Raw genomic sequence first — 288358 nt, 5'->3', positions numbered from 1 at the left:
TTCAGCACCCCAGCTGTCAGTGTGACAATGGTTAAAACTCACATTAAACAAGGAACTTAATTTAAAAATATGATGCTCTCTCACTGAACTATTCTGCCCTACCTCTATGCTTCACAGCAGGACTTCTCTCTGGAATTTTCCTCTGTTCTCTTCTGTAGCTACTCCTACGTAAAAAGTAACTATGTCTTCACTTGCTCCTTCAAAGGTGAGTTGCAGAAATAGAAATGACCTTCCAAAGCAATGGGAGGTCTTCATTAGTATTATCCCAAACAAAAGCAGTATAAAACAGAGCGAAAGTTAAACCTATTCAAAACTATGTGTTTTAAGTCCGCTAGGCACTGATGCTGACTTGTGAAGGAGTATTCGTGCAGGATCACCGTAAGTAAAGGAGGCTTACAGCTTTCTACTCTACCTGGGTAGATAGTGGGATTTCTGTGCATTTAGATGTGAGGCAGTAACTGAGAATCCCTGGCTACATTTCTTATTTTTTTGCTGAGTGGATTAGATTTCCATGTGGTGGTGTTGCTGTAGTCTGCGTTTGCAGTAATAAAGGCAAAAAAAGAAAATCGTGTATTCTGGCAGGGAAACAGGAAGATGACAGAAACAATACTGAATTTGCACTGAGCACAGCAAAATGTAGTAGCAATATTCACAAACATTCACACCCAAGTGACTAGCATTTCTTTCACCTTTGGCTTTCCTCAATTGTTGCAAGGGATCTCTCCTGGAATTTCCATTATCCACTTATCCTCTACACTAGGATTGCCTGTCAGCTGCTGCCACCTCCATAGTACATTTAAGAGAGAAATTTGACATTTGAACTAGTAGCTATGGTTGCAGGCAATCTGCTTTGTTCTTAGTCTAAAGGAGCCACAAATAAAGATAGCTTTGCAGCATCTGGATGAGCACTGCCTTTCCTGTATATGGAACACCCCTCTTTACTGTGACCATGTTTACTGAACCTCTTTACTGTGACCAAATTTGCTGAACACATTGCAAATTTACATAGATTAGGTGAGTCGACAGAAGACAGTTTATACTTTCTGTTTTGGGAAAATCTTTTACTTTCATCATCTTCTTGAGGATTACAGTCATGCTTTCCACCCATCTCTTTTCCCTACCACATAGACCCTTTATTTTTACACAAATTTGTATCTTGAAATAATTCAGCTGATGCATGTTTCCTGATAATACATGCTGGGTCTGAGTGTTTCTAAGGTTCAAGATCTGTTTAAATCCAGGTAGGGGGTATGCATCAATGAGAAGAACAAACTAGAATAACAGTAAAATGTCATGTAATACTCCCATGATGGATTTAAAATTGGTACCAATGAAAAAGAAAACAGGTATATAATTTTAATCTTTCACTGAAGGAGGCATGGACAGTCTACTAACTGTGTGTTACACTGTATAGTTTAGTGAGCAAATAGCATTGTTCCTTAAATCATTACAGGATATGAAAGATTTTACGGGGCTAAAAAAAGCCAAAAAAACAACCCACAACAAAAAAACAACAAAAAAAACCACCACCCCCCAAAAAAAAAATAAACAAAAAAAGAAAAAAAGAGTATGTGCAGTCTTTGGTGTATGTTGCACCCAGTACCAGAAGAAAGCATTGGTTTAAGTGACAGGGAACATAAAGGGGGAGGGGAGGCAAACATCTTCTAAGCATGCTCTGGTACCAGGGTGATGTGAACCCTGAATTTTGGTAGGTGTTTCTTCTCTCCTGACATTAATCCTTGAATCTACAGCACCCAAGCTAGAAGGAAATGACTAGAAAATGGGTACTTTAAAAATTTTCTTGTTCCTCCTCTCCCGTACTTGCTGATACATGTCCACTATTAATTTCTGTAAATATCCTATTCTTATTTTAAAGGTAGTGATACCCATTACATAAACAAGAATTATAACCAGTTGAAGCCTCGGAAACTATGCTGTTAGGGGTCACAGGAAACAGTATTTTTGTGGATTCAGACTTAGAAGTCTGTACAACACTTATGGGAGAATTTGACTCCCAACAGATACACATTAATGAATTAACTACCTGATTTGACAAGTGCGTGTTAGGTCATTCCTGTCTTGGATACCAAGTCTGGATTTCTGTAACCTGGTTTTCTAAAGGTCCTCTTCCTGTGAGCAATGCATATGATACCCTTTGGAGCATTTTGACAAACAAAGTAAGGTGCGTCAAGCAATTTTGGATAAAATAGCACACTGTCCAATATTAATGTGTTTACTCTGTACTAGTTTTACAGAACTCCTAGGACTACTCTGAAATTTACTTGAATGAATAGTTGATAAAAGAAGCAATGTCTTATGTGAACAAACTGAAGAATACCAAGTGGGGAAACAGAAGCTTTATTTTGCTAGGGTTTATACAGATTGGTCTACACTTTATACTCAAGATCATTAAGAATTATTCATAGAATCATCATTGTATTTCATGCTGGTAACAAGCTTAATCTGGAAAGACTTGGAAAAATGCACTCATCATTTCCATATCTACCTTGTTATCCATAATTTGAATTGCAGTCATTAGTTAAGTCTTAGACAGTATAAAAAATGAAATGACATCAACTGATCATATGGAATAATATGCATCAAAATGTGCCATGAAAATAATTCATTAGATTTTACAGGATAGCAAAGTTCACCAAGGGGTGTGTGTGTGTGTGTTTATGTGTGCAATCTGCCAAAGCTGAAAAAAACAACTCCTTGATGAGTGTTTCTTCCTTTGTACCAGCCTACCCACTGAGCTGGTAATTATTCTTGCTTTTTATCTAATCATTATAAGACAGAAAACAATCTTTTTCCCCGCTTTCCTCCTTCACAAATCAACCATAGGAAACTCTTTGTATTCTGAATCAATTTTTAATTTTCCCCTGTCCTTCACAATTAATTTAAAATGTTTTAAATTATATATACAGTAATTAATGCTCTTCAAAAAAGTAGCAGTGTCTTATGAGGCAGTTATACTGATCTCCTATCCCTTTCTCACAGACAGAAGTCTGAGGAAAAATCTCTGGAAGGTAAAGAAAAATGCATGTTCAATGAAAGTGTGTTAGAATATTCAGGAAGGCATTAAAGAAGAAATAGCTAATCCCTGACTTCCCTCAGAAGAAACAAGTTGATTATACAAACAGCTCTGAAAAGCAATAATGACAACTCATTTTAGATTCATAACTGAGACATTTAATAAAATACTATTTTATAATCACAAAGCTTGAATTTCAGGAAAGCCTAAATCCCATTGAATTTCACTTTAAAAATTATATTTCTGTAGTCATTTGGTATAAATATTATTTATTTATAAATCATCTTCAGTATATAAACTTCATGTAACTTTTCAGTGGAATATGTGTCGCTGAATGAAATGAATATATTACAAATTCTTCAAAACAAAGGCAGTTTCTTTGCTCTATATCTATACAGAGCTCACTGTTACCAGGACCCCCAAACACATTACACAAACATAGTAACAACACTAGCAGAACCATTAATATTGTATTCTATGAGGTAAATTGTGTTTCTTTACAATTTTACATCTTACATTTTATGAAGTATCATATACTGCATATATCAAATATATTAGATAAAGACTTTAGTAGTAGTAGTTGTAGTTATATATGTTCCTATATTAGAATTACAATGCAGCATAAAATCATTCCATTTAAATGAAAAAATGCATGTATACCAGAAAATGACACAGGTATATTCCGGCAATTTAAAAAACAACTCAGAAGAAAAATAATGCTGAACATAGTTCATAATAGTACAAATTTGAGTGATCCTGTTCTGAAAGTGTTCACAGGGGAGATGCCCCACTGGGCCTGGTGTTTATAAACAGGGAAGGACTGGTGGGTGATGTGGTGGTTGGAGGACATCTTGGGCACAGCAGTCACGAGACAATAGAGGTTTTGATTCTCAGAGAAGTGAGGAGGGCGTTCAGCAGAACCAGTACCTTGGACTTCTGGAGGGCTGACTTTGGCCTGTTTAAGAGCCTGGTTGACAGAGCCCCTTGGCAGACAGCCCTGAAGGGCCAAGGGTCCAGGAAGGCTGGACACTGCTCAAGAAGGCAGTCTTAAAGGTGCAGGAGCAGGCTGTCCCCATGTGCCAAAAGATGAGCCAGTGGGGCAGAAGACTGAACAGAGAGCTTTGGCTGGAACTCAGGGGGAAAAGGAGAGTTTCCCACCTTTGGAAGAAGGGGCAGGCAGCTCTGAGGGACTGTATTATACAGGGTGAAGATCAGAGAGGGAAAAGCCTGGCTATAACTCAGCCTGGCCACTGCTGTAAAGGGTAACAAAAAATGTTTTTACAAATACATTAGAAACAAAAGGAGGGCCAAGAATAATCTCCATCCTTTATTGGATGTGGTGGGGAACATTGCCTCAAAGGATGAGGAGAAAGCTGAGATACATAATGCCTTCTGTGCCTCAGCCTTGAACAGTCAGACCAGTTATCTTCAGGGTACTCAGCCCCCTGATCTGGAAGACAGGGATGAAGAAGGGCAGAATGAAGTCCCCACAATCCAGGAGGAAAGTTAGTGACCTGCTCCTCCACTTAGATGTACAAAAGTCTATGGTGCTGGATGGGATCCCCCTGACGGTCCTGAGGGATCTGGTGGAGGAGCTCACCAAGCCACCCTCCATCATTTATCAAAAGTCCTGGCTAACTGGGGAGGTCCCAGCAGACTGGAGGTTAGCCAGTGTGATGCCCATCTACAGGACGGGTGGGAAGGAGGATCTGGGGAACTACAGGCCTGTCAGCCTGACCTTGGTGCCGGGGAAGGTTGTGGAGCAGATCACTTTGAGTGTCATCACACAGCACGTACAGGACACTGGAGATCAGGCCCAGCCAGCATGGGGTTATGAAAGGCAGGTCCTGCCTGACGAACCAGATCTCCTTCTATGAGAAGGTGACCTGCCTATTGGATGAGGGAAAAGCTGTGGGTGTTGTCTACCTGGACCTTAGTAAAGCCTTTGACACCATCTCCCACTGCATTGTGCTGCAGAACCCGGCTGTTCATGGCTTGGACGGGTGTACTCTATGTGGGTGCAAAGCTGGCTGGATGGCTGAACCCAAAGGGTGGTGGTGAATGGAGTTACGTCCAGCTGGCATCCAGTCACAAGTGGTGTTCCCCAGGGTTCGGTACATGGGCCAGGCCTATTTAGTATCTTTATCAAGGATCTGGATGAGTGGATCAAGTGCATCCTCAGTAAGTTTTCAGGTGACACCAAGGTGGGTGGGAGTGCTGACCTGCCTGAGGGCAGGAGGCTCTGCAGAGGGACCTGGGCAGGCTGGAGCGATGGGCCCAGGCCAGTTGTATGAGGTTCAGCAGGGCTCAGTGCCGGGTCCTGCCCTTGGGTCACACCAGCCCCACGCAGCGCTACAGGCTGGGGCAGAGCGGCTGGAAAGGGCCTGGTGGGAAAGGGCCTGGGGGTGCTGGGTGACGGCCGGCTGGGCAGGAGCCAGCAGTGTGCCCAGGGGGCCCAGGCGGCCAGCAGCACCCTGGCCTGTGTCCCCAGCAGTGTGGCCAGCAGGACCAGGGCAGTGACCGTCCCCCTGCCCTGGGCACTGGTGAGGCCGCCCCTCGAACCCTGTGTTCAGGTCTGGGCCCCTCACTGCAAGGGGGACATCGAGGGGCTGGAGCGTGTCCAGAGAAGGGCAACGACTCTGACGAAGGGTCGAAGAGAACAAGTCTTATGAGGGGTGGCTGAGGGAGCTGGGGTTGTTTAGTCTGGAGAAGATTCAGGGTAGACCTTATTACTCTCTCCAACTCCCTGAAAGAAGGTTGTAGGCTGGTGGGAATTTGTCCCTTCTCCCAAGTAATAAGTGACAGGACAAGAGGAAACAAACTCAAGTTGTGCCAGGGAAGGTTTAGATTGGGTGTTAGGAAAAATTCTTCACTGAAAGTTTTGTCAAGCATTGGAACAGGCTGCCCAGGGAGGTGGTGGAATCACCATCTCTGGAGGTGTTAAAAAAATGCGTAGATGTGGTACTCTAGGGACATGGTTTAATGGTGGGCTCGGCAGTTCTGCGTTTTTGATCGGACTCGATCTCAAAAGTCTTTTCTAACCTAAATGATTCTATGAGTCTATGGTGCTATGATTCTGTGATTCAAGGTGTTGTCTTAGATGTCCATGCTTGTACAATGCATTCATTTTTGGTTTCTCCTTGCAGTGAAAACAGAGTGGGTAAAGACATGTGGGTAACAGTCAATACAGAGAAGTGAAATGACAGAAGAAGAAACATTCAGGACAAAAAGAAAAGGGGAACAGGAAGAAAAGGAGGAGTGAGAAATAGCAAAAGAGAAAGTTGGAATGGCAGTTGTACAGTAAAGGAAAAAAGCAAAGCCAGCCCACCAGTATTTATGATAAAAATTTCTGTCTGAAGTTTCAGACTATTTTGGCCAGTAAATGTGTTAGCCTTCTCTGACTGCTTCTTGGGCAGCTATTGAAATCTTGTAGATTGTTGTGGCCAGGATTTGAAGTCATTTCTCATGTTGTCCCAAACGTTTGTATCTTACTAGTAATTAATCATTATTCCTCTCACAGAAGATTAATATTTTTCTTTAGCTTCCATAGAAATCTTGCAGTCATCAAACTTGATTTATGCCATTTAAATTGTTTGTGTATGGAAGATACTGAAAAAGCATTTTCAGAGTCTGTACAAACAGACTTTGGCACTAACAGAACCACTGGCACAATATTGTCCTCTCCTCATGAAATCATGCTTGAATTCATATTACTAATATTCAAAATTTCCTTGGTACATCTAGATTAAAAGTAAATAAATTTATATCATAATGGCAGTCGTCAATTTTAGAGTAGAATTATTTTGTGATTATAATGCATCTAAAATATATATCAAACCTGAACAACAGAATCAAAAGCCAGAATGAAATGACTCATGTAGAAATGCTGAGAAACAACAAAGCAACCAACATCCAGAAAGGAATCCAGGGAAACCACATGGCTTGAAACAAAAGGAAAACAAGCTGGGTGATAGAAGGCATGCTGTGCAGAAGAACATACAAACAGCATACAATAATGTACAGAAATGACTGAAATAGGATATAAAATACAAGAAAAGGATTAATGAGGCAGACAGAAAAAATGGTCTCCTGAAGTGCCTAATAATAATAATGACAAGCAGTAAGGAAATTTAAGAACAGTATGGCTAAATCAAATGTGTTGCACAAACCCAATTGTTCCACTGCTTTTTCTTTGACGCTTCTTTAAAACAAGTGGGGTTTTGTCTAGGCATCTGATCCAGGGCATAAGGCTAAAGGAGAATCTTTGCATCTTGATACCCTTCTGTGAAAGGAATGAAAATGGTACATTGAACACTCATTATGAAAGAACTGGCTTTGCAGAACTGTGATATTTTTATATAGGCATATTTTAAACTGCTTTCTATTGAGAATGCAGTGTCATGGCATCTGTTTGGCAAGACAGAAGGGTAAGAAGCAGGATGTAGACTAGTAAAAGGAGATAGATTACAGAGCTGTTGGAAGAAGCGGAGTGTCACTAGCCTTTTTCACCAGCAGTTTCATTTCCAAACTGACTCCTAGTACAATGGTATCAAACATATTTCTCACCAGCCCAGACGGCAGAAAAATCTCCAGACTCCAGAAAAATCAACAGGCTCCAGCCGAATGATGGCTGTACAAGGTGTAAGGAAGTGACCAAATAGACCCTGAAAGCTGTTGATATGAAAATGATGAACTGATTGATTACAGGCACATTAATGCCTTTAAGTGATCAAGAATATGTGGGGCAAGAATTTTGCTGAAAAAGTAAGAATTTCAATCCATGATAAAAGTGTTAGCGAATCCAGTAAAAAATTTACACCCAAGTCCCCATTTCTGTGTCTCAAATAGAAGACTTTGTCCAGATCCTTTTTCATCTTTTTTTTTTTTTGCTATTCCATGAATAAATGCTTTGAAAATGATTTAAAAATATTTTTTAAAAATTAGATCTGCTCAGCCTATGTTTATTAACATAGTGATGTAGAATGATGAAAATGCCAGCACCTTGTGATTTTATCCCTTCTTAAAGAGGTACGTCACATGAACTGTTAGTCAGAAAATGAAGATGTGAGTACTGGTTAAACAGATGTTAAAATCCTGAAGACAACAAAGAAACAAACTTTCTTTTATTGCAGTGTTGCTACTCTGAAAGTTACTCTGAAGGAAAAGCAAAACAGATGTGTTAGATCAGTTGTACATTTGAGAAGGCTAAAAGGCTGAAAAAAAAGAAGGGTCAAGGTAAAGGCATCTGGTGCAAAGATAAAAACAGCTGTTCAGGCATAGTCTGACAGGACAAAAGCCTGTGTCTAAGGAAGAGCAGCAGCATTTTGACACCTGGAAAATACAGAGGTCCCAACAGAGACCACCCATGAATGGAAGAAGTGGAACCACCTTGCACAAGTCATCAGCTTTCATCCAAAACCACAAGACTTTTCTTCCCCATGACAGTGTCTTAGCATTACCTTTTACCCAACCTCTCCTAAGTATCTGAGACATGATTTATGATCCAGACTGGTCCCTGTCATGCAGAAGAGTTAAACTTTGTTTTCTTTTAAAAAGTGTAACCACACAGAGACCACAGTGGGAATGATTTGTTTCCAGTATAGGACTAATCTGCAGGTATCATCTTGTAACTGAACATGTAAATAGATCATTGCATCAACCCGTTATCCCAGACAAGAACTAGATATACCCCTATCATGGCTGTACCAAACTTAACTTTCATAAGAATGAAACCCCCCAAAACCTGTAGGAGTCTGTGTTGCCACTGGAATGGAAAAGCCATTCATTATTGGACACATTAGAGGAACTAATTTAATGTTTAAACTTGCGTCACTTCATTTTAATTCTAGTTGCTTGCTACTAATGGTGATTAAATTTATCTGTAACAAACTTTGAGGATCCTTTCATTCAACTTAACTAAATCTATCACTTATGTTGCTTGTCATTTTTTTGTGGAAATGCAACATTTTTCACTAACATCAAACACTGTGAACGCTTTGTTACTTCAAGTAGGCACTACATATCACTCAGCTGTTCAGTTTATAATGCAGGCTCATTACCATGCTCATTATTGTGAATTATGGAAGTTGCCTGGCTGGCCTTCATTAACCATCTGGCACTTAAACACTGACTTGTGTTTATATATAATGTTAATTTTACAAAAGCACCTGAACATCCACTGGAAGCATGGATTTAATCTGTTTCTCAGCATTTTTGAGACCCCAGTGACTGTTCCAAAACCATATTTTGATTTACCTTATTATTTTATTTACCTACATGGATGACATCACATAATTGCATGCATGTACACAATAACCAGGAGAAATTTTTCCTCCTTCTCCTGCCTGTTCAATAAAGTGATTGTTTTCTCTGTCTTAGCCAGTGGCTGATTTAATGAAGCCTTGACCAGTATCAACTTTTCAGATCAGGCTTTTCACAAAACAGTGTTTTTCGGCCCAGCGCTTTAGAACTGGGCTTTACTGCCTTAGATAAGTTTCCAGATTTCTTTTATAAGCTGCTTCTGGAACAGCCAGGAAAATATATTTTGAAAAGTACAATATTTCAGTAATTCCACGAGGCACTAGAGTCTGGTCTTAAAGGGTCTGAAGGAGAAGTAATACAGGTTGGATATAGCTAATTTTTCCTTTTAAATTCTGTGAAATTGCTTTTCATTCTAGGTCTTGATCATTCATAACCTTCAGTGGAAACAAAACAATTTGTAATTACTGCACTGTCATTATAAAATATATTAAATCATCAAGGTTTCCAAACACCCATTTTAAAACATTTCAAAGATATTTTATAAATATTGTATTATGTTAACAGCTTGAAAACTTCTGTAATGTCAGAATCACTCTCAGACTCTTGGGAAATGTATTAACCTCAAATTACAATGCCTGCATCTTCAGCAAACTCTCCATCTTTCTCAGTTGTATGTTTCTTCAAATTATTTGCCTGAGCCTAGAGACTAGTATTTTTTCATAAGCTTTTCCAGCTGAACAGTTGCTTTATCTAATTCACAACCTTGTGCTCCTGTGCCATTAAGAATATTCACCCTAGCATTGACAATGTATATAGTTTCCCCAGGCCAACAAAGCCCCATATGATAGAACTTGGAGATGAATCACTGTTTCTTGGATGTTTCCACAAAAAAACCACTGTGAGTGGGTTCTGTGTGATGAGGAAGTCACCTGTCCATTTAACTCCTTTGCAGTGCTGACTGGTGAACTGAGGTGCCAGAGCCCTGTTACAGAAGATTTATACACCTAAAGTGGGACAGTGTGTGTGTGTATCTTGATGTACAGCTAGGATTTTGAGGGTGATCCTAACTTGCTACCTGACCCTGGATGAACTGAAAGGTGACATACCTGGTGCGACCCAGGACAAATCCTGAAAGCCTGCTTCAGAGCTCTCATGTTTTGAAATGAGCTGTGGTGTTTCCTTCTGGTTTCATATGCAGTTCTGTTCTTCCCCTCAGAAGATACAAACACACATTTTATGCCTTTCTTTCTGTGTTTAAGCTACTGTAGTTAGAAGAATAGGTGGGTGGGAAACCTGCTGAAATTGTGTCATTATGCAGCAGAACACAAGAGAGGACGTGTGCCATCTTGTGCAACAGGTAGTCGGAGGACCTAGATGGCAGCATGGCTTCAGGTGTTTTCTTCCAACATGGTTTTTATCATTTTCTGTGTATTGTCTTGGGATAATGCATAGGGTAAACTCAATGACACATACACTCCTCTTCCTGAGGCTGTGCTTAGAAAAGAAGAGAGCCCTACTAAGACCTTTTAAAGGACTTTGGCCTCCTTGGGAACTGATCCTAGCAGAAGGTGATGCCTCCAAAGGACAGGATTGCATTGGCTTTGGTGACCTTAACAAACCCTGTAGACCAGCTCTGGGTGGTACCCCAGTCAGTGTGTTCTCTGCTTGTCCCGTGTCATCCCATGTGCCATTTAAGATGTTAATGCATAACGTTAACTGGATTCTGTCCTCCATTCCTGGGACAAACAGCTAACCCAGCTTTTACCTGGCTGCATTACTAGCAGTAAGGGGGTCTCTTCTTCCCTGCTGCAAACCTTTTCTCCTGACACTTATGAGAGACATGTGTTTTTAGAGCAGAATACTGTCCAACAAGAATGAAGAGAGAGCGTGAAGCTGCCAGCCTCATAGACTGGTTATAATCCTATGCCAAAGAACAGTAGTACAATAGCAAGTTACAGACTTAGTATAGATGAAAATTAGATAACTTATGTATTGTCCAGATTTAAATCAGATACACTCCACTCCCCTGCATTTCCCCATGACTATGCTATCAAGTAGATATATTGACCAGTCTTGTGCTGGAAATACGCCATTTACCTAGAAAGGTCCTGATTCTTTTGCCCTGAGCCTACAAGTTAAATGAAATAGATATTCAAATGTAAGGCTGACATAGCCAGACTATTAATACTATCAGTGAGGTTGACAGTAAACTAATCTTAACATAATTAAACTGTATACTGCAGACACCCTACAAAAGCTTCCTTTCATACTGAATTGCCTTTGAGAAGCTGCATTAGTGATCTCAGCAGGTGTGCCCTATTACCTAGGATTGGGGTCATTATGTGAGTATCATTATGCAAGGATAAATGGGAAAACCTGCGAGAATCTGTGAACAAACCCTCAGTCTTCTGACACTTGATAAAGTTGTCTAGGACTCTGAGCAGCTCAGCCAGGTATAATCAACATCCTCACCAAAACTGACCAGAAATTTGTTCCTAGTAAGTACAAAAAGGATAAAGCATTCTACAGAATGTGTGTGAGCCTGTTCACAGTATGAGAATAAAGTTCCATGTGTTTTCCAGACATCTGACTCACAAAATCCAAGCCCTAGTCTTTAATGTTCTCTTTCTAGTAAAATAAAGCAAATACACTAGAAATCGTGTCTGTGTGCAGATACCTCCTGCCTCTGCGGCATTTTTTGCAGTGCTCTCTGTATGTATGAAGTCCCCACGTGGCTGTTGGACTGAGGAGCGCTGCTGCCGATCCGGGGCAGAGGTGGGCAGCTCCTGAGGGGCTGCTGGCGAAATACCCCTGCTTGGTGCTGCCCTCTTGTCCTGCTCTAGTTGCCTGCTTCTGGCCCCTCAGAGGTCCAGGCCGGGAGGCAGCTTCATCCCTTAGGGCTTGTTTTTTATGTCCTCATGGGAGAATTAGCCTCATTCCTTATTTAAATAACATAATTTCAACTAATGCTTCCACTACCTCCTTTCTCATTTTGAGTTCCCACTTGTTAAATTCTGACAGTAGGAATAGCACAAAGAGGATTCACTGTTTGTATGACATGTACCTTGTTTGAAATAAGCTTTATATGACCAGTTCATTGCAATTGACGGAATAGATTTCAATTCATAATAACACCTAATCATTTTTGAGCAGTTTTCATTATTTGTCAGCCTTTGTTCTGCCTTCAGATTTTCAGAAGTCAACGATTTCTGCTCTTTGTTGTACTAATACATACAATTAAGCTTGGAGGCTAATAGGTCTTCAGATTATGATGGCATCAATTAGCTGTGCTGTTCCTTGGGGTAAATTGCCAGACTGATAGAAGCATGATGATAGAAAACAGAAAATGGTTTGCTTAAATGAAACTGCGCTTCTCCATCTTGTGTTATTGTCATCCGTGTTAGCACTAGTTGTGGAGCAGTGAGAGTAAACATTGTAGAAGTAGTTGTATATAATAAGAACAGAAAAATCAGCTTGTACCTAATCATTGTGTACTGAAGTGCTTTCAGAAAAGCTAACCTATAATGAGGATTTCCACAATGCTGTTACTTTCTGTTTCTCTTAAACCCACACTCATTACTTCCTAAATCTTCTGAAATATAGCATGAATTTTTATATAATCAGAATCGAACAATTATTAGTTTAAGTACTTTTGAAATATGAATTGCCATTTAGAGTAACTGTACTGTTTTCCAAAGAATTAAGCCCCTCATGTAGGCATATACTGAACTTTCAATTACATTTTACAGTGCCTATTGCAAACCATTTTGTTCTACCAGAAAATCATGTTCATTTCTGAATTGTACTGTCACTTTTATTGATCTTTATTGCTTCAGTCACTGCTGCCATCGCCTTTCTACCTTGTTCAACAGAATATATCAGTGTAGCCCTTCCCTTTGGTAGAAGACATTGTATTTCATCAGAGGTTAAGGCTGCCTTTGTATAAACAAAGTTGTTACTGCTGCTGTAAAACTTGCGTGTTTGGAAACTGACCAGTTATTCACATATTTGTTCTGAAGCAATATGCATATATTTTCCAGGAAACATTGGATAAATGTCCATGGATAAACATCAAATTAATTTCACTATTATTATGTGCAGCTGCACATTGTGGTTAGGTGGCAGAAGCCAGTAATCACTGGCTCAACACTGCTCCATATTTCGGAATATCTCTTTTTGGGAGTATTTGTGAGAGCCATTACAACAGATATTTTTGGGGAGATACTTTTGAGAGGTGCCTTAGTCATTGCCTCGTTTGTGGGTTTCTACAATGCATTGCGTGCTGTCTTCAACCTGCAAGTTCCTGGAGAACAGCTATTTGTTTTGAATCTGTTATGTATACAATGGTGAAGCAACAATCTCAGGAGGACAGCAGTATTACCACTGCTGAGTGAGATTTGCCTTTGCATAATTACCTGTGTGTTTTTCTTTTTGGATGCCACTTGTTCTGCTTAATCTTGCATTGCTTGCCAACCTGAGTTGAAAGCACAGTTAAGACTAAGTGTGTTGCATAGTCTCTGCGCTGGCTCTGCAGACTTCCCAGTGAGTCAGAAAAGCTGTCTGTCGGCATTTTAAAATCTTGTCTTGGCATTATCATGGCATCACTAGCTTTTTCTCATGTTCCAAATGAACATCAAACTGTTCAAAGTCAAGGGAATCAGCTTCTGCCTCCATCTGTGATCATAACTGAAAATAAATCAACTAAGAATCGCATTGGACTGCAGGATGCGGGCTGTACAAGGAACAGTCTGGACCAGGTTGTCTGTAGGAAAGAACTACAGATTCATTTGACTTATGGGTAAATAGTCATCGCAGCAAGAATATATATCAAAACTTGCACAGCTTTTCTTTGCTTTTATCTATTCAATTAGGTACATATATGTATGTGGTAGTGTGTTTTTAATCTAGCATTCCTTTCATGTTCCTGAGTGCAATATGATTGTAGTGGGCATTATTGTCTTCATACAAAATATTCCACTTTTTTGGAATTTTTGCAAATTACATACATATATTTAATGTACTCCATCATTATATTATATGAGGTTTTCACCAAATACAGAATCAGCCAAAACTAAACTGCATCAGAAAACTTTCTGTAATTACACAGTGTATTTAGATATGTCATACATTATAAAAATATTGCTCTTCTAGGAGCTCAGTAGATTGGGCTGGCCTTTAGGTTTTATTTACAATGATCCAGAACACTGGTAATTAACTTGCGAAGCCAGTCCATGAATATACAGTTGGAAGTATCTGCTATTTTGAGGAGGCAGATTTAAAGGGAAGAGAGCACAGAAAAGGGCACATTCATTTTTCTGTCATGTTTTGATAGCCCAGAATATCTGAGGATATTGCTTTTGTATATGGACAAACACACTTACACTTAAGAAAGGCTGCCATATGGATATTGAATAGTTGAGAAAGGACATCTGGTAATATACCATCTTAAAAGATTAATAATTATTTTTTCCTACCACTGCTATCTTGTAGTGGTAATATGAGAAACAAATTTCCAAAGTTTCCTATAAACTTTTAAAGTTTAGTATTCACTTTCAAAAGTGTATTTCTTGAATGTTTCTTCTTTGCATCTGGAATAAAATATTATGGGTGCCAACATCCTATATTTTAATACCCCCACCACCCTCACCCCATTCCCTCTTGCACCCAGCAGATCTATCTAAAAGCTAGATTCTGCAACGTACAGAATATGGTGGCCAGCCACCAGCAAAATACTTAAACATGTACTCAGCTGTCACTGAAGCCAGTAGGATTTAAATGTGTTTAAGTCCTTTGCCAAGAAAGGGGCTTTGCAGAAATAGGACTCTTATGCAGCGTTGTTAAGGACTTCATTCCAATTTCTTTTACTTATTCAGTAAGTTTTATTTACCCACTGTATTGTCTACCCTCCTACCAAAAAAACCCAACATTAAAACTTGTTTTAAATTATATGAGCTGTGGGCACAATAAAAAGCAATAGCTACACACATCACCCACTCTGAAGAGCATAAATGCTAATTAGAAAACTTTGCAACTTTGACTGAAAATGGTGTAAATCAAATTAAAAAGAGAAACTGCCACTGGATTTGGGCATTTTCTCTGTGGACAGCTGTCAGTGGCAGTGAATCCAAAATACAGAAACAAACAGTGATGATTCTGGTGATAATATACATGACTGAGGGGAGCCCAAATAAGCAAGCCGATCTACGTTTACTCTGAGACACTTAACAAAGTCTTCAGTCCTCATATGGACTTCTTTGCTGAATAAGGAGTAGATCAGATTTCAGTGATGGTCCTGAGAGGAAAACAGTGGGGTAGTTTGTTGAAAAATTTCCATCTGAACTGAAACCATGGGTGTACAGAGAAGAAAGGGGTAGGTGTGGGAAGAGTTCTTGTTATTTGTTACGCAGGGAAAACAGCTCGCTAGGTAGGACTGTGGAAGATAATCTGCTTCATGAGGGAAAGTTAAACAGTAATTTATTTCCCACAAGTTGGGAAGAAAACTGTACTGGAATACACTCTTGTCCTGGGCCACTGAACTATAACAGTGCACTGAACCCAGTGAGTCAATATAGCCTAGAAAATAAAATGTTCTGATTTTATTGGACTGAAAATTACCAGCTCAGTAGAGTTTTTACTCTGGTTTTAGGATGCATTAGAATTTCTCCCAAAACCCATCACCAGCTAATTACTCGCCCTTACCAGGGCTCTCCTTCCAAAGACCTCTCTCGCCACCCCTTGTCTTTCAAACACTAAGGGCTATCACACCTTTTCCCCTGTTAATAATAAACTTATTTGCTCTCTTATATAAGCAAGCTCCTTCCCACCACCCCCTACCCCACCTCCTCCTTTTTTTTTTTTTTTTTCCTTCTGGTTTTATGACTGCTTGAAGGATTTCATTTGAAGTCATAGCAAATGTTCCAATCCTGAAGAGAAACCTTCAGACCTTTCTCCTTCAGACTTGAAGAATGAATTGCATGTCTGATAGCCTGCTTTTTTCCAAAAGTATCAGTATAATATGAGATGTAACCTCTCCCAAAAATCCTTTTCTCATTCTGGTCCGCAGGGACTTTAAAACTCATTCAAGCACACTTGCTGAATTATGAGTACTGTGCCTGTAAGACACAGATGAACACTTGCACTGTTTGTTTGTAGAATTATTGCTGCATCTAATGGCAGTCAATTACTGGGCAGACACTATCTACGCAGACATATGAAAAAGCTTAAAAAATTATAAGGACATTAATATTGTCATGGGCAGCAAAAACCTGTCAACTTACTGTATTTGGAGACATGTTTCTAAATATTGGCCAACATGAGAATCATAAAGCCATCTGGCCATGTTGTTGTCCCATCGGTGGGTTCGTTACCTGGTGCACAGTGCCAATTCACACACCAAGTCAAGGTGTTCCTTATTGCTTTCTTCGGGTTTGCACAAAGTAGGGAGCTAGGTGGTAACCCACAGATGCCCAGCTCCCTGACTGTCAAAACTGTACACTATTTATACAGTTTAGCATACAAAGACAGCAGCATTCATTGGTTACAAGTTACCCAACTCCTTCATTGCTCAGTACTCCATTTCCCATTTGTCAAATAGTTCTCTTGTTTCTCATGTGAAGTAGTCCCCATGCTCAGTCTCCACTTCTTTTGGGTCTGGGGGCTTTATTGAGCTGGTGGTCAATGATTTGGTGGTTGCGATCTGCCCCTGCTGGAATTACTTTTCCCCTAGTTTGCTGAGCACATTGCCCGTGGTGAAGTCCCTATCAGCCCATCCACCCCGTGGAGGTGCTTCCTTTGTGAAGTTCATTTCTGAACCAAAGGACTTGCTGTATTTAACGAAGTGCCTGGTGGGACATGCAAAGTGCTTGTAACCTGAATTAACCCTTAACAACTCATTGGCTCCAACTGTCTCAAAGTCAGATGGCCAACAAGACATTCAATTCCATCAACCACCTGTTAAACCACAGCAGATTTTTATGTTTATCAGTCACACATCTGTTACAAACCACAGAGGTCTCATATGGTTAGTCAGTACAGTATTATTTGCACATAGCTTATGTTTTAAAGTCCTGTATAATGCAAAAGCTAGTAACCTAATTATTTCAGAAAATACTGTATTACAAAGCCTATACTTCATGTAAACATATTTTAAAACAAAAACAAAACCTAAAACCAACCACAGTAATAAATATCTTGTGGTAGTTTTACTGTTAGACAAGAAATAAAGGCTCAAAAAGGAAACACAGATGTAAAAATGGTCTCCCTGTTTCAGCTAGATACATTCTATAACTCGTCAGGTCTCTTGCATTTAATAGCCAACAAGCTAGGTATGTACACTGTTTTCTGTAAGAGAAGCACCTTACATGAGTGATTGCTCCAGTTGCAAACTATAGAAAGTCATAGCCACAGTTTTTTTCTGTCTGCTTCTCTGTAGAAAATCCCATTCTATTGGACTATTCCTGGAAGAACTTATTCCACAATATTTTAATTCTATAGTAATTTAAAGGAAAGCAGAGGTGTTGTGTCATGCCCCTCACTTCTTGTTTTTCTTGTTTGACAGTAACAGTTTCTGCTAAAAGCTAAGTTTCTTATTATTTTCTTCATTATTATCAATTATTAATCATAATCTGAATAGCAGTATGCCTAGTGGCACACCGAAAGCCTGGTGGCTAATAGTTCCTGTTCTGTACTTTAATGTATTTTAATGTCAGTTTGTATGACTACGTGTCCATGAATGTGCACAGAACTCAAATATTTGCACATGAAGATCTAGTAAATCTAGCAGCTGCCTGAGCAAACATGAGCACATTATTGAAACTTCCCATGAGCTTTTTTTAGAAAATCTGCCATAAGAATCTGATTCAAGGTCTAACTTTATCTGACAAAATACTCAAAGTCCATGAAAACCAAAACTGCTTTTACATTTATTCAAAGGCTGTGTTGGTAGGCAGTGGCAGGCATTTGCCATTCTACTATTTATTATGCATTTATAATGCATTATTTATTTATTATGCATTTGTATTATTTTGAGTGAATGACACATTACTGTCTCACTGCTGCCGGGCCCCATTCCAGGAGCCCTGCATGTAGAATTGTTTTTTTCCCACTCCCACCTCTGATCTCTCTATCCCTCTTCTCCAGCTGCCCTGAGCCTTCCTGTCCTAGACTCCCATTCTCTTTCCCCAGGCTGCATCTCATCTGTGGAAAGCTTTTGATTCTCCTGTTTACAGAAGGGAAGAGAGGAAATAGCACAGAAGTTGGGATCTGCACTTGTCATTTTAATGAAAATATTTACTCCTTTCTGCTTCCCCTTCCCTTCTCTGCTTCTCCCCCCACACCCCACCCCACGCATAGGGTGGAAACTACACTAACGAGGGTTTCAGGTTTTTTTCTGGGTACTTCTGCTTTCTGTCAGTGAAGAACCTGGGTACTTTTAACAGCTTTAGGCATAGGGAAGAAGAGAAGACAGTAACATTGTGTGACTGGTTGATCAATATGCATCATGGTTTAGGCTCGTAGCCAGAGCTTTTGTTAGTGCTTTTGCACAAATGCTGGAGCTTCTGAAGCATCCTGTGGAAAAGTGCAGTCTTCTCAAGCTGTGGGACCTGCAAGACTTGTGAGCCATTGTGCCATCTGAAAAGATAAACAGTACAGATTCTGGGTGACAAAAGTGACACAACATATTTTGTACTGCAGATGGACAACATTGCTACAATGAGGAACGACACACTTTTATCATCCTGCAAGTCCTCAAGGCTCCTACAAGTCCTCAAGGCTAACCTTCTACCAGTGGTAGTCTCTCTGTGTGACATAACCAATTACCTTTCTGGTAGATAAACTTGCAGTTATGAGTAATGAATTCCTTTTGGAATTGGATTATAACTACTCCCTATACTGATTTGTTAGCATCTGTGTCCATGGAATGAGTTCCTTGCTGGTGTGAGCAGATGTGGGGAACACAGAGGGGAGGAGGAAGATGATACACTGCATGTGCATGTGTGAGTGTGTATGAGCATGCACACATACATGACTGTGTCTACAAGGATTACTTAGATCATTAGAAAATCCTCACATGTGCAAATTCTATAAAACACAGCTTTTTTCTTATATCTGTGAATGTATGGTAGCCAACAATACATGAATACTGGATATAATCAGCCATTGAAGTATCTGATTTTCTTATTTTTTGAAGAGGTTATTTAATCATTTAGGAGTTTTCTGTTTGTATATAAAAAAAGTATTTTCTCAAGCATAATAAAAAATGCAACAGTGTGCTTTTCATCCTTTTCTGCTATTCCATTTATAGACTATAATATTAGAAATACGTCCAAGTAAGGATGAAGACTACTTTGTCTTAGACAGTTCTCCATCAGTCATTGTCGTTTATGTATGCTATGCTTTGAATAGGCCTACTAATATTTTCAGCATGAGTCTCAGTTATAGATTCAAAATGGTATTTTGAACACTACGGTTAAGTCTCTGAAGAAAATTAATTGCTTTTATTGCAAAGGTAATTAAGCTTGCTTGTAACAATTTTCAAATCTGATTGGAAAGAAGACAAGGCTAATAAGTAGATCTGAAGTTAAAAAAATTGTTACAATATGGCTTCATTTTTCCTCCTTAGCTTCTGATATGCTGATGGAAAAGTAACTTGATTTACGGAAATACGACATACTATTTTAACAGAGATATGAAACATGCAGCTGTGCATGTATATTTTTACGTTTGTATTCTAAAAAGCATATTTCTTGAGAGTTCATAAAAATTGAGGGAAATAGGACTGCCTGAATCTTGGATGATAATCAGCCAGGGCTTTTGGTCTTCTTCTTTTTTTTTTTATTTTATTTTTTTTTTAAACAGGTCAGGTAATGAAATAAATAGTTTAAACTAAAGTTTTTACAAAAGTGCTGTCAGAGATTTCCAGTACTAATATATATGCACATAAAGGCATAGCTATGCATGTTTACATATATATATGAATGTGTATGTATATATGTGCATGCAGAGAGTACATGAGATGCACAGATGCATACCTGGGTCTGTACTGCCCATTGACACTCAAGTGTTTTGGCTGCTCTGTCAACTGTAATGTGGCATAAGACTTCTGAGTCATGATTCAGCTATTTGCCTGATCAAATTGTTTACTTCTAGTTTACAGAAAAGACACTGAAAAATAGCTTCAGAAGTAATCTTACAAGCTTTTTAGAATCTGAATAATTTTATAATAATGTTTTAGAACATGACCCTTAAGAACTTTTATATCTTGAATTCCAGTGAAGGATTGAATGATAAATATACTGTACCTTGGAGACAGAAGAGCTGTGAACTTTTCAAATGCTTTGGCAGCAAAGTGATTTGTCAGAAGCAGTAAAGGACTTTAATATGTCATCCAACATGAAGCAATTGCTCTCTGGGTAAACTCCTCTAAAAATCACTCTACATCAGTGCTAAATTAATCCATGGGATTTCAAGGACACAATGATGGAGGTGATTGTGACCTTGTGTATCTAAAGCTATGATTTACCATAAACTTACAAACTAGAGACTCTTACTGGCAGTTTTGAAACTCAGCATCTTTCAGCACTGTGTCTGATGGTTACCTGAGGATATGCATCTTATGTAAAAGAAAATCTGTAGGAAACAAAAAGCTTTTCTTGATAGGTGGAAAGATGTCATGCCTTAGTTTTTGTTATTTTATAACAATTATTAAAAGTAAAATTCAATTTTTTTTAATGACATTAAATTTGGAAAAAATTGCCTTTATTTCCTACATGTCAAGTGCTTGATTCTGCATGAGAAGAACACCTCATGCCCTGGAAGGTCCTGCCTTCCTAACCTGCAAAGCACTGGATGCAAAGACCTCTTCTTGGGAGTTACCACTGCACAATTGCCCTGCTCTTGTTTTATCCCTAGACATTTCAGTCTAGGATGTAGGCCTGAGGTAGGAGACAGGGTTAAATGGACAGGATACTTGGTCATTCATTATAACTGCTCTCATTTTATGTTCTCGTAGTCTGTTTGAATTCTGAATTCACCTCAGCCCAGACAGCAGATAGCTCTTCAGGGAGACAGCTGCAGTTAATTAGTCTGTTTCATCTCAATCTGGGGAAAATTAGACTTGCTGAAGACTTTTGTAACATAAATCGTTGCAAGAAGAGCAATAATAGGCCTCCATCCCTTGTTGCACTGTCACACTTCCATAGTCTTCCTCAAAATTGCAGGTGTGGTCACATCTCATGGTGGCCATGTCCTTTTGACAAGCTTACTGAGACCTATATTAGTGAAAGCTTTCTCCGGGTGACTTCTTATCGTTAGTCTCATTCAGAAGACTGGATCTGAAATGCCAAAGGGTCCAGTTGCATGTATGCCACTAACTGCTGAAACTCTTCCAAAATGTACCTCTATTTCCTTACTCCATACTTGTAGATACACAATTATCCTTTAAAAAATATTTTCCCGTTGTTGACTACTATGACTGATCACTTTTATTTGTTTACAATTACTTTCAGAAACCCCCATCATGAATTTATGACTGTAGGCGTAGTACAAGCTTGTGACATTTTTGTTTTGCTGCACTGAACTACATTGGATGGGAAGCCTCATTAAAGTCACTAGAGCTGCTTGTGCATTAAGGTACACTGCTCACTGTGAAGTGAACCACTGATCTGAGCATACTGTGCATAAAAACAGGTATGCAAGTAAATTAATTCTTTAAAGATTATAAAAAAGTTATTAAAACTATATAAAGATTTTACACTCTGATCTGCTTTCATAAATTGTCTGAAATTGTACTAATGTTGCAGAAATTATAAACACAAAACAATCCTTTTGCTTTTTATATGATAAGAAGATGCCTGGGGAGGGATTGTTGTTCATATGCTTGAGCAGACAACAGAAATAAACCATTCTTAACTGTCAGGTAGAACTATGATTAAAAGTGTTGGTCAGTCTCGAAGTCTGTCAACAAAGGATATATGTACAAAAGCACACAAACAATAGTAGTTGCAAAATAAGTGACTGAAGATGTCACACACTTGGTAGGCATTTGAGCACAAATGCCTGCTTGGTAGGTATTGATTTGTCTGTTCAGGGCTATAATTCTTGTCCAGTTTTGACATATGTATCCACATGTCTACCTGCTGAAAATTGATTCTTTAGGATTATTTCAGAAACAAAAGCCTTTTCCCGCAGAAACACACATTTAGAGGTTGCTGAACTCTCCACTTTCTACTCATCTTTTTTGTGGTAATTCTCATGATTACAGGATACAGTACAGTGGCTCTTTAAAATTAGCCTTGTAGTTCTGCCAAAAACTGCCAGTGCTGCTGGAGGCAGGAGGACTGGCTTTAGGATCAAGGTTATGTCTGCCTAGTATGTTCCTACTGATACGCCTAAAGACCCTTCAGCCCCATGGAGATGGTGTGAAGGCTGTCATCTCCATGTGATGGACATAGTGGATGACAGCACTTGCAAGAATATGGTCAAATCCTTTTTATTTTTACACACCTTTCATGTTTCCTACTGGAACTCAAATAATGTGAAAGGAAAGAGCTAAGAGACAGGCTTTGTGAGACAGATCTTTACAAACTCTTAGATCAGGAGAAATGTTTCCATGTTTTTTTCTTTCACTTCTTAATCAGGCTAGGACTCATTCTTACAAGCATGGCCCCTTGCAGATTTCACATCTGGGCTACTGTAACACTACACTGGTGTGCAAAAATCTGATTAAACTATCTGTTAGAAAATAACTATCAGCTCAGTGGCTATAACCACTTTCTTTCTTTAGATCAAGGAAAATACTGAATATATTCAGGAAATGTAAACAACATGGACTACATGAAGCACTTCATTAACACAGACACTCCATCAGGCACAAAGGGAGTAAGAAATACTTGACAGTCAATTCCATAGCAGAGAGGAAGACTGGAGAAAATAATGGAACTGTTCCTGTGCAAGCCTGAAGACTTCCACATCTCAACAGTTCTGCATTCCTACACTTAAACAGTAGCTAGTTTACCAACTGAGTCTTTTATTAACCAGTGAAGAGTAACTAGGCATGTATAAATTACTTAATGTTTGGACCCTGCAACTTGAAAGTGTTAATGTGCCTCACCAGGTATCTCTGTCTTCTTTCACTGTAATAGAAAGCTCATTGTCTCCCACAAAGGCTAAAGGTAGGTTTGTGAAGAACATATTTTCTACACAAAGAGGGACACCTCCATTACATCTCTATGTGGAAATCATTGCCGAGCAGTATACAACCTCCTGGTGTACTTTTCTAGTGGACTTTTACAAGACACATGCTAAGAATAGGCTTAAGTCTTATCATTATTCATCTGTGAAACAGCTGAAGCATACAAAAAGCTGTTAGCTCCCATGTGTGGGGTATTTGTGATCATAAAAGAGAAAATTTCCTGCAACATGTTTACTTAGAAGAAATGACAGTAAACTCAAACTGCTCAGGACAAAAGCCTCACTGAAATTCAAGTGAAAGCGCAGCAGTTAGATCGTATTTACATTTGAAATCAAAAAGGAGTCCGGTAAGGACTATAAATGCCTCATACCATGTAGGTGGAAATATTTTATGCATGCAGATGGTCTATGCTATTTGGCTTGCTATTACAGTGAAAACAGGTAGTTACATAATGATATCATACATAAACATGTTTCTTTTTGATCATTTACAGCTGTTTTGCTTATTTTCTTTCACTGTTATGCATCAGTTGAAAAGTACATTTAAGCAACCGGTCATTTCAGTCAAAGAGTAAATTCTGCCTTACTAAATGAAGCATTTAGTACTCAGGAAACCTTTTCTGAAGCTGTTTAAAAATGGAAAAGCTATTATATTGTATCTCAAAGGCAGCTTATTACTAACAGGTATGTTTTATATAAAGCCTGGACTCTGAAACCACAGTATGAATCATTCTAAAAAAATAGTAAATTGTAAGCTCTAGTTAGGCATACATACAAATGTCTTCCTGTAGCAGCTACCTGGAATCCACTGTTTGATATGTGAAGTGTACTGCACAGATAGCTCCATAACACACTAACTGATCATGATAAATATCTTATGATGAGATGTTAGCCATTAACATGTTGGCATAGTAAAAATCTGGGGATAATGATGGCAGGTGCTTCCCTGCAATTCTAAGCAGTCTTGGGAATATTTTTTGATTTGAAGCTACATGTATATTTCCTCCTTATTTAATAAAGATAGACTCCACACTGAAAGAATATTACATCTATGGTCTTGTCATTACTTCTTTGATGCAAAGGGCAAAATTTCGTTAAAAAAAAAAAAAGAAAAAAGAAAAAGTGTGTGCTGTAACTTTGCAAATGACAAAATACGAACTCCACTTTTTGTAAGACCATCCTGTGACTTTTGCGGTTCTGGTAGGGAGGAAGTCTTTGTGCTTCAGGAGTTCCTGTCCTTTGCTACAGCACTTAGTAAAGGGCTAGAAACTTTAACCCAGATAGGGTTTCTGTCAGGGGTGGTGGTGAGAGAGATCAAAAGGAAGAAATAAAATAATATGGTCTAGCCATTAATAGGAAATGTTTTGAGAACAATGTAACACAATCATATTCTGATTCTTACCAAAAAACATTGAATCATTCTTTTTGAGCTGCTTGTTCTAGTATGGAAGAACCACATCCCTCTGGTGAAGGAGGCAGGGTGCTGAGGAGATAAGATAGTGGAGTATTCATTTATAAAGTCCCTTTCCAAAGAAAGAGACAATATTTGCTTTTTATAGATCGTTTCAAATGAACACAAATGTTCCTTTTTCTTCCAGCTCCATAGAAAGTTCATGGAGCTGCAACATACGATACAGAGGGACCCTCAAAGCAGTCAAGAGAAGAATCTACTACATGTTAAGGAAATCTTCATGTAAATTTTGCTGTAGAAGGCAGGGTGATTTTACTGAGCAGGCTTGAAGCTTTTCAATTGACGTATCCCGTGAGGCACATGCTCTGCAACACTTCATGTGAGAGAGCAACTGTGAGAGAGCACAAGACTTCAACTCGCAATCATTCTGCTTCTGGAGAGGTGTTTTGCCATTTTGCTTGTTCTCCCACCTCCAGAGAGCAGGGTGTGAACCACAATGTCTTCTTGAGGTTCTATTTTTGTTCATTGATTCACAGTATTTTAAAAATTGAGTATAGCAGAAATTCCCATTTTGAAACAGATATTTCTGACATTATAGTAATTTTCAAGGGTTATTATTATTTTTTTGTAAGTATGCTATTTCTGCATCCTTATCTGACTTTCTGTTTGTGGCAGTCTTGGTCTCTTTATACCACATGTCTGAAGAGTGTGGGTCTGATCTGAAGATCTTTCCTGTTATCCCACTAAACATCTGCTTTTCTTTATACATTCAAATTTGCCTATGATTGTCTGTCTTTTGGTTTATTGTATATACATTGTTTTGCCTTTCCATTCTTTTAATATAGGTGCAAGAGAGCCATATGCACACCCATTTGTTTAATGCTCTTGTGTAACATTTTGTAGTATTATGGAGCTAAGTGATTGCTGGACCAGTTGACAGAAAATAAGATTTGTATGACTCCCAGTCATAGTTTCCTTGCCTACTCATTAATTCACTATAATAATAATTCTCACTAATTTGGATTATCTCTAATTTATTTTATATTATCCCAATTGGGTTACTTTATACACATATGTAATTCCTTTAGCCAGATTTTTTTAGTTCCTCCATTTCAGGCAATGCTTAAAATATGTCATTAAAAAACCCTGAAAATCCTAATCCTGTGAAGGCTTTGAAATTCAGATATGTTTTTTTTCATAAGACACATCCACTGAGGCATGAATGACAAAATGTAACAATTAAATTTATTTTTGTGTAATGACATTCATACAAAATTTCATAAAATGCTTCTGCCAGACAAGCGTAATAGCAAGATAAAACCTTGCAGAACTGACAACAGTGTCTTTGGTGCATGCAGAAAGCGACAACAAAAAGTTGTGATAGATTAGAAAGAAATGAAAGTTAAAATATAAAAGAGAGAGGTAAGTATTTTGTAACTGAGTTGACAGAGTAATATTAGTGTCAGGAGGAAGTAACAAAACTGGACGTGAGCATAGTCCTTATTACTTGAATATGAATGGAGAGGTGAGGGAAAGATTAAATAAGGCAAAGTGGCAAAGGGAAAAACCGTATGAGAGAAATCACAAAGGAAAGAGTAGTTCTGCATAGTCATGGGAGAACCAAGAGGAGACCAAGGTGAGGGAAATAGAAGTAGATGGCTCTCAACTGACAGGGCCAGGATGGGGGAAATCAAAGGCAATATTTTGTAAATGAGAAGGGGAAACTTGCCTTTGTTGTGGTAGAGACTGGAAGTCCTCTGTGGCACACTACTCAAAATAAGAACGATCTGCCTTCAATACTATGAACTCTTTAAATTTAGGAATTAATATCTTGGGTGGATTAAGACAGAAACTACTGAAATACCAGTGTAACTCTGCGATAACAAAGAATGGTCATTCTCACAGCAACTGTGTTCAAGCATTTAGGACAGAGGAAGGAGAAAAGGGGAGCAGAAGAGGGACACAATCACAGCTGGAGTTTGCGTAAGAAAGTCTGAGAAATTCTTGTAGATTAGGAAAACAGAGATAGTACTGCTATTTTTCATCTAGCCTCTCAGTATATCTAATTTTCCTATATTCTCTCTTTGCTGACTTGTGCAGTCTGCGCTGTCCTGGCTGATAACACCAGAGGAGCTCTGGCTGAAGGCTGTCAGGCAGCAAAAGCTGCCATTCCTCTTACTCCTCCTTAGCTCCACAGAGACACCGGGTCTGCTGGCTTGTCCTTCCAGTAATTTCTGTGGTCATCTTCTTCTCTAAGAAAAAACAGTAAGAAGTGAACGCAAAGCTCTCTCTCCAGATTCATGCACAGTTGTTAGTCACCACTCCAGTGACTCTGCTGAGCAGAGTCAGAGTTTCCTGGGACTGAGCTGGTTGCTGTAGCCCATCACACTTAACACGCAGAACAATTCTTGCCAATGCTGTTCGGGGGTGCATGCGCTGTGCCACTGCTGTAATAACACAGGAGAAAACAAAAAGAGCAGAAATGGCAGGCAGCATAGCAGGAAGAGGTTTTAAGGCTTGTGAGGATAAGTGGTGAAAAAAGAATCCTTAAAACTCAGAAGAAATGAGTGTTAGAAGAGAAGGAGAAACTGTCAGTGGTCAGAGTGAGAGCTATAGCTGTTAAAGAACAGGACTTTCAGAGCGGGTGGAGCTCACCTGCTCTCTGCTCTGGAGACAGGGTGATGAAGGAGCTACAGTGAGGTCTGACACCATGATGATGGAGTTTCAGGAGGAACAGGAGGTAGAGGTGGAGATGAAGGATTTATGCATCATTTTGTGTAACACCCATTTCAAAGAAAGATGATTATCTTTTGTTTGTCTGATTTAGTTTTTGTAGCTAGAATATTGGTACTGGTGCTTCAGAGATCTTCTAAGTCTTCGCTTTTGGGTATGTGGGTTTTCATTCCAAAACGGTGTGGGTTTTCCTACATTGTGGTGAAATAGGGTTTTTGAAGGTATATGCATATTTATGTGTTCACTTTCCTGAAACTATTGTGGCTTGCTTAGGAAGATACTTGAAATCCATACCGAGATCCAGCCTACCCATTTCAAAAGACTGAATGTGTCAAATTGAAATTACATGAATTCAGAAAATAGACAAAACCAAGTATTCTGTATCAAAATAATTTCAAAGTATAATGGAATGGATGATTACAGTTTAGATCTCATTACTTCCTTAGTACTTGTAACATATCCTTAAAATTTGTGTGCAATATTTTGCACATATAACAGCATTCCAGAACTAGACTGTAATCTCTTTAATTACATGAATACTTTCATTGATTTATATGAGATACTTCACATAAATAACCATTAAACAATGTATGTCTATTCCCTATGCTCACATTCTGGCTTGTAGTTTTAAGGTTATGGTAGTGCAAAGTGCTTGATATTAAATCCTTACTGACAAATGAGGAGAAGGTTTATTTTATTGACCAAATTGCAATGCGTATAGATTAATAAAAATGTGACTTACTGGGTTCTGTGTCATGTGTGTAGAGGAGCGGGGAGAATTTATGCAATTCTGTAGGGGGAATGCTGTGTTCTGAACAAGTTTATGAGTCCTCATCAAGTGGAAAAGCACATGAGTTACGAGCCTCTCTTTAAAGCACTGTTATTTGCAGTAGTAAAAACAGCCAGCTTCCCCAGCTGTATGAGTTTCATACTCTACAAGCAGGAGAGTTGAGGAGACAGATAGGACTGCAAAGCTGTCTTTGAATGGAGACCTGTACAGACTGGAGGAAATGGCCAACAGGAATGTCATTAAATTCAGCAATTCCATGCAAAGTCCTGCACCTGGGAAGGAAGAACCCCATGCAGCAATACAGGACATCAGCATATTGGACTGTATTGACAAGAGCAAAATCAGTAGATGGAGGGAAACCAACATCCCCTTCTACTCAGCACTCTTGAGACTAGCAGGTACTGTATGCAGTTATGGGGCTGGAAATGCAAGAAAGACAATGGTCAAGTGCAGTGAAGCTGGCCTTGTTCAGCCTCAAGAAGAGAAAGGGGTTTTTTGGGACCAAATAACAACCAATACTTACAAAGAGTTTGTTGAGGAGACGGAGCCAGGATCTTCACAACAGTGTATGGCAGAAGGACAAGAGACAACGGACACAAATGGCAGCAACAGAGATTCAGACTGGATAAAAGTAAAAAACTTTTTCCTCATGAGGACAGTCAAACAGTGGCACATATTGTCCAGAGAGGTTAAGCACTCTCTACGCTTGTTTTCAAGACCTGAGCTTTCCAAGACCCAAATGGATGAAGCCCTGAGCAACCTGCTCTGACCTCACAGGTGACCCTGCTTTGAGCAGGGGGTTGGACTGGAGGATTCCTGAACTCCCACCCTGAATTATTTTGTTATTCTGTGACTCTTCATGGCTTCTAAGTGACCATTGCTCCACTATGGAAGGTGGTTGGACAGGGTCTGTACCTGCATCCCAGGGAATCCCTGTGAGAAACTTTAGCAGCTCTTCCTTGCTCACTTTTTGCTATAAAGAATAATGTGGAATATCCAGCAACCTCACTCTATTGTTTATTGTGTGTGATAGCCCTGGAGTGAGAGACATCAATGTATTAACAGCCACAGCCTTGCTATGCTTGTGCTATGGCTTACAACACAAAATTAGTTAAACCTGTAGCAGTCAGGGTGGAAAACCATGTCCTTACACTGTAAAATGAGAGGAGTGAATTCTGGTTTACGAAAACTGCTTACCGATGTAAGAATCAAAGAGAATGAGTGTTGTTCCTCAGCCTGAAAAAAGTATAAAAAAAGGAATATATGTCTGGGGAAAAGATCATAAGCCTGGGACTCACATGCATTCTGGACCCAAGCTTGTAAAACTTCAGCCAGCAATATGAACGGGCTTTGTGTCCCCTCCTCCTTTTATCCTGGTTATACTGAACAACAGATAAGATGTTTGAGTCTTTTATGGTTCCTTTTTACTTTGGTTCATCTACCTTGCACAGTGCACAGGGAAGAAGGTGAGGACAAGCACGATGACAGTAAACTGTCACCGCTAATAGTCCTGCCAGTGTTGCAAAGAGTGTTACTCAATGTCCTGGTTGCGGCTGGGGTGGAGTTAACTTTCTGCTTTCTGTTTCTCAGGCCTTGCCAGCCAGAGGCCTGAAGGGGCACAAAAAGGGCTGTCAAGGTTTAACCCCAGCTGGCAATCAGGCACCATGCCTGCTTGCTCAGTCCCGTCCACCTGGAGGGATGGGGAGGAGAATCGTAAAGGAATGTAAAACTCAAAGGTAAGAACAATTTAATAATTTAAACAGAATAAAAAGAAAAGAACAATAATAACAACAGTTATAATGGGAAGCTCGGGAAAAGGATAAAATCCAAAGTGAAAGGGAGAAAGGAAAACTAGTGATGCGCAGTACAACTGCTCACCACCTGCTGACCGATGCCCAGCCAGTCCCTGAGCAGCAATGCCCAGGCCCCAGCTAAGCCTCCAAGTTTATACACTGAGCACAACGCCCCATGGTGTGGAATATCCCTTTGGGTAGTTCGGGCCAGCTGTCCCGGCTGTGTCCCCTCCCAGCTCCCCGTGCCCCCCCAGCCCTCTCGCTGGCCGGGCCTGAGACACTGAGAAGTCCCTGACTGAGGATAGACACCACCCGGGCGCAGCCAAACCCACCCGTGTGCTGTCAGCATTGCTCGCACAGCACAGCCACAGCACAGCTGCACCCGCTGCCGAGAAGGAAGTTAACTGCACCCCAGCTGGAACCAGGACAGTGAAGCTATCAAGTATTTCTTAGCTCTAGCAGTTAAATATTTGGTAAACTTTTTTGAGTAGATACATGTCTTTGAGTCTGGAACTAACATACATAAGTTCACCATCCTCAAGCAGAGGTATCCATTGTCACTGGATAGAAATGATACAGAGGCAGGTGATCCTCTGCAGAGCTCTACAAGATCCTTCTGTTACTCAGGTGTTGGCAGTTCTGGAGAGGTAGCAAGCCTTATGGTCTTTAAATGTTCACTGAGCAGGCACACAGTTCTCAAAATTGTGCTGGTTTTCAGGCACAAGTAACCTTCCCTTTTTAAGTTGCACAAAGGGAGGCCCGAGGACACCCAGATCTTAGTATGTTCTTCAGGGAATATAGCTGCCCAAACAGTACAGGCATGACTTCCTGGAGCACCTGAGCACCAGGACTATGAAATATACATGGACAGGCTGTTCACAGCCACCAGAGTTTTGTCATATGAGCAAGGGTCATGATAAAACATCTTAAAACAGTTGCAATATTCATGCAGCCAGGAGCTAACAAGGTCAAAGAGGTGGCTGTGGCAAGCCTCAGCTGCACTGTTAGAGGGCTCTTAATCAGTTCAGTGCCAGCAGCTACTGTCATGGGGCTGCTTGAGAGTACGTAGTCCCTGCTTGCTGTATGCTGTGCTAGCAAAGCTCCCACTCTGAGAAATGGATTACACTGAGGGTAGCCTTGTTATTAACAAAAACTCTTGCTCTATGCAGTTTTCAAAACTGGGTAAAACATAATTTGGTACAAATAAAAATGTTTTCTAGCATATTCAGGATACTGAAGAACAGTCTGGCAGCATGCTAGCAGCCACAGCAAGAAACCTATTAATAAATTCTGATCAATTTTGACCTCTCGAGTTAAATGCGATTCTTGCTCCAGTGGAGCCTTTCCTGGAAAGAAAGAAGTTAATACAACACACTACACCAGAAAAAAAGTTATAGTGAAATGAATGGAAAACGATTTAACAGTAATCCTGTTCCTTAATGTTTTTTATTTAAAAATTGGAATAATCAGTTTAAAGAAAATCTCTCCCCATTTTCTTTTATTACAGTCAATGGCTAAGTTAGATTTGTTATTTGTTCATTCTAAATAATATGTCTAAAGACCTCTACATGAATACAATTATACAAAAAGAATGGATTAATTTTGCACCTCTTCCTGTTTTTATAATCTTTGTCAAGTGAATGGAATAATTTGTGCTATTTATGTTTCTTATTACAGTATTTGTCATTAGAATGAGGTGTCAGGAAGCATTTAGACTGTCTCACATTTTACGAATTAAAATAGTGTGCCATACTGTTGTGACCTTTTCAGTATTCTACATTTTCCTCTACTCCTTGGCGTTACTCTCTTTCTTTGCATATCTTTTCCATTCTATGATGGGAAATGTGAACTTACAGACAAAGTATGAAGCGGCAAAGTGAACAAAACAGTATGTCTCATGAAAATAATTTAAAGCTGAATATTCATGCAATGTGATACTGCAAGCTGTAGACTTTGCTTCAAAATAGGGTTGCAGGTACATCAACAGCACTGATACTCCAATACTGTGCTGCACAGTGCTGTGTGAATGTGCTGTAATTAGAGGGTAGGACCCTTCCATAAGGTGTGAAGGCTGCACAGAAGTTTTCGACTTTTCCGTATGTACAGCACATAACTACAGCACAGTTATGAAAATATTGCTAAGAAACATTTCAAAGGTTAAAAGTATCTTTCTTTGAGGTTTAAACTAGCATCTGACTATGAAACATTAGGATGAAGCCTTCAAAGAGGTAATTTATCTCACACAGGCTCACTAGAAGGCTCTTTTGCATTGGCATACCTAGTGCTTGCCAGTCTCAGAGACAGTATTGGGTGTTCGAACTGCAGTTTTTAACTCACTGATATGGCTAACAGGAAAACAGATAGGCTGTCATGGTGGTTGAGTCAAACTACATGCGATTGTGGTTCCTCCGTGACACTGTTAAGAGGAAAAAGGACTGAACAAGCAGCGTAATGAATTATATAATTGCTAACAAGATTTCTTTAATTTATATGTTATTTAAAATGCAGCCTGCAGCAGAAAATATGACTACTGCTTGTCTCACTCATACTTTCCTTCACAGTTGGGTGATGATGGAAAAATGGTTGCAGAGATTACAAGTATAGTTAATATGATTTAAAGCTTCCTGATTAAAGAAAAACACTAGCTGACTGACAGCAAAATGCTCTAGCAAATCCTAAACACTTTCATGCAGTCTGTAGTCTCAGAATGCGCTTTTCCTACAGTATGGATATATGACAAGAGGTACAGATTTAGTATTTCAAAGGAAATACAAGTAACTCTTACACTGTCGGTAAGAGCACCAAGGTATTTGTCAGAGCAAAGCAATAACAAAACACCTGTTCTGGTGGTCAAGTCCAGATGGTTATGTTTTGTGTCGGTCTCACAGCAAGAAGGCACTAAACTGGATACCATTTGCTTCTGATTCAGCCTGGGAAATCTTGCAACTGATGCCATAAACTCATTTCATCATAATCCTATTGATGGTCTCTGTGGCTGGTTTCTTAAATAAATGATTAGAATTGGCTTGTAAGTCGTAAGTCTTATGAGTCTGGATCGCAAGTTTCACACAGCAGGAGAAGGACACACTCAAAGATCAGAGTGACCAGGTGAGTGATGACTGGTCCTGAAAGGCATGTGAGACTGGGTACAAGATAAAAAGTCTAACAGAAACAGGGAAACTACAAAATATATGCTATCCCTGTGCTGAGGAAGGCTTAGTGTTCCCCTGTCATGACAGCCAAGTATGGAAAATGGCAGCACCATGGCTGATGGTGCATACACGGACAAGACTGGTGGACAAGAGAAGGGAGGAGAGCATCAGACACTCCTTTTCATAGGAGGAAATGAAGGCAGGAGCTGGGCAGGGCAGCCTGCTGAGTACCTTATAACCATGCCTCCCCTCCTTGCAGAGAAGTGGTTTGAATTTCTCTTCAAATCAAAGTTTTTGCGTATCTGTATTGATCCTCCTTGCCCCTCTGATTAATCCCCTCTAATTTTCCAATATCCTGTTTGATATTAAATGCACTGAAAGTAGACTAAATAACTACCATTATGTTCATTTAAATTAAATAAATACATTTCTTAAAGAAACAATTTAAAATTAATGCAAAAACATGACAATATTGTTAAGGCCTGAAACTACTATAACCTTGACAATTTAGGTAATAAATCAAGTTATGTGCTACATCTATGGCGTTCCTCAGATATAAAGATTAAAGGCTGCATAACTACATACAGAATCAGAAAGCTAGGGAACATTAGACTTTTTAAGTCAGCTCAAGCTTTATGAATATATCCTGGTGTGATCTATTAGTGTACCTATATTGTTTTCAGTATTTCCACTGCAGCAGATGAGGATATGTTTCACACAAAAATAAAATCTTTTTGAATCCTTATGTGTGGAAAATATTTTTATTTTGCCTGTTCTTTTGGTGCAGTGAACTACTTCAGAGTAAATACTTTCCTCCCCCCCCCCCCCCCCCCCTTAAAAGTAGTTCTTCAAAAGTCTGGAAATTGAAGGAGTCAGAATTCTGGTTTTCTGTTTCCAGATGATGAAAGAAAAACAGGGACTACAAGATGGGTGGCTGTGCTCTTGCCACAAAGACATGCTGCTGACTCGTGTTCAGTTTGCCCACCAGGACCTCCAGCTCGTTTTCTGCAGTTCTGCTCCCTAGCCCATCATGGGTTGCACTGGGCTATTACATCCTGAATGTATACCAGCATGCCGCTTTGCTGATCTCCATGAGCTCCCTTTTGGCCCTCCCAGCCTGTGGTTTGGCTAGTAAAATACTATGGGAGACTGTACAGAAAGTCAAGATAAATGACAGCTGTACATAGCACTGGCCATTTCATCATAGGAACAAACCAGGCTGGTAAAGTGTAAATTCCCCTGCATAAATCCACAGTGGCTGTGCCCAATAACCTTTCTGTCCTTCTCATGCTTTGAAATGGTTTCCAGGAACTGCTATGTAAAGACATCCATATACTATGGTGAGTCTGACTGTCCTGTCCCATTCCAATTTCTTCTGTTTGCCTTTTTGAAGATGTGTTTAACATTTGCTTTATTCCAGTTATTGCTCCTTATTTAATGTTCTCTTTTCAAAACTGCATCAGCTTCCACTGGCTCTTAGACTAATCTGAAATACTTCTTGTTACAGTCCAGTTGAATTCCTATTTCAATCCAAACATAGTTTGACTCAAACTTAGAATAAAACATCTGACTGTAATTTTTAAGAAAAAGAAATTATGAAGAAAATGAAAATGTAATAAACATAAATGAACTATTGAACACTTTCTAGAATAATGAAAAGAAAAAAATAATGTGAACAAATACCTATGAAACTATAGAACTGTTTATTTAAATAATAATAGATATAAGTTGTAATTTTCAGGAAAGAAAGCAGCTAAGTGTAAAGGTTCTGTGTTTTAATGCTTATATAAGCCAATGAAAATGAACAACTATTCAGGAAAATTACTGAAAGTACAAATGCAGAACTTGATTAAATAATTTTCATGTTTCCTTTTATCTATCTGCTTATAAAAAACTATTTAATTTTTTTTTATTTACCAGAAGTAGTGCAAGTAAGCATCTGCCCCAATCTTTTCAACAGAAGATAATTTCTCTATAGTTTTCCTTATCACCACTTACCATATTTGTTTGTATCTTTTGTCTATCTGCAGCTTCTCATTATAGTGCTGTCCAGAGTAATGCTCATGTCCCTGTCAGTTAGTATACTTAATTTAGACTTAATATGTACAAGTAGCTCATTTTTGCCCTTCAGCTTCCATTACCGCTGCATTTATCATCACTGAATTCCCACTGTCATTTCCAGTCCACTCCATGAGTCCCTGTGAAATTCCTTGTGGGGTTTTTTTTTGGGTTTTTTTTGACATAACTAAACAGCAATATTACCTTGCTTTCTGTACACTAAACAAAACCAAAACTTAACACAGATCTGCTTTTATCTTGCTGTCATTGTGAAGTGTACCCTTTTATATTTTTTGCTTTTCTTTTTCCTTCCTAGCTTTTGCCCAAGTCAGTATTTTGTCTTTTATCTCCTGACTTTAATATCTGATTGTGAGAGACTTTCTTAATTTACTTGAAAAAAAATTCAGTTAATTACATTACCTGGTTTCTTTTTTATTAATTTTTAACACATTTCTTGGCTGCAATATAAAAAATCTGTGCCACTATTGCGTTCATTAGATCTCTTTTCATAATTTCCCAGCCGTTCTGATACTCTTTTTTTGAAAGTATTTTAAAGCTATTAACTTGGTGTCTATATATGATGTATGTATGCACAATCATGATGGTTTATATTTTGAGCAAAAGATTGACTTTGTTACTAATATAGCTTCATTGTTAATGCATATATCTGAGGTAATAATGCCTCATCACTATTCCTTTATCAGAAACTTTTCTTTGGGATCATATAGTCAGTCTGTGCATTTCAGTGGCAGTGGTGTGTGTAGCTCATGCCCTGGAGAGGGCTGGGATGTCCTGTTCTCATGTTCCTGGTGGTACTGGGTCTGGCCAACCCACTGCACTGGCAGTGGTAGTGACACAGAGGCATTACTGGCATAGATAGCGATTTCTTTACAACATTCTTCCAGGTTTTCTGAAATTTTAGATTTACTGTATTTTAACTGAATTGTAAAATGTAGAGCATTATGACTACAAATATTTGTAAAAGATAATATTGGAATAATTTATGTAATCAGAATTTGACATGGCCCTGTTACTTGACTGGACTATTACTTCTGTTGATCTTAACTTTAGGCCAGCTTTATACTGTCAAATTTATATATGTTTGTATGCATATATATGTATATACCTACGAAACCAGTTTTTCTGTAAAAGATCACCAAATTTTAAGTAACACTTAAAGCCAAAGTGTTTATCTATTATTGTTGCATCCTTTCATTTAGTTAAAACTAGCTACATGTCAAAAATGACAAAACTTGGATGGGGCTAGATAGTCATCACTAGGATAGGCTTTTCCACCTTTCAAAGTAAAATAACATGGTCTTATTTCTGCCATACCTCAGAAATAGGTTGTTATTCCTATGGTCTGATGAGTGCTAACATGGTATCTATTTTTAGAATACTGTCTTTTAAATAGTCATTTGTGAATAGGCAACACTCTAGGGAAATTGAGAACTAAATACTAAGTGCTGATAGGCAGATATTCAAAATGGGCTTATGTGTAATATGTATGTCAAACTGATAACCAGGAGGGCAACAAATCAGCAGCACGGGTAGCCACTGAATATCAGACATCCTCTTAAGTCAGTGCAATATTTTTAATTGTTTATTTCTTTTAAAGAGGCATGTGTCTGGGAAGAATATCAACCCTGAGATCTACCGTGATTAGAAACTCATTAACTAGTACTTGAAACATCTACGCTATTGACTTTAAAAGATTTGTTTAGCATGTGTTTGTCTGTTAGCATGTTTAGTTTGTTTGATTCTCTTTAAATGTCGCCCTAGAAGGGAAACTGATTATGCAAATCAGATTTTTTTTGGTGTTATTTTTTGTTTATATCAAATGTACCTAAAATCTCCTTTCCCTGAACATAGTACAGGCAAACAGCCACACACAAAAAGGTCCATCTCTGCAATCTGTCTTTCATGCTTTCTTTTGTTGCCAATCTGATGCTCATGCACATTTGGGCAATCAGTACTCCTAGAAAGGGGGTTTAAAGTTGCTTAGGTGGGATCCTATCTTTATATTGGTAATTTAATGTTATTTACAATAACATTGTGGCATCATGTGAGGCCAAGTTTTACACAGCTTCAACTTGCAACAGCTGCGGCTCCACCTGGAACACTACTGCCTGAATTCCTTTGCCTGTAATTCTCCCCAGTCATTCCCAATCACATGCTGTACATCTTATCGTGTTTCTCATGTGGCCTAGTGGTTGTCATTACATAAAAAGGCATTTTTGTTCTTTCTGCTTAAATTAAATCTATCCGTAAGCTATATTCAGCTCTGTGAATGATGGTGGCAATTAACATTTTCCCATGTGAAAGTAGCTTGCCACACATTACATGATTTTATGCTGAGACAGCTGATCCCTTGAAAGAAAAATCCATGAACCTGTCCAGATGAGTTCCTGAAAATATCATCAAAGGAATGTATCTCTTGATGCTCACATATTCCTCCAGATACACTGAATACTTAGCACGCAGGTACAAACGCAAGTCAGCCTAAAGCAGGATTCTTTCTTTGCTCATTTGAATGTGCTCACTCAGTTAAAAAACACACAACAGTGAGATGGGCCAAGTCAGGGTCCGTGCTGGCTGGGTTTACCCATGCCTTTGTGAAACGGTAGCTGAGGGTGGGAAGTACATCATACTCAGAACTAGCACAATTAAACAAATGAGAGTAGAAACTCTACAAGGGGACTTGAAAGTCCCTGATCCTCATTAGTGAGCTTTTAAAATAGTCCAGCATTCCCTGTGCCATGTGTCTGCTGAGAATGATTTCCCCATTTCTCATTATGTATGAATGCCAGTGCACTGTGCAGCTCCAGTGCACAGCTGATTAATAAGGTCAGAATTAGAAACTGATAGCTTTCCTCTTCTTAGCATCTACTGCAGTTTTCCCTCAACAGGATTTTCTTTGCAGATTTTCTGTGATCTGAAAAATAGAACTTACTGGAACAGAACATAGGTATTTTATCATGTCTGGCCCTGAACACTGTGGTATCCTAGAGTTTTTTACAAATATTACACATCAGTACACAATAGTTTACATTAAAGTCTCTTAAATGGTATAAAATACTTTAGGGAAATATATTACTTGCCTAGAGAGTCTTTTTTTTTCAATAGGTAATCACTGTATATTCAGACACCATTTTGTTTTCAGAAGGATGTCTTGGCTTTATCTGAATTATGAATAAAGCAACTCAATATCTTTCAAGTGTCACAATGCCATCAATCCAGTGTAACTGGATTTCTCTTCCATACAGTGGTTAAAGCCATGAATTTCAAATCAATTCCAAACTATTTTAGCTGGTTACAAATTATATAACCTTCTTCCCACCACTGCAGCCAGGGTTTTGCATGTGCAGCTAGCTAACCCTTTATCCAACTGCATTTTTATGAGTACATTTCACAAGCATATTATCGGGTATTCATTGGCTCTTTGAAATAAAAGCTTGTGCCAAGGATCACAATGTTTTGCCTGGGATTATGCAATTTTTAGTTCTGTGATATTAGCTATAGTAACTGATCTGGTACTTTCAGTTGTTTCTTCATCAGCCTAAGATTTTTGGTTTGAAAAATTTCATGGAAAGCAAACTGAAAACCATAATAGTCCCCACCAGCCTATCACATAAAAAGAAGGAAAGATAAATGAGGAGGATTTTATTCATCTGCATCATCAAATGAACGTAGTGCAGAAAGCAGAGTTTGGGGGAATCACAGACTCACAGAAATGCTGTTTGGAAGGAACTGCTCCTCCTCAAAGCAGTACTATTGCAGCAGAAGAGCTGGGCCAGCTGTGACTGTCCAGATGAGTTTTTCTCCGATGATGGGCTTCCCACAGTCTCTCTGCATACCGATACCCCCTGTCAGCTGCACTGCTCTCCTACTGAAGAAGTTAATCTTCATGTCCAATCTGAACATTCAAGTTGAAACCAGCGGCTGCTGCCCCTTGTTTTTCTTTCTGCTTCCACAGAGAAGAATTTGGTTCTGTCACCTTTGAAACACCTGTTCAGGTAGTTGTAGAAAGGTATTACATTGCCTCTCAACCTCCTCTTTGCCAGACTAAACCAACCTTGTTCTCCCTACCTGCTCCTCCTATGGCACGTGCTGTACGCCATTAGCCATCTTGGTAGCCCCAGGGGTTTCCTTCCAGTTTCTCAACAACCAGCTTGAACAAGGGGCCCAAAACTGGACATTTTGGTGCATATATGAGGTGCAACCTCACCTTAGCCATGTGGAAAGAAATAATCTGCTGGATCAGACTCTTCCAGGGTGTAGCTACATTGTTTGGCTTTTGTGATTGAGGTGTACTGCTGGAACATACTCTGCTGTAACCCTAGGTCCTTTCTACCAGGGCTAATGCTCAGCCAGTTGGTTCCCAGTCTTGGCTGATGAAAGGAATTATTCTGTCCCAGGTACAGATTTTTGCCCTTCTTGTGGTAGAACCAATCCTTTGTTGGTCCAATCCTTAAGTTTCTCAGGGTTGCTCTGGACTGAAGCACTACTGTTGGATGTGCCAGCAACTCCCTCTTTGTCTTATCCACAGATTTGCTGCTGATGTGTTGTCTTGTCACCCTGGTCACTGATGAAGCTACTAAACAATTAAGACCTCAGTACAGATGCCTGGCTAAGTGGGTATTCCAGCCTGATATCAAGCTATTTTGTGATTACTTGCATGTGATTCTGGTTGTCCAGCCAGTTTTCAGTCCATCCAACAGTCTGTTTGTCTTGTCTATCTCAACTCAGCTTCCAAATAAAAATGCTGTAGAAAGCAGGGTCAAAAGCCTTCCTAAATTCAAGATATTTTACATCTACCACTCTCCCCTCATCCACATAGTCAGTCATTTCGTTGTAGAGAGCAGTCAGGCTGATCAAGCTTGATTTTCCCTTGGTAAATCCATATTGACTTTTTCTGATTACTTTCTTGTCATTGTCAAACTAAATGCATAGAATATATCTTTTTACTTTTTGGAGAAACAGAGACTCAAGAAGACATTTGCAAATGACCAGGTCAGCTTTCAATTTCTGGCAGATGAGAGCAGAACCCACCTTGCAATGAAAAACTACTGTATTATATCGGCTGTGCCCACACACAAGAGTTACTACAAGAGTTTGGAAGCTGGCCATAGAGATTGGCTACTGAACTTTGCAACTGATCTTTGTACTGTATGGTGACACATTACATTAATAATGGAGCAAAGTAAGTGCAAAGTAAGAAGCAGTCAAATCACTGTGCGTTTTAAATAATAAACTGGTTGGAATCAGCTGCAGAGACACTTTACCAAAGCTGTATCTTGCACAAATACTGTAGTACAGCTTGGGATCTGGGCCACTGGTCAACTCCCTGAGTAATTTTTTTGCTACTTCATTTATTACGGCTTTAAAATACATAATTCATTTTAATGCACCTTTCTATATGCTACATCAAGCTATATATTCCCTGGTTGTCTCTAAAATTAAATAGTTAAACCAGGTAATCTACAGTTATTATTAAAGTAAAACATATGGGAACAGGAAATCATTACAACATCACCATCTTGCAGGTTTTCAGGTAGATACATAACATTAAAGCAAAAAGGGCATGATGGAGAACATATTCTGCTTTACGATACAACATTCCTGATGGCATACCAGCCATCATTTTCTGTAACATCAGTCAGAATGTCTCTAAATGTTCAGAATAGTGGGAGAACAGAACTCTATGCTGTTGAACAATCCAGGTTTCCAGTACACTTAAATCTGTTTGCAGGATTTGACATAGATTGGTTTAACAGAAAAAGAGTAAGACAGAAAGCCATTTCTGAAATTAGACAGAAAGTCAGACAAGACACCAAGTAAAATCTTTTCCACTGTACCTAAACTGACAGAAATGTAATATGTACACAGGCCCAGAGTTTTCTGCTTATCAACAGGTTTTTTTTGATGATGCTGAGAAAATACTTTTCTCATTTTAATTTATTCGTATAGCTCAGCCAAAAGACTAGTTCCACAATTATGAAAGCTACAGTGAATTTAAAAAGTAGATAGGGTTTCCCCGCCCCCCCCTCCCCTTTACCTACATGATGAAAATGTGAAAAGATAGGACATGCTGGTTTTAAAAAACTTCATGGGAATATTAATTTCTTCAGTCCACTAACTGTATGTAATAATTCGTTTTCCTAACATCAGTTCAAAATAGAAACTATTAGGACATTAGCTATCTATGTTATCTTAGTTAGATTACTTAAAGATGTCGTTCCAATCATTACTAAAATAATTTAAAATATTACTTTATGTTGTTTTCTTTTATGAATTCCATCTAATTTTCTACATTTTTATAATTTCTACAGGTACAGACATAAACAAAGAAAAGTTAAATACTATTCATCAGGGAAGTAGAGGAGAATAATTTTCTAATAATAGAACAAGAACATTCAAATGTAGATAAATTTAATGTTAAATTGTATAGTTGCTTAGACAAATATTGCAGATCCTTCCAGAGAGCAAAAAGTGTCATACTTACTGTAAATTTTGCATTAGCCATAAACAAGCCGTACAATGGTGGGTTTTTCCAGCAGATTAATGAAAATCAACCTTCCTTTGTGAAAGTAACTAAAAATTACTAATGATAAACAAGATAATAAGGTTCATTAAAGCAAGATTTCCTGCTTACTGATTTAAATTATGATTAAAATGATTTAAGTTCCTCCACCCTGCATCTTTCCTTGACAGGTTCTGCTCTTGCCATTACAAGTGTGGGGGGCAATAAGTGCTCAAAGAAATTGATTTGTCTCCTGGGCTAGACACACATCAAAGATGTTTTCTGCTTTCAGAAGTGAACTCTTAAACAGAGTAAGGAAAAGGTTAGAAGTACAGGGTAACTCAAATGTGTTACCATCTCCTGCTCATTTTCTGTCCATGCCTCTTTGTCAAACAGTTGAAAAGACTTTGATGAATGATGAAATCTCACTGTTTCTTGGTCTTCTTTTCCTTTTTGCCTTTGTTGTTCCTTTCAGTCAAACTTTTTGTTGTTTATTAAGATGACTTACATATTGGCTGACAGCTCAATCCAGCTTTTCAAAGGAAGGCTATTTTCTTAGTTGGTATTACAGATATTTCATCCTACTATATGGAAAATTCAAAGGTTATTTTTCTACACTGTTGTAAGCAGTCTACTGAACCTTCCCACTTGCAAGGTGATTGGATCCCATCAAAGCAGCTTACGATAGCATTTGTTATAATTAAACTCAGCTTGGATGTGCTTTCAACACAGGTAGTAAGCCAGGTCTTAGCTTTCCCACAGGGTAAACATGTTGTCCTGACTTCTATTCAGCAAGAAGGTACTAGTTGCAATTTTTCAGTTTGCGGTGGCTGACGACTTACAGAAGAATGTGAACAGCAAAAAACAAGGTGCTGATTTTTTAATAGGGGTTGTTTGTACAGACACTCAGCATGGTGCCCAACAGTTTTCTAGGAATTAGCAATGCCAGGCACATATTGCTAAGAGTTAAGAGCTGGATACATTTCTGGTACCAGTAATTACTCAGATGAGGGACTGAAGAGAAGCATGCATTTTTCAATGAATGGCTGAGAAGGGTTGCAAATACCACAGGCTCTGGTTAAGTGGAGACTTTTGGAGGCATAGCAATTGCCAGAACAGCTCTGGGAAACACAGAGGCTGGGCTCTTCATGTCCCCAGTCTGCCACACAGCCTCTGCTGCCTGGTCACTGTAGCTGTACCTGCATATTGGGGTGGGGATAGGTGCGCACTTTTGAAGTGAATCTTCTACTCATCCCCACAAGCTCTAGTTCACAGTTCCCGGAAGGCATGTGCTTCTTTCAGGTGATGCTAAACCAGAAAGGCAGGCCACAGCAGCAGCTTTGGCAGCGCAATGACTATTGGGCACTCAGACCAGTGTTAATCTGGAGTAAAACTCCTCTGAATTGCCTATAGCACAGGTGCCAGGCAGCGTGGCATAAGACCCTTTCCAACTTCCCCTTCCATTTCGGGGTAAGGTGAAAATACCAGCAGGTATTTGATCTCAGGTGACTTTTCAGAGATGGTTTACTTTTCCCCCACACTGACTAAGTAACTACATCCTGCATTATACATTTAATTTCTCCAAGTAAATGTACTGTACACTATTACTAACCATGTGCTATTTGGGCACTTTGCCTTTGGCGAGCCATTTCTTTACTGTGCTAGAGACCCATTAAAATCTTTCTGTAACTAAAGTATGATGTTAACCCATAATATTTCCTTCATGCACACTGGTTTAAAAATGTTTAAATAATATTTATTTATAGATACCCTCACAAAGCTCCTCTTCAGAGCAAAGAAAAGTATGTTAAAATTTTCTTAAACTTGCTGAAGATCATGATGCAAATTCTGTGTCACTGGCACTTTTGGATATTTTCACAGTTACTTCTTTTCTCTTGAGCGGAAGGTTACAAACTACAAAGGAAGACAAGTACTGATTTCAATTTTAAACTCTGGTTCCATTAGAAATACACCACCCAACCAAATTGTCACCTAACCCTACATACAGCCATGTAGATTTCATTAGTTTGGCTACAAAATACATCAAAGAAGCACTTGTTTCTATTTGCCCTCTTCTTTTAGTGCCCAGGGGATTTTTTGGTATTTTCATTATGTGCTTAAATCTCCACTGTGTCATGTCCTTTGGGTATCTAATTAGTCAGGATATTTTAGCTATACAGTGCTCTTAACTGTGGATATTCATTATCAATATGTTATTTGATTTTGTTGCCATTGTATGTGCAGTAGACCCTTAGTACAACACAAAAAGCTGTTATAAAGCACATTATTCTAGATAAGTCCAACTGAGACAGCAGTACAGGCAGTCCTTAAATCATACTGACACAAGCCTAGTTATCCATAACATTACCTTAAATGTATTTAATGTTTAAACACAGAATGGCTATTTAGGTGGACAAGCTGATGAACAAGGGCTTTAATTTCATTAAATCTGTACGTTCAGTCAAGAAATATGTCAATGGGGATTTCAGTTTCAACTACAAAATAATGGGTTTTATGATTTTACTCTTTACAAAGCATTGCTGAAATAATAATTTGCTGTATCCGTTATGAAGTAAGACATAAAACCTAAGAAAGGCACATTGATTTCACAGGATTACTACATTATTTCTGTTCTAAATTTCAATATTGCAATACATTAAAAATCAAAACTGAAAAGTAGATGATTGCTTTACATTGCAATGTAACACCTTTTATGTATTCAGAAACAAATACAAAAAATACATTCTCCTTGTAAAGACAGTGGGTAAGACAACATACCCACATACATTATGTTTTTTATCTTAGTCTTCTGTTTGATTTTATTTGCTTTCTCTTTTTTTTAGTTTTCTGGAGCATTTTTCTGCATTTAAGATAATAGATTTTGCATAGAGGTAATATGGTTTGGCAGTTTCAAATTTTGTATGAAAATTTATTTTTATGTAACATGTTATCTTATAGTTCCTCAGATTTTTATAGTAAACAGTTCGACTCTCAAATGCTTTGTTTTTAATTGATAAAATTACAGTGATTTGAATACTTCTGCATAACATCTGTGTAAAGAATACTTAAAAAGAAGCAAAAGCAATTCAATATGTGAAAATCATTCATGGACAGTCATTCAAAAGTAAATCAAGACTGTTTACTAAGAAATCAATTTTTCATGTCTCTAGTTAAAAATCAGCTGTAAAGCATGCATCTGCTGCCATATAATTAAAAAAAAATTCATGAAGGAATCACAGAAATACCCATGTGTGTTTCCCAAGCAGAAAGAAAGTATGGGGCCCTAAGCTGAGATACTGATATAAATAATATTGTTCAGTTCCTTGACCAATTTATGATTCTTGGAATGGGTTTGAAGTATATATATGAACACACCTGTGTATGTGGATTGTAACTAAGGCTATGGCATCTTATTAGTAACATCAGTAGTACTTGATGATCTTATTAGTCAATTTTTAAGAAATAAAAAGATGAGATTTTACTTTATGTATCTATCTATATCCATATCTATATCTATGTCCGTATCTATGTCTGCATCTGTACCTAACAATGCAAGCTGTATATTTGATGGATATTGTTAATCAGAAATTTTTATTAGTAAATGTTGTTCACACCTGAAAATATAGCAGATACAGGGGAAGAAGACTAAGTTCTTATTCAAGTTTCTATTTAATATAGCTGAATTTCGGTGTAAAAAAATCATACTGAAATTCAATTGAGTTACAGAAACTATTTCATGCTTATTTTGTATCAATCATTAAGTATTTTTAATTTAGGCTTATTTTCAGCTTTTTAATTTTATATGATCAGTCATGGCTTTAGTTAGTATGTGCAGGCAAACTGAAGTACAGTTTATAAACATTAACAAAAATTCAATGACTAGATTTTAATGCATGCTATAGGTGGGCAATATATATTTATGTATGTAAAACAAACAAGCTAACCAGATTTTTTTATAGACAGTAATTTATTAACATTTTATAAAACATGTATCACATGATATGTTGGGCACATTCTTAGTCTGTATGTCATACATCAAAAGGTATTATAGTGATTAACTAGTATATCGAGTGTGCTAATTCTTCAGCTCTAAAAATTAGAAGCGGTCCTTTCTGAACCGGGCTGACTTGGCCAACCTGCTGTGAGATGAAGCTTGGTTAGCCAACCACGGCAGCCATGGAGGTGCATGTCTCTGCAGGGCAGTGCTAATACAGCTGAAACTGTGTCCCCATCAGGTCCTTAAAGGATTTTTTTAAAATATGGTTAGTTCTCAAATGGTGTAATATGAATTTGCATGCATGTATTTAGTAATGAAGTAGTAATATGAAACTACTAAACCAAAACCAGTGCACAAGAGGGGGCGTCACCAGATGTGCCTTTTAAAATAACAGTCTCAATTGTTAACAACAGTCAATTGCAACACCACAAGGACAGCAGCACAGCACGTACTTGACAGTCTGGCTAGAAAAGTTATTCCTTCTCCATGCTACACACCCTCTCCTTTATCAGGCCGTTTTCTTCACAAAGCAGTATTTCTAACAACAAGCAGTACTCTGAAAACACCTCCTGACAGCCCCTGTTAAGCTGTGCCTAGGTATCAGCCCTGCAGCCACCAACATGGCATCAATCCATCTCACAGGTCTTGATAAACCTGCCCAGAGTGGAAATAAGGGCATGACAATAAGCTTGATAGGTGATTGAACCCTGAATGACAGCACAAAGAATGAGAGGGCAAGGAAACACAATGGTAATGGGAGACTGCAATTACCCCCACATAGTTTGAACAGATATCCTATCAGGTCGTGAAGCTGAGACCAAATCCTTAGATAGCATAAACGACTGCATTGTGCAGCAGTTGGAGGACAAGCAGCACCTCAGCTGGCCTTGCGTGCAAGACCTTGTTCATAATTTTACTGCACAAAGTCACAGTGATCACAGGGCACTGGCACTTGATATTCTTTGCAGGAACTACAAAAGCAAAAAATCTCATGCTTATTTCAAAGTTGCATACAAATGAGGTCTGTTAAGCAAGGAAGAAAAAAACACCTTTGTGACACAGACAATTAAAAGCCATCCTAACAGAGGCACAGAGCAAACATTTACCACTTCTTACAAAACCAAAACCCAAACCCTTTAGGAATCCTGTAAGAAAGCCTGCATGCCTGAAAAGCAGATGTAATGATGTATTGAAGTGCACGAAACAGACAGAATCACGAGTTCTTTTAAGTCCAGGATAGGAACATAACACAGGTCAAAAAACAACTTGAGAAACATGCAAAACTAGTGATAGGGAGAGGGCTGGTACATGAGATTACAGAACACGTTGGTAAACTGGACTAAACCAAACAATAACAGATTGCTAGGACCATATAGTATTGACCTATCAGGTTCCATAGGGACACTAGGAATTACCAGCCATGCAGTGTAGTATCTTACTTGAAATTGGCTGTGTACCAGAGAATGGGAAAGTAGTTACTGTGATGCTAACTTTTTAAAAGATTCCAGCAGAGAGTTGGGAAGCCATAGATCTGAACTGCATAACTCATATGGGATGCATCAACAGAAATGTTGTCAAAGAATAAAAATAATTGGCACATGGGTGTACCTGACACATTGAGGAAGAGGCCCCAACTTTGTAAAGAGAAGTCACAACTCACAAACCACTGGGATTCTCTGAAGGAACCAAGGGTCCTAGAGATGCTGAAGCTCTGGCATCACAAGCACTTAAAGGAAGCAAGCTGTCATAAAACAAGAAGTGGGATTGCACACAGCTGAAAGGTAAAAAACTAAAGGACAGAATATATACTCAGTTTTCACACACACAGAATGAATGTCTAGAAGTCCCCCTTCATTCAACTTGAACTCAGTTCAGCAGACTATTTTGCAGAACAAAAATCTCCATGAGTTCAAAAGCAATTAGAAAAATCTGTAATACTTAGATGTGCTTGTGGTTTGAAATAAATCTTTCTTGGTTTTCAAAATGGAAATAAAAAAACCTGTATCAAAAATCCCTGTCTTCATGTAGATAGGACTTCTGAGTTTCTAAGCCCATGAAGTGGGGTGATGTAGTTCAAGGAAGTGCGGTAAATGAAGATCACTTACCTACTGTTTATACAGCACTTAGAGGATTTTAAGTGCTCAATTAGAAAAAGAAGAACGAAAAAAGAAGCTTATAATAATCTTTCTTAATAAGTTTATGAATTCTTTATAAGCTCTTCAATCAGTGCTTGTCTTTACCGATCAGTTAAACTTAAGATATAATTAGGGAAAAGTCTTACCTTCCTTGAGCTGTCAAAACTGCTGATTAGATTTTTGCATGTCTGTAAAGTCAGGAGCAGTATCTGACTTTTCAAAAGATGATATATTTTTTTTTGAGAATTCATACACAACTACTTTTTAAGATCACCAATATTCCATGTTCTTCAAAGGAAGCAGGAAAGGAAAAGTAAGAACTTATGAGAAAACAAATTAAAGGTTCAGATGATTGGCGAGCTGCAGCCTAGCAGAATCAATCCTGGTCAGACTGAATGCATTCCTGCTTTCTCGCTTCATGCACTGAAGCATATAGGGGTCAGGGCTCAGGCTTGCTGAAGAAAGGAGGAGGCATTCGCTATTGTAAATTATGGGATGGATTCCACCTACAAAAGGCTCCATCTAGCTCATGGTCTTCTGAGGGAAGATGATTTAGACAGCACAGTCTGCTCTGGTGGTTTAATGTCTCTTCCTGCATACGCACACAATGATATGGTAAAATTCCAAGCATTCCCACAGCTGTCTCTACATGTTAACACACATTTCTTTGTTAACGTATCTTCTATTTGTTAAAATACTTCTATGAATATGTGCAGCCAGAATCTATAGACTACGGCTATGAGAGGCAGAATCCACAAGCCTGATCCTTGCATCTCTTAGGACTCTATCAGCCTGCAAAGACTGCTATTTCCGTCCTCACAGAGCTTGCACAGGACAGTGACATCCAGCCAAAGGAGAAATGTGTGGGCTTTCTTGGGAACAGCAAACTGCCTGAAATTCAAGGGATCAGGAAACAGATTGTATTTGGATTAAAATGTTCTCTTCCTTCTTATTGTGACCCATTAAGATGAAAGATTAACAGTATTCAACTGTACAATTAAAAGCATTATAAAAATGGCTTTCTCACTATTTTTATGGTGAGAGAAAATTGATTATGCAAAAGCAACAGAAGCCTGCCATGCAATATACTGAGAACAATGAGTTTCACGCTTTCTCACTTGTTTGAGGTCCCTGAATGAGCTGCATCAATATTTGAAATGAAAGCAATATTCTGAGCCCTAAATGTGTTATTGCCTAAATTTAAGGTCTCACAAATAAGAATATGAGGGAAAAATTTTAATCATGTTTAAAGTGATGAATATTGAAAAATGTCTAAAGCCCCTGAATTGTTTCCACAGAGCCAATATCACTAAGGCAAAAGAGCACATCAAGGATTTATAGGACTGTAATAGGAAATTAAATCTAAATTGATTCAACAAATTACTGCACCTAAGAACAAGCTGAATAATTTTAAAAATTGATATGTATAATTTGAGTAACTGGAGAGTACAGGAGAGAATGTTGCATAGGTTAATGTTTATTACACATCTATTTAGTGACTATCTTGAAGCAACAGTTGTTGAATTAGAATATGAATATCAGATATTTTTTAAGTGTATGGAAGGAGGAAGGGTAGGCAGACAGATTCCAGCTGTCTAAGCCATGTGCTATACAGCGGTAATATCTGAGTACACTTTTGCTGAGGAATATCTGCAAAGTTTAAGTCCCTTACTATTTTTTCATGATGTTCCTGTGCCATAAGAGAAACATGGTAAATTCAAAGCTAAAAATGTCCTGGGATGGAAGGTCATTATGATGAATGCATTCATTTATTTATTTGTTTTGAAACATGGCTATTACATGTGTACTTTAGGATTCAACTGCAGAATGGAAAAAGGAATAGAATGAAACTAATTTTAAAATATATATGAAACATAAAAATAATAATTTTAAAAAAGTATTTATTTCCTGAAAAGATAGCTATAATGCTTAGGAAATCTAATTTAAGTTTATCTGGGATTTTAGGAAAAATGTAAAAAACATGGTTCACCATCTAAAGTAGTACACGGTTTCAAACTTCTCATTAGCAAGTGATTGCAACCACATGGAATTTCTGTCCACTGTGATCTTAATTTTTGGGAAACAGAAAACCAGGAAGTTATATAGCACTGTAATGTGCTAACAGACATTCATTATGATATCCTAAAGGGGAAAAAGATGTCTCACTGTTGTGCTTGAAATCTTTAATTTTCTTGCTGAGTTAGTGAAAAAAAGGCTATCCATATTTCATTAAACTGTTTGGTTCCATGCTTAAGAACAGCATCATATTCAAGAATAGTCAGGATGCAACACAGGAAGGTAGAACAAACTGAATTAAAGAGGATGCACAGTGAAAGAAAGGTCCACAGTATTTGTGGACAGCAACTTTGAGGCTGTCCAGCAGACTGGAGTTGCAGTTCAGGCAGGCAGCAGAGCTCTGGTAGTTGTCCTGTGCGTGTCTGAAAGGCACTTCAGAGGGCGGCTGGACTCTGACCACACTGGGAATGGGCACAGGCTGCCCGACACGTAAGGGGGCACAGAGCCTGCCCAGGGCTGCATGGTGGCTGTACAGCACTGCACGTGGGAGGGAAATGGGGAGCGCTGGCGGGTGCACCTGCTGCCTGCCAGCAACGTGAAATAAACAGTTCAGGACAGGGAGACACCATTAAGTGTGAATCACTTGCTCTGATTTGTTCCTTCCGACAGGAACACCCAGTGCTTATGTGTCTCACCGACTGATCTCAAGGCACTTTGTGGTGAGGGCAGTTACCCCTGCGGTGGCTTGGGGAGAAACTGTCACTGAGGAGAAGTGAAGGAAGCTGCTGGAGGCCACCGAGCAGGATGGCAGCAGAAGTCTGCAGAAAACCCCTTTTGCCCAGCCTGGACACCCCTGCTGCTGCTAAGGTATGGGACTGAGGGTCCCCGTGCTCGCAGACAGATGGAAAAGGAAGGGAATGCTAGCAAGCAAGTAATAATTTGGAAAAAGATGTGGTAGACAAGAAGCAATGTGTTTAGTTCATTTTCACTATCAATAACAGGTAAAATAATTCCAAGAGTTAAAAGCTGGACAGTTAAATTCGGGGGCTGTGTCTGTGTGTGTGTGTGTGTTGACATCAGTTCTAAAAGAAATTCTGCCAAAAGCTACTTTTAAAAGCAGATATTTAGGTGTAAAATTTATTCTCAGTGAATAATTTTTCAACACAAAACCTATTTTTTTAAGTGCTTACACCACATAAGACATCTACAGCTCAAACAGGCCAGTCACTTCAGGAGTGAGATGTTATCTGTTTCTCTGGGCATCTGTTCCCTGCGTAGAAAACTTCTTTTTCCATAGAAACCTAGCTCAATTTGGGAACCATTATTCAAGATGCTCCCTGTACATGGTGGCACACCATGGAGTAGGTGGAGATATCCATCTTTAATAACATGTATCTCCCTGATTGTCCTTTGGTTTTGACCTTTTCTCCCTGAAACTTGGCTAATTTCCACTCCTTTCCCCTTTCAGGTCTACCATACAAGAAAGAGAAAGAACTGTATTGAGGAGGTGGATACAGTAAGTTTTTTTAAAAAATTGAAGCTTTTGATGTCATTATACACAAGTTATATAATTGGGTTCTCCCTGTGGTGTGCTGTTACGAAAAGGTGGCTTTCCAAAGGCGTTCTTGCTTCAAAATCAGCCAGGAAATGACATTAATTTATTATTGCTTTACTAAGGCTAGGTTAAAGGTCATGAAAAAAAGCAATAAGAGGAAGGAAAATCACAAACAAGACTGAAATGTACCATACGCCTCTTTAAATTAACCACCAAAGTGCCACCAGATCAGCTTTATAAAGCACTGCATTGTACCCCTGTTTTGTAGGACATACAAGGTACATTTCAGCTGTAAGTGAATTTCATTGCTTTTATTCTATCTTATTAGTATTCTTTTATTGCAGGTTTCTTTGTGGACATAAATGACCTTGAAGGGAGTATGTGATTTCAAAAGTGCCTAAATTTGCTGATAACGCTAAATTGGGCGGGACCACTAAATAGAGGAGAGAGCCAACCGGTTGAAAATTATCAGGTTGGATAAGGCTTGGAGGCTGATAAAGTAGCTCATGCCCATTAGTATGGAGAAGTGTAAGATAATGAAACAAAGCACTAGAAACAATCATAGTTTCTTTGGGCTAAAATAATACAAGTTTCAGAATCTGGAATAAACAGACAATTTTACACGCTTACTTTCAAGTCTCTTCAGTTCTTCTGAAAACAAATGAGGAACATAGGTCAAAATCCTCTTTCACAAATGAGACTGACAACAATGTATGAAAAGAAAACATCAGATCTAAGCGCTTAGTTATCCATTGGGTTTTGTTTTTTTTTTTACCAATTGAAGCAATTTGCAGATTCATTTGAAACTGTGCAATCTCTTCCAACGGTGCCAAGAGATTGGTTTGCTCTCAAAACAGCATAAAGGGCTTGATCCTTCAAAGATGATTAAATAGCTGGATCTAGCAAAAGGAAAGAAAATTCTAGTTTGCTCATCGTAATTTCTGAGCCAGTCCTGACTCTGCAAGCTGTGTGTTTGGCAGTGATGTAAAAGAAATCCACTGTGCCCACCACAATTATTATTTATATTGTAACTTTTCAGAGTCCTAATCATGAAGCATGTCTCACTTTGCCATTCACAAGTACCTGTGTCAGCTACAAATGACCTATTAAAGAATATTTGATTCATATGTGTAACTTTCAATGACAAAGAAGGTCTGAGGATAACTCATTTGTTTAGCAAACATGAAGAAATGCTGCTGCCTTGCAGCCAGTGTTCTGTGTCCCAGGGTGGAGTTACACAACAGTTGAAACAATCTAAGAAGAGGAGATCCTGCTTCCTCTGCCTCGTCCTGCCCTTGCATCCCATGTCCATCTTCCCAGCCACAGGTTCTCCCTCTCTGCCTTGCTTGGGCTCTGGTCCCTCTTGCAGACTCAACTCACCAGCCAGGTGGGAAGGTATTCAATTCACTGTTAGGTTTGTTTTCTGTCAGTTTAGGTAACAGAATTGGCATCACACAGGGCTGATGAGTGCTAGAGCTGGCAGCAGGCCAGTCCAGAGGAGGGAGACTGCAGCCAGGAGCAGGGTGTGGGAGATGCTGCTGCCTGTAGAAACTCATTCCACTGCCCCAGGCCATAGAGGAGAACTGCACTCCCAGCCCCTTCTCCAGCTTCCCTGTGCAAGAGTCTGTGTGCACAAATGAAATGAGTGTTGTACAGTGTCAGAGAATGCGTGGCAACGTTGCACTCCCTGATAAAAAAACCAGACCTTCTTTAGCACAAGGGAGCCAAGTATTAGTGTTCGTGCTGGGCCGCTGACAAGTCATATTTAAATTGTTAAGTAAAACAGAACAGCTGAGCCATTTCTTTCCATCTGTGAAAGAAATGTTCAGTCTGTCCTTCGTATCTCCTCACCACTCATCCAAGAAAACATTTTAATATTGTCTAACTTGGATATTTTTAAATATGAGAAATGTTCTATGTCAATCAGTACTTCTTAATTTAATTGGAAGAGTGGCAGGGATTTAAACAAATAGAAATACAAGCTTAGTTTCATTAAAACAATGCCTTCAAGTCTTTCTGCTTTCTGCTTTCTGGTTTTTTAACCAGGCCAAAATTTAAAAATATTGGAAGTGATTAATTCTTTTAAATAATCTGAATTCAACCCTGCCGTATTTCAATTAAATCAAGAATATAAAGTAAGTCTTTTTAATTTGTTTCTGGTGTTAATGGAAGACACTAAAATATTTTGGTTTATTTAAAGGCAGTGAAATGTTTTAAAAATAGTCAAAGAAGAAAACAAGTTATTCTTTGGAGAAATATAGGAGAAAACCCAAATTAATCTTTTCTAAAAGAAAAAAAAAATCCAAGATGTTTTCCTTTGTTATCTTTGTGTTTACTCTGTGTTTGTGTGGTCAGGCTTCTCCAATGTACTTCATGCCATTCCACGGCAGTTGCCGTTTGTTTGGCCAAGATAGAAAGAGTTTACTTCCAGCTATTGCTCCCTCTGTGCTGTAAAACATGAATAGTATTGACAACATAAGCCTAAAAAAGGTTTAAAGACACATTATATGAAGTCCAAGCAAGTCCCATTTCCTAACTGAAGTATACTATAGCTAATGCACACTCAGATTCTCACAGAGGTTTAATTTGTGTATTTGGCTGCTCCAAAATTTAGTGATAAAGATAGATAAAAATGTACCTGCCACATTTTATTTGTTGTTTCTGATGCTGGACAGCAAACTGGAGGCAAGCAGCTTTTGGTGAAAGTGTATAGCACTAGTGCATTCTGTGACCCGATCCTGAAATAACTGACCCAGCACACCTGCTCTAACTAAGGGAATTGGCTATAACTCTGTAGGACAGGAGCACACAAAGCTTTTAACTCTGCTGCTTCATGCAGAAAATTCATGAAAATTGCTTTTTATCCTCAGAGCAGAGAGTAACATTTATAACCCAACCAGTTCTGCTGAAACTGTGGGAATTTCTGCACCCATGGAGGTGCCTGGTGCTCTGGGCTGAGGCTGCTGCTGGCTGCCCTGGTGGCCTGCCTTGCTCCCTGCTGGCCCCGAGGGGAGCATCCCCCGGCCCTGAGGAGCAGCCTGGCACTATCTGTGTGGCTGGTGGAGATGGAGGAATTTGCAGTAGTGACAGACGTAAAGGGAAAGAAGAAGTAAGGGAGAGGCAACGGGGTGAATTTTTGCAGGCTCTTTCATCTGCCATGTTCAGGAAACATTTTGGTTTGGTTAGCTTTGCCATGCACGTTGATGATTATTCGATAAACATAGGAGATGAGAACACAGATTTGTTGTGGCAGGTGTTCCGAGTCATATAAATCCAGGTGAAGTCTTCTTTCATAACTTAAGATTTTGCTTCAATGCACAACTTGGCTAAACAATCCAGGCTGGTTACATGGTGGCCCATCACAGGTTTTGGATATGTGGGAACAGGCCTGATGAATTGCCTACGAAAATAAGACAAACAGGTGAACGTGTATAGAATGGATCTGCACGTGGGTTCAGTGCAGAAAGCATTGAGATGTAACTATTGGACCTTAATGAATTGGCAGCTTTATATTTTCAAGGAAAAGGGGAGAACAATGTTGAGAAAGCACCTTTACAGATTTATTAGAACACTAAAAAAAGGTGGCAGATCAGAGATCAATTTTGAAATTCAAATCACTTTTAAAATAAGAAAATTACATACTTTTCCAAGGATAATGTAAGGTTTAGTATAAAGTTGGAAGAATTGACATTGAGAGTTTGGTGCCACTTTCCCACAGAATAAGGGCAAAATAACAGTAAGCAAAAACAATTAACAAACATCCATCTCTAATCTGAAAAACAACAACTTAATTGGCTGGTGAAATAAAAAGTTCAATTTCAGCGGATGGTCATATTGAGGTTACTCATTTTCATTTTTATACTTCCTTAAAAATTATGTTACCGTAAAATTTAAATAAATATTTGACCTTTTTATTTTATTTTCTTTCATAGACAAATGTTAAAAAATATGCTAATTTAAAGCAGAAAATAAATGAAAATGGCATAAAAATAATCTAAATATTGAATTACAAATGATAAAACTTCAATAGCAAAGAATGACCAGCTTTGGATGGACACTCAGGCTGGTCTTCTTACACTCACCGTGCTTGATAGCAGAAGCCCAGTTGTATCGCATCCCTCAGAAGCACGCAGCAGCACTGACTCTAGTAAGGTCAGTGTAAGGATGGGATGGTCCAAAAAAATCTCAGTATTTCCCAGCAGAGGAACTATTCTGGGCCATGCTTTCTGATCGACATGTGCCTCTTGCGTACAGGCTGCTGCCAAGACTGTAGGAAGAGAGGCAGAGAGGCGTGGGCAAGGGGGCTAGGAAGAGAATGAGTGGAGCCATGAGAGGCTCCCAGTGCTCATTGCTGAGCCTGTTTTGTATTGTAGTGACTCAGTCATCTGGCTGGTGCTGCTAAAGGACGGCTGCAAAGCAGAATATGTTTTTTAGAAAAACCTGAGTATGCTAGCTTATTAGCTGCCCTTTGCATCATCCAGCCTGCCTGAAGCTATCACACAGCACATGGCCGTTGCTCAGCATCATGCAGATTCACAGTGGGTAGGCAGCAACCTGCCATGCTGCTGCCCATGTAGATCCAGGAGTAAGAGATATGGTGGGGTACATTAACCCAGCTGTGGCTGGGTTGCTCCAGTCACTGTATGCTGTTCCTGTTGTTGCCCTACCTGTGAGACTGCAAAAATATACCAACACACCTCACCTGAGTTGTGGGGTGCCATGTTAGCTGCCATGAACATGTTCTACTAGAAGACTAGGATCCAAGGAAAGCCTTAAATGTAGATACTGGAAGAAGTCCTTCCTGGGATGTGTGTGTCTACTTCTCATGCATCCAGGCCCTGTCATGGCTAAGGAGCTACATGGTGACCACATTGTTCTACAGTACTGGGTCAGGCATGGACGCTCCCTTACTGGCATGCTGGGCCATCAGGCATGGATAGGGTTGTCTGGAAGATGGGGAAGATGTTGGGGATGTGATAAGCAGCTTTGGGCTGAGGAGAAGGCTGCTGGTTTTGTATATAGTACCCTTGAGCCTGGGCTAAGAAAAATGGCTTGAGCAGTGAAAGGGGGCCACAGTGAAGAGAAAACTACTGCACTGAATACATGTCCATGTGCCATATAAATCAGATCAATCCTTTTATTTTTTAACCTATCAGCTCTGTGTTGTTTTCAGAAATACATGTGAGTGAAGGATCTTGTGCTATCCAGTATCACTTTCCAAGACTGCTACCATGTTGTCTACTGGGAGGGTGCAGAGCAGAGGAGGACTGAAGATTTAGTATGTGCGCACATGCATCGCCATATAAAAATGCTTGCCAGAGTCATTCTTGTTTGGCAGACAAGTATGTGTGGTTCCGTTTTCTTTGACTGCACTAGGTGAGATGCGGTGGCAGGACCCTGCAGTGTGGTCTAGCCGGCAGCTAAGAAGGTAACTCTCAGCAGCTGGTGCTTCTGCCTCCTGCAGTTGCTGTGGGAGGCAAGGAGCAGAGGAGCTCTCAGACTCTCATTTCTGAAGACCCAGTTCTCATTGATCAGAGGAGCCCCTGCACTGGAATTCACCTCTGGGTCTGGGGGTACTAGCAATGATGGGCAGCAACAGTTCCTCCATCCATTGCTGATGTGATCTCAGTGGAAGATAGTACCTTGGAGTAGAAGAGACTCCTAAGGTGCAGTCCTTTGATTTCCAGATCTTTCTCATCATTTGGGAGACTCCGCAGTACCTTTGTCTAAGGATTTAGTTTGGCACGGCTCAATGCAGATATTGACACTGAGCTGAAATGGGTGTGCAGTCCTGACCCTGGACGTTGACGTAGGCCCTCTTGATTTTCTTTAGTATGTCTATGCATGCCCTGAAACTCTACCAGTCCCACTCATCTGGAAACTGCCCAGTAAATGGGGAATTAGACAGACCTGAATAGCCTTGACCCTGGCCCAGCTTCTCAGGAACACAAAGGACTTATCTTCCCATGTGCTTCCATAGTCCACAGCTGTTGACATATCTGTCTTTGAGAAAATGACTGCTTTGCAGTGGACTGTAAATACCAAGCTGCTGAAGCACAGCCTGCCTGGTGTGAAATGACGGAATGTGGGGGACAGAAGACAGTGTAGATCAAAAATGCAAAAATAGTATGGTCTCATCAGGAATATTGAAAGGAAATGTTCCCTGGAAGTTGCTGAACTATGCCAGTGAATTATTTAGAAAGATTACTAGAAATATGCCAAATCAATGCCAGAAAAAAAAAAAAAAGTTTATTACCGTAGACTGCGGCATTCACCTTCTTGGAAATATTCCTAAAAGTACTGGACATGTCCAGGGGAAAAGGCAAGATAAACCAAATCTGATATGGGATGATATCAAGAGATATAAACCAGCTCTATGAATAAACTGAAGGCTAGTAATACAAAAGCCTCAGACTTAATACATTATGTCAGCATACTTTAGATTGCTATTGCATTTGTGAAAATACAGAGTGGATTAACTAAGGCTATTTTAAAATAATCTGAAACTCACAGTTTTAGAACGAGATCTGCATATAAATGGGGGGAAAGTAAGCACAAAGCATAAATAAAATGAAGGTTAAATCTGAGCACAGGTTCTGGATGGAGAGGCACCAAGCCTCCAGGGAAGAGGGAGAAATAGGCATTCTGCCTCTCCAAGGCACCTTCCTTCCTGCACACTGTTTTTTCCTCCACTGAATAGGAAGCCTCATATATGAGAGATTCATCGTAAGCCTAATCAATTTTTAATAACTTCTAGGATATATTGATGTTTTGGTAAGGTTAGGGTTTAATAAAGGTTTAAGTGTATTTTGTTGTCTTCTCTACACTTCATAGCCTTAAAACATTTATGACAACTATAGGTATAACAACTATTGCTTTTGCTATACCCCACAGAAACTAGATTAATCCCCTGATAGTGAAAAGAAAGTGTCAAGCATCACCATTCATGCACACCTAATCGGATCTATCCTAATTGTATGTATCTCTTACTGTTCAATAAGCGCTGTTCCATCATTCTTCCACTAGCTTTAAACAGTACTTGTTTTTCCTATTAGGAAAGAATAGGCCTAACAGAACTGAAACTCTTATTAGATACATGATAGATGTCTGTCTTGGCCTATATAACTCGTAGCTTCTTTAGTGCTAAAATAGGGCACAGATAAAGAGAGAAGAGAATTAGGCAACAAATGGAATACAGGTCTGAAAAAATTTCCTCTGAAAAATTCCCATGCTCTTGTTTGGATTTTGAACCAGACCCTGGAAAAAACATGTCGTGATGAAGATAATTTGACAGAACTGACTTCTAAGAGGGGAAAAAAAAATCAAAACATTTTCTTTTATCTTTTGTTATGCTAATTTCTGTAGGGGATCTGCATGAGCAAGTTGCTGATCATGTCCTCTTAGGACTGCTGTGGAAAAGAACCCTTGGAATGGTCTGAGTGACTCAAGATGACCAAATTACCACAGCCAGCATTGCCAGTAATGGTATACACAAGAGGCTTACTGTAGTAAAATTAAAGAAATTTATACTTTTAGTATCCAGTCTGATGTTCTAGATTATTTCTAAATCATGAGTGTTTAGATTTAATATGTGATGTCATTTTTTTCAAAAAATGAGTGCTTTATTCCATAAATGCATGAGGTATTAGACAAAATGATAGTACCATTCATAAAAACAAGAAAAAAATCATAGCACTGTTTACATTCATATAATAAGTACTAATTTATGTTACCCATAATAAATTCAGTGTGAAGAAAATACATTCAGCATAAGCCATACTAAAAGTATTGTTAGCAAGAATGTATTTTAAAGAAAACCATAGCTAAATCCTTTCTTGTTTTCATTTCATTATTCAGTGGACATGATCAAAACAGGAGGCGAGTAGCAGTTTTCTATGTTGAGCCTAACAGCTACTCAAACACATGTATTATTTAGTTCAGACCTGTGAAATCTGATGAAAGGTTACACCTCTCTTTCACATCTCTGTGGAAGTCCAGCTTGTTTAGAGAGTACTGAATGGGCCTTACTTTATTACCTGCGCTCATGGTAAATGGCACTTGATAACTGAACAAAAAAAGAAAACAGATGGGCAAGATAAAGGCAATTCATTAAGCACGAGCTACGAAAAATACAAAAGTAACACAGGTCAATGCAGTACGCTAAGATAATATTTATCATGTTGTAAAGTGAATGCGTTGGATAACATCCAAAAGCTTGAATTGCAAGACATTGCCATTTCTGCTGACTTTTTGAAGCACAGCTTTGTTTTCAGAATTCAGAGGCACCGAAGTCTAGTATCAATAGCGAATTATTCTGCTGCAGTGGAGGTACAGGCATACTGGATTCTGCTTAGTCTTTGAACACAAATGTGATACGGTCCTGTGTTTCTACAGCCTCTCCAAACCTTAAATACGAGTACATACTTTCTTACTATATCAATTTCCTCAAATGACACTTTTGCTGATTCAAAACAGCAACTTTTTAGAAAGATAGTTATGTTAATGCATTCCTCCTTGGAAACTTCTTTAGGCATTGAGTAATTAGATAAATAGGTTTGCTTTTAACAGAAGTATTTTTATTAAGATAAACTCACAACCTGTTTAGGTTCATCAGATAGCATGATTTAGCTGTCATACTACCAGAATGAAAGTTGCAAAGCACATGAAAATATGGAGGAAATGTATCAATATTCTAATAGTCTCATCTTTTCCCTTCTGTCAACAGATTTTTAATGCTGGTGAAAAATGGCAAGAATATTGAAGAATTACGTTCTTTTTCCCAGAGAGGTTCGTTTTCCAGGGCTGCTTGGATCATGCACTTCAGCCTAAGAAATGCTTGTCTACTGTCTAGGAGGTTTTACCAGCAGACAGAATGAAGCCAGAACAGTTCTTCTAATAGAATGTAATCAAAGCTGGCTGCCTTTCCCAGATTCATGTAGCCCTGGTAGAAAAAGACTATAGCAAAATATATATAGCTTTGGGCTAGGGCCTCCTTGTGTCTCATAGAAGAGCATGTGATGCAGTATCCTGTGCGTTGTTCTTTCTCTATATTTTAGGCTTGGTATAATGTATAGCATAGCTCCACAAAATATGCCAGAGTACTTGGGCAAAATTCCAAGAAATCTGTCTGTTTCCATTCTTTTTAGTGCCATTTATCTTTCTTAACATGTCTTGCTGCTCGTAACATGAATGCTGTATTGATCAGTGAAATTATCTCGTATATATTGAGAGGGTGAGAGGTACTTTTCTGTTTGCAGAATGACAGCATCAGGAAAGACAACCATCATTTTCAGAGTAACATTTAACTATCACCTGACCCAGCATAGGTTGTGGCCTGTATCTTTGGAAGATGAAGGAAGGCTAAAAATGCCTTATGCTTAGGATAGTCCTGCCGTTGCAGCATGGTTGCATTTTATAACACTTGTGAGGCCCAGAGGACATTCTAGCTCCAAGGCTGATGGTAAGGTGTTCAGTTTCCTTGTGGGTGTCAAACAATCTGAGGTATGCCAATATTTTGCTACATGGACAAGGTAAGATTTAAAATGATGGTTTCACAGAACATGAAATTATGCAATATGAAAAGGAATAACTGCTTTGGAAAATTTGACAGCTACATGTCTCAGAACAAAGAAAATACTTTCATTTTTTACTTGAACTAGAATTATCTAGAAAATATTACTTAAAAAGTGGGAGTATTAATATGCAAGATTATCAGCGTATGCAGTAGATGTTAAAAGATCATAAGCAAGCATGGACTGTCACAGCAATTGCTCTGACCAGGACAAATACAAGGACTAGAAGTAAGGACTGTAATCACAAAAGACCAAGGCCAAGAAGTAAAAGCCAAAGCCAAGGCAAGGTAGGAGCATGCCCAGCACCCAGTTCAACTACCAGTAACCGTACTAGTGTAGTACTGCAAGGCAGGTCCTGGGACAGACTGTGGGGAACACACGAGAAAAGCTGAAAGCGGATCTGTGCAGCAGTCACAGCTGGGCAACTGGGACTCCAAAGAGAGCCCCAGCAAACGAGCTGCTGCATTTATGTCCTGGCGCAAAATGGCACACTGATTAACACGTGGTGGAACTAGCATGGATACCTGTCAGTCATTTAGGTTTAATGGCCAGCCTTTAATTCTTACACAGTTTAGTCAGGTTATCAGGATGTAGGAGACTGGCTTCTGCCAGCATGCTGTCTGCTGTTTAATAGTCCGCACAGAGCATAATTGCGAATGACAGTAAGTTTATTCATAGCAGTTCTTATTATCTTCTGCCAGAGCAAGACTATAGGTATACTTCTAGGAAGAATGAAAACCCGCTGAAGGGTTTTACATTACCTGGACAGAAGTAATTTTTTTCTCTATTGTCAAGTGGCTGCTGTGCTGTAAGCCTGCTGATAGTTTGATCAATAGAGCACTCTTGACACTTAAGTCTTTTGCGCTGCAAGATGCAAGATCTCTTTAAGTACTAAAGATCAGTCCTTCCTACTCAGTTTTACAGTGTAACCTTAACTACTTAGCAAACATGTCTGCAAAACATGTCTCATTTTTGACTGCTATCAAGTACCATGTTATAATGAAAATAAATGTCCAAGTTCAAACAAGAAAGTACATACAGCTATCATTTTGAGTAGAAGGTGGAGAAAGGATTTTGGAGAAAATAAGCTGTCTATATTCATGAAGCAGCCACTTCTGCATCACATCTATTCCAATTCCTTTTTTACTGTATCCAGAGATGTTTCCAAGCGTTTAACTCTTGCTCTCAACATCATTTGCATTTACAGCTTTAACATTCTCTCCCATGGGCTCCATTTTAAGGACATCGCTCAGTTCAGATCAGACCATTGTCCATTATTACTAATAGAAAGGTACCAGCGCTCCAATTTAACATGTCAGTGATGAATACCTAAAAAAAGCATATCTCAATAGGAATATTCAGGCTTATCTTGGTAAATCTGGTGCATTCAATTTCTCTTTAGTTGGCGTAGACTCTGTCCTGCTGTACCTCTGGGCTTCCCCACCTCCCATACGAAGAAAAAACCCACAGTATTGCCAATAGGATATGTGCATAACAATGTTTTAAGGAAACAGAATATTTTTGCTGAAGAATATAACAGCATAAAAGTGAGGTGGAGCAGGCATTGTTCCCACAAAGCTGTGCTGGGAATTGACAGCCAGGCTTTCAACTACACTTTGCCCTGTGAAGCAGGATTAAAACATTGGACCAGCGAAGCTTCTTCTGCAGGAATAGCTGTATTGTTGCCTCGCTAAGGGAGAAATGTTTAAACTGAGATATCGTTCTTTGTCTGCTTAGGCATTGCATAAACGTAAATATATTAACAAAGCTCTTATCTTATGTTTGAGGACCAGTTTTATATTAACTGGTAAATGCATGAGAATTATTTAAAGAACTGTATGCATACAGACAGATTGTGCTAAAAGAATTAAAGTGTCATTGATAAATCACTGCAGTAATGACCAGTGCAATGGTAAGAGTGGGAAATATCATTTGGATTCCATAACCTTTAATTCTGCTGAGACCTTGAGCAAGTGTGCCAGCTGTCATGGGTAAATAGTTTGCTTTTGTTTGTTTTATTTTAATCATAAGCAAGCTGTAAGATATATGTTCCCCAGCTCCTAAAATTAGTACCAGAAGGCCAGACACCTCAAGCGTGGGCATGGCTATGCTGGATCTTCTTGCATCCCTCCTGGGAAACCCGCGTGCTGGATTACCTCTCTGCACTGCCTGTACCCCAGCGCACACAGCCTGGGGAATAAACTGGAAGAACCAGAGATCTGTGTGTGGTCGCAGGGCCATGATCTCGTTGCAATTACAGGGACACGCTGGGACAGCTCGCACGACTGGAACTCTGCCATGGCTGGCTATGTACCTTTTAGGAAAGACAGGCCAGCGGGGTGAGGTGGTGGAATTGCTCCTCATGTGAGGGAGCAGCTGGAATGTATCGAGCTCTGCCTGGGGGTGGATGCAGAGCGAGTCGAGAGCTTATGGGTAAAGCATTAAGGGGCAGGCCAGCACGGGGGACACCGTTGTGGGTGTTTGCTGCAGGCCACCTGATCAGGGAGAGGAGCTTGATGAGCCCTTCTACAGACAGTTGCAGGTAGCCTCACAGTCGCAGGCCCTGGTTCTCATGGGGGACTTCAGCCACCCGATACCTGCTGGAAAGACAGCAGAGCTGGGAACACACAGCCCAGGAGGTTCCAGCAGGGCATTGATGATAACTTTGTGGTGCAGATGGTGGAGAAACCAAGAAGGCAAGGTGTGCTCCTGGACCTTGTACTCACAAACACAGAAGGACTGATTGGGGATGTGAAGGCTGGGGGCAGCCTTGGCTGCAGTGACCATGAGAGGGTGGAGTTCAGGATCCTGCGTGAAGGAAGCAGGGCAATAAGTAGGACTGCAGCTGTGGACTTCAGGAGAGCCAACTTTGGTCTCTTCCAGGACCTGCTTGGATCAGGGGTCTAGAAAGTACGGTGGTCCAAGAAAACTGGCTAATATTCAAGCATCTCTTCCTCCAGGCTCAAGATTTGTGCATCCCTATGAGTATGAAATCAAGCAAGGTGGGCAGGAGGCCTGCATGGATGAGCAATTTGCTTCTGGCAAAAAAAAAAAAAAAAAAAACAAAAAACAGAAGAAAGGAGTTTATGAATTGTGGAAATAGGGACAGGCCACTTAGGAGGAATACAAGGATGTTGTCAGAACATGTAGGGAGGCAACGAGGAAGGCTAAGGTCTATTCAGAATTAAATCTAGTGAGGGATGTCAAGGACAAGAAGGGCTTCTTCAAGTACATCAGTAGGAAAAGGATGACTGGGGAAAATGTGGGCCTGCTGCTGAATGGGGTGGGTGCCCTGGTGAGGAAGGACACAGAGAAGGTGGAGTTACTGAGTGCCTTCTTTGCTTCAGCCTTCATTGCCCAGGCCAGCCCTCTGGTTTCCCAGGCCCTGGAGGCAAGAAAGGAAGTCTGGAGAAAGGAAGATTTTCCCTTGGTTGAGGATCATATTAGAGGTCACTTAAGCAAACCTGATACCCACAAATCGAGGGGCCTTGGTGGGATGCACCCCCAAGTGCCGAGGGAGCTGGCAGGTGTTATTGCTGAGCCGCTCTCCCTCATCTTTGAAAGGTCCCGCAGGACAGGAGAGGTGCCCAAGGATGAGAGGAAAGCCAATGTCACTCCATTCTTCACAAAGGGCAAGAGGGAGCACCCAGGAAACCACAGGCCAGTGGAGGAAAAGAAGGTTATTAGGAGCAGTCAACATGGATTCACCAAAAGAAAATCCTGCCTGACCAACCTAACAGCCTTGAGTGATGGAATGACTGGCTGTCCCCTAGATGAGGGGAGAGAAGTATATATTGTTTACCGTGACCTCAGCAAGGCTTTTGACACTGTCTCCCGTGACTCCCTCACAGGTGAGCTCAGGCAGTGTGGGTCAGGTGAGTGGATGGGGGGTGGACTGAGAACTGGCTGGTGGCAGAGCTCAGAGGGTTGTGATCAGCGCTGCAGAGCCTGGCTGGAGGCCTGTGGCTCACGGTGTTCCCCAGGGGTCAGTGCTGGGCCCAGTCCTGTTCAGCTTGTTCACCAGTGACCTGGGTGAAGGGGCAGGGTGTCCCCTCAGCACGTTGCTGATGGTGCAGAACCGGGAGGAGCGGCTGATGCACCAGAGGCTGCGCTGCCATTCAGGGAGACCTGGTCAGGAGAGCTGGGGCAGAGGGACCTCATGGAGCTCAACAAAGGCAAGTGCAGGGTCCTGCCCCTGGGGAGGGACAGCCCCAGGCACCAGCACAGGCTGGGGTGACCTGCTGGAAGGCAGCTCTGCGGAGAAGGACCTGGGAGTGCTGGTGGGCAGCAAGGTGCCCGTGGGCCAGCAGTGTGCCCTGGTGGCCACGAAGGCCGGTGGGATCCTGGGGGGCATCAGGAGAAGCGTGGCCAGCAGGCCGAGGGAGGTGATCCTCCCCCTCTGCTCTGCCCTGGTGGGGCACATCTGGAGTGCTGTGCCCAGTGCTGGGCTCCCCAGTTCAGGAGAGACAGGGAACTACTGGAGAGGGCCCAGCGGAGGGCTACGAAGGTGATGAGGGGACTGGAGCATCTCCCTGATGAGGAGAGGCTGAGGGAGCTGGGCTGTTTGGCCTGGAGCAGAGCAGACTGAGAGGGGATCTTACCAATGCACACAAACACCTTAAGGGTGGGCGTCAGGGGGACGGGGCCAGGCTCTTTTCAGTGGTGCCCAGCGACAGGACAAGGGGCAACGGGCACAAACTGCAACACAAGAAGTTCCTTCTGAATGTGAGGAAAAACTTTATCTTGAGGGTGCCAGAGCCCTGGAACAGGCTGCCCAGAGAGGTTGTGGAATCTCCATCTCTGGAGACATTGTAAATCTGCCTGGACATGGTCCTTTGCATCCTGCTCTGGGTGAACCTCTTTTAGCAGGGGCTTGGGCTAGATGGTCTCCAGAGGTCCCTTCCAGCCCCAACCGTTCTGTGATTACATGATGACATTTAAAATAATTCACTGAGAAATGTAACATACCTGTGACATTTAGTCTTACTGAGCAAAGACAGGTCCAGGCTGACTGTAATGCAGAAAAAGCCCACAAAACAATAAAAAAATAATTATTCTTTAAAAGCTACTGATAATGTTCTTATCTATTTAAGAATTTATTTTTCAACTTGTTGATATTCCCTAAAGTATCTTACTTCTGCCACACTTGCCATTATCAACATTAAAAAAAAGTAGTTGTAATGATAAACTGTATTTGAATGCACAGCTTTCCAATTGCCACATAGCTATTGCAGTATACATTCTTTCACTGACTGTATCTTACCTTTGCTAACATTTACAAATATATATTTATACATTTCTAGATACATGTGAAATTCTTTCTGTAACTGAATAGTAATGTTATTTCACAAGGCTAAAAACAAATCTATTCCTGAACTGATGTTAAATGTAAAGTAGTGTTTTAGTTAGAAAATAGTCCAAGAGTGACAGGACCTCTGCTTAACTTGTCTAGGTTTTGAATCACATCAAAGCCTTCCATTATAAAAAAGAAATCAAGAAGAGAAGATTATGGAATCTATGAACTTCTATTCATTTACAAGGATTGAACAGGCATTTTGCAGAACTTGGCAGTTGTCATGGTTTAACCCCGGCCGGCAACCAAGCCCCAGGCAGCTGCTCAGTCCCTCCCCCTCACCCAGAGGGCTGGGGAGGAGAATCGGAAAGAAGTGTAAAACTCAAGGGCTGAGATAAGAACAATTTAGTAAGTAAAGCAAAAGCCACACACACAAGAAAAGCAGAATGGGGAATTAATTCACCGCTTCCCATGGGCAGGCAGGTGCTCAGCCATCCCCAGGACAGCCGGGCTTCATCACGCGTAACGGTTACTTGGGAAGACAAACGCCATAGTGCCACATGTCCCCCCCCCCTTCGTCCTTCTTCCTCCAGTATATATGCTCAGCACCGCACCCCATGGTGTGGAATATCCCTTCGGGCAGCCCGGGCCAGCTGTCCCGGCTGTGTCCCCTCCCAGCTCCCCGTGCCCCCCCAGCCCTCTCGCTGGCCGGGCCTGAGACACTGAGAAGTCCCTGACTGAGGATAGACACCACCCGGGCACAGCCAAACCCACCCGTGTGCTGTCAGCATTGCTCGCACAGCACAGCCACAGCACAGCTGCACCCGCTGCGGAGAAGGAAGTTAACTGCACCCCAGCTGAAACCAGGAGTAATCAAACAATTGAAAATTGCTCCGGTCACAGCTCTATGCCATCTGTAGCCAAATCTGGCTCAAAGGTTTTCTTTTTTTTTTTTTCTCCTTTGGAGGAAGACTAATATTTTTATGGGTGTTTATTGAATTGCATACTAAAAGGAGCCTAAGTAAGGCAGCATAAGGCTCTGCATAGACTTGTAGATGCTACTTAAGGCTCTGACTTGACTTGTTATTATTGTTCAGCTATTTTTTTAATAGAAAGAGTTTAATAACTTATTTCATTCAGCAAATTAAAGGTAACTTCTCCGTGCCCCCAATTCTGTTAAAGATTTATCTAGTCCCTGAGAACAGGTAGCAGTAATAAAACTTCAGAAATTTACTTTTACTGACAGATCACTCTAAAAGCAGTTTTCTGCTCTAAAACTCTATAAAAAGTTTTCTTAAGATTTGTCAGATTTTCCTCTTTTTATTGCAAGTTGGATACTTTCAGAAAAATATTGTACATATCTTTTCAGACACTTGGTCTAGGGTCAAGGTTAGGAACTGCCCTCTCAACTGCTAGGTGAGAAAAGAAATAATCTGTTTCTATTTTTCTACCAGAATTCTGTAGCTTTTCAAGTATGTTTCGATGAATTAATTCCATTCCAGAACTCAAGCTGTTTTTAGATAGATTATCTAGTTTCACTAAGCTTCACTAAGTTCTATACTTTTTGAATAGTTAGGCAGATGATTTCTAAACTCCATAAGTGCAGAAATCCTGTGTGATCAGAACAATTCAATGATATTCAACTTTCTGTAACTTATTCTGGATGCTTTACAATATATTGTATTTCTTTCAAAGAAATAATCCAACTCCAGAAATATATAATGCTCTGTTAATCCATTATGACAGTTTGAATTCAAAATTCACATTGTTTTCTTCTTTGACTCTGCAAAAGTTGTCCCAAAAGGCTTAAGCTGCCTAGAATGTATCTTAGCTCTGCAGAGGCAGGATACATCAGAATAGAATTATTGATAGCTTTTCATTAGTCAGGAGTAACCACACAAATCCAGAACCCAGTAATGAATTTCAGTCTTGCATGTTTGACTGCTACATGCTATCCAGATAGACTCAAATTCAGATCACTGCATCCCTGGGTTAGAACTGTAAGTAAATTTATCTTTATTTGCCAGTTAAACTGCTTTACAATTAAAGGTGGCATTTAATATTCAGCTTAAGCCAATATAAACTTATGTTCTCTTGCTTATGCCAGCAGAAGTATTTCTGCAAAGAGACAGTTGGATTCAGGAACCCAGCTGGCTCAAAACAAGTTATTTTTTGTTTCCTTAAGTATCAGCTTCATTGGTTGCCTGATTGCACTGACCATGCACCATGGTGACATTTAATGCTGTGGCACAAGACAGGTGGTGTAAATTCAGGAATGAGGTAAACAGCAAGACTGACTCTGTTAGAATTAGTGACAACTTAGGTAAGTTAAAGGCCTGACTTCCCACCCTGTCTGAGCTGTGATTCAGTAGACTTTAATTACCACTCTTTTGAAATTAGGTGAAGGTGGAAAGGCTAACCCTTAAATATCAATTAATGTATTGGTTAGCATTAGCACTGGTAGAAATAAAAGACATAAAAATAAAGCAGGATGTCTTAAAAAACAGGGAAAGAGAATAGTTCTGCAAATATATTATCTAGCCAGAGATTTGCTGCCTCAGCTTAACTATGAAATTGGTTCTGGAATAAAGCTTTATTTTCTCATCTAAGAAACTTTTTTTAGGCATATCCCTAAAAACTCTTTCATGATGAAATTAACAAGAAAGGTTCTTCCTGCTAGGTGATAAGAACTTCAAAACCACTAATTCATTATCATTCTAGATCCACCAGTCACTTTATCCTAAATTTGAAGAAGATTCAGTAAATGCCACAACTCACCCTGTGGAAGACTAGTGCTATACGATTAAGTAAATGATAGTGGCAGATTGTTTATGGTTTCTAAAACCAGAAACTAATATCACTTGATTTTCTAACTATAAAGCAGTTTTCAAATATTTACCTTCTAGTTTAGTGTTTATGTAGCTGAAGTAACAGTTTAAACGTACTTTAAATCCTAATAAAGAACTTGATTTTAAACCAAAGTTAAATTCCAAGATTGCCTCTAATTCTATGTAATACATAATTTTCACATTAATAACTGAATGGTCTTGCTGTGTTATTTGTACCTAATAAAACATGCCAAGAAGAAAAAAAAATGCTGATTATTTGTATTGTCACTATGATTCAGAAAATTAAATTATCATGTGCTTTCATCAAGTTACGTGTGCACTTCCTGGGCATCAAAGAATTTAAACAATGGCAAATAGATGGGAGTTTTTAGCTTGCAAGACATCGATAAGTTGCACATCAAATACAAAGCCATTGCCACAGTTCATAATATACATCATTTTAGTGTAACTGCAAGCACAAAAGTACTCCATGGAACTTCATAATTCAGCCTGTGTTTTTGCTGTGCAGTTTAAATGCATAAATGTAAATATTCTCATAATGGTTATCTGCAATTCTATCCCAAACCAGGAATCCTTTCTAAAGTGTTCTCATTCAAGATTGTAAATGTTGTAAGTGTTGTTGAATATGCATTCTCTCACTATTACCATATAGTTAAATTATTTCTTATCTGGTTGACACACATCAAAACAAAGCTTCATCTGAGGGGCACCATGGGTTTTTTAGGTTTCCTGAAAGCACAGCAGGCATAAACTAGTAGAACCACCGCACCAGATAGAATTTTCTTGCACCTGTCTAATCTGCAGTCTCCTTTGTCAGTATACACTGAGCAGGGTCTTCAAGACCATTACCATACAAGACATACTCTTGTATGAGCATACTGTCATTAAAGGACTAAGCAAGCTCCTCATAAAAATGTCTTAATTTTATTTTTCTTCATGGAAAAGTTCTAAGCCAGTGCTTGTTCATCTTAAATTTATATCCTTAAGTGGTCCCACCTATTGTTGAGGTCTCTGTTTTTGTATAGATCTTGTACCTGATCTATATATGCATGCTCATATGCTCCTTTTTAGTTGTTACACTATTATAAAGGACAAGCTTTTGCATCTCCATTTTCTCTGTCCCTTAAGCAAGGTGCGTGGTTTCTGCTGTTGTCTTCTAGCAAGAAAATGAACAAAGTCGTGAAACACAAACTCTATAAAACTGATTTCCCTTCTGAAAAGCAGACCTTGGTCCTAATAATTACAAAGGAAAAGATCCATACCTGCAGCATGTGACTTTGATGAAGTGACATTTGTGGACTTGAACAGATTCCTTCTATGATGATGAGCATGAGCAACCAAATTAAATCCGTCTCTACAAATATAAGAGTAAAATGATAGTGTGTGAATTTCTGTACACAGATCAGACACCTGTATTACTTGTCATCACCACAGCGAGTGCCAATTGAGTCTTGCCTCTTGCTGACATTGGCAATGTGGTCATGAAGCACACATGGTCAGGCTGACAAGCATGTGAATCTTGTGATGCAGTTAGCATGCTGTGAAGAAAAAGCTATAGAAGTCAATCCTCTCCCTGTTGCCTCCAGCAGAGAGGAGATTGGGAGATAATTTCCTCCCCATCATTCACACATTTTTCCTCACAGTAGAAAGAAAGAGATGAAAGAGCTAAGTTGTTAATTAACCATTGGCGGAAGAAATGCAACATTATCAACAGAAAAGCCAAGATACAATGTCAGGATGTTATCGTAACTACTTAGCGATTCCTGTTTAATGCCATTTGATAACTGAGGACCACTGGAGTTGAGGATAGTTGCAGTACTTGAGTACTTGGTAGCATATATTTCTATTAGGATTTGTTTCCAATCTTCTATACTGTGGTGGCGGAAGGCACTACACTTATTATTAAATCTTTACATGACAGAGAACAATATTTTCTCAAAAATCTCTCCACTATTTCTTATTCAATGAGGAAAAATAAGATTTTATAGTAAGAAGGCTCATATGTCCTCTCTCTTCTGTAACTTTTAAAAGCACTAGCAAGCATGAATCAGATGTTGCAGAAAAACAATGATAAAAAAGATATTATGGTCTTACAGAATTAATAAAAATGGACAGTGAGGTCAAAGACAGACGTCCGATTAATGACATTCTGATGGCGAAGGTTCACAGTTACTTTAATCGCTATTTAAATACATAAGACTTCCTAAGGGAAAGACAGGGTAATAAATGCCCCCACTGTGGAAAATGGTGCTTGCCCTTTATTAAATTACAGCAAATGAAAGAAGGAGGAAAATGGTAAGAAACTAAGGCTTATTTGTTCTGCTGCCAACAGAAACAGCCTCTCTCTTTCCTCCTACCTTTCCCTCTTCACTTTCAAACTAAAACTCTCAAATGCTGTAACTGTAGGACACCATGCTACAAAATTCTTCCTTCATGCATCTCCCACAGGAACTGTGGGGCCATCCTCACCAGAACTGTATAAATAGTGCTAAAATCTTTCTTTGTTTTTCTTTCTAAATTGTGACATGAAGTAGTGGAATAATGCAACCAAGTGCTGCACCTCCTGACAATGTAGGTCATGTACTGCAAGGGTCATATAAGCTTGTTACAATATGTTACAGCATATAAAAAAGACCTTTTTTTCTGGTGGTTTATTTGTTTGTTTTGTTTGGTGCTGGTGGTGGGTTGTTTTTTTACAGTTAATACTTCAACATCCTACAGAGCTCTTGCACAGGGGTACTGCTGCCCAGTAGCCCTTAGTATGTCTACCTCCTTACTGATGGAGTTTGATATGTGGCAAATTGAACACAAAAATAGACTTGTGGGAGGAAGTTGCAAGGTACTTGACAAGCTAATGGCCATTCTTTCTGTTTTCCAACATATAGCAATATGCCATCTTGTTAAAGGTTCATTTTTTTTCTACATTATTGTTCCTTAAGTGTCCATTGCTTTGTAGTGTACACACAAATGCACACACATTTACTGCAAAAGCTTCTGTTTATATCTCAACCAGCTAAGCAATGGTATGGCTGACATGACCTCCTTCAACCCCAAACAGCCTATAGCAGCAGCCAGGGACTGTGGAAAGTACTCCCCTTCTGTAGGGGGTGCTGGGGCAGCTGGAGACATGCTGTCCATCCCTTTGGTTAGTGTCATATTATTAGCTTGGTTCAGTTACAATTAATCTTTAGCACATTTGTGGGATATGTGTGTTAGCAGCATCAAAGGTAGCTATTTTAGGAGGCTTTAGGGAAACTTAGGAAGGCAAAAAGGATTAGTTTAATGTGAAGGAATGTAACTAGCGAAATCTGTACTCCTGTAACATTTGTTACTTTTTGTACATTTTTGTTTGTCTTCTTTTAATAACATATTGGCTTTTTAGAGTCAGGGTGCCTACACGGGTTTTTTTGGTTGCTTTCTACAGAACCTCACACATTAAGGACAATTTTTCACAACCTTCTTGCCCATAGTCAACTGTATCAACCAAGAGAAAAAGATACTTCTCAAAAGGTGAAGTTCATTAGTATTGTTCTTTTCATGATGTACTTTTCAGATGAACTGAAAAGGGATCAAAGGAAAAAATAAGAGCCAGAATCTCATCTGAAAAAACACATAGTTTCTTCCTGCAGTTTTGAAGCTTTATTTTCAATAGGCAGTAAGCAACAATAGACATATGCAAATTTTGTTCCATATTGTGAATATTATTCCAAGAAAAGTAAAGCTGTAAATATATGCTGTGATTTTATTAGTTTGTATACCAAATGTTAGAAACATTTGACATATTCCTAGGGCTGTCTGCATTTGAAGTTACAGTGAATTATCTCTTCAAATAAAGATCTAGAACTTCTGTAGAAATGAGCAGTTATTTTCTATCAAGGTGGGCCATGAACTAACACATTCCCATATGCTCACATACATTCCAAGGCATCACTCCAAAGCATAGCAAAATATTCACTACCAAATATACTTCTGGACCATCCTCACTACTTAGGCTGTTACTGTATAATGTGGGAGAGAGCTGTGGATGTGCTCAGCTGCTTTCTTACAGCACATGGTTTAATACCTGTGGATTCAAAACATACATGAAAGCATTAGTGAGGTTCCATAACAATTAGCTTTTTTGCCCCAGGTAAAAGTTCAAAAAGAATGAAACGTGTCTTCAATACATTTAATCTTTACATGAATATAGATGACTGATATTTTACTAATTTTTTGTACTTTAGAGGCTAAGTCAGATGGTCAAGATTGTCTTTTAAATGAATACATCAGCAAAACATAAGCTAAGCTTGATTTACATTTATTTCTGTTACTAAACTTAAAATGATAAAACAGACTTTCTGAAGTAGATGGTACTAATTTTACATTTGTAATGGGCCTTTTTACCAAGTAAAACCTTTGCTGCTCTGATGAACATTTTTGTTGCTCTTTGCTTTTTTATATTCATTAAATGTTAGTTAATTAAAAATCTAAATTGATATTTCCATGTGACATCTTAAAACATATCTGAGACACTGCTCTTTACTTTGATGTTGCTAATGCAGAACTTTATCTCCACCCTTTAGTTGTTGCTTTATTCCCTTTAAACTATGTTTGCACTTAAGCATATGCATTTCCCAGAATGTTTTCCCAGTTGTGGATAATGCTGAGAATGAGGATACTACTATATTCCTTATGTTTCATTAAATACTGCATTCCTGTTATGCTTTCTAGAGAGAGTATTTAGTACATTTATGATACTTGGAGATGCAGAAAACTGACTATACCTCTTTTGGAGATGTAATTCTAGTATTACATAATAGCTCTGGTTGATCACTGTTTTTCTTGAGAACTGAATGACACTGGAAAAGGTCCCCCAAACTTCTCTTCTACAACATTCAGATTTTATTTCCGTAGTTCAGTCTATGCTTTATTCTTATATCCGGTGCTGTGTTGTTTACAATAAAGACTTCTCTCTGTGCTCCATCTTTGCTTTGTATTGAACACTGAAAGAAACAGCTTTTGAGAATAAAATACATGTATAGCAGATACATTGTTCATTTTTTCTTGTCTTTATTCTGTTTTTTTAAAGAATGTCCATATAATTAAAGACATGACTAAGTACACAAATAAAAACCAGATATCCAGTAACATTCAGCAAATAAAGAAGGCATTCTTTTATTTTGCAAAAATACATTGATACATTGTGTAATGACTAGGTTCATCACGAAAAGGTTTGTCCAATATATTTTTAATTTGTTTTTAATTTTTTATTTGAGTATTCCTTGTTACAAAATGGATATTATTATTCTGTAATAACTTCAGTAATCTTTCCTGTGGGTTTATACATATTTAGCCATACTTAACAACATGTGGCTTGTCAGAGCTTGCTTTTATCTCTCTGAAGGTAACTTTTAGATTTTTGTCATGCCATGATAATTAAATTAACACTTGTTGCGAAGCTGTCTGCTAGAACCCAGCTGGTTTGACTCAGCCTATCTAGAATTAAGGCAAGACTGTTCAGTTTGAGGGTCTCCAGTAGAAAAGGGCTCTGTTAAAGTCAGTGGGAAAACTGGCCATCCATTAGGAAAAACTCAGTGCTTAAGACAAATATCCTTTATACAGGTTGAGACATACGGTTCATGAAAAAGCCTGGAAAAGGCTGTCAGACAGCACTTGGTGAGAGGGATCATCTACTTCTAATTTGACCTGTAAGAATGGGCAGCACTGCTCTTTGTAAACAAATAAAAAGTCTTCCACAGATTTGAAAGAGAGTTATGAACCTTAATTGACATGCATTTAGCATTTGTTTTGTTCTATGCTTTTGCAGTTAAATGCAATCTATAACAGATTAATATGATTGAGTTACTTAGACTATCAGGGTAATGGAAGGAATTGATTGGCAGCCTCTACATTAACTTTCTGCATAGATACAGTTTCAGCGTTCTGATTTTAACAAGGAAGTACCACACCATTTTTCCCTCTCTAAATAAGATGTTATTAAATAAAGACAGAAACTGTAAACATGTATTTAAAAACATGCCCTCTAAAAGCAGCTGGAGGCAAATTCTGTATGTAAGGGAGCAAAAAACCCAGAGATACACAAGTACCTTATAAAAATCAAATTTCTGCAGCAATTAACTTCAGAAAATACAAGAGGCTTTGTGAACTGCCTGATGCTCCATTCTGTTATACAGTGTTTCAATATCTATACTAGGTCTAATTCTAAAGCCATCAGCGTTTAAATGTATCTCTCTATATAGATACACACTAATGATTTATTTAAAAATTACATGATCCTGGTCCTTGATTCAATCAAACTATTGAGCACAATATTTAAAAGTTATATACCCCAAACTAGCAAAGAAATTCAATGGAGATGAAAGCAATGTCTTATTTTCCTTCAATAGTTACTAATATTTTAGAGAAGAATGACCTGACTGCTTGGAGAGTTGATTGATTTTTGCAGTCTGGAGCCTTACACCTTCAATAAATGCAAAGACTGGCAAGTACTGCTACATGATACTAATAGTAGGCAATGAGGCACTGCTAAACTGTTTCCTGGTTGATTTTTCACTTGCATTTAAATAGAAGTGATTTAACTGACATTGAGGAAATATCAAATAAAAATAGCCTGGCAGGAATGTGAAGCCTTGTTGGTTTAAAAAGGGGAAGGAGAGGGGGAGGGGAAAGAGGAAGGAGAGTGAACAGGAAAGAGAGGGGAAAAATAACAGAAAAGGGAGAAGGAAGCTCACAATAATTCTAACTCGACTGAGCTCCTCCATGAACAGCTAATGGATTATTTTTTTTTTTAGTTTTCTGTAGATAGTTTTTCTATAGCTGTATCTAAAATATTAAACATCTCTGATCACAATAGTCCTCTCCTCCTTCATATTCCCTCTGTTTTTCCTGCTTTTCCTGCTTTTCTTCTTTACAGTATTTCCAATTTACTCCCTTTCTTCCCTCACACAATACTTTAGCTAACTTTCACTCCCATAGTACCTTCATTTTTGCCCTTGCCTTCCAGTGACCTTATGGGCAGTATAAGCATGTTCTGAGCAATGTGTTCTTGGTCAGTATCTGTGTAGCTTTGTCACCTACTGTTTCCCAGCCACCACTTCTCATGTGTCTGGGAAAGAAGTGGTTTTAGGATTCCATCTTTGTCAAATGCAGTTTACTGTATCCACAGCCTGAAGAGGTACTGAAGTGGGAAAGGAAAAAGGAATGTATGTTCAGACAAGGTAAGCTGCTTAAGAAAATGAAACTGAGAATTGTCCTTATGTCTGTACCAAATCTAAATCCTAAAACATTAGTGGAAAAAAGCAAAGGAAGGCAGGAAGGGTCTCATGTCTTGAGGACAAATTTTGATAAAAGTGAATTCTTCTCAGTTATGCACTTGTATCTGTACATCAAAATGTACTGTCCATAATTATTATACCTTGCAGGTTTTCCTCATTATAGTATCATGCATATATGCATATGCTATTACCTCAGTTGTTTTTGTATTATTGAAAGGCACTCACAAAAAGCTTAGTATACAAGGGAACTTCAGAAGAAATAAAAATTTTAGGACAACCACAACTGGTTTTGAATGTGTAACAACACTGACTTCCATTTCCAATAAGAATTATCATAGGCTAACTAAAAATTATTTAGCCCTTCTGTACCATACTCAGAAATACAAATGCCCATAAAACACAGTATGCTATGGATTTAAGAAGCTGTCTCCTCTTCTTACATTTCAACTGTTGCTACAAATGATGGACATTAATGTATAAGCATTTGATTCAATAAGCAAATAAGAAAAATCAGTTTATTGAAGATCAAAATGCAAAGTTTGCCAAATTCTTTTGTTCCTACAAAATTTCTGAGGCTAGTTACAGTTTTCAAATAACTTCAAACAAGTTTCAAATAACAGTTTCAAAAAAAACTATTGGTCAATTATCCAATCCAACAATGGTTTTATATCATGATGATACGCTTACAGTACCCTAAAAAAAATAATTTGTCTCTAAGAACTAGATGTGTATATATATATATTAGTTACAGAAGTTATGTATAATTCAAAATAGACATAACATCTCTTAACCTCTGATTTAATATCCATTGACTTGGTGTGGAAACAAACTTTTGACCGTAAAAGCTTTTGCAGATTTTTTTTTACAGTACTATTAACAACAAGAATTACATCTTTATCCATTCTTATGAGTTAGCATGCAGTTAAGAATGTTGTAAAGGTTTTACCTGTGTAATATTCCTAAATTTTCTGCCTTTTTTTGCATGGTAGATCCCTTCACATATGGAGTTTACTTGACTGCACAGTTTCTCTAGCAGCCAGAGATAAGGTTTCCATACTCTGCAGTGGAAAACGTAATTTAGATACCATCAGCCTGGTCAGTAAGAAAATAACTATTGAAAAACTAGTTTCCTCTGCTTTCTAGTAGAGGTTAGATCCAGAAAAAGAATTTGAGACCTAAGAAAGGGATTAGACAAACTCTAGGTGCCCAAATCCAAAACCGAGAACTACAAAAAGTCCGTTCAGCAGCTGCCCATGACTTAAGACTTATCTGTATTTAAGATGAAACTTCTTCATATGACTACAGTTCTGGTCCCATACTTCTGCAGATGTTTTTTCCAACCTCAGTGCTCAGGTTCCCATTTAATCCTGAATGGGTACACATAACTGGAAAAGAAAAAACCAAATTATGTTGGAAATATTGCTATATCCACCTTCTATATTGTAGCCTAGCACACGGGTTACTGGCATGAGAAAAAGGAGACCAAGGTTCAAACATTGTATTCTTGCCAGTACTGAAATGTACATAATATTGACATAACATGTGAACTACACACATATATAAAAATATGTATAATATGTATTTATTTATGGCTTCTTACAGACAGAAGTAAGTATGTACAGCTTTATGTAAACATGGTTAGTTTATAAAAGTGGTGTCACCATTTTCTACTTTCCACGCTACAAAAGTGGGAATAGTCTATCTTTGAAAAATAAACTATGAACATCCATATTCAAAAGAAAAATTCAAAATTACATAACCCAAGTAGATGAAAATATACATTTCCAGTCACTTATCAACATGCCTAAATCCTGGGAAAGGGCAGGGTTTCACACAAATGACTGTCCTTAGTGTTTTCTGTTGACTGCCCAGGAGAGTTCTTTGAACAGCTCCAGGTTTTGAGCCTTACTTCTGAGGCTAACACTTCTTACCTGCTCTGTGTATTTCAGGCATCTAACAAAGAAACCTGAATTCTAATTGAGATGATTTTTTGGGGACAAGCACTACATCTCTAGGAGAATCAGAACTCTGCACAGGTTTTAATACTGCATCATACTGATATCCATTTCACATTATGTATGAAAAAAAAAAACCCAACCAAACCCCAAACCAGAAAACCACCATAAACCCAAACAAACCAGAACTGGAAATGTTGTAGTTCTTGTCTTTGATACCGCCCATACCAGAGTTATTGATGCTGGATTAAAAGTTTGTCTTAGACCACATTACCTGAGTCCCTTATCCTATCTATCAGCTATTAAACATTAGAATACTACAGTGTATCTACTACAACAGAACAGAGCATGTATCTAAACAAGTAACGGTATCTAAACTTAAGTGTCACCTGAAAAAAAATCTCTGACCACAAGAATAGGAAAAGAACATGTCACAATGTTGCCTAGAAAAGCTGAATTGGTCCACACACACATTATGACAGTTTTAAAGTAACCTGCATTTGCCCCCTCAAATGTACATTATGACACAGTTTTAAAGTAAAAGACCAGATATAGTCTCCACTTGACCCCTGGTTTATTCAGACTGCTCTCCCTGAAACTATTATGATTCAAAATACAGTTTTACTGTAATCATAACTTGTGACCTCTCATATTGCTCCACATACACCACTGAAACAACGAACCAACAGCAGAACAGTTCATTTCTTTACAGTTCAGTGATATTCTAAGAAATCATAGATTACATACATTACGGTTTTATGTGTAAAAGATCCTTTTAGGAAGGGTCTAATGTCATTGCTTTCATTGACCTCAGCTGCAAATGCAGCTTTGGCATATTTCTGTGATTTAGATTACGCATGTCTTGAGACAGAATCCAGGAAGCAAAGGACCCTTACCACCTTTCTGTTGGTATTTCAGTTCATGTGACATAGTATCACCCAGAAACCCTCTAACAGAGAGGAGAACAGGGTGTGATTGTGGCAACATTTGTTCTCTTAGCCACCTGACCGCTACTGTCTCTCTGTGCTACTAGTCTCATTCATCAGTTTCTGACTTTTTTAACAAGCGTAACAGAAGGTCTGCAGCAGGCTGGTTTGTTCAGAATGCTGTTTTTTCCCTCTAGGCACCCCATTACCCTGTTCAATGAAACAGGTAAATATTTCATGAAAAACAGAGGGAAAATAATATCTATTTGATCATGCACAAGATGAACAAAAGCTTCAGAGTCAACTATAATCATACTATTCCAAATCCTGAGGATATTTTTTGTAATCTTAGTGTTCGCTTGCTAGATTTAAATATAATTTCCCTCTTAAGAAAAGGAAATTTGAAAATGACATCTTATGTAAATCACAGCAAAGGTGGATTTTTTGGATTCACAGAGGTATCTGGACTCCACTAACAAAACAACAAATGCACCAAGAAGCATTGTATTTTCTGTGGGGATCTGCCCCTAGAGGGGGAATAGAGCAAATGTGAAATGGTAAGATCTTTGTGTTCACAGCCTTTTGCTGAACGGCAGTCATGTCAGGTTTCAAAGATCCTGGGTTTTACTCTAGATTCTGTAGGAGACCCATTGGGATCTTTCCTCTATATTGCCTGACACTGAGTGTTGTGTTGCACCCTTCCACTGTCACTCTACCCCCTAACCAGCTTCATCTCTTATTCCTAGCTTTCCCTGGTTGTCAGTCCCTTCCCATTTACATGCTAGCCCCTACCTTTATGTCCTTCCCTGGGTTATTCCCTGTACTGCCCCCACTGCTCAGCTGCTTTTCTCTTCGACCTCTTTCTCACTCCCCTGCATTAAAATATCTTAAATGCACAGTAGTGCACCATGTACAAGAGGTGGTTTCTCTGCTGTGAGCAACTCCCACCACAGTAGCTCATGACATCCATACCCCGTAGCTGAAGGAGTCCTGTACTGCCTTTCAAACACGGAATCAAACACTCCCAACTTTTTGTCCAGTGGTAAAAAGGGAGGGAGAAGTTAGGAAGAATCAAACCCTACAAGTAGATACTGTAATAAGATACTGGAATAAGCTCCAAACATGGACAAACTTAGCGACAGTTTAAGCTTCTTGGCTCCTGCAAAAGTATAGTGAACTTTACTGGCCAAATTTTTGTGTGTTATTACAGTTTTAACAGCTTGGGGGGGGGGGATTTCCACAGAAAGGGAAGCGGTGATGCTAACGCACACATCCTGACTTCTAGTGGCAGGGGTATGTCTCAGTGACAGTCCTTAAAAAAGGACACGCACAGATGTTTTCAGCGTTTGCCGAGTTGTCAATGGCAGTCAATGCATCTATCTGTCAGTACTTCCCCAAAATACCGGTCAGAATCAGACAACAGCCATGCAAATTTTCAAACCTGTTCGGATTAAATCTGCGAAAATCAGGTGCTAAAGGCCGCAGCGGAGGAGAGAGGCAGCCCCCCTGCCAGCCCCCCGGGCTGTGGCCTGTCCCCCCGAGCGCATCCGCTGCCTTTCACGAAGCTCGGTGCTTATTCAGAAGTAGGAAACGCCTGACCCGGGCTGGGGCGTGACAGCGGCCCCGGAACGCGTCCCGATGCCGTGAGCGGAGCGGCGGGGCTCCCACGGCCACGAGCGGCAGGTCCGCACCGCACAGCGCCGGAGCCCGAGGCTCGCCGGGCGCCGAGGCCGCCCCACGCTCCCCGCTCCGCGGCGCCCCGCTCCGCGGCGGGGCACGGCAACGCCCGGGAAGGACGGCGGAGGCCCGAGGCAGCCCGCTCGCCTCGCCCCCCCCCCCCGTCGCCTCGCTTCCCACGGCGGCGGCCGCCACACACCGCCTGCCGGCCAAGGCGGCGGCGGCGGGACCCGTGAGCAGCGCCTCCGAGCCGCCGCCGCCCGCTGGGAGGCAGCCGCAGGCCGGCCCCGCCGCGCCGAGCGGGCGGCAGCGCGGGCCCTGCCCCCTCCCCCCTCCCCCCTGCCCCCTCCCCCGGCGGCGGGGGGGGGCGGGGGCGGCGCGCGGCTCCCTCTGCCGCCGGGCGCCCGGAGGCGGCGGCGACCCCCACGGCCGCCGCGCGCGCTCCCTCAGCGGCGCTGGGGCGGCGCGCGGGCCGGTGGGGGCGGCGCCGCGCCCGTGACTCGCGCGCGGCACCGCCCGGGCGCGCGGGGGTGGAGCGCGGCTCTCCGGCGGCGGCCGGCGCGGGCGGGCGGGGGCTCCTTCGGCGCGGAGCGTGTGCGCGGCGGCCCGCGGCGCTCCGGTGGCGGCGGCAGCGGCGGCGGCAGCGCTCTGGCCGCCGGGCGGGGGAGGAGGTGCCAGACTCCGGCGCCGTTGGCAGGCAACGCGGAGGAGCGGAGCGGCTCGTGAGGCGGCCGGAGGGGGAGGAAGGGGCGGGGGGGGGAGAGCAGCGGCGCTCGGTCGGCCCCGCAGCGCTGCCGCCGCCACTTCCCCGCGGGGCGCCAGCCTGCCCGGGAACCCGATCCGCTCCCGGAAACTCTCGGCCCGGCTCTCGGCGCGGCGGCGGGGTCTCGGCAGGGCTCCTCGCCCCGGCGCGGCGGGCGGCGGGGGGCAACTTCTCGCACTTCTCCGGAGAAGACTTGGGGCTGCCCCGCGCCGGGGGCGCCGCCGCCGGGGGTCCTCGCCGCCCGCCGCGGCGGGAGAACTTTCACCTGCGGGCGCGGGGCGGCGAGCGGGGCCCGGGAGCGCCGGCCGCGGCGGGAGGAGCGCGGCGGCGGCGGGGCCGGCCGGGCGGCCGCGGAGATGAAGCTGAGCCGGCAGTTCACGGTGTTCGGTAGCGCGGTCTTCTGCGTGGTGATCTTCTCCCTCTACCTGATGCTGGACCGCGGCCACTTCGACCACCCGAAGAGCCCGCGACGGGAGGGCACCTTCCCCAAGGTGAGCGGGGCGCGGCGGGTGGGCGAGCGCCCAGGCCGCCGGGGCGGTGGCGGAGGTGGCGGGGACGGCGGCAGTGCCGCCGGAGGCCCCCGCGCCCCCTGCCCGGGGGGGTGCCGGAGCGCGGCGGTGCGGCTGCCCCCCCCGGGGCGCCGGTGAGGTGCCGCGGCTGCCGGGCCGTTGGGGCGGGGGACAGCGGTGCCGCCTCTGGGCGGCGCTGCTGCCGGCTCGGCGCGGCGCGGGACCGGGGAGCCGGGCGCAGCTCGCCCGCCCGGCCGGGGGCGGCACGGAGCGGCGGCGGGCGGGACGGGCTGGGGGCTCCGCTGAGCGGCCGCCCTCCGCGGGACCGCGGCGGGCAGTGGCTGGGGGAGTGCGGGGCTCACTTTGCACCGTGAGACCGGGACTGGGGAGGGAGAAGAGGTGGCAGCTCGAGGGTAGACCTCGGCTATGGCATCAACAGGTAGGTTTAGAGAAATACTGACTTCATGTTACAGCTTTCCTTTCCGCTAAACCTCGCTTTGCAGCCGTAACGGCCTGATAACTAACTGCACCGCATGGTTGAAGTAAGCAGCTATGTAGTTCCTCCCTTTCCTTTGTTGTACGTATGGGAGAGAAATTCAAAAGCTGTGTGTCGTGGTCGTGTTCTAATAAGAATTGTTTAACCATGAGAAGAAAAAAGTATTTCAGAGACCACATGGCATGCAGTGCAGAATGGCAGAATACTGCTGTGTATAAATAGCTTTCTTAAAATAGTGGACCCAAAAGTGTTTAGAGGCTTCAAGGAAACAGAAGAGCTCAAAAGGCATATTTAGAAAGGAACAGTTACCTTTGACAGAATAACTAATTTTTCGTGTAATGTAAAAGTAATAGCTGATAGTGTTTTGTAAACGGTAAAGATAAAAACCTCGACTATATAAGGCAGAGAAAGAGTGCAGATCTGTTCAGCCTTTGTTCCTTCAAGTTACAGTTCAGAGGTCAGCCACTAGTTTTTGTAGGAACTAAGAGAGTGGGAAAGCTTAAGAGGAGAAAACATCACAAAGCTGGCTAAAGCAGCTGTATCTGTTCAATATGTAACTCCAGCAGGAGAATAATGCCATGTGTGACACTTGTAAAAAGTGCTGCTTTGGTGATATGGTGATATCTTATATGAGATCACTTCATGTGTCTTTATAGCGCCAGTTGAGTTTAATCCAGGTAAAGTCTAGAACAGGAAAGCTCATACATGAGGGGTTGTTTTTCTTTTTTTTTTTTTTTAAATGTTAACGTTTTGGTTCAAAATACTAGACCGAACAGGGAAGATCTATTAGGCATGTTTTGTCTTGTGTTGTCAGTATCATGCGGTTGAAATTCTTGTCTGTCCTACAGTGTAACACTGGTGTGCGATGTAACATGGTCTTCTCCCTTGTAACCAAGGGTTTAGTACCTTAATCAGTTGTTACACCTCTTCCTTCTATGTGATATAGTCAGCTAGAGGCAAACACTTCTCCTTCCGTCCTCCTCCCTCCCCTTGGTCTTCTAGAACAGTCTGTCAGTATTCACTCATCTTGTCCATATGTCAGTTTCTTTGAGGCTGCTGACTGTCACTGGAGAATCCTCTGCCTGTCAACGTTTTGGCCCTTCCTTTGGGTGAACAGTTACCTTCTTTCTTACTACTTTATTCTTTGAGGAAGTTACAGATTAAATTGGTTTGATCTTGTCATTTCCTCTTGCTGCCCATAGGGTAGAAATTTTTCACTTTGTTAGAACTGGGAAACCTCTGACAACCTAGCAGATGCTTTCAGAGCCTATAACACTAGTTTAAAGTAAATGTGAAAGATTAAGAGTGGAGTAGAAGCCACCAGAAATACTTGAAAGGAACAGCTTTAATCCTCCTCAGCTGACAATGAATTGTGTCTGGGCCCTGTTGCCAGAACTCAGTGTACTGTAAGTGAAACTAGCCACAGATGTAGAAACTTCAAGGTGTTCTTGAGAAAAACTATGGCAGCACCATCTGCCTGTAGATTTAAGAAGCCATTCTCTTTCCTGATGACAAAAGTCAGAACTTTTTTTGCTTAGAAAACGGAATTTAAACTTTTTCACAAATTATTGGAATGATTCACTTTGTGCCTCTTTCTGACAGTGTGCTAATTTCGCAGCTTTGTGGTTCTGTTAACATGCACCCCCTTTTGTGTCCCAGAAGCTGCATGTTGATCACCTGCTTTTTCCTGACCTATGTGGCTTACACTAAGCTCAGAGGAGAGAAGTAGGTACCTCTGGAAGCAGTCTCCTGTTTAGCTTGTGAGCATTTATCTGGGCTTTTGTTTAATTTCTGCCAGTGTTAGAACTGGAGTTTTTCAGCTGTCAGTGCCTTTCGGTCTGCATTCACCTAAAGTGTCATGGTACCTAATACCAGTAATAAAATACATTTTTAGGATTGCTGTTCCACTTTCATTTCCACTTTCTCTTCCAGACAAGGCCCCTTCTCTTTGCGTGGTCTTGAGGTACTTTGCATCAGACTCGGTCTTGTGCACCTGCTTTCTTTCAAGCTTATTTCAGGTGTAGTCAGGAGTTGTCCTTCTGGAGTTTGCTTTCTGGTTTGATAGTTCAGGCAGATAGTTGTTCAAGAATGCCAACAGAAGTGTCTTGCAGAAATAATTTTTGGACAAGATCTCCGAAGGTGGGTGAATATCCATAGGCACATGCCTATGTGGTCAGGCTTGGGAGGCAGTTAGTGGCATTGTGTCTTTTTAGGTGTTGGGTTTGCAAAAGCTGGCATCAGTAGTCAGTTTTACGGTGAATGTTATCCACACCTATCCATGGTAAGGTGGCATCATGGCAGCTAGTAGAACCTGAGCTGAAGTGATTTATAGCCTTGTCATCATTGGTGGTGCATTTAAATCATAATATCAGAAGATGTGTATGTTGCCGTAGAACTGAACTCCCTATTAATTTTGGGAAGGTTAGGTACCTATAATACATGGAGATCAGTACTTACTAACCTCTCCTCTGTAATTCCTGCATATATCTTTATGGATCCTGCCTGTTTGTGAGGTGTATATTATTCTTACAATGGCCTTAACACAAGCTCTACCTTTCTCTCTGAGCCAGTTCCTAGCCATAGGATGCTCCTGTCTCAGAACATGTCTTGGGACATGGTGTGCCCTAGCATCATGTCTTAGGCTAGGAACAATATTACAACATTGTGCAGAGATGAGCTCAAGGTGGAGGAATAGACTTAGGTGCATTTTGATATTATTATTATACCACTTGTAAGTAAAAATCATTGTATAAGAGTCTTCTAGTAGAGTATGGTGGAAAAATGGTTGAGTGTATTGTTTTTGTCTGTAATAACACAGAATTCTCTGAGACATCTTGTGTTATTGTACAGTGGAGAGAGGTGCAGAGTGGTGGTTAGTCCTCTGCCACTCCCATGCAGCGAGTGTCAGGTACAAGCGATTTGCGAACTAAATGATAACTACTAAATGAAAACTACATTGAAATGCAGTCTGAAGTAGAATAAGTCCATAAGCAGCTTATCTTGAAGAACCTGTGCTACTGTATACAGGTGAATACCAAATACTGATGAGCCTATATGAATCTATTCTGTGTTTTGGACCCAAAGAGAAGAAAATAAACAGCCTAACATGGCTTGTTTTCTCAACTAACTTTACCTTGAGTTAGGATATACTCATAAAATTTGTTCATTTACAGAAGCTTGTGGAATATTTCTTCTGCATCTGAATCTTGGTAGATTCACGCCTAAGCATGCATGGCACACATTAAAAATCCGGTTTAAAAAAAATTAAGTGGAGGATTTGTTTGTAAGAGTATCTTGCTTCAGAAATATATGGCCTTTTGTAGGCTTCATATATAAGTTTATTTTGAGTTAATTTTATGCCTGAGCAAGGGAAAACATCAACACAATGTGGCATCCTCTGTCAGTACCTGATAGGCAGTGCTTTGGATGAGCTTTTTCCTCTTAACTACTTCCACATAGCTTGGTTCCCCCCCCCCCCCCGCCCCTCCAGCCCTTGCCCACCATTATTTGAAGCTTACTCTGATCTTCTCATGTGTGTTAACTGCTTTTATGGGCTCACAGGTTGCATTGCATTGAACAGAGGTAGGTGATCAAGTACAGTTTCTCTAGAAGCAGCTAGCTTGTTCTTTTGTTTCCAGTGTTCTTCCTGCAAAGCATTTCTTGGCCTGGCTGTTGGTGGTACTGCTAAAACTCCTTTACTGGATTCGTGTTTTCAAGGCATCTACACAATACATCAAATACTTCTGCACAAATGGCACAAGCAGTGATTATTGCAGTATGGAGTGTTACTTGATCTGAGCTTGCCAATAATTTAATAATAGTACTACCTGGCCAAAATATGAATCATGGTGGGGTGGAGTGGTAACAGCAGGAAATTGGGACCAAATACATGGCAGAAACACCAGCAGTTCTTTGAATCTGTATGTTGAACAAAGGTGCCTTGTGAACTTTACTCTGGTACTGCTGAAGCAGTACTTCCCCTGCTGTAAGGAAGCACTACTGTCAGTGACCTCGGAGTCTCCATTGACTGGCTGTAACTGCAGCATATCAGCCCATGCTTGGTAGTTACTGTGCCCCAGTTCTGTGCCGTGCAAACCTCAGCTCCCTCCAGCGTCGACATGTACGCTTCCTGTTTTGAAAAAGCTCCTGATACGCTATACACACCTTTTCCAGCCAGAGTTTTGCTAGGTGTCTTGCCATGGTAAAATAGTTGAAATCAATGGCTTACATGGATTATAAATACACACGTTTTGCTGCTGCATGTTCGGTGTATTTTTATGAGCTCATTAAGGAGTTTTAGACCTATGTTGTATAACAAGGAACGGGACTTCTGTGTGCGGAAGTATTGGAAGCAGCACAATCAGGTATTTATTTGCTTTACTCCAAATGTAAATAGTGGCAGTTAAGGTTGTACGTAACTTTGAAGTTGTAATTTTCTGACATCTGAGCACTGAAACATTGTGGGCACAGTGACTTTTAATGAGTATCACATTGTTGCCAAAAAGTGTAGCCAGGAAAACTCTTGAAATCAAATGGCAGTTTAGAAAGCTGACACGGGTGTATCGCAGCGCTGGGTGCACCGGGGATCTTTCCTCCCAGCGTGCACAGCAAGCTGCTCGAGGGCACGCATTATATACCATAGAGCACCGGCATATCCATAGTACATGGCGTGTGCGTTGTCATGCTCAGGGCTGGTACTAGTTTCCCACTTCCCATGCAGATCAGCGCGCACCTCAGACAGCGCTGCTGAAGCCTTTTACCGACTGCACATGCTCCCCATGCTCCCCAAGCGGGGCTTTGCCCTCCTTCAGCCAGGGGTGGGTTGGGGGTGTGTGGGGAGGGGAGGATAGGGGAAGCTGTTTGAGTTGGAGGTTTCGATCTGTCATTACCACAATTACCTTTGTCCTACTTTCAACTAGTTTTCTGAGGAATGCAATATTGGCTTGTCTCCTCTAATGGCCAGAACTTTCTAACTTGGAGACTTCTTTCTGCATAATTTACTTAGTGGTGTTCTTATCATTATCTGTTCTTTGTTTCCCAAGATTGACTCCCTTGATTAGCAGTCCTTTCATTCATCAGTTTTGAGGACTTGAGATGGTGGGTACTTGGGAGTGTGGGTCAGCTTGACCTAAATTTAGTGGACATTCTTGTTTGACTAAATCAAAATTTGGTAATTCGAGAGTGTAGGCAATGACATCAGAGAAGAATGACTGTTGAGTGAAGAAATCCACAGAAGGAAACATCATTTTCCTGGATTTGAAACATTGACTTATTTAAACAAACAAACCCCTATTAACAACACTTACTAAGTTCACTCTAAAAGCCCTTGAGTGTTGTGGAAATAATTATGAGCTTAAGATAATGAAAACTTAGGAATTCTTCTGCTAAGCTTCTAGTACCTTGTAAAGAAGGAGGGGCTGTTTGTGAACATAATTACAGGTCAGTAACAATTCTTTGTACTTGCTGATTTTCAGAGTGTTATTTGTCTTTACACAAGATGTGCAAGCAATAAAGTTTTGGCTAAGCAGCAGTCAAGTAGAAGCTGATAGCCTCCTTCAATTACAGTCTTTAAATATGGTGAAAAATGTTGAGTGAAATGTGTTTTTCAGAAACGTAGTAACGCCACCTATAAACGAGTAATTCCTTCTGCTACCTAGAGTCAATGCCTAGCTTAAACTCTATGAACTAAACAAAGTAAGTTTCCTAGTTTTCTCTTAGGTGACCTTTTTTTTGTCTGAGACAGAGTTTTGTTATTTTGACTTTTGATTTGTTCAAATAAAAATAAGTATTATTGAAATGCTCATACTCTTAATACCATGTAAGCAGTGCCTCAGTTTTGCACTGCTAGCCATTTAAGTAAAGATTCAGTATAGGGCAGGGAGGGGAATCAAAAATGAAATGAACCTGAAACATATCAACCAAACTAGTAGTGACCATTTTTCAGGTTGATTGACTTTAAACAGGGAATACTTCTAGATTTGTCTCAATCTCCCTTTCCTTTCTCCTTGCCTTCAGATCGCTGATGATGGTGTCAGATTGGTTCCTAACAGCATGTCTTATATTTTTCTTCTTAAATTACGTGAAACTTAAGTCTAGGATAATAGTACATTAAACACTCCTGTTACTGCTGCCTCTAGTAAAACAGAATGTGGAAATCCATCAGATTTTTAGAATCTATTTGTCAGGCTGCTGCATCTTTGGAATAGAACTTTCTTATCTTTTAGAGAACAGACTTTTGTTTGGTAGCTCAGTTAATTCAGAAGAATTCCAGTGTGTCAGTAAAATGAGCCTGTTTTGAATGGTACTTCAAAATTAGGAAATCAACAAGGTTACTTATATACTTTTCATCATCACAAATGCCCGTAAGCCTTCTGCCCAGATTAATAAAGACTTGAAACCTTAACTTGTCCTTTTGACCAATACGTTGTATGCTTGGTGGTTTGTTCTGTGTCCTGCCTTGAAATGTGAGTACATGCTGAAACAGTGTGTTTGGATATTAGATGCTACATGAAGTTGCATTTCTAACTTTTACCTGCTTGCTTTTTCAGTACAGGAGGTGACCATTTAATTCTACATTTAATATGCTCTGTTCACCTTTACAATAATCTTAACAGTGTACAGAGAATGCTTTCTGGTCTTACCATCTTAGTATGCTGGCATCCAATCAGAGGTTTATATGAAGATTTTAGTGAAGTTGGTAAGTGATTTGTGAAGTTGTACCTGGAAATAGTTGCAACAAGACTGGTGCAGAAAATTAAGATGCCTGCTATTCAGTGCAGCCTGAAAACAAGATTTGAGTCCAGTTTCCTCAAAGCTTTAGCTTACTGTAGTAAATCTGTATAGGCAGCAATCTTGGCTTGAATTCCACATCCTGTGGAGAGGTGGGGATCCCTCTGTTCGTTGTGGTACTCTGCTTTCTTCACCGCAGCTCATCGGTGTACCAGAGACTCTTATGCAGGACACTGCCAGCTGCTTTGTGGTCTTCTGTTTTTTCATGTGGGTGAGAAGGAGAATGGGCTTTGGCTGGTTTTGAACCAAGCACTTGGTGGCTGCTGGCTGAGTCTGGATACAAATAATCAAGTTCCAGCTGACCTAGCCTCAGAAGTCTCTTATGTGGATTTCTCTGCATGCCTGCTTCCATGAGGCTTCCTCGTCTGTGGGCCTGTCATGCTTCCACTTCAATTATTTGAGCTAGCTGTCCTTTTCCTGAAGAAATGATCTTTAGTGGCCTGTTGAAAGCAACTGCGTTTAGAAAAGCATGAGCGTTCGCTGAGGAAATGAAGGTCGCAACTGTTATTTTTTCTGCAATGTACACTGCTTAGATGGGAGAAGCTGCCCATTCTCCACTTCCACTGAATAAAGCAGCTTGATCTTTCATTGTGTTACTGGACTTCCCTCCATGTGCCGAGTGGCAGTATGCTCCTTTCTGGAGAGAGTCCTTGCTACAGATCACATCAGCGTCAGAAGCAGAGAAGGACAAGCAGAGGGCAGTGGGAAAGCAAACTGTTTTGGAGTATCTGGGGCATGAAAACTGCTCAAGGGTCCAGGCTGACTGAAGCATAAGGAACTTTTTATGTAGCTGGTTCATGTGCTGGTAGTAGGCAGGTTGCTCAGTGCAGCTAGCAGGTATGGACAATTTTTGTTCCATATGGGAAGATGGTGTGCTGATCTGTGCTGGCCTCAGGTTTTGTTGGTGAAGTTCAACCCTATATAACTATGGGGATGGTGACCACATGCACTGCTCATGACATTCTTCTACTGGTGCAGCTGTAGCTACTTTTGATACTGTTGGATTTGTTGATACTTTGCACTTCTTGTAGAAATAGTTGATTTGCTGTACAGTAACAGCAGGGTAGCAGGGTTACCTTTCTTGCTTGTTATTAAAATCTTGATTTGCACACACTTATCAATACATAAAAGCAGAGAGAAATGAAAGATGTTTATACCAAAGTTGTTATAAACTTATTCACTGGTTGTATAGACCAGGTGAGTCATGTAACTTTACATTGCATTTTCCTGCATTAAAACAAGTAGGTAGATTGACAAAGCATCCTTTAATGATATTCACTTGGACTAAGACATACTTATCCAGATGGCGTACCTACAGTTTGCTGTGCAGTTAGGCAGGGCTCAAAAGTCTTTGGTCAGGATTGCTGATGAGACTTGATGGTCTAAAGCCAGGGGGAGGTCTGCTGACATTTATGAATTGTGCAGCTAGCCAAATTGCACTATCCAGTATCTACAAAGCTATTTAGATTACAAAATTTCAGACATCATTGGTTAAGGTAAAATTGGTGTATCTCTGCTCAGACTGAAGAAAAAAAAAACCAAAAGCCCTCCTCACTCCCAAATCTGTGGACAATTTTCAAACCTATTTTAACACAAAATACTGTTTTGAGTAGTTTCTAGTAATGAGGAGGACCTGTGTGTTTTAATTAGACCTATTTAATGCTGCCTGTAACAAGCTACAAATCTGTTTTACTAGTCAACATCTGTTACTAGCAATCAATAAGATGAAACAGTATTAGCATAACTTTGCTGTTTTGTACTGTTTGGCATTTTTGTTTGAAGTTGGGCTGTGTTAAGTTGGTAGTCTTCTAAAAATGTTGAAACTCAGTTTATTTTTGTATGTTAACTGTCTTGAAGAGTTGCAATATTCTCCTTATTTAGCTCATATTTTAAAATATTTTTATTATTGAATACTGTGTTCCCAGCATTGTCTACTTAAAATGAGTAAGGAGAAAAGGTGAATATGCAATGAAAATAGATCTAGCTTTTGCATAATTGGGATCCATGTGAAATGTTCTACTTATAATGGGTTCCTAACACCTACTTTCATACTGACTGAAAACTGAAGTACATTTCTAGTTGTGACACTTGTTTCTTAAAGTTAAGTCTCATGGCTGATGAATCTCACAACAGAAACTGAAAATATCTTTAAAATCTCAGAATATTTGGTTGCCTGTCAGTGTTAGAGTACTGCATGGGGTCATAGTTGCATGTTCCTAACTGTAGCTTTTTATTTCATGTTTTGCATTCAAGTTGAGTTAGTACATGGCATGTTTAAATGCTTTAAAGACAGGCATGATGCATCTCATAGTCTTCAGAAAAGAAAGCAGGTTTGTCTTTATTAATTCCTGTTAAATTCCACAATGGGAGGTCTCTCTAAAGATTTATTTCTCCAAATTACAGAATATCTACCTTCAAAGTTAAAGTAACATACTTTAACAGACTGTAAAAATCGCTGCTCCTCAGAGTCCTAGGCTCAAACCCTCCAGCTTAAAAATAAATAGTTGCTGGAAGTGTATTGCAACATGCGAAATCATCATTTGAAGATGATCAGGGAACAAAATATTTCTTATGACACAGGAAGTAGGTAAATTGGTTTACAAAGAAAAGTGTTTTGTCACATAATAAACAGTAAAATGGCAGAACTTGTTATTGTAGATATTTGAAGGTTTAAAGTATAATTTAAATGAAAGGTGCATCTTAGAAATATGAAATATAACATGACTTCCAAATTGGAAGTTTATATCTAACTGCTAGAGACTGGCAGTATATACCAATTGAAGAACCAGCCTAAACACATACTTGGTGGTTTTTTTAATGTTGTTGCTTGGTGTTTTTTTCTTTTTTTCTTTTTTTTTTTTTCCCTATGTCTGTTACTAGCCAGTACTGGAGAGACTGTAATTGGTTAGATGACATAAGGCAGATGGGTGGTGTAATCTATGACCAGGCTATTGCTAAGCAATATAGAACACTTTTCTTGGAGGAAGAGGTAAAATATTTCTAGAACATAGGTGAATAAGAATATAAATTTTGAACAGTTGTCTGATGTTACGGTTGTAGAGGGAGTGTATATAGAGGTGGGATAGATATCAACAGTATTTTAACTGCTTATGTACTTGGTAACGTTTATGAACTATTGCCACATGCAGTGAAACTGGTAAAAATGTGTATAGATGGCAGCTATACTCGAGCTTCTTAGGAATCTAAAGATCAGAGCCTATGTTGTGCAGTCTGTAAAGCCCCAGTAATTTCAGGGACTTTACATTATTTTTAGAGTGAGTGGCCTAATAGGCTGTTAATTTTCTGAGTAGGTGAAGCATTCTTTCTTTTAAAACGTTACAGATGTTGAAAGGGAGAATACTAATTTTAAACAGAAATGTATACACAGCTACCTTTAATGTAGTATTTGAAAGATTTCAGTCTAGTTGTTTCTTTTGTGCCACCAGGGGGCATGGGACTACAGTTTGTTTTTTTTTCTTTCCAGTATCCCAATTTCCTGTTGTTTAAAGTTCATCTGTTTTTTAAGTTTCTAGATTTTTTTTTTTTTAATTGTTGAGGTTCTAGGATGTTGGACCTACATGTATGTTAGCTTAACCTGGATCTGTTAAAATACATTTTTGCCTTTTGGGAAGCAATAACTGTTTGCTTGTGTGGCATTTTAAAACCTGTTATTGTTTTCAGGATGTATCAATTTAAGAAAAAAAAGCAGGGGTCACTACTTTACACAGCTCAGAAAATGAGGGGATGAATTTACCAACAGGTTGAAAAATACTAAAATGTATCTTCCGCAGAATTACAGAAAACTTCTGTAACGATAAAATTACAGGAATGAGGATTTAGTAGAACCCAAAAGGCTGATCAGTATCTCTTGGTAAGGGGTGTCATTTTTTTTATCCTGCAGGCTTCTCAAAGTGAACAGAATTTAAAGGAAAGTGCACACCACAATTTAGAAAGGAGGCTTAATTCTTTGCAAACTTCTGCCTAACTAGAGAAATTGGTATTAACTTGGCATTTGAGGAAAGCAGTTTGTCCTTTAAAAGGGAAATGTGAAGACTTCAGGTGAACTGTTGTCAATGGGGAAAAAGGTGTCATGTACAGATGTTGTTGCTAATACTATTCTGTATTATTTAAAAAATAAGGCATTGGTGCTAGGAAGAAGTTTTAATTCATCACTTAAATCATAGGTCACAGAGTAGCTGTTTACTGAGTCAATGTTATTTGTGTTGAATGTCATAGGTAAAATGTAAATGGCTGAATCTGCAGTGGGTTTTGTTGTAATGACAGCTTCTCTGAAAAAAAACTTATTTGTATATTGCATGTTTTGGAGTCTGGCCACAACTTTAATAATAGGAAGTGACTGTTTTTTTGTTCTCTACCTTTTCTTATTATTATTTGGTTGAAGTCAGTCTGAGGAAAGAAAGAAATTACTGTTAAGATTAAATATCCCTAGACCCCTGTTAAATAATTTGGCCTTCTGTGATTCTGTAACGGCTAACACACTCATGTCTGGAAAAAAAGCATACCTCTCATTTAAAAGGAATGGCTAGTACATGAGATGGCAGTAGCGTTTCCAGGTACTTTGCTTCCTCCTGTATTCCAACAATGCAGTGATTAAATGCTACTAAATGGCTTTGTGGTATCTCTGTCTGCTTCCTGATTGCTTTGTGAGATGCCTTGACTTCTTTCAGTTCACATTGATGTTATTCTATATCCTTCCTCTCGCAGTGCACACTAGAATCATCCACAAAATCCTGTTGTTTGGCAACTGAATATGACCTTCTGACTGAAAGTGCTGTCAGATTTGTGCTGTTTTTTACAGGATTATCCTGGTATTTGTAGTGGGCCAATTATACAGATTATTATGATGATCAGGCTGTTAAGGGATCTGTTACCCCCATTAAGTGCTTTTGTTCATTTCTGTCTAAACTCCACTGATAATAAGAAACTTCATATTTATTGAAACACTTTTTTACCTGTACAGGAAAAACCTAAAATATATACATCCTGGTAATCTCATCGTGATGTGACTGCCTTGTAAAAAATGGCTTTCTCTTTGTTATGATGTAATGGTAAATGAAGAGATAACGTTTTTGCAAATGTATGAAAGACATGAAGAGTTGAAGTCAGCATAACAAAACAGCGTGACCTTTTAAGAATGTCTTTGTATCACTGATTAAATTTTGTGCTGCAAATTCAAGTTTGTGGTGGAAAGTGTAACTTTAGCTCTTTTCTCTTATTCTGAAAGGAGAAGACTTCATATGTTGGTTCAATTTCTTGCTGGTGTGTCTTTACATAAAATATAGAATAAAGATTTATTTGATTTATTTTTTTTTGTGTGTGTGTGGTCATATACTATTGTGAAATTGATAATTTTAAAACTCTGTGAAGAATTCATCTGAGAAATAATTAAACTTTACCTTTTTTTTCTTTTGCAGGGCCAACTTTCAATATTGCAAGAAAAAATAGATCATTTAGAACGCCTGTTGGCAGAAAATAATGAGATTATTTCAAACATACGAGATTCTGTGATCAATCTGAGTGAATCAGTAAAGGATGGTCAAAAAAATCCAGATGCTATAAACTTCAGTCAAGGATCTGTCTCGGAGCTCTTTCCTTCTGCTTCTGTTTTGCTTGCAGTTGATTCTGAGGATTGTTTGTTTGCTTCAAAAAGTGGAAGTCATGGTTCAGGAGTACAGGTAAGCAGTATGTCTTTTCTGTCTTTCTGCTGGAGTCCTAGCTGTCATTACCTTTTAATTCTGAAAACATCTAATCACTGGTGAAAGATTGGTGCTGAGCTCCTAGTCTAAGACATAATGGAATTGTTCAAGTGACTGTTGTGTTTAACAGATGTTATGAAACTGTTCCTTTTTACCTTTTTTGAAAAATGTCTAGAAATCTGATAGTGGTTATGAAGAGCCAATATTTCAGAAATCTTAAAAACTTCTCAAAACAGCCCCAAACAAGAACTACTGATTATACTTAGGTTATTGTGCCATATATCACCAGTTCTTTGGAAAGAATTTCCTCTTCCAGTTTCCCCAGATTGTTCTAAAATTGGTGACAAATAAACTGGAAATGGTGGATAGTCTTGTTTTAAATAGGTTTTACATTTTAGGGATATATGTGTAAATGGGTTTTGATGGCAAGACAGAGAATGTTCAAGAACTAATATTTTCAAAATATCTCGGGTACTGTGTTCCGTTTTGAAAGCCATTTCTGTATCTCAGCATTCTTGTGTGTCTCCAGTTTGTATAGGTACTTTGATCAAAAAGGAGGAATGTACGTGATGTTGACTGATTGGCATGAACTGGGGAGGCTGAAGTTTTTAAAGTCAGACACTTCAGGTTGAATTATTTTGCTTTCTGGTGATGCTTGTGAGTTCATGGACTCTTATATATTCAGTTTTAATGGAGTGTTTCAGGAGCGCTGAGAATACTGTGTGAAGTTTGTGATCTGTGCTGTTTTTGGGAGTCTTGTGGGAGTACTATAAATATTCATAGTACTCTAAAGCAAAGATTAGATTTTGAAGTCCATCTTTCTCATTCTGGAAGTGAAAGTATTTCTATTGCAGGAGAAAGACAGTGGACTTAAGGTGAATAAGTCACATATTAGAACAATTGTAACCTATGATGTATCATTCATAACACCTTTAAGCTCATCAGGGACAGGCACACCTTAATATGTCTTCTGCAGAGAAAATAGTTGCTTTTTTCTTTTTTTAAAGGCAGTATCGACTTTTCATGTTTCTAATATACCTTAAGGCTTCTGTGCAGGAAAGTAAAGCATGTGGACCTGTGATTGTATGTTTTGAAGTTACTGAATTGTTAACAGGTTATTTGTCATACAGTCTGTTACTGTATTAAATGAAGTGCTTCTTTTTTAGGTGCATTAGAAATAAATTATAGTAAATGTGAATTGTGAATTTAGAGGTGAAATATGTTGGCTTAATGTCTTGGACATGTTAACCTGTGGAAAGTAAAACACGTTTGCTTAAACTGTTCTCATGTTTTGCTTCACGTTTGCAGAATGTCAGAACATGTACCTACAATCAGCTAGTGTTACCTACGTACCTAATGGTAGGCTGTAGTAGCTAAACTGCTTTTTGATAATTTTCCTTACATTTAAGGTTATATGCATGTGCTTAAGAAACAAATACAGCAGGGAATATGCTTAATACTGTTCTCTGACTCTTTTCTTTCCTTGCTTTGCACAGGGAGGGAGGGCTCTAATACTCTTTGCCTCCTTGCATTAGTACCTTGTACTCAGCAGGTTATCCACCATTGTCATTAACTCATTTTAATACTGCTTCGGTGTTAACTCTTTCTCATCCTGTGAGTCTAACCTGCATTTCAGTTATGGAATCTAAGACCTTGACTTCAGCAGAATTCCTGTAACAACATGTTAAAGAGCTGATCTAAATTACTGTATTTGAATACAGTTTTAACTAAGTAATACTTTGCCAAGTCTGATGTATTCTGCAAGCTCACTTAACTTAGTTTCTTGTAGATTTTTTTATAAAGACTGAGAAATTCAGAGTAGATTATTAAGATCATTGCTTTTTAAAGAAATTATACTTTAAATTCTAAAACAGCTTGTAAGTGTTAATTACCTGTGGTTCATACAGATTTGGACCTTACTTTTTCCATGTTGGTCTTTTAAGTGGATGTATGAGAATGAAATGAGAGACTAGAAAGAAGTAAGGACTAATATAGGTGAGACATAATGTCTGAATAAATATCACTTTAGAGAGTGGAGGCAGAAGAGGCTTCCCTGAAAAAATTATGGGAGACCATTATAGTCTCCCATAATGGAGGAACTATTGTGAGAATGCATTCAGATATGGATTAAAAATCTTTGTGACATTTCAGTGAGAAATATTACCGGGACTTGGTACTTGAAGAGATGATGTTCTTTGCATAAATTGGAAAAAACAAGTTAATAATAACATGAGGGCCTAAAGATTCTTGGACAGATAGCTAAAGGATCTTTTTCATGGAGGAATTGTAAATCAAGAAATTATATACTTTGTTACTTGTTGTGTTTGTAAGTAGGTAGGAAATTGTAACAGAGCCGGCTGCTGAAAATAACACTAAATTGAGAATTGATATAACTCAAATTAAATAGAAGACTAATGTGTACTTTATTTAAAAGATAAAAATGGGACTAGGTAATAAAGCCAACAAAATGAAGAACTCCAGATTAAGTACAGTTATGACCTGACACCTTTTTTTAGGTTAGTAGTTCAAGAAGTATATGGAATTTGCGCTCAATGAAGACAGAATTCTCAAGAGTCGTCATGCTGAGCTGGAAGGTTATTTAACTAATACAAAGAGATGTCTGGGCTCTTGTCCCTTTCAACTACTGAAGCATCTAACATTGAGCTTGGTAGTGTTGCTCCTTCTAAAAATGAGGCATGAATCAGTTTTTAGAAAGGTGGCCTGAAAAGGCACAGACTATGCTTTTATTTTTTATTTTTTTTTTGCACTAGTTTAGTGTTCATGGAGGTAAATGGGATGTTTGCCCAATACTTGCATTAGTTCAGCAGTTAAGAGTCCCTCAGTACAGAGAAGGAATAAGCCCATAAAGAAAAAAAGACAACTGGTAAGTTTTTGAATGTTTTAATTAAAAAAACTTGTAACAATGTGACTGTCTTCTGAAGCAGCCATAATAAAGACAGGCAGCATCCTTTTCGAATTTTTGTCTACTTTTTGTTATGAAGTCCTTGCTTACTCTATCAGTGTTTTATACTTAGAAATAAAATCAAAGTACATCCAGGAAATACTTCTACCTTTTGTGCTTCATACCGACTAGGTACTTGGAACTTAGTCTTCACTTGAGTGTAACCTGGTCAAGTGATAATGTAACTTGTAATTAATCATTTGCACAACTCTTACTAAGGATGTTGTTCTATGAAAGATAAATATTACTTAACATCTGTCTTCTGGATGTCTTGGCCTAAGTGCAGTGATTTCAGCCTGATTTATTCCAGTGGAAGTTTTTAAGTCCTAATTTTTTTCATGGCTTTTTTAAACTGTTTCTGATTAACATTCAAATCAATGAATGATGGAATGGTTGAGGTTGGGAGCAACCTCTGGAGGTCATCTGGTCCAATCCACTGCTCAAGGAGGGTTACCTACAGCCAGCTGCCCAGGACCATGTCCAGATGGCTTTTGAATATCTCCAAGGATGGAGGTTGTACAAATTCTGTGGACAACCTGTGTCTGTGCTTAGTCATCCTCATAGGGAAAAAGTGTTTCCTATGTTCAAGAGGAATGTCCTGTGTTTTAGTTTGTGCCTGTTGCTTCTTGCCTTGTCACTGGAAATGAGCCTGGTTCCTCCTACTCTGCAGTCTTTGTTCAGGTATTTGTACACATTGGTAAGGTCTCCCCAAGCAAGTTCTCTAGGCTAAACAATTCAATCTGTCTCAGCCTTTCCTCATACGAGAGCTGCTTCAGTCCCCTCACCTTAGTGTCCCTTCGCTGGACTCCCCAGTGCATTGGGGAGCTTGGAACTGTACAAAATACTCCAGGTGTGACCTCACCAGTGCTGAGCAGAGGGAAGGTTTGCCGTGACCTGCTGGCTGCACTCCTCTTTCACGCAGCCCAGAATGTTATTGGCCTTCTTTGCTGCAAGGGCACATTGCTGTCTTGCATTCAATTTGGCATCCACAGGATTCATATGTCACATTCTGCAAAGCTGCTCTTCAGCCGGGCTATCCGCAGCATGTGTGTGTGCTTGGGGTTGTTCCTCCCCAGGTGCAGGACTTTGCAATTCACTAGTCAAACAGGTTGATGTTCCTGTCAGCCCATTTCTTCAGCCTGTCAAGATCCCTCTGGAGGGCAGCACAAACCCTCTGGTGTATCAGCCCCTCCTCCCAGTTGTCATTACAAATTTGCTGAGGGTGCACTCTGCCCTGCCATCCAGATCATTAATGAACATGTTAAACAGGATCAAACCCAGTAGTGACCCCTGAGTAAACCACAGGTTACTGACCTCCAACTAGATTTCATGCCACTGATCACCACCCTCTGGGTCTGGCTGTTCAGCTGCTTTTTGTTCTGTCTCACTGTCTGCTCATCCAGCCCACACATTAGCAGCTTCTCTATGAGGATGTTACAGGAGACAGTGCTGAAAGCCTCACAGAAGCTGAGGTAGACAATAGCCACTGCGTTCCCCTCATCTGCCAGACCAGTCATTTCATTGTAGAAGTTTCTCAAGTTGCTGAAGCATGACTTCTCCTTGGTGAATCCATGCTACTACTGCTGTTGACTTTCGTGTCTTTTGTGTGCCTGGAAATGGTTTCCAGGATTAGCTGCTCCATCACCTTCCCAGGGATCAAGGTGAGGCTGACCAGCCAATAGCTCCCTGGGTCCTCCTTCTTGCAGTTTTGATGATAGGAGTAACATTGCTTTCCTCCAGTTCTTGGGTGTTCTCCCAATCACCATGATTGTTCAAAGGTTCTTGAGAGTGGCCTTGCAGTAACAGCAGGCATCTTCCTCACTACTTTGTGGATGCATCGCACCAGGGCTTATGGACTTGTGTATGTCCAGTTAGTTTAAATATTCCCTGCCCTGGCCCTTTTCCATGAAGGGCACATCTTTGTCACTCCAGACTTTACTGCTGGTCTCTGGGACCTGGGATTCATGAAGGCCAGCCTTACTAGTAAAGATTGAGGTGAAGAAGATATTAGGCACCTGTCTGAGCAATGAGTAGCCAGTTTCTCCGGGAGAATGCTGTGGGACGTGCAGTGTCAGAAGGCTTTGCTAAGGTCTAGGTAGACAACATCCATAGCCTTTCCCTCATCCCGTAAATGAGTCACCTTGTCATAAGGGAAGATCAGGTTAGTCAAGCAGGACCTGCCTTTCATAAACCCATACTGGCTGGTCCTGATCACATGGTTGTCCTTTACATGCCACATGGTAGCACTTGAGATGATCTGCTGCATAACTTTCTCCAGCAGTGAAGTCAGGCTGGCAGGCCTGTAGTTTCCCAGTTCCTCCTTCCTGTCCTTCTTGTAGATGGGCATCAATTTGTTAATCTCTGGGCAACTGGGACCTCTCTGGTTAGCCAGGACTGCTCATAAATGGTTGGAAGTGGCTTGACAAGTGCATCCACTAGCTCCCTCAGTACTATTGAGTTGATCCCATCCAGTCTCCTAGTCTTGTGTGTGTGTAAGTGGTATAGCAGGTCGCTGACCATTTTCCCCTTGGATTATATAGGCTTCATTCTCTTCCTTGTCCCTGTTTTCCAGCTTAGGGGCTTGGTCCCCAGGGAACAACTGGTCTTGCTAAAGACTGAGGCAAAGAAAGCATTAAGTACCTCAGCCTTTTGCTCACCCTTTGTCACTGTCTCCCCCAGTATCCAATAAAGAATAGAGATTTTCCTTAGCCTTCCTTTTGTTGCTAATGTTTTTATAGAAACCATTTTTGTTGTCTTTTATGGCAGTAGCCAGATGAAGTTCTAGTTGGGCTTTGGCCCTTCTAATTTTCTTCGTGCATAACCGCATGACATCTTTGTAGTCCTCCTGAGTTGCCTGCCTGTTCTTCCAAAGGTCATAAACTCTCCCTTTTTACTTTGAGTTCCAGCCAAAGATATCTGTTTAGCCAGGCCAGTCTTCTTCCTTGCTGACTTGTCTTTCTGCACATGGGGACGGCCTGCTCCTGTGCCTTTAAAATTTCCTTCTTGAGCAATGTCCAGCCTTCCTGGGCCCCTTGACCCTTCAGTACTGTCTGCCAAGGGACTCTGTCAACCAGGCTCCTAAAGAAGCCAAAGTCTGCCCCTCTGGAAGTCCAAGGTAGCAGTTCTGCTGAGACCCCTCCTTACTTCTGTGAGAATCAAAAATTCATTTTGTGTTTGCTATGCTCAATTTGTCCTTCAGCCATCACGTCACCCACAAGTCCTTCTCTGTTTGCAAACAACAGGTCCAGTGGGTCACCTTCCCTAGTTGACTCACTAGCTACATCAGGACCTTCCACACAGTCCAGGAGCGCTCTAGACTTTCCTCTCTGCTGTGTTGTATTTCCAGCAGACATCCAGTAAGTTGAAGTCCCCCACAAGAACAAGGGCTAGTGATTGTGAGACTTCTCCTAACTGCTTATAGAATATTTCGTCTGCCTCTTCATCCTGGTTGAGTGGTCTTATAACAGACTCCTACCATGATATGTGCCTTGTTGGCCTTCCCCTGAATTCTTACCCATAAACCCTATTGCCTCCATCATTCGGCTCTAGGCAGTCAAAACACTCCCTGACATACAGAGCTACCCCACTGCCTCTCCTTCCTTGTCTATCCCTTCTGAAGACTTTATAGCCATCCCTTGCAGCACTCCAGTCATGCAGGTCATCCCACCATGTTTCTGTGATGGTAACTATGTCACAGATCTTCTGCTGTGCAGTGGCTTCTAGTTTCTCCTGTTTGTTGCCAATGCTGCATGCATTGGTGTGGATACACTTCAGTTAGGCTGTTGATCACACCACCTTTTTTGGGGAGAAGCCTAATTCCTACATGACCATTCTCAAGTGCTTCTGTAATTTCTAACACATCAATAACCCTTGTATCTGCTGCCTCATGGATCTACATCCCCTGCCTCTGCTGAGAGGGCAGACTGAGGAGGACTGTGCTGGCACACCATCCCTCAAACACTGGTGTGCTACCCCTGGGGTTATCTCTACCGCGCTTTGTTTTATCCCTTTCCTGCTTCAAATCTGCAGGCTGAGCTCCATGCACACCAGCTGCTCTCTCAAGTAAAGGCCAGATTTTCCTCCTTGTCTTCCTGGCCCGTCTTTCCTCAAGATTTTGTATCACTCCATTGCAGCTTTACAGTTGTTAGCATCATTCCACTATGTCTGCATGATCCCGACAAGATCAAAGGCTTGCAGCTGCACATAGATCTTCTAACACATCATGTTTATTTCCCATAGTGTGTGCATTAGTGTACTTTAGAGAGGCTTCCAGGCATGTTGATTTCCCAGGAAGGGTAATTGTGCCTTGTAGGCACTTCCTTGCTTACATGCAGATGCTGGGTGACCCTGCTTAAGTCCTGTTTTGTTGATTTAAAAAAAAATAAAATACTATTTTATGCTTTCATGTCGCATCACTCCTGCCCATCACTCCTTCAAAGGGCTGCTGGTAACACACTCTCCCTCCCACTTTATTCCTACCTAAAAGCTCTCCATAACAGGTCAGCCATCCTCCTGGCAAAGATGCCTTTGCCCAACTTCGTGAGTTAGATCTTGTCTCTCCTAAGCAGGCACTGGTCAGCAAACAGGGTCCCATGGTCATAGAACCTCAAAACCTGTTGCCAGCGCCAGCTCTGAGACCTGTGTTCTCCTCTCACACCCCTACCCCTCACTGGTGGGACTGAAGGGGATACCACCTGGGCCTCCATGACCTTGATTACTACCCTCCAGAGCTCTGTAGTCGCTTTTGATGCAGTTTAGGCTGCCCCTAGCAGTATCATTGGTACCCACATGGAAGAACAATAAGGGGTGGTAGGCAGCAAGTTGGAAAACCTTTGTTGGTTCTTCTAAATCATCCCAGATCTGGGTCCCTGGCAGGCAGCAAACCTCTCTCGATGGTGAGTCAGGTCTTGAGCCAGTTGTTTCAGACAAACTGTTGATTAAGGTTCCAAGATCTAGTTCCTGAATTGCATAATCATGGGAGCATGGTTTGAGATAACTGTAAGGTAATAGACGTTAACGAAGAAATTATGTATGTTATGGACTGTAAAAATTGCAGACTGCTGGAAGTTGCTTGTGAAATTCAGGCTCCATCTATGAGAAAAACTCACAGGAATGTGGACAATTTCATGAATTGTCGCTTTTAAACAAATACGTTTTCATGGTGGAAATATCAAGAGTTTAGCAGTCCTAAAATCACTTGCTAACGGGCAAAATTACAGAGTATGCATTTAATTTTCTTCAGAAGGTTGCATTTCACAGAAAAATTATGGTTCCTCAAAATCATATGTTCAAAAAGCAAGAAAATACGGTATTAGGCTAATTTAAATGTAAAACATATTTTGTCCCTTCAAGCTGGCATTACAGAATGCATATACCTGTAAATATTCCACCTGTATTTTCCATTAAGCAAAATTGTTCAAATCTAGAAGCAATCATAGTGGAGCAGTGACGTGACAAGATACTCGTACAGGCCATAGGCATCTACAGCATGGACACTGTAGGTTCTGCTGGTTCTAGGATTGCAGTGGCTTGTATTCCCATCTAACATTACTTACTTCTCTTTGTATCTTAAGCTAAAGGTCTGTGGTGGGTTGGACCTTGGCTGGTTGCCAGATGCTAGCCCAGCCAAGTTCAGCCAACTGCAGTCCTTTTTGGCATCCGGCCTGGGAAATGAGAGATAAGGACAGTAATTGGCAGTGGTAATGGCCAAAACTTGGATTGGACATTGCCAGAGCAAAATAACTGTGGGGATTCTTCTCTTGTAATGAGGTGAAGGAAGAAGGGGTGGAGATTTATTGTGTCTGAAATTTCCACTTTTTCAGTGTTACGTCATTTTGATTTTGATGTGGGTTTTTTTTTTTTTGTAGATGTAAGTGAAGTTTGTGAAGAGTGTGTGATGAATATGTATTTTGTTGACTGTTCTTACATATAAATTTCACAGAGGTGAGGGTGGAATGTACTGGGTGCAGGTAGCCCAGGTGCTGGCAGCAGGGGGCTCCAGGGGTGGTGTCTGTGAGAAGAGGCCAGTGGTGCCCTGTGCCAGACACAGCTGTTCCAGCCAGCTCCAAAACAGACCCACCACAGGATACAGCTGGGCCCTCCTTCAGCAATGGTCGTGACACCTTGGGGAGAATATGTTTGTAAAAAGGGGGGAAACACTACAGGGCAGTGAGGTATAAAGGGGAAAAAAAGGGAGAAATAACCCTGTGAACACCAAGGTCGTTGAAGAAAGAAGGGGAGAAAGTGCTTTAGCTACTGGAGCAAGTTGGGGAGACCGTGGCGGAGCAAGTATTTCCTGGAAGCCTGTGGAGGACCTCCTGCCAGAGCAGGTAGATATTTTTGAAGTAACTGTGGCTTCACACTGGAGGAGTCCCTGAAGGACTGCAGCCTGTGGAAAGGGTCTTATGCTGGAACAGCTCTTGAAGGTCTGTTGCTTGTGGAAGGGACTCAGTGCTGGAGCAGGCAAGAAGTGTGAGGAGGAACCATTACAGACTGACTGCAACCCCTATCTATACACCTGCACCACTTGGGGCAGGAGAACATAAAAGGAGCAGGGAATGAAGGAGTGAAGTTGAACTAGGCTAGAAGAGGGGTGGGGAGGAGGTGTTTTAGTTTTGTCTTTCTTTCTCACTGTCCAACTCTGTTTTAATTGGCAATAAATTAATATTATGTTCCCTAAGCTGTGTCTGTTTTGTCTGTGATGGTAACTGGTAAATGATCTCCCTGTCTTTTGTCTTGACCCATGAGCTTCTGATCTTATTTCTTCCCTGTCCTATTGAGGATGAAGAGTGAGAGAGCAGCTGGGTGGAGGTTTGGTAGCCAGCCAAGGTCAACCCATCACAAAACAAGGCCTTAACTTCTTTAGTCAGGTGTTTGTTTCAGATGTCTGTTTTTCTGAAGTTTCCTAGCAGGGCAGAAAACAGCTTACCACTGGAAATTTTAACTCTTGTGGTGTTCATGTAGGAAATTACTCCAGCAGGCTTTTTTTGTGGAAGTGAAATTTTTGTTGAAGAAAGCTTATTAGGTGTATAATTGCATTCTAACATGGGGTTAGAACTAAACTGAAGTTTAGTTTGTTTTCTAAGCTGTGGTGCCAGCAAAAGGCTTGTCCAGTGATAGTTTATGTTCATAAAGTTTGCTGCCTTTCCTGAAAGCAGACCAGAGCACTAAAAAAAAAAAAAAAAATCAAAAATCTGGGTATGGTAATTTTTGTCTAAACTCATGTTAAAAGATTCTTTTTGAAGCTGTCTGGTGGTATCTGAACTTCATGAGAACCTGTTAAAGTAACTAGAGTTGCTTTTTTTACCTGTAACCTTATTTGTATTGACAAGTGAAATATTTCCTTCTTTGTATAATTAGTGTACTGGGCAATGGAAAATACATAAGGAGCTTTGTTACAGCACTCTGCTACAGTTCTGAATGTTTTTTGTTGATAGTTCCTTTCAGTTCCCTTTTATGAGTTTGACTTTTTCTTCAGTCTCTCTGATGTTGTCATCACTTCTTACTGCATGCTTAGTTTGTCCTTTTCATCATCTGCATTCCCCTATGTAGTGTGTTGCGCTATTCTGCATAATCCTCTCTGTACACTTCTGCCCCAGTGCCATTGCGAACTGTCATAATTTAAGTCATAAGATTTAAGGCTCTTATTCCTACAGTTTATCTAACCAATTTCAGTTTCCCCAGAACAGAGCTTGCCAAGTACTCGTATTCCTGCCAGCAGTGTCTTGGGTGTCCTAGAGTGACTTGAAACTTGGTCCTATTGTCAGTTTTCTATTTGTTTGACACTGCATCTCTCCCTGTGTAATAAGCAAGCTGATCCATTTTTGATGAAAACAGCTTTGGTTTTTAATAGCAGAACTGTTTCTGTGAATTCATGTTTTATATTCCTTTTACTCTTTTTCAGATGTTGGATGTCTATGATATTCTTCCTTTCGATAATCCAGATGGTGGCGTGTGGAAACAAGGATTTGATATCACATACAATGAAAATGAATGGGACAGTGAACCGCTTCAAGTTTTTGTTGTGCCTCACTCGCATAACGACCCAGGTAGTATTTTAACTGAATTAATTTGCGCATCTATAAGCTTTTGAATTAAGAAATATATTGCCATTTCTGTTGAGATTTGGGGGTTTCGAAGCATATCACTTGATATGTTAGATTTAAGTCTAGGAAGGCAGTTAAGCAAATGTATAATTCAAGTGCCATTGACTTCAAGTGACAACTGTTATGATAAAAGTTTTGCATGTACTTACTTATAAACTGCAGTAGAACTCCAGTGTTAGTATTGGAGTGTAATATGGATTTTCTGTATTGATTCTGCTGATAACCCAGTCAGTTCATTCATTGCTGCATTAAGTATGGCCTGTTCTTATTTTGACTTTTTGGACTGTCATAGATATTTAACCCTCAGCCTGTATTAAAGAGATGTGTTTTTTGGAAGGCACGACAGTGGCAAATCTGAGGTTTTTGACTGTAGCAGTTTAAGGTTTTGTGCACACTGCCCCCATCCTGGAGTGGGATAATGCAAAGTCTAGATTTAAACTGAAACCTAGATATGCTTGCATAATTTAATGTCTTTCTCCCAAGTGGATGGTTACTGTGTAACAAAATGGAGAAGCATCATTTTTATTTTGAAATGACAGTAAAATAGACCAAAAAGCAGTGAATTATACTGCTATAATATACTCCTGGTACATGTACACTGACCATGAGAAGCTGGTGAAGCTGCTTGTTATTGTGGAAAGCCACAATTTCAGTGATTTTAAACTTTACTACTGTGTATTTTGCTCTAATAATTTAATTTGTTGGTTGAAGGTACTGTGGATGTGAGCAAAGTAAGATACAGTAGTTTGAACATAGGTGAATTTTATTTGCATGTATCTGGCATTTTCAAAGAAAACTAACTCTGGGATTTGGAGGCACTCTATTGTCCAGTTATGACAGCTAAAATTACGAAGTCTGGATATAGTAAAAATACTTAGAGAAAATAATCACATTAAATTTTAATCTGCCCTTTTGATAGAACTGTCTTTAAAGCTGTGTACATTTATTTCCTTTCTAGTTTTCTCCTGAAAGCTTCCCTAGAAGGAAGCCACACTGTACAGTCATTTAATGAATCTGAAACCATCCTAAAGGATAGTACAGAACTTTAGATCTCTTGGTTCTTACCAGAAAGGGGTATGAGTCTACCTCTCTCCCTTCTTTCTCCTGAAGCTATTAGGATCATATCTTAACTGGGGGAGGATGGTTGGCAACCTACTAGAGGCCAATTGCCTAGTGTCACACCTGTCCTCAGATGATTTTAGCTGGATTGAACAAAGACCTTTGGCACTGTGCAGCCTGAGGTAGCTTGACAGGGGCATGAAGCTTAGGAACTGCAGGAGAATGTCTGGAGGAAAGTTGGGAAGAGCTTTGTAGAAAACTTCACCAGTGTCCATTCAAGGCATGAGGTTTGTTTGGGGCTTAGTGTTCTGGTGCTGATTTCCATCACCTCTGCCAGGTTCTAGTAATTTTGGTTTTATTTTTATTTTTTAATTTATTTTCATTCCTTCTGTTATTGTCTTCCAAAACAGAATATATTGGACTGTTTTCCTCCATGGTGCCTGGCCTGTCTCACCAGTGTGCCATGCAGAATTGACCAGTTTCTGTTGCCATTCTGGAAGGACTCTGTGGAGCTAACCTTTAGCTTTCTGACTTGCAGTCTTCTGCTTTCTTCTTCACATCTAGATTCCTGCCTTGCCTCCTGTCATCAGCTGTGGTAGATATTCACAGTCCACACCTTTTGTGTCTGACAAGCTTTGGTATTGGGTGCCTTAATCTAAAATTAAAATAAATAAAATTGGTTTATCCAGTGGCAGCAGTTCTGCTTACCAAAAAGGGCCCACTGAGCACTCATACTGTAAGAATTTTGAGTGTTGAAGTTACTGGACCTCTTTTAGCATCAGGGTTATTTTGGTAGATACTAACATCTGCCACTACTAATTACATTCTCCCTCGCTGTATACCAAGCAAGGCATACAGTCTTGAGGGTGCTGTTGGCTCAGCTAGCCAATAGCAAAGGCTATTAATATCAGGTTATGCTAGAGAAGGCTTCAGCAGAGCCTTCACATTTTTATATATGTCTTCTGGGGCTAGCAAACTGAATAGCACTGTATTGCTCCTATGAGAAGGGTCCCAAAAATAGTGGAACTGTTGGGAAGATGGACACATCTCTTACTAGCCTCCCAATTAAGATGGCAAGTTACTAACCTCACTCAGTGAGGAATGCCTTCAGCTTCACTATATGTTTGCCATGACACTTGAAATATTATACCTTCTTTTGGAAGGTCAGAGGATAGCAAGGGTGTTCTCCACGTTCAGAGATCCTATTTATGTATGGCATTCCTTTGTCATGTTTGGGTTCTTGGTCTGTATTTAAAAAAGCCAACCAAACAGTGAAACAAACCACAAAAAACCCCACCCTAAAAAACCCCAAATAATCAAATAAACATGCCCCAAATGCCCCCCTAACCACAAATAAAACAAAAACCAGAAGCCCCAGATGAAAAACAACCACACCACCAAAGAAAAACCCAACCCAAACAACCAAACCCCAAACAAAACCCCAAACAACCTGAAAAAACCCTACCCTCCTTCCCTCTCCAAAAAAAAGTTTCTGAGTTACCAGAATTCTTAAACTTCTAGGACAGTTAAAGCATAGATAGTGCTCTACCACCAGTGGTAGCCTCACCAACACGTTTTTCTGTTTGTTTGTGTTCTCAGTCATGGATTTTCCTGTACTTGCCCAGTGGGAGTTTTCTACTTACTGAGGAAATATGCTTACGATGTCTTGTTCTTTAATTTTACATCTGATCGATGTCTCTTGGTGCACTTGAGAGCTCCATTTAATGAAGTTTGATCTGATTCTATTTTGATCACTCCAGCACTACTCTGGCCTTCTTCCAAATATAGAGGTGTGGGCCATAATGAACTTGGCTTCAGAGGTAAATTTTTAGGAGCACTTAGATATCTATCTTGGAGGGAGTCACTCATTAAATATATAGTAAGGTACTTGTTCTTCCAGATCTCTGAAAGAAGTTCTTTGTGGCTGCCAATTCAATAATAAGGTTTGAAGAATTCAGTGCAGTTGTGAGAGCTCTCATCTTTCTCTTGCAACTTTTTTCCTGCATAGGTTATTCCCAAGGACTTGCCTGAAGTCATGGCTGTTGTCATTCACTTTTGATAGCTGACTTTCTTACTGGTGATTAGTTTTGGTTCCTAAAGTCTTCCTTCTTAATACCTAAGTTCTTCATGCCTTTACCATAAAATTGTATTGGTCCTTACATTATCAGCAACTAAAATCAGGAAATCTGCCTCTCCTCATGCATACAATCGATTATCTCCCAGCTTGTTCAGAATCCTCAGTTGATGTCAAAGAGAATTAAACTGAGATATAATCCTTGTAATTGTAAAAAAAAAAAAAAAGTAAATGTAAATGGTTCCATCACCAAAAGTGATTGAGAGACTGGTTATTGTTTGCTTTAACAAAGAGTGTTATCGTAGAAATTTCCTTACTTGGTAGTGCTTTTGGTAAGGACATTTCTGTGGAATTGTCTGCAGTATGAGACTGTATTATTAAGCACTTGAAAGAAGGAAAATTAACAGAGATCTGAAAACTCTTGTATAGCTAGTGGTTACATTATTGCTTTCCCACAGAGGATTAAAAGGCATGATCCAAAGGAAATGCCTTCTGGCAAAAAAGCTTAAGGCATAATGAAGCTATAGTGTAACAATATACATGAACAATATTTACAAGTAATAGGGTCAGTAAAGATGTAACTATATTAGGTGCAGAAGCTTTTAATTCTCATTATGTGTTAAGTTTTCTCATCTGAGGCTATTTTAATTTTTCATATAGGCTGTTACACTAGTGAGAATCTATCTCAAAGACAAGGAACTGCCTTGAAAGAGAATCCGTAGGGAGTGGGGCGGTCTTAAGTTCCAAGTTCTGTTTTGTGCTGATGATCTGAAACACTTTCTGTTGCTAAATTCTGCTAAATCCGAGTTAACTGCTTCCATGTGAATTCAGTCAGGACCTACAAACTTGGGGTCTCTATGCTTCTCCTTTCAGTAGCTATTATATTTCCCCATTATTGGGAAATTAGGTATGAGAATGAGTCCTTTTCACACTTTTGATCAGTGGCAGGCATGATTGTCTTGTAGTTTCTGGTAGTTGGTGAAGATTTGAGCACCTTGGCAGCATGTCTGATCGGGGTGTGTGTGTGTGGGGGGGGGGTGTGGGGGTGGGGTGGGTGCGGGATGCTCACCCAGTGCGGATTAATCTCAAGCCATGGAGAGATGTTCAATTTACAAATAGCTGAGTTCTGTGAGGTTATAGCTATTGCAGATGGGTGGCATTTCTTTCTGGAGCAGATTAACGAGCGATCGTATAACCTGCTGTGCTGGCAAAGCCCAGCGGGTGCTTCAACAGTAGTTTCATGTGACTGCCTGAAGTGGATTAGGAGCTGAACTCCAGAGGGGAGAACCCTGCTCAGGGACAGTGATATTGTCAACAGCACAACTGGACTTGAAAGATGATGTTCAGATAACCAGAGGGGTCGAAAGACACCTCTAGCATTTATTGTTCTGTTAGCAGGGATGATTTTGGTAATGTCTTTTCATTAAATTATTTAAGAATTGAGATGTGTGTGAGCTTTGTAATATATGTGTGTATCAGATCACAGTATTTTATTGCTGAATGTGGTTGTTAACAGATCTAGTACAAACAGCATTTTAGTGGAATTGGAGGAGATGAAACAGATTCTTCCTCCCCCCCTCTACCCACCCATCTCCAATTTCTATCTAAGCAAAAATGTATATAGAAGTGTATGTGCATATATGTCAGGTCTAAATACTGCTTTTTATCACTAAGTTGATTATCTATGACATTGGTAACTTTACCATACTAGTACTCACATTAACCCCTTCTTATTATTTAAGGAAGTCTCCATTTCTCAGGAGGAAATCTCTATAGCTCTATGCAGTTAACTGTAGTATTAAGATAAAAGAAAACTTAAGCATAAAAGTTTGATGTTTTTAATAGTACACTGTGGAATTTCAGGTTTGTTTTCTGTTGATGGGGTCTAGATATGGTTTTTAGGTGACTTCTTAGTTTTCCTGGCACGTTTGGAACACAGATTATTTAGATTGTTGTCTGACCCACAAAAACATAAGGACATGTTAGTATAAAGCTGAAGCAGGAAAGAAAAAATGCTAGTTGAATGACATCTGAAAACTGAAAGTTTTAGACTGTAAATTGAAAGTTCACTGATTGATAATGTTCATGCTATGTTTTAATAGGAAGATAGAAAAAAAAAATCAGTCACCACTGCTTGTCTAGAACTTGTTTTCCTTTTGTAAGCAGCAACAGTATATAGTATTTTCTAAAACAAACAAACAAACAAAAAAAAACCCCAAAAACAAACCACCAACCTGTGAAGGCTGTAAAGAGTATAACATATACATTCAATGGTGGACACCTGATTTTTCTGTTGTAGAGGAAAATGAGATCTAGGAATAGAATGGGAAACTGGGCAGCTCACAAGATCTTCTTGACATGCTGAATTACAGGAATCTTAAGTGGTATTCCTGGCTCACTTCTCAGTATTTCTGTGGTTGCATATGAGGTGGTAGGGGACTTGGAGTGAGAGGTGTTTGAGTTTTTTCCCTTTGGGGAAAAAAAACCCAAACAAACAAGCAAAAGAAAATTCAGGGCAGTTCCATGGAAAACTGATAGTTTTTGGCTATGGTTATGAAATCAAAGATGATAAATACAGAATGATTGTTATGGTCCATTAAGCAGAGATCTTTTAGAAGTTAAAGTATGCCATTGGAAAAGTAAATACGGTGTTGTACCTTTTTAATACTGGTGTCTCTGCTTCTACCTAAATGACTTTATTTCAGGGAGTATTTTGGGGGAACAATTTCTTTTTATCTTCTGAATCACAATGCTTTAACACAGGGATGTGCCAGGTGGCTTTCTTTACCCTGGCTTGTACTGTGCCAAATAGAAAAATGGAAACCAATCTTAGACTGCTTTTAGTTTTCATTTTGAGGTAGCCTAACCTAAGAGATACCATGTTTCTCAAGTGTTCTTTCAATCTTGGCCAATGACCCCATTCATCTTCATTGAAAAGATACAACACTGAAGTTTTGTGTCAGAAACATCCGTAAAAAAAATCTTAACTTGCATATTTGCTCTCTTTTGTTCTGACATCATAGAATAATGATGCAAGATTTCTAAATTAAAAGATGGGTATGTATAGCCTGTATCTTAAGGGTTTGTTTTTTATTGCTGAATCTACAAAAGACCTAATGCTAAACTCCATGTGTAATCATACTTACTAAAATGTAAGCTGAAACTTAGCTTTTGGATTTACTTCTAGTATTTGAATTATTGTCATTATTGTGTGCCTACGTATGATCAGTTAAACACATATACCATGCTTAAGTTCTTCAAAGCACTGACAAGAACTCACAGCTACATGTCCATTAATTGTTTTTAATTATTTTTGAGAAAATTTTTTAGTATTGCAGTAGCTTCACATGTTATGTCGGGTATGCATGTAAGTAAGACATCCTCTTTAAGTTTATGACACTTAATAGTGTCTTCTTCCAGGAACTAGTTAGTTGAGAATTAAGCATAACTGTAAAAAAACCCCAAACCCTAAGTTTTTTACTAATGTGCATTTTAAAAATCCAAGAACTGAAGTTCCACTAATATTGTTGCAAAGAGTTTGCTTTTATTTTCTGGAAAGCTGCATAATGCTAGCTGAAATTTATGGTTTTATTTAATTCTGCCATAAAATTAATAAATTTCTCAAGTTTCTTAGGTTGCAAGAAGCAGCAGTGGTGTGTGATTTTCAGACTCAGTGAAATTAATTATGATCTACTGTAAAGTAAATGAGAGATGCAAACTGCCCTCAAAAATGCGTTAATCTAAAAATGGGTCGTATTCCAAACATACACTAGATCTGCTTCTTCAGTAAGACAGATTTAATGAGAAACTAGAAAATTTTTTTAAGGATATGTTTCCTCTTGAATGTTGGAGGGTAACTCATGGTAGTAAGCAATTGAAATATCTTTTTTGTGTAATTTCTACAGTTAGTTTTAAACCAAAAGACAAAAGAAATACAAATGTTAAAAAAAACACCCAGCAGCCTTGCTGATACATGTAAGCAGTGCTCAAACACTGTTGGTTATAATGATTTTGTTTTCAAACTTGATTTGTGATTGTTGTCATAATCAAAGCTTTCTTTTTGAATAATGCTAACTTGTCAGCTTCTGTTCTGATTTTGTCCTGAAACTTTGCCTGTATCTCTTAACTGTGCTAAGACACAAGAACAACTTTCTGTAGTGCAAAGAGCTGGTAGAACTTCAAGAAGGAAGTTGGAGTGGAAGGTGTAGACAGGAATAGTATAGCATAGCAATGGATTGCATTGACATTTGGACATATTTTGGATTCTGCTGTTGATGTGAGAAAATTTACATTAAAAAAGCGAAAAAACGGACAACTGATTGGTGATGATAAATCTCTGTGGATGGGGGGGATCAAGTTTCCACACTTCTGAGGACAAGCAAAATGCGATCAAAAGGCAAGCAGCCTAACAGTGTGTACCCTCTATTGCTTTCTCCTGTGCTGGCAGAAAATGAAAGTAGTAAGGTAAAGTCCTGAATACTTACAAAGTCAGGACTAGCATACTAACATTAGACAGTATTATTTTTTCTCTTACATTTTTATATTGACAAAGGTCCTTATGTAATTTTAAACCAACAAGTTTTATTTTGCTTATATTGGCATATTTAGTTTTATTAATTGCAGTTTTTAAGCTATTGCACTTTTTGTATGTCTAAACTGTACTTGTATTGAAAGTTTCCTGATCCAAATACACTGGTAAACCTTTTCTTTCAACATGGGAATGAATTCTAAGTTTCTGGATATGCACAAGAATGAACTTGAGTTGTACTAGATTCTTAAGTGATATTGGGAACTGAGGTGTGAAATAATTCATGTGGTGGTCTTTAGTAACAGACATAACTAGCAACTTCAAATTAACGTATTCATTGTTCTGTTCAACTTTTGATATGTTTTTTTTAATCTTTATGGATCCATGCAATATTGGACAGTTTTTGTAAGTTGTGGGATTAAGAGCTATCAGTGGTATGAAATTTACTGACAGGAAATGCCAGATTCTTCACCTGGGATGGAGCAACACCGGCACAAGTGTAAACCGGGAGAGGGGTGCCTGGAGAGCATCCCTGCAGGGAGGGCGCTGGCGGTGCTGGTGGGCGGCAGGCTCAGCGTGGGTCAGCAGTGAGCCCTGGCAGCCAGGAGGGCAGCCCGCACCCTGGGGTGCCCCCAGCACAGCACGGCCAGCCGGGCAGGAGAGGGGATTGTCCCGCTGTGTCCGGCGCTGCTGCGGCCTCACCTGGAGCACTGTGTGCAGGGCTGGGCCCCACCATGTAAGAAGGGCGTGAGGGTCCTTGAATGTGCCCAGAGGGGAGCGACATCGCTGGGGGGAGGGCTGGAAGGCATGTCCTGTGAGGAGCGGCTGAGGGCTTTGGGGTGGTCTGGTTTGGAGACCAGGAGGCTGAGGGGCCACCCCGTTGCTCTCTGCAGCTGCCTGGGGAGGGGAAGGGGAGAGGGAGGTGCCGAGCTCTTCCCCCGGGGACCCAGTGACAGGTCACCTGGGAAGGGCTCAAAGCTGCGCCAGGGGAGGTTCAGACTGGACATGAGGAAAAGAGGGTGGTCAAGCACTGGAAGAGGCTTCCTGGAGAGGTGGTGGATGCCCCCCATGCCTGTCAGTGTTTGAGAGGCGTTTGGACAATGCCCCGAATAACATGATTTAACTTTTGTCAGCTTTGGTCAGGCATTTGGACTAGGTGATTGTTTTAGGACCCTTCCAACTGAAAATACTCTATTCGGAAATAAATGAATTTAAGTGCAAGATGGCCAACACACGGTAATTAAATTTCATAGGACTTTCTTTTGGCTTGCAACTAATTCTGTGAATACTTGTAATTTTTTTCCTAGAACTTTCAGAAGTGTGTTAAGTTCAGTTTATTAACTATGTTATACCCTTCCTCTGTAGCTTAATAAAATTAATATATTAAAACAATCTATAATCTAACTCTGCTCTTCCTACATCACAATCTATTGTCATGACAGCTCCTTTGTCATTTAGCTCTGTGCTTCTTTATTTAGGTTGGTTTATTAAGGACACTAATTCAGTGTAAGTTTGCTTTTATTGCAATATAAAAATACAGTAAAATGGTTTATATTTCTGTATAGGAGAAACAGAGGATGGTTTTAGTTAAACCTGTTAGTTGCATGCTAGCATGCTATTGTCTCTTGCAGAAGAAATTCCTGGTAAAAAGCTATAAATTTGTAGTCTGCTACATGTGGATCTTTTCATGTAAATGTCAGTAAGATATTTCTTTGATTTGTTGCAAAGTAAGTGGGAATTGAAAAAGAAAAATTGGTTATATGATCTCAATTCTTCAAATAAAAGCTTCCATTAGAGAAAAAAAAAATGCAATCAGACAGTTAAGGAAATAGGCAGAGATCACAACAAATTTTGATTAAAAACAGTACAAAAGGAAAATAAATTCAGCTTATTTGTTGCCTTTCTGGTTTCAGTCTTCATGAAACTATCGTGTCATAGTAATTTACTCACAACTCTTTTGTATTGAGCTATTTCCATGTCTCTAAAGAAAGTATGTTTTCACTTTAGATTTTAAGTCCTCATGTTGTCTTGACAAAATGTATTTTTCCCCTTTAAGACAGATCAGATTACACCCTAGTGTTCTATCTGCGCAGAAACTTAGATCAGATGTGATGATTCTTTTAGATGCTCAACTACTGTTAATATTGAGCTAGCACTTTTCCTCTGGAGTGTTATAGTTTTATTTACCCATTTGCAAAGTAAAAAAAGGACAGTTTTGGAAATTTGTGGTGTTTTTGTTTCTGAATACTTTATTAAAATTTGACCTTTACAAAGTGAGAGCGCAATCTGAAAGTAGTGCAAATAAGTGTGCAAGTGTCTAGTGATTATTCCTAATTACAAGATTCTTTATTTGACTTATAATTATCAGTTTGATGTGAACTGGAAAAGAATGTGCATATTGTCAAATTACATTAGCTCTGCATTTCTAGCTAAGATGAATGCAATTTATTTTTTATCCTTGGAGTATAATATATCCTTTCTGAATGAATACTGAGACTTTATTCAATAATAAAATGGTTTTCTTTTATTAGACTAAAAAATGATTTGTTTTTAATAATGCATTTATATATAATTCTGTATTTCTTTAATTACCTTGAAACAGTATTATCTCATTCCAGAACAGCCTAATCCTGTATCTTCTTATAAACAGAGTGGCATTGTGCTGGAGTAGCAGTACCTCTCAGAAGGGAATCCCAAGTATCGTATTTGTTTGGAGTACAGTCCTCACATTTTTTGGAAGCTTTCACAAAATCTCAAAATGTGGATGCATGCTGTAGGACCAATTTATAACATCACTTGTGTTCTTCAGTAGTTACTCTGTTGTATATGATACTTCCTTACACCCAGCTGCTGAGTCCCTTTTGGAAGCACTTGAGTGACAATGCTCATACATGACAAGAGCTGGTATGAAGAGTAAAAATATCCCACTTGTGTATTAAGTAGGCAGCCCTGTCTGCTTCTTTCTTACAGTTACAGGAAGAACATATCCCTTACAGGTTCTGGGAAGGAAGATGCATGAACTTCCTCCTGTAAGGTTTTAGGAAGAGGTTAAAGAATTTCATGGAAAGCTCTGTGCTGTGAGAGCTGAATATGTGGCTGAAGTTGGCTTTTCCTTTACTCTGTGTCTCACTGGTATCTTTTCTAACGAGGGATGCAGCTACAAAAAATTTATCTCATTCATTGCTAACAAACCCCTTGTTCATATCTGATGCTGAACATCAGCTGCAGGGCTAACTGCTGCTTCATTTGCCCCAATTTTATTTCTCTACCCTCAGGGTCAGTGAGATACCATTAGTGGCTGTTAATTGTCTGCTCAGGGTACAGGTGTAACATGCCGCTAGTAAGGATTTTTCATTCAGTTTTTTTACGTTAAGGAGGGTGGTGGGCTGCTTTGTGACTTAAAAGAGGAGGTAAGACATTGAGGGCAGGATTAGGGATGTTGGGTGTATGCGTGTTGGGAATAGGGCTTGGGCTGGGAAGATGATCTGTTACAAGATTCTGCAGTCCTCCTAATGTGAGAGGTGAGGAAACCTAATGGAAGTTATCAAGGAAGATCAATTTGCGGATATGCATATCTTCCTTTTCAACTACTTTGTGCCTAAATTAAAAAAGATTACAAAAATCTTCAGTGTTTTAAATCTGTGTGTTTGGTTGATCAAAGTAGAAAGCCTAGTAGTCCATATATGAACACATTGAAGAAATAAAACATCTAAACTTTATAAAAAGAAATTCACGGAGAGCTTAGCACTTCAAACTGTCCACAGCATGCAAAGTTCATCTTTTTAAGAAAATGCTTCACTTAACTTTTTGTGTGGAGTGGGAAGGCAGCAGGTCTGTAAGACTGTTGAAAGCAACTTAAATTTCATACTTTCTTTTTCTTAGGTTGGCTGAAGACTTTTGATGATTACTTCAGAGATCAGACACAGCATATCTTAAATAATATGGTTATAAAACTGCAAGAAGACAACCGAAGGAAATTTATGTGGTCTGAGATTTCTTACTTTTCGAAATGGTGGGATGGAATAGATAGCCAAAAAAAGGATGCTGTTAAAAGGTTTGAACGCTGAATTACTTCTAATTTTCCATGTGACATAAGCTGAAACTTTGTGTATTTGATTGTACTGTAAACTTGAGATTGTACTTGTGATGCAGATTTGCAAGAATAATCAGATACTCAAGTTACCATTTCTTTGGCTTGGTTCGTTTTTTTTCCCCAGTTACAAAGTAATGATCCATGTAGAGAAGTGAAGCCAAATTACTGACTTGCTGAAAAATTTGACTAAAAGTTTCCATGTACAACCAGGAAGATGTCATTCAAATTGTAATGGAGTTGTTATTTTAAACTTTTATTTGAAGTCACAAAGAAGTATTGGCAATGGAATACAAATAATCTTTCATATCAGCTATTCATATATGGTAATTTCTTTAGTTTTGACACAATTATGAAATGAGATTTTTTTGTTGTTGTTGTTATATATGGTAATTTTTTGTAAACATGCAGCTACTTAAATAGTGAAGCAGTACATAGTCTACTCCCTTGCTGCTCTTGGTTCTTTTTGAAATCACAAGTTAATGTAATACAGAAGTAAAAGGTTTGCCTTGAGACAAGAAAGCATACTGCTTGGATAAACTTGAAGGAAGGATCTAGTCTGGAGTGTTCAAAAAGACTTTTTATTTTGTTTTGGTTTCTTTATTTGCTTTAAGGCAGGATCCAAGAGTCCTTAGCTCATCTCTGTGATGCCCTCCTCATGCCCACCTTCAAGATGCATGGGTTGCAGTATGCATTAAGGCTATGAGAGCCTCACAGCTGCAAAGGTTAGGTAATGCATCTTGGTAATGATATAGAAAATGATCTAAAAATTTGTGTGCAGTGCATGAGTATTACAGCACAGCTGTTTTATTATATCAGAAAGATTCCTTGGAACACAATAAATGCTAGTCACTAGGAAACCCTGTATTTTCTTCAGAGGAATCGGCTATTGGTTAAACTGCTATAAGACTTCTAGAAGCTGCACTGGAGATTTTTTGCTGTATGTTTTTCATTACTCTTACAGGTATTATCTAAAATGGGACTTAAGTTTTGGGAAGTTTACTGTGTTTCTTAAATTCATTAAACATTTATATGTTAATGTACTGTATAAGTCCTGAAATCACATTACTCAGCTGTAGGGACCACTTGATGCTGGAAGCATGATTATTATGTTCACTCACAACTTTGAAAGACTGGATCACCCAGTGATCTGTTTTAAGTAGGCATTTTAATGGTCTGAAGCTTTTATAGATAGAATAAACTTTGAAACTCTATCTGCTCCCTATAATAACAATAAAAAGAAGAACAGTAGATCAAAGATGGGGAGACGGTAGTAGTGCTTGAAATGTGCAATGTGTAGGCATCTCGCTCAATTGACCTTTAGTACTGCAGCACATACACTTTTATTTTTGTAATCTATGCAGGAAACAACCTTCTTCCTGATTTAAAAAAAAATCAGATGTTGTAGCACATGCAGTAGAGCTGTAGTTTTCATTGCACAAGAGGCATTAAAAATTTCAGTGTTCATCTATTCACTCTTTCTCTGTTTGATTAAAGAAAAGTAGTCTGGTGATGGAAGTAACACAAGGAATTTAGATTTTGGCATCGTGTCCCTGGTGAATACCTATTGGATATTCCAGAATAGATTTTTAAGGCTGTATTTTCATATGCAGGACTCTGAACACAATTGACATATTTTTCAGGCTAATAAAAGATGGACAGTTTGAAATAGTAACAGGAGGATGGGTCATGCCTGATGAAGCCTCTCCTCATTATTTTGCTTTAATTGACCAACTGATAGAAGGACATCAATGGCTAGAAAAGAACCTGGGTATGTAGTTTGATCTAAAATCTAAATGTGTTAATGTAGAAAGTCAATTAGAAAATGTTTTTTTTATGTTTCTGAGGTGCTTAGACGGTTCTCTTACTCTGCTTTCCTGAAATGTTAAGTCAGACCATGTACTATAGGATGGAGTCTAGTATTTGCAATTAATGTTTGCAGATAGAAGTTCCTGGACAAAGTGTATTTAAACAATTTTACATATATTTTTGTCTTGATTACAAATGTGCATAATATTAATGTAATAACATGTAACATTAGATCGGGCTAAATTGTACATCACATGTGGTATTACAGTTTCAGGTTGCCATTTCTGTCTTCTGAAAACCATTACAAAAGCCTTAAAATAACTTCAAAATTTATATTCCTTCCATGTGTTTGCATCTGTTCTGCAGGCTATTTATTCATTAGGTTCTCTTATGCAAGGCTTTCAAAAAATTAAATATGAGATTTAGTAGTAGTTGTATCAGTAGTAGTAGTAGTAGTAGATACAAAACTTGAACACGTTGTAATGTTAGAATTGTTCATATTAAAAAAGAAAAAGAAAAAAGGCAGACTAATTTGTTTTTGAAACTGACTTGTACAGAGATTTAATAGTAAGTTAACATAATAACTTCATCCAATTAAGTGAAATTATTTTGAAAAGCTATTTCACTCTGTTTTTCTTAGATGGCAATATCCATAAACACAGCTTAACATAATTAAGACATGGGGGTAGGGAAGGCCTAATAAAAGGGTAATGCATTCCTTACTGTTTTTTTGGTAAGACAGTAAGTGTGTGCCTAAGGAAGTATATTGAAGAATCGGTTAAACAAGTTAGGTACACCACCTTTATTTGTTAATAAGTTCAGTGAGAAGACAGTATTAATCAACATGAATCTAATGACTGCTGACCAAATAAATCAAAAGAAAAGTTAGTTCCAGAGCTAACAGAAGTTCACATTATTTAAATGACAATGAAAATTCAACAAGCTACTTCAATCCATCTCTATCTTCACTTTCTTTTAGCTTTCCTTTCCAATTGTAACATCTGTAAACTACATAAAGTGAAAAAGATGTATTTCATTATGATTGCATATAAAGATGTTTGAGGCACAATTGAAATAGTGGAACAATATATAATACTAATCTCAGGTTTTTCATGTCGTTAGAATGGCTTGCCTCTAAGACATTTGATTTTTATTTTGTTGTTGGGTTTTTTAATTGTTTAATTCTAGTTTGTTAATTTCACAGTGTGTTTTGCAGGATGCTTAATATTCAGCTGTATATTTTAATTTATCTTATTGGAAATTTTATCTTTAAAGCTCTGATTTAAATACATTGGTCTTGTTTTCTTTGAGTGAAACTTAAGACTTTCTTCCCTTTTCACTTCTTGTCAACAGGAGTAAAACCAAAGTCTGGTTGGGCAATTGATCCTTTTGGGCATTCACCAACAATGGCATACCTTCTGAAACGCGCAGGATTTTTTAATATGCTGGTACAGAGAGTTCATTACTCAGTTAAAAAACATTTTGCAACACAGAAGACTCTAGAATTTTTTTGGAGACAGAACTGGGGTATGTGTTTTTCCTTTATGTCCATTTATTTGTTAATTTACATAGGTAAGAGATGGAGAGAACTTATTTAAGTACTATGGAAATCTTTACATAACAAGTTGTTTAGAGAAGTTAGCCTAGATTGAGAACTTTAGAATTGCAGTTCTGTTTAAAGAAAACCCAAACATTTTTCATCTATGTTAAATTTTGGGGATGATTTTTTAAATTTATTTTCTTTTTAGTAACAGAAAGGGGTCATGAGTACCTGTGTGTTAGCAAAGCGGTTAAGTGTAAAATCTGTATTACTGCCGTTGTTCATCTGATCTTTCTACACTTTCAGATGTGCTTTTACTTTCTCTTACTTTCCTCTCCCATGTTCCTTAAAATTACATATAAAAAAAGTAAATGGGGTGGAATATTCTTTTTCCTTTTTTCACTTCTTTGTTTTCTTCCTCCTGCTTCTCCTATGCGTCAATAATATGGAGAAAAGGAACGTTTCTCTTGGAGATTAAAAAAAAAAGGCCAAAAGTGAATATTTGAAAATGGAGAGATCTCTCATGTCCTTCTAAGGAAAAAAACTTTCAAGCACTTGGTTTTCCTCAGTGGGTGTGACAAGTTAGTGTCATTAGTTGCAGTAGCGAGATGAAAAATTTTCACCATTTAAATTTTGTATGAAATTCTCATCTAAAACCATGTTCTTACAATAAATATAACTGCTTTTTTATATTCTTTATAGACTGTAGTGTCTGAAAGTTTTCTCGGGTAATGTCGTGACTATACTGATGTGTTTATAAATGAATGTACTTCTCTATATGAATACTGTGTTTTGATTTGTATTGTGGCAGCATTCCAGGAAACTGTATGATGAATGTATGTAGCTGAGGTTTTGGCCTTTCTGTTTTTTAAAGTAAGCTAATGTGTCACTGCTTTATCAATACAGGGTCAAACAAACCTGTTTAATACTTAATATTGAAAGGTGGTGGTGATTTTGAAGCTTTTCAGTTCCTCTGTGTTTTTAATTGGAAATTGTAGGAAGGAGGGTATTCAGAGAAACCAATCTACTGTGCAAGTGAACTGGACTTGAGCAAGACATGCCACTGTGAAAGAACCTGTCCAGTACTGACACTTCAGAGATTTTTCCTTGAACATTGGTGTATGCCACTCAGTGTACAAAACACTTACCTGACAGGCCTTTTTCCTGAATATTGCATATGTGAATTACACGTATGATATGGTCTAGTGTTTGGGCTTCAAAAGAAGGCTTTTCAAAATGGATCACATCAGAAATCACTGTACACTCTATAATACTTACATGTGGTACCTGAGATAGAGAAGTGTACTTGAAAAGTAAATGCATGTATTTATGGAATATCACCTTTTCTGGTAATAATTAAGTAGTAGTAAAATAGGAGGTTTTAAACAAAAGGCCTGTATTTGAACTGTGAAGACTTGTGCTGTTAGGGTTTTGAAGAGTATTTTTATGCGTATTGTTGACATACTTATGAGCCAGGTTCTGTGGCACATCTACAACATTCATCCCCTTTTTTCAACATAAAATTACTTGAGGTTGTTAGTGCCAGAAATAAGTGATCAGCATTTTGAGGTTTTACCACAGGGCTCCTCAAACTACGGCCCACAGGCTGGATACGGCCCCCAGGGTCCTCAATCCGGCCCCCGGTATTTACAGACCCCCCTTCCCCCCTGTCGGGGGTTGGGGGGGGAAACCAAGCAGCTGCAGATGGCTGCCTGCCACTGCATCCGCGCCGGCCCCTGGTTAAAAAGTTTGAAGACCCCTGTTTTACCAGATAGGTAAACCTAGGTAAAAGTAATTTTACTTACCAGATAAGTAAACTTCTCTTAAGTTCTGAGAACTCCAGGTTCTTTTTAAAGATAAATATTGAAAGACCTTTTGACACTTGACAAAAAGTGTGTAGATCTCTGTTCCTGGTGAGTTAAAGTTTAGGGACTGGACTCACTAGGTGGAAAAGTTAAGATGGCAAAGATAGTCTCAGAAGTGTGTAGAATTCTATGTAATTCTATATACAAGCACATTGAATCTATCTACAAGCATGTAGAATTGTACTCTTAATGTACTGAAGTTACATGTTCAAGAAATTGAAGTATTGTTAAAGCCTACTGATTCAAATGTGCTAATTAAGTAATGACAGCTAGGTGGTTGGGTTTTGGTTTGGGGTGAGTTTTTTGGGGGGGTATTTGGTTTGTTTTGGGGGGGGCATTATTTGTTTGTTACTGTTTCACTCAAAGTATAGAAGACATGTTTTGTTCACTCCCAAATTCTGGAAATAATGAGATTTATCTGGTAAAAAAAAAACCCTAATACTTGGTTCCTGTCTTTCCCAATCAGCTAGTGCTTTACTGGAACATTCCCATCTTGGCTGTATCTCTGTTTATGTAAGGTAATCTCTTTATGTGTAAGGTACATATAAAGGTAGACTTGAAGTATGGCTAGTCAAGGAATTGTCCTGGTCTGATGTTTTTAGTTCAATTCTGGCATTCAGAACATGGAAATGATTTAGTTTTGGCAAATCACAAGAGGGTTTATTTTAAAGCTCTGCTCTGTGTATTTACTTCCAGATTTGGGATCCAGTACAGATATCCTTTGTCATATGATGCCTTTCTATAGCTATGATGTTCCTCATACTTGTGGTCCAGACCCGAAAATCTGCTGCCAGTTTGATTTCAAACGTCTTCCTGGAGGAAGAGTAAGCTGTCCCTGGAGAGTTCCACCAGAAGCCATTCATGCTGGAAATGTTCAACACAGGTACAGATTTGACACGTTCTGCAAGGGGAGAACTTAAAAAAAAAAAATGCTGGTCAAAGATGACACCTAGGATAGCTTTATGAATTTATATAGTACTTAAAATAAACTCATTGTAGGAAAATAATACCTATTACTTAATCTCATGTTTGCTTTTAAGTTCAGAAGATAATTTGAAGATAGGTTTTAATGAAGATGCATTAATTTTTTTTGTTTTCATGATACATGAGTCTATTATTCTCTCTGAAAGCTAGGCAGAACATAGTCATCTGTTTGGTTGTAATCATTTTATTGGTTTGCTGTAGTTTTTGCAAATTTTATGAATAGAAAGTGAGCTGTCTTCTGCAAGTGGAAGACTTCAGGGACATCATGCTGTAGTATGCTGCAACAGTAAACAGTGAGATACTTTGCATGGCTATCCTTCAACACTTGGCATTTTGTGGCCTAGGTTTCCTTTGTTTTTTCCTTTGCTAAAGTTTTGAAGTGATGTGATGATAATGCATTTGTTATCTACATATCATCTGCATGTCCTTTTACTGTGTTTGAATTTGCTAAGCATCTTGAAAATATCACTTTGTCAGTAAAATTCAGTTACAAAATTTTATTGAAGATAAATCCAAAATAAAACAGAATACATCTCCATTGTCATGTTTTAAGGTAGAAATTGGAATGATGCTAGGAAACAATAATTTTCTTTGGAAGTAGAACAATGAAAGTTGAAGGTGACAAAAGAGTAGAGCTAATAGAAGAATCTTTGACACACCCAGTGCTTATCAAATGTGAAGGAAAGCTCACATCTTTAAATCAAAGTTATAAAAAGAAAAATTTTGAGTATCTATTCCAGTTAGCTGAGACAAATACTTGTAGAAGAGTTACAGCTTGTTTAACAAATACCTGGAACACACAGGCTAATGTAAAGAGCCCGCTCATAATATTTTGTAAGGTTTTTGGGTTTTAGTTAGATTTTAATTTATCCCTGCACTTCCAAGATGTAACCGTTGCATAACAATCTAAATTAGATCTTGTGAAAGAAATGGATCTTTCACTATGTCGTAGGAAATAAAAAAAATAGTAAAATAAATGGACAGGTACGCTGAATGTATGATCAGGTTGAAGAGATCATCATGCCAATATGGTCTCTGAAACTTAATCTTTTGCATCAACTTTTGCTAGATAAAACCAGTTTTAGTGTTTTAACAGGGAGCTGAAACTACAGTGTAGTAGATAATACCTAAGGGAAAAGTAAAACTCGGACATGCTCATTAAGTTGGAAGCCTGGATTATCACATTTGGAACACTGGGAAGAACATAACTGTACTATGTAGTTTCGAATAAATCCACTAAAACATAGTAGTGTTTTGCTGGAGAATGCTAAAAAGTCTATTTTACGAAAAAAGAAGAAGTTGGAATATGGTAGGCAATCAAAAACTTCTCCAATCTAGTTTCTGTAACAACAGAAGTTTTACAGTTGTTGTGATGAGATGTGTGAGATGCAGATGTAGTTGGAAAATCTGGCTTCTGATCATGAGCTTTCCAAGATTAAAGTTTTCTAGCACACTAATCTGTGTCTCATATCTGATTGTTTTGTTTTTTAAGACTGGAAAAATACAGGAGATCTATACTACATGGGTATGAGAAAAGTTTTTAATATACACTTGATAAATTTAGAGGCAAGGTTTAGATCACTGACCTTTTTTCAATGCTAAAGTTGCAATAAAATTAATAAAATCTTGATTATTTTTGGTTAATTATTGATTAACAGATCTTGAATAGTCAGATAGGACTGTTGCTTTTTGTTTCAATACTGTTACGGTTGTAATACTGAAGAGATACTTAATTGAAAACTAGTAAATAGAAAAACAAGTAAAGTAGACTACTAGCTGTTGGATTTATCATTGCCCTGCCATTTTAGTTGTGACTTGGGAGGAAGGAGTGAAAAAGCAGCTGTCGTGGTTTAACCCCGGTCAGCAACTAAGCCCTGGGCAGCCACTCATTCACTCACTGCCCGCACAGTGGGATGGGGGAGAGGACTGGAAGAGTAAAAGTGAGAAAACTTGTGGGTTGAGATAGAGACAGTTTAACAGGTAAAGCAAAAGCCGTGCACACAAGCAAAGCAGACCAAGGGATTCATTCACCACTTCCCATGGGCAGGCAGGTGCTCAGCCATCACCAGGACAGCCGGGCTCCATCACGTGTAACAGTTACTTGGGAAAACAAATGCCATAATGCCAAACATTCTTCCCTTCCTTCTTCTTCCCCCAGCTTTATCTGTTGAGCGTGATGTCCCGTGGTGTGGAATATCCCTTTGGGCAGCCCTGGCCAGCTGTCCCGGCTGTGTCCCCTCCCAGCTCCCCATGCCCCCCCAGTGGCACCTGCTGCTGCGAAGAAGGTTAACTCTGTCCCAGCTGAAACCAGGACAGCACCCTAACTGAAAGCCTGTACTTCATAACAGCTTAGGTTATAAAGTTTGCTGTTGTGCTTGCCCTGTTTTGCAGCTGCATCCTTGTCCATACATTCAAATGCTGAAGTTCTAGCTTTTCACGCTAGCAAGAAAAAACAGCTTATTTATTTTCCTTGAATGGGAATGAATTGCTAGAGAAAGCATAGCTTTTTTTTGGTGGTATATCTCTCTGCCGTGCATGGAAATAGGCAAGAATCTATACTGCAAGTTATGTGCTTCAGAGGAGTAGAAAATGGACTTTTCCTTTCGTGCCCTACCGTTACAAGAGCCCAATTTTACCCTCCAGCTTTTCTCTTTTTGGTTGGTCAGGTTGCACAACATGCAACTGATGTTTAGAATTACATTGCTGATGTGACATTGGTGGCTGATGTTTGTGTTTGCTACCTCAAGAATCTAATTTCACCCTCTTGGGGTTTTCATCATTTGTGAAAGGCCTTAAGCGTTCAGTGATAATCTGAAAGCTTCCCAAAGAAAGGTGAAAAACATTCTTGATGCTGTTACAGAGAATGTTGATACGCTTCATTGTTGCCCACTGAGAGAGGAGTTAGGGTGTCTCTTAACATTGAGAACTACATAATGCATCTTATGTACAATTGCAAGAACTTTTGATTGTAAGTAACAAACCTCATTTTTTTAAACCAATAAAGTGGAGTTGCTGCTGATAGGCTATATCCATAATTGTGGTGCTACAGAAAGTTTGGCATGACTGATCTCTTTGGTTTTTTAAAAATTTTTGTTCAGGTAGGCATAATAACATATATCAAAATTTATCTAATACTATCTTGCTTGGTGACCAGAAGGGGAAAGTGTTGGTGAGATTCAGTGGACTCTGGGTTTTTGTTTCCTCCAGAAGTATTTTTAACCTTTAGCAAATTCTGTCTGGGGCTTTAATGCTGACTCTTTGTTGCTCCTTTATGAAATAGTGATTTAGGAAGTTATTCGACAGAAACCTAAAAGGATATACCTTACTTCAGGCATCTAATTTTTCTTTGGTGTTTTTACAATTGAAACTGGTTAGCAATGGAGGGAGATCTTGCTGTCCCCTTAAAAACACTAACAATCCTACAGTTATGAATATGTGAAGAAAGGGGGAACAGCAACACTGATTAATTTTGTGTAGCTATGGAAAGAAACTAGAGGAGGACTTCGAAGAGAGATGTCGAAATCAATTACCCTGTTAACTGTAACCTTTTTCGAAGTCCTGTATTTTTCAAGAAGCTCTAAAATAAAGTATGTTTCCAACCATAGGCTGTGCGTGGAAAATTTGCAATTTTACCTTCTGAGAAGCCAGCCTTAACTCAGTCTTGTGTTGTGCCAATTGTTCTGTTGTATGGAGAGGAAGTCTTTATGTTTGAATGGGCAACCTGTTGAAAGTCATGGGAAATGTTGACTCAATCATAAATACTTGGTAATCTGAACTATAAATCAAACTGAGACTAAGAGAGGAGGGTAAGCCACTGGAATCCTTAACTAAAGATGTTGTTGTGCCCTTATCTCCCTCCAGAATACAGTCAGACCTTGTGTTTGCTCAATACTTTTATGATCTGATAAACAAATAAACCCTGACTTGCTGCTAAAAGAAATACTGGTTTCAAATATATTGGACTAGTTTCAATTCTCAAATAAATGTTTATGTAACAGATCTTAAAGAGTATGAGTTGAAAGTAGATTTTGGTAGAACATTTATTAAAAATTTGCGAGACTGGAGTTCTTCAGCGATTAATTTATGGGCAGTGTTTCTGTCAAGGACATGAAGATATGAAGCAAAGTATCCAAGGGAATTACCAGAGGGGATAAGAAGAACTTGCTTATTAGTGTAAATAAGGGCTGCAGAGGATTAGGATTGTTATCTAAATATAAAGCAGGTAAACATGATTTAACCTGAAGGTTAGTTTTGGCACAGAAACAAATTGACGCAGACTGCCCTACTATTTGAGATGGAGCTTGATAAACGTATTGAAGGATTTAATTAGCATAGTGTTTGCAACAACAGTAGATTGAATGTGGTGTCCCAGTGGGGGGAATTGCATCCAACTTTTTGTTACAAAATGAAGTAGCAGAGTTTCATATGTCTTGTTTAGAGTCACCCTAATGCACAATTTGATGTCTAAGAATTGTTTTGTCAAATGCTGACCTTTTATTCTTTTGTTTTCTAAATTGCTTCCCCTCCCTGCCCCCGCCTCACCCCTCCAAGGGCTTGGATTATTTTAGATCAATACAGAAAGAAGTCAAAGCTCTTCCGTACTAAAGTCCTGTTGGCTCCACTAGGGGATGATTTTCGCTATGCTGAGAGCTCAGAATGGGATCAGCAGTACCAGAATTATCAAAAGCTGTTTGATTATATGAATTCTCAACCTGAGTGGCATGTTAAGGTAAATACACTTTTTCTGGTTTGTGGAGAAAACCCTGTTTCTTATTATTTTGAGATTCTTCATGGAAAAAAAAGTGGTTTATTCTTGTTCTTTTTTTTTTTTTGGTTGTTTTGTTAACTGGCGCTTTGTATATTAATAGCAAATTGGTTTGTCTTGGCAGATTTTTTTTTACCTTTACCACCTCCTCTCTCTTGAAAACAAAATCTTGCTATTAATACTGTCTACTTGAAAACTATAAATGGTATGCAAACCAAATTATTTCAGATAACAGCTATTAGGCTTGATTATTTTCTTAGTACTCTTGTTTTCACAGGCTTCAGGCACTGTTATTTAAGGCTCGAAGGCTTTGTTACTTAAAATTATTGTATTTTGTTGTTAGAAGTTCAAGCAACTTTTGTTGCTTGCTTTGAGTCTTGGTTTTATGTCCAAAACCAAGGAAAAAGTCCTAAGAGGCGCTGTGGCTGTCACATGTTGAATACAACAAAATCTAAGAGATTGACCTGGCTACAAAAGGGGTGAATATACTAACAGAATTATCAGATGAGATATCACTTTAAATCATTAATTATGTTTGAGTATTAATATACACGTTCATACATTCTAATGTATAATCTGAGTACTTCAGAGACTTCTTGCACTATTAGATGTTCTCTGTGCTTAGGCACCTTTTCATCACCTCTCAGCATGGGAATACAAAATAGGGGGACCAGAACCTTGGTTTTTCTTGAGTATCATGAGGGAGCTCTTGCTGCTTTCACATTAAAGCTTTTGAAACCTAGCCTGGTCTCTTTCATATATTGTTTGAATGTGCATCTTTTTTCCTCACTTTTTCTGAGACCTCCACTGTTCCTCTAACTGCAGATTTGAATAGTGCCTGTAGTGTATTAGCTCCTCCTGCAGACTGCTGGACTTGTATTCTGCACAATGGACTCGTATTCTGCACAATTCATACTCTTATGGTATAAAACCATAAGAAAGATAATCTTCTGGGATCACAGCTTGTTTGAGAGCTGGATTTTGCATGTTTCCTATGAGATATGAGCGACAGGATGTATGTGAATGCCTGCTCTGTCTTAGTGGAGTGAGGTGGATCTGGAGAGTACTCTTAAATCGTGATTTAAAAGCTTGCTGCTATCACCAGCTTTACTCCACTCAAAAATGGATGTAGTGTGCAGGGAGTTACTCTTTGGATATGAATAGCACCATATTTGTTGTAGTCTCGGTTCCTACTAACCTGGGGTGGATGATTTCTTCTTCAGGGTGAAAACTCCAGGCTCTAGCTCTGAGGTCATTCTTCAAGGGCCACTTCTGTCCTGAGGCAGCTGAAAGATCCTTAACTGAAAGGTTCTGCTTAGCCCATTGTCAAGGAGCTAGAAGTCTATTTCATTGTCTGGCTTGCCCACTTGGATTAATGTCTTGGGAATCACACCAGTCCTTTGGGCCCTCATAAAAGTATCCAATCCTTTTTCTGGTAATTAATACCCAGACAAAAAGATACTGAGTCCTCTGATTCAGCCACTTCATACCTAGGGCACTTGGCTCAGCTGGAGCGCTGTTGGCACTGGAGTGTGTCTCTTAAGTTTTATTTATTTAGCTGAGTTTTTTCTGTCTCTCTTTGGTGTGTGTTTTTGGGGGTGGGCGTTTGCTTGTTTGGTTTTGGGTTTTTGTTAGTTGTGGGAGGTTTTTTTGTGTTGCTTTGTTTGTTAAAACTGATGTCATTTATCCTTGGAAATACAAGTTCAGGTGGAGAATTTCACATTCTGCTGCATTTCCCCCAGTGGACTGTAACTCCATGCTCAGCTTCCTGAGAACATAGATTATATAAAGGAGGAAGAAACGTGAACTCTTCAAGTGCTAAGAATGCGTAGGATATTACTACTTACACAAGGCACTGCCTACTCTTCCTTTCTGATCTTTGGAGAGATTTACCCTTTCAGACAAATCTGAGATGTTTATCTGGTGCATATGTCTGTTAGCATTGAGATTCTCATGCCAGCAACTATTTTATGGTCCTAAAAGTATGTGGTAGATTACTGTAAAAAATACCAATTTTGCTTTCAGGGAGTTTAATCTCCCATTTGGAGATGTCTTTCACATCAATTATGCACAAATTAAGCTGAGGCTTTTTTATATGCCAATAGAAGAGTCTACGTGGTTGTTTCACTGTTTCCACTTACCTGACATTAGACTAAGTTTTCTTTGACTTTGCTGGTTCCTCTGGTGGGGTTTTCTTTCTCTGATGTAATCCAGCATACTGAAGGGAGGTCACCCGTACCTCATTTCTCTTGGTCCATTGATACTTTTTTATCTTCTCAATTCTGGTTTGTGGGTGTCAGTGATAGCGAGGGAAAAGGCCAGGTGTCCTAGAAGTGCCTGATAAGGCAAGGATCGCTAATATTGGCATTTCTGTGGCAGTGTTTCTTTGTCTGCTTTACTGCCATTCAAAGTGGTAAGTTACCATACTGTAAACACCTAAAAGATTCTGCCATCTTCTGAATGATTTTGAAGAGTGAATACTCTTTGTTTTGTTTGTTTTTAAGTGTTGAAACAGCATATCCTTGTTCTCACAGTGATAGTCCTTATAGTCCAAGTCACTTTTAAAAGAATTGTATAAAAAGCTTGTTTTGTGGTGTTGTAAATTGTGGCATGCTACTTTTTATGCTTGTTGCTAAAAACACCCACCCACCCTCTCCCCAAAGTGACAATTTAAATTTGAGCAATTATCATTAATATTTCTGATGAGGATACTTGGGGTAGTGTGATTCTCTGTGCTGTTCCCATTTCCATTAATTGTTTTTCCAGTCATTCAAAATCCAGTTTGCACACGTATGCCTTTAACGACATCTCTCAATGTTGGCAACATTGATGTCAATTCATCTCCCTTTTTATTTTCTCCCTTTTTCTGTACCCGCAAGCTTGAGGTTACCTTTTCTTGACCTACCCTGTAAGGGGCTGTTATTCTGTTACTTGTCTGAACTTTTAAAAAATGACCAGAAGATATGTATTTGTTTTAGTCCCCTGAGTTACACCTCTAAACGTAATTTATTTGTATGTAGTTTTAAGAAAGAGCTTTTGAAAGCAAATACTTACTTTTTAATCAACAGTCATCTTGTGTTAAGCATATGTTAGGGTTCTAGAGCACAAGAAAGTTAATTTTGAAAACATGGGATTAAGACAATAATGCTTTTGTTGTATTACATTAAGTTTTTTACTTGGTTCAGACATTTACTTACATGATATTGAGGTACTACTTAGCTCATTTATTAGAGACTTGGTCATAAAACATGGAAGAATGCTTTGCTTATTTGTTGAGATTTAGCTTATATTTTTAGATAGCTTTTATTTCTATAGTATAAATCACTATTTCATGAATCATAGAATGGTTTGGGTTGGAAGGGACCTTTAAAGGCCATCTAGTTCAACCTACCTGCAATGATCGGGGACATTTTCAACTAGATCAGGTTGCTCAGAGGCCTGTCCAGCCTGACCTTGAAAGTTTCTGAGGATGGGGCTTCTACCACCTCGTTGGACAACCTGCCAGTGTTTTGCCACCCTCATCTTAAAAACTTTCTTCCTTATACCTGGTCTAAATCTACCATCTTTTAGTTTAAAACCATCACCCCTTGTCGTATCGCTACAGGCCCTACTAAAAAGCCTGTCCCCATCTTTCTTTTAAAGCCTCTTGCAAGTATTAGAAGGCTGCAATAAGATCTCCCCAGAACCTTCTCTGCTCCAGGCTGAACAACCCCTCTCTCTCAGCCTTTCTGCATAGCAGGAGTGCTCCAGCCCTTTGGTCATTTTTGTGGCCCACCTGTGGACCTACTCCAACAGGTCCATGTCTTCCTTGTTCTGAATTGAAAGGAAGTTGAAATGGTTTTGAACAAGCTATTCAGCTTGTGTGAAAAGTGTGCAGGGAAACTTTAAAGCTCTTTAGGATAGGTTTTCTGCTATGATTCTGGTGGAAGACTGGCATATTTTTGAAATGTGTATGAAACCAAGCATATTAATTTTCTTCATATGTCTAATTAAAGAAAATGGAACTATGTTACATTTTAATTTTAATTTTCATTCAGGCCCAGTTTGGAACTTTATCAGACTACTTTGAAGCTCTGCGCAAAGAAAGCAATTTGGGTGAAAAGAGCAGCAATTCATTTTTCCCTGTTTTAAGTGGAGACTTCTTCACCTATGCAGACAGAGATCATCATTACTGGAGTGGGTACTTTACATCGCGACCTTTCTATAAACGACTGGATAGAGTCCTGGAATCCTACTTACGGTAAATACTGCCATCCAGTAAATTCATAACATGCCTTGGTGCAGGGGAGAGATCAGCATTTAAGTACTCTAAATTTGTTGGACAGACAGAAAAGTGATTTTGAAATGCACAGTTTAAGTTTGCTTGCAATAAGGATAGCCTAAGTGGCCTCCAAATTTAGTTTCTGTTACAAGGATTAGTTGTTGTATCTGGTTGGTATTTTTTTAGTAAATGCACATAAATGCAATGATTTTTTTTTTTTTCAATCTAAACAAGCAAGTTCTAAAATACTATCCAAGTGATCAGCAAATCCTGATTCCATGAAAAATAGTATTTAGTATGCTTTTTATTTCTGTATCAGATTTGGGCAGCAGTCAGATCAGTCTGTCATTATGGCTATACTGTATACTCTTCTAGAGAAAAATATGAAGGTGCAAATTTTACAAGGGTTGTTAGAGGCAGCTGAGAAATAGTCAGGAATATTGTGCACCGAGTGTCCTCAGATTGTAAGGTACTGCTCTGCAGGAAAGTGTTTCCATCTTCTTTAAAGAAAAAATTATTGCTGAATTTTGGTAATAGAGTATTTAAGTGGTTCTCCCTTGTAGCAGCTGTAGATAAGACACATTGTAAAATGGTTTAATTGTATTTTAAGGCTCTAGAAAGAACTGAGACAGATGTAGATGAGATAAAACTGGGCCATTTCATCTAAGGCCAAAACCTGGAAACTGTGTCTGAAAGATGCTTCTTCCAGGGATCCTTAGTCAAAGGATATTATTTTCTAGAAGGACCCTTCAAAACTACATCTACCTGTAGTGCTCCTATATGCTCTTAAGACCTTTTGGTGCTGGAGAAGAACTTCTGTAATGCTGAGAAATATGTTGTGTATGTGTTTTAATGGGTGGTGGTGGCAAAAGAGGTGTGGAAAGAATTGTTTTTGGAGGCAGATACAAGTACCTTTTAGAAGAGAAACATCCGTATCTAGCAGAATTTATTTTCCTTCTTCCAGGCAATAAAGTCTTTGGTAAAGCTTTGCAAACCTGGGACACAGCTACTCTGTGATCTGTTTTTTCTTGCAATGAGAGTGGCTTTTTCTAGCCTTCATTCTATATCTTGAGAATACAGAGTAAGAGACCTGAGGAGATCAAGAAAATCAATGAAGAAATGAAAGCAGTAGAGAATAAGAAATTTGTAAGAGAAGTGAGATCACAGGCCTGAGAATAGAAGGATGTTAGGGAAGAGACAATGCAACATAACTTTGAAGGCATTGCATTGACCATCAAGGGGAAGTTTCACAGATGGGAAAGCAGGGAGGAAAGAAGTGACAGGCTGTGAGGAAGAAGAAAAATAAGACCAAAGCTGAAAGGGGTGAGAAAAAGTAAGTCTAGGATACCTTTGACAGAAGAATGTAAAAATAATATAGTAAGGAGAAGTTTTCAGAGTGACTTCTGCAGTGTTTTAATCAGAGTTTTGAACGCTACAAGTGTTATGCTTAATATATATACCTGAAAATGTTAGAAGATTACAAAAAAGGCACTTACAAGGCTAACAGTAATTAGGAAGTTCAACAACTATTCAGAAAGAGTTTATCAATAGACTTTCATCACTAAGAATATGATTTTATTAGAAGCATTTTATTTTTTACTTACTGTATCAACACTATAAATACTAATTAGCTCTGTTCTCATTAGCTTGTTTAACATAATCTTTGATTTTCAGCAGAACCAGCCTTGTTTAATGTTGCTATTGGAAAAGACAAGCTATATAGAAAACAGGACAGATGATGTCCATATAAATTGAATTCCCTACTGAATTGCTTTTCATACTTCTGCATGAATTCCTTTCTGTTAAATTGCACCAAGGATTTAATTTTCTCTAAGTTTTATCATAGCCCATTTTCTCAAAGATTTAAAGTGTTTGCTTCATTGCCATTTTCCTGGGGTTTTTTATTACTTATGATGCAGAAAACTTAATATAAATTGCTTTCAGGTTTATTTGTAGTATTTACAACTTTACACTGTTAAAAGGTGTCTTCTTCTAAGAACTTGAGTTACCTTTAACTTGTGAAAATGATGCTAGACTTATAGGTAAAGAATCTCTGGAAGAAAACTAAACCTTCAGTCTTGTTAATTAAAACAAAGCATGTTTCTAAAAATTTCTAGGAAATTCTTCATCGTTCATTATCCACTGTGGAGAACAGGTCAGAACAAAATGCATATATACTCTTGTCAGTGTAGTATTGGGAGTTTTTGGCAACTTTGCTTTCAGACATCTGGAGAATCTTCAAAGATGGTTTGTTAGCTGTGAGAACAGCAGAACTGGGGGTTTTGTCTTTTATTTTTTTATTTTCTTAAAAGTCAGAGGAAATATGTTATGGTCATGTTTAATTAATAACACACTTGACCCAATCTCTATGATTAAATTTTCCGTAGTTCTTTCTGAGCTAACAGATGTATCTGTCTAGTGTGCATATGTATGTGTACATATATATATGAGAGGGGGAATGAACCATGAACAGGAATTAAAAATGTATGTGTATGTGTTCTTTATCAAGAATGAATTATTAAGTTCTAGCAGTACCAAGACTAAGAAGAACTTCACTGCTACATAATAGCCAGCAAACAGTTTTCAGTCTCAGGACATGCTATGGTGGGTGGCCATTTAAGCAAGAACAGAGTTGGTTGGGTGCGTTTTTCCAAAACTTTTTTAAAAACAGGTGTTGTGCATTAAAGAAAGTGAGTGCATGATAGTTTTGATTTTGTGGTGGAGATTGACATCAGTGTTGATTTGTGATATTTTTTTTTTTAATCATAAGTGTGAGATGGATGGATTGAAGTAGTTTGAAGGGTGATGAGATCAGTGACCAGAAGTTTGCTTAACATACTAGTGGAAGGATGTGAAGAACAGCAGCATAGTTGGGAACAAGAGTGCATTCTGGTTTCATTGTTAACAGATAGGTTAGGGAAAAATTACAGCAAGTCTGCAAAAAATACTGGAATTTGGAAGCAGGACAAGAGCAGTGATACTTCTGATGGTACAGATGGACAGAAAAGATCACATCTTGAGAGGTCAGAAACTCTTTGGGAAATTTATTTATTATTTATTTAGCTTAGATACAAAGTGGTCCTAAAGGTAAGCTAGAGTAGGCTTTGTGCAATCAGTGAAGCAAATTTTGATCTATTTGTAATGTCCCATCAGGCAGAGATACAGTGACAAATTACAACAAAGTGGAAAATCTGTGGTAACTACTTAAGGTAATCTGCAGTAGTTTGAAAGAGAGGTGAGAAAACAAAGGCTTTATACAGCTTTTATAGAAGGATATTCAAGAGGAGTAAATGCTTCTAAGTTGAAGCATTCTCTAATGTTTCTTGTAGTTTCACTTCTGCGTGCCTTTCATCTTTCACCATTGAACCATTCTAATGTTTAGAATAATATTGAGACTTGAAAAATTTACTTCTAAGAGACTGGTGTACTGAATGAATGTGTAAAACAGCATCAGTTATTTTTCTGAAAGGCAAAAGGGTTCCAAGTGTTCCTTATAGACAAAATGGATTTAAAGTGAAGTCCTGGGAGTAGTTTGAACTGAAAATACATTTACTATACAACTTCATTGTAATGTTACTTTTTCTAGTTTTAAGGTTGTGACCTTGTTTATTAATAACGGACTTCCCTATTAAAAAAAAAAATAAAATAAAGGAAAAAAGAGGTGGGATTGTGGGAAGTAAAATGTACCTGGTATTGTGGGGACTAACATTTTATAAATCTTTACTTCATAGCTACAGTTGGGTCAGTGTTTACTAGCTAAGTCAGTGTTTATCCACTAGATGAATGTGCATCTCATGCCTTTTTAACTACAATGTACTAGTTTTCCTTTCAAGTTAAGCTATAATAGAACAAAGGTGGAGGAATATGTAGATGTAGGCATTTGCACTAATCAATGTTAAAATCACAACTATTGAGTTTAAGTGCACTAGTAATAAGAAAAGGAATGACACCTTTTAACACCTTGATTTTGCGTGTAACTTCTGAACAGTTATTTTACCTGTAAGACCAGAATCTCATCCTTTTCCTCAAATCTTGACAGTATGAAAATAAATTGAGCTGTATATTTGCAAGGTACCTTTCAGTTCAGTTTGACATTATTTGCAGTTTTTACATAGTTGTCACCTATGTGATGCATGAAGACAAAGAGACTAAACTGATTCCAAATATATTTTTCATGTTAATAGTTAATATAAATGCACAGTCTGAAAACCCAAGCTGAGAGTGATTTTACAATTTGTTGTTGTACTTAGTTTAAATTGGAACACATGTACTCACTACAGCCTAGGTAAATGTGAACGTTGATGCATTTTCCCTTTTATTTTTTTTATTTACATCCTAAGAAGTTAGTTTTATATTTGTTTCAGGAGCATATATTATTTTACTTTCTTTCCTCTTTGTAACATTAAACTGCATCTTCTTGGTTTCTCCAAACACCTGAGAAACATTCATTAAGTTCAAATAAAGTTTGAATAGGAATCTGACACTTTTCAGACTTACACAACCAGAACTGTAACATTTTAGTAAATGGAGGTAGGGGAAGAACGTTAACAGATGGTTTTTCAGAATTTCTACAGGCATCTTTGTTAGTCAAGTACTCATAATAACTGGCAATTACAGGTTTTTACTTTTTGTAAAATAAATATAGATTCTCATAAAGCAAGTGACAACCCAGTGGTAGTATCTTAGTGCTAGGCTTTTGCTTAAGGAGAAGGACTCTGCATTGTCTTCAGTCTGAGGGTTTTTGAGTGCACCATTCTCGGTGTTAAGTGAATATATAGTGAGCAGGTGCATGAACTGCCTATCTTCAAGAGAATTTAGTTTGCTTAAAGTACAAATGGCAGAATAGATACTATATGGCATGTACAGATCAGTATATTTCTTTAAAACAGTTTTTTTTGGTTAATAAATCGCTTTTTGAAATAGGAATTGTATATCTCCTGTAAGGCAGTCTATCCTTACTGTATCACTTTAAGATCAGATCTATATACCTCACACGTTTGTGAAAACTGTATCTTTGTAATGTTGTATTTTTATTTTATAAGCTCTATTTTCATCACTGAAGGCTTGTGAGAAGCTTACAAGGTGTGAAATTAGCTGATGGTGAAGTGCCGCAGTGGTTTTCAACTGTTTGAATCTAGAGATAGGCTAAAAAGTACAAGATTAATGTTTAAAGAACATGTGGAACTAGGCGTGTGGAAAAATACAAAAATATCTGTTTATTTTTCAAGTAAAATGTGTGTTGCATTTTGCTTTTTAAACATATATAAATATTTGATTCTTCTCTGCAATTCCAGGTCAGCTGAAATCCTCTACTCCTTGGCTTTGGTACAGTCCAGTAAATCTGAGAAGATGAGTGTATTTCCTTCAGTGAATAACTATAAATTGCTGACAGAAGCTAGGAGGAACCTTGGACTCTTTCAGCACCATGATGCTATTACAGGAACAGCTAAAGATTGGGTAGTTGTGGATTATGGCACTAGGTAGGTTATTGTAAATATGTAAACTTAAATCTTGATTTCCTTTGCTTTTTGAAAACAGAAGTATTTATTTCAGAGATACAGATTTGCTGTAGCTCGCAAAATAGTACTGAAAGTCTATTGGTGCTTTACAAAAGAAGTTAACTTGGTTACACATGCTCTTAATTTATGAAATATTTTTTAATCCTCTGAAGTAAGAATTTGATGTCAAAACAAAATTTCCAAGATTTCTAAAGAAGCTAGGTAGGCATGATACCAAGAGTTCCTTAATAACAGGGCTGTTATTTTCTGCAGTTAACTAGTGTATAGGTGAACATTTTAAATCTGCCTGTGCTAAATAATCATCAAGACACATGCTAATTTAAGCATATATTCCTTGGAAAATCCACACCCTCTGTAATGTACCTTCAGTGTGGGAAATTTTTTTTATGTTTCCAATCTTCTACTTATTTTGTCTGTTTGTTCTGTTAGATCTGGTGGTTAGTTGCTTTCTCAGTATTTACAAATTATTCTGCTAACTACTTTGTGGAATCTTTTTTGAATAGTGTATTTTATATTGTTATGTATGTCAACATATGCTTTAAGTGTTTTTTTCAGAAAATTTTTAATGTTAGGCGCTAGTAAATGTGATTAATTGAGGTAGATGATAGTAGATGGTTCATAGTAGAGCATGTCCATTAAATAAGTTATGGTTTTAAATGCCCCTAAAATAGTCTCTCTCAGTTTAAACTACTGCATTCATGACAAGGATTTTTAAATTCCATAAATCTGTTAAATGCTTATCTATTAAAAACATAGGTGCAATCAAGTTATAAACACATGCAGTGCACTTGGATATGAGGCAGTAAAAGGCTTTTTTTCACTTTACAAAAAAGTTACACAGCACTCAGTATTTGAGAATTTGTAAATCTTGTGTCAGTGGAAGCAGTGGAAATAGTGGTAATTTAAATTTTTGTGTTTCTGATTCTTTTTCTAATCCTGTTTAAACATAACCCTGACTTTGTGACGAGCATTTCAGGCTTGTCTTTGCTGTAGATACTGGAAATAAAACATACAAACCACAGACTTTCCTAAGATAAGCATTTTGAAAAAGTGCTTGGTATTTTGAGGATATACATTTTGTAGCATAGCAGTGGGGTAGAGATGTACCTCATTTTCAGTATGCAAGGTAGAAACATAATGAAATTCAGAATTCTTTTGCATTTTGCACTCTGGTCACCTGCTGCAATTAGCTGTTCTTACTGTCATGTTATATTGATATTACAAATTACATTTGTTTTTCTGTAACATACTTTTGAGTTCTTTGATCTTTTAAAATGTTCATGCTATCACATTGAATAAAAACAACTGAAAACTAACTAAGACATTAAAATTTTGAACAGGCTTTTCCATTCAATAATGAACTTGAAGAAAGTGATAATTGACTCTGCTCATATTCTTATCCTGAAGGACAAAGGTACTTACAATTATGACACATCAACTCCATTTCTGAAGATGGTGAGCTATCTTTCTTGATTTTTTCCAAAAATGAAATGTGAACTATGTCTTTTCAATACAGTTTGAGTGGTCTGGAAAGAAAGTTAGAATGAAATTTGCTGCTTAATACCTGCTCAAAAATCTGCTGCTTACCAGTCTTCCTATTAAATGAAGATATTGGGAAGTAAAAAGGGAAAACTTCAGCAGTTAATGCTGAACCCCCTACACACATCTAAAGTAAATGGGCTTATTTTGTTCCACTGGTGAATCACATAGTAAACCGAGGTGTTAGGGTACTTTTGTGGGCATAATTTGTTGACTTTAGTGACATGCATATGATAAGTAAATGTATATGATGATCTGCAGTCCTGTAATTTGGCTTTACTTAATACTTAACAAATGTAGGAACAGGAAATGTTCCGTCCTGAACGTAAGCCTAAGTTGAATTTGCAAGAGCAAGTCTAGGCAAGGCCTGCTTTTCTCCTTAGCCGAAATCACTTGAAACGAGAATCTACCAATGATAAAATAAACAACAGATCCACACACATCTTGAGACCCATTTTACAGTGAAGAGTACCTTGAAGGATTACACTTACTAATATTGTTTCCTTTCAGATTTCTTGGTTTCTTTTCTATTTGAGCAGAAGCTCTTTGCTGTGATAGGTAGTCTTTGGAAGTCCATATACCTGGTATAAAGAGGAAACAAGATGCTTTAATTTCTTTGTGCATAAACATAGCAGGATTAAGACAGTCTTTATTATATGGTTACCTTACACTAACATAACTAATATGACACATATTCTGCTGGCTTAGGTGTGCCAAATGTGTCATACTTTGAATTACCCTTCCAGTCACATACATTAATTAAATAAATAAATAGTTAAAATTGTTTGGTTTTTTTTTACGGTTTATTACTTTGATATTAATATATACGTCCATGAAGCATATGTGCCTGTGGGTGTGTACTACATGCGTGTGTGCCATGAATATGTCATTTTTCTCCTGGTTGGAAAAGGTAACAAAATGAATGTGCACCTTCATAAAGTAAGAATGTTTCAAAGTAATTTGTGGAATGAAATTTTCACTTGTGCTCTGAATTATATTGGAAGATGATGTGTTACTACTTTTTGCAAAACTTGCATTGTTCCTGTTCTTTATAAGTCTGGATTAATACCACTGGATTGTAGAAGTGCTAACTGCTGTTTAAACTGCATATTGCCTAGAAGCATACTAAGTCAAACTCTCCCTCCCCACTGTGAAAGCAGAAAAAAAAGAAAGTTCTTATTTCAATAAATTTATTATAGCTATATAAACCAGAAAAAAGTGATTGCAGAAGTAGATTATGATTTATCTGTATGATATACAGTAACTGCAGCATACCATAAATCTAATATTCACACAGTACTTTGCCACAACAAAAAGTGTATAATTTGGGATTTGTAAAATGGGATAATGCAAGAACTTCAGGTTATTTACAAAAATTCTTTTGCAAAACTTGAGTAAGTAGAAAGTTCAAAGGCACTTGCTTTCAAATACCATCATGGTATTTTGGTGGCTGATGGAAGCTGACATCAAGAATTGCTCAGATATGGGCATTCAGAATGAATGCTGAGACTTGAGAAAGACAAATGATGAAGACCTTAAGATTGAAAATGGCTTTGTCTTTGAAGGGTGAAGAAGGAAAAAACACGTGGTCAAAGGAACAGAGCAAGAGACTGTAGCAGCATTCCAGTAGATAGTAGGTTACAACCAGAATAAACTGGCCCTTCTTGAGGCCAGGAAAAAGGCAGTTGGAAATGAGACATGGTGGAAGGATTTCATAATGACACTACTAGTACTGTGTTTCTGCTATTCTTAATTATTAGTTACATGCAAAATCACCATGGTTTTCTCAGCTGGTAACTGAATACCTTGCATATCATGTCTTAAGTTTTATGGACTCTGCATCAGTAAACAAACAAACACTAGATAGCTTGGAAGACAATACACTGAAAATCAGAAGAAACTTGGAGATCCCTGCATGGTCCAACCAATAGGATGAGATTCAACCTATAAAACAATGCAGCCATTGCAGCATTCCTGTATATTAGGCTTGTTTCTTTGAGTGCAGGAAGAAAACTTTCATGTAAATGTCAATAGTTGGATTTCAAAAACATAATTTTTAGGATGTTTTGGAATATTTTGAGTAACTGAGGGCTTTGCGCTTCAGTTGCAAAGTCTGTAATTGTCAGCATTATAGGAACTATCAAAGGTATATAACAGTACATCAACAGCTTGGCTGTTGTCTTAAAAGGCTAATGCCATAGTGACAGCAATGGCTTGTCACTACCTTTTGTCACTGGTAGTGAGCCCTGGTTTGTATTTTATTTAAGAAAAGAGAGAAACTCATGAAAAATAAGAATTCAATATTGTGAAACAATTCCTCAAGTAGTTTATATCACATAAAAATCATACCAACACCCCAAATTATGTTTTTTGAAAATCCAGACAACTAAACTCAAAATCTGTCTGATAAATACACACGAGTTGTAGGGTTTCAGAATAAATTTAAATCAAAAGAAAGTGAATAAAAATATATGGTAAGTATTTGTGAAATTTGAAGGAAGATGGCAATTATGATGTATGCAGAAAGGAAAACACGGGGGTGGCAATCTGATAATGGTATCTAATAAGAGACATCTAGTGAAAGCAAATGTTCCCCAATGAATTGGTGAAAGTAAGCCTTTTTCTTTTGTCAGTCTCAAGTACTTAGTTTATAAACTTTTGTTGTTCATCGTCCTATGTAGCATGCTAAAATAGGCTTCTGTTTATGATATGGCTAGCGTGGTTTTGTAATTCATAAGGTTCATATCACAGACAAAGCTCATATATCATACATTTAATTGTATTCAAAAGCAAATTCAAAGATGTTCTCTTGTAGGATGATGTTCAGTCTTCCCAAGATTCTTTGCCACACAAGACAGTTATAAAGCTGACATTGCAACCAAGGTAAATAATTTATGTATTCATTAGTGTATGAGATTCTTCTACCAATGTTTGTGTTTTCACTACCTAGTAGGTTTTTATGCCATTTCATTTTTTTAACTTTCACTCATAAAAAAAAAATAAATAAAATGTAGTCTGGCATATTATGCTAATATTATGTGTAGTTGAAAAACAACACAGCAGTTTTAAAACTATAGAAGTTTCTCACGTGGCACTAATTCAGCTGCAGCAGGTAGTAGGTTTACTATGTGCTTTTATAGCATTGAAATCCTTAATAAGTTATACTTGAAAGGAGCAGTAGAAAATTCTAATTAGACATAATTAAAACATAATTAGCAGTGTGAGCAAAATCTTAGTTTTTATAAGGCCTAAAAATCACAATATATAAAAGCTGGATTTTCTTTACAATTCAAGTAGAAGATAAATTAGGACACTGTTTTCTCTTAATTGCAACTTTCCATTGTATTAAGAGAGCTTACTACTTTAATTATATTTAGGTTTAGAGTATTCAGTTGAAACTGACATCCTGCTATGCCCATGAACATTCAGTATCCAACCTGAAATAACTTAAACATTCATAAAAGTCTACTAATCCAAATAAAGTGAATAATAAGACTTATGAATATGAGAGCTGCTATGGGTGTAAATCAAATTATACAATGTTTTTGCTAACAGAACAGATGATTTAAGATTAATTTTAAAAGTAGTGTACTATTTTTGCTGATGTTAGTATTTATTTTTTCTAGTTCTAGCAAGTGGCAAGCTAATAAAACCTACTTGACTAATTCACAAAGGTATCACACTATTCAGCAGACTAACGGCTACTGTTAAAAATTCTAATCAGATTCTTCAAGAAAACAAGCAGTTTGGTCCTTGTGAGCTTCTGGGGGAAGCGGTCTTGAGTCTTCTAAAGTTAAATATGTATAATATATGTGTATATATAGTTTTAATAGAAGCTTGTTTCTAGTAGTCATGTTGACATACATACTGTTCTTTTTTTAAAATAGAACTTCTGTTCTCTTATTGCAGTTCTAGATAGGTGCTAATAAATTATATTAAACTTGTCCAAAATGATCAGGTGCCTAGATATGTAACTAAAAAGGTTTTAACTTTTTAAAAATGTGCTCTCAGATATCTTCAATGGGAGAGACTGTATATATTGTATATAAACAGTTGGATGGAGGCAAGTTATAAAGTAGACTTTTTGCCATTTCAGGATAGCTTTTAATTCTTTTGCTTTCCTTGCCTAGGTTAGTTGCTGAAATTTCCCCCATAGCATTTCCATGCCCCTTCCATCCCCTGTGATACTCCTTTTGTTTGCATCCCGCTTATCTCTCTGCATAGTATGCTAAGTAAGTTTTTTCCCTTTTTGGTGTTTGTGCATTTATGCATATGAAGTAGATACACATGCCAAGCCTTTTTATTTTAAAATTAATATTATCCTAGCAGTCTTTTGCTGCTGTTCTCTAAAGTTGTGTGAAGTTACTAAGACGGTAACATTGGTAGATAATTGCTTATTTTAATTTGCCTGTGTGAAGATATTATACAGTCATTTTGAGATGCAATTCATGTTCCAAAGGCTGTGTAATCAGAGTTATGGGAGATAGAATAAAGATGAAAAAAGTGTGAGGTAGAAGGGGAGGAGAAGAATTACAAAGGAATGTTGATACTGCTGCCTGAAAACCTGTTGTTTTGTAATGACTTCCTGTTTGGAAACATTTTCAAAGTAATGTTGAAGTACACACTACATACTTCCTTTATTGTTAAAACTTTAATTTGAATATGTTCAATTATTTTGTCTTATAAAAACAGATTTAGTCTTTCTAGGCTTCTGACTTTATCCCTGGTTGTAATCTGAATTTCCACTAACATTATTACCATTGTGAAAAGTGGTATGTAAGCTCAGACAGTAACTTCTGCTTAAGTCTAGTACGTGAATATTATGACTGTGTGTCTGATTTTTCTAGGTTACCAGTAAAGATGTGAAATGTTAATTTCAGCTGAATCTTAAACTTGCCTTGATAAATTTACCATTAAAGATTACTGTGCTTAAACTTCAGTAAGAAGCTTCTAAAACAGAAACTGATTTTTCCTTTCGAATTTTGAGGCATCAGCAGATTGAAAATACTGATTCTCGCCAAAACTTAATTATTTGGTTATCCTCTGTGCATAAGTCCTTTATTGTTTGTAGCATGAAATCTCTAGATTTATTTCTGATAATGTGTTTTAATATACCATTATGTGGGATAGAATTAAGTCAATGTAATTGGCAAGGTGTTACTTTTCTTTAATTGGCTGAATATTTACCTTTTTGTAGCTTTCCATTTCAAGATTTTGAAAAATAGCTATATTGTAAATTGATTATTCTTATAAAAGTTTTGTTCATATCACCTATAAATTTAGAGGAAAACTACTGACAGGAAGCTCATAAGATTCTTAATGTGATTAGTTAGTAATTTTCCTATTGTTTTTTCTTATTTTACTGAGTTGATGCTGTCAATTTCAAATCTAACCTGCTTTTCAATGGGAGAGTAGTTGATGGTATGCTTTTGTCTCTCTCATCCACCCTTCCTTTTGATGATTTTGAGTTGTGTTCTCTTCACTGCTTATGAAAGTTTGTAGTCAGTAGTAAAAACTGATCAGACAGACTGTACAGGAGAGCTAGTACAGCTTGATTACATGCAAAAAAAGAGGAAAAAACCTGCTGTTTCAGCAGTCAGTGTTCTACTATGAAGTAGCTCCAGATTGTTGTGTGTTTAAGAAATGCCTTTCAAGCTGCTTCTAAGCAGGTACCACTTTTAATATATTTGGTATTGTTTCCTCTCGACCTGTGCATCTCATCTCTGTAGGGCTCTGTTGCCGTATTTTTATGAATCTGTAATTATATAAAAAAAGAGTGAGGTGTTAATTTCAATGAAATAGAGTACTTTAAATCTTACTGTGACTCTGCCACCTTAGAACAACTAAGTGGTCTTATGATTAGGCTTTTGAGTACTGAAAATATGGTGTATTTAATTATAGTAAATCCCTTTAATAAAGTAGCATGCTTTTTACAAAATTGTTACTTTCATCTGAAAACAAAGCTTTTGCAAGAAAATATCCAACTAGAAATGGAACTGCTTTTGTCTTGTTCTGAAATTAACAAATAATACAGCTTGTCTTGAAGACAAAGCCCACGAGTATACTGATAAATTGGATGCTGCATCATACTTTCATGACAGCCCTGTCCTTTGATAGTGTCGTTGCTACTTGGGAGTAGTCTGACAGAGGTCATTCTTCCTGAATGTCAAAAGGCTTGCACTCACTGGACTTGGACAGTGGTGTTGGGTGGGTTTGAACATCTTGCCATCCAGTTTAAGCTGTGACCTGTTGATACAGGGTATGTCGACAGTGTGCGTGGCAAGATTTCTTAGCTTTTTTTAATCTGTGGTGTTTCCTGGAGACAGCATTGCAGGGGAATGTGATACATGATGGAATAACTGAATTGGCTGTCTGTACGGGCTTGGATGTTGTAGTATTGTTTGGCACAACATGTTGAACCTAGGAGTGAATGAGATCTAACAGTATCCAGTATCAGTCATGCTCTGCTCTCCCCCCCCCCCAACTCCCCCCACCCCCCGTTTGTTTTTTTTTTAATTACTTCTGAGCCTTCATGTACCTGACTGGGGAGTTGTTGTGGTTTAACCCCAGCTGGTAATTAAGTGCCACACAGCCACTCACTCCCCCCTCACACAGGGGTGGGAGGAGAATCAGAAAGGAATGCAAAACTCAAGAGTTGGGATAAGAACAATCTAATAATTGAAACAGGATAAAAATGAAAGAACAATAATAACAGTGATGACAATAACAGTTATAATGAAAAGGGAGGAGGGGGAAAGAATGAAATCCAGAGGGAAAGGAAGAAAGAAAACACAGGGTGCACAATGCAACTGCTCACTGCCCAGCCAGTCCCCGAGCAATGACCTGCCTGCCCTGGCCAGCCCCTGTGGTGGTTTAACCCGGCCGGCAACCAAGCCCCAGGCAGCTGCTCAGTCCCTCCCCCTCACCCAGAGGGCTGGGGAGGAGAATCGGAAAGAAGTGTAAAACTCAAGGGCTGAGATAAGAACAATTTAGTAAGTAAAGCAAAAGCCACACATGCAAGCAAAGCAGAACGGGGAATTAATTCACCGCTTCCCATGGGCAGGCAGGTGCTCAGCCATCCCCAGGGAACAGGGCTCCATCACGCGTAACGGTTACTTGGGAAGACAAACGCCATAGTGCCACATGTCCCCCCCTTCCTCCTTCTTCCCCCAGTTTATATACTCACCGTGACGCCCCCATGGTGTGGAATATCCCTTCGGGCAGCCCAGGCCAGCTGTCCCGGCTGTGTCCCCTCCCAGCTCCCCGTGCCCCCCCAGCCCTCTCGCTGGCCGGGCCTGAGACACTGAGAAGTCCCTGACTGAGGATAGACACCACCCGGGCACAGCCAAACCCACCCGTGTGCTGTCAGCATTGCTCGCACAGCACAGCTGCACCCGCTGCCGAGAAGGAAGTTAACCCTGTCTCAGCTGAAACCAGGACACCCCCCAGGAATAAATACTCAGCATGACATCCCATGCTATAGAATATCTTTTGGCTGGTTCAGGTCAGCTGTCCTGGCTGTGTCCACTCCCAGTTCCTTGTGCCCCCCCCAGCCTTTTTGCTAGCAAGGCCAGAGAAACTGAAAAGTCCTTGACTTAGTATAAGCATTATCCAGCAGCAACTAAAAACATCATTGCGTTATCAACATTGTTCTCGCATCAGAGCCAAAACACAGCAGGTACTAGTTCCTAAGAAGATAATTAACTCCATCCCAGCTGAAACCAGGACAAGCACTGAGCTCCATTGCACTCTACAAGTGTGGTGTAAGACATCCCATATGAACTGAAGATACTGTGATACTGAATGCTAAATCAACGATTTGTAAAAAATCTTTATTTTTAGTGGTAGACCAGCAGTACTTATAATATGCCCAGAAATTATTTTTGTCAGCTAATCACAGAGCAATGGTATGATACCCTTCTTATCAGGCTAGTTTAATAACTTAGCAGATATGTTTTGCGCTGGTTGAAATATTCAGGTTGCCTAGGAGATAAATTCCGAGTAGTATACGCTATAATCAATGATGTCTTCAAAGAGCTGTCAAAGCACTAAGCAGTTTAGTGACATCCACCTTATAAAAGAAAGTTTCATTTTTCCAGATAGGGGATACAAAATAATCTGGACTATTATTCTTATTTCAATATCTATGAACAAGTTTTGGCATAAGGTTGTAATTAACAAAATTTTGACATAAGTTCTGTTTATTCTGTTAGGTCCAAAATTTGTGGGTTGTTTTTTGTTGGGTTTTTTTGGTTTAGTTTGGGGTTTTTTTTAGAAAGAAAATTCTGATTTACCTTTAAGATTTTGCAGGTTGGTTACCTTTGCAAGAAATCACTTGGCCGGTGTACCCACTGCTTCCTCAACACAGCACTGTAATGCAAAATTTAATACTATTTTATTTTATTTATACTAAATTTAATATATGATAAAGAATAATGTACAGTGGTCAAAAACTCTTGGCAGAGCAACGTTACTTATTTGGTTGGAAGATGACAGCAATGATAATTTGCCTGAGAAGGACATTTGTTGGTGTGATATGCCAAAACTGAGAGCTGTCCCGATGATGTGAAGCAATTGATTAAAGCTTCACACCAAAGGAAAGTGTGTCTTTCTGAGCTTAGAAGGTAACTGGATTGGGGTAATGTTTTAATATTCTCATTTAGCAACTTGAACTTTGGTGGTGGGTTTTTTGTTGGTTTTTTTTTGACCTGTGTCACCCATGTTGTATAATTAATCTAAACAGTTGTCCAGTGTAGTTAAAAGGAGAGGATGTTCTGACAGCGTTTGACATTTTAGTAATACACAATTTAATTACCTTTTGTGCTTTCATGAGTTCTGAGGCATATGCATTCCTAGTTATATACTGAAATAGTGTTAAAAAAGACAGTTGAAATGAGTATTTAAAATGTCAGTGAGGGGAAAAATATTTAAAGAAAACAGGAAAGAATACAGAAACACTTAAAATGAAACCAGAAGTATTTGTGGCAGTTCATACATTGTTAATAAGCCATGTTCCCCAGGGAAAAAAACCAACCAACCAACAACAAAAGCCCCAAAACAACAGTTTTAGTTTTTTATTGGATGAAATAGAGCTAGCAATATGCACAACCTTGTTATGTTTCTGTTAAAGTGAAACCTCTGTATTAGTAACTTTTAAGGGAGGTGAGCAGGACTAGAGGTCATTCAGTCAAGCCTTAAGTCTCTCTTCTTCTATTAAGAAACAAGACTTAATTAAGCATTTGTATTCTCAGCACAGTTGTGCAAATATTTAAAAAAACAGAAAAACATTTGAAATTATATGTGAAGAACTGCACTTATAGTTTCCAGTACCCTGGCTGCTTAGGCTGAATACAGCCTAATGATTTTTAAAACAAATTACTTTAAAGTGTTAATCTTAGTGACCAGCTGCCTGGTCAATTTACTAGATTTCAGATGACCTGTAACTGCCATGAACATGTTCAGTTTGTTGTAAACTCCAGGTCATTTTGACTGAATTGAATGGATATTTAAAAAGCATTCTCCCTCTTGATTTTCATTGAAGAACTGTTGCAAAGGCAATTAAATGCGTGGCTGACACAGGGCAACTCAGGCATCTGAATCCTGAAACATCAGTTAATGTGAATTTGAAATAAATATTTCAGTAAAGTCATTCTGCCAAAAGTGGTGAATTCAAAATGAACAAAAGCAAAAGCAGGATACATTCTTTATTCTTTATAGGTGGAGGGTGGCTGTGTAACTGTCTTTTATTACCAAAACCATCAAATTTTGCATTGACAATGTCTAATGGGAAATGGAGTGAGGGGCATGGAAGAGTTCACAGCACCTTGATCTCTTAATACTCTTTCTGTAAGGTCACAGCAGTTTTTCAGAGATTTCTGTTTTTACTGTGCGAGTTTTCTACTTCTTGTGTTAATTACACTAATTACATCTTGGAACTGGCTCCCTGCACTGACAGTTGACGTTTTGCTAAAAGTTTATCTGGGAACTCGGAAAACAAAACAACAGATAAGCTAAGGGATGAATGTATTTTCTGATGTAAGAGAGAGCTCTTTAAAACTGAACAGTGGTTGTTTTGAGTTATTGTAAATTTTCATTATTAAGAAGAAAAAAGCAGCTTTGATTTGCAATTACTTGCACTCCAAAACTTTCTGTGGAATTAATCTTTTTTGTATTTCAAAACTCAAGTTTTCACTATCATGCTTCTGAATTCAAGTTGTTCTAAAATCCATTGAATTTGAAACTTTTTTATTGCATAAAAAAATCTTATAAATTAAACTGTTTTCAATTTTTGGTCTGTCCTATTGTTGATAAGCCAGTGACGGTCTGTTCTAAACATTTTTGTTTACCGACTGTCTTTGAAATTGCTGTTACAAAATTAAACTAGTAAATAAATTGATAATGTTTGTAGTGTTTGTAGAATCTTTGCAGATTCTCAAATTGCAAAAATTTAGGATTTTTAGTTAATGGAGAGAATTTCAAATTTTTCTTGGGGTTTGCAGTACCAGTGCAATGAAGTTGTGAAGGTGTTTGATGCTTCAGTTGCTATAAAAGAATGATAACACTAAAATGAAAAATCCCACAATTAGTTGTTACAAGAAATGTATGGGTTCCTCTAAAAACACTGTTTGTAATGGAAGTGTTGTATGATCACATGAAATGCAGAAAGTATAGAATAACTAAACATACTTTGCGGGGAGGAAAAACAACCTGGTTTGTTTTTCAAAAAACAGAAAGTGATCATTATGAAGAAATACGCTAGTAAAGAAATGAATGCAACTGAAAGATCGGCATTATATGCATGTACTTGTTGAAGCAGTTTTGGAAGTAGAAGATACACATTTTCAGTATACTAGTGTATTTGTGTATTATTTCTTCTTTTTTCCAGGCACTGGCCCCTTCAGCCTTTTTTACTGGATTTGCTTTGAGCCAATACTGTAATTAGTCCAAGGCTCTCAAGGCACAGACTGAAGTGATATGGCATACTTAAAGTCTTTCTGCTCTTCTGAACCAGATTTTTTTTCCCTTCTAAATGCAGATTTTTAAAGCCTGCACTACAAGAGGAACAAGGAAAGGATTTTAGTGAAGGTACTTCCTGATCCTGAAAAAGTCAGGGGGCTTCAAGCCCATCTTGGACTTCAGAACACCTCACAACTTTGTGGTAAAAGAAAAATTTAAAATAGCGCCTTTGGACTTAATCCTTTTATCCTTAATTAGAGAGTAGTTATGTGCTCCAGATTAGGATATGCGTTCCACTACAGTCCATCCAAATCATAGGAAGTATGTGTATCTGGCATATGTAGTAGGTACATAACATTTAAAAGTGTTGTCTTAGGTTGATGTTGGGTTTTTGTGTTCTCAAAATTTATAGTTCTTGCTGTGCTGTTGTCTGTGTTTGTTGTGAATGCTGTTTTCTTGAGGGTGTTCCATGGTTTGTTTTGAGAAAGCCACACAAAGGTCCTGTTTCTTGTGAGAGCAGAGGGATGGAATACATGCCTATCATCTGCCTCATTATCTGCCTTTTGCACGAGCAATGAGTATTATAAAGATATATCTGTAGAGTTACAAAATTGATAGGAATGCATGTGTGTGAGTTCTCTCACCTTTATTAGCGAATCTGAAGTTTCACTTTGGGTCTGTCATTAGGAAGGGCATTCCTAGAGGGATTCAGAATTTGGAAATGTCAAGCTAAGATAATGGAACTTTTTTTTAAGGAAAGCATAATTGGTTTTAATTATCTGCACATTAATCAGAACTGTTAGCCGTTGCTGCTTTTAGAAATAATGTGTAATTTTAACATTATAGCTCTATTTCTAAACTGCACATTTAACTTAATTTTCAAATGCTGTTGAAATTGTAGCATAATTCTGTTCTGTGTTGGTTTAAACTCTACCGAATTCTTGTCAATTTACTTATTTATTGATAGCAACTCTTTTTTATTTCCTGATGTCATCAGTTTGATTTTTATAACTAAAAGCTGATCTATGGATAATAAATGCTGTTTCCACCTTTGGTTTTACACCTTACGAAGCAACACACACAAATTTATGTTGTGTGCTTGTAGTTTCGAGTTAAGATCAAATTCCTACTAATTCTTCTGCAGGATTTTTTTCATAATCTGGAAAAAATGTCTTTTGCAAAGACAGGAAGAGGCAAAAATCTTAATATTTGTTCCTATATGATAATATTTGATTCTGTATATTCAAGATTAATATTCTACTCTATAATAAACACTTTAATTGGATTATGAGTTGCTGCTCAGATGTAAATTGATTTTTAGAAGTAAATTGATTTTATTGGTTTTTACATCTGTGGCAGTATTGGTAAATTTACGAGAAGCTTAGCTGCATGTCATACAGAAGATCATACTAGCATTATTTATCATGTTCAGTTAAGTGAGCTAAAAAGTCTTCATTAGATTTTATCCAGTCAGTGAAAAGCCCCTATTGGAATCTCCTTTTGGGAGAACTTGCTTTTCTCTGACTGTATAGAGGAGAACTATTTGCCTAACTCGAATTTTTATTAAACCACCCATATTCCCACTGCCCCAGATTTCATTTTTCCATGACAGTGTATTTGAGAGTGCAGCTATTTAATCATAAGGTTTTCCTCACAAAGGACTTCTCTATTTTAATTAAGTGTCTAGGCTTGTATAGTTACGAATGCTAATGGTTTCAGCATCAACTGTACCTCAGAGGGGGTGTACATTAAAGCTGTAGTGATTATTGAAACTAAGTGGTGTAATACAATTAGATGTGTTGATGCAGTTTAAAGCACACATTCAGTGTAGTTTCATTTGGTGCTCTGAGCTTAACTGTATAGCTTTTTGTGAAAGTTCATTCTCATAATGTGCAGACTAAATTTTCAAAAACCAAACACTAACTCAAACAGGAATATTGAAGTAGATCTGTTTCCCTTTCTTTAAAACTGAAAAGCAAAAAAGCAGACTTGGCATCATGTTTCAGTTCCACACTTTCATTTAATTTCTAGTCTGCTGTGAATGCATTTTGCCCATTGCTACCTTCACTCTGCTAATAGACATGCTGGTTGCCTAGCTATTACTTAAATGTTTGCTAAATAAATGTTGGGTAGCACATATTATTCAACTTACATCCTTGGGTATACATCTGAGCAGGATGGAATTTTCTGTGCAAAATGAGGCCAAAACCAAGTAAGAATTTCTTTAGTCCAGATTTTAAAACCACAAATTATTTTCTGTTTGTATTGATCATGCTAATAAAGTAGAATGTGAATAGATTATAAAATTGGAAGTCATATTTTAAACTATCATGGTAAAATGGAGCCAGTATTTTATAGTCAAAGGTTGGAATAAAGCAGGCAAGTGGAAGTATTACACACCACATGGAAAAATAATCTGGGGACTACAGATTTTAGTGAAGCAGAAAAAGACTGAGCATTACAGAAGATCAGATTGAGAGAGTTACTTGTACGGTGTTAGAGGGAATTTTGCTTTTGGATGATGTAAATGTAAATGTTCTGTGTAAGATACAGCTGAAATAGTGTGCTATACTTGGAGTGGTGTAGGCCTTATAAAAAATACGGTATCTAGTTTTAGAAAGCATACTTTGAGAGGTGAGACTTTCAGAAGGCTTAACAGGAAAACGAGTACTAAGGTGAAGAAAGTTACCAGAGGTGTTGAAAGAGTATCATCTATTTAGTTTGAAAAGACTGATAACAAGGAACATAAATGTATAAATTCATACAAGTTTGTTACAAAGAGAGTAAGTTGCATTATACTTGCAGTGGAAAAGAGGAAGACAAAATTGCAAGAAACGTTTACTGTGAAGTAATACAAAATTTAGTTGTATATTAGCAGAATAGGTGCTTGAGCTGCAGAACAGTATAGACAGATTTGGATGTTTTCAAGAACAGTGATTGCAGCCTTTGTCAAAAGCTGTCCTACTGAATTCTTATTCTGATTAAGAGGCCCAACTACAGCAACCTTCTAGCCCACTGTTGTTTTGGTTTTTTTTTATTAATCTCAATTTGCCTTTTGTTTCTTGAATTTAGTATTGAGGAGCCATAGCAAACCAGCATATTTTGCAGTACTCATCATGGCCTAAGGTTATGGGCTAGTCTGTTTTGTACCTGCTGTCTTTCAGTTGACCAATTGGATGGAATAAAAGTAGACTGGTTTAAAGCATGTAACACCTTCCAGCAACCTGAAATGTCACCTGATGTTTGTAAGAGAACTAGTTGGGTAATGAGAGAACAGCTCTGCTTACAACTGCAGATTACAACACTTACAACTGTCCCTAATGCACGAGCACATCAATTTATGCTCAGTCATACAGGCAAAATGAATTCCCTAATTACGACAGAAAGTTCTGGTTGTTTTTTTTCCCCTCTGACAAATGTCATTCTGGCACTTGGCAGATGTGCTGCAAAAGGAAGTGTGTTTATGTATTGTTTTTGTGAAAGATCTGCCTGACTACTGGGTATTTTAACTTTTTTACACATTAAATGTTTGCTGAGTAATGAATTTATTTATTTTTTTTAAATCTGGGTAGGTTTCTGATGGGGTGAGAAGTGTTGAGTAGATTAATAACTACTTACATTAGTAGCAGCAGGTAGTTCTCTATAGGAATACAAAGGTCAAGCTTTTTCCTAATACTGGAAAATCTTAGATTTTCCCTCTGCCTCTTCCTTGCCCCCTGCCCCTCTTTATGTATATGTATGTGTATGTATCAAGTTACATTTATGCAAGAAATATCCTAAATCCCTAACTTAGACTTACTAACTAGTCTGTAAACTAGTTGGTATGGTTTGACATGGAAGTGTATTTTCCCTTCTGGAAACCCATCTTATGGTCATTACTGGTTTTGCTTCCTTTTTGGAAATGGAACTACAAAGAAAATTATTACTAGATTCTTGGACAACTACTAATGCATATGTTTTCAAATACATATTAAATAATTCCTATGGGGCTTATTAACTTTTTGTCTGAAAATTAAGTTACAAATTATTTCCACATTCTTTGTTTCCTTATGTTTTGGTGTGGTTTGCTGTGGTTAAAAGGAAGTTGTAAACCAAATCTCATTGATAATAGTTCAAGACACACAGAGGCTGAGTTCAGTGTTTTAATAGCATGTATTAGAAAAAGTATAATTTGAAAGAAATCAGGATAACTTTTTACACTTCAGAAATAACTAAATAAAGAGGGGGGAGATGAGGATGGTTTTGAAAAAAATACATGCAGAGTTAAATTTTCTTTAAAACGAGCATGAATCAGACTTTAATATCTTCAGAAACTGGATTGGTCACATGACTTTCATACATGAGATTTTGAATGACTTTGTCCAAAACTTTCTCTGTTACCTAACTTTCTTGATAAATGAATTTTGAATAGGGCTGAAAGGTGTCTTGAAATGCTGTGAAACATGTAATTTCTAAAGCTCAATTTAGTAACTGGTAGAAGAGTTGTAGAAAAAAGCATTAATCTGCTGTCAAGGAGAGTGTCACGATCATGAGCCTGCACAGTTGGCTTTTGTTCCTAAAGGATTATTAAGAACATGGCTTGAGATACTAAAACATGTCTAATTTTTGTAGAACCAGAGGAACAGCGTGACCAGATGATCTCAGATAATACCCTGAATAACTTTTTTTTTTAAAAAAATGAAGTTGATTAAAGGACACTTCAAGTTGTATGTATGAAATTTACATGGCATTTATTTTCAGAACAGTTGTTTTGCAGACTCTTTCCATCTTTAGTAATCAGTAGCAGAAATGCATGGAAACATGGCCAAATACAGAAAAAAATGTGTGATGGGACCTGTACTTAAAATGTCACTTTAATCATACTTTTGATTAAGGAGGCCTTAGCTTTTTTATGAAAGACCATAAGAGTGTTGAGCAGAACTAAGTAATGTGATACAACTTTTTTTCTACCTATCATTGTGAGTAAATATTCAGTAAAGTTTTTCTTGTTAAGAAAAAGGAGTTGTTATTGTCAGGTTCTGTTTCAAGTTATTTACCACAAACCTCTAAAGCAAGGAGAGAGCTTTTTCAATAACACAAGAGTAATTTTTGTGGTCCAGTTCTTTTTACTTTTATTCTGTATTTAAAAACTGAGGAAAATGTGTATCTATTACATGTTTTCTTGGGCTTCAATGCAAGAATTATGGAAGTCTTTTCTTCAGGGGAGGTTGTATACATTTGCGACGTACTGATAAATCTGTTTTAAGGAGATGGTTGTGGTTCTCTTTGTTCCCTTTGCCACAATCCTCAAAGACATGGACAACCCTAGGCTGGTGTAATATCAATTCACGGAATTTTTTAGGATTCTAGCTTTCTTGGTGGTGGTGGTGTGGTATTTTTGTTTGTTTGTTTTTAGGTTTCCAACATATGGCAGAAGTCACACAATTCAGATTTATTTGTTTTTTTATGGTACTTTTGGCAACTACTGTGGCAAGCAGTGATTTACACAGTTTCAGTACTAATCCCCAGTTCATTTACACCTCATACACATCAGCGTTTACTAATTAAACAGTGTTACTATACTGACTCACATCTTTCAAAGTAATTTTTTTTTGCATGTTTTCAGACCTGGAAATGTTCAGATTTCTCTCCCTCCCCCCCCCCCCCCCCCCCCCCCCCCCATCATTTGATGTCAGGAGAGTTTTTATTGTTTATCATCCCAGTGAGATGACTTCGTTTAGATAATATCAGTTTTGTTAGAACTCTTAAAATCTTAGTCTGTTGGCTGCCAAGATCTCAGAATACCTCTCCTGTTGAACCATGGTTTTCTAACCCACTAGTCCTTCTGGTGATTTTACATATATGTAGTTACTCCAGTTCATTTTCTTTAGGACTTAAAGCATTTTAATATGTAGTCATGTTTTTTCCCTCCCTTTCACTCCTCTTCCCCACCCCCACACTTTGATGATTCAGGAGAACTTATGTGCTTGTGTTTGTTGTTTTTCATTCTTCAGGGAAGACCATTGCTGTAGTGTATTGGCTTCATGGCTTGTGTCTTTTTCGTAGTTTTGGATGTGCTTGTAACAGTTTTTCTTTTTAACCACTTCGATGTTTCCTCGTTTAGCCTCTAAGGAAAAGAAACTAACCAGGTCAAAGGTGCTGTTTGTATAACTTTGCATTGAAATTGTGTATATGTGCTCAGAGAACCAATTCCAGTGAGTTACAATGGGAAATGCTTTAATCTGTCTGTGAAGGTTTGTCAGAGAGATTCTTCTAAAATTCATCAGTCTGAGCTTACAAGTGCCTCAAGGAATTAGTTGTCAAAGGGAACTTGAATAAAGATTCTCCACCAAGCAATAAAAGCTGTAGTCCTTAGCTGTCGTGAGTCCAAGTGTCTTGAAGAGGTGGTCTTCTGAATAATCCTTTGTTAACTGATGATCTGCTGACGTATGCTACTAGTATATGATTTCTGGCTTCTCACATTAGTTGAATTCATGGCTTGTGAAGGAAGCATAGACTGAACTTTATAAGGAAGTGTTAATTGTATTGTAGATCTTATCAGTAAATGTGTGTATGTATCAACATATATGTATGCCCATATATTGGTGCATATCAGTGAAAAAAAAATAGTGGTCTAAAATATGATTAACTGTTGGGTTTCAAGTACAAAACTTGCAATAGCATTCCTCTAGGAGACCAAGATTAAAGTTGTTAGAGATCTGAATTAGCTTTATTCACATTTTGCCTGTGAATGTAGCTAATGTAGTTTTCTTGGTGATTTAATAAAGAAAGTATTTGAAATGAGAGTGGGGGCTGGCTTTTTTCAGCTCTGACTGAAGATGTTTCACAGCAAGTTAAATCTTTACTACAGGAAAGACTAGTCAAAACATTCTTTGATGCTTGAATGTACATGTTTAATGGAAGGGTTTATTAATGGCATATGGTAGGTTATATAGGGGAAATAGCATGCTTGTATGAAAAACAGATACTCATTCTGGGTTTCAGAGACCCAGAAAAGTATGGGGTAAAAAAAATTCAAGGTATATCTTTAAAAAGTGACTGAAAAACAGGTGTCAGGGTTTGCTTTTGTGAAATTGCAAGTATTTGCTTATCAGAGGTACATTCAATTTAGGATTAAGAGCTCAAATCTGCACCTGTTTCTCGTTTTTTGAGAGGCTGAGAATAGTTTACTCCTGCTCCCAGTGCACAGATAGAATACACGTTCTCTCTATGAGTAAATTGGCGGTTGCTTTATCTAGAAAGTTATATGATTTCCTTTTGTTTCAATACACTTTATATTAAAATAGGTTCAGGTTTCTTTGAAATAGCTTCAGATTTCTTTAATTTCTTGCATAAATGAAAGAAATTATGGATGACACTTGGCCATAACGGTGTTTATTAAGTAAAATATTTTGAATAAAAGTCTTAATTTGAATTTTACCAGTAGGCATTAAAACTCCTCCCCCTTTATTTGGACAAAAGATGTGAGCTTTTGTAGTTTGCTTAATGCTGTTGCCAAAAACTGGTAATATGAATAATGAAAGCAGAATAATATCTTGCTGCTTCTGAAAGACAGTAATAGTCATGTTTTTGCCTTAAAATCTGAAATAGAAAAACCTTTTAATATTAGCAAGTTGCTTCTCTGTGTAATGAAACCACAATACATTACGCAGTTGTACTCTGCATTTGTGGGTGACATTCTTTGCAGTGATAAAGGTTAAGTGAAATATGGCTCTTTTGTTTCATATAGAATTTAAAATAGTTATGGTGGGTTGTTATTTAATGATGGGAGTTGAATGGTACTTCAGAAGTACTGTGATTTAATTAATTAGTCAGTGCTTTTGTATATGCACCAGAATTAGATCTTAGTATAAATGCTTAAGTCCTGTTGAAATAAAATTTGAAAACAAAATACTGCCATCTAGGCAAAATTCCTGCATTTTGACTGCTGAAAATCTGCCCTGTTGTTACTAGCTTCATCTGCCTTATTACTTAACAATACACATAATGCACTTACAATACATAGAATCAAGAAGGTATAAAACATACGTACCTTGGTACAACAAGGGCTTTATTGTATCTATATATATATATTTAAAAAAAAGTGTGGTGAAATGTCATGATAATGTGGCAGTTCCTAGGGTCTTTTGTCAAGGGTAAATTTTTCATGTGACTAATTAAAGTTGTGTAACACGTTTATGACAATGGGAAGGTGAATAAAGTTTCTCGAAGCGTTGTTACATATTTATGTTCTTTGTTTGGCAGATAATTTAAATTCAATGAGTATGTGTAGCATTAGTAGAAATTGTATACATAAGCTAGCATTTTACTTGAAGGCATAAGAATTGAGGAATTATACAGTACAGAAAGAATAAGTAAAAGATTTTTGTAATGTTCTGTTGAGGGATGGGAATGATAATCTGTTCTGATCTTTGGTGTAGGATCATCTCATAGGTGTGTATTGTTTCTGACATAGTTCTTACACTCTTCTTTCACAGTATATGACTTCTTAAAGTATTTAACTTTTTTTTTGTCTTCCTACTATCTAAGGGGTCTAGACTGAGAACGTTGGTTTAGTTTGGTTTTGATTCCACAGCTGTTATAAAAAATTACATTAACATTTAAATTAAAATCTTATCCAAAAAAGAAGACATCTTCACTTAAGCAGGTGTGTAAAATGACCTACCCATGTCTAGAGGAAGCTTTCGCAAAGCCTTGTGTAAGTTCTTAAAGACTCCGAAAGCTGACCAAGAATATGGTTAACTATTGTGTTGCCTAGTGATCTGTAAGTCCTCAACAAGAAACAGGGCTTTAAAAAAGGGCATCCCAGAGTGCTTTTGGTTGTGCTAGAAGGCAGCTGACCACAGTTAGATGTGGAAATATGCAAGGATAACAGTTGTTATGCACAGAAGTTGTGATGTAACAACATACAGGAATCTTCATCTAAGGATTTAAAAGTTCATTCTTTTAAGTTCATTCTATGCATGGCAGGTGATCCAAAGGTTCTTGATAGAAAAAGCTAACATCGCTCCGATTTTAGTTTATTCAGCTAATGAGAAGTTGGAGTTGACCATTCCTAATGATTGTGAGGTAACAGAGTAGCGGTGAAAAGCTATGAAATTGAAGATAAACAGCCTAAGTTCAGTGCAGGGAAAAAGAGGGAGCCAGTGAAAAGATAAGGGGGAAATGGTAGACTGGCTGGTGTTTATAAGAATTTGAGTATCCATGGTGCAAAATGGCTTTTGTTAAAATTAGTGTAGTGTTGAAAAAAAAAAACCAAAAACAAACAAAAAAAAACCCAAACACAAAACCAAACCACAACCAAAGAGCAGGTTGGAAGAGAGTAGGTGAGGTTTTCCAGCATCACGGAGATTTTCCTTGTGCGTCTGTATTGCATTGATAGTTTAGTGGTGGATTAACTTTGTGTCTCTGACTTTACACTGTATTTGTGTAAAGTCCTCTGTCCCAGAAGAAGGAAGAGTTAAATTTGTACCTCCTAATTAACTCTGAGCAGTTTGCCGCTGCCTCTCAGCCCTGAATTTTGCTGTTACACTATTTCCAAAGTATCATCTCAGTAGTGTTGTCCACTGCCTGTCAGACTTTATCGGACCTCACTCTCCTCTGGCAGGTCTATATATGAGGGCTACCCTGTTTAGAGCTAATGTTGGAAAAGAGAAGAGAATAAAGGGTTTAGCTATGTGACTTATTAGCAGGACCTTAGCTGTACTGTAGTGCCAGGCTAGCAAATAATGGAGCACAGAGCGTCTACATGTGTGAGTAAGGAATTTGGAAGACTTAGAAGCAGAAGGTGAGATTATGGAAGGAGGTTCAAGCTACAGGTGATGTCTAACTTGAAAGATCTAAGTGACAATGAGATTACTAGTTTGGGTGGAAGGAGACAATTCTAGATGAAGCAGTTTCATTTGTGAAGGTGGTAATTGCATTTGAAGGTGAAGATATGAAAAGAGGAGAAGTAAAATCATGCACAAAATGCTGAGCAATCTGCATAGAAAACAGAGCAGACAATAAGGAGAATCTACTTAGAAGAAATGTTGAAGGAGTGATTTGATGAGTAAGAAGTGGATATCTTGAAAACTGGTGAAACATAAGATTTAATGAAGTAAACTGTTTTACATCAGGAAGGGTCAAAGAGGTTGAAGATAGAATATTGGTTCTACTGTGTATCTAAGAAGTTATTAGAAATTTCGGCGAGAACATTTCTCACTGTGAAATATAAATTTTTTTAAAGGATGAAATGAGCAGAGGGAAACTTCAGGGGACAGTTGTAAATAGTGCATTCTTTGAGCTTGACAATGAAAAGACAAGTATAATGATAGTCCTACAGATGCACGAGTCACAAATGTTCTAGTATATTTATTTTTCTATATCTTAAAACATAGAAACCTGTAATAAAAAATGTATAGGCTAATGAAGTTGCTGTATTCAGTCTCAGAGCCGATTCTTTTGGTAGTAACATAATCTGTGTTCAAATGGAAGAACAGGCATAAGGTTACATAAAAAATAGTTATTCCATATGTACCTAATAGAAAGATTTCAATGTATACACAGACAATTGCCATAGGGAATTTGGTAAATTATAATTACTTAAAAATTTCCCTTATAGCAGAGAGAAACTAGTTGCTTTAAAGAAAATGTATCAGATATATATGTATGTACAGCAGGTTTTATTCATTGCTTCATTGTTTCTAAGTTATGTTAAACGGAGAGCAACTGTGGATAAGAATTTAATAGTTCAGTCTGAAAAATAAATTTTAAATGCCCTTAAATGTCTTGATTGTGCTTGCAACTGTTATTATCAATAATTTAGTAGTTAAGATGGGAAATTGAAGTATTTCTATTCTAAGTTATTTTTAAAATTTCTTGGAAAAATAATAGCATTAAGAAGATGAGGTCTGCCAGAGTTGATGTTAAATATCCATTGTTTCCTGGTTATGTTTTGCATATTTATTTGTTGTGGTATGTACCTGTTGTTCTAACACTGTTTTAACGCTCTGTACATAAAATTTATGTGCAATAATACTAAACCTGAAGGAGGAAGGTTTTTTGCCAAAAGATAATTTGGCAAATATGTTTTTTGCAGGTACCTTTTGATATATAATCCTACAGAACAAGAGCGATTTTCAGTGGTTTCAGTCAATGTGAATTCACCTAGGGTTAAAATATTATCTCCTTTGGGAAAACCTGTTACTGTCCAGGTTAATGCTGTTTGGGATGGAGCAACTACAGTATCACATGAAGCATATCAGGTATGCCGCTTTAAAAAGCGTTAAAGTACTTTTGATAGGTATTGTACCTTCACAGTTGAAGAAACAGAAGGCGTACTGTAAATACTCGCAGTTCTGTCTTCTGCAGATAATGCCATTAATTCATTAAGTCATTTTAAGGGGAAAACCCCCACACATATATATTTAGCATTAATGTTTCTTAATCTGATAAATTATTAAACTTTTGTGATAGTATATTACATTTAAAAGGTCTGTTTCAGCTGCATGAACAGAAAATACTGGATGTGTGTATTTTACTCCAACTTTCCAAAGCTGTCTTTCCTTCAAGTGGTGGTCTATACACACAGTCAGACAGTCTGTATGTGCTCAAGTACTCCAGGTGGAAGTTTTTTTAAGTACAATGGCTTAGGCAGTTGGAATCTGATTTTTATCTTCCAGATATAGAGGCTGTACTCTTGTACTCAAGCTAGTCAGAGGACTTCGAGTCCACCTGTTGGTTTTGGTTTTAAACAAAGTTTCCTAGAATGTCCGAGTCATACATCGTTATAGAAGATTGTCCTCAATGATCACCCATCAGAAACTGTATTTTGTTGTATTTGTAGTAATATAATAGTACTGTGTTACTTTCAGGCTTACATTCTTAGTCTGATTCCTTTTGACTTGGGAGCCAAGTTGGACTTGTTTCAGGATAGTGTTTCTGTGAAGAAAATTCAGTTAAGTGTGTCTCAGTTGTCCTCCAAATGGATAATTATTGATAACTGTTGTGGGTTAACTCCAGCCAGCAGCGCAGTCCCACACAGCTGCTCACTTACTGCCCCCAGTGAGATCGAAAGAACTGGAAGGGTAACAGTGAGAAAACTTGTGGACTGAGGCGACAGTTTAATAGGTAGCGCAAAAACTGCATGTGAGCAAAGTGAGATAAAGAATGCATTCGCTGCTTTCCACTGGCAGGCAGGTGTTCAGCCATCCGTAGGAAGGTGGGGCTTAGCTGTAACTGTTGCTTGGGAAGACAAAGGCTGTAACTCCCAACGTGCCCCTCTTCTTCACCCGGTTTTTATTGCTGAGCACAATGCTGTGTGGCCTGGGGTATCTCTTTGGTCAGTTCCAGCTATGATCCATCCCTTTGGTCAGCTCCCAGCTTCCTGCGCGCTGGCAGGGCAGCGTGAAAAGCAGAAGAGGCAGTGCTCAGCCATGGGTAAAGCATCCCTATGTGACCAACACTGCTGATGCCAACACCTAGCACCATATGAGCTACTGTGAATAAATGTGTAACTCTATCACAGCCAAAACCAGTACAATAATTATACTAAATAATACACTGTTAATTGCCTGAGGAAGAAGAACTAAAATCACGTATTAGTACCTCAAATTCTGAGCATATTGCTTTGGAAATCTACCTTGTATATTGTTCTTCTGTGCAGGTTACTTTGTAGCTCCTAAATAACCAGAGACTAACAATGAGACAGTTGCCTTATTTTGCTATTTAAATTGGTGGATTTTTAAATGCAACTTAAGTGATAAATAGGATCTGTGTGCACTTGATGTGCTCAACACGCATCTTTAATACACAGGAAAGATGCTCAGAACTGCACATCGCAGCTACCATTCTTTTTTTTAACAAGATTCAAAATCATTATTGCACTAATGTAACAGTGATCTTGATGCTATACAAATTAGCAATGCAGACATTTTTCTTTGCTAAGTCTTCTTAATGTGCTTCAGCTATTAATTTTGGAATGTCATTTGCAGTATTATACTCATTTATGGAATGTGGGGAAAATTAAGCTATTCTAAAATGACAGAAGCAAAAGGAGTTAGTCTGAGCGCATATTCAGTATGAAAAGTTGATACTTCAGTGTTTTTAATAACAGTTTCTTCTTTGCTCCCAACAGATCTCTTTTGTGGCACATCTACCGCCTCTGGGGATTGGAGTTTATCAGCTTTTGGAGGTTCAGAGTTCAGAAGCAGTTTTAGCAGACTATAATATATACATGAGAAATAATAGGCAGGAGAAGCCAGACAGACTTTTCAAGATAAAAGAGATGCAGAATTCTGTGGATAATATAATCTTAGAAAATTCTTACATGAAACTGTGGTTTTCTGGAATGTCTGGATTACTGGAGGTGTGTTGCATTATATTTTGAAGCACTGTTTTACCTTTTTAAGAACTTCTGTTCTTATTTGTGGAAGTTCAAATGTGTTAACCATTTTAAACATAATTCTCTGTCCTTAGAAAATAAATACCAAAGAAGACGGTAAAAATCATCAAATGAAAGTGGAGTTTGCTTGGTATGGAACTACAAGTAACCGTGATAAAAGTGGAGCTTATCTCTTCTTACCAGATGGAGATGCCAAGGTAAATCTTCCGTTTGCAAAGAGATTCTAATCTCTAAGTAACTTGAAGTGTTCTGGAAATACTGATTGGAAGAGCTAGTTTTCTCCAACCCTGAAATACAACTGTGTGACTAGAAATAATGGCATCAGTTTTTGAAATTATTGGCAGAACTTATTACTTAACTGTACATTTGGGTAAAAACATAGCATTAATTTGAAAGTGTAAAAATTTTCAGAATATTTATGATTCACCAAAAAACTTTCTAGGACCAAGCTGCTACCCTTGCAAGAAATCAGGTGAGATGTGACCATTCATTATCAATAAAATAATTTCACTCACTTATGCTGAAAAGGTGTAGGACATACTGTTTAATTTCTTCATTTCTTCACTTTTCTGATCTTTAAGATTTCTTGACTGGGAATTAGGAACTTTCAGTTCAGAGTGTAGTACCTTTTTAGCTGATACTGGCATATTTAGTTTAATGTGGTAAATAAGATACTGAGTCAAACTGATGAATGTAAAGACGCTGTAACAAGCAACTGTTCTGATTTACTTATCTAAGGTTATCAATATTTTTAGCTGCATAATTATTGGAGGGTAATAGCATACTCCTGTTAGTTTTCAAATTGGAAATTCAGAAATGACAATGTTCTTACACTGACTTAATTACCGTGCAGACTCTACCACTGGTGGAACTGGGAAGGTGGTAATTCAGAAAGCAAATGATGAAATAATGAACACTTTTAAGAAGCTAGCTACTTTATAGCATTTTTCTTCTGCCCAGTTTCTCCTGGGGAAACTTAAGTTGCATGTATAAAACAAACTAGGAGTTCTATGTTTACCACATCTGGAAAAAAGGAGGGGTAATCTTTTTTTGTTTGTTTGTTACATGTGTAAATCAGTCTGCAAGTGGACAGAACAGTTTCCTTTCTTTTAGAAGCACATGGTTTGAGTGTGAGTTGGCAGTTTTAAACTATTTAGTATTATTTAGTCCCATAGTTGTTTCCATTAGTAATGTTCAATAGGCTTCACTTACTGTTAATTTTTACCTGTCAGTGTTTTAATCTGTGACTACCTGAACAATATCACTTAGGGCATTTTTTTATTATTTTTACCTTTCATCAGCTGCATGGTCACACTTTAGCTAATTTTATTTTGGATGCTACTTAGTCTTTTGCTTATGTAAACAATAATTGCTAATTAACATCTAATTCTAAATACGCATCTGAATTTGCTTAATAAAAATATTGACAAAGCTACGTAGCGAAATGCTGTGGTTTAATCAGAAAAAGTCTTTCCCCTGTCCTCAAGCACAGTTAGAAAATAGGGTACATATTGAACTTTTATGAAAAATGAAATTAAAGTGCATTTTTAGTTAACATTAAAAAGGGTGGTGTGTTCAGCTTTTGTAACTTTTTATACAAGAAAAATGAAATAATTATATTTCTAAAAATTCTGCTTCATTAATATTAAGGCTCATTTGACTTGCATTTTAATAACATTAATTAGATTTTCCCATTGGGAAAAACAGTGTAATCCTTTAGTAGTTTCTAAGACATTTTGAACTGAAGATTTCTGTCAGAAGAAATGCCATCTGTTCAGGGTTCTCAGTGTGAGGTGGATTGACATTTTCTAAGTCATTCTGCAGAGTCGCAATAGGATAGATTACTGGCAGTTTTCTTGATTTTTGGCTAGGTGTTTTTTTTTTCCTGTCCCCCTGTTACTGCAAACTTTGCAGAGAATAATTGCATTTGATGTTGGGTCATTTTCCTCTGGTATGAGTACAGTTATGTTTTCTTTGCCTTTATTAACTGGTTGTTTTATCATCTGGTAAGTGTTTTGATTCCTTTCTTTTCAGTTCTGCAATATTCAGAAAATGTTTTCTTCATCTAGTTTAATTTTCTGTCTTACTGTAGTACTTACACAACCTTTTTGGTCTTGGATTCTTCTGCCAGTTTATTTTTGGAAACTTGGCGCTGTAACATGCTACCTTTGCAGGCTGTGGCTTAAAACCACGTAAGAACACTTGACACATACCATGTAGCTCTGGTCATCAGTAGGCTGTCACGAGTAGATGTTATGTATTTTGCAAATGGTAATCTGTCTACTAGAGTGTACACAGATCTGCATCTTTCAAAAGGTCCCTTGAATTAATCGTCTTTATGGCTGACCTAAAATCAGTCTAGAGCACTGCAGAGTGCATTCTTGCTAAGAAGTGGTAAGCCTCTAGTGCCAGCACTAAACTGGCCATCAGCAGAGACCTGGGTTAATGGCAGCAATTTACATAGCATCAAATAGAAGGTACACCAGTAACTCTTTGTCACTGCTCTGGAAGGAATAGCTGGACTTAAGGCTGTACGACACCATGGCAAATGTTGCCATGATGCAGCTAGACAGCTCCCCATAAAACTCTCTCTGGGTTGTGGCATAAGGTCTTGACCATGGATGATTCTATTTCTGCTGTCTCTGAAGTGTGAAAGTAGTTCAGTGGCAGTCTCAGGTCAGGACACCAGTGTGAAGTCCAGGACAGTGACACAGAACAGAGGCTCCATGCTGCCTAGAGATAAGACAGTGCTCCTACCATCTCTTTGTATTTTGTGCAAAACAGAAAAAAAGCAAGGTACCAGGGAAAAAGACAGACAGTATTTTAATTTTTTTAAGCGTTAGTGCTGCTTAACTACATACCAGTGTTACCATGGTTTGGAACGAAGGGACGTCTTTGAACCTTACAATAAATACAAACAAAAGCATCCTGCCTGTGGAGGGAAAACATGTTTTTATCTCTTGTGATTTTGTGAAGGGTGGCTGACTCGATAAATCTCTTAGATGTGGAGGAAAAAAACCCCAGTATTCAGTAAACTTTGAAACAGTTAAATGTCTGTTTTTCTTCTGTATATTCAAGACGAAGTCAATACGTGATGACCTACTTACTAGCCATGTTCAGTATCAATAGGGAATAGAACAAAGCCCTTTTTTTCCAAAGAGTCAGATGCTAAGTGTTTGTGGGATCAATGTGAGCGGTTCATTTTCTTGTTTTACAAATGAGTTTTTCAGAATCTAAGAGGACTTTTTTGGTAGACTCAGATTGGGAAGTTGTGATTCTCCTTCAGGCAGCTGTGTCTGTGCACACATGTATATACTAGTTGCTGTAGGTACTTATGTGCTAACAGAATATATAAGAAAAGATACATTATTTTTTTAAAAAAGTATCCTGCAGCATTTCTACTGTTAGAGCTTTCCTCCTGGTTTTTTCCCCTTCACACTTTGTGTCCATGGTTAGACTTCCTTTACTGGTGATGCTCTCTGACTTGTATAGCTGTAGCTGCTGCTACTAGCTTCAAGAAACTTTGACAGGTCCTTTTTTAATCTGTCAGGGTTACCCGTTACCTCTACTTCTCAGAGAAGAACACACATCTGAGTTACCTAAATGCTTGGCCTTCAAGCCTAAGGAAAAGATACTGATATCTTTCCACATTTTTGTGGACGAGGTTAGGGTGTTCCACTGCCCAAAAGGAGAGAGACTAGCCATGTAGAGTATCCTGCAGTATCTATACATCTTCAAATATTCCCTCTCAAAAGGGCAGAGGATCCTCATTCAAGCATAAGTGTCCTTACTTTTAATACTTCCCCTGGTTTTGTATGCCTGATAACGGGGAGAGACAAATATGTAGGCACCACTACCTGGAGGGTGCTCACAATATTCAGAAATTGGCTGTCTTTGAAATGTCTGTTCTTTCCTCGGTGCTATGCATTTTCCTCAAGTATCGTATCCATCATCTAAAACTCTGTCCCACATATTGGTGGGGTTGTTTTGGAGACAGAAGTGTTCAAATGACAACCATCTCTTTTCTGCCACATAATTCTTCAAACAGTTCTCAAGAACTCATAGTATTTGTTTTTTGGGTTTTTTTAAATCACACCCCCCTGCCCCAGCCCAGTCTGATCTCAAACTGTGTCAAATGAAGGGAAATCTGCTATTGAGAAGCAACTGTTCTTGAAGACTTTTGTCTTGAATTCTTTTTTAAAATCTCAGGCATATCAAGAGCAATTCAGCATTGTAAAACTTGTTTCTGAGCACAGCTTATTTGACTTCCACACCAACAGTGTGCTGCACTGCCAGAAATTTCTAGGCCACAGTAAGATGGTTAGTAGTGCTTCACTTGACTAAACAGGAAAGGCTTATTGCCCATGCTTCATGCCTTCAGGCTGCAATATGCCATGCCAGCTTCTATGCCAGCCAGCAAACCTTTAAGTGAAGGTATCTCTCCTGTTAACTCTGCCTCTTGGCACTTTGGCACCTGATTCGATGACAAGTATTTTAAGATATCGTGGGGAGTTATGGGATATTATTTTGCTCCACATGTTCTCCCTTAAATGTCTAGCTTGCTTTTTTTTTTGATTATTTTTTTTTTATTTCCTTCAAGGGGAAGTTGTCATATTTCTCTTGAATATGAGTACTGAAAAATGGTTTCTGGACCCTTTGACCCATAGTTCTGTTATCCTGTTTTTGAAAATACTGCTTTCCAAGCTCAAAAAAACCTGCCACAGCAGGCTGCTGAACCTTGTACAATGGAACCCCTTTCCAGTGGAGCAGAGGGGAACAGATTTTACAGTCACTATCCATTGTAGCTATTTAGGAAGTGGAGTCTTGAGACGACCACTGGATATGAGACCCAAGTATTTTTATTCCTATTTTAAGGTCTGAGTAATCACAGAATCCTTCATGCTAGAAGGTCATTTAGTCTAGGCTCCCGCTCAAACCAGAGTAAATACTGAACTCAGACTGGGGCTTTGTACAGTCAGTTTTGCAAATATATCTCTATCATTGTTCCTTCCAACTAGAAAGTGGTTTGTGTCTCAGTCGTAAGAGGCCTATTTCTGCCCCTTGGTCAGACTTCCACATCGAAAGTATCTTTATATTTCAGATCCAGGACCAAGATTATTTCACAGGCCTCTGTGCATCTCACCAAGGATCTTTACAAAGATGCTAGAATAACTGCATATTCAGTGTGTGAAGATGTTTTCCTGCTTAAAAGCCTGATTCACCAAATTGTTTTCAGTGTGGCAGACCTGGTCAGTTATCTCTTTATAGGTTCTGAACTCCGTATGTCTCCAGCTAACTATTAAGAAATCACATTCTAGCATCAGTTCTTTTCTAGACATGAAAAATTAATTAGGAGACTTCCCTGTTCTTATAGTACCATATTTTTTCTTCATTTTTCCTGTTCGCCCAACAGTCAGGAAGCAATAGGCATCCGTGTGAACTTGAGTGTACATCATATCTCCACTCTTTGTATCAGAAAACTTGTCTAACCCCCAAAATCACATGATACCATGTGCCTTTGTAACTCCCCTTCCCCATTTGTATATTCTCCCTGTGCTGTGTCTGAATTAGAGGCTTGCAAACTGGTTTTGATGCATTTCTCTCAATGCATGTGCTAATGGAAAAATTCTGTTGTTTCAGACAATATCTGCAAAATAATGTGTAATTCCTTTTCTTCAGTATCACCTCGTCTTTCCATACAGTTCAGAGCAATGAGTATGGTTGCTTCTTATCTTCAGCTGGGGAGCTGATGTGGCAACATGTCCACCTTGGAGAATCTGGTGTGTGAATTTGGTGTTTGTGACAATATCCCAGAATCAGGGAGCTGTTAAATGCATCTCATTTTGGCTTTCTACCATTATGGGAATAATGTATTTTGGTAGCTGTTGTCAACGTCACCATCATGTTTTATACTAACAAGCTCAATGTAACAAAGTTCCTTCAAGTATTTATTTTTTTTTTTTACTTTTTGTTCTAAAAAAAAAAAATCAAATAAAAAGTTCAGGTAATTTTTTTTAGTAATTGCACAGCCTTTTGCATTGCTTTGTCCCTCATCTAGTATCTCTGTTTTGGTAGTTTGGTCCTGAATAGCTCCAGTGAGAGCCCTAATGAAGAATGTCCTTAAAAAACAACAGAGATAAGGTCATGAAATAGGTGTTACTTTGCTAACAGAATGTATTTGGCAGGCTGCTGTTCATGTAAGTAGTATTCTTCCAGGTAATAATTGGTGAGGGTATTTGCTCTGATAATCTTTTGAGGCCTGTTGGCTTCAGATTTCTCAGATCATTTTCTGAGAGTTCCTTTAGCTGCTGTTTCAGTCCTTCATTGCTAACCTGAGGATCTTCACATTGTGCTATCTTGTAGGTATGATTTTGAAGAAGAATGAATTATTCTACCTTCCTGTCAGTAATCCAGTTCCTCCATGGGGTTTTAATCTAAACATATACTTCTAGGAGCATGTAGTCTAGTTGAATGAGTTTGTCTTCGCTGCCTATGTCCAATAGATAAGCAGATAGATAGCAATCTCTTCTGTCAGAAGAAAGGGTAAGATTCAGTCTACATTTATGCATCTTTGACGTTTTTCATGGAAATAAGAGAACCCAAAAGTCGGCTCAAATTCTAACCTAAGATCTGGCCTTCAAATTTCCTTTATCCCATGATATTAATTCACCTGGCTTCATGTCCTCCTAATACAATACTACTGCTATATTTCTGTTAGCAAATGGATTTTGCATAATAGGTAATACGTGTTTCTCTTACTGACAAGATGAGACATCTTGGAAGTACCCCAGTATCCCATCATTTTTTCATGTCAACAAGTCAGGAAGTCCAAAAGACTCTTTCCTCATTTGGGTTTTTGTACTAGTTAACTGAATTCAACATTGCTGTAAGATGATCAGTAGAAAAATCCCCCTTTCCCTAAAACAACCCATCTTACAAAGTGTAAGCAACTATGGTTCCTCGTCCTGTACAAAGTATTCCTGCAGTTGATAGCTACAGAGTTGCCTCTTGGAGCTCTGGCAAAGCTTTTATTAAACAGCATTGTGCCTGAAGCTTTAAGAGTAAATATGTGAATAGAAAGGCAGGCTTTTAGTGTTTAAAAGTCTCCTTCAGTTTCTTCTTTTATGCAATACTTCTTGAAATCTTCTTTGTGAATGTATGTATAGTTATATGTTCAAAGAAGGTTGGATGATACATGCCTGTACTTGTTCCTTTCTGCCATGTTTTGTCTTTATGTATCTAATCTTGATTTCATGTCTTCCACAAGATAAATTTGATCTTTGGTTTTCTTCCTTGAGAAAAGAGCATGCTCTCTCTCCTTATGACATTGGTACATACAGGAGGACAGCCACCCTCTAAGAGCTTTCTGCTTAGATCGCTCTGAATAGCATGTTTTTCAAGCATTTTGTTGGGGGGGGGGGTTTTAAATGAAGTCTTTATTTATTGCTGTTGTCCTATAGTAGTAGTTGCATGCTTAATATTTAACCCGTTTTTACCCTTGCAACCATCCATGTATTTCTATATAGTGTATACAGGTCAGTTTGGCATCAACTCTTGTAAAAAAGAAGGCATCAATCATTTGCTTAGCCAAAACCTGGAAGGACTGTGACTATATGGAAAAATATTTTTTTTTTCGTCTTTTTGGATATGAGAAAATTTCTGCTAGTCTTTGATAAGTATCATTAAGAACCCAATGTGCCTCTGGAGATTTCGTAATGGTTGCCAATTCTACTCTGCATTCCAGGGGCTCCCCTGGCAACTGTAGCTGCTTTTGATGAAGAAAAACTTCCTCTTTAGCTTCAGAAGGATATGCTAGACTGGTCCAGAAGACAGTGTAGGGGCAGCTTTCTTCATGCAGTATGTACCACTGATACAGTAAACTGAGCAAACAGTCTGCCACAGATTATGAAACTACAGAATGATTACAGGTTAGCAAGTGTAATTTCACATGCAAAAAAGCTCAGTCCAGATGTTTGCAATATTTAATACATTGCTGTGTTTGTCTGTAGGCCTTGTGTCCATTAATCCTCATAAAATACCTGTGAGATATGTAATGAGGTTTTTGTTAATTTTAGCTAAAGGAAAAGTGGTGCTGGGAAGAGAAACTGCTGAATTTCAGATTAGGAGTAATTTTTTAATTCCCAGCTTTTAGACTAGACTCAGATATAGAACAGTTCAAAAAAATCAAAGACTTTATTAAATACTTTGATTTATTGACACTACTTTTATGCAAAACCTTCAAAATAATTATTCTGACTTTCTATTTTCCTTTTTTAGCCTTATATTTTTACAGATCCACCTACCGTAAGAGTTGCTTATGGAAGGATTTTCTCAGAAGTTGTATGTTTTTTCCACCATGTGACACATACCATGCGACTCTATAAAGTGCAGGGTAAGAGTTAGGAAATTCTGTCTCTCTCAGCAGTTATTTTTTGTTACTAGAGTCTTGGATCCTATCTGTCTTTCTAATGTTTAAATGCACATCTGAACCAGTGCAGGATTTGTTAGACTGAAGCCTTTATGAAGCCATGGGTCCAGAGCACCATGATCCCTTTCTGAGCATCATGCTAGTCATTAAGCAGGCATGCTTAAATTCAACAGGTTTGTTGGAGATACATCTCAGTATTAGGAAATTTTATGGTATAAATTACCTACAAGGAAGTCCCAAACTTTACTGGGTCATCTCAATGTTGTAGGTAGCTGTAAATGGTGAAAATGAGGGGGAAAAAATTTAGAAATGTATTGGAGATTATGTAAAAACATAGTTTCTTTCATAGCTTTAAACTTACTGATGGAGGTACAGTAACTTCTTTAAAGTCACCAAGAATGTAAAGTTCTTTGTTAGTGGCATTAATAGTGAGGTCTAATTTACTCCACAACTGTGGGCATGCTTTAGTTATCTGTGAGCTTTGTCTTTATGTTCTTTATTTGCTTGGAAGAGCTTTTGACAGAATTGGCTGGCTGTTGAGAGGCACCAGCACTGAATACAGTCTTTATTGTCTCTTAGGACATAACAACAGTTTTGCTTGCTTTTCCTTCAGTAAAGCTTCTATTTTTTGTTTCTCTACTGTTCAACTCCCAATTTGCAAGAAAATTCTTGGAAAACAGTAACTTTGGAAACTCTTTGCCCTTCCAAACTTGATGATTAAATTGGCCAGTAAAAAATGTAAAAGAGGGAGGAAATGGTGGTGCAATTGTATAAACTTACTTTCTTCTAGAAACTTGACTTAAAATACGTAAGTGTATCTCTTTGTAGTTGAAGTAGGAAACATACATTTTTCAGTTGTTCTTTTTGTATTTACTCTGTTGTGGTTTAACCCCAGCCAGCAGGTAAGCCCTACACAGCCACTCCCTCCCTCCCTCCCTCCCCCTGTATTGAGATGGGGGAGGGGATTGGAAGGATAGAAGTGAGAGAACTCATGGGTTGAAACTAAGACAGTAATAGGTAAAGCAAAAGCCGCACATGCAAGCAAAGCAAAAGCCGCGCACACAAGCAAAGCAGAACAGGGAATTAATTCACCACTTCCCACGGCCAGGCAGGTGTTCAGCCATCCCCAGGACAGCCGGGCTCCATCATGCGTAATGGTTACTTGGGAAGACAAACGCCATAGTGCCACATGTCCCCCCCTTCCCCCTTCTTCCCCCAGGTTATATACTCAGCACGACACCCCATGGTGTGGAATATCCCTTTGGGCAGCCCAGGCCAGCCGTCCCGGCTGTGTCCCCTCCCCATTTCTTCTGCCCCTACAGCGCTCTCGCTAGCAGGGCCCAGGAAACCAAAAAGTCCTTGACTGAGTATAATTGTTAAACAACAACAACATGCAACAAATAGCAACAGCTAACAACATCAGTGTGCTGTCAACATTGTTCACACACCAAATCCAAAACATAGTACTGCACTAGCTACTAAGAAGAAAATTAGCTCTGTCCCAGCTGGAACCAGGATACTCTTGTGAGATTTTTTTGAAATACAGAAGCATTGCCTAATACATTCAACACTTGAAGGAACTTAAACATGTTTTGTATTAGCATTACTTTTACTATAGGTGTCAAAATTGTCTGCGTGGTTTTTAAAATATTATAATTTTCTTTCTAAACACCTTAAAAATCAAATAATGGAGCTATAAGTACTTTCAAAGTCTCCCTTGCTCTTGCCCTTATTCCTTTTAGGTTTCAAAAATAGTATTGTGAGCAATATGTACATCAGTTGCACAGAACTGATCTTTTTTTAAAATTTTTTTTAGTTGTAATGTATTTCTCTTTAGAACTAAAATTCAGATGCCTCATTTTTTATGACATACTTACTTTGAACTTGATTGAGTTTACCCATATGACATATACAGATCAGAGTTCAGTTGCCAGCTTGTCTCATGCAGTAATTGTAGATCAAACTCTAGACCACATTCCTTTTAAGTACAAACCAAAATGTTATGTAGTAATTTTTTGTGACGATCCTGAGGAAACATGTTTATTTCAATATTAATTTTTGGGGGGTTTATGTGATCAATCAGTAAAATGTGCTTAGATGAAAAAAGTTATCTTGAGGTCAAGATGTACTAGATTGTCAAAAATGTGAAAAGAAAGTTACTTTTCTGCATGGGTTTCAGTAAATTGATCTTCGTAGCAAGGAGGGAACTTACATATGAAGACTGTGTATTGTATTGAAAGGGAGGGAAAAAGCCTGAAGAGTGTCTTTTGGTTAGGGTGGGGTTGGTTTTTTTTCTTTAAAATACATTTCTTTGTAATACTTCCTTTTCTTTAATTAGTTACCAGAAGTATTATACTTCCATTTCACAGTTCTCAGAAAATGGGTTGTCAGTGAAAATCACTTGCTTGCCAGTTTCTAGCACATACATTTATCTTTCTTTTACAGTGCGCTATTGTTGTGTTAAGAGTCTGACAAGTGGCCAGAACAGGGATGGAGACTGCACCCCTTGGGCTGAGTCATGAGGTTCAGAAAAGACCCCCTTGCTTTCTAAACTCCTTCTCGGAGAGGAGTCTAGGTGCAGCTGGATCCAGTCCTGGTCTCAGACTTGGTCAACAGATTTGTCTAAAGGATTGTATGTACAGCCACTTATCAGAATTAACATTTGCCTGCCAGTCCAGTCAAGGGCTTCCACTGAAACAGTTTCACAAAGTTGAAAAAAATAAATGATTTATTAAGGTGGCAGATATAATGAGTTTGGAATTGGCATTGGTAAAAAAAAAAACCCAACTTACTGCAAAAATCAAGCTCAAGTTAAGAGGATGTTGACCTGGGTAATATCCCACATAGTCGGAGGTGCAAATCTTACCAAAGAGGCGTCCCTGCTTGGGAAGGAGAGAAGTCCGGCCCCATTGACCTGTCCCAGTACTTAGAGTTCTCATCCTTGGGGAAGGTGTTGGGGAAGATTGTAAAATGCCAGATTTTATGCTTGTGGTAAAGTGGCACTATAGTAAATTATTGTGTGCCAGTTGGCTCTTAACAGGGTGTCAGTTAGGAAGGTTAGTTGGACCCAATGGTTCAGCATGGAGCAGGGAGGATTCAGTACAGATACGGATTTATGGTTACATGTACCAGAGATGTCTTGGCCTTCGCTGGAGCAACAGCAGGCTGTGAGATCCCCGCCTCACTCTGAGCGTCAGTCAGTTGGTTTGTGTGTTGGACTGCATCCCTTACCTATTTTGTGAGATAGACACACCACTCAAGGCAAGCTCCCTGCTCCGCTTAGAGCTGAATACAGTTGTTCATTATTCAGTCAGGATGGGGCCAGGGGGAACACACTGCCACAACTATCTAGTTTTTTCTCTTTTTTTTTTTTCTTTTTTGCTAACTTTTATTTCATCACACTGTTTCAGTACTTAGACCATTACCTATCCAGTCATCATGGTGAAGTCCTGTACCATGCTCCCAGCTTTTACAAGGAAAAAATATGCAATTATTTAATATATTTTCTGTTCACTTTTATGGTGTGTTTTTTATTTTATTTTTTTCATATGAAATGGCCTTTTTCAAAGTTTAAAAATTGATGGCTTTGCATCGTCGTTTTGCTAGGTCTTCATCCTGGGTGTTGTAAGGGAAGTTATTTATATAGCATTACTTCATTTAAAAGAAGGTATCTTGAATTCATACAACATACGTACAGTAACAAAGAGTGTGGAGAGAAATAAATATGTCTATATATATACATATATTTCATTTTTGACTAAAGACCTGATACTCCTGTTGTAACCTGCCTGCTTGCCAGGGGGTGGAAAGCCTGATCGTGTGGCCAATCCAGCTGTTGGACAATGCTTCTGAGGCCTACAGCATTTTCAGCAGTTTTGGTAAAACACTGCTTTTTCCACTTTTGACTTCAGAATTCTGTTGATTTTGAGCAGATAATACTCTGGCTTGACAGCTCTGTTCAGTAACAGACAAATGAGTGATTTTTAACTTTTTCTGCTTCCTTTATCATGTGATTTTGGTATCAGCATGATTTTGTTACTTTTTTTATCAGAAGCTTCTTACGTTTCATTGTATTTTTGTATTAACTCACATTATGTAGTAGAAAATAGCTGAGGGTCTTGCATGGTCTGGTCATTTTAAAATTGAAGACTAAAATATTGTATTGTTCAGTGACCTCATACTTTACTAGTCCTACTTTAAAAGAGTTGGAAAATCTATGACTAGAAGTGTCAAAAGTGGAGCCATCCACTTTTTTAGGACTAAGTCTGGAAACATAGAAGTAATTACCTGAACATTTTGTTGTTGTTGTTGTTTAGCACTGTTATATAGTAGCTGTTGGTAAATTTAAAGTTTTAACAGTTGCTGGTACTGCTGCAGGTGGCATTCAGATTTTAAAAAAGATGAGGAAACAAATACAGAGCCTGACATCGTCCTCATTCAGGTGGCAAAGTCACAGCCTGACTGCATTTTACATACTAAACAATAGCATAAACATTGAAGCAGGTGGACACTTTCAGCATTCCATTGTGTAAATGTTTAGAGTATTTGTTTTAGAATTTGACTAAGACCTTCTTAAGGGAACTATTCCAACATACTCTCAAAACAGAACTGCTAAAAATATTTGAATACTACACGTGTAAAATGAAAAACAGTTCCGCTAACCTCAATCCATGTGCTCAGGAATCTAAGAATTTTATTTGAAGGTGTTTTGTCCTACTGCAAAAGATTCTGCAGTTCAGGAGCCCAAACCAATGAGCATGCCTCTGGGTCTTACTAGTTGACATACAGTGAACTGTTGGGGACAAAAATAACTAATACTTAGTATCTAAGATTCTTGACTACTGTCTTCAAGTTTTAAAGGACTGAGTAGTTTAATCAGTTCTTGGCTTTCTACTGTCTTCTGTTCATAGTCTGTCAGACAAGCACAATGTAATTTTGTCTCACTACAAAGAGATATTTCCTATCTCTGTTCTGCTTGGTGGAATTATTTTCACAATTGTTAATCCCATTAGACTACAGAAAGAGTAGAAGTGGTGATGCTGAGTGATGGTGTGATTCCAGTCCAAACTGTGTCTAGAGCTGTTTGAAAAGGTCATGTTATTAAAGGTATTTAATTTTAATGCAACACACTGTAGAAAGAATTACACTGAATATCTGTCTGCATTTTCAGGTACTTAATCATTCTTTTAATAAATAGGCATCTTTTTTCCTTTCAACAAAAACTTCTGTCCTGTTTGTGGTCATGTCAGTGTGCAGTTTCTTAATTCACTGTCCTTAAGGTAGATACTCCCTGTTTTGGTTAAAAAAGCTGACTGGTCTCCTGCTTAGTGGAACAATTGTTGTCAAGAAGCTGGTAATTTCCATCTTGTCTGTGAATGGCAACAGCTGCATTAAGAGTCAGTGGGAGAAGTAAATGCCTGGGTCTTGCTCCCAGCGTATTAGCTGCTGCTAAAGACAACACGTAACAGTTGTGTACTGTTTCCTGCTGATTTACCAGAACCCACATTTGTTACCATGAATAGATTGTGTTCTGCGTCACTGGAAGGTTTCAGACTGTCTATTCAATGAGCTATATCATATGGTACGTAACGGAACTGGCTTCAGATACCTGGTTAGATATAACAGAAAAGGAAAACTAGCAGGGGAAAAATAGATCATGGTGTTCTGGGACCATAGTCATTCTTATATATGTGGCAATCACTTTTAAAAATTGAGAAAATTTAAATGCATCTTTTTCATGTAGGTTTGGAAGGCCAGTCTGTTGAAGTTTCCAATATTGTGGATATTAGAGGAGAATATAATCGCGAGCTTGCAATGAGAATTTCATCTGACATAAACAGTCAAAATAGATTCTATACTGATCTTAATGGATATCAGGTAATTATTGTCCATTAATTACATAGGGTCTCAGTTTCTTACTATCTTAATACTTCCAACTGTAAGGAGTTTGCATCATACTAATCAAACTCATGTTAAACTCCACTAATTATTTAAAAGGAGAAAAGCTTTATAAATGTACCTATTACAGAATTTGATTTAGACCAGATGAAGTAGCAACTGTTTCCTTTCAAGGAGTTTAAATATTCCTTTATATCCTTTTTAACGTAAGTGTAATACAGCAAGTTATGACAAGCCACTGTGTAGTTGCTTGTATATTTGCATGCCTTCTTTCCCCTCTGGTTTGTCTAGTTAGAGCCCTTTGGGCAGCACAACACTTGATGTCCGTAAGGTCCAGCAACTCAGACCTAGAGAACAACTGCTTGCTGCTGTGGTAGAAATAAGTGATGTATTTTTCAAGTGTAATAACTTGGTCTCTTGGTAATGCATCTGATGAAAAATAGTCCAACTATTTTCTTTACTTGGACTCTGCAGCACATATGAAAGAAAGAAGATTTTTCTCTTCTTTGCATTCCTTCCTTGCTAGAAATAGTTTTGCAAATACATTGAAAACCATACCTGCTGACTAAAAAAATGCTGACTAAAAAAATAAAAAAATGAAAATAATTTTAATGCTACTACTAATTTTTCAGGTAAAATTCAAGAATTCCACTAGCACTTTAATAAGCTTCCTTTATAAATCAACAACTTTCTGCTACTTCACGGCTTGCTTTCTAGGGGAGAAAAAAATTTCTGTCATTCTATAACTGTGATTATTCTTTTTTTTGTAGGTTCCCTTGATGAATCTTTCAGGTTTTTTTAAAATATCCTTTGATCTAAAAGTACATTGAAGTTATCATTTCCAAAGTGGTAATTTTAGCCACAGATCTCCAAAAAGCTAAATAATACAGTCGATTGAATGCTTTGGTGCCGCTTGTGCTTCTAAAGCACATGGGATAAATGTCTGAAAAGGTCTTTGAAATTTAAATGTATAGAACGAATGTATTTTATTGAAGTTTGCGTTCATACTGCAGATCCAGCCCAGACTGACGATGAGCAAATTGCCTCTTCAAGCAAATATCTATCCAATGACTACAATGGCTTATATCCAAGATGTTGGCGTTCGTTTGACACTTCATTCAGCTCAGTCTCTAGGTGTTGCAAGCTTGAAAAATGGTAAGCATAAGATGTTAGATATTATAATGGCCTACCTTTCACTGCTGTCTGAAATAGTTCATTCAGAGATTACCATACTTACTAGCGTTTGAAGAAAGGAAACAGGTTTCTCCAGCTCTGACAAATTTTAGAATATATCCATAAGGGAGGATGTAGGGGTTGTTCCCACATGAGATCCTGTCATCTTCAATGGAAGATCTGTCTCAAACTAAAGCCAGAAGAAGGAGATTACAAAAAAGACAAAAGGAGCAATAAATTGTCAGAACCAGGTACTTTTCACCCAACAACTCTGATGGAACTGAAGGATGAAACAGCAAAGCTAAGCTTTTTTTCTCTTTTGTACTGTTCTGGTAGCAGAGAGCTTAAGATGCATAATGTGATGCTGATCTGTTTGGGTTTTTATTCATTTGTTTGCTTTAGGGTTGAAAGCACTAGTCTTAAGGTATACACAGTATAGCCTAAATCCCTGTCAAGGAAAACAGTAGAAGCTTTTTTGAAGACTAGAATTAGTGAAATAAAGGATAAAAATAACCCTGGGTATAAATCAACATACTTCTTCTGAAGGAAAATCATACCTCACAGATTTAATGGGAGTACTTTCAAAGAGCTTATGAATAAGATGACAAGAAAAATCAATTCATATTAAGAACTGGAAGAGAGGTGCAGTATTGCCCTCACAGCAGGGAAGGCTATGATGAACGGCCTGGAAGGCTGAAAGCAGGTCAGGTGTTCAGTCTATACTGCTACCAGTATATACCAGAATGCCAGAGGAGGCATTCAAATAAAGCTAGCAAGTGGTGGGCAAAATAAGGTATATAATCCATAATTTAAGATATATAATTCCTTGCTGTAATATATTGTGAGTTAATTTACACTGTTTCAAAAAACAATGGAGTGAATACTTAGAAGAGAAAAAGCCCATCAGAAATTACGCCAAAACCTACTTCCCAGTTTCTTTTCAGAAAAATGTCGTATTAATGTATTCTGACAAAAGGTGAATACAGTACTAGATCGATGGAAGTATTAGCAAACCTAATTAATTTTAGGGTGAAGAGTTAACACTGATCTGTAGGCCAATGCTTTAATAAAACGATAGTAGAAAATACAGCCTTTTGTTCCAAGACCACCTGATACAAGATCCAAAACACTTTTTTTCATGCCTTCCATTGCTAGAAACTAAATTACCTTTGGCCTGATGATGTTGTACCATCAAATGTTTGTAGGCACTCATAACATAGGTAGTGGAGACTAAATTAGTGTGCAGAGGCTCCGTTCCTTGTAATAGTGTCTGTTTTCACTCTTTAACAATCCTAGTCTCTGCATCACAGAGGAATGCAACATGTAAGTCCAGAGAGACCTGCACTGTCTGTCTTCAAGTTCGGAAAGTTAAGGCTAGCACTGTTTGCCATATTGCAGTTCAGTATCAGGGAGAAACTGGCTTTTTGTGAGCATTGGTTTCATACCAGTCAGAGGACATTAGAGGCTTTTCCCCTACTCCAGTTAAATAAAAGAGCAAAAGATGTATCCCATATCTGGTCATAGCAATAATTTCTTAACTATATCATTCTTTGGCAAGCTCTATTATGTCACACAAGGTTAAGCGATAGAAACATCAAATATTTATTCTGTATGCCCATTAAACAAAAGGAGAATGAATTCATCTGACTTGTTACCATTAGATAGTACTTCACAAAGCAACTGTGTTTACTACCTTTGTCCTAAGGCTATGTTGGACTCCTTAAGAGAGAGCAAATATGAAGCTGAAGGTTCTGTGGCTGCTGAAAGTCATATGCTTCATGACACTTCTTTTGAAGGCTCTTCAGGTTCTCAAAGAGATCCTGTAAGAAAATCCAAAACATTACAGATTAGGCAAGTGCCTTCAGTAGCTGTGTATCTGTGTGTCTAAAGGCATAAGCCACCATCTGAGATTTGTATGAACAGCCGATTGTTTCTCACTTCCCATTCTTGGATTAGAGACTGGTTCCTTACTATGGAGCAGTTAACTCTCATGCTGTGAGATGATCTCAGCAGTATGGAGAGTATTTCTTGCTGTATTGTCATCAGCCTTCAACATCAGCTTCTAAGAGACTTGATTAAAATCTGTAAAGTACATATGCCGCAACTGTATTCCTACTTCCCATCTCTTCCCATTTGTGGGTTTGGATGCATAATCATTTTTTAATGTTAGATGCTGAACATCTTCCACCTGGTAAATTCCATCTAGTTCTGCTCCAGTTTATGACTTAGTGGATTATCCTCCATGCCTCAGGGAAGACCTCCAGATAGATGGGATGCACCACTGTCATTTAGAGGTGGATTTCCCTGCAGTCTAATGTGTCATTAGTGGGGTAGATGGGGATCACTTATGTCCTGAAGCCTCATGCAATACACTTTTACCATTTGTAACCCAGAAATTTCCCTAAAACTTTTAAATCTTTGACGCGCTTTTGAAATGGTTTTTATCACTGACTTTAGCAGCACTGATTATTTTTGTTGTATTTGCTGTTCGCAATCACCTTAAGAATCGTAAAGCTTTGCTTTGTTGGCCTTCATTATCATAGTTTCTTGAAGAAAGTTGGAAAGATAGTTAGGTAGTTTTAGATCTAGAGCTTCTAACTTTTTTTTGAAAACTATGACAAAATTTTATTATAGGTTTGTGGTGGTTCTAGCTTTTTTCAGAGACATCGTATCTGTCTGTCAGGCCAGGTTCGTACAGTGTTCGTGCACTGTTCGTACAAAGACCATCAGTTTGAGGCACAGTCCTGGCCTTATACCTTACTTCAAAATGGTAATTTGTTTCTTACTCATTGCCAACTGACTTTTGTCCTGGATACAAAACATCTGTTTTTACTTGAGAGAAGGAAAGAAAAAGTATTCAGGAAAATCGGATGTGTATTTGTAGAAGAATGAAGAAGTATAAAAGAGACTGTCTCACTATGCAGCCATTCCTACTAGTTTAAATTGTGCATTTCTTACTTAGGAAACAAGTACTTCAGTCTTCAGTTTTATTTAGGAAGCAAGTATGCTTGTTTGAAGATTCCATGTGCAAAAACCATAACAGCCTTAATTACATATCTGAACTGGTTTCCCTCTGGAGGTATAATCCTGAAAAGATACGCATTTCATCTTCCGTAAGGCTATTTATGATTTAAACATCATGCTAAAAGAGCTATTCTGAATGGCAGTGCTACAGTTCAGTATAAACTCACAACTTTCTACTCAGTATTCATCTAATGCAAAGTTCTTTCCTACTCCCACAAGTGAAAATATCGTTACAGGGAGGAGTGATTGTGAGGTTTTATATACTCATATTGCCTACCTGTTTCTCCTTCTGCCTCCAACTGTGAAACAGAAAAAGGAAAAAGAGAGGTGCCTCTTTTATGGAGTGTAAGATGAAGAAAATTTCCTTTATGGAAGGTCTCTCTATACAGCTGCAACTACTCAGGGTGATTCTTCTCTTTGATCACTTGATGTGCCCAGCATCCTTGTTAAAAATAATAGTTAACAGTAATAACTTTTCATGTTAAACTTCTATTAAATTCCTTGTTAAAAATAATAGTTAACAGTAACAACTTCATGTTAAACTTCTATTTAGACTCCTATGTCAAAAATTTGTAGGACCTTCTGCTGAAAGACTTGTGAAAAATTTTTGAAAGGTTTTAAACAGATGAAGCCCAACTGTTTTCATATTCAGTCCTAACAGTATTGATCTGCTAATACTCCTCCATACTCAAGAGAAAAATGATGATTCTTTATAGTTATATTTCAGAGTATTTTTCTTAAGCTTAATAGAAGCTTTACATATTTTTGTTACTACTGTAATTCTTCTACTGATCTTTCAGGTCAGTTGGAAGTGATCATGGATCGTCGTCTTATGCAGGATGACAACCGTGGCCTTGGACAAGGTGTCCAAGATAACAAGATTACAGCTAATGTCTTCCGACTTCTGCTAGAAAGAAGACATGGAACAGATGTGGTAGGATTCAATGTCTGGATTTTTCTGGCTAATCAAGATACAAATATTTATTTCTGTTGCAGCAGCAGTGAACTCAGTAAAGAAATTATTCCATGAGCAGTAGAACTAAGGAAACAATAGTTTCCAAGGGAGTTTTGTCAACTTGCTTGCATATTCTTACTGGAAAGACTTAATCTTTCACTGTTCCTCACACAAACACCTGCAGTGTCTGCTTTCTCACTCACACTTCAACACATGTACTGTTGTGGCAGTCGTCCTTTTTCTTTTAATTTTATTTTTCTTTTTTTATGGAGGAAGCTTTGAAAAATGCTAATTAGCAAGTCTTCTGCTTCTTAACAAAATTAGCTGAATCTGGAAAAAGGTTCACAAATTATTTTGGATGAATAGATGGAAAGAGAAAACATAAATTTCATTTTCTTAGGAAATAAGATTTAAGTGGAAATATTTAGATGCCAGACATGTAAACCTTATCGCTTCATTATGGTTCTGGGAAAGTTGAGACCCATTTTTTTTGTAAGGGTGGGTTTTTTACTTGCACAGATCAGCTCAGTTTGCCTTTTTCTTTAGTCTTTTTAATAACTCTTCAGTTTTCTTTCAGTTCTTTGCATTTGCTCTCTTTGATTTTTTTCCCTATCGTTTGGGGGGGACAAAATAAGTAGTGTATCTTCATACTGAGGCAGTAGAATCATGATTACAGCACTGAGTATATTTTAAAATCATCACATAGATAAAGATGAGAGGTTGTATACTGAGCTGCTAATGAATATGCAGATAAATTGGAATTAACTCTGGTTTGTAATGGATATCATTAACCGCTGTGAGAGGATGATAATATCAGGCTTAAAGCTAATTTCCACCACTTAATGATTGACAGTGGTTTTTTCAGGTTGTACATGTTATTATGATTTTCTAGTTCATCATGTATAACACAGGCAGAATATTAACTACATTTATCACTGTGGTGTGCAAATACCAGAGCTAACTTAGAAGAAGCCAACTTGAGTTTTGTAGCAGTCTAGCTTTGATAACATTGAGCATCACCCAGCTTAATCTGCCTTTGTAAGAAGAAACCTGCAGAGATCTATACTGTCATAGAAAACTACTTTAGTACCCAGGGTAATTTGTGTGTTATTAAATTAGAATGTGAAGCTGGTAAGTCAGAATTATTGGACATGGAAATCTGTATTTACATTAGCAAATAATTTGAAAGAACAGGAGCAGATCAAATCAGTTAGTGCCACGGTGCTTGCATTGACGCTCTATGCCATTTTGCCGTGTTCCATAGAACCATAAAATAACTCACAAAGAGGTATCTCTGGAAGACTTCTAGTCCAGTCCCTGCTAAAAGCAGGTCTATTTTTGGATCAGAACAGACTTTAAAAACTGCCCAAAGGATCAGTCATCCATTGACTGTTAATGGAGATGTGAAGGGTTAGAGCACATTTGGTACATATGTCCAGGGAAGCTTCTTCGTTACTTCCTTCTAAAAGAAAACTATTCTATGCACACTGAGACTCATCTGCAAACTCACTCAGTGCCTGGTTGAGTTAGCTGTAAGTTTCATTTCAGAATGGCGCTGCTGCTTCAAACCAAAACACTCCTTTGGAAAATAGTTTTGAGTTTACCTTAGAACAAAGGCAGCCTAAACAGCTCTGAGATTATCTGGTTAGTGAAACATTTACATGTGTCTTTGCATACATTCATCAGTTTATTTGGGATACTAGTCAGATATCAGCTTAGTAGAATAACAATGTATTTCATTTTTCTTACTGAAATTTTTCTGACATATTTGAAAGATTCTGTGCAAGTTACTGAGAATCTTTCAAAAGAGGATGGACAGTTACCTGCTAAATCAAAAACATTTAAGGTGTTCTGGGGTACTTGTGTTCCAGCATCTGCCTGCCTTCCGGCTGACCTTTCCCGCTGAGCTTATAATAATTCTAAACAGCTGGAGAGTAAGCCTTTAAGAGCCATTGGTTCTTAGACCAAGGACTGTCCCTCTTGCACGTACTTGAAAAGAGGGGGGATCAAAGCTATGACAGAGTGGGAACAGCCAAAGAGGTGCTGATACCAACTGATACAGGGTGCACAACCCGCAGGAGCCAAGCAAGATCTTTTAAGGAAACGTTCTCTTTCTGGTGTTACATCTGGAATTCCCTTTTGCTGTTTCAAGAGTGTTCGAACATTTTGTTTTTCAAAATTTATATGAACATTGCTAACATTTTTGGATTCATGTAACTTTCGGATGTGTTAAAGTAAGGAAGGGTAGTAGTCCCCTTTCTGTTTTTTTTAAATGTACAAACATTTTTTAGTGCATTGTTACTTAGAAGGTAGTTGTTATAATAGTTTAAAAATAGCTCTGTCAGAAAAATTATGAAAAAATTATATGCAGTTTATAAATGTAATTGGCTGCAGGGTGACTCATACAGTGATCCTAATTTTGTTGTTGTCAAGCCCTATTTTGTTATTGACTTGAGGAACCATCGAACCTACAAGAGGAGAGAGAGTTTTGATCACTTGGCATCATTGCCAGTACAAGCTTTTTCTAAAGTGTATTCCAAAATATTTCATTCTGTGTTTTTTCAAAAACAGTTCTGAGGATCGGGGAACAGGATTTTTTCTGCTCTTTGGGAAACTTTCCCATACAAGGCGAGCATACGAAGTGTAGGATGTGCAATTCTTTAAAATTAAAATAAATGTTAATCACTTTTGTGGAGTTAATTTGGTTGTGACAATATCAACCAAAAGTTTCTTTTATTTTACATCGCTGAAATACTTTTTTCTTCCCCAACCACACACTTAACAGTATATTTTAATGGCAGACTCAAACCACATGAATGTCCTGAAGTGTAAAATTGACCTGTTCAGTGGGTAGATAGAATTCTTAATAACTGGTGGCATACTCAGGTAGCCTGTATTCTACTAAGTCCTTAATCCTGATGTTACCTGGGTTTTGGCTCATTAATTTAGCTCATCTAGCCAGTAATAAATACTCATGCTGATACTGCCTCTGTACAAAAGACTTCAGTTTGTTTTGTTTTGCTGAAGTTTTTAAATGTATTTTATTTCCCCCCTAAGCTGGATACTATAAAAGGTATATTCAGAGTGATGATATTGTTCATTAAGTAAGCTATGTATATGGTAAGAGCTGGGCAAATCTCATTTTACTTTACATTATACTCACCTGATTTCTTGACAACTTACGTTCTGCAGACCTACTTCTATTGATGTTGTTACTGTGTTTTGATACAATTTCTTTATACAACTACTTCCCCTCCTAGTAGATGTAACTAATTCTGCTTATATGTTCATTCTGTCTTGCAAGCATTTTTGGGGGTCTGCGTATCTTTTTGACTTCTATCCTAATACCTATTCTTTTTTCTGAGATCAAGCAAGAACTGAAGGCATTGCCTTTTTAAATTGAAGGGATTATTATTTAGCTGAGAATGAAGCTGAGTATAGTTATACGTACTTGCTTGTCAAAAGAGTAAATGTTTTTTCCTTTTTGAAAATACAGGCTCTTTATTTTACATTTATTATAAGTTGTGTTAAAAATAAGCATTGATGCTTTTTTAATGCCCAGGCCTTAGTGTGCTATATTAGTACAAGAATATGAATGAAATAAGATTTGTAGGAGATGGTAACAACTATTTCATCAATGACATAGCTGGAGAAAAGATGCCATGCCAGGCACACACTTTGTTCTTGAGATTCCTATTTCATAACTTGCCTTGGCTTGCTTAATTTATATAACTGGATTTATAGCCTAGTCTCAAGCAGAGAGCAAGGATTCATTGGCTCAAATAGCTGCTATGGTTTGGTGGAGATTTGTTTAGAAAAACAATGATACAGGCAGTTAATAAAACCACAAATATGTGGCAGTCAGGTAATCAAACTCCTCTTCTTCCACCATATACAACTATTCTTTTTTTTTCTTATTAAATATCTCTCAGTATTCGCTTTCTCTGAAAATATAAGCTTGGTGATACAGCTATGTCTGATTATTGAGTTGCATTTGCCACTTACCTGGTGTGTGTATTTATAATGCACATGTACATTTCACACAGTAGCTGTATTCTACACTGTGCATTGCTCTGCTATGTGTAACCACACCTTAACAGGCATAATTAACTCTGTTTCAAAAGAGCAAAAACTCACCATTGGTTTAACTATTACCGTTCAGAATCATTTTCAAGCCAGAGTGTGGCAACCTTAGATATTCTGATAGCATTTCTAGTTATGACTACCATAGTGAACTTGCCAAATCTATACAAATTCTTGAACTTTAAAGTTTGGGGGGTTTATGGTGGCCACAGAAGAAAACATAAATACATTTCCCGCTCTTCCTTTCACACAGAACACAATGCATTTTCTTCAGAGCCTTGCCACATATATTTAGTAAGGGAGGTACACTTATTTGTCGTTTCATTTGGAGAGAGATTCAGGTATGTGTTAGCTCTTTACAGCTTTGCTTAAAATGCTACGTTTAAATTATTATTACTGCTACTACTATATAGATGATACTGTATTTATTTTGCTGCAAGTTTTGTCTGCTGCTCAAGAACAGCATTTCCATGTCTTATTTACCTACAAATACTATCTCTTTTCAGGTCAGCACTGTCCTTGTTTTTATGCTAGGGCACCTTACAGCTTAATTTCTTTGAAATACTGTTTTTCCTTGACACTGACAAAGGTATGTTGCAGAAAGTTTCTAAATAAAGATGGATTTATCTCTAACCTCCATTCATGTGATACTGCCTAAAGCTGTAGCGACTGAATGTTCTCACCCTACAGCAGGGCAGCAGCCATGTGTAGCTGGCTTGTGGTGAAGTAGGCAGTACAGAGGACTGCCTTTCTCTGATTTCTGGTCTTACAGCTATGTCTCTTGTGGGTTTTTTTCATCTATGTAGGTAATCCCTACAGTGAATTACTTTCCTTTGGTTGTTTTTATTTGTCTTCATTTGTGCGTACCTGTCTGCCAGTTCTGTTTAGAAAGAAGGTATTTTATTTCAATGGTATTCAAGCTCGGTGTCTCAACTTTTAGCCAATGTAATTCACCAAAGCAGACGGGTAGACCTCTTCAAAGTCTTTTCTCAGCTTCTCTGGGCTAGTGAAGTTTGAGGTCTTAAATTTAAACCTTTCTGTATCACCACTTCTAGGAAGGCCTACTGATTCCTCCTGCAAGCTCTGGTGGTAGGGCAGAATCCTTAAGAAGGGAGGTCTGCAAGTCCAGCTTCTTCTGGAAGTTAAGTACTCACAGGGGATAATCTCCTTGTACGTTGAGCAGCAGACTTCCAATGAAGATAGCCTCTCTGGAGGACAAAACTTAGAAGATACAGTTATGTAGTTTCTGTCTTTATCATCAGTTTGGTGACTGACTTCCTCATCAGAGCAGCATTCCAGAAAATTTCTTATCACTGTGTTCTGCCATCATTGGGAACAGGATAGGCTCTTCCCAGTCAACAGGAAAAACCTAGCACTGTGTATCTTCCACAGTTTTGGCATGGGTTATTTATTTAGGCATTAAGTCCTTCCTCCTTCCTTCTGCACCATTATTGAACAATATGTAAGGAGGGGCTATAACTGAAGTATAAAATACTTATATTGTTGAGAAAAGCATGTCATGCTGTCTATCTGCTTTTGTGATCCCTTTCATCCAGCTATACTGATGACTGCATATTTGTCAACCTCAGTGTTGTGCTTTATGGTGGTGTGCTTATGGTTACGGTGACTATACTTTCTTTGCCATCTGCACTCTTCTGTAGACCAGCGAGCAACTGTGCTCCAAATGATCGGTTTACAAAACATGATTGCTATTATGGCATCTGATTAAAGACTAACTAAATTAAACATGATGACCTGACAGTAATGGAAGGAACAGTGGTAGGTGGAGGAAGCTAAAGAACGTAACTAGGGAGGAGTGGAGCATGCCAAACTGGCTGCTCCTGAGACCATGAAACGAAGAAGGTTAGATTGTTCCTGGTGTGAAACTCAACAAGATAACTCACCAGAAATCACTTTCTGCAGACTATAAGGGCTTTAGTGCCTAAAGGGGTTCAGGACTTAGAGGATTTGGAGGAAGGAGAAAATTTTGGAACCTTTTTTTTTTTTTTTTCTTTCCTCCAGAAGCTTGTTATGAGATGCTCAGTGGAAGGCACATAGGACAGGGAGGAAGGATCGAAGAGGAACAAGTGGGAAAAATGGGGTAACAGGGGCATAAAATGTCCCACGGACTGGAAATGGGGAAACATAACCCCCATTTTTAAAAAGGGAAATAAGGAAGACCTGGGAAACCACAGATCAGTCAGTCTGACTTCAGTGTCTGGCAAGATCGTGGAGCAGATCCGCCTGGAAACTACACCAAGGCAAACAGAAAATAAGCAGGTGATTGGTGACAGCCAACATGGCTTCACTAAGGTCTAATCATGCCTGACAGATTTGGTGGCTGCCTCATGGCAGCATTGATAGATGAGAGAAGAGTGACTGATGTCATCTGCCTGGACTTATGTAAAGCTTCTAACACTATGACACTGTCCCACACAACATCCTTGTCTCTAAACTGGAGAGACATGGTTTTGACAGGTGGACTGCTCAGTGGATATGGAATTGGCTGGATGGTTGCAGTCAGAGAGGTGAACGGCTCAGGATCCGACTGGAGACTGGTGATGAGTGCTGTTCCTCAGGGGTCCACACATCTTTGTAGGCCACACGGACAGTGGGATCAAGTGTACCCTCAGCGAGTTTGCCGACGACACTAAGCTGAGTGCTGTGGTCAGTACACTGGAGGGAAGGGATACTGTCCAGAGAGACCTTAAAAGGCTGGAGAAGTGAGCCTGTGTGAATCACGTGAAGTTCAACAAGGCCAAGTAGAAGGTCCTGCACCTGGGTAGGGGCAACCCTCAGTATCAATACAGGCTGGGCACAGAATGGATTGAGAGCAGCCCTGAGGAGAAGGACTTGGGGATGTTGGTGGATGAAAAGCTCAACATGGCCCAGCGATGTGCACTGGCAGCCCAGAAAGCCAGCCAAATCCTGAGCTGCATCAAAAGAAGCATGGCCAGCCGGTTGAGGGAGGTGGTTCTGCCCCTTTAGTCTGCTCTCTGAGACCCCACCTGGAGTACTGTGTTCCACTCTGGGACCCCCAATGTAAGAAGAACATGAACCTGTTGGGCTGAGTCCAGAGGAGGGCCACTAAGGTGATCAGAGGGCTGGAGTACCTGTCCTATGAAGACAGGCTGAGAGAGCGTGGGTTGTTTAGCCTGAAGAAGAGAAGGTTCCGAGGAGACCTTACAGCAGCCTGCCAGTACCTAAAGAGGGCTTGTAAGAAATACTGAGACAGAGTTTCACAAGGGCCTGTAGTGATAGGACAAGGGGGAATGGTTTTAAAGTAAAAGAGGGCAGATTTGGATTAGATATTAGGAGGAAATTTTTTATGGTGAGGGTGGTGAGACACTGGAATAGGTTGCCCAGAGAAGTTGTGGATGTCCCTTCCCTGGAAATGTTGAAGGCCAGGTTGGATGGAGCTTTGAGCAACCTGGTCTGGTGCAAGGTGTTCCCTACCCATGGCAGGGGCATTGGAACTAGGCCTTTCCAACCCAAACCATTCTATGATTCCATGATTATGTGATACAGGGGTTTGATCAAGTCCAGTGCTTGATCACCACAGGCTATCTTGTATTCTTATTAAATGTTTTCTGTCTGAGCACACAAACTTTTCTGAATCTGTGTGAGTCATTAGCCAACTTCAGGTAAGAGCAGGAACCAAGTAGAATAAGAGGCCTGTGTGTCAGCTGTTGGCGGGATGGAGGGGAGGAGAGAGAGAGATCATGGGACTGAGGGACCAGTGCAACTGGTGCCAGTTGCTGGCAAGACCTACGTTTTCTGTGTGTGCATGTAAACTGCTAGCAAACTTCAAGTTGGCACCTGGAAGGGTGTGAGGTCTGAATGGGTGAATGGTTAAAAAGCCTGCAGTCCAGGCCTCGTTGTCAGACAGACTTAAAGTCCACACTGATTTTTGAGGGATCAGTGGTTGTTAAGTGTACTTGTGAATCAAGAAATTGAGCGTCTTTGCCTAGTGAACTTCAGACCTCATCAGCTGGAGGGCACAATCACACACAGATTGGCTGTTCTTCTCATGTTACACAAATGCTCTGTTTTATGCCGATGTTTCTCTCTGCTCACCTACATGGCTGGTTGTGTGTGTGCATGCTTATGGGGAAGGCATGCACTGCCTTTCTTTTGCCTGGTCTTAGAGGAGCAGAACCACAGCAGGCTTCCATCTATTTGACCTATGATGAGAGGAGTCCTGTCATCTTACAGACTACCAAATTTGCCTGTAGCAGATTGGGAAGAACTAATCCTGTGCATCCAGATTTCCCTCAGTTTGGTTACCTGTAGCAGTCCCAGGTTTCCTCACCTGCAGTCTCAGTGCCAGGTGAGAATCCACAGGCAGATCATACATCCATACCTGGAGGACTTTCAGAACTTGTCAGACTTCGATTATTCTTTACAGTGCACTACTTCGGATGGATTTGAAATAAGTGCATCTGATTTTCACTTGGTGAGGTAACAGCCAGGCTGTCTTGTGCGTAAAGCCTCCAAATAAGTTAAAACCATTTACTGCTTGATGTCAGTTTCATGAATTTGACTAGTATCAGTCTCAAATAAAAACTGAATTTCTCTTCCAAGTTGGGAACTTTAGGGCAATGTGTGTACAATAATGTTGTGCAATTTTCTCACTCTCTTCCTGTTTACAGACACCTTCTTCCCCAAGTGGGAAGCATATTAAGTATTCAGAATGTTTGCATTCAGGGAAGAATGTGTACTTTTAAAGCTAATGCATTTGTCCTACCTGTCACTTATTTTTGTCATGCATTTTAAAACTGAATATTCACATGGTCAATATGTTGTCTGCCATTTGGTTCTCATCTATAAGCAGGCTGGTACAGTATTACCAAGCCAGTTTCTCCTGTAGAAGCAGCATCTCATCAAACATGCAAGGGGATTGTCAATCTTTGTACAGAAGGAAACAAGGTTTTTTGTTTGTCTTTCGGAAGCTTTAGATTCTTTGACTGACACATCTCGGCTATTATCAGTAACTAGATTATGACTGAGATATTTAATAATATTGTCTGCCGATGCTTTGGGACTGGAGATGCTCTGAAGAGTCTTTTTACTCCACAGATTAGATTTTCCAATCCAGAAATATTCTTGTTTGAAGAGCATTGCCAGTTGGTTTTCCGAATGTCTTGACAGAGAAAGCTGATAAAAACTGTTTCATCACACCACATGAGAGACAATCAGAGATCTGTGTGTGGTCGCAGGGCCATGATCTCGTTGCAATTACAGGGACACGCTGGGACAGCTCGCACGACTGGAACTCTGCCATGGGTGGCTATGTACCTTTTAGGAAAGACAGGCCAGCGGGGTGAGGTGGTGGAATTGCTCCTCATGTGAGGGAGCAGCTGGAATGTATCGAGCTCTGCCTGGGGGTGGATGCAGAGCGAGTCGAGAGCTTATGGGTAAAGCATTAAGGGGCAGGCCAGCACGGGGGACACCGTTGTGGGTGTTTGCTGCAGGCCATCTGATCAGGGAGAGGAGCTTGATGAGCCCTTCTACAGACAGTTGCAGGTAGCCTCACAGTCGCAGGCCCTGGTTCTCATGGGGGACTTCAGCCACCCGATACCTGCTGGAAAGACAGCAGAGCTGGGAACACACAGCCCAGGAGGTTCCAGCAGGGCATTGATGATAACTTTGTGGTGCAGATGGTGGAGAAACCAAGAAGGCAAGGTGTGCTCCTGGACCTTGTACTCACAAACACAGAAGGACTGATTGGGGATGTGAAGGCTGGGGGCAGCCTTGGCTGCAGTGACCATGAGAGGGTGGAGTTCAGGATCCTGCGTGAAGGAAGCAGGGCAATAAGTAGGACTGCAGCTGTGGACTTCAGGAGAGCCAACTTTGGTCTCTTCCAGGACCTGCTTGGGTCAGGGGTCTAGAAAGTACGGTGGTCCAAGAAAACTGGCTAATATTCAAGCATCTCTTCCTCCAGGCTCAAGATTTGTGCATCCCTATGAGTATGAAATCAAGCAAGGTGGGCAGGAGGCCTGCATGGATGAGCAATTTGCTTCTGGCAAAAAAAAAAAAAAAAAAAAAAAAAAAACCAGAAGAAAGGAGTTTATGAATTGTGGAAATAGGGACAGGCCACTTAGGAGGAATACAAGGATGTTGTCAGAACATGTAGGGAGGCAACGAGGAAGGCTAAGGTCTATTCAGAATTAAATCTGGTGAGGGATGTCAAGGACAAGAAGGGCTTCTTCAAGTACATCAGTAGGAAAAGGATGACTGGGGAAAATGTGGGCCTGCTGCTGAATGGGGTGGGTGCCCTGGTGAGGAAGGACACAGAGAAGGTGGAGTTACTGAGTGCCTTCTTTCCTTCAGCCTTCATTGCCCAGGCCAGCCCTCTGGTTTCCCAGGCCCTGGAGGCAAGAAAGGAAGTCTGGAGAAAGGAAGATTTTCCCTTGGTTGAGGATCATGTTAGAGGTCACTTAAGCAAACCTGATACCCACAAATCCAGGGGCCTTGGTGGGATGCACCCCCAAGTGCCGAGGGAGCTGGCAGGTGTTATTGCTGAGCCGCTCTCCCTCATCTTTGAAAGGTCCCGCAGGACAGGAGAGGTGCCCAAGGATGAGAGGAAAGCCAATGTCACTCCATTCTTCACAAAGGGCAAGAGGGAGCACCCAGGAAACCACAGGCCAGTGGAGGAAAAGAAGGTTATTAGGAGCAGTCAACATGGATTCACCAAAAGAAAATCATGGCTGACCAACCTAACAGCCTTGAGTGATGGAATGACTGGCTGTCCCCTAGATGAGGGGAGAGAAGTATATATTGTTTACCGTGACCTCAGCAAGGCTTTTGACACTGTCTCCCGTGACTCCCTCACAGGTGAGCTCAGGCAGTGTGGGTCAGGCGAGTGGATGGGGGGTGGACTGAGAACTGGCTGGTGGCAGAGCTCAGAGGGTTGTGATCAGCGCTGCAGAGCCTGGCTGGAGGCCTGTGGCTCACGGTGCTCCCCAGGGGTCAGTGCTGGGCCCAGTCCTGTTCAGCTTGTTCACCAGTGACCTGGGTGAAGGGGCAGGGTGTCCCCTCAGCACGTTGCTGATGGTGCAGAACCGGGAGGAGCGGCTGATGCACCAGAGGCTGCGCTGCCATTCAGGGAGACCTGGTCAGGAGAGCTGGGGCAGAGGGACCTCATGGAGCTCAACAAAGGCAAGTGCAGGGTCCTGCCCCTGGGGAGGGACAGCCCCAGGCACCAGCACAGGCTGGGGTGACCTGCTGGAAGGCAGCTCTGCGGAGAAGGACCTGGGAGTGCTGGTGGGCAGCAAGGTGCCCGTGGGCCAGCAGTGTGCCCTGGTGGCCACGAAGGCCGGTGGGATCCTGGGGGGCATCAGGAGAAGCGTGGCCAGCAGGCCGAGGGAGGTGATCCTCCCCCTCTGCTCTGCCCTGGTGGGGCACATCTGGAGTGCTGTGCCCAGTGCTGGGCTCCCCAGTTCAGGAGAGACAGGGAACTACTGGAGAGGGCCCAGCGGAGGGCTACGAAGGTGATGAGGGGACTGGAGCATCTCCCTGATGAGGAGAGGCTGAGGGAGCTGGGCTGTTTGGCCTGGAGCAGAGCAGACTGAGAGGGGATCTTACCAATGCACACAAACACCTTAAGGGTGGGCGTCAGGGGGACGGGGCCAGGCTCTTTTCAGTGGTGCCCAGCGACAGGACAAGGGGCAACGGGCACAAACTGCAACACAAGAAGTTCCTTCTGAATGTGAGGAAAAACTTTATCTTGAGGGTGCCAGAGCCCTGGAACAGGCTGCCCAGAGAGGTTGTGGAATCTCCATCTCTGGAGACATTGTAAATCTGCCTGGACATGGTCCTTTGCATCCTGCTCTGGGTGAACCTCTTTTAGCAGGGGCTTGGGCTAGATGGTCTCCAGAGGTCCCTTCCAGCCCCAACCGTTCTGTGATTATGTGAAAGTGACAGAATTTTTCTTTCCAGGAATAATCCAGATGGTTTGGTATCAGACTGTTTTGATCTGCATCCCTTCATTTAGCAGGGCTAGAATTCTGTTTCCAGATTCTGTTGCAGTGTACTGACATCTGAAGTCAGCATCCATGTTTCAACATGTTAGATCAGATAGTTGGGTGCTAGTGGGGTTCTGGAGTTACAATTAGAGTTCTTTCCCAATTAGGGTTTTTCATAGCAGATAACAGTCTAGAAGAAGAGTAAATAGTGAAGATTTATGGTTTGATATTCTGTCTGCCACAGTTTTCTTAGTTTCACATGGGAGATTTTAGACTACTTGCCTGTGTTGAAAAGCTAGTTTCTGTTAGCTCAGTTGAAGTCCAATTATCAACTGCTTCAGCTGTACTTTCTTCTGTACAGTATTTTCCATTTCTTTCGTCCATTCAATTACTGAATGATTTCTGAAGAGTCTAATGACTATTTTTTGCCTCTAATTAGGGAGCTTGGTTCCTCAATTTAAACTCTTAAAAGAAAACCCCTTGAGTCTTTTCTTCATCTTTTCCATCTTCTATTGATAAAATAGCTAATTTCTGATTTAAGAGCACTTTTTATAGATGAGGCCATTCTTGCAGCTTGTTGCAAATGGTAACCTAAGGTCCTACTGGAGTGCGGCTGATCGGTTTGTTTTTCCTCAAAATTAGTTTAGAATTATGCACCTTACTTTTGGTGACAAGGAAAGATCCTATATGAGGATTTGTTTACATCTATTGCACAGTCACTAGGGTGGTATTTCAACATAGTTTCCAATTGGATAACTGTATACGAATGTTCTGTAAGGTAGTTTAAAAAGTCAGTATTTGCTCTGATTGAAGCTTATTAAGCCGGCGCTCAGCTTTATCAGTGGCATTCATCAGAATCTTGCCAGTACATCGTGTTTGTGAGGCTGCCAGTGGAGCTCCATTCACACTGAGTCCTAAACACTGTCACTGAAGTTGAGGATATAATGCCACTTTTGAGAGAGTAGTACTTTAATTAGATGGAGACTGTGGGACTGCATCTTCTGACTTACCAGCAGCAGGGTACTGCTGAAAACCACCCACACAGTGATTGTGCATATAGAGTAACTGTTCTTCCAAATGTTATTTTTCAGTCACTCATCTCGTAGCAAACTGCATCCCTTCTCCAAGTAATGAGTTGGGATGTCCTACGGTGAGAATTACCATGTAGAGGAAAGTTTTTTTAAAAAAATAGTTGTTTCTGAAGGCTCACCTTTCTTCCTCTTTCCAGCTCCTTGGAGTTCCTTAAATCTGAGTAATCTGGAGTTGAGGGGAACTGTGTTGGCTATGAGGCGTGCACTTCTTTCTGCACATGTTTATGGTGCATGTTAGGCAGTGGTTGAAAGTAGAGAAGAAAATGGATGAACGTGAATGCGCTAGTCAAAATTGCTAATCTCAGATGCTTTGAGTGTGAATGCCTGTTATTTAAAAGTGCATGTGAAAAACTGATCTCAAGTAACTGTTGTTGCTGGACTGTAGTTCTGTCTTCTGTTACTTCTCAGGTAACATGCCTAGAACTATGAAGCAGTTGCAAGGGTTTTTTGATACCTTTTAAATATATAATAGGATGAATAAATTATTTGAGAGATTCATGTGTAGTTTGTAAGATATTCTAGGACACCTTTTTTAAGTTCTCAGATGCAAGCAGTGAACTTTAAAAAGAAAAATGACTGAATAAGAAGAGAATTGATAATAAAACATTTTGACTGACTTTAGCACATCTGTGGCAATGGAGTTAATGGTGTTCCTTTTTAAGGTGAAACAGTGAATTCTTCTTTGAAAGAACATGTATATGCACATTTTCCTTGTGGGCAGAGTGTGCGTACAGTCACTTGAACTGAAGACTTTTAGCTTTAATTGTAAGAGAAAGCTTGCTCATACTTTAACTGGAAAAGAAGAAAATCCTGACAAGGAAGTTTGCCGGTGATGCTGAACTATTCAAGATAACAATAATAATAATTAAAAATAAATGAAGGCAAACTTAGGAACTGGAGGACTTAAGACAGATTAAGCATGCAGTGAAGTGGCAGATGGAATTCAATCTAAAGAAGCGTAGTGGGGCGCATGGAGGAGCAATCCTCTACAACTATCAACAACTACCATTTTTGGAAAGTAAATTGGGAGTCATAATAATCTATAAAAAAAACTAGCCTCAGTGCTTAGTAGCTACCAAAGAGGCAAACAGTCATTACTAAGAAAAGCACCAAGAATAAACCAGAAATTATCATCTTGCATCAATTCAACTCTGGCATATTTTCAATTGCTACACTGTCAGATGTATTTAATACTACTGCATAGGTATAAATAACTATGCATACATGCGATACACACCCCAAAACAGGAATTACTGTTGTGGTTGTCCATTATAAGCTGATAAATAATCCTCCCCTTTGCTTTAAGTGTCTCCCATTTATTTTTTAGTTCCATATTTTAAGCCTATTGTAAAATGCAAATTTAAGATATTGGTGCTTAAGATACTATGTTTTCAGTAAACTTTCTGCAAAGTTTTCACTGAAAGTCACTTATTTAACTATAAACAAGCTGACGTTATAAAACAGAAATTGCCTTTTGATAAAGTTCCTTTATTTTCTTTTCTGGCTTCTATAGAGCTTTAACTAGCTGTTGTAAATATGTAGGACTTGGTCATCTTGGGTTTGTAATGCAGCTTCTGCAGCCATGTAAAAGCTGCAAATGAAAACCTGGAAAGGTACAAAATTTGCAGAATCTTGGGAGAGAGTCCATTCAGTTCTTGCTGGCATGATGTTGAAATAAAACTGCTGAAAGAAATTGTTTGCATTGCGGACCAAGCCAAAGATGCTTGTTGCAGATTCTTCCAGCTAACAGTTTTAAGAAACTAGATATTAAGAGAAAGAGGGTTGTAGAATTGAAGTTAAATGAATCTGAAGAAAATAGAAAAAAAATACAGGACAGAAAAATTATGCAGAAAAGGAAGCCTGCAAAAGACTAGCTGGCTGTCAGTATTCAAGTAGGTACTGAATGTAGGAGTAACTTGCTAAAGTAGTAGCTAGTTTCTCTAAACTGCATTGTTTACATGTCAAGGGCCAACACAGAAAACTGAGGGATGTTGTAAAATGAGGTGTCATCTAATGATAATTTTGGAAGATGTACTAATGATTCATAAAAATAGGTAGTATACCTAGTAATAGAAGAGAATTAGTGGATGATCAGAGGTTTCCAAAAGTAATTAAATGGACATTCTGTAAATTATAATTTTCTATTAAATTAATGGAATCATATATAAAGTGGGTTTCAAAATTTAGACATCATGGTGTATTAACTTGATTTTACAAATGTTTTTTGCATTTTGCAGAACGAAGAGAAGGCATCAGTCAGTTTCCCTTCGCTTCTTAGCCATATGACTTCTTCTTTCTTAAATCATCCTGTAATTCCAATGACAACATATGCAGATTCAGGTGTCCCAGAAATGCTAAATACTTTTTCTCCACTCATGTCATCCATGCCTTGTGACATGCATATAGTCAACCTGAGGACAATCCAATCAAAGGTAAGGCCAAACCACTGCTTTTATGATATAGCTTATATTATATATATATGAATTATTATATATATGATATAAATTATGATATAGCTTATTATTATAGTCTAAACAAGTATTTTATTCTAAGAAAGTAATTTGCGGGGTTTTTTTAATATGATACCATAAATTGCGGTGTGATGACTAGTTCTTGTTAATTCTGTAAGCGCTAGAAATTTGTGTCTGAAAAATGTGAAGTATGGGAATTGCTTTTTCACAAAATACTAATATGCATAGTGCATATTCTGTCTCTGGAGGGGGCATATTTCAACGTTTTCCCAAAGTTTAAGAGCAGAAAGGTTCATATACTTTGGCCTCTTTTTTATTAAGAATGAAATTTAAGGTCATTAGGCTTTGTTCTGAGTACAGTAACTTGTGTTTTTAATAAAGTCTATAGTTTTAAATCCATCTGATTCTATTTGGAAGATTTAAAGAAAAACTACCACATCTTAACATCCATAGGAATAAATTGTTAAAATATTTTAAGGCTTAAATACAAGACCTATTGTAATTATTCTAACATCAATTTACAATTCTTGGTTCCTGGGAAATTGTTCTCTGGTAGGTTTACAAAAAAAAAAAACCAAACAAAAAAACCCACAAAACAACCAAAAAACCCCACCTCAAACAAAAAATCTGTTCTGTACTCAATAACTTACACAACTGTAACCATCATATTTCAAATTTCTTTTTAATAAACTATAGAAGTAGAACTGTTTGTGCATCCTTCTTCCACCAGCTCTTGTGCAAATTCTTTTCAGGTTTTCAACACCTTTTAAAATGCGGGTATATTTACTTTATGCTCCATTGCAGTATCACTCATCAGTGCTGTTACCATAGATTAAATCCCTTTTTAATTCTGCCATGCTTACATACTTAAAAACTACAGTTGTCTCTTCTCCCTTAGTCTCTGTGGTGGCTGAAGTAGAACTGCACATCTATGATAACCTCAGATTATATCCTCAGATTATATTCAGTTTATCATAGTTATTCATTTTTAGTCTTCATCATTATTTTAAAACTTAGAAGAATTAGTTTACTTTTATTTTCTGTTAGTAGTTCAATGGCACATATATTCCTTCAGCCATGACTATTTCTTACTTTGAATTTCAAAATGTAATAACTCTTGATTTTTGTGGGTCTTGTGCCTTTGAAGAGTTAGGAGTAAGCTTTGTACTGAATTAAGTAAGTCTTCATGAGCATTGTATGTTCCACGCATCACTGTAAAATCTTTTCATTTGCCTCAGGCAGCTCAGCAGCACTTGTTTGCTTCAGCATGTCAGGTTTAGTGGCAGACCTTCATGAACATGTCCCCTCTCCCTTTTCAAGGCCTAAATGTCCCTTTGTATAATATGCCCATGACACCTGTGAAATGAAAGGCTGGCTCTGTGTCTGCTTTTTTGAGTTCAACATTACTACTCATAGGTGAATTGTATGATTTTATTTGGGCTATACCACTCCTGCTGGCTCAGTTGATATAAGATTGTTTGAGGCTATGATCTCTTCCCTGTCCCCAACTGTGTATTTCAATAATTACTTGATTGACAGCTCTTGAGCTTGCAGCATTACTTTATGCTTCAAAGTGAAAGTTATCAATAGTCGTAGGATAGGAGCACCATTGTTATAGATACAGAACATTTCTTCCCTACAGCAGAAGCAGTGCTATGCCTTGCAAATAATTGCTTGCATGCCAAAATGGCCTTTTAAAAATCTCCCCTCGGTTTCTGCTTCCTTTCTCTGTCTTCCATGAATGTGAATGACAAGTGTCATATTTCGGGCTGACACAATGCAAATTTTCGCAGAAACGTAGACTACTACTCCATTGCTTTAGCTGTTGAAGTTGATTTTCAAGAAATTATATCATTACAATTTCACATAAAAGGGTACCAATTTAAAATAAAGTATTATTAAGATTTAAAGTAGAAATCAGTATGCATGAAGATGGATTAAAGTATAAATGAGAAAAAACTTAAGGGAATTCCTAGTTTCACTTTAAACTCTGCTCCTCTTGGTGGGAAGAATATTGCTAGTGTTGTAAGATATGTGATCTTGTCATGGAAGAGTCCACTGCCTTAGGAATATGAAACTAAAGACATTTTTAATAAAGGTCCAGTTTTTACATTGACACAGATTTTATCTACTGTAAATAGACTGGACCTCAAGATTTTAAAACTGAGTATATTTGTCCCTTTGTACTAAATGTAAATACATATTTCTGTCATGTTGCTTGAACTTTTCAATGCATGTTTGTTAGATTATAGTAATCGGATTAAAAAGTGTTTAAATGGTTTTTCTTTCTCATTTAAATTTTAGCAATGTTGCCCTGGGATACAACTATGTGAACGCCTAGCAAAAATTTTTTTCCATCTCAAAGCCTCATGCAAGAACCTCATTTTATCTCTCTGAGATAAAAATCAAATTAGACTTTGTAGCCCTTCCAAGAAAGGCAGTCAGAGATTTGTTAGTAGTAAGGGAATTTTTGTCATACAACAATGTTGTGAAGTGTTACAGGATTAAGGATGTTGTTGTTTGTTGAAAATAGAGAAATCTGTCACAGGTTTTCATGCAGTTATCATGGTCACTTACAGAAGGTGTATTTGATGTAAATTGGGCTCTTCCTTGCTCAGGCATTCCTTAGGCTTGCATACACTTAATCTAGTTTACTTAGAGATGATGTAAGAATAGGTAAGTTAAAGTAGATTTGGAGACTGTGGCAACTTTACTCATTCTTACACCTGCTTTGATAATAGGTTAGAATAGCTTAATTTATTACACATGGATGCTATATGCATGTTAAAGCCCTGGGAATTCTAAAAGTTTGACTGCTGTATTGGAGATGTTTATACTTATCAAAGCTCTTTTCCTGAAGATGTCATTAATTGCTTATTACCTTGCTTTGTTAAATCTTTTGATTCTTAACAAAGATAATATTTAATTTTAAAAACTTAAGAAACTAAATATTTATGTCATCATTTGAAATGCATAGATGCATTATGCAGATTATAACAAGGTAATTCCAGTGTAATAGAGAAAGTGTTGATACCCATTACTGGCTTGTAATTTTTAACATCAGTTTACCCCATAGGAAGTCAGGCTTTTGCAGTATGAATTTTAGTATTTCACTAATCTGGTGTTTAGGCAGAGTATTATTTTGTGTGCATAAAAATGTCTGCTTTTAAGTGCAACACTGTCACATCAATCAGTGAAAGTGAAAACCAAGTCAGGTATTTCATAGTTGGAGACAGAAAGTAATTTTATCACATAATCATTATTACCTTACTTAATGTAGAAAGAGGTGCTACTGTTCCAATAAACAGGATAAAAAGCCATCAATGATATTAAGTACTGCATACTTGAATATGCTGACTGTAGACACCATTCGTTTGAAAAACCTGATATTAGGTGGTTATAAGCAAATGTTCATTAAACTCTTCTCAAACTGTTTTATTCATGATTTGTAAACTATGCAGTGTTTGCCTGTCAGTATTTTACTACAAAGTATCTAATTTCAATTGCAAATACCATTGGTAAATTTTTACTACTTTAAACTAGAAATTTACTTAAGAAACACTAATATTATCAGTTCACCATTTTTTATTTTCTCAGCAAGTATTTAATACTATGAATTTGTTGCACTATGAAGCTGTGTCATGCTGGGTTTCAAAGAAGCTGGTTCAAGCTGTTCCAAGATCATCTTTATTGGGAGAAAATTGGTTTGGGTCTGAAGCCTGTTAGATTGAGGTCTCTCTTGTTTGTTACACCTTCAACAGCTTAAAGCTTTAACATCATAAAGAGCTTAATGTTTGTTGGCATAGGTTTCTCCAAGGCAATAGATAATTAGTGAATCATAGAATCATACAATCATTTAGGTTGGAAAAGACCTTTAAGATCATTAAGTCCAACCATTAACCTAGGACTGCCAAGTTCACCACTAAACCATGCCTCTATGGACCACATCTACATATTTTTTAAATACCTCCAGGGATGATGATTCCACCACCTGTCTAGGCAGCCTGTTCCAATGCTTGACCATCCTTTCAGCAATGAAATTTTTTCGTAATATCGAATCTAAACTTCCCCTTGTGTAACTTGAGGCCTTTTATCCTATTGCTTCTTATCTGGGAGAAGAGACCAACCCCCACCTCACTACAGCCTCCTGTCAGGGAGTTGTAGAGAGTGGTAAGGTCTCCCCTCAGCCTCCTTTTCTCCAGGCTAAACACCCCCAGTCCCCTCAGCCACTCCTCATCAGACCTGTGCCCCAGCCCCTTCCCCAGCCCCGCTGCCCGTCTCTGGACACGCTCCAGCCCCTCAATGTCCCCCTTGCAGTGAGGGGCCCAAACCTGAACACAGGGTTCGAGGGGCGGCCTCACCAGTGCCCAGGGCAGGGGGACGGTCACTGCCCTGGTCCTGCTGGCCACACTGCTGGGGACACAGGCCAGGGTGCTGCTGGCCGCCTGGGCCCCCTGGGCACACTGCTGGCTCCTGCCCAGCCGGCCGTCACCCAGCACCCCCAGGCCCTTTCCCACCAGGCCCTTTCCAGCCGCTCTGCCCCAGCCTGTAGCGCTGCGTGGGGCTGGTGTGACCCAAGGGCAGGACCCGGCACTGAGCCCTGCCGAACCTCACACAACTGGCCTGGGCCCATCGCTCCAGCCTGCCCAGGTCCCTCTGCAGAGCCTCCTGCCCTCAGGCAGGTCAGCACTCCCCCTGCAACTTGGTGTCATCTGCACACTCACTGAGGGTGCACTTGATGCCCTTGTCCAGATCATCAGTAAAGATGCTAAACAGGCCTGGCCCCAGTACTGAGCCCTGGGGAACACCACTTGTGACTGGCTGCCAATTGGGTATAACTGCATTCACCACCACTCTTTGGGCCAGAAATGAACCTGCTCATGGCTGAGAATTTTGGGAGAAAGCACCAGTACAAAAACAAGCAAACAGAAATAAATTAGAGAAAAATAGGCCAAGGAGCTGGCATGATTGTTTATAGAACGGGCTTTTTTATGCCTTTATAATATATGTAATAAAGTGAAGAGCTGAAGAATGTAAAACAGCAGACAATAAATACATAAAGTAATGCATCACAGAAAATAAGTGACTAATGTGAGTGTAGTGGTAACAGCAGCTTGCAGCATGAAGGGTATCTTGTCACGTACCACTCCTGTGGTATGAAGGTAGCTTGCTTGCTGTGTTACTCTTGGTGTACAAGAGTGGTTTTCTACAGCTTGCCGTAAAACAAACAAAAAAATATTTTGTGTGTAAATCAAAGTTTCCCAGCCAGTTCTAAGCTAAGACTTTGTTTTCTGAAGTATATATCAAAAGAAGTTCCTGATTTGCATTTGTATGCTATCCTTGTGACGTTCATCCTAAGTGATTTCCATGATTTGGTCAAACTATGAAGCTGAGTTTGTGGGTTACTCTTTGATGCCTGTCGAGGCTCAAAAGCACTGTAAGTCTTATCTATAAATGTAAAAAAACCTTATTTGATATTTGTGTTCTAGTGTATGGTTTTGTGTACACCTTAAGCTGAGTTAGATTGTAGAGGGCAGCTCTGCAAAGTAGAAGCTTGAAAGAACAGAGTAACAATGACTATTTAAAACTAGCTATTTTAATTAGCATATGATTTCTAGTTTTATCTTGCTTTTGCCCTGTAATTTTTCTGGGAAGCCAATTAATACAACTATGATAGCTACACTTTGAGTGTGCACAGGTGCATCTATTGAGCCTTGAACTCCTTGCTTAACAACTTACATTTACATTCTGTAGTATTTTATGTTTGAACTCTCTGCTCTTTAGTTCTTTGTTTGGCGTTACAAACATTGAAAGAAACATGACTGTTCAATATAGGCTGAACATTATTTAAGGCATAAGTGGCTCTATTCACTGGCAATGGTAATGGTAATTTTATGAGATCCTAAAATATCTTTCTAGCTTCGCTACTTTCTGAGTAATCTTTTATTTTGTTTATTTTTAGGTAGATAATGAGCCATCTGATGAAGCTGCTCTGATTCTTCACAGAAAGGGATTTGACTGTAGATTTTCAAACAGAGACATGGGTCTGCTCTGTTCCACTACTCAGGGAAAGGTATACTGACATTTTATGGGTAGCTTACCTGACAAGTATCACAGAAACTCATATTTAAGTCAAATTATAGGTGAAGTCTAGGTAGTTATTTATCAAGAGTTACACTTTCAGGATAATAGTTAAGTTTACCTTGAAAGCTGCTTTCCATTTGATAAAGATATGGATCTGCTGGTGTGTGGGAATGACCGTGTAAGCATCAACAAGTAAACTTCTAGGTCAGTTTTAATCTCATTAACTTCCTGTAAATGTTGTTTTCATATAACATGGATCACTATTTCTCAATTTTTTAATAGCGTTTTAGAACTTTACTAAGTAAAAAGAGTCAAATTACATACTCTGAAATGTATTGAATATTATTAACATATTCACAAATTATGTGACTGTTATTTGAAAACTGTTGCTTATTAGAGTATGTCCTTTGTCTCCCCATGATCACTTACATGACCTGCACCGTTGCAAATACCTGAGCATTCTGCAATTGCTATAGAATTAATGTGATACATAAAATGTTCAAATACAAATTATATCACTTCATTCTGAGGAGTACAGATGGAGTAGATTGTTATGAATCTGTAGAAATTTTGTCATCAAATTTTGAAATAGTTTTGGGATGGGATTTTTCTTAAGCAGAAGAGTAAGTATGGTTTTGTTTAGAAACAGGAAGAGTTTTAGTCCAAATATTTCTGATCAGGTTTTTAGTATGTCTATTTAATTTATTTGCTTTGAAACGTGGCAAGTGAACACAGCCCAAAAAGATCTAATTTAGTATATAGCATCTGAGATGTGGTACTTAGAAATATTTGTGATCTTTGATGTAAGAATGGCTGCGCCAATGACCTATAAGGAGATGTATTGTTTGGATCATTGTTAGAGATCAGGTTGAAGTCAATGTTAAAAGGTATATACTGTATTTTCTAATTTATTTTTTTTTTCCCCTAGATAAAGGTGCATAAACTCTTCAACAAATTCAGAGTGGAAAGTCTTACACCTGCATCTTTATCTTTGATGCATTCACCTCCAGATGCCAGAAATACAAGTGAAATAAATATGAGTTCTATGGAGATTAATACGTTCCGGATTCGGCTAAGATGAAATCTGGCTTTAATACTCAGATAGAAGAGGAATCTGCAATTATATGTCCTCTTAAGTTTCACGTGCAATAAGAAGCACATTATTATTATTCCAGCTTCTGGATACTGTGAGAAAAACATGCATTCTATAATTTTTTGACAACACAGTGAAAAGCCATGTTGCAAGCAACTTTTTTTTGGTTTTGGTTGGGGTTTTTTTCTTTCCATAAAGTAGCAACATCAATATAAGTTAATGCAACAAGTTAAGAAATTTCTAAGGATGTTAACCTCTCAACAGCTTAAATCTCAGGTTAAATGCTAACTAATGACGTTTCTGGTGTTTTAATTTTCATAAAGAGGGGATTGGATTTTAAACAGCCTTCTTTGCTGATCCTTGATGAATTTATTTACAAATTATTCAGTATAGAAAGTCCTGATGCAGCTTGGAAATAAAATGGAATGAAATGTTCTTGTGTAAGTAGCTAATGTCCAAATATTTACAATCATTTATATAAATGACAATAATCTCAATTTATTCCACAATTAATTTCAATTTATTCAACACAAAGGGGATTATTAATTGTGGTAAAATGAAAGCCTGCAGTACTTGTGATAAGTGATGGTAGATTTTAATACTTCTACCATTCACCTGAGTTATGTACATAGGAAAACATGAACCTACAGAATAATTTTGCAATGGAAATGTTTAATAAAACGCCCATTTTGTTACTTGACACACTGGGATATGTGCAATTATTCCATTATCATGTCTGATGAGAAGTGTCCATAATCATCATGAACACAAGATTTTTTATAAAACTCATTTAGATACCGATGTTCTCTGAAATGAGTTTTCTATTTCAAGATTACCATATCAAGATTAATGTGCCTTATTTTTTTGATAAGTCTTGTTACAATTTTGGTGTCTATGTTAATGTTTTTGGGGGAAAGGTAGTTTATATAATACTTAAGCTGTGTATCTCCTATTTGACAATGCTGGCCACACTCTGATCTGTTTCCTCCTGCACCAAGTTTGTGCTATCTTATTCTGAACATTTTGACTATTTGAATGTATTAAAATGATGTCATAACATGAAACACAGACAAAAAAAGAATTACTGTACAATCTAAATTCACCTGCTTTCAAGGAAATTGAAACTTGATGCAGAGAGTTGATAGTAAGCAAGACGTAGTCTGCAAACCCATCAAAACATGTGCTTGCATGTCACAGACTGTGGTGACCTGTTAATTCAGAATCATGTGCCTATATTTTAAACATTTTTCAAACTTGCAACCTCACTTACATTGCCAGTGTTCATATTACAGTCTTTACAGACTGAAGAATGGAGTCTTACTTTTTGCTTTGTTTTCACATATTAAGTAATTCATATTTAGTGCTGAAGCCATTCAAGTGTGAAAAATACTTCCCTGAGTAGAGCTGCTGTTTACAGTTAATATATATAAACATGCACTTGAATATGGTCCCATTTCCTAGTCTTCATTTATCTTCATAACTTTCTTCTATCTCTTGCTTATATTTTACTTTTCCATACATCATTGCTTATCTCTAATACTAATGCATGAAAAGGCATCATAACTGGTAAAAAAATGTGCTATTTTCTAACTCTAATATTGCCTACCGTATTTAATTTCATTGTTGTTGTTCCACAGTGTATCAAATTATGTATCATGTAGCTACAGGCTATCTTAAAACAAAATGAAAGTGGAACTTTGATTTCATGCGTTGTCACAGGTTGGATCTCTGTTGAGATTGTGTAGATTTTGCTACTTAATTCAATCTACTGTGTGTTTTGTAATTAATGGAATACTTAGTAGGATCTCGTGCAAGTTACATCAAGAATGTAAGAACCACTAACCACAAAGGGAAGAATCAGTTGGATCCAGTAAATGGATGTTTTCATGCAATAAACATGTACTGTAACTTTCCTTAGCTGTAGTATTTGAAAATACTACTTTTTGCTGGAACTCAAATCTTGGTAGACTTGCCAGCAGAAATTTCTTACAACATTATTTTGTTGCATCTTCAGCGTTAAAATGCTTCAGAGACTTTTATGTGACTGTATAAGAGTGTTCAAAATCTTATTTCAGTTTTGTTAGGCAGAAAAGTAAAATTTTGATGCAATAAAGTTTTAAAGTATCTTGCCTGTTGGAATTGCTTCCAAAAGATGTTTCATACAGCATTTGGTCTTTTCTTTTATCATCAGCTGTACAGTCATGATGCCTGAATCTTCTTTAACCAGCAGATTTAATCTTTGTTCCTTTAATTTACATTTTTTGTGTAACAGAAGAGCCTTCAATTTGGGATCCTTTACTTCAAAACTCCACTCAAATTCTAATAATAAATTCTACTTTAATTGGTTCAGAATGTGGCTGTCAATGGATTTGGATTTTTTTGCTTTTGCTTTTTTCCCCAAGAGCTCTTTAATGAGTTCTTACATGGATATTTCAATTAAGTTCTGTGCATTGGCCATCTATAATTTAATCATATTATTTTCTTTTTTTGTATCCGCTGGGTTTGTAACTACTGGTTAAGAGAACCAATCTTACCTTCTTACCTTCTGCTATGGTTTCAAAGGCAATGCTGGGTAAGAAATAGTTTTAAAAACTTGTGATTATTTTCCATACCAGAGTTGTGCTGAATTTGTTGTTACATTCCTTTATCTTAAATGTCTTTGGTTTACTTCCTCATATTGTCTGAAACAAACTGATTTCAACTGAAGGTTTTTTGATACTTTCTCTTGGAAGGTTTTATATCTTATGGGGATATGTAAAATAAGATCTCTAATAAAAGATAATGTTATTGTGAAATGTGGTCAGTGTCATTAATGTCTTAGCCAGCTAATTTAAATTTGAGAGACAGAGAGAAACAAGCATGCCTTCTTTGAGAAGGTTGATAGATCAATAGCTTTTGGGAATTACAATTACTTGCAGTGAGATGAACTCCAGATGAAAGATGCAATCTATTTCACAGTCACCAAACAGAAGATGATAGATGCTAACTTCAGAGACATAAACATGTGATTGCACGGTGTGGGAAGGGAATGAGTAACACTTCTCTCAGGTAAGGAACCTTGCCCTGACTTAGCAGAAAACAGCTGTGAAATTCTAGAATTCTTTTTTGACTTGAACTAATCTCATTTCTCTTTTAAGCATTTGAGAGTAATGGAATGGAAGCTGTTCTTGTAAATTAAATTAACAAACACACCCTTAGAAAATAAAGTCAAAATAACAGTTCAACTGCAATTAGAATGAACACTTTTAAGAAAATAATATAATGCTCATATAATGTGCTGTAATTACATATGACATGTTGAACAGAAATAGAGGCTTTACAGGTTTGCTTCCCAAAATGCTGATGGAGCTTGAGCCTAATCAGTTGCAAAGATTGTATAAATTTCACTCAGTGCCTGAAGCTATTTGATGTTGGACTCAATAGTCTTAGCTGTAAGCATAAATATATATACACATCCTATGTAAATCTCTGTAATTTTAAAGCTGATGTTTCAAGATTAGAAGTATGTAACATCTAACTGCAGCAGGCACCAAGGGGTATGGGTCCAGTTTAAAGCACCCCTTCATCTTTTTAAGATCATCCTACTTTGGAATCCGTATAATCATCTGGACAGAACATGTTCCACTAATTTTGGTTACCAATAAAGTAATCTTTTACTTTTTGAGATTAAACTAACTCTATGTGATGTACCAGCTGTCCATCATGTTGTAAAATAACAGGTGCTAGATCTCTCTACACATCTTTACTAATACTGACACTGAAATACATTGCTCGGATTTAACAGGTTATCTGACTTGTGCTGAGTTGTATACATGATAACATACAAAATGGATTCTGTTTTTCAAAATTGCAAAATTCAGAAGTGGTCCTATTTGGTTTAGGATAACTACTGTGTCATAATGTTAAGAATTTGCAACAGCAAAAATCACCCAAAGGTATTGTCTTCTAAAAGAGGGAATGTATGAAAAAAATTAATACATTATTTAGAATAAGCTCAGTTCATTGGCGAACTGCCCGCCCCTACCTACCAAAACCCATCCCCCCACCACACATCCACCCGCCCCTACTGTTGGGATTTTCAGGTAGTGTTCTTACTGATACAAATTTTCTCTGTCTCCAAACATTTCTGTAATTTACCTGCTTATCTGTAACGTACCTTTTTAGAAGTCCTGAATATACTCAGAATTAATTGATCTGTCTTCATCGGGCAATAATAAATCAGACTTTTTGTTAATGCCCACTGTTACAGCTATTCACATCAACCTGTTTGCATCAATGAGAAACGAAGTCTATAATTTCTTATGTGGTTTGGGCTGCTTTCTCTTGAGTTCTGTTAGATGTTTCCTAACTATTTTCCAGAAGCAGGTATGCATGAATCCTATAGATGTAACCAGTTTGAAAAAAGGTATCTCTAGTTCATGTAACTTGTGTGTACAAATCTCAGCAAGAATGGGATGCAACCCAACTCGTTCTGAAGAAATTAGCCTTTTTACAGCTTGCTTTTGAGAACTGAAATCCCTTTAAACCATAGGCTTTGTACTGGAAGAATTTCTTGCAAACAGTGAAACAAAATTGTTTGCAATTTTTCAGTGAATACTGACTTGAACTCAATACTAAAGATTTCTGCATAGTAACTCTTTTGTAGTATTGCAAAAAATGAGCAATTATATCTATTACATTGTTCTAGGCAAAATACCTGAAACTGCTAGGTTCTGCCATCCTTTAAGACAGTGAGAGTAGCAAAGCTGTTTCGGAACGTGGACAGCTGGAGGATTTCCAGGAAAGAGAGCAAAATTACCTGGAATCACAGAGGAAGTCTCTTGTTAGAACACAAGTTTTAGGGATATTGAGAAATCTAGCCATAAAACAACCAGACAGTCAAGTCACATTGAAGAGAGAATCAGCAACCTGATTGTGCTAGATCATAAAGTTGCCTGGAAAACAGCAGATACTAAAGATTTGGCCAACTTTGAATTTAATAACAGAAAAGAGCTTCAAAGACTTCAGCAGTAAGATGTGCTGATGAAAGAAAATGAGCAGTTCTAGATGACAGTGAAGGTGAGTTTTTTGATGATGCCAGTTAAATACTATCAGCAATACTGTACATTTATAGCAGTTCTTCTCGAGGTCCACAAAAGCTTGAGGAGGAGAAGGCAAATTGTCCCAGTCCAATTCATGCAAAAGTCCTATATCCTTGAGAAAATTCCTTGGTGACTGACTTGGCTTAATTCAGTGTGGTGGCGAGAGGAACAGATGTGAAAAGGAAGAAAAAAAAAATAGGCCTGGTAATGACATTGTGTAGTTCTGCTAGGGACTGGAGCTTCTCGTATGAGGAGGATCTGAAAGAGCTGGCAGTGTTCAGTCTGGAGAAGAGAAGGCTCACGGGGCAGGGGGGAATCTTATCGATGTAATATAAATATGTGAAGGCAGGGTGCAAAGAGGATAGAGCCAGGCTCTTGTCATGGTGCCCATTGACAGCACAGGAGACATTGGGCACAGACTAAAACACAGGTTCTTCATATACATCAGGAAACACTTTTTCACTGTGAGGGTGACAAAGCACTGGAACAGGCTGCCCAGAGAGATTGTGTTATCTCTGTCTTTGGCAATACACAAAAGCCATCTGGACGGGTCCTAGGCACCTGGCTGTAGAATGGCTCTGCCTGAGCAAAGGTTTTGACTAGATGGCCTCCAGAGGTCCCACCCCGCCTCAGCCGTTCAGTCATTCTGTGCTGCTTTGTGGCCTATTCCTGCGCAGGGGAAGGAAGGCCTCATTAGATAACCAGAACTTGCATGAGATGCGTGTTTGAAGATGTGAGGCCAAAGATGATAGTTGAAAATTGAGAGAAGGCATAATCTTTATCAGAAATGTTTTTCCTGGTTCACTGTGCAGTACTGAACGTTTCCAGGAAAAAAAAGAGAAGTTGGCAAATTTGGTGAATTTGGACTTGCAGTTTACAATGTCTAATGGAGACAAAATACATCCTAAGTAAGCCATGCTGTCTGAATCACTGAATTCAGTGTACTGAGAAACAGCTTTGCAAACAAATTACTTTTGTTCACAAAACTCTTTGTTTAATACCTCTGACAGTGAAAAGTATCATTTTGTCCCATATGTTTTGAATCATTTATAACAGTAACCCATTCCAAACTAAAATAAATTAAACAATACGAGTTTAACAGAAGCAATTCAGATAACAATTGTGTCAAAAGATTGAATACAGCTGTTACAAATGTGTCAATTCTGAATGGAGCAGGCTAATAAAAGTCCTTCACCCAAATAAAGAATTATGGTTTGCACGCCAAAAGGCAATTGTCTATTTTGACAGTGCCAAAATAAGTCCCATTGCTTTTGCTTATATCTTAGTAAATGAACTCTACTGGCTTGGCTAGTAGGCATGAGGAAGAAACTGTGAAAGCTCAAATATAACTCCAAGGCAAACTTATTCAATGGTTTTGGCACAGAAATACACAATCTAGTGACCTAATTGGTCTCCAAATAGACAAAATGAGCTGTGAATTCTCATTCATCAGAAACTTGGACTTCAGAATATGAGGCAAGTTGCTAGTAGTTGGGTTGAGTTGGGTTTTAATATAGCTAATAAATGTCTAATCACTTCTAGGAAAGGTGCCTTACAAATTGAGTTTGTGGAGGTTCATCTTTAAAGATATGGTTTAAGGGATTTGTGGACTGTGAAAACACAAGACTGTCGGTATGAACAAATGTGCAGAAATGTACATAATTTCAAAAAAGATTTTATTTTAGCCACACAATCAACAAAAATGAATTTCCAAGGGCAAAATCAGAACTGAAAACGCTCAGAACTGCATAATTTCTCAGGCAGACATAGATGGAAGTAGTTTTGTTGGACTTTGATCCTATTATACATCATCTGCTTGAGGATTTGCCAGTTTTTCAGAACTCTTTTATGGATTAGGTGAGAAACACCAGTTTATGTTCTAGTGGTCAAAGTTTGGAAAGTTGTGGTGGCTGTTGATGCCCTCAGCTACCCATTACTGTTTTTACACTGGACAAAAGTTTGGGAACATAGAAGTTTTGCAAATCTGATTTCCATATTACAAAAAAATCTAAAATCTACTTTAGGAATTCATTGAGAGAACTGAGTATATAGATATTTTCCTTACTGTTTGTATCATTATTACTATGGGAGAAAGTGTATTTACTGTAGAGATCTTTGGTCTAATTGAATGGACAAGTAACTACTTGCTAATCAGCATATCTGAAATTCTATTATATAAATTTTGAATTCAGACTTTGTTGAATCACTGCCCTTCAGGAAAACAGGAATAAGTTTACTGTGGAAAAGATTTGGTTTGCTCTGGAAAATGAGATTTGTGTCTATGTTCTAATGATTAGAAGAAAAATAAATATTCCCATTTCCACTGTTGGGAAAGGAGTATAGGAGAGCAGGATTGCACTCAAAGACAGCAGGGGGTTTTTAAAGTAAAGAGGCAATTAAGCACAGTTATAGAACTGGCAAATCAACAGGCAAGCACCCATCCTAGAAACACAGTTCACCTTCAAGTCCACAATAAATTGTTCCTGATTGCAGAAAGTATGCTTGGATTTCAAATGTTAACAATTCCACAGGAGAGAGGAAAGCCAACTGATGATCAGAGCATGACTCCAGTGCTTATGCTGGGAAGAGGAAGCTTTTAAGATTATGTCATTATTTTAAATTGTTGGGCAGTCTGCAGTTCTAAAAACTTCAGTTAAAGTAAGAGAGAATTTATCTGGGGAGAAAGGAAATTTGGCAGTGTAAAACACACAGAAAATGGGACCAAGTGAGTCTCTAGCCAAGACTAGCTCAGTGGAGGAGCAACTAAGTACATTGCTGTTAATATTTCTGAATTGCATAAGAGGTATGAGACTTAACAAGTAGAAGGAAAAGTTTATAGTTACTGTACATCTTTGCATCTATGACAGACCAAGAGAGAAACATGAACCTATAGTGTTTTGGCAAGTAGAGATATTTGGAATCTAAAAATTCATATTATCTTAGTAAACTTGCAGTCTTCTACTGGATTTGGGTGGGACAGTGGCAATCGACGATAACTTTTGTAAGCTAATGCTATAAAGATGAAATCAGTCTACAGCATCTGGTTGCTCAGCAACAGTCAGTAGCAACCTGGCTGGCACACAGCAACATTTCTCATAGCTGGGCATCAACAGACAACCCTACAAAACTCTTGTTTGGAGGTCTTGGAAAGCACAAATAGATTCTGTCATGTGGATGGTGTATGGATCCTGCCAACTCAAACTGATAATAGTTTCACTTTGAGCAGAGAAAATCTGATAACTTCTGACAAGCCAAATGAAGAAGCTCTTTAGAAAAAGTGGATATTTGATTTGTTTCATTATGAGAAGAAAAAAAAAAAATACAAGCCCTTATCTGACAAAGGAAGAGATCCTATGACTATTCTGACTGGTGTAGCAAATTAAAGTGTAAATTGAATGTAGGTCTCAAGGGTTTACCTAAATTTCTTCATTAAAGTCTGATTAATGAGTTTTCTATCATAAAGGCAACACTACTAAAATCCTCAGTTTTGATGTTTTAGCTAAGGAAATGCTGTAAAAGCCTTGTGCCTGTGAATTAAAACAGAAAAGACAGAAAAAGCAGATATTTGAAAAACACAGCATTCCTCAGATTTACTTTGAAAGATGTCTTACACTAGTGGCTGGAGGCAGAAAGGAATATTGAAAATAAGGACTGAGACGTGGGACGTGTCTATCTATGATATAAGGGACCAGTGCATAAGGCAGAGGACATGTTTGATGTGTTTGTGGTAGACTTTGTCATAAAGCAGAAGCATGAAAAGTGTTCAGTAGTTTCATGCAGGAGGATATTCCATACTGACTAGTGTGGAAAGGCAAACTTTAGCCACAGTAAGCCAGTTTCTGTCTTGGTTCTTTGCTTCCAGGCAGTACATAGGTCTTCTGCAGAGTGACTCAGAGAAGAAGTCTGCTCTTAGGTGCACTGAAGCATTCCCTGCACAGCCCCCTCTCATTCTCATGCTTGTATACAGGTGCTTATAGGGAGATTAATCCTCTGGGGCTCAACTTTATCTTTTGGAGTATCATCTCATATCAAGACATCAAATAGATTGGACATAGAAGTCTTTGAATCAAAAGGATATATATAAAAAAAAAAGATTTAAAAAAGGGTTTAAAGTCAAAAAGCAAAAAGAGATTTTTTTGAAGGCTATGATATAACAATTTAGTGTCAGTGAAGACTCCAAGATCAATGCTAGAATATAGGCTGTATTAACTAAATATATGCATGTACCTTCTATCTCACCAGGTTGTGTTGTGGCTGAAAGTTGCTGCAATGGCTTTTTTTTTTTTTGTCTGTGAGCTCAGTCTCCCTGTTGCAGATGAAAAAAATCATAGTTTTTCATTCAGAACTTGTTTTAATTAAAGCACGGGAGCATTTCATTTAATATCACCCAAGGGCAGTAAGTAGAGTGACTATGACCTGCATAATGCTAGATCTTTGATTTACACCAAAACACCAGATTCCCTATAGGTGCCATGTTGGCTGGTACTGCAAGTAAAATGCTCCTGTGAGATTTGGTGGCTGAAAAGCCAGGAGGTCATGGTGTAGGTTCACATCACTCTTTGTGGGGTTTCTTTCTCCAGGAAAGAATCCCAACACATCTGCTTACACACGAGGTTTACCCAGGTGACACACAGGTGCAGGGCCGACAGTGACCAGCACTACAGAGGAAGCGAAGAGGATGCCAGCACCCCTGCCCTTGGCACACCACAGAGGGCAAAGCAGTGGTGCCACACAGGCAGGTGCCACTCAGGATCTGGAAAGCAGAGATTGCTGAGTTGGAAGCTCAGCTGGCAGCTACTTCCCACTGACTTGTTAAGGCACCAAGGTTCAGTGCTAGCCAGCAGTTAGAATTAGCATCGTTGGGTTGGAAGGCTGGTAGGACTCTGTCATACTAAAAGTGGGAGAAAAGGTACTTTCCTTTAAACCTAACATGGTACTGTGTATAACTCCCATGAGAAAGGAACAAATGACTCAAGAGTCCCATCTTTTAAATTAAACACTTTCAGTCTTCTTAATACTTCCTGAGGTTTTGTATTCTACAAATGTTGGTAGATTATAGTACAGGATTGTTGCATCTACGGTCTCCCAGAAGCCTTTTCAAATGCATGTAATCTACTAAAATAAGAAAGGAAATGAATACATGGTTAAAAACCATGTAGCTGTTAGGTTATTTAGTGAGGTGATTACAATGATCTTTTTTCAATTTACAGTTCTGTATACTATAGTCCACAGATACATGTATTTTGTTTGTGTTTTGAGTTTCAAGAAATAGTTTTATATAGTTTTATATAGTTTTATACTATTTGGAAAACAAAATAGTTACTCAACATAAACACTGAGAGACAACTGTTTGGAATGGATGATTTTTTAATAAAGAAAATAAAGAAAGGTTTTATTTTTATATAATATTTGTACAGTGCTTCACATTGTTAAAAATTAGAATACCTTTAAATTAATTAATGCACAAATCCATTTATCTGAATATTTTTCCTAGCAATTCGTATGAATGAATCAATAATTTAGAGATGCAATCATTAACAAGGAATATTGCACCTCTGGCTTAGACACAGATTGTTATCACCTATCTCCTAGAATATAGGCAACAGGAGCATTCACATCGGAATCTTGTTGCCATGACAATGGCTTTGGTCTCTCTTTTGTGCTTGGAAGAGCTTGTATTCTTTTCCAAGCCTGACGCTCAGCTTGCTCTTCCTGCTCCATATTCCTTACATGAAGGAAGGTAAGATAAGGTTAATAGAAGAGTAACAACAAACAGGATAAGAAAACATGTTTGATTTTAAGTATGCCTTCAAATACAATTGAGGGAAAGTTGTGAATGCAGAATTTCTTAAAATGTAGGCTACATACAGCCCAGCTTGTCTGACTATACATCTCTGCTTTTATAACAAGGGTAATACAGTTCAGTGGAGGATACAAGAATTTTGATACTGTTTTCACTGTAATTTAGGACACAATGACGTTTGTGTCTGAAGCCAGCAGGACAAAATATAATGTCATTTACATTCCTGAAGCCCTACGAGTCAGTGTCCTGGTTTTGACACTTGAGACAACAGAGAACTTTGGTGTTCCAGCTCACTTTCTCTCACTATTTAAACATTTGTGTTCAACTGCACAAGCAATCAGCTAGGGTGGCAGCATCCTCACTTAATCTGAAAAAAACATGTCTCCAATCATTCCCCTGCTAGTTACTCCAAGGCTGTAAATACAGTTGTGAGTTTAGGATGGAAAGTGTCACCACTTCTTCGTCACTGGCTTAAAAGTTTCTGTTTCAGTGTCCTGTACCTCTTAGCAGGTAGTGTAACACTCCTCTGGCAAATAGTCTTCTACATAGCGCCATTCAGTAGATGTAACACTGTTACAGTCCTTTCAGTAGCAAATACCAGTAATTCTCATAGACTTGGACCACATGAACATCTTGCTTTTCATCAGTCATTCTACTAGAAGCTGTATGCCTGGTTTTCCAACTTTTTATTATCGCTTGGCACACCTTTTCTGAGAATGTTGCACAAAGTAAACCACGTATGTAAAAACTTCTCACCTAATTTAGGTATAAAACATCATGGGAAGTGTTCCAGAGTTTAAGAATAATAATCAGTGCTTGCAGCTATCACAGTGGGATGTTAGTTGCTGGATTCACAGAGATGATGCATAATATAAATGCAACACCATTAACCTTCTGTTCACATCCGATAAAAACAGAACAATCTAGCTTCCAAACCACTTTAATATTGCTGTATCTGACTTCCTAGCTGTAGAAATAGAGCTGAAAAACATAGTTTGCAGTAATAAAGCCAGAAAGACCTTACGTGTTGTCATCATAGCCACTTCCATTATAAAAAGTCAGTTCTGGTTCAAAGAAAGTTGGGAACATTTTGCCCATCCATTCAGTGTGCTGCAAACGTTTCTGTCATTTGCTGTGTTGGAGAAGTGGTATGTCGGGATGGCTAGTTGTATTTTTTTCCAAAATTAAGTCTGATGTGAGATGTTACAAATTGCAGAATGGGAATGCGCGGCCCCTCAAAGAAATGAGGTGCTGACAGTATTGCCCTTTTAGCATGAAGGTGTTCTTGGCTTTTTCTGGGTTCAGACCATATTGTTATCCCTTTATGGAAAGATCCCATTCTTTCAAGATGACATAGCCATCCATTGCTGACTTTGTTGCATGCAATTTAAAATTGCTCATGTGCTGACTTTGGCAGCTGTGCTGGAGGTTGCACTGTGGGTTAGGTTGTCATGCAAGTGGCCGGAGGTGAGTATGTCCTTACCCTGAAGATAAGGATAAACCTGTGAGAAGCCTCAGGTCACCTTCCAGAGGGCTCTGCCAGTTTGCTCTTCACATCAGACAGTAATGAGTGTAAATTATAAATGCTCAACTATTTCAACCAGTCCTTTGTGATTCTGGGATTCTCTAGCTGCAGACTGACAAGACTATCTGAACTGGTCTTAAAATACATACGTGGTCTTGAATTTCCTCTCTGGATGCCTGCTGGAATTTCTAGGTATTCTGATGAAGACGTGCCATTCTTAAGTTTAAGGGCTGGAGGGGTAAGAAAGCTGTAAGCGCCCACAATTCAGTCTAGCTGTCTCATCAACTTAATTCTCATTATTCATTCAGCTTTTCTAATGTGTGCTTTTCAGGGAGTCTAATTCTGCTAATCTCCCTTATGAACACTAGAGGAAATCACACTGTAAAAGTGATGTAGGGCTTTCCCACAGAATACTTTCTAGCAAAAAAGAATATATTTCTTGCAAATCATTCTGTTGATCCAGAACATACCTTAGAGGTTACAAAGAAGTAATTTTAGATAAAATCAGCAATAGTTATCTAATAAACATTCTTATGTGGATGTTAATTTCTAGTAAGATAAACAAGGTAACAGGAATGCCACACTTAGAGGTAACTTTCAGGACGTTTGTTTCCAGTCAGACAGTGGTGTTAGGAAAAAGGACATAAGACTTTGAATTTTAAGAAATGTTCCTCCTCTATGTGTCAAACAAATACTGCCCCTATTCCAGTATACAAAGCTCTTCCATCTCTGTCATCCTGTCTGTACCAGAAGGCCAGCTATACAGAACTTGAAAAGCACTGATGCTTTTGATGACTCATTTTACTCTTCCCTTTATTAGAATATTCCACTTTTAAAGAGTAGAATTACTTAAGACTCTCCAGAACTAAAAGTATATTGACACCTATCATGAACCTTGGTATTTTTTCTTATTGCCTTTGTGAATAGTATCTGTTAATATCAAGCTGTTAGACAGTGGAGCTGTAATTTTTTATCAGTGCAGGCCAGAATATTGCCTGTTGTAGATGACAAACCACATCTGTTCCATAGCTGGGAATACACAGAGCTGCTCTAGAGTTGCAAGGGAATGGGGATAATATTGCGAACAAATGTGCATATGCAGCACAACTGTGGGAGGCATTTTTGTTTAAATGGTTAAGTCAGAGGTCCAAATTTTCCTACATCTAGATGAATATTCAAAGGAGATATTTGTCTATGAATATTTTCCTGGGATCAAAGTTTCAAAATATATAAAATTTAAAATATATACAAATACCTGGATGCCCTCACTTCATTTTCTCTTGTGGCTGTTGAAAAAAGGTGAAATAAGAAAAATTATGTGAGCTGGACTGGAAATATAAGCCTGCTATGTGACTTCCAGGAAGGTTTTTATTCAATGTGGAAATATGATTAAAAATATGTGGGCGCTTACAGCTTTCTTACCCCTCCAGCCCTTAAACTTAAGAATGGCACGTCTTCATCAGAATACCTAGAAATTCCAGCAGGCATCCAGAGAGGAAATTCAAGACCACGTATGTATTTTAAGACCAGTTCAGATAGTCTTGTCAGTCTGCAGCTAGAGAATCCCAGAATCACAAAGGACTGGTTGAAATAGTTGAGCATTTATAATTTACACTCATTACTGTCTGATGTGAAGAGCAAACTGGCAGAGCCCTCTGGAAGGTGACCTGAGGCTTCTCACAGGTTTATCCTTATCTTCAGGGTAAGGACATACTCACCTCCGGCCACTTGCATGACAACCTAACCCACAGTGCAACCTCCAGCACAGCTGCCAAAGTCAGCACATGAGCAATTTTAAATTGCATGCAACAAAGTCAGCAATGGATGGCAATTTGCGCTGGCCAGCAGGATGGTGGTGGAAGAGTATAGTTAATATCATATATATTAGAAAATGAATGGAAGCTAAAATGGTAATGTATGCAAGTATTGTACATCATTTACCTTGAGATTCTGCTCTTCAGCAGCCCAAGCATCCCTCAGCTATCATTTGTATGTACTGTAAATTTAGCTGGTGTGTCATGAAATGCTGTGTTCTGCATTTGTTTACCAATCATACAATTTGGAAGCTACCCAGTTCCAAAAGGCTATAGAATAGCCAATCAGTGGAGTAAAAAACCTTTGTGTTATAGGTTCCTTGAATGTTTGCATCTGGGATAATGACAGAAACTGATAATGTGATATTAAGATATATAACAGACAATTCTTAGTTACCCAAGAATTACCTTCTACTAGACTGGTGATTTTTTTCCCCCCATCAGTAAAATTTACAGAATATGGCTAATCTTTGGTGCCAAAGGGGTTTCACCTAGAAATAACCAGGGCTTATCACTTACTCTTCTTGTCTGATTTGATGGTCTGCTTAAGTTGTGGTGAAAAAGTTAATTTTTTAATTCACTTAAAAGCAGATGACCCCTTCCGGTAGCATTCTCTAACATTGCTAGAGAACACATTAGATCCTGACTTGCTGGTGCATGACCAACACCCAAAAGCGAGCTGGTATGTATCAGCCTGGTATCACCTGCCTAGATGGCTGACCCTGCTTCATTCTACAGGGTCTGCATAGTTCAAAGATGTCCTTTTGCACTGTGACATCCTTCAGTTCTTCGTAACTGCTTGCTTTCTTGAAACTGCCTGTCATCAGTATTGAAATTGATGCCACACTTTCTTTTCTTTCTTCAGGTTTTCCAGGTTTTCCTAATTCTTGAATGCTGTTTCTTGACTTTTTTTTTTTTATATGTTTGGTTTTGGGGGTTTTTTTTTCCCACAGTTTTATGTTTGGCACCAGCCATTTATAATAGACAAGCTCAACAATAAGGTCAAGCTTTCAAAGAGGTGCTAGATAGCATGAACAAGTCCCTATTTTTTGTGACAAAAACTCTGCATAACATTTTTTGGGGGGAGACTGAGAGCAACCCATAATTCCTAACAAATGGGTTTAAAAGAGTAAGTCATTGCTAGGCTACCCAGGAGATTTTGGGAATCTTCTCTAATGTGAGTACATCCAGAAAGAATCACTCAAAGTAAAAACAAAGCAAAACAAAACACGTTGTCCCCCCACAACCCCACCCCCCCCCGCGAGAAAAAAAAAAAAAAAAAAGGTTACTTAAGAGTAACTGTTCTTTAGAGATGTTTCCAATATGTACATTCGTAACCTACCTTTCTGTCTTTCTACCTCACAGTTCTGACTCCAAATTCTTGGACTGAGAGGAAGTGACTGGGAGATATCTACCCATTTATACTCCTGTACAAATTGAAAATAAGAGCAGGAGGCTTGGACTGCTCCAGGATGTAAAGAGTGTAAAAGTCTGCTTAACAAAGTCAGTACACTTGTACCCATAGCATGAATGTATATAAATGGATACAAATACAATGCATGGTTTATTTTAGCGGTAAGAGTAAAGCATCAAGACTTTAAAAGAGGGACTGTTGTTTATACATCTATCCTTCTGTTTCCTGTAAGGCTTGTCACCTTCAGATGTTTGAATAGGTGCCTGCGCAGTTGTCTAGTCTGTTATAAAAGCTACCACAGGCTAACATCTTCTCCTTTAAAAAAAAAAAAAAAAAAAGGAATTGCAGTATTTATTCATTCTGATCTGTTATAGGATCAGCTTTGTCCTTTCATAGCATTTTCTTTTAACTCTTTATTGCTAATGATATGTGAAGAAGTTAGTTTTATTTCTTCTTCCTTTTCCCCCCCTTATTCCAATCTCTGTGTCTCTGTCCTATTTGCCGTTAGACTAGACCTGTATGTTAAAAACAAAACACCACAGTACCAGATTAATCCTATTCATAAATTATTGGAGAGTAGGTTTATTTATTAGATTAGTGACTGGTTATTTCTGAGTTCATCTTTTTAAACTCATAAATAAGCAATAGTACTTATCTATGATTGATCCCTAACCTAGCAAAATATATCTGCTAATGCATTTGTAGGCATCCAGATAGTAATGAGTCTTAGGAAAAGATTTGAAAGGAAAGATAGGGCAATACCTTATTTACTGTACAAAACATAGTTTTCCCAAAGGCTTACTAACTACATAATTCATGTCAATATTTGCACGATATGACCAACAGAGAGAATACATTTAAAGATATTGGTTGCTATGATGGTACACTTACTTCTGTGTATGCAAATTAAAAGTTTGATTTAACTGATCTCTTCTAATTCTAATCAGTTTGAAAAATTTTAATTTTCATTTCAACTAGCTTTTCTCATATAAGGAGTTCTCTGAGTTGTCTCAAATTTCTATCCATAAAGACAGGGGGAGTTTTGTAAATTATAGATTTTATTTCAGGCCTTCCAGATCTCTGCACCTATTTATAGTGAGATGAATGCGGTATAATAGGCATGTGTTATCTACTAGAGAAAGAAAAATGTCTTCTCACAGTTCTTTTCATTCTAGATGCTAGAAGAAAAAAAATTATCAGAGGAAACACATGTTGTGAAGGATAGTGGAAAACACCCCTCATTTTTCTGATTTGCTGATACTTCTTTGCTATCAAATCCTTCTGACTCAAATGTTTTCTGCTTTCAGTAGCTTCAGGCCTGCATGAAAATTGAATTCCTCTTAATATTTTCATAGTCTTTGGATGTCTTTGAAACTAGAGTCTTTCCTGTGAAATAATTCTTGCATTATTTATAACACTTTGTCCAGACTTTTAACTATACCTCACAACTATGTTAGCAGACTTCCGTATCTTCCCTTAAACATGGATTCTCTATTGGCATGTACATACCTGTAATCAGAAACATATCTTTCAACTTGGACATACATATCTATTGAAGTTTTTTCCATCATTCTTATGGTTTTGCATTCTTGTGGCACCACACCTACCATTCAGGATTAGACACTGCAATATATATACCTGAGGCAGGACAAATGGACTGGGACATGAATTGCAGAACGGGTAAGTACATAAGGGAAACTATATATACAAAATAGTGCACTCTAAATCAGCTGTTACTGAGGAAAGAGATCCAGGAGGCACTGTGTACACTTATTTGAAAATATTGGCAGGCAAGGAGAAAACCAGAATATTAGGATTTATTGTTAGAAGGAGAGTCACAGGGGGAAAAACCCCACCCCAGCAGAAAATATTGTTGTTAATTTGCACAAATCAACAGTATGCTCCTGTCTTTAATATTGCCTGCAGTTCTAATTATTTCATCTTTTAAAGGATATAGTAGAACTAGAAAAAGTAATAGGTGCCAGACAAGGCTGGTTAGAGTGGCTCCCATATGACAAAAGAGTAAAAAGTTAGGACTTAACACAGCAAAACAAAAAGACATATATATAATTATGAAACTATGGATGTATGTGGATACAGTACCTCATAAGAACTAGTTAAGACAGAATGAAGGTATTAAGTAACAAATTTTAACCAAATAAATGAAGTAGTATAACTTCTAGAAACCTAACAGGTAAATAGATTCAAAAAGAGGTTAGACAAATTCAGAAAAGATAGGCCTTCTGGTGACTGCTAAAAACAGCAGCCCTAGTAAAACCTGAAGTTCTGAAAATCCCCAAACAATTAATTATTGCAAGTCAGGAGAGTAAAGCAGGGTAAGGATTATTTTATGGTGGTCCTGTAGTAATGTTCTTCTCTTCTTAAAAATATTATATTGACCACTGCTGTGCTTTGACATTGTTATGCTACATACACCCCAAATCTGACCAAACTAGTAATTATTATGCAAAATGGCTTATGCAAGATACAAATCATGTATTCCTCTCCCTAGACTGCTTTATGGCTATTCTTATCAATGGCATCTGTTTATGCAGAATTGTGAGATCATTCTCAGGCAAGATTATACTGAAAATGTGATTGCAGGAAAATAGGTGCCATTCAGATGCACAGACTAAAATTAGAAGTATGTGTAGCCTTTTCACCATTTTAATGACTCAGTAGGTGAATAATTAACAAAACTGCTGTTTCTTAGAAATGAAGGGTTATAGACTTTTTTACATACATGATCTAGCATGATATCATAGTCTGATTGTGTTGGTGAAAGCTTAAGAGAAGTTGCATAAGGTAACTGACTTTTTATTAGGAGTATATCATGTCTGTCAGGCTCATGCAACTGCCCACTGTTATTGCCATAAGTATAGACAGTAGTTTCCAGAACAGATGTGTAACTCCAGATACTTTAGAATTTTTGGTATAAAGAAAATGAAATGCCTTCAAAATGCAGAGAAACAAGTTTATTGTTATTCTTTAAAGCCTGAAAGGAAAGGTTTGCTTTCCTCTAGAACTGTGTTGGGAAAGGAAAAACAGTAACTCTTTTTTTCCACCCTGTTTTTGACTATTCATAATTTTATGCTTGTTGAAAACAATAATCTGAAACACTAGCAAATATAATTCTCTTGGGTCTTCAGAGATCATCCAAGTCTGAACTCCTGTGAGTTTAAAAACAGAAAAAAGAAAGTTGCATTTTCTGTAAGACTGGAATACTTTAAATGCTCAGGGAAGGTGCCATTGCCTTAGAACATGTCACTGAAGATAGACCCACCCATTGTTCTTGCTCATTGTCAGACTCATATAATAAAAAGAAAACCTTATTAAATGATGTACATAGAAAGCTGACTCAAAAGAAAAGCTGTTCCAATGGAAACTTCAGCTGTATCCTACACATTTACTTTGTGGTAAAATAATATTCAACAAAAAAGATAGTGTAGAAGTTTTATTGATCCAATGGCATTATTCATACATCAATAACATTCCTAAGTAGGATATCTGAGTAATTCACGTCTTGCTTCCCCAAAAGCCTTATTAGGTAGCTTAATTTATGTAACTTTTGGCAACAGAGGCAGTTAAGACTGTAACACAGGATTTATTCGCTATTCTTCACCTTGGCATGAATGTCTTACCCTAACCTATCTGTAGGTCATAAGATAAGACACCTGTGCTCTCCCTTCCCATGTGGTCTGAAATGCATGCATGCTCACATACCCCAACTCAGTGCATGTCTAGTATGTAGCCAGGGATAACTAAGAAAATGAACTTGTTCATGCAATACACGTATCAGGTCATGGCAAGGTGAGGACACCAAGATGCCCTTGGGAAAGCAAATGATGGGGAAGAGGCTGTAGCCTTCCCAGAATATTCACCAGCTTGCCCAAAAGTCATGAGGTTTGTGTCTTGCTCCCTTTCCATATGTGAGGGCTTGGGAAGAACAGTGGCATAGAGTGGGCCAAAAGCCAAACTCCTTTGGCAGCAGCAGCTTATCATGTAATGAAAAGAAATCCATATGGCCTTCTTTGTATTGTAGCTGGAACGTAGCCATGACCCAATAAAACAGGAAAACATGGCACTGGCACATTGTGTTAGCATACTCCTATTCTATTTGCCAAGGACATTGATGAAAATATTTAAATACCATGAGTTCTAAAACCAATACTTGAAAAACTCCCTAGCTGCTTTTCTCCAGCCCAGTAGTTCTTTCATCAGAGCTTCATGCCATCTCCCTTTCAGGCAGTTCCTCAACCATGTTTTAAGTTCATACATTAATTCCCAGTGCTCACTAATGTTTTGTCCTTTCAGGTTGTTTAATTTCATCAGTTCTATATGTTTAGATACCTACATTTGTTTTTCTGACTTCAAATGATGATTAATGACTCTTTGTGGTATGCTGTCGCAAGACCCCCTAAGATGCATGAGCATGTGTGTCAGGGGATTTAGCTAAACCTTTATTTATTTTATTTATTTAGCTAAAGTTAGCTAAACTAGACCTGATAGTAATTGCAAAGAAAAAAAACTAGCTAGTAAAGCAAAAACCAGGAAAGTAAAAATATCACGCCCCTATTATTTAAATGAATAGTTCACTTAAAAGTGAACTATGAAAAGTAAAGTTCACTTAACACAGTTTATTATAGTTAATGGAATGATCTGCTTGCCACAACATAGTCAAGATTAGGAACTAGGAATTCAAAATCTCACAGCTCAGAATTTGAATAATTTTGTGGGTAAACTTGAGTGAACAGAATTGAATCTCTTCCATCCTCCTGCTGGCACATGATGCTCTGCTATGTCTTCGGGCACAAAAAAGGGCTGGCACAGAAGAGAAAGGCGGACTCCATCCCCACTTCATCCAGTGGAACAAACCCATGGCATCTGTGCAAGCAAAAAATATGTTACGAATGACTGAAGTGACTCTAACAGGCTTGAAAGGATTTGGATAGTGCACTGCTGGGGGAAAAAAAAACAACAAAACACTTCAAAATTAGTGCAATAGGTCTGAATTTATGCTGTTTCTTAGTTGCTGTCTTAACAGCTATGTTACAGTTCTACAAATAGCCAGCATTCTGCATCTGTGCCGTAGGTGAGGATCTGCAACCTTCTCTTTAGCTGGTTTTGTAATGAGGATGTGATACTTTTTATATCATTACTTTCACCTTTATCCTTTCATTTTTCTTTACTACTCCAGGGGACTTATAGCAGTTTTGTGTTGGATAACCCTTTTTCAAAAGATCTGTTGAAAATCAGTGAAGGTAAATGCAAAAGACAGAACTATATTCTGAATGAAAATATAGCTCTCACCAGTGCTTTATAAAGCAGAGTTCAGTTGGAAATATGTAAAGCTTGAAACAGGGGTCTAACAAAGGCTGAATTTGGTCATGTATTTCCAAGAGGCCCAGAGGTGAGGTTCAGATTCATTTCAAGTTAGTTGTATGGCACAGGTATTGTTTTATTTGGTTAAAATTTAAACTGCTTTAGTAAACAAACATATCACAAATCTTCACATCTATTCTTTTTGTGTGCTGTCTGTAGAGAAATAATCCTTTTGCTGCTGGTTTTCTATCTCTTTTTGCCAGCACCTTAGACCTTCCAACATAAGCAATACTGTTTTAACCTATTGTAATGCAGTATATGGGAACATGATTCCTACCACCATGGGGGAAAAATTCTGTATCGATAGATAAAATGTTTGTTTGGGCTTTTTTAGTTGCAGGAAACAGGGTAGAGGTCTATATGTTTATAAATAAAATTGACTTCAATGTACTGCTGAGGAGAAACAGAACAACTGCCATACAAATTTGGAAAATATCACCATTTGATAAATGTGCAACATAAGCACCATGACTTCAACAAAATTAACTTTAATTTTCCCATCAGCAAGAGAAGAACAAGTTCAAATTAGTTATGCATTAAACGATCAATTCATGAAGCCTAACTGAAGAAGGGAAGACCTTGTAAATTGAAGTCATACAAAAAAGGAAACTGATTAGTCTTTATATTGATGTTTCTGTTCAGTATCATTCACATTTTTGTCATTTATTTAATAAAGAACTGCAAGTCCCAGTCTGAAATTCATGGAATAATGAATAGCTTTCTGTTAGAAATGAAACACAAAAAATCTGTCTCTGTGTGCACATATATATAAATACATAGAGATGTAGTTATAAGCAATGCCATGCCAGAGCCTTCTCAGCTTTGGCTGGTAGTTGTGTGGTTTGCACTGAAAATAGTGCCTTGAAAGCTGGGGGATTCTTCTGTGCATAGATGGAGGTCTTCAAATTAAAATGCAAGTCATAGGCAAAATCTAAACTGAACATTTTGTAGGAGGAATGTGTAGGAGGGTTTTCAGGCTATATGGATTGTGTCTTAGTTTACAGAGAGAATGATCAGTTTTGACTAAAGTGTTAGCAAAACTGTATTTCATACAGAGATCATCAAAATGCTGTATCAGATGCTCTTACTATTATAACAGTCAACCATCTAAGATTATTATTTTTTTTAAGATTTATAATCCACGTGTTCACATATTCAAAAATTTCTTCTACATTTCCAACTGAAAAGCAGTTTAGGTTCTGCTTCAATTCATAAAATTTAATTTTAAAATTAGAATCCTAATGCTTAAGAATTTGCTTGTATTTTGTGCAAGAAGGTAGAAAATTTATTTTTAAAGCAGAGATGTTTTATATTAAATACTGTGCTTGTACAAAGAAAGTTTTATTAAGTTCTTACAGACAAATTTGCTGAAAAATCTAAGTACTTTTCACAGACTAAACTATTTTATAAGACCAGACATATTGACCACTAAGGACATCTAAATCTAATTTTAGCTGTTTTGTGTAAAGGAGTTCCCCTAGCAGAGAAACTTCAGAAGTTTTCTAATTCCAAAAATAAGTGTGATTTAAAAAGATATTGTGGTAGACTTAATCACATTTCACTGATTTTAGCTTGACACTATTTAAACAATATCTTGGAAGTTACAGACGAACATATCTCATAGCTTTTAAGGGAGATAATCTTCCCTGGATCTCTGTTAGTATATGAATACAATGACTCATTCTAGAGAAGAAATGTTAGCCATCTTCTTATTTCCATAAGCATTTGAAATGATGAGACAAATAGAATTAACAAGAATTCTTGAGGAAGAATATTTCTTCACCCAGATTCAGCAATCTAGATAAAATATAATTGTTTTCCTACCTACCAGCTTCCAGTCTGGAGTGAAGCGGATAAGTTGTTTTTATTTTTATACAACCACATGCTTGTTTCTAAAAAGTTATTTGTTTTTATTATGTATCCAAACCCAAAGAACAAGAAACTGTGATCCACAGAGAAACATGTTGGAAGACATGAAGAGATACAAGACGATTTACCAATACAGATGATAAAGCACTAGCCCCATGCAATCCAGAATCCTGAAGTGATCAAATCTTCTTACTGTTAAGTCTTTCTGACAAAGGAGAAGGAGACTAATGCCAGTGTCACATATGCATTGCCCTGGGGGAGGGAATTAGCCATCTGGAGAGACTACACCTACTGAGCACAGTGAAGCTGCGCAAGCATTCACCACTTCACCTGAGGGAAATCTTAGAAATGTTGTGGCTCATTAGGACATTTGCAGGCTGCATGTGGCTTGCAAAGCAGTGCTGGTGGCTGAGGGGAGGTTAATGTAATAACTGGTAATGCTGAAGGAGATGGAAAGAGGAGACAGAGATGAAGGTATACCAATGCAGGGAGTCAGTAAGCAATGCAACATACCTTGTGGGTTTGGTCTGAAGTTTTGGTTCTTTTAAGACTCTTCCACTCTTACAAGTATTTCACCCCTCCCTCCTAAGCTTGCACTCACTCAGCTGCAAGGAAGAAAGCTGGCACTGCTGTAGTTACTTGCTACTCTGAGAGCATTCCATAAACCAAGATTCCTCTGGGTCTTCAATGGCATCCTAGTGACTACAAGCATAAATCATCCTGGGACAGCATCAGACACAGTGAAGGAGCTATGGGGACAACCGCCAGCCATCAAAGGCAACTCCAGAGTGCTGCCAGGGCCCTTCCCCTGACATATTTTCTCCACATGAATGGGCTTATGTGCATTGCTGATGTTGCAAGTGAGATGTTTTTATGCTGCAGTGAGCAGGGCAGAAGCCTGGGAAATTCCTGAAACTTTCAGTGCACAGCACTGAGATAGATGTAGCCCTGGCAGGAATCACAGCCTGAAGATGGTAGCTTGTCCTTCACCCATTTCAAAGTTACAGAGTTTCTACCACACAAGGGAACTGACTGTATCCATAATTCAGTGCAGTTTGAATGCAGAATTTTTCATCCTGGCTTCAGACGCTTTGTGGTTTAGCCCCAGCCAGCAACCAAGCACCACACAGCCGCTTGCTCCCTCCCCCCAACTCAGAGGGATGGGAAAGAGGATCGGTAGGGAATGTAAAACTCCAGGGTTGAGATAAGAACAATTTAATTGGTAAAGCAAAAGCCACGGACACAAGCAAAGCAGAACAAGGAATTCATTCACCACTCCCCATGGGCAGGCAGGTGCTCAGCCATCCCCAGGGAAGCCGGGCTCCATCACGTGTAACAGTTAACTGGTAAGACAAATGCCATAATGTCACATGTCCCCTGTAGAGGAATGAAGCTGGGTTAATTATCATTGATAATATACAGCTGTGGGTTAGCCTCAGAGGTGGTGGGTTGGCCGATGTAGATAATGCGCAGCTGTGGCTGGTTAAGTTAAGTGGTTGAGAGCCAATGAAGAGAGTGCAGCCAAGGAAGAAGCAAGAAAAGAGAGAGCAGGCTGTGGATGAGGCGAGATGAGGAGAAGGCAGCAGAGGGACTGGCATGAAGAGTGTGCCGGTATGAGATGGTAAAAAGACATTGTTGCAGCTGGCTAGTTTGGAGAGTGCTGCAACAATTGGTCCCCCTTCCTTCTTCTTCCCCCACTTTATATACTCAGCATGACATCATGTGGTATGGAATGTCCTTTTGGCTAGCTTGGGTCACCTGTCCTGGCTGTGTCCCCTCCCAGTTTCTTCTGCCCCCCTCAGCCCTCTGGCTGGCAGGGCCCAAGGAACTGAAAAGTCCTTGATTTAGTATAAACATCACCCAGCAACAACTAAAACATCAGTGTCCTACCAACATTGCTCTCACATCAGAGCCAAAACACAGCACTGCACTAACTACTAAGAAGAAAATTAACTCTGTCCCAGCTGAAGCCAGGACAGACATGAAGCTTAGTCAACAGAAGATAAAGCACTAGAAGCACTGGGTAGCTGCTGAATCCCACAGGCTAATGAATTAAAAAGGAACTAAGAAAACTGCCTGAATGAAAGGCTGAAGTGGCCAATGACCAAAAAATGTATGGATGGAGGGAGAGAGGGTGGAGAAATTTTAACAGTGTTGCACCTTGTATCTACAGGAATGAAAAGACAGAAAAAAACCTTCCTATATTTCTACCAGATGGCTAATTCTGACACACTTGATGGGTACAGAAGTTAAATTGAACAGGAAGCTAGCTGAAATCACTGAAGAAGTTTGAGGAGAATTTTTTCATTTCATGTTAAAATAAAATCTTTGAGGGTGTTCTCTTTGAATGAAGCTAGAAAAAGCCAGTGACTTATTTTAAGAATGGAAAGATGAACAGTACCTTAGAAAGAGGACTAGACTTTGTTTAGGTCTGGAACAAAATAACTGGAGTAGGAGAAAGGGAGTGAAAGAACAACCAAAAACCTCAGTCTGACCGAGCAAGGCAAAGCAACTGGGCAGGCATCAGAAATACTCTAGACCAAGATGAAGTTTATAAAATGTGGGGACCACTCCAAAGCAAACAGCATGGTTAAATATATATATATATATATATATATATATATATATATATATGAAATATCTCATGCAAATACACCTAAATTAGAATGACAGAATTCAGGAGCTGAGAGCTCTAGAGACAGCTCAGGAGTATATTAAAGCCAAGACAATGGTCAGCACCCATATAAATGTTGCGAGAAACATAATTATACAATTTTACAAGAATTCATAAGAGCTTGCATAACATGCAAAGGTGCCAATGACACTACAGTCAGATTCTCAATAAAAGTCTGAAAGGAAATGAGTTATTAAATTATTTTAAGCTGGACACTGATGTACAAAAGAGTGTGTTGCCAGAAGTGGTGGTTATTAATATTAACAATGAAAACAATCCTAGGTATTACAGAGGTAATTCTATAAAATAGTATACCTAAGGCAAAAATCACCCCCAAAAGAAGAAAGCCTAGGAGAAGCACAGAGTACAGTTGTTGCCATCAATAATACTGTTGCTCCATCAAAGGTTTCTTGGAACAATATGCTTCATAAGAAGTGCACCTAATCTAACTGCTTAACACAGTAATCTCAGAATGCTACTCTGGGCTGATGCCCTGGGGACATAAATGAAAACCTGAACACAAAGCAAAAGAAGCTGAAGGAGTTAATTGAGGAAGCAGCAGTGGTCAGGAACAACACCAGGAAGAACAATTTCAGTTGTCTACAGATGACTCCAAAGGGGGTATTAGCATAATCCTCTTTTCAGCAGTGTGAAAATTGCTGTTCAAAACTGAAGACCACAGGTCTGTGTGTGAGGCAAACGAACAGAAATCAGGCATCATAAATGCAGAGGAACTCTCTGAATATAAAAGGCTTTAAGTCTTTATGGGAGGCAAGCATTACTTGAAATGGAACAAAAATTTCAAGTTATTATTGCCAGCAGGGGACTTGGAGACTGGCACTCTTACCCTTCCCTATTCCTTCCCATGAGAGAAAAGGAAGAGAATTATTTTTTCCCCATCTATACAGGCAGGCTGACAAGGGTTCTTAAAATCAATGACAGCAAAAACATTCTTTACATAAGTGGTTCCCAGCTACTCTGTTTGGATTCCATTTTCATCTCTGAAAATTCTTCCCAGTCCATGGTATATCATTATTGTAAATATTTTAACTGAAAACATCAGAAAGGTACAAGGAACTTGGGAATAGCTGCAGTCCTGGTAATTAAAAGCAATACAGTGGAGAAAAGCATAATACAACATTGGTTAGCTTGTTTAGTAAAATAAAACAAAATCATAAGCTTGAATTATCACAGACTAACATAATGTTCTGGGAGAGACCACCGAAAAAATATTACACCTTTTAGCATGGAGAGCTGTGAAAGAATATTCCTGGGCTATGTTGCAAGCTGAAGAGGAGAAGAAGGTGTGTTTTCATTCTTTCGTATTATTTGCTTAATACAAGGACAAAGATTCACAAAGTGTTATAGAATATTTTGTGTAAAAGCATAAATTAAGGTCTTTAGGGGAAGGAAGTCCTGAGAAAGTCTGAGAAAGTTTTATTCTAGCCTTAGATGAACAATGTTGAATTTTTTGAATTTTGCTATAACTAAACAGGCCAGATCAAATGAAAGCCCACAGTAGGACCCCAGGAAAAGATATACTTCTCTGTAGTAAAGCAAATACAATTTCATTTAGATTGTTTAAAAGAATATGTCACCTAGGGTATTATTGTCACTTCTGTGTGAAAATATTCACATGCCCAAGACCATACCAGTAACTGGGAGAAGGTGAAAAACAACTCACTGTCTATAAAGTTCATCAAAACAAAGAGCCAGTCTGTCACCCCAGTGGCGGTTAAGCTCCTACCTATGTCTTTCTCTTGCTTCAGCTGACAAATGCTTTAAAACGGAGAACCATAGGGCATCAGTGATTGGTGTGTAATGTCTGCTTTCTTCTGAGAATACAAAAAAGCTTATTTTGTCAGCAAATGGCATAGGGCTCTTTCAGAAGTGTCTGTAGGAACTGGAAGAAACCTTAACCAGTGAAACCATAATATGGAAGCATGTGGAAGCAGGACACAGAGACAAATCCTTTTCTGTGTGAGGAACACAACCATCACAACAAAATAAGCCACACATTGCTCTGGGTTAAAAATATACCATACATGAATCTATGCAACCAGAATTAAGGTGACTGGCACATTTTGGGATAAATATCCATGCTACGTCTAAACCCAGCAGTTTTGGAAGCAATATAGGGAAGTAGAGACATAGATTTCAAGGTGAAGAATCACATCATGAGCAGGTCGCTCAGATTTCTGACAGGTTTGCACTGAAGGCAGTAACCTCATAACAGAACCAGGTAGATTAAGGTTAGCATGGGCATGACTCCACGTGCTTCAATCATATCTTCAAGTTCAGTCTACACATAACATAAATTGATAGTGGTAAAAGGCATTAAATGAAAGCACCTAGTTCAAGACAAAGGAAATGGCAAGAAAAGCCTGAACAAACAAAAGCAGTAGGGTGATTGCAAGAATGGATCAGGGTCTGGATGTAGGCAGGATGACAAGGTGTAGTGATTTAAAAGGAAGGGGAAGGCAGAACAAAATGTTTTGAAGGAAAAAAGCTAGTGCAAGCTTCAAAAAGTCATGGTCAAATCGGGTTTTTGCTGTACAAGAGATTATTTTTTTTTTTTAAATGTGGAATTGAAGGAAACAAGTGTAGATAACCACATGAGCTCTTAGTAATGGGACTGTGACCAAGCTGTGTGGTGTGAAAAACTGGCTGTGAACTTTCTTTGGACACAATCTCTTCATTTAAAAGCCTTTGTCTAAAAGCCTGTGGGTTACCTCAAAATGATAAGTTTTCTAGGATAATTTTTTTTTACTTTTTACTTTACAAGAATTTCTTCCTATATCCTAACCCAAAAGACAAGATAGAGTCCAGAGCTTTATTGATGTGTAATAATGAGTAAAAAAGAATAAAGTGCCCATCTAGGGCTTTTGCAATACTGTTAAGATGAAGAATTCATAGAGGAATGCTATCAAATGGAGCAAGGTCAAAGGTATAAAGCTTTCAGTAATCTCAAAAAAGACCAAAATTTTATCCACCCCTTTCCCTGGTTGCTTGACATTTTGATGGTAAAAAAGCTCTGTCTAGTTTTCAAGTGTATATTCTAGAGGGAAAAATTCTGACATGCTAGTTTGATCAGAGTAATAATAAAGCTTCTAAAGAGCAGCTTCTTAGTGAATGTACACAATATTGTACAGAAAAGCCCAGGGAAATAAGAAGAGGTAATTGTATGAATCAAGAGGAAAAGCGGACCAAGGTAATTCAGTAATAATTACAGTTATCAATACAGGACATAACAATTTGAGGTGAAGGCTGCTGGAGGGATCAAAATCTTGGTTTTTTTTTCAAAAGCTTATGTATATATAAATACAATGTGTTTCTTTCTCCATTTGAATGAATGTTAATCAGAAAAGCTTTGAAAAACAAAATTTCTGTGAGTAGCTTAAATTCATCCATACTCATTAGATGCTCAATTAGGTGAAACAAACTTTTCATCATATGCCAGAGGCTAATTTAATTTGCCCAGGATAAGCAGTTAACCATATCTGTAAAGCTCTGAATTTTTTGGAAATTACTTCAGGGTAGTGAAGCAAAAACTATTAAATACTGGGGAGCTATAGGCAGACTAAAATTCAACGTTGTTTATCCTAGATCTAATGGTATTTACTTGAGGTATTTGTGTAAAAAAGCATTAAATTCCATGCTACACAGTGGCTCATTGAAGTGAATTGTCATCAATATTAGGGTAAAATAACCTTCTATTTGTATTGCAGGAGTGTGCTTTGGCTGTTTTATGACATTTCATGATGAATGTTGTCTTAAAGGTGCTTAGTCAGAGGACTTTTTCCAGTAATTTATAATCAAAAATTAACAAATAATTTCTTTTTGAAGGGGTAGAGTCACTCCCCCTCCCTGGAGGCAAGGGGAGGTGTCTTTTTTGCAGGAGGTGGGGGGAGCAGGGAGTGGGAGATGGGGCAATGGGATGTGACATCTTTAATGACATCAATTACCTTTATGTGCAGTATCAAGACTGATGAATTAAACCAAACTGATGAAGAGAAGAAGCCTTGCTAAACTAAAACAGGCAGCTTTCCTACTCTGGCTTTTTTTGCCTTCTTTGAAAACTAAAATCAGGTTAGAAAATACAAACCAAGTAGCTGCACCTACAGTCAGTATACTGTTCCTACCTGAAAGAAAGCTTCAAGATTCAACCATTTCCCACATGATTATAGAACAATCCTGATTGGATCCTATTTTTATGAAGACTTGGAAAGTTTGGCTACTTTATGTCCTTCTATGAAAATACTGTATTACACTGAATTATCACTAATGAATGTATATAGCAAAAAACTTTAGAACAAGAAGAAGCAAATCTATTTCAAATACTGAGTCACCAGAGGACTATTTTTCTGATGCCAAATAACCAACATTTCCTTCCCGGTTAAAATAGCCATACACTACCTTATTTTATTGCTGTCAGACCTACTTAGGGCAATGCCATACATTTTCAGCAGTCTATGAAAAGACTCCTGTGGCTGATCAGTATCCAAGGTTAGATAAGTTAAAACAGTTTTGCTAAACTATTTTTGATCAGTATATGTGACCTCAGAAGCAACATGGCATTTACACGGCTAAAGTTGCTCTTATTAAATGAGTTGCTATTTCTCTAATAGGGTTCTGGTGAAGATTTGCTGGTTTAAAATTAAGCCTTCTCCCCAGTGAATATACATTACCCAAGTCATTATTATGATCATATTAATTTGCTTGCCCCAGCCACTGAAGTACTTGATACAGTATAGGCAGCCAGAAAAGTTTTATCTCTTGCTGTTTAATTTTCTTAACCAATTCACAGTGTTTGTTTTGAAGCTATGTCTTGAACTGAGGTCCACAAGAGAAAAAAAGTAATAAATCACAGAATCACGGAGCAGTTTGATTGGAAGGCACCTTTAAAGATTATCTAATCACACACACCCTGCCATGGGCAGACTCATTTTTCATGGATCAGTGCTTAAAGATCAGTCCAACCTGACTTTGAACATTTCAACAACTGGGCATCCAACCCTCTCTGGGCAACCTGTCCCAATGTCTCACCACCCTCAACATAAAAAATTTCTTCCTTATAACTAACACAAATCTATCCCTTTTAGTTTAAAACTGTTACCACTTGTCCTGTCACTACAGGCCATGGTAAAAAGCTTCTCTCCATCTTTGTTATGATCCTCCTTTAAGTATTGAAAGGCCTTAATAAGGTCTTCCCAAAGCCTTCTCTTCTTCAGGCTCAACAACTTCAACTCTCTCAGCCTGTCTTCATGGGAGAGGTGCTCCAGCTCTCTGATCATATTTGTGGCCCTCCTCTGGACTCATTCCAACATGTCTGTCTGTGTCTTTCTTGTGCTGACAATTCCAGAGCTGGATGCAGGTGGGGTCTCCTAAGAGCAGGGTAGAGGGGGAGGATTACCTCCCTCAACCTGCTGGCCATACTTCTTTTTGTGCAGCCCAGGATACAATTGGCTTTCTGTACTGCAAGTGCACATTGCCATCTTGCATCCCGTTTTTAATTCATCACTATCCCCAAGTCCTCCTCTGCAGAGCTGCTCTGAATCCATTCATCCCTCTGTCTGTATTGATACTGGAGATTGTGCCAACCCAGGTGCAGGACCTTGCACTTAATCTTGCTGAACTTCGGGAAGTTCACATGGGTCCACTCTTCAAACCTGTCAAGATCTCTCTGGATGGCACTCCTTGCCTCAAACACATGAATTGCAAGAATCAGCTACCAGAGAGATACCATACGTCACTGGTTTCCATGCAGACTTCAAGCCACTGACTGTAACTTTTTGGATGTGGCCACACAGCTTTACCCATCTAGGAGTCTACCTATCAAACCCATTTCTCTCCAATTTACCAGCAAGAATGTGATGGGTAACCATATCAAAAGCTTTATAGAAGTCTAGGTAGACAACATCCTTAGCTCTTCCCTTGCCCACTGATGCAGTCACTCCATCATAGAAAGATGCTAGAATAGTTAGGCGTGATTCGCCCTTGGTGATGCCATGCTGTCTATCTCTAATCACCTCCATGTCTTCCACATGTTTTGGTACATCTTCCAGGTGGATCCGTTCTGTGTTCTTACCAGGCGCAGAGTGAGGCTGACTGGCTGGTAGTTCCCAGGGTTCTATTTTTTACCCTTTCTAAATATGGGTGTGATGTTTCCCTTTTTTCAGTCCCTAGGGGCTTTGTCTGACTGCCATGACTTTTTGTACTGGTTTTGGCTGGGTTAGAGTTAATATTCTTCACTTTAGCTAGTATGGGACTATGTTTTGGGTTTGTGCTGGAAACAGTGTTGATAATACAGAGTTTTCATTACTGTTGAGCAGTGCTTACACAGCATCAGGGCCCTTTCTGCTCCTCACACCACCAGCTGGTACACTAGGGGTGCACAAGAAGTTAGGAGGAGAAACAGCTAAGACAGTTAACCCCAGCTGACCAAAGGAGTATTCTATACCATATGACATCATGCTCAGCAATAAAACTAAGGGGGAGAGTTGGCAGGGGGTCCACTGCCTGAGAACTGACTGGGCATCATTCAGCTGGTGGTGAGCAATTGTTTTCATTTGCATCACTTGTTTTTCTTCAGCTTTATTTCTCACTCTTTGCTTTTTTTCCTTTTTGTTACAGTTTTTTTTTTTTTATCTTCTTCTTCCTCCTCCTCTAATATTTCAATTACGTAACTGTCCTCTCAGATCATGAGTTTTCTCACTTTTGTCTTTCCAGTTCTCTTCCCTCAGTCCTGCTGGGGGTGGGGAGTGAGTGAGCAGCTGTGTGGTGCTTAGTTGCTGGCTGGGGATAAACCACAACACTTTTAAAAAATGATGAAGAGTGACTTGGCAACTACATCAGCCAATTATCTCAGGACCCTGGAGTGCATTTCATCAGGACGCAAGAACTTAGTTACACTGAGGTTCCTCAGATGGTCTTGAACCTGATCTCCTCCTATGATGGGAGTGACTTCATTCCCCTACTCCAGGGGTCCTCAAACTATGGCCGGCGGGCCGGATACACCCCCCCAGGGTCCTCAATCTGGCCCCCGGTATTTACAGACCCCCCCGCCCCCCCCGCCAGGGGTTGGGGGGGGGAAACCAAGCAGCCGCAGGTGGCTGCCTGCCACTGCATCCGCGCCGGCCCCCTGGTTAAAAAGTGTGAGGACCCCTGGACTACTCCCTGTCTTGAGTTTCAGGGAACTGAGAGATGTGGGAAGAGAGATTACCACTGAAAACTGAGGCAAAAAAATTGTTGAGGGTCTCAGCCTTCTTCATGTCAGTTGTCACTCATTCTCCTGTCTTATTTATCAGGGTGTGTGTGTACATTTTCTTTAATCTTCTTTTTCTGACCAACAGACCTGTAGAAGACCTTTTGAATCTTTGTATCCCTAGCCAAATTTAGCTCAAACTGTGCCTTACCTTTCCTGATCTGATCCCTACACATGTGGACAGTGTCCCTGTATTCTTCCCAGCATACACATCCCTGGTTCCACTGCTTGCACATTTCATTTTTACACTTTAGTTTGGCTTGGTTGCTCTTATTCAGCCATGTTAGTCTCGTGCCTTCCTTTCCTGGTTTCATCTATATAGGAAAGTAGAGCTATTGCTCTCTAAGAAAAATATTCTTACAGAGCTGCCAGCTCTGTTCTGTCTGAGGGCAGTTTCCCAGAGGGTCCTGACCACTACTTCCTTAAATAATGGTAAGTTTAGTTGCCATTTACTGATTTTTTTCTGATTTTTTTTTACTGATTTTTTTTTTTTTTTTTACTGATGTTTTTCAAAGATACCTCTGTGTAGTTAATCCATTTTTTGACACAGAGCAAAAACCCCCTGCCCCTCTTTCCTTGCCTATCCCTTCTGAAGAGTTTTAAACTATCAACTGCAGCACTCCAGTTTGTCATTCATCCCACCATGTTTCAGTGACAGCAATTAGATCATAGCTTTCTAGCTGCACAGTGACTTCCAGATCCTCCTGCTTGTTACCCACGCTGCGTGCAGTGGTACAGAGGCACTTCAGCTGGGTATTGTCTATACCACCTTTCTAGAGGAGCACAGGCTAATTAATTTGAATAATTTCACAGATGTTTTTCCCTGTTGGTTCCTAATACATCAACAACCCCTGTCTTGGTTGAGAAGTTTGATAAGGTTTGATTTTGGTTGTGTTACTAGTACAAGCATCTAGATGATGCCTACTGGCATAAAACAGCCTTCTGAGAACTTCAGGTATCTACTAGTTCTGGTAGCTGCTACATGTGTAGAGCCTGGATCTCATGCAGGTGCCTACATATTGGACTTAAACATACTAGGTGACAAAGGATTTCTTCAGACCCATCTAGATATAGTCTAAGCATTCTCGTTATCTAGCTGTTGTCACATATCCAAATTTTTCTAATGACCACTTGAAAACTGGGTCTGAAATAAGCTTTATGTGAAGAGCAGCACTCAGAGGAATCCTTTCTGTTTACAAGGCATTAATATCAGTGAGAGCAGAGTGCAATCTGTCTTTTCTTATGCACTAAGTTAGGAATTGATATACCTACAGTGATAAAGGTGGTTTATGCTCTCTAAGTAAAAAGATGCTCTCGCTGATGTCAAATGGCAGTCGATTTTGAACAAAATGCTCTGCTTCCAAATAGTTGCGATGAAGCTGGTGAAGGGTCTGGAGTACAATTCTTAATGAGGAGTGACTGAGGCAACTAAGGCTGTTTAGCCTGGAGGAAAGAAGGCTGAGAGGAGACTCTCTACAGCTTCCTGAAAGGATGATGTAGCAAAGTGGGTGTCAGTGTCTTCTCCCAAGTAACAATTGATAGGATAAGAAGAAACAGCCTCAGGTTGTACCAGGGGAGGATTTGACTGGATATCAGGAAAAATTTCTTCAGGCAAAGAGTTACCAAGCATTGGAACAGGCTGACCAGGGAAGTGTTTGAGTCAGCATCCCTGGAGGTATTTAAAAGACATGTAGATGTGGCACTTAGGGACATAGTAATGGTAAACCTGGTATTGCTAGGTTAACAGTTGGACTTGATAACATGAAGGGTCTTTTCCAACCTAAATGACTTTATGATTCTGTGATTCTGTGCTATGTACACTGTAATCAGCCTGGGGAGACCACTGGCTTATAATATTGTCTTTTTTCTTTTCTTTTCTTTTTTTTTTTTTTTTTAAGGTTGGATAACATTCAGGCTATTAATTACATTTGTATCCATAGTTAACTTAATTATGTAGGGGTAACCAAGCTTCTTGCTTCAGGGTGTAAACTAATTACCACAAGGGATATCTGCATCTCATGGGCAGCAGTGCAGATTTGTAAAGTGTATATAAAGTCTTCCTTTTCTTTTCAGAGACAGTGTTAATCACTAATTGGACCTGAAACTGACTTCACTTGTGTGGAAAAAGCTTTATTGCATGTAAATTACATGGAAGCGTGATCTATTCTATTGCTGAATAAATGAAACACTACCATCATCCGTAGAGCTTGGGTCTTTTATTCTAATTCATGAGGGAAAGCAAGCTGATAAACTGAACAAGTCTAATGGTCTAGTCTTGTTTAAACCTCTTAACACAATTTAACTGATGCCTTATCAAATTTAAATCTCTTATGAATGTGGAAATTAATGGTTTTCCGTACTGAACTGGAAGGGAATTTGTCCGTGTAAGACAACACTTTTCTGCGGAATAGACTGACTGACTGTACCCTTGACAGCATAAGTTTGCAAAGTTCCACACTTTTACAGAGATCGAATAAGGTACTTAGTCTTTTTGGATGTAAAAAAACGGAGCAGCTGGATCATGTTTTGACTGAGGAAGAGACCTTTGCAGAGTGAATGCAGAACTGTGAGAACCAGTGTATTCTGTAAAGAGGCTATTTCTTGCAGAAGAGCATGAGGAAACCAAAAGAGTGGCTTATGTCTCCAAAATGATGATGATAATGGTGACCTTTCAGTTGCCTCAGGAGGTTTTCTAGTATCTTGCTCTTTCTCTGTGTTCTTCTCTGTTCTCTGATATATTAATTTTTAAGGGATTGACTTCCTAGGAACGAACCAGTATTAAACAACATACTCAAGTGTATCTTGTTTTCTGTTAGTAATATAATATTTCAAAAGGATGAAAATGAAATGTCATCAAAGAGATGAATAGCATGTGAAATGACATAGTGCTCACAGCTGGGGGGAACGGTTAAAGGGGCAATAATGGGACTGAGAACTGAAGTTTGGGATTTTTGTGAAATCTTATAAAAGTCACTAAACTTCTTTTTATACAATGTCCCCTAATGAAAACCAAAAAGTTTGTAGTTATGAAGTTTTGTTTTTCCAATGATTAGTGTTTATCAGTGTTTTGAGGTACACCAACTGGAAATGTTCTGTATGCAAAAAAATGCATATTGTTATAAAAGGTCTTCAGAAGAGATTTCAAAATGCGTATTAAATTTGTAATAAAATACAAAATGTTGTGCCCCTCTGAGATGACAGAAGGACTCAGCTTCCAGGAGAAGTAGCAGGAATTAACAAACTTGACTACTGCAAGTTACCCAGCAGGCAATATGGTTATAATTACAACTTTCAAAAAAAGGCACTCAGTAAGATTCAGCATTCTTCCTGTTTAAAAACAATTTCTAAGATTCTGTCTGTCAAAAGTCACTATATGGTGCCAAAAACCTTAATGCATTTGTAGTTTTTAATTGAGCTTTAATTCCAATTGTTTTGGCAAGCTGTAAAACGCAGTCCTAACAAAGGGTTAAAAAAGTTCAGCAAAGAATGATGAGGCACAGCCTTACCTCCAGTGACATAAGACTCAGTGACAGACAGGACCTAAAGCAGATACAGGGCTGCGTGGCCAGTGTGCAACTTGAATGGGAACCTAGAGTGAGTTTGTCAGCGAAACTGATCCTTGATTAATCTCAAAACACAACTCATTAGGACTCATTTGAAGTTGCAAGGATAAATATCAGAAGATACACATGGAGAATTCGTGTGCCTTTGCTAACAATGTCCAAATAAGATACCTGAAGATTGTCACCTGGCTGGTGTTTGAAGCATCTGTTCTTGCGAGCAATGACTGGAGTCTAGACAGTCATTGGAATCAACGAGACCCTTATGTCTGAAAAAGACATACTGTTTTAGGTGCATAGGAATATCCACCTCCTCTAAAAAACTGAGCAGATTCACAACATCATACTTTTGAAAAAGGCAGAAACAACATCCTTTATACTTGTCTCTAGAAGAACAACAGACTCTCTTTATTGTTTTGAACTTAGTTCTTCTACCCGGTCAGACATTCTGCAGACTTGCCAGATCACTCAACATTTCCATGTTTTTCATCTGGTTTACTTACTTTGCTCCTGTTTATACATGTAGGGGTTATAAGAATTCTCCTTCAAAAGTCATTGACACACTTGCATTCTCATGTATGGAGACTGAACACTAGATTCAGCCACTATTTCTATTATACCAGTAATTGAGAAACAGAAGCAAGCAAAATGCAGCATTTTGGTTTACTTTGCTCTTTCATACAGAATTGCAACCATTTGCCTTGTCTACCAATGAATGAACCATTGGTCATTCTGGCAAAGCTTTTTGGAAGATTCATCAGCCAGTGATAATGCAGAATTGAGAGAGTGGAGGTCCTCCTGTACCTAAGTTGCTTTAGATTTTCTCCAGTAAAAATACCGAGACAATTTTCTGTTTGTAAAATCCAGAATTCATGGTCAAGGGTTTTGAAAACATGTCAAAACACCCTTGTTTTGTGTCCTGTTTATTCCAAGGTACCTGTTAAATGATACAGTAATATGGCTACAATTCCATGTTAAAGTCCTATGATTAGGTAAGCTCACACAAAATGTTGTGCTCTCATGAAGTTGTAGAAATATATCTAGTGACCATCATCTGTTCCTGTGATGCTTTAGAGTCTCAGCTTTTGAGATTTAGTCCGTATTAACTGTACAAAAAATGCTTGGTCAAGCAGTGTGCACTACATATTCAAGTAGGTATGTAAAAAGACCCATAAAATCCACATCCAGTGTTACTAGTTTACAAAGCAGAGGTTACTATCATGCAATCGTTGCAAAAGCACATTCAGCATTCTAGGAAGGTTAGTCGCACATTACAATATATATGAAGACTGCAATATTGCAAAACATAATTAGAGCGTACAGTTAAAAAGGATTGATAAACTTTGAAAAACTTTCTTAGACTTTTAGGTTTCTTTTGAACATGCATTGCACACAGATGTTAACAGGGTTCCTGTTGACCCACAATTCTTTCTTCATCAAGGGCTGATCAGAATTTAATACTTGCAATTTTAAAGGGATACGCTTTTAGGCCTGGAAATGTGCATATAAATAAAACCAGTGCTATTCCAGCTCCGTTGTTAATAAAAGAAAAATGATCCATGTTCTCTTCAGGGATAACTAAATCTCACAACAGATTTATTTCAAGATTTAGATGCTATTGCAAAGAGCAAGAAATCACCCAACAACTATTAGTAAGCCTTCACCCATATCCAACAGGCTTATTAACTGCCTGTAACCTTGTTTCTATGTCCTGCACAGGAAAAAAACATTTTTTTTTAAATAATGAAGTTGAAAACCATTATAAGATGTGCCTTGAAAAGCAAATAATATTACTGAGAGATACTAATTTTAAGAACGTTATGTTATATTGACTTATTTCCTTATGTCTTAAGATAATTTTCAAAAATACTATTTTATAGTCACCATATGCATTACCGTCTTGTTCAGGAAGCTTGCCCATCATCCAGAAAGAGAAGTGCTAAGGAGAAACTAGGGAGAAAATGAAGGTGACATAGAGGAAGCTACATTGGCTGAAGGATTTCTACAGAAAGAGCAGAGGCAGGGGCAACAGCAAGGGCAACAACAGAGCACAAGAAGAGACACTTAGGTAGTAACTAGTACCATGGGTCTTCCAATGGACAAGAGATGAATAGGAATTACAGACAGGGAAATGTGAAGCACTGAGAGACTCGGTCATCACATTGAAGAAAAGAAAAAAGGAAGAGTGGTCTGAGAACAGAAAAGTCATGGATGGTGAATGACAGGAAGTCATAGAAATGTTAAAGGCCAGGGCACAAATTTGGTACTGGTAGGTACTGTGGAAAGACTGAAGGATGATTAGAAAGAAGAACTGCAGCAAAAGACAGCTAAGTTAAAGTAGCACCTGGTGAAGACTGTAATCGAATAGTAGCTTTTTGGGTGAATGTGGAACCAAGACTCCTGCTTATATTAAAATATGTTGGTGAGGTAATGTGCAGAGCAGGGGGTGGACTGATCGTTGACATGAAGGCTGAAATCATCATAGATGAGTTTAACAGACTATTACAAAAGACAAAAATAACAGAAAAGCTTAACTCCAGAAAACAGGTTGGTGGCTAGTTACATTTGGTATGAGAACAAATGGAGGAGATGGCATTTGTGGTTGCTGCTCAAAAAAAAAACAAACAGGAGAGAAGCTAGGAAGCCAGAGGTCACAGGGTGTGGAAGGAGGTAAAGAAATCAGTGCCTAAATTATTCTTTGTGTGAGGAAAATTGAAGTCATCTCCATATCACTTTATGTGACACAGGGATCTAGGAATGACAGTAGCATAGAGAAGCGACTTGCAAGGTCATGAATGTCTCAGTTTCTCAGAAATGTCAATTAGGAATCATGTTAAAAGTAGGTCATGCACTCCAGAACCTCAGAGAGAAGGGCACAGGGCAGCATGTAAAAGGGAGAAAGGAAATGAAGAAGGGGACTGCATGGAGGAGGAGTATGGTGGCAGCAAGTACAAATGGAATAAAGGCAGTCTGGGGACAGTGCCACCCCAGGTGATGAGGAAGGGGCAAAGGATTGTGCAGATGCTGTCTGGAACTGTGGGCTTTGAGAACAGCAAGGACCAAAAATGAAAGAAAAAACAGAACAAATGGTGAGACACTGGTGAGAAGCAAGGGTGAATGGCAGAGAGTATTTAAATTTTTTAAACACTGAGTAGTGTTTAAAAAATGCTATAAAGTCAACATCTGTGGAAGTTTAACACTCTTTCCTTATCCTCATCCAGGCAGCTTATGCCTTGTTCCATGCTGCTGAAGTCATCTCTCTTCTTCCAATGTGACAGTATGTACTCTGCAATTGCTTTTTAAACTTTCTCAGGTTTAGTTTGGAGCACAACGCTAGCACAATGACATGCATTTATGCAATGTAAAGTTTCTTCCTGGTCTGGATTTTAAGGATGCAAAAATCTGTCACACACCATAAACAACTAAAAAACTAAAGTTCTCATGTTCTGCTTAATTCTTGTTTCCAGAAGCTGTTGCTTAAGGTTTTGTGGGGTATTTTTAATAGATAATTTAGAAGACTGATGTGTATCCTTGGGGATTCAGGGAAAGCTGATCATTATAGTATGGTATCTGACACTAACTTGCATGTTTAGTCAGCAAATTCTGTTGGGTTTTTTTTATATACAATGCATTTTCCTAGAACCCAGTATAAGCTTCCAAGCTTCACTTTCAAAACGTCTATTTAAATTAAGGAGTTCTGTTTTCCTTTCTTGTGAGTTACTTTGCCTTCCCCTGCCCCCCCCCGCCCCCCCCCCCCCCCCCCCCCCCCCATTGCATAGGTTTCAGCATTCCTGAGCATGTAAGAAATTGCAGTTGTCTGTTCTGTACATCACATTCAGATTGACACAGTGACATTATACTGTAAATTGATAAGGTAAAATAAAATAATGAAGATATGAACCTACATAAAATATGTTTTCTGTTAATTGTGCCCATTTTCCCTTGCACTCTACTTTTACAATAATATCCTATTTACTATTTGCCATGAGTCATTGTAATCAATTGACTGTATAATAAATGTACTACAAGTTGAGCATGGTACTAACACTGGCTTGAAAGCATTGGCAGAATGATGCTTGGATAAAAGTCAGATTTTATATCTCCAACTTCAGGTGCTGCAAGGCAATGGATGCCTTTTGGGTGTGTCTGTGAAGGACAGTGCAGAGCACAGGGTTCCAGCTGCCAGCTTAGTGCTTGATGGACTGCTGACATAGCATAGCACAGTGCTCATGAGCTTTGGCGCAGTCTTGATCTGAAGGGACTACACAAGTTGTTTCTGAAGCTATCTTATGCCACATTTGCCCAGGAGTTTCTGTGACATGCTGCTTTCCATGTTACAGACATACCCTTAGGTTAATCAAGACAAAATGTTTTCCTTCCATTTTTCATTTCTAAAAATAGCTGGGGCTTCAAGAAATGAAGCACAAAAACTCCCCAGGGTGGTGGCTGGGCTATGAGTTATTTATTTTTGCAACCTTGGAGCAATCTGAACTTCTTAATGTCAAAGTTCTTCTTTCCTCAGTTTTCTTTGTAATTTGGCCTCTGATAATAATAGATCTTGCCTCCTGCAATCACGGTTTCTGAAGATGCTCACATTTATGAGTGGCTAATAATCATCTAGCAATCATAATAGCTAAGCCTGTAAAAGACAGGACCTTAAACTCCGGATGCTCAAGGGATAGTTCTGCTCCATCTTTTATAGGAAGTTACACTAACATTTTGTAAGCCAAATTTCACATACATTTTGGCTTCAGATAGTTTTTGGTTAGTGCAGCAGCTCTCCAAAGCATCTTATGTAATTTTGGTCATGTCATACACTAATACTGAAGTACCTTACTGAAAAGAATTGCAAGTCATAAGGAGTCTGGAGCACTGGAGTTTTGTATGAAGAAACTGAATTCATTGACACAGTAGTCAAAGTCCTTTGTTTTGTACAGCCATTACACACGAACAAGAAGAGCATACAGAGTACACATTTCAAATACTGACTGAAGACTCTGGGTAGTATGGTGATCCAGTGTTATGGTAGCCCAGAGATCTTTATGAGAGGATGGTCCAATTTTGGCTTTAAAAACACTGCTATACAGCTTCCAGTCTGTATTTTACACACACACTTCTGCATTTCTCTGGACTATTTTACTGAAGACTGAGAAAAAGGGGGCTTTTAAAATTTGCTTTACAAGTTTTCATATCTATTCTGAATGTCTCAAAATCATATATTAAGCAACACCAAATCTTTCCTGTTTATATAGGAAATGAGTTATTAAAAATGTTAATAGATGGCCTGAGTGTGAACATGGCATTATTTTCTTACATTGTGAATGTCATGTTTTCATATTGAATAAATTGTAAAAAAAGGTTTGAGTAACACATAATAGGAAGTCTAAAAAGCCTGAGTTTTATATTATAAAGAGTCTGACACAAAGTTCACTGGGCAGCATGGATCTTTCTACTGTTTTCAGTGAGGTTTAGGTGAAGCTTTATGACATTATGTTTTGGTGGCGTGATTGTTTATGCTTTATGATGAATCAGAGATATGTACTAATGAATCCAACTCTTGAATGCTAGTGCTATATTTAAATAAAAGGTGATCATTGCCACCTCTAAAACAGATTCTGTCTCTCTCAAGAGAATTCAGTTAAATTGGGTTTATTATTATACCAGCCATGGGAAACACAGGATAAAAGCATGGTATTCCTGGTATTATCCTGGTTTCAGTATTTTGCCTTACTTCATGTGTGCTTAAATGTTTTTACTTAGCCCATGATAAGCTTTTACACCTCAGATTGTATTTTCCCCACAGAAGATGAAGAAACCCATGGATTCCATCTGAAACAAAAATACTTTCTTATGATCAAAAAAAGGAAAGGTGCTTTCCCACCAAGCAAACCCTGCACTCTCAAGGGCATCATCTAGTAACATCTGTATTCTATTTCTAAAATCTGTTTTGGTAACACTAACACTGCATGGTGTCCACCCCTCACTACTCATAAATAAGCTGCAGAAGAACACTTGAGCACTTGGGAAGCCTGGGACTGGCACAGTATGCTCACCACGCGCTCTCTCAGCCTGCAGCCCGATCCTGAGGTGCACAAATGTCAAAGTTATTCTGCTAACTGCCTTATAATGCAGGCACATAGGAGTGATATGGCGAATCAGGTCTGTAACCACTGGTGACTGCAGGGGCAGCCAACCTGTCAAGAAACAGCCTGCTGCACACATAGCTCTTCATTGCCTTTGCTAACAGCTGCCTTCATCAGCAAGCAGGGAGAGTGCACAAAGCAGTGCATGCTGTTAGGGTCTCCTTTTCTGAGGCGGGGAAGAAGCAACTATGAACATTTCTTATTTAGCAAGTATGAAACGTGCCTGTGCCAGCAGAGAAGGGAAGTGCAGTGGCTGTGGACCCCACGAGGACTGGGCTGGGGGGCTGCGTATGAAACTGGGGCAGGTCCAGGTTTGGGGTCTGCAGTCAAGACCTGGGCGGGGAGAAGTTTGTTGTGTGGCTTGCAAGGGGTTATCTGCGGAGTGAGCAACAGATGAAGACAGAGAGGTTTAGCGTCAAGGGGGAAATGAGTCATAGGTAAAGAGAAAATGAAAGATCTGCAGTATGGACGGTTGAGTATAGATCACTAGGTATGGCAGCACAGCTGAGCATGTCCTCTCTGTGTCCTGGCTGGGTGCCAGCTGCAAGAAAGGCCATCTGGAGCACTGATTTATACCATGGTTCACCAACATTAATGACAAAAACAGCTGGCTGCCTCTGAGCTCTGCGTATCACCTTGATAAAGAAATCCAGTTGTCTTCTTTCAGGCAAAGGTGGTTACAAAAACCCTTATGGAAGTTGTAGTAAGAGTTACGCTGCTGTCATTTAAATTCTATCATCTTTCTAATCTAAATTGGGATCATTTCCCTTTTAAGCCACTGGGCCATTGACACTTGTGTACCTGCCCATTGCATCAGGGTACAGCATCAGGGCCTGAGCTGTGCCCCGTACTAACAACCAAAACTGGTGGGTATCTGCGCAAATTAAGAAGGTTTTAAAACTACACTTTCTAAAGATCTCGCTTCACAAAAACACCATACAGCAGAATCTATTCAAAAGGCAAACAACTTTTATAAGCCTCTTGCGGGGATGATTTAGCTGCAGCCAGAGAAAGTCTAAAACCTATTGGAAGCAGAGATATTATCTTAGCTGTCTCTTTGGTGTCAGAAATTTTAAAATGCCTCATGGGATCATTTCCAGCTTGTCTCTAAGTGAAACTAGCAGTCCATGTTTGTTCTCATTGAAGCTAGTGAGAAACAGAGCACTCCCTAAATTTGTTAGTATGCAAGGGGCAGGTTTCAGGATAGTCCAGATAGTCTGTCCTTTCAGTTTGTTGTCTTTTGACATCTTCCCTCAGAGTATCCTGGCAACAGTGGCACTTCTGACAAACAAAAGCCACACAGACACTGCTGCATCCCATCAGAATGACAATGACTTTCCATTTCAGTATTCGTTAAAATGGTTGTTCAAATATGTGAAGCACTACAGTGGAGACAAAAAAAAAAAAAAAAAAAAAAAAAAAGTGCCACTGGGTAGTATTATGTTAGAACTTTTTTGGAACATGCAGCAGAGCAACAGTTACGGACGTGGAATGAACTAAACAAGTATAATTTTTAAAATGGCTTGCTGGTGACCTTAATTCAGGGTTTGCTCAAGTGGGTAGCTTTGGCTGTGAAATAAAAACTGGAGAAAAGTTTTCCGGAAAGCACAAAACCCAATTTGCTGAATGAAATTCTTGCAAGGTCAAGAAGTTACTGCTCTGCAAAAAATGACATTTAAAGAAAAACACTGCTCTCACCTAATGCATTAACATTTACAGTGACAACAGCATACAGATATCAGAACTTCCTTCACAAAACTTTTGTACAACCTTTTCAGAATAGTCATATGTAGTCTAATATAAAGGCAAAGCAAAACAGGGAAGTGTCCTATACCACTCAGCATGATATCGATCTATGAGAGATCTAAAGGAATGATCTGGGACTTATGTAATTAACTTTCCAACTTAATTTATTTTGAATCTAAACCACTGGCAGCAATAAAAAGAGGAAAGAGTCATTTCAGACTGATAGCCACATCTCTAGCACTGAGCTGAATGCCATTTGAGGACTATATTTACCACACTCTTTGGGAACACACTCCAATGGATCTGTCCCTTACAAAGCACTCAAATATAGCAAAATAACCCCCACCAGAAAGGCCAGACATAAAATGCATAACGCCAGCATTGGGATGCCCATAGCAACATCATTTTCCTACCTATTTCCAACCATTATTCCTTCAACTTTGTCTTCCCCACAAGTAAAAAATTGGAAAACTCTAGACTTGAAGGCACTCCAGGTATACTTGGGAGCATGCTGACATGTGGGCTTGTTGGAATGATCCTCCCTGTAATACTTGCAGAGCTACACCGGACCCAGGTTCCCCACAAGGCAGGTTGCTCACGGGAAATGTGCTGTGCTGGACAGGTGTTGCTGGGGTGCATGGGCAACTGCTTTGGAGACTCCCAATAAAGGGCTCATTTACCACTTTAGCATCCAGGTTAGAGTGCAGTGTGCAAGCAAGAAGCAAGGTGTCCTGATACCTATGGCAGCACTACAGGCCTCCTCAAGGGGCCCCAGCTGAAGGGGCGCTGTTGGAAGCCAGCTGTTCATCCCTCTGCGCAAGGGCCAGCAGCGACTGACAGCCTTTTGTAAGCAAGAAAGAGAATTAGATGGCAACACTGAAAGGAATTTTTCTGACTGCAGTGTGTGCAGCTTATTCACTAACACAGCAGATCCTTTGTGAATTCTGTGCAAGCTTCTTCAGTTTAAGTCTACTGTACATTCACTCCATTTAAAAAGATTGGTTTTGGTCTTACTTTAAAGTTGTGGTACTTATGCATGACTTGCATATGAATAAGGTGAATGAATTCATTACTGAGAAGCTAGATTAAGTTCTGCAGCTGTTCAGCCTGGGGACCTGGTTCAAAGCATGGCCAGTGACTGAAAAATCCTTTACTGATCAAGGCAGTTTTAGGCTGCAGTGTAACATAGCAAGTAGCATTAGAAATGTTGGAATGAAAAAGGAATTAAAACAACTTGCTTACACACATTATCTGCAGAATAATGATTTTTAAGAGGGCTACTCTGCAGGTAAGTAAGTAATGATAGTATAGGAGTTGTCCCCACAGCTGCCTGACCTTGTGGGTGTTAATTTGTATCTTGAGTGCAGCTGTGACACTCACAGCAAGTATTCACAAACAAGATGTCAAAAGAGCTTTACAAATTGCAGATCAAATACAGGATGTTTGTTGTGGCAGAGAACAAAGTGAGAGGGAGAAGAATATCTCTTTTCTTTATGTTTGACTTTTTATCCAGTGTTCTCTCACAGGCGAACTTTCAGGTATGCTCAGAAATTCTAGGAGACCTTTTTTCTTTGTACTAATTCAAATGCAAACTGTGTAATACTGCGAATGCAAGCTAAGTCGCGGCTACTTTCCTCACCTTGTTTAAGCATGTTTCTGACTGCCTGTTAATGGCAATGTTTCGTTGCTGCTTAGGACGCAATAGTGCAACCATTTCACGTTTATGCCTTCCAGCTTTCAGAGTTATATTATGTTAAACATTCAAGCTATCATGGCAGAGACTGTTGCATTGTTAAGATACAGGTTATATAGTATGGTCTGCTTGGTAGTTTGACAGCAGTGTTTATTGATTTGTGTTTTAAATGCAGCTGACATACTAAAAAATATAGATATATGTCGTTATAAGGGCTTATCAAAGGAAGAAAAATGTAGCACGGCAGGATCAGAAACACAATTGTGTGAAGAGAGGCCCAGAGGACCAAAACTCCTTGTCATGAGTTTGAAAGCAACTGTCTGTACAACACAAATTCTTCTGTAAGGGTTGGAAGAAAGTTGAAATTCCAGTTAAAGAGTATCTGAGTGTACAAGCTGCAGGGAGCAGAAGTGATGAGTTAAAAAATAGAGGAAGGAAATGCACAGGAAAAAAGTAGCGAGATGAAGCAGACCTTCTGTGACAGAGACCACAGCAGAAAAGCACTATACAACTCCTGTATTGCTGACAGAGGCCAATACTTTGAGAATATAAGACCCAAATAAACTGGTTTCTCTTACTGTGAGGGCTTAGACTGCTCTAGGTACACTGGATGGAAAATTTCTGCTCACTGTAACTAAAGAGATACATAAGAAACACTGTGACCTGTGTTTCTCACTGCTGATTTTCTGTAAGTTTGAGTTGTGATGTTGAGGAAGGAACTACACCAATAACTGCCTTGCTTCTTTCTTGATGAAAGTATTTTGTACCAAAGATAGAACCATTTCAGTGTTTGGATTCTGCTAAAAAAATCAGTCTTGTCTTTATTGATCAATGATCATTTGGCAGTGGATAAGGATCAAATATCAGAAAATCGGAAGATTTTTACATCTTTTAAAAGCTTTATATAATATGTTAGGTACCTAATTATTCCTGTAACTCTTCATGTACAGTCTGCACGTTTATACTGGGTAACTGACTATAGTGGCACGTGACACCCACAGTTTCTCTTGATCTTTGCATGTTGTTAGTGCCACGGTCCTGAGAGTATTAGTCCAGATGCACACAGTGTGGCACGGTACTTTTTTAAGGTTCCAAGTTAAATTCAGATCCGTCTCTTTGAACCTGTAACAGCAGCAAGCTGAACCAAAGCTAGCAAGCACGGCAGTAAGACTTCCAGGTTGTGTGGTGGTTATTCCTTGTGTGTTCCTATATAAAATGAAGGTAGAATATTTTCCTTTAATTTCCAGTGAACTAGAAGTACCCTGAACTTTTCTCTGCTTACTAGCAGCAACACCCTCCCACCCTGCCCACCCTCACCACAAGGAGTATCAGCTTCACTGGCCAGCTTTCAGAGTTCTCAGCTTTGCTTGCAGCCATCCACTCTGTGCAGACTGTGCTTCTGCCAAGGTCCCTTACAAACTCCTCGAGTATTTCTACCTTTTTTCCTGTTTCTGCCTGAGAGTTTCTATCTTGCAGATAGGAGTCTGAGTGCCTTGGCTCTGTTTGGGGTTCTTAATATCCTGCTGCTTTTGTTATTTGGTTACCCTCACGTGTTTGCAGCACAGCCTTTAACCTGCAGCCACCTACAAGACAAATCCACCTATTAAGCTGCTGGAGTCTGCTTGGAGGCCTGATGGAGTCCTGTGGGGCAGGGGTTTCTCCACCACCTGTGAATCAGAGCTAACCAGACACTCAGCTTCAGAACAAACCTGCCGCTGTTGCTACCTGCCAGCCAAAGGTCAGAGCCTGGCATCTCCAATTTAGGTAGCCCAAAAGGAGGTGCTATAGATTTCCTTAGAAGACTCCTTGGACTTGGTGAAAAGTAATGGAAATTATGATGCTTCATGTGAAACAATTAAGGCTCAACAAGCATTTTCCAAAGAAATCAGTTTAGCGGAGCATTATTAACTTCTGCAGTAACCAATGTATGTTCCCTTGTATCTTTGGTCTTAGGTAACTTGAAAAATTTTAGTTTTAATCCAGCATAATTCACAACAAATACTCAGCATGAGAGAAGAAACAACAGAATTCTGAGCATCTGTTTTAATTAATTTCATGTAATATTGCATGCTGGGCCAATGATAGTAAGTCATTATTTTTCTTCTGAATTTGATTTCATCTTTGCTACAATATTCCTGTAGCCTAAGCTATAATATGGTCAGTTTCATATGGCAAAACTTTCAGCTGCAGATTTCACTGCTGTTTCTATGATCCAGCTTTACTAACAGAATGTGCTATCACAAATCGGTACAAATACTGAAATACATCCTACCTCTGCAATGAGGTGCCAGGCAATTCCTGAATGCAACCTACTATTTTAAGACATGACCACATCAAAGAGTTCCAAATCTCTTCTGAACCATTTCACCCTGCAAATGTGTGTGTGTATGTACACATAATACTATGATACACATAATTTCTAGTTGAATTGCACAAGACAACACTTAGAAAGGAATTTATATAAGGAAAGATCATCTAATCATAGCTTCCTGTCTTTATACCTTTTTTAGAACCAGGAGAGGCATCTCTGCCCTGCTTCTTCGTGTATAGAAGTAATTAAGAGTGCATTTAAAACCTAAACCAGTGCATTTGCAGTGACAAGGAGGGAAGTAAACAGTAATGCTCCTAATTTTACATGACTCCAAATACCTTCCCAGATCACAGTTGCAGAGGCATGTTGCTGATCATTCTGTCGTTCTAGCCTGAGGTATATAAATATCTCCAGTGGTAGATGTGAAGAAATTTAAATTGGTTCATGTTTCTGGTATGCCCATTTCTTATTCCTCAAGGACTAATCTTAAATGTGCACTAAAACCTGTAGAAAAATCACATGGCTGATCTTTGTTTTCAGAAGTGGAGAGTAATGAATATATTGTCTGGAATTCTATGGGCAGTTGTGTAACAACAAAAGACATTTGTATTTTACCTTGATTTCTGAGATACGTTTGATTCCCCTTCTGTACTAACAAAGTCTCTGAACTTTGTTTCAGAAGTACATAACAGCGTATTACACCAAGATCATGAGGAAAAACATTCACTCGAGGGTGGCTTCTAAAATTTCTTGGCAATCCAGCAGTCACATCCCTACAGGATGCTTTTTGGTATTGTTACCCTCCCTGCAGGCAAACTCTCATCCCTTTATTCCTGTAATAATTTATGGAATTGTTTAGGTTGGAAAAGACCTTTGAAACCATCAAATCCAACCATTAACCAGGCACTGCCAAGTCCACCAATTCCTACCTTTTCCACTTGAACTAATAATTTCCTACATAACATTGTGTCAAATTCCTACACTGAATTCCAAAGAGAAGAGACCCAGAGTTTTTTCTTTGTCCAGAATACTAATTATTTTTATCTGTGAAAAATGCTTGGTGACACAAACTGCTTTTCTAACACTGTTACATATTTAGTCCGTTTTCAACTTACCCGCTATTTTTCAAATTAAAACTATTTTGAGCCGTTATTATTGCAGAGGCCAAACTCTTGCCCATGTGGTTTCCCAGCTCGTTTCCTTTATAACTCTTCCTTTTTGAACCTTTGTTAATATCCTATTAAACCATGTTCTGATTTCCAGTTTAATGGTACCTGCATTTGGGATCAAAGATTCATTGTAAATTCTCACTGCTGGATACATGGTTTCATTTCCGAACTCTTTCAGAATTCTGGAATAAAAAATATCCCATTCCCTAGCAGAAAACCAAATAATTTCTTTTTGGTTTTGTTTATGCATTAGAAGTTATTATGTATCTTGAAATTTCAGATGAAATTTTCATCTTTGGAGTCATACCTACTTTATACCCCTAAATTTCTCTTGTATTTTCCTATGAATGGAAAGTACCTGGACTTTAGTCTTTTTGCTAATAGTAACAAAACCAGAAAGAATATCAATTTAATTGGCTGGCTTCCAAGGCTTACAGCATCACTTTTAGACAGTCACACTATACAGACTACTCTGAAGCCACTGACCCTTCACAGTCTCAAATCTTAAAAACTTTATACCTGTCTGTGCATTCTCTTCCCTGCTTTTGTTTTTCTTCTTTTTACTTATAGGCATGGGAGAGGAATCTCTATTTTAATGTCCTTTGCTAAGTTTAACTCAATTTACTATCTATGTAATCTCCTTCCTTTACTTGAACAACTGTTCAGTATCTTGTGATATAATTAAAAAAAAACCCCAAGACCTAAGTACCATTGTCCTCCCCCATGGTAGCAAATCTTTATGGAAATATGCTTACTGATACAGATTCATTATCATTATTACTACTAACAAGACAGAATTGTGGGGTTTTGTTTAGAGATTAACCATACACAAATGTAAAAAAGTATGGAAAAGCAACTGAAAAACCGCTACAGATTAAGGTATTTGAACCTAAGGATTTCAAGACAACTTGATTTTCTTCATGTGGAGGAAAAAAAGAGTGGAAAACATGCCATAAAAAAACATTACACTTAACAACATATTTCAGTGGTGGTTTCTCAAACAAAACACTATTAATTTGAACAATTCTCATTAAAGATGTTATAGCAAAGATGTAGAGATAATGTTTGTTATAACATTGTTTTCCAGAAGGCAAACTTTCAATCATATCTTTTGCCTTTGTTTTGCAAAAAGACAACTACATTTGAGTGTAGTCTTTCATGCACCTTTTTAGATGCATTGCTTGACTCAGTCCAGGAATATGTAGGAAAGGACCAAAAGCTAAACCAGAGTAAACACATTCTCATCTCTGTTGTTTTGGCAGATTGCCTAGAGCTCTTTTGAAGTCAGTTTTTGTTTGCTTTTCCTGATGAAAACCTCAACGTGAATTAAAACCACAGGCATAAATGTTCTGGACTTACTCCATTTAACTGCTGAGGACACAACAATACATGGGTTCTATTTTGCAAGGCACCACAGCAGCATGTTGAAGGACCTGTCCTTATCACAAAGGTATTTCAGACAAAACAGGCAAGAGAAATCAGGTTTGAGGGTCAGTATAGGCACTGGGAGAAGTTACATTGGATTTTACAGAACCAAACCAGCGCAAAAAATGGGAAGCATCTGCACAGCCTTGTACTTGCTGGGCCGGTGGCATTCTGCTGCACATGCAACACAACCACAGGACAGCAGATGTACTCAAGCCATGGTCTTGTTGGTTTGTGGCAATAGCTCCCAATTATTTGCACAGAGGTGTTTCCTGGATCCACAGTCTAGTACATCAGCAGTTACATGTGTTTAGCAATCATGAGGTTATGGACTCCTTGCTGACTTAATCATGACTCACAGATAAACAGCTCAAAAGAGGCATTGAGGAGCTCCTTGCACCAGCTTCTGTCTGCTTCCCTGAGTGTAAGTGCTCATCTGAGCCCTGCAGCAGTCAGCTCCCCTGCCCTCAGGTCTCCAGGATATGCATCAGAGGTGGGCTGGCAAAGCAGGAGGAGACGAAGAGCTCAGAACAGCTTATGCAGGGGTGGGAAAGCAAGGAGATAGGACTAGCATCAGTTTGTTGTAGGTGTAGGAGATGGTTAGGGGAAAGGCAGTATTGTGAATCTGGGGAAAAAAGGGGAAACATAGCAGGGAGAACTGGATGGACATACATTCATTCTTCCTGGCTGGCCCTGAGCATACCCAGGCCCTGTGGCTTTAGTTCACCAGGACTGATGCTGTTATCTTGAAAATTAGGTTTGGGAATTGCTGTTTTAAAAAAAAAAACAAACAACAAAAACATCAGCATAAGCTACTTAAAGTATTCTGGCAGCTGTGGTTTCAGGGAAGTAAGAATTTAAGGTAGATGAAACCACTATGCACCAGCTTCTGAGCAGCATCGCAGGAAAAGCCACACGCTGTTCAGCACTTTTGTTGCAGATCAGTGTTGTCCACCTTTCCAGACAGGCTGGTACCATTATTATGATGACATTATGGTGACAGATTAGTCAACATTTTGCAACAGGGGAATCCCACTCTGCAGTATTGAAATCTGCTCTGGGGAACAGCCTAGCTCAAGGTAGAACACTACTACCACTTTTGGCTGGTAGTGTCTGTGCACCAGTCAAATGTTACTTCACTGATTCCTCACACCTGCAGCCTCCTTTTCAGCTGCTAGAATGATGGAAATTATTTTGTACTGTGAGTTGTGTGAAGAACGCTGCAAAGTAAGCAATGACTGTAGTAAGCATTGAATATATGTTCAAATGGTTTATAGTTCTTTGTTTGAAAGATTCCTGTCTGATCAGAAGCTCACCAGAATTATCAGTGTTTTGTTGCCTAAATGAAAGGATGTATTGAGTAGGATTCTGCTGGGGACTGTCCTGAGTGATGAACTAGTTGGTATTTTCATGATGATCTAGATGATGGAAGCAAAAGCATAGTTACTACACTTGTGAGCAGTGCCAAGCCAGGAGGGACAGCAAGAACAATTAAGAATTTAAAATAATCTATCAAAATGGAGGCACAGCACCCCTCAATTTCAAAAGCCACAGGATATGGACACTCCCTAACTGCCCAGTACAGTTTTAAGTTAAAATTACTGTCTTGGCCTTAGTTACTTAATGAGGACTTCCCATGTGTAAAGTTCAAGTCACAGAGGTTTTTAAGGCACTGTGATTTAATACTTACAGGGAAATTCAACATGAATCTTAACAAGGGTTTTACAGATGTCTCATAGGAAAAAAAGCAGTCATCACAGTAAGCCTATAGTTACAGAGGGGTGTGCTGATGGGACCTGGAGCATCGTTTAAACTGTATCTGTGCTGTGGCCCTGTGAGATATTTGCAGAAAGCCAGAGAGAAATGTTGACTAGGTTATACCTACGAGAATATTCCAGCTCTCTGCGCTCCTTAGACAGAAATTAAAGCAGTACTAGGATGAGACAACTTTAATGCACTAAAGACAACCAAAAGCTGACCTTTTCTCAATAAATACTAATAAGGATCTAGTTGTGGCTTAATGGTAAGAAACAACAGGCACTTTCTCACAAACAAGGAATAAATTCTTACCGCATTCTCAGATTTCCTATCTAGATCTTTTCCTGTCTTGAACAGGAAAACCCACAAAGCTGTTACAAGGGGTCTGAACCTTCTGCAGTATGCCAGAGCACCAGCATCTGTCAGGTCTGCCTGGAAATGACCATTCCTTTTGACATTTTGCTATATTTTAAAAGCTGCTTCATAGATAAGTTTATACCTTCCAGGTTATTAGAAAGTCCATTTAAGTGCTTCTAGCCACAAAGCAGCTTTGTTTAATGTTCCAGCACTGAGGAAGCTGCTTTGTCATACCCACAAGAAGCCTTTCATACCCACAAGAAGCCTGGTTCTGGTACTGCATCCTAGATGTGTAGGTTTCCTGCCAGAAGAAGGGAGATTTTGAGCAGGTTAAGGTAATTTGTTTTCTGCTGCTTGCTGGGAAAGTCTGTAGATCTGCTACACTCAGATTCTTCGCAGCCAGCTGCATGTCATCAAAGAGAACCTCTGCATGGACATGTGGAGCAGAAGGACAGGGTAGCTACACGGCAGGAATGGGATGGGGAGTGTGGGATGACAGCACCAGCTTGGGCTAGTTAAATACCTGTGGAGCTGAGGTATTGGTTTATCTGCTAAACAGAGCTATAACCAGGCTCTCACTATAAAGTGTCTCATGAAAATAAATAAATAAATGCATTTACTTATAAAATTAGGTATTTAATGCTGATTTCCCTAAAGGATCCCAAAGGGAAATTGGAAATCCTGTCTTCAGGGCAGGGCTTCAATAACATTGTAAGTACACAAGAACAATGAGGAGAAAAATAAAATACTGAACAACTGATTTTGAAATAAGTACCATGCATCCTGTGCAGTGAATAAATCAGGGATCCCTGGGAAAAGAATAGTGTGTGATCGTATGTTTAAACTCTGTCTTACTTTATATTCATTGTACCATTGCATTACCCCTGTGTAGAAACTTCACTTGTAATCTAACATATTTTGTGTACTTGGTTGTGTGACTTAATGGAAATGTGTGTGTGAATTGTGATTGCTGGTTTTCACACACATTTTTTCCTTTAATAAGTTGCCCCTGCTTTGGTTGTTAGAAGGAGCTGCCACCATGTTGTGGGGTCCTTCTTTCAACACCTCTTGGCTCATTAGACTGTGAACATCCCACCCTGAGCACGCTGCACTGCTCTGGAGCTTTGATAAACCCTGGGATTTTGGGATGCTGCTCTCCCTGCAGAATGGGGTGAAATCCTTCCTCAGCAGGTGTGCATGGTTTGGAGGACAACCTGGGAAGGCACCATGCCACCCACCCATCAGCCCAAGATCAGTGTGGGGCAAGACCTGTTCTCTTCTCCAAACACGTGTGTACCCCTCATTCACTCATACCACAGGCACAGAGTTTGTCGCTGACATTTCAAGAAGAAATATGTTTCTACTGAGCTTGCCTTTTACATTTCTTTTGTTCTTAGTGTGGCTCTGAAGTGCTGGGTCCCTAGGTCATGGGCACCTGAGGAGCTGTGGGTAGCACCCTTACAGCCATGGCCCAGATCCAGCGTAGCCTTGCCTGCAGTATTGAGCCCAGCCCAGGTCAGCGATAGTGAGCGGTGTGTCAAATGTACTCATGAAGGACAAATTTCAGGAGCAAGGAAAGAATATTTGAGGAATATGAAGAAAACATGGTGGTAAAACAGGGACATATAAAAACCAATAAATTACACATTTTGCACCAGCAAGGAACATTTTTGTACTTCATGTTGCAGAATACAGTCTATTGCATCACAGCAAAAATCAAGATAAAGTGAGATGCATGTTACAATACCATTATCTCTTAATAGATCAAGTGGACAACCAACATTGCTTATATACATTCACTGAAACAAATATACCTGGAAATGAACTGAATTAATCAACAGGTCACCCCTACCTCTGCATTTTAGAGAAAGACGAATTAGTTCCCTACATGGACCCAGCTGTGATAAGGGAATACCAAGCAGGGACTTGAGTGTGTAAGCAGCTGCCATTCTGCCTGAGAGAAAACAGGATTGTTTCAACAGACTGTTAGTAACTCTGTGTATCTGCTATGTAAGGTATTATGCAAATGCATTCCTTTAAACATCAGTTTGAGGTCAGTCTGGAAAAATGCCAATATTCTTACAGTTAGTTGAGAAACTGCCATTTGATAAGGTTAGTTGCTAATTTTGTTTATTTATTATTGCAACCCATATTAAGCCATTTGATCTTGTCATTATAAATACCAATTTTCTTACAGTTTAATTACTTCAGTATTTATTAAAATTGTACCAGCCTGTTCAATTAATAATTGTTCAAACAAAAGCCTGCACTCAAGTTAACAGCGTCATTTTCTTACTCGTTTAACTGCTACCAAATAGTGGCCAGCTGGGCTTGTTGTGGGGCTGAATGCCCAATTTTCAAGAATGACAGAACAAAACAATGCGGTATAGACTGAAGCCAAGTGCTGTTAGGAAGGCTTGGACTTCACATGGCACGCTACGTATTCATTTGGAAAGCAAGAAGCCTGATTATCTCCGCTGAGATCTAATTGTGACTAAACTGGTAGCTAAGGTGAGATGCTTGTTTGGAAAAGATATAAATTGTCTTTGTGGTTTGGCTACTCATAGAGAAGTGATGAGTGCTGGAAGATTGGTTTAAGCAGCTGAAGGTCAGAGGATATACAGATCACAGAGCATCTCAGTTGGCTTTCACAATGACAGGGCATTGCACTTGAACTAGCTCAGCCTGGAGGGCCTGCTTAGTTTGTGGTTAGGTTAGTTAACTCATTAAAACATACCTTATCAGTATGTTAGAAGAATAAAACCAGCATGAAAGAGTAATGCATTATTTTTCTGCCTTTCTGGGGAGTCACAGATCATTGGCATTGCTAGACTTTACAATATTGTCACTTAACATATAGCATACTTACATATTATAATAATACAAATAACACATAGCTATTGGCAATATGTTCTTTCCCATACTGCCTTATGCAGATCAATTAAGACATGAATCCAGTGCCAATCTAATCTTTGTTTAAAGGTTGCATTTCCCATTTTGTGAGAAGGCAGATTAGAGGACCCTGTAGGAACACCATAGGAGAATGGCTGAATGTGAAGCCCATTTTGCCAGTTTTAGGAAAGGCACATAATCGATAGAGCAAATACCAGTAATCTTAGGCTGTATTTATCCTGTTGTGCTTAAAGATCAAAAGCATCAAAGATTTGAGGGCTCAGGTAGTGCTGGTGATTTAACAGGTGTTGAAGAAGGAAAAGGGATATCATCCTATCTCATACAAATCTTTTGTCAACAAACTTCTGCATGTGACTTGGCCAGGCATAAATACTGGTTATTTACTACCACAAAAACATTCACGCAGAGCCTGCTGTTCCACAGAATGACAAAACTTTTAAAGCACATGATTCTGTCATCCACATGGTACATGAAAACGTGGCTGAGTTGCGCAGTCAAGAACAGTTAATTTTAAATGAAGATCCTTCACAAAGGTCCTGAGTGCAGTCTGTGTGCACTTATTTCTGGCAGAGTAAATGTTGAACACCTCCAGATGTGCACACATCCAGAAACTCTGTCTACTTTTAAAAATAAGGGCTGGCTTTGCACACAATGCATGCAATTACATGGTTCAACTGCATAGAAGTTTGCCACAACTATGCACACAAAATATTTGTGTGTGTGTGTACACGAGCATGTAGATGGGTAGAGGGCCAACTATTTGCTACTGTTACACTTTAACCAAGACCAAACCCTTCTTCTGCAAAATGATAGACAATTCCTGTTCCAGCTCTCTAAAGTAGGCAAGAAAAACACGAGATAGAGAGCAAATATATCACATATATACAGCTACTATACATGGAATAATCCTCTGCAACTTTTGTTTGAGGTAATTTTTATTTTGAATGTATTTTAAAAATTCACTTTTGTATGAAACAGAAGAGATAAGGAGAGGAGAACTAATTTAATGGGTTTTTTTGGCTGGGGAAGGAGGAGTTTATCTCTGTGACTTTTCTTATGTGCTGGAGATGAAAGTGCCCGTGTGCAGCACAAAGATGAGCGTACACATTTGCTGTTGTGTACTACTGCCAGTTGTCAAGCAAGTAAGTGATGGAAATGGTGGTTGTTCCACAGGCAGAATGGCGCTGAAGAGTGATAAAATTTGTTGTTTCTAGTAGAAGTCACAGGTATGTGCTGACAGCTACAGAGTGATGAGCAGCAAGCATCTGAAGCTCTGATAAAGGAGGAGAGGGCTCTCTAACACTCACAAACCCTGTTTCTGCTTCAGTTTGACTCCTTTCTGTCTCTTCAGGCCAACTTATGTCCTGTTTTTCCAGTCAGCAATTTCCTTTCTGCTAGACCCTATCTCCTTTATGCTTCTCCACATGGGTCTTCACATGACAAGACTTGGCTAGTAGCTCTTCCAGCCTCAATAGTTTTCTCCAAGCTCCCTACCACGTCCACCCACACCTTCTCATCCCGTGCTGACCCCTCCTTTTCTGCTGTTTTTGGTTGTGTTTCTGTTTAGTTAGTTCCAGCACCACATTTTTCTGGCACATCTTTCCCTCTGCTGTCCTCTCTACTGTAGTTGGTAACCTTATTCTGGGCAAGAGTGGAACCTGAAATTTTTCAGACTGATAGAAGGCAGACAATCAGTTTTAAAACTTTTGATTTCAGCGGTTAATCTTGTCAAAACTAAAGTAATTATAAATGGGGTTTATTGGCTGTGTCCCTAGAATCCAGTAATATTTGTACGAAAATATGAAAATTGAAATGCGGTTCTTGGGTACAGAAGATGCAGTCTTTATTTCAGCATGAAAAAATACAAATAATGAAATTCAATAGCAGTTATAATTAATTATTTATTATAAGGCACTCAGAAATTCTGAGTTATGAACAGAAACACTCTTCTAAATTATCCAAAAGTATACAAAACCCTAACAAGGTTAGTTTAAATTGTTTATGATGGGAAACACGAAGGCAGTGATCCTTCTCTGTTTATGATATATATGAATGTAAAAAACACATGAATGCAAAAGCTGGACACAAAACAGGCATTTGGACTGATCTCAAGACACTTTGCACTGTGTCTCCTCATTATTAGGTTTGCTTAGAGTTACTTAGTATATCACTTAAATAGGGTTATGTAATCACTTTAACCTTAAGTTTGCTGTATCTATGCCCATTTTAATAACACAGTGTCTGTCCATCTAATGTGGGTCTTTTCAGTATGAGCTGACTGAAAATTTGAATGTTTGATGCTTGTTTGTCAACATTTGTTTCCTTATTGAAATGGTATTAAATGTTTGATGAAGTTTTAATTTTAAGATTTTAAAAAGAAGTAATAATATTGTAATATCAATTGTCTTTGAAAAGCTGCAAGGGAAAAAATACATGTTTTAACAGACAAATCTGCACATGTTCTATTTGTTTCTGCACCCATTTTTAAGAAACAATGAGAGATACCAGCCTACCAGCCTTCTATGAAGTACTTTAACAAAAACCCCAATTATTTGTAAATAAAACCACTTGTCTAGATTAAAGTGTTGCAGTCATTAGGATAGAAATTTCAGAAAAATAAAATGCAAAGGACTGTACTGAGAAACTAGTCTTCAGAAAAAGTGGATTATCTCCCAAAAAGTTAATATTTTTTTTTTTTAATCCTAAAATTATTTTATAAGAGGAAAAAATACATCAGTGGTAAATGAAGGTTCTTTCTTATGCTCCTTTCTTAATAAATGAAAATATTTTCATTTTCTCTTCAGATGCTTGAAAGAAATATTGATGTAATTTTTTTGTGTTCATTAAACTTTAATTTTTAATACATGAGTATACCTCTGGAATAATTTATGTTAGTCTGTTTGCCCCTTTGGAGGAAAATATATATCTTTGTGTACATATGTATTAATTGAGACATAAGCTGCATTTTCTCAGACAATAATTCCCAATTTGAGAAGAATAGTCTTTCTGTTTCTAGCCTTGCATATGGAATGTGGTGCATGCTGCAAAACTGCTGATCAATATTTGATGAATATTAAATGTTAGTTGTCATCCTGCATGTATAAGAACTTTTTTGTTGTTGCTCTTTTCTGTATTTTTCCTAAAGAACTACAGCTTCGCTAGCACAAATATTCAAGGAAAGCTTTAAAACATGAGCCTGAATATTACAATGAAATTAATTTCAGTCTATACAATTAGTGCTTTTATGTTTATGTTGAGTATAACATTCAGATGCTTAACTAAATGTTCACACGGGTAATGATTATTGATTTCTGTTAGGAAACAGACAATATAACATCTGCTATACTCATGAGGGAAACAATACAAATTAAGTGTTCTACACAATGTGTTAACCAGAAATTATTAGTTCATGGTATTCACCAATAATTTTGAATAAAAAATGGCTAAGAACATTGCCATTTGTTAGTGGCCAATTTGCAAAGAAACAGGAAAATTTGTTAAATACGTTCTACATTATGAATCATATAGTCTGTTTTCCTTGGATATGAGGTTGGCTTCAATAAATCTGTCCTTCGAAAATCCCTGAGCTCTTTCAGACTAACAGTCTACTATTGCTTCAGAGACTTCAGGCTTAACATTTCCTCAGCACTGGTTTTATAAAAACTGAAGGATGTTTCACCTCCTAACAAAAGTAAGTGTACAGATGTTGTGGAATCATTATTTAGGTATTTTCTAAGAAGCAGTATTTCTCTTCTGATGTTAGACATTACAAAACATTTAATAGAATCATGTTTTTTCATGGCTTACATAAAGCACTCATTTGAGCTGATACTCTTCTGTGTTGAAATGTTCTACCAAAGTATATAATACATAATTAAATATAATAATTTTATATTATAACATATGTAAAATTACTTTAATACATAAATATATATTGCATATTATGATTCTATATACATACACTATTTTCCTCTTCAGGGTTAGCTTAGAACTTTGTCAGAGTGTTTTTCCCATGGCCTATACTGCTCATACCAGAAAAACCTCCAGCAAGGGTTTGAAAGGTGATCGTTTTAACATCTGAGCAGACATGCCTAGCAATATAGGCTTCAGCTTGGTCTATGTCCTGGAAATCACATGTGCTGGCTCAGTGGTTTTTTCTACCTGTAAGCCTGAATACCTTTTCTGCTGCATTTATATGGGATTTAAACAGAAACATATGCTGTTAATTCAACTCAGGATGTAAAATTTGTCACTTAAGGAACTATTCCCAATCTGTAAGGTTAGTGATCTGGAAAGATATGGGATTACATCACTATGGTTTGTGAAGTTATTTTCTTAATGTCCCCTTACTGTGTACTTTCACTTTCAAAACTATCTGTATGAATAAATGAAAGGTACTGGTGGAAGTTATCCACATGAAGTATTGTTCCTTTCTCACTGTTATGGACATCACATACATGTTAGGGGAGACAGTTTACTAAAGAGTTCCCAGAAACTTCATGATTCAGTTTATTCTAAACAATGGTTAAAATACTGGTTTATTATACCTGAAATTAAACCCTTCCCCCATGTCTCCCTCCAAAAGACATACATCAATATTTTTCATTCTTATAATAATGAATAATGAATCATTCATTCATTAAATTTCTTTGTCTAGAAAAAGGAAAAAAGAATAATAAATCTGTGGGTCAGGCTTGCAGATTTTTAATCATCTCACTTCTTTGTCAATTGAATTTTGTTTTGAAATTTCACTTTCTTTTCTTTGAAAGTACATTTTAATAGTGCTGCAGGAAATAACTGATTCCTATTCTGTTGTTTCTGGCATTTAGGGGAATGAAAAAATATAGTAACTGTAGTTTCTGAGGGCAGTATCTTATAACATTCAACCTAAGTATTACAGAAAAAAGCTTTGTGGTAAATAAAACATAAATGAGTGTAAGTTATTTATTCCAAAAGCAATGATGATGAAGGTACTGAGAAAACTATTTCAGACTGATTTGTCTTGAATAGTTGATTAGGAAGAAGAGGTTTTACTTCTCAAAATACAGTAAATTTTGATCACTGGTTTTCATTGTGAATTGGAACAAGACATTTGATTTTGAATCAGGTTTTTGTAAAACAGATTGGCATGAGCCAGTTAACTTTTGTGTGGTAAATCACAGTGTACAGTAAAAAAGCAACAAATATAAAATTTCTAAGCAAAGAAGTATAACACTGTCTCAGTAAGGTTGATACTGGAATATTTTGATCTTTTCAAATTCTTTCAATTAATTGAAAATTCATATTACCTCAACTTTAAATGAATATATATTATTAATTATACAATTAGAAATCAAATTATATATTTTAAATTGTCCATCTGGAAAACATAGGGATAAAACTTGAAGTGTTATGGAGTTGTTACAAAAACTATTATGGCAATATGGTTGTATGAGATTACTTGTGTGTGATCGAACAACTTCATTATATCATATTAAATTAGTATTTCTAACCTCAAATACACTTTTCTAAGACTCAGTAAAAGTATTTCTGCTAATCTGCTTATTTTACAGTAGACCTTATAAAGGAAAAGGACTTTCCAGATATAAGTGCAGTATTTGTTACTTAGTACTTTGGTCTATAAAGCATGATGACCATGTTAGAATTAGTATTAGACTGGACATATGAAAAATCCCGTGCTTTTGTTGTCTTTCCTCTAAAGGAAATATAATAACTACATAAAAAACTACCAAAGCAGTATTTTCCCCAGCAAGTTATACCAGGTCAGTTCTGAATATAATTGCTTTTGAAAATGTTAGCAGCTGTAGGATATCGGGATTTTAATTTACCAAGGGAAGTAACTACTCAACCATGCAGTGTATCTGACATTGACTTGATCCTGGTATGATTTATGAGGTGATAACTTTGATTCAATAGCTGGTACACTCATTGTAATTTACTAAAAGGTGACTGATTTGATGTACAGTGGTTGCACTTAAAAAGTTAATTCTCTTTCAGTTTCTTCCCTAGGTCTGAGAGAGAATCCACATAGTTAAAATGTGGATAACACTGGAACTGATGACTTCTCCAAAGGTGGAATGAATTTTCAAAGTGTGACCTCTGTAAATAATGTTTGCTTTGATAAATATGTCCCTGTTCTGATAGGAGATGCACCTTAGAATATTTTCCTAGAGTTGCTTGGTATTTTATACTGGCTGAACCCAGACAGTAATTGAAACTTGAAGTGCGTCATAGAATTTTACTGTTTCAGCTTCAGCAGTAATACAATACTGTAAATTTCTACTCTAAAAGCACTGTGAAATTGGCAATCTGGGGTTTTATTTTGTTCGTAGTTTCTGTAGTGAAAACGCTTATGTTATATACTAAATGATGTTGATTTCCAGACTGCTAGCACTGCAGGTTCAGTCAGGTTTGTGAATGCTGTATCACATTGGCTGTTTTCCATCTTGAACATCTTTGCTAGTAAGAGGAAGATGAATAAACCTCCATTTGAACCTGTGCTGGCCTGTAGACTCCTGTTCTCTATTACAGTCATAGCAAATCCACAGAATTTATCAAAGGATGTTTTGTTGGTTTTTTCACACAATTTATGAAATGTAAACATTTGGGATTTTTTCATGAAGTTGTGCTTATGCTATAACCATACACACACACACCCACCCCCAAGTTAAATACCTTGTATTTTTATTGCTCACAACTCTTAGTTTGTCTACCACATTTTCACATGTTTTCTTTAAAATATTCTTATATGCCTTAACCTTAAATCCAGTATTTCTTGGTGTCACATTTCTAGCAGATTTAGAAAGATAGTTATTGTATCTGGGTTTATGAATACCTGATTTTAACAAAGGGGTAGATTTTGATCTTACATCAAGGTTACACTAAGTTAAATCATTTGGCAGAGTGGAGCAAATCACTGAGTAGTATTGTTCTGAATTTATATTTGTTTAACTGAGAAGACCACTTATACCTTATTTTTTATGAAGACGTGATGATTTAGTGCTATAGTTTTATGTTTTAGACTTCTGCCAAAAAACACATGCCTTCAGTCATTAGTATCAATAAACATCAATTACTTTCTTGCCTTCTCTACCTTTTCTATAACAGATTTTTTCCCATTATATAACCTATTTACCTCTTGCTGAATAAATGAGACCGTGTTGGTAGTTCACCATGCATGTATCAAGAGAGAATTTACTCTTCAAATTTCATTTTCTTTGACTTCTATAGCTTTGCATAGATATCCAGCTTGGAAAAGCTCTTATACTGTCTTTTAAAATATGTATTTAGCGCCTGTGAATAGATCAGTATCCCCAGAGGCTGGAATGTTCTCTTTATTCACTGAAAACACACAACAAAACATAGGAAGAGTTTAAAATTTTGGCTGGTTTCCTTGTACAACTAAACAAAAGGCTGAAATAACAATCTCTAAGTAAGAGTATTTTATGTTCATTGAGATTTAGAAGTGACTGTGGAATCTACCAAGGGAAGTATATTTATGTAGCATGGGTGTGTGGCAACTGCATGGCTATTTCTATCGAGGCTGCTAAGCTGCCTTCTCATAGAAAGACTCTATGAATTACTACTGAGTTGAACTGAATTTGTGGAATTAAGTGATGATGAAGAACATCCAGTCTTCTGGCTCATTCATTTTCTATTCATTAGAGTCTGGATGCTGATAATCTAGGATTGTCAGAAAGTGGAATTACAAGTAAATGCTTCTCAATATTTTAGTAATGCTTTTCTGTTTAAATTCAAAGATCCAGGAGCCTTCACGTACATACAACGTACAAACATGTGGAAAACCCCCAAAGCCCTCATGTGATTTAGTAATCTGCTCTGTTTTCAAAACTCGTTTAGGATTGTAAAACATTTTAGTTCAAAAGGAGCATCTGTAGGTCCCATCTAGCCAATGCAAAACATGGAGACCTTCCCATTAGAGTGTGTTGTTCAAGGCCTTATCCAATTGAATTTTTAAAAGCTTACAAGAATTGAGGTTCCACAACCTCTCTAAGCAACATGTCCCTGCACTGACCGGTTCCCTCTGCAGAAGATTTTTCCCTTGGTTGCTATTTGCATTCTTGCAACTTTTGCCTCCTGTCTGTGCACCTCTGAGGAAAGTCTACATCTGTAATACCCCACTAGGTAGCTGATAAGATCGATTTCAGGTTATTCTTCTCTAGGACAACAAACCTGGCTTCTTCAGCCTCTTTGTGCTCCAGATTGACCAAATGTACTAATCATTTAAGGACAAAGCCAAGAAAGATTTGAGGTACCTGGAATTTACTCAGTATCTCAGCACTTAACTTTTTTTGTTGTTGTACTGTAGACAAATGGCTTTGCAGATTTAGCCTGAAAATTGCAGGCTTGCTTTCTGGTTTGAATAATTTCTTAAGCTACTGTCCAGCAACATTGTAAATGACTATGAGATAAAGTGATGGGGTAAGAGAGAAATAACTGAAATATTTCCACAGCTAAAGAAGCTATATGTACATCAAAGAGGATAGCATTGAATCATTTAAAAGAATTTTCTCTTGTTCCCTAATGTGAATGTAATTTTAAATTATCTTATTTATTGTCTGTGTTTTTTAATGTGCCATTTTAAAAATGAAGGAAAAAAGGCAAAAATCAATGTTCACATTTTAAATGAAATCTTGTTTGCACATGCTGTGCAAAAAAAAGAAGCAGATCTGTCATTCTGAAGACAGCATTAATCCTGCCAGTATTTGTAAAAAGCTGCTATCCATAAATGTGTGTGCAATAGATAGCCTAATTGCTTCATTCATAGTTGCAGGATATACATTCTCTTCCTTGGTGACAGTAAACTTCATGGGTTTTTTCCTATTCACAGTATTTCTTGACGAAGATCAGGGCTGCATATCAATCACAGAAGCATCTACTTACATTAAACATTTTTTGCTCTTTTCCTGTGACAAGTGATTTATTGTCATGTTTGACAGTGCTTGTGTTTGTGTCATGTCAATGCTGTCCAGAATATTTTTTCTTATAATTTAGTAGTGTTTGAGCACTCGCCACTTTTAAATGCATTGCTTAACCCTCAGATTACTAGCATTGTCCAAACTGGCAGCCAAACAACTTAGAAAGATCTGAAATTTTTAAAGCCTTAATTAAACAAATTGTCAGATCGTCTATATGTCTGCATGTTGCTTCTGACCTCTGGTATTTTTGTCCATTAGGAAATAAGAGGTGATGCTCCTGCTGCAGGAGAGGAAGCAAAAGATAAAATAGCTATTCAGAGTGCAGAGATACTTTAAAATAAATATGCATGTACAGCAGTAGCAGGGGAATGTTTGATGTTTGGTATGTATTTTTATAATACAAAACTCAAAGCATATGCCATTTAAAACAGCTTACCTTTGTAGACTCCAGGGATGACTTTCTTACACATTTTCACTAGTTTTTCTCTCTGTTTTTCTCTTTCTCTGTTTTGGGTTGGTTTTTTCGATTGCAGACATTTCCCAGTCTGGGGGGGCGTTATTCATTTAAGTTGGTCTTTTATTCTTGCTTTGTTTTTTTTTTCCTACAGGGATGCATATTTTCTGACCAAATTAGGTGCAAATATAGTCATGCCACAAATCCAGATAACAGAGTTGTCTACAGAGATGAAAGCTGGAATGTTCAGCAATAAAAGTATAAACCTCAATTGCCTGAGCTAATGGAGATACCTATTTTTGCTTATTGTAGCACTTTAGCCATAATACTTCTTTTAAAAGTAGCTTCATTGTCCTTGTCCTTTTAGTTTGCTCTTCTTTTTCTTTCTTTCTTTTCAGTCATTTCACACACACACACACACACACACCCATTTCTATTACAAATGCCTCCCTTGTTTTCATTTTTGTAGTATTTTGCCCTAGGTCATGTTTCTAATTTTCCTTTTCTTCTTTTTTCTCTTCTCTTTTTCTCCTTTTAAAGCTGTAATATTCTATGGCATTAAAAAATCCCAAGTACCTTTTTTTCTTGTCTTGCTTTTCCTCAGCATATCATCTACTGTTCTTATAATTTATTTTGTATATATATCCCTTCTTTTTCCCAGTGTGTACTCATACCTTGTGCAATTGAAAAGACAACACAAGTACTTGTCCTAATGTATTTTCTCATGTTCCCACATTACCAGGGAACAAGCTGAAAGGAAAGCTGATTTTAATTCTCAAATGTTTTGATGGCTACTCTTCTCATGTGCAAAGCATCATTGATATCCACTCTCCAGAAAAAGAGTGGATATCACCCTCACTTTCCAGAAAGAGAAAAGTTGTGTTTCTCCTGAACATCTCAGGACACTCAACAGTGCTTTTATTGAGAAGCATGATATAGCTTCTTTTTTTTTTTTTGTGGACTTCTATAAAGTATTAATCTGTGGTGTAGCAGACAAATGAGTTCAAAATGCTACTCACTCATTCCAAGATAGTACTTATCCTATTGGATTAATTTAAATTTACTTACTTTTGTGATTCACTTCACCTGGTTTGCATGTTTCTATCCCTCATCAGTCAGTCCAAGGAGACTGTTTTTGGGATAAGAAAACTTGGCAAGCCAGGAAAAGGTCTTATTTTTCTCTCAAGATGATTTTAGATTTACAGGCTCATTCAGAATTTGTATTCCTTCTGACTTGCTTTTATCATGTGCAAGTTTCCCACTGGTTCAATAGGTACAAGCAGTTAGCCTAATGATACCATGAAAAAGATGTGAAGCAATATCTAGTTGCTCGACTAGGAGACTCATTTCTGTAATTCCTTCTTGCAAGCACAATGTCTACACTACTTACAGCTCGTTCAGAATGCTGTAGCACCTTTCTTCTTGGTTTGTGCAACTGTGAACACATAATGCTTGGCCTGTTTTATTTTGGCTGACAATGGAGTGGCAGACTGGCTTTGAACTGCCTTTGAACTGCCTTTGCGGGTTTTAAAAGCCTTTTGTGAAGCAGGATGTGGCTGTGTCTAACTCGTTCCTTCCTTGCTGATGGAGACACTACAGGATATATCTCTTCAATATGCACCTTTTATGTCAGCATGTAAATGGGCCTTTGCTGGATTGTGCCTTAGAACACAGAGCTCAGTCACTGCTAGATATATAGTTCAGGGCCTCTATCCCCCATAGAAAAATACTGTATTGTAGTTTGTGCTCAAAGAACCCCCAGAATCTCTGTAGTTTTGGGTTTGTTTTTTGGGGGGGGAGGTTGGTTGGGGTTTTGTTTGGTTTTTTGGGTTTTTGGGGGGTTTTTTTGGTGATGGAATTCAGGGGTGCATTTTAGTTTTCTATGGAGCTGAACTGTGCAAGCTGTTTTGTGGAGATAGAGGCATTGTTACCTGGAAAAACAATCCATAACGCATTTCATTTGTCATTTGTTTTGTCAGCCTGACACTATATGTACTGTGTTTGCATACAGACTATACTCCTAGTAGTCACCTTTCTTTTCACCTTTGATTATTGATTGGCCTGTTGCAATCCTTGGTTCTTGATGTTGTTACCTTAAATGTGCTGTAGTATCAGTTACCCCCTGCCTCCATTCACCTGCAAGTACTGTGACTGCTGTAGCGCATCCCACCAAAATACCTTGATTATGCCTTAGTTGAATGGTGACAAAGGGGATATTTTGAAGGCAAGAGGCTATTATCCATATAAATGAACCTGAAACCCTTTGAATTACCGCTGTGCCCCACAGTATCTGTACCATTGCATTGTGCTGTGCCCTTCACCACTTTTAAAAAGTGAAAGATACAGGGTTTTACTTGCTGTGGCTGAAGATACCTGTGACATGATGGTGCCAGCCGTCTGGTGGAAACAGACTTCTAACCTGTTCAAGCTCTTGCCTGCTTCAGGAATGAAGTACCATAAACAGAAAAAAAACCCAAACAAACAAAAACCCACAACCCTCAGCTGCCGCCTTCTCACATTAAAATTCAGATACCTCAGACTGGGTTACTGTCAGTATCTATGCATCTTCTCTGTACCACTCAGGATTTTGTAGGTTTTGGTCATATTCTGTCAAGGTACTGTCGTGGTTTAACCCCAGCTGGTCACCAAGCCCCACTCAGCTGCTTGCTCACTTGCCCCCCCACCCGGAGGGATGGGGACGACAATCGGAAAGGATTGTAAAACTCAAGGGTTGAGATAAGAAAAATCTAATTATTTAAATAGAATAAAAAAAGGTAAGAACAATAAAAAAACCAACAATAATAATTAGTATCAACATTTATAATGAAAATGTGGAGAAAAGGATAAAATCCAAAGGGAAAGAGAGAAAACAAGTGATGCACAGTACAACTGCTCACCACCTGCTGACCGATGATCAGCCAGTCCCCGAGCAGCAATGCCCCGCCCCCAAGTTTATATAGCGAGCATGATATCCCATGCTATAGAATATCTATTCAACTGGTTCAGGTCAGCTGTCCTGGCTGTGTCCCTTCCCAGTCTCCTGTGTCCCTCCAGCCCTCTTGCTGTCAAGGCCCAAGAAACTGAAAAATCCTTGACTTAGCATAAATATTACCCAGCAACAACTAAAAACATCAGTGGGTAATCAATCAACGTTCTTCTCACATCCAAGCCAAAATACAGCAGGTGCTAGCTCCTAAAAAGATAATTAACTCCATGCCAGCCAAAACCAGCACAGGTCCTCTGTTTTTCTAGAAAGGCCTAGACTGCTTAAGTGTTGCTTAAAAAGAAACTGTTCTATACTTCTAGCTAAAGCAACAAGGAATTTTGAGCACCTTCCAGTTCTGCCATATCCTTTCTGAGACAGATACCAGAACTGCAGATAGTATTCACAGTTCATATGCAGCATGGATTTCTGTAGCAGAGCAATTATTATCTTCTTTATTTGCTAATCCTTTCTTGACATTTGATTTGCTTACTTGTTCTCTTATTTTGTCTCCACTGACAACCAAAGTGCTTATCATACTACTCAGGAGCAAGGTTTTTGGGTGAATGGACAATTCAGAACAATCCACATGTGGAAGCCTTCCCCCACACCACTCCCTATCCAATTTTACATTTAGTCACATTAAATCTCATTTACTATTTTACATTCCTTGGTCATGTGAAACACAGTTTACTTCAACCAGTCCTCATCCTTATGACACTGAATAACAGGGCTGATAGCAAATGTTGCCACCCCATTGCTCACCTCCTTTTTCAGGACAAATACAAAAATGTTGAACAACTACTTATACTTCTGTGGAACTGGTAATCTCCCTCCATTTCCAGAATTAACCTATTTTTATTGTTTTTCTGTTGCTTGCCTTTTGAAATGTTTTTATTTGTCTATGCAAGGACCTTCTCTTTTGTACCATGGCTTCTTACTTTGCTAAAGTGTCAGGTATTGTGATGAGTCCTCCACAACAGAAGGTCCTACCATGGGAATCTTCACAGATTCTTCTCCTTTGAAGGCAAATGTGAAGAATTCCTTTGGTCTCAAATTCTGTGTGGATGCCCTTGGCAAAGTGAGGTGAGTGAATTTAGGCTTCATCTCTATTTCCCAGGACTCTCAACTGCAGCCTCAAGACAGGTACATAAGCCCGTGCAGGAAACAAGATTTCACATGTGTATCAGTCTGAAACGTTTCCTCTTGGATTTCTTTGTGGTCCCAGTGCTCAGCATGCTGGCTGTTTGCATTCCTGAACCAGCCTCCTCATTCACCCCTGTGCCATGTATAATTCTTGTTTACCAACATCAGTTTCATATATTCCAATCCCTGATCTAAGTATCTATTAGATTTTTCAATGCTGAACATCACAGTGCCTAAAACCCTTTATTGATGCCTGTGTTGGGAGTTCATAACAGAAGCTTTTCCCATATGATAGGGTTTAATCAGCTGAGGGGGAAAAAAAGAGAAAGATGTGAATAAGCAACTGGATATTCTGACTGACCACAGAATAACTGTGAACTATCTGCAGGAAGTAGCCTTGAAAAAGGCAAGTATGATCATAAGATGAGGGGAAAGGAATTCTTAGGAAACAGGAAAGCGTTAGCACAGGGGTCCTCACACTTTTTAACCAGGGGCCGGCGCGGATGCAGTGGCAGGCAGCCATCTGCGGCTGCTTGGTTTCCCCCCCCCAACCCCCGGCGGGGGCGGGGTTGGCGGGGGGGGTGTCTGTAAATACCGGGGGCCGGATTGAGGACCCTGGGGGGCCGTATCCAGCCCGCGGGCCGTAGTTTGAGGACCCCTGCATTAGCATAATAACATTGTTCAGGGCTTGGGTGAGAGGTTTTTCTTGATTTCATGCTCAGTTCTTTTTTCTTCTATTAAAAAACCCAAAGATATAAGAGTTAGGCTGGTGTAGATCAGGCTTCCTTGGATGTTTGGAGTGGTAGGAATCCTTTCTCTTGAGTTTAGAAGACCTCACTTTGTTTAGCCTACTGATATCTGAGCATGGATCTAAGAACATCAAAGATGTATTCCTAGACAGAAAAATAATTGTTTCTATTAAAAGGAAAAGGGGGCAAGCAAGCCATGAATTCAGTTTAGATATTATATGAAGCTGCTCAGTAATTAGATGCCTCCATTTCTAGAGCACCCTTACTGTGGACAAAAAAAACCCTTTTTTACAAAATGGAGAACACAAATTAAATATTTGTGACAGCGGGGGACTGCACTGGATGATTCAGGAGGTGTATTCCAGTCATTCATTCCTAATGTACAGTGAAGACTTTCAGGTATCTTTCTGTGACACACATATTCACAAAGACTATTAACTGTAATTTTGTTTTTTATTATCAAATGAAATAATTTGAATGAATTTGTTTTATCTAAGGTATGTACAGATGACTGTATTTCTACTTGTTTTCTTGTCCTATCTTAGTTTGCCAAGAGCTGTGAATCTGGACCGGTAGACTTAGGTTAGCACAATGACTGTGGTAGCTCTTCTAAGTCTCTCTGATGTGAATCTCTGATAAGGCTGCATCTTGCCATTGCTTTTCCCATGTTTTTAGCTAGTTTTTGTCCAGCCTTGGCAACTGTGTTTTGTAGATCTTCTGGGCAGTCAACACACCTATAAAAAATGTAAGTCTTTTCAATAACATTCATTCAGTGGTGCTCTTTGGGACTGTAATTGTGTAAAACAGGACAAAGAGCACTTTGATGAAAAATTGGAAATTGTATTGCCAGAGGTTTTCCTTCTCTATGGAGTATGCAATTACTGATACAAAGGATTCTGACATTTTATAATGTAAAGTTTGATAATTGAAGCTTATCAGTTTTTTATAGATAGGGACTGAACTAATCCAGTCTTTTATATACAGTGTATTTCATCATTGTGGTGATATTCAGCTTTTATTTTTTAAAGAAGCAATTAAAATTTTTGGGCCCTTGCCTTTGACAGGATACAAGATTGCTAAGGCTGTTTGTAGCTGATCCTCTTAGGTTTAGTTGTCTGAATACCTGGCTCAGACTGACTAATTCTGTGAGGATGCAGCAAAGCAGCTGTCATAAAGGAACTGCCCTTGTTTTTGCTGAGCTCCTACTAGCAGAAAGTATTTGGTACCTTATAAATATTAACTGAATTGTTGTAATAAAAGTGGTTTGTTATTTATAGCATGTCTTTATTCTTTGTCATACATAATTTAGTACATTTTAGCATGAATGTAATTGCTAGGCTTTTACAAATATAATTTATATTGAGCTTAAAGGATGGGAAGAAACAGCTGTGTTCTAGTCGCTGGATTTCTGTAATATGTCAGCTGCCGCCATATGTTAAAATTTAAATAAATAAACATGATCACAGTATGAAAGGTACAGCATATATTCTATGCAAATCCAGATTTAGAGTAGTTTGTGAAGATACTCATTATTTAGATATTGTTTGGCTCTGCTAGTCTATAATGAACAACTCCATATCACAGAAGGGAAAACACATTTGGAAGGCACCACAGCTGTCCACCCTACCTATCATTAAATCCCTAAACCAGTTTTTTTTACAATAGTAAGATAGGAATTATACTTCCTAAACAGCTTAATTAAAATTCTCTTTTGAATCTGCCAGATTCACCTACATTATTTACAGCACACAAGACTAGTATTTTGTCATTTGGCAGACTATACAGAATGTGCTTGTTCAAACTGTTGTGATAATCCCCTTTTGCCATGACAGTTGCTTTGACTGAGATGGCATCATTTAACTGTTTGCTTGCTGCTATGGACCTCTTTGTTATTAAAGATAAATTCATCGATTGTTTGAAAGTTTTATAAAGTCTGGATATGGTCATAATTTTGAAAACAGGAAAATCAGAACTAAAGAAATATTTATAATTAATTTTGCATATTTTTGGTCTAAATTCTACAGAAAATCTGTACCAAAAGATATTTTTTATCAGTAATGTGCCGTCGCTAGAGTGAATTCTCATGCCAGTAAAATAGTTGCTCGTTATACATGATTGTCATTATCTTAGAACTGGGCATTTTGCTGCATTCAGGTAACAAATAGATATCCAAATTGGATTGAACTTCAACACAAAGTACTTCTACATAAATCACCTTTTTTCCACAGAATTTATTATAGTGAATTTCAAATTCTGTATGAAAGTATAAATTTTAACAAATTGGTTTTTAAAGAAATCAATATGAAAATGGCCTATTTCAAATAACATTGGATAACAAATTATAAAAGTGAAAATGCATAACAATTCTCAGAGAATTCTGGGTTTACTCATCCATTACATAGTCTAAATACAGGGAATTAAATACTTCATTCTTTTAATTCTCAAAATTATCAAAACTTTGCCTTCCAGGCAAAACTGAGCATAGCTGCACTGCAAGCTTCTGTTATGTTTGTAATATACTGTAACTTTCTTTGTTTAGGAATTGAACATCTTCACCTGCTTTGTTACTAATTTCACTTGAGGAAGGACTTCAAGCTTAAGCTACTCAATTCTCACTGATTTAAAACTTTCCAGCTAATCCAAAGGTAAGTAGAACACAAACCTGCACTCAATACAAGGTAGACTTACAGTTTCTTTTCCTCAGGTTCATATTGTTTTAAAAGACTATATTCTTTGAGTGACTTAAAAAATACAGTCACTGTATTATTGCCGAAATGTTAAATACAAATAGTTGATACCAGAACATTGCAAAATAGGTAATTTGAATTCAAACTATAATTAAAGGATTAAATTCATTCTCTTTATTCAGTGCCACTAAGTGAGATGACCCGCAGAAATCTTGTTTTGAATTTGCTCAGCCTTAATTTTTCTTCCTCTAGGCCTGATATGAATGTGAGTACAATACAAATATACTGAAACAAATTGCATATGATTAAGCACTCAATCAGTCCTATTGTGCTTGCATTATCTTGTTTCCAATTGTTACCTGTAACATTGTATAACAAATAACAATTACTTATCTAATGAGTGAGAATAGTTAATATCTATGAAACAGCATTTGATCAACAAAAAACCAAATTCATCATCAAGTCTGAAGTGTTTTTCCTTTCTTAGAAAATCCATCTCCTTTTCCTTCCTTCAGAAATTCAACACACAGATCAGTTCAGTTCTCTGATCAAAGACCACAGTATGTTTATGTGAGGGGAGGACTCTGGAAAAGGGTCAAAGCTAATCCTGTTGCCTCTGTTATTGTATGGATCAACCCTCCCTTCAGTTTTAAATAAATTCTTTGCACACATCATACAGAAGTTACCTATGGCTCTGACTCCTTTTTTGAGGACTGTGGACACAGATTATCTTTAGATCTTTGCCACAGAGAACCCACCTTTAACAGAACATCAGCATGGCTAGTTCATAACATTATTACTCCACTGAAGAGTCTGGAGAGCTGGAGAGTGCTTACATATCAATTACCCACCTGCTGCTTTCAAGCTAGTAAATTGTCTTAAAGAGGGAGGTCCTTGCTAGCCATAGATATTTGACAGCAATATTAGGTATATATTTTAAGACTTAAACTGCAGTTGTCCTCTGCTGTAAATGGATGACTGAATTCCATACATAAATGCATTTCATGTTGTCACATGCACCCTAAAGAAAGCACCAAGTAGGAGGGCACTTTTATTGGGGGCCTGGGGATGGGGGGGTGGGGCTGTCTTATTCATCATACAAATTATGCATTATGAATGGCATTGTGTCTGTGAATACACGGGAGAGTCATTGTTGACTACTTTCAAGATTATAACCTGGTTGAATTGAATTGTCTTTTTGGAGGGTGCTGTATTTCTCCACTAATGACATACAGCATTTGCTTTCCTAACTTTGGTTCTCTGAAGTTAGATGAGAGTATGCAGTGTGCTAGATCTTTACAGTGTTGTTCAACTTGGTAAATGTAGGTGATGTCCAAAAAGAACGTCCTGAAGTATTTTTCCAACAATCTCTGTAACGTTGAGAATAATTTATCACCACAGAGTAGGTACCCATAGAAACAATCATACTTGGTATAAAATACTGTATCTCACCACCATGAAAAAGACTTGAATTTACCCAGATAATTCAACAAGTGGCAAGCAACTTTCCTAAAAGTTACATAATGAAACCAGACTCTCAAAACCAAAAAATTTGGCCAAGTTCACTGCAACTGTCTGAAGGATTTCTGAGCAGCATACCTATTCATTCCCTCCATGTCACAATTTCACTACACAGCTGCTGATGACCACGATTCTGCTGATCTGTTTCCCTCATCTTTGGTAGACTGAGTTCTTTGGATGGTAACTTGATTTATTTCCTTTCCTGCAACCAAATGCTTGATTGTTACTGGTCAGGAAGTGTGAAGGTATTTATAAATTTTCAAGCAAGCATGTCTTCTTCATAAAACTGTGTGTTTTGTTAATACCTCTGATGTTTCTTTTCACACACAGCAGATAAGTGCACTTAAAAAATTCTGTGATGTTACTTTTGGGCTATGAGGAAGAGCAAAACAAGAAAGAACTAAGTAAGCTCTTCCAATAGGAATTTTTACATATATTACATATTTTCTGGTTTTATGTACATATGCAATGTTTGCTCAACTATCCACGAAACCATAAAAGATGGCAATGAAAAATAGACACAAGTCTATCCATAAAGTGAGCCAGTGTAGGTATCTAGCAGGACATAGTGTCTGAAACTGTCAGAAGCTTCTCTTCCTGTACTTTTTCTAAAGGCTTAGGAAAGTAATCAGCAACTTGAAGACCTGCCTATGAATCTTCAACTCATATGCTGTTTGTCTTTGAGCATATGGACCTGAAAGCTTCAAAGCATATGGACCTGAAAGCCTCAAATCCATCCAATATACATATGCATCTAAGTATCTTTGAGTAACTCAGAAACTGCAAATATCCCAGAAAAGTATTGCTTTTCATGAGGAATGCATTTATAACAATATCAAAAATTGTCAGAGTTCAACTGTTTCTGAATTTCTAAATTATCCACCCGGTAGCACTAGCTACAGTTTGAATTTTAAAAGAATTAGAAATATGTATCATGGAACATATAGCTGGAGAAACATGCAAAAGAAGATAACCAAAGGAATCTCTGAATTGGAGAATATTTGCAGATGATAAAACTGATGAGTTAAAAAACTAAGCACATGAAATGGGAAGAACAAAACAAAGAAGATTTCCTCAAAGCTTTATTTGTGTCTTGATTGTCAGTGTTTGAGAAAAGATTCATATCTTGATAATTTTGTGTTTTATCGAGACCTTGGTAAAGGGGAAGCTAGAAGGCTTATATGAGAAAGATGCTACTGTTCTTATAAGGCATAACATATGGCCTTGGAATAAATTTACTGAGCTGGTATATGGAATAAATTTACTGAGCTGCTTTCAAGAACAAAAATAGTATTAAATGTAAGAGGGGTGTGTGTTTGGGTTAAAAATTCTGTGGAAAAAGTATTTTTGGTGAAATCCATGAAAGTCCTAAGTTTCTGGTGCTGGGGTAGTTTCCATGGCTGGAAGACAGCCTTGGAGATGTGGCATCTGGAGTCAATGGCATCTTCAATTCATAGCTGGTTCCTTAAAGGTTAAGATTTTGAAAAAGCAACTTCCCCAGGAAACTTGGAGGAAGGTGTTTGGCGTCAATTTTACACTGGATTTTTGTGATCCCAGTGAGAAAGGCATTCAGACTCTGTGAAATATTACTTAGAATGCCAGTTTTTGCAGTTAACAACATAAGAAGGTATAGTAAAGATAACCTTACACCCCCTTCAGATGCTGGGAACCCCACACACAAGGTATGGGATGGGCCTCACTCAGGACATAGCGCTTCGTGCTGATTCCCATCTATGGAAGTTAACCTTATTTCGGTCTTCTGATCCTTTATATGATTTTCCTAATATGGGCTGCATATTTCTGTAGAAATGTGCATTTATAGGGACATTTTCACAGCAGAAAAACCAGTAGTCTTCTTCTTTTCCTTTAATGGATAGGTATCTGAAAATACAATGCTTTTATTTAATTAGCTTGCTCCCAAAATTGTAGCCATAATGACATCGTTTTAGTCCCTGTATGGAGGGGAGAAAAATCCATGTACAGCACTAAAGGAGATTGCTAATATGTCAGGCAATATGATATTGCATCAAGTCCAGCTGAAATAAAACAGGAATAATGTCATAATAAAGATGAGTCACAAAAGATCAGGAACACTTCATTTTTTCTGTAGAATACTTTAGAGATATGATAACTAGTTTTCCTGTTTGTTTGCAAGCTTTTTATTTCCTGATAAAGAAATGCTAAAAGATCTGAAATTTCACTGCATTAATCTAGAGCTGTGATTTTCTTTCCTCCATAGTCCTGGGGATAGCTTTTGTTCTTATCTAAAAGTCAGACCCTATGTGTGCAGTTTATTCAACCTGAACTGCAAGTGGAAATGGTTCAAGGGGCTAGAAAAAGAAGGGGCAGACATCCAAGTGGGAAAGTATCTTTAGAAGTGATCCTTTAATAAATGCTGCAGAAAAAGTGAGTATGCATGCCAGGAACAAGCTTGCTTTTTTCTTTTTTTTTTCTTTCTTCTTTTTTTTTTCTGTTCTTTTTTTTGTTTAAAGGAAGTTTTGTCAAAATATTAAAAGTCCTGGGTTTTTACTATTCAGAATAAAAAGTCAGAATGTACTTTTTCAACTTCTTCAATTCTCCATTTGGCAAATACTGCTTTTCCTTAAACAATCATCCCCCACTACACACATCTTTCTCTTTCTTGCATTGCTTGCAAATGATGTGGTTGTTTACTTTACAACAACTAGACAACACAGACAACATCCAGACAATTCCAGGAATAGCCTTCATTTAATCTGCTATTATTACAAAACCAGTCAGTGTAACTTCATGCTTGTGGTTTTTGCTCATGTTACAGCAAAATCAATATAGAACTGTATTGACATAGTTGAATTTAGACAAATGCACTTACAGTTCTGTCTTTGTTAGCAGTACACTAGTAGTCTTTAGGTCTGCAACATGCTTCTACTACAGAGAGCTCAGCCTGTCGCCCTGGCCACATCAGTATGGCACTGTGGCCAGGTGGTGTCCATGTGCACAAATTGCCCTTGCTTCTCACCTTTCTAAGAACTCATGGTATCCTGAAAGACATGTGTCATGCACACCCTAAGGCTGCCTCATTACGTTTTTTATTAGGTGCAGGCTAATATATAACATCTGTAGCTTTTTGGTTTTCACCACTTAAAAAACTTGGTAGGGGGCCATGCTCCTTGCTTCTGCTGCCATGACTAAATAGACAGGTGTCGGTCACCTTGCAATCATCCATACTAAGACACCGGGCGCAGTGACTGTGCTTTCATTTTTCAGCCCAGTGCCATATGTGACTGTAAAGAAGATCAGGACAGTGTTAATGGCTAGGATTGTCCCAGCCTATGAGCTGCTGCTGTCCTGTTCAGCCTGATTGCATACCAGGCTATGCTCTGGCTCCACATAGTTCACAATTTCTACGCTTAGCTTTGCCTATTTTTTCCTCTTTGCCCTTCAACAACTGATTAACTACTTAGCTGCAAAAGATAGTCTAGACAGCATAAAGTGCCTTCCAAGGCGTCATCCGTGGCAGCTCTTAGATGTATGTTCCTGCCTAGCATGTATATTGCAGTGGACAAAGACAATGTTATTTATTGTTAAGGATCAGCAAGGTATTTTGGCTTCTGGGGGAGTTGTTTTCCTTTTTTTTTTTTCCCCCACATTTTTTTTGGTTTGAAGCTTTGTCTCAAGCTATAGACTGAGAAACAGCACTTAAGCTGTTAAGTTCAGAGCATGAAAGTGCAGAGGTAATGCAACAATTCTTGAAGGTACAAATCTCAAAGTTCAGAATTGTCAGATGTTTAGTTCTGACAGTGTGCAGTGTGACATTTTTAGCAGATGCATTATTTAGGGTATCTGAAAGGTATGAAGAGTTTCAGTTTGGGACTCTAAAAATTACTAGCCTGAATACTAAACAGCAGCTAAATTGTTTCATTTTGAAGGGTTGTTATCATCACCAAAATCTGCAGGTTTTTTTCCTGCAGTGTTACTTCATTACTTCACTGACTCTAAGCAAGATAACTTAAAAATCCCCAGTCACACTCCCAATCAGGTAATTTTTTGTGTTGCCTCAGACAGAGCAGGCAGGTAGAAATGCATGGGTGCACCCCACCAACACAGCAAAAAACCTGTGAGCCTTCATTTCACTTACTAATGGCTTCATAAGCATAGTAAAGAAGAGGAAGGAGAAATCTGCATCCTGCAGTATTCTGTAAGTGGATGATGAGCAGGTCAGCATTTACACATATGACTGGCAGAGCTGCTGCACCATTTGAAACTACATAGTTAAGTCAGTATTGCAATAGTTCTACAACTTCAGCTTATTGAAACATAGCTGAATGTATTTCTTTCTCTGAATGGTTTCTTTAGATTTTGAGTTTTTTTAATCTCTGTATTAAGATTCTGATTGTCAGAACAGTAGGTGGACTTTTAATGTTAATTTTCATGCATCTTTGGATAGTACAATAGCAAAAAGTGCTATTTTTAAAACAGGAAGTGATTTGACAGCTCTCCTTGCTTTTGCTCCTCACAACTCCCTATATGTAGGTCTGCAATATCAGTTTTGGCATTGCAGTGCTTGCAGGCATGTCTTTGGAACTCAAATTTCTGTTTTGACTGAATTTCTTTGCTTTAGTAATACACACAGAATTTGCATCTCCAAAATAGCTGGGGATTTTTCAATATCCTTCACTGAACAGTCTGTTCCCTGGGGCATGTCTTTACTACTATGGGGCTGGGGATGCAGTGTAACATGCCAAGGACTCAGGAAGGAAGATTGATATATATGAAGGAACTGTACAATGACTTGTGCTCTCTAGAGGGAGGTCTCAAGCCAAGTGCATTTGCAGCATGTCAGCGCTTGTTGGCAGATAAAGATAGCTGGGCACAGTGAGGTCTCAGAAACACAGATTTTTGAGTGATTACTCACTGCTCTTACTTTTGTGACTATCCAGGATACAATTTTCCAGCTGCCCTTTCAAATGCAAGTCTTTCTTCCATTTCTGAACAAAAGCAAATAAATTATCCCTCTGGGACCCGCGAACAAGGCAAACCAGATGTTATGTCTTATAACAAGATTATGTGTTTAATTCCCACATGGGTATGTTTTACCACATCTTGACTGTAAGAACCTAAAAAGTCAAAAGGGATACTAGGGCTCATTATTTCCTTTGAGGTTTGTGCTACCTGTTACTTATATTGAGCAAGTACACTTTGTGTGTGGTGGCTGTCTAACATAAAATATGACCATTGTTCTTAATTAAAGACTTATTTGTATGAGATTTCACCTTTTACTGTTGAACTGCATCTGTTGTGAGAACAAAAGTTACGAATACCAGAAACTGGGGACACATATTTTATTAGGACTTCTGTTTTGGTTCATTTGTCTTGCTCTGCTGCATGATGTCATTTTATAGATGAACAAGGCAGAAGAATAATATCAAATGGGAACTAGATTGCTCAGTGCTTAAGCACTAGAAAAAAGGTGGGAAACACAGTATGTACCAATGTTCCTTGCCAGGCTTAGCTGTTAAAGGCATACTTCAAGGGTGTGCATGCTGTTGCTAGGGAAAAATAGTTAGGTGAGTCTCTTACATAATGTCATTAATATTTTGTTTTGAAACATCACATTCTTGTCATCTTGCAGCTTATGTCTCCAATAGCTAAAGCCCTTTACATAAGGCACCTGGTGTGAAAGGAAACAATGTCAGTTTAGAAGGAATAATGAAAAAGCTACAACAGAAGAGAGCAGGTTGCAGTGTGATTGAAATTAGCCGATACTTCCTTGGCTTGTTGGAATCTGGAAAGATGAAAGGAGACTGAACTATTAAATTGAGGCAGTTTTTATTGATGAACCAGAATGTGTATCCATTTGGCATAAAACGTGGGAGGAGGGGATCAGTAAAAGGAAGTGGAGGGGAAGTTTCTCTGGTACCCAAATGACAAATTAAACTAATTTTATCTTTACATATCTTTATTTTTTATAGTTTTATCTTTACAAACACACAATTGTTTAGGCATTTTAGATGTTTTCAAAGCTAGTAGAAATGTGTAGCCAAACACATGCATATAATCGTCTCAAGAGTTTCTTTTCCTAGAGACTGAAGGTGTAAGAGATTATTATTCTAAGCTCTCACATGGTGCCTGAATTCCTCACTCATACTACGTTTTCCCCTGGATTGTCATCAGGAGTCTTGGGATGATCATTATGAACAAATAGAGTTAATTGGTTGCAACAAATGAGGTTAAAATACCTTTTAGAAGAGACCTAAATTAACAAGGAAAACAACTGGTGGGCTGTCAGCTCCAGTGTGGGCACAGTTTTCTCAAATCCTACCAAGATGTGAGAAAGTTTTAAGATATTATGCTGTTGATTGTAGAAAATTTGTCAAGATATATTTACAGCCAATCAGGCCCATTTCACAGAAACATTACTTTACAATCAAAGCACAGATAAAACTGTCAAGCTATAAAAAACAGTAATGCATGTTCATGAAAAAAAAAACCAAACACAACAACAAAAAAATCCCAACAATAAAAAATCCCCTATACTTTAGAATAGGTTTAGTGATACAACTAATGATGTTTGAACACTGAGATTGCACCTGACTCAGGACTAGTGAAAAGGTTTTGCCACTCTAGTCATGAGAACAGATGCAGCCCTCTCACCTTTAACTCACTCACGTAGGTGCCACCCCTCAAATTCTGCTGCGTGTGCTAACAGCCTGTGTTGTTTGTACATGGGTACTCACCACAATTTGACTGATAGTTCTGAAAAGTGGATACAGGACAATTCCTACCTATCCTTGGGCTCTTTGTCCAGGTCTACCATTGCCTTT

At 38.5% G+C, this 288358-nt stretch overlaps 1 protein-coding gene and 1 long non-coding RNA gene across 3 annotated transcripts; both read left to right on the top strand.

Moving 5' to 3' along the window:
- Nucleotides 1-50521: 50521 nt before the first annotated feature.
- LOC114013619 (uncharacterized) lies at nucleotides 50522-52555 on the top strand. The gene is made up of 3 exons (XR_008744881.1): nucleotides 50522-50960; nucleotides 51562-51609; nucleotides 51993-52555. It is a non-coding gene; the product is annotated as an uncharacterized LOC114013619 (long non-coding RNA).
- A 29615-nt stretch (nucleotides 52556-82170) lies between these two features.
- On the top strand, nucleotides 82171-209970 carry MAN2A1 (mannosidase alpha class 2A member 1). 2 transcript variants are annotated; one of them, XM_055790276.1, is made up of 22 exons: nucleotides 82171-82448; nucleotides 95187-95447; nucleotides 106334-106478; nucleotides 118079-118250; nucleotides 119930-120057; nucleotides 121449-121622; nucleotides 124197-124383; nucleotides 129036-129213; nucleotides 133287-133489; nucleotides 138805-138990; nucleotides 140370-140484; nucleotides 143384-143451; nucleotides 162605-162770; nucleotides 164642-164872; nucleotides 164983-165105; nucleotides 173186-173300; nucleotides 179080-179213; nucleotides 180248-180389; nucleotides 184232-184365; nucleotides 199765-199959; nucleotides 205961-206071; nucleotides 207011-209970. In XM_055790276.1, exons 1-22 carry the CDS (start codon nucleotides 82314-82316, stop codon nucleotides 207161-207163), a joined length of 3456 nt encoding a protein of 1151 aa, XP_055646251.1. In that variant the 5' UTR covers nucleotides 82171-82313; the 3' UTR covers nucleotides 207164-209970. The 2 variants fall into 2 exon arrangements, with proteins under 2 accessions (XP_055646251.1, XP_055646252.1); XM_055790277.1 differs by lacking the exon at nucleotides 82171-82448 and adding an exon at nucleotides 82886-82905.
- The last annotated feature ends 78388 nt before the right edge of the window (nucleotides 209971-288358 follow it).

Source organism: Falco peregrinus, chromosome Z, assembly GCF_023634155.1.
Source record: "Falco peregrinus isolate bFalPer1 chromosome Z, bFalPer1.pri, whole genome shotgun sequence".
Classification (NCBI taxonomy): Eukaryota; Metazoa; Chordata; class Aves; order Falconiformes; family Falconidae; genus Falco; species Falco peregrinus.
This window is presented reverse-complemented; position numbering and strand designations above follow the sequence as displayed.

What these genes read in the sequence shown, in the direction of transcription:
- MAN2A1 (XM_055790276.1), top strand. Translation starts at nt 82,314, where the DNA reads ATGAAGCTGAGCCGGCAGTTCACGGTGTTCGGTAGCGCGGTCTTCTGC. An exon ending in TCACTCGCATAACGACCCAG is followed by an intron (nt 106,479 to 118,078) that starts GTAGTATTTTAA and finishes TCTTTTTCTTAG; the next exon opens with GTTGGCTGAAGACTTTTGAT. An exon ending in TGTTGCAAGCTTGAAAAATG is followed by an intron (nt 180,390 to 184,231) that starts GTAAGCATAAGA and finishes CTGATCTTTCAG; the next exon opens with GTCAGTTGGAAGTGATCATG.